Source organism: Mesoplodon densirostris, chromosome 15, assembly GCF_025265405.1.
Source record: "Mesoplodon densirostris isolate mMesDen1 chromosome 15, mMesDen1 primary haplotype, whole genome shotgun sequence".
Taxonomy (NCBI): Eukaryota; Metazoa; Chordata; class Mammalia; order Artiodactyla; family Ziphiidae; genus Mesoplodon; species Mesoplodon densirostris.
This window is the reverse complement of record NC_082675.1, coordinates 1,589,439-1,875,085: the sequence shown is the minus strand read 5'-3', so window position 1 is coordinate 1,875,085 and position 285,647 is coordinate 1,589,439. Positions and strand designations below refer to the sequence as shown.

At 49.5% G+C, this 285,647-nt stretch overlaps 2 protein-coding genes and 1 long non-coding RNA gene across 5 annotated transcripts; 2 read left to right on the top strand and 1 right to left on the bottom strand.

The window, feature by feature from the left end:
• Window positions 1-16,384: 16,384 nt before the first annotated feature.
• On the top strand, window positions 16,385-20,172 carry RAN (RAN, member RAS oncogene family). Its single transcript, XM_060119342.1, is given in 7 exon segments — window positions 16,385-16,587; window positions 17,162-17,207; window positions 17,637-17,721; window positions 17,801-17,926; window positions 19,172-19,359; window positions 19,483-19,653; window positions 19,744-20,172. Coding segments are annotated over 7 exon segments (864 nt in total). The 3' UTR covers window positions 19,789-20,172.
• An 11,678-nt stretch (window positions 20,173-31,850) lies between these two features.
• LOC132502873 (uncharacterized) lies at window positions 31,851-38,344 on the bottom strand. The gene is made up of 3 exons (XR_009534536.1): window positions 37,263-38,344; window positions 36,655-36,865; window positions 31,851-34,028 (listed from the first exon to the last, which is right to left on the bottom strand). It is a non-coding gene; the product is annotated as an uncharacterized LOC132502873 (long non-coding RNA).
• A 34,280-nt stretch (window positions 38,345-72,624) lies between these two features.
• Window positions 72,625-219,384, top strand: ADGRD1 (adhesion G protein-coupled receptor D1). 3 transcript variants are annotated; one of them, XM_060118959.1, is made up of 26 exons: window positions 72,625-73,184; window positions 73,269-73,305; window positions 81,193-81,276; window positions 83,412-83,507; window positions 85,339-85,461; window positions 100,473-100,652; window positions 102,967-103,221; window positions 105,387-105,451; window positions 106,234-106,389; window positions 110,429-110,488; window positions 113,010-113,127; window positions 114,130-114,240; window positions 115,996-116,071; window positions 125,805-125,946; window positions 167,525-167,598; window positions 171,518-171,641; window positions 188,479-188,582; window positions 190,058-190,169; window positions 192,680-192,833; window positions 198,002-198,068; window positions 200,472-200,538; window positions 209,788-209,879; window positions 213,607-213,733; window positions 214,986-215,027; window positions 216,348-216,440; window positions 217,923-219,384. In XM_060118959.1, exons 1-26 carry the CDS (start codon window positions 73,119-73,121, stop codon window positions 218,016-218,018), a joined length of 2,721 nt encoding a protein of 906 aa, XP_059974942.1. In that variant the 5' UTR covers window positions 72,625-73,118; the 3' UTR covers window positions 218,019-219,384. The 3 variants fall into 3 exon arrangements, with proteins under 3 accessions (XP_059974942.1, XP_059974940.1, XP_059974941.1); XM_060118957.1 differs by lacking the exon at window positions 83,412-83,507; XM_060118958.1 differs by lacking the exons at window positions 83,412-83,507; window positions 209,788-209,879; window positions 213,607-213,733; ... (1 more) ...; window positions 216,348-216,440; window positions 217,923-219,384 and adding an exon at window positions 200,897-201,519.
• The last annotated feature ends 66,263 nt before the right edge of the window (window positions 219,385-285,647 follow it).

Sequence of the window (285,647 nt, the reverse complement as noted above, 5' to 3'; positions counted from 1 at the left end):
TCCCATTCTGAGGGTTGTCTTTTTGTCTTGTTTATGGTTTCCTTTGCTGTGCAAAAGCTTTTAAGTTTCATTAGGTCCCATTTATTTATTTTTGTTTTTATTTCCATTTCTCTAGGAGATGGGTCTAAAAGGATCTTGCTGTGATTTATGTCATGGAGTGTTCTGCCTATGTTTTCCTCTAAGAGTTTGATAGTGCCTGGCCTTACATTTAGGTCTTTAATCCATTTTGAGTTTATTTTTGTGTATGGTGTTATGGAATGTTCTAATTTCATTCTTTACATGTAGCTGTCCAGTTCTCCCAGCACCACTTATTGAAGAGGCTGTCTTTTTGTATTTGTATATTCTTGCCTCCTTTATCAAAAACAAGGTGACCATATGTGCATGGGTTTATCTCTGGGCTTTCTATCCTGTTCCATTGATCTATATTTCTGTTTTTGTGCCAGTACCATATTGTCTTGATTACTGTAGCTTTGTAGTATTGTCTGAAGCCAGGGAGCCTGATTCCTCCAGCTCCATTTTTCTTTCTCAAGATTGCTTTGACTATTCAGGATCTTTTGTGTTTCCATATAAACTGTGAAATTTTCTGTTCTAGTTCTGTGAAAAATGCCCGTGGTAGTTTGATAGGGATTCCATTGAATCTGTAGATTGCTTTGGGTATTAGAGTCAATTTCACAAGGTTGATTCTTCCAATTCAAGAACATGGTATATCTCTCCATCTGTTGGTATCATCTTTAATTTCTTTCATCAGTGTCTTATAGTTTTCTCCATACAGTTCTTTTGTCTCCTTAGGTAGATTTATTCCTAGATATTTTATTCTTTTTGTTGCAGTGGTAAATGGAAGTGTTTCCTTAATTTCTCTTTCAGACTTTCATTAGTGTAAAAGAATGCAAGACATTTCTGTGCATTAATTTTGTATCCTGGTACTTTACCAAATTAATTGATTAGCTCTAGTATTTTTCATGTAGCATCTTTAGGATTCTCTATGTATAGTATCATGTCATCTGCAAACAGTGACAGTTTTACTTCTTCTTTTCCAATTTGGATTCCTTTTATTTATTTATTTTTTCTTTTCTGATTGCTGTGGCTAAAACTTCCAAAACTATGTTGAATAAAAGTGGTGAGAGTGGGCAACCTTGTCTTGTTCCTGATCTTAGAGGAAATGGTTTCAGTTTTTCAACATTGAGAATGATGTTTTCTGTGGGTTTGCTATACATGGCCTTTATTATGTTGAGGTAGGTTCCCACTATGCCTACTTTCTGGAAGGTTTTTAGCATAAATGGGTGTTGAATTTTGTCAAAAGCTTTCTCTGCATCTATTGAGATGATCATATGGTTTTTCTCCTTCAATTTGTTAATATGGTGTATCACATTGATTGATTTGTGTATATTGAAGAATCCTTGCATTCCTGGGATAAACTCCACTTTATCATGGTGTATGATCCTTTTAATGTGCTGTTGGATTCTGTTTGCTAGCATTTTGTTGAGGATTTGTGCATCTGTGTTCATCAGTGATATTGCCCTGTAGTTTTTTGTGTGTGTGACATCTTTGTCTGGTTTTGGTATCAGGGTGATGGTGGCCTCGAAGAATGAGTTTGGGAGTGTTCCTCCCTCTGCTATATTTTGGAAGAGTTTGAGAAGGATAGGTGTTAGCTCTTCTCTAAATATTTGATAGAATTCACCTTTGAAGCCATCTTGTCCTGGGCTTTTTTGTTGGAAGATTTTTAACCACAGTTTCAATTTCAGTGCTTGTAATTGGTTTGTTTATATTTTCTATTTCTTCCTGGTTCAGTCTTGGAAGGTTGTGCTTTTCTAAGAATTTGTCCATTTCTTCCAGGTTGTCCATTTTATTGGCATAGAGTTGGTTGTAGTAATCTCTAATGATCCTGTGTATTTCTGCAGTGTCAGTTGTTACTTCTCCTTTTTCACTTCTAATTCTATTGATTTGATTCTTTTCCCTTTTTTTCTTGCTGAGTCTGGCTAATGGTTTATCAATTTTGTTATCTTCTCAAAGAACCAGCTTTTAGTTTTATTGATCTTTGCTATCATTTCCTTCACTTCTTTTTCATTTATTTCTGATCTGATCTTTATGATTTTTTTCCTTCTGCTAACTTTGGGTGTTTTTTTTTTACATCTTTATTGGATACTTTGGGCTTTTTTTGTTCTTCTTTCTCTAATTGATTTAGGTGTAAGGTTTGGTTGTTTACTTGAGATTTTTCTTGTTTCTTGAGGTAGGCTCGTATTGCTATTAACTTCCCTCTTAGAACTGCTTTTGCTGTATCCCATAGGTTTGGGGTTGTCGTGTTTTCATTGTCATTTGTTTCCAGGTATTTTTTGATTTCCTCTTTGATTTCTTCAGTGATCTCTTGGTTATTTAGTAGTGTATTGTTTAGCCTCCATGTGTCTGTATTTTTTACAGGTTTTTTTCCCTGTAATTGATATCTACTCTTATAGCATTGTGGTCAGAAAAGATAACTGATACGATTTCAATTTTCTTAAATTTACCAAGGCTTGATTTGTGACCCAAGATATGATCCTAGAGAATGTTCCATGAGTACTTGAGAAGAAAGTGTATTCTGTTGTTTTTGGATGGAATGTCCAATAAATATCAATTAAGTCCATCTTGTCTAATGTGTCATTTAAAGATTGTGTTTCCTTATTTATTTTCATTTTGGATGACCTGTCCATTGGTGAAAGTGGGATGTTGAAGTCCCCTACTATTACTGTGTTACTGTCGATTTCTCCTTTTATGGCTGTTAGCGTTTGCCTTATGTATTGAGGTGCTCCTATGTTGGGTGCATAAATATCTATAATTGTTATGTCTTCTTCTTGGATTGATCCCTTGATCATTATGTAGTGTCCTTCTTTGTCTTTTGTAATATTCTTTATTTCAAAGTCTATTTCGTCTGATATGAGTATTGCTACTCCAGCTTTCTTTTGATTTCCATTTGCATGGAATATCTTTTTCCATTCCTTCACTTTCTGTCTGTATGTGTCCCTAGGTCTAAAGTGGGTCTCTTGTAGACCGCATATATATGGGTCTTGTTTTCATATCCATTCAGCCAGTCTATGTCTTTTAGTTGGAGCACTTAATCCATTTACATTTAAGGTAATTATCGATATGTATGTTTCTATTACCATTTTCTTAATTGTTTAGGGTTTGTTTTTGTAGGTCTTTTCCTTCTCTCATGTTTCCCACCTAGAGAAGTTCCTTTAGCATTTGTTGTAAAGCTGTTTTGGTGGTGCTGAATTCTCTTACCTTTTGCTTGTCTGTAAAGGTTTTAATTTCTCTATCAAATCTGAATGAGATCCTTGCTGCGTAGAGTAATCTTGGTTATGGTCTTTTCCCTTTCATCACTTTAAATATGTCCTGCCACTCCCTTCTGGCTTGCAGAGCTTCTGCTGGAAGATCAGCTGTTAACCGTATGGGGATTCCCTTGTATGTTAATTGTTGCTTTTCCCTTGCTACTTTTAATATTTTTTTCTTTGTATTTAATTTTTGATAGGTTGATTAATATGTGTCTTGGCGTGTTTCTCCTTGGATTTATCCTGTATGGGACTCTCTGTGCTTCCTGGACTTGATTGACTATTTCCTTTTTCATATTAGGGAAGTTTTCAACTATAATCTCTTCAAATATTTTCTCAGTCCCTTTCTTTTTCTATTCTTCTTCTGGGACCCCTATAATTCAAGTGTAGTTGTGTTTAAAGTTGTCCCAGAGGTCTCTGAGACTGTCCTCAATTCTTTTTATTCTTTTTTTCTTTATTCTGCTCTGCAGTAGTTATTTCCACTATTTTATCTTCCAGGTCACTTATCCGTTCTTCTGCCTCAGTTATTCTGCTATTGATTCCTTCTAGAGAATTTTTAATTTCATTTATTGTGTAATTCATCATTGTTTGTTTGCTCTTTAGTTCTTCTAGGTCCTTGTTAAATGTTTCTTGTATTTTCTCCATTCTAATTCCAAGATTTTGGATCATCTTCACTATCATTACTCTGAGTTTTTTTTCAGGTAGACTGCCTATTTCCTCTTCATTTGTTAGGTCTGGTAGGTTTTTACCTTGCTCCTTCATCTGCTGTGTGTTTCTCTGTCTTGTCATTTTGCTTCACTTACTGTGTTTGGGGTCTCCTTTTCACAGGCTGCAGGTTCGTAGTTCCCGTTGTTTTTGGTGTCTGACCCCAGTGGGTAAGGTTGGTTCAGTGGGCTGTGTAGGCTTCCTGGTGGAGGGGACTGGTGCCTGTGTTCTGGTGGATGAGGCTGGATCTTCTCTTTCTGGTGGGCAGGTCCACGTCTGGTGGTGTGTTTTGGGGTGTCTGTGACCTTATTATGATTTTAGGCAGCCTCTCTGCTAATGGGTGGGGTTGTGTTCCTGTCTTGCTGGTTGCTTCGCATGGGGTGTGCAGCATTGGAGCTTGCTGGTCACTGAGTGGAGCTGGGTCTTAGTGCTGAGACGGAGATCTCTGGGGAGCGCTCACCGTTTGATATTCGTGGGGCCGGGAGGTCTCTGGTGGACCAGTGTCCTGAACTTGGCTCTGCCACCTCCGAGGCTCAGGCCTGATGCTCGGCCGGAGCACCAAGACCCTGTCGGCCACATGGCTTTTTGCCTCTTCTACTCTTCTCCCATCGTTTGGGGTCCACTCTTGCTCAGCTCTTCACGGCCCAGGTGGAGGGGATCGGGGTTGCTGGCCGAACCGTCTCTGTCAGCCTGAGTCTCTTTTAAAAGGGAAAGGTGGCAGCTGGAGTGTGGCAGACAGTCCTCCATGGCTTCCCGTGCCCCAGTTTCGCGCCGTGTCCATAGCAGCAGCCACCACAACCACCACCTCCTAAGCCGAGAAACAACCAGTTAACTTATTTTTATTTGACTGAAGGAAATACTAGGGGACATTTTAAAAATCCGTTCAAATTCAGACCTCTATAAAATGATTGTCGGCCTTCCCTGGTGGCACCGTGGTTAAGAATCCTCCTGCCAGTTCAGGGGACACGGGTTTGAGCCCTGGTCTGGGAAGATCCCACATGCCATGGAGCAACTAAGCCCGTGCGCCACAACTACTGAGCCTGCGCTCTAGAGCCCGCGAGCCACAACTACGGAGCCCGTGTGCCACAACTACTTAGCCCACGAGCCACAACTACTGAGCCTGCACACCTAGAGCCTGTGCTCCACACAAGAGAAGTCCCCACAATGAGAAGCCCGCGCACCACAACGAAGAGTAGCCCCCACTCGCCACAACTAGAGAAATCCCGCACGTAGCAACAAAGACCCAATGCAGCCAAAAATAAATAAATAAACTTATATTAAAAAAACAAAAAAAGACTGTCAATTGACCACAGGATCGTTTGCTCTGACTGTCAGTTGAAGACTGTGTTAGAATTCACTTTGTCTTCTCCTGACCCAGATACAGAATGTACATTTAAATGAGGATGAATCTTTTTTTTTTTTTTTTGTGCGGTACGCGGGCCTCTCACAGCTGTGGCCTCTCCCGTTGCGGAGCACAGGCTCCAGACGTGCAGGCTCAGCAGCCATGGCTCACGGGCCCAGCCGCTCCGCGGCATGTGGGATCCTCCCAGACCGGGGCACGAACCCGTGTCCCCTGCATTGGCAGGTGGACTCTCAAGCACTGCGTCACCAGGGAAGCCCCACAGGCTACCCTTTTAAAGATGGGACTGAATACATTATCTGGAAACCGCCTTATGATGTCACATATTGTATTAATCTCCTACTGCTGCTATAACAAATTACCACTATATTAGTGGCTTAAAACAACACAAATTTATTATCTTACAGTCATAGGGGCCAGATGTCTCACTGAGCTAAAATCAGCCTTTTCTGGAGGCTCTAGGAGAGGCTTGTGTGCTTCCCTTTTCCGGCTCCTAGAGGTAGCCATGCTCCTTGGCTCACGGCCCCTTGCTTCATCTTCAAAGCCAGCAGTGTAGCATCATTCTGACCTTTCTTCCATTATCACATGTTTTACTCTGAACACAGCCAGTGCTCCGCTTTGTAGGACTCATGTGATCAGACGAGGCCCACCTGGCTGGCCTCTGCACTCAAGGTCCATACCACTAATCATACCTGCCAAGTCCAATCTGCCATGGAAGATAACATAGTCACAACAGCCTCCTGGCATTAGAGCAGAGACATCTCTGGGGGCCATTTTTCTGCCTACGACACATACTCTTGGCTTATTGTTCAGAGAATTATTTAATGTATTCGCTTATGTGAGTGGAAAGGAAACAGGATGACATACTCCACAGATCATGACTCATGACTTCTGTTTTAGCATTGATATTATCCAAGAGAAAAAAAAATACTTGAAATGCTATCATCAGATCACTCCTGAGGAGACACTCTTTGAGCTACGAGGCTGAAATGGCTCATGGGGATCAAAAAGATACATATATCCCTGATAATCAGGAAAAGCAAATCAAAAGTACAATTCAACACTATTTTCCCAACTTCTAGGGAAAATAGAAAATACACATCCCTTTGACCTAGCAATTCCTCTTGAGGAATCTAAATTTCCATGACTGGAATCCCCTGACGGTCCAGCAGTTAGGACTCTGTGCTTTCACTGCTGGGGGCCCGGGTTCGATCCTTGGTCAGGGAACTATGATCCTGCAAGCCATGAGCGTGGCCTTAATTAATTAATTAATCAATTAAAGTTCCATAACAACAATAGCCCCAGGATGTAAATAGATATGTTTAAGGATATTAACTGCTGCATTGTTTTAGTGGGAAAAAAGCTTAAAAACAAATGACTATTGGTAGTGGAAGATTTGAACACCTTGGGATTCAGCAGTGTAGTGACTATAATGTAAGAAGACACAGAGTCCTGCTGCTTCACCAGCCTCCATCTAAGTGAGGTGTATACATCCAGGCAGTCCTGACATGTGCTGTCAGCACTGGAAGAAGAAAACAGTCATCACACTGCCTTAAGCTTGAGCCCCAGGTCTGATCCATTCTACCAAAGCATACTGTGAATTCATGTATTTCATAAACCCTGTGCTATGGGTTGAATTGTGTCTCCCCCAGAAAGACACGCCTAACCCTGTACCTCTGAATATGACCGTATTTGAAAATTGGGTTTTGCAGATGTGATCAAGTTAAGAGGAGGCCAAGGACGGGTCCTCATCTTATAAGAAGAGGAGATTAAGACACAGACACACAGGGAGGCAGGGACACAGGAAGAATGCTATGTGATGTCAGAGGAAGCATTGCAGTTTTATCTGCAAACTGAGGGGCCCCAAAGATGCCAGCAAGACCTGCAGCCAAGAGAAGAGCCTGGAACAGATTCTTCCCAAGAGGCTCCAGAGATCACGGCCCTGCCGTGAAGACCTTAATTTCCGACTTCCAGAACTGTGAGAGACTAAATTTATGTTATTTTAAGGCACCCAGTTGGTGGTAGTTTGTTATAGCAGCCCTAGGAAACCAGTACACCCTGGAATTATCTTATAAATAGTGCAGGGATGCTATATTAGTGATTACTCTGTCTTATAAGAGTTAGTTTGTGCAAAGTAAGTATTCAAAATGTACCACAATTTTTTGAGTCATTTGTAGTGAGGTGAACGGACCTAAAGTCTGTCATACAGAGTGAAGTTAAGTCAGAAAGAGAAAAACAAACACTGTATGCTAACACATATATATGGAATCTAAAAACACAGTACTGATGAACCTAGCGGCAGGGCAGAAATAAAGACGCAGATGTAGAGAACGGACTTGAGGACACAGAAGGGAAAGGGGAAGCTAGGACGAAGTGAGAGAGAGGCATGGACATATATACACTACCAAATGTAAAACAGATAGCTAGTGGGAAGCAGCTGCATAGCACAGGGAGATCAGCTTGGTGCTTTGTGACCACCTAGAGGGGTGGGATAGGGAGGGTGGGAGGGAGACGCAAGAGGGAGGGGATATGGGGATATATGTATACATATAGCTGATTCACTTTGTTATACAGCAGCAACTAACACACCATTGTAAAGCAATTATACTCCAATAAAGATATTTTTTAAAAAGTACCACAATTTTTGAAACCCTGAAAAAATATACATATTGAAATTTTAGATACATATATACTATTAAATATATACTCGAAAACAAATATAGTGGAATTTTTCATACACACTTAAAATTATATATCCACATGTATAAATATCTATGATATAGGTACTGTACAGATACTATACTATATATATATAGTATATATACAGTTGACCCTTGAACAGTGCAGAGGTTAGGAGTGCCCACCCTCCATGAAGGCAAAAATCCATATATAACTTACATAATCCTCTGTGTCCATGGTTCCTCCAAATCTGTGGATTGAACCAACTACGGATCATGTAGTACTGCATTTTTTTAAAAATTTATCTATCTTTGGTCGCGTTGGGTCTTTGTTGCTGCGCATGGGCTTTCTCTAGTTGCAGCGAGCGAGACTACTCTTCATTGCGCTGCCCGGGCTTCTCATTGCAGTGGCTTCTCTTGTTGTGGAGCACAGGCTCTAGGCACGTGGGCTTCAGTAGTTGTGGCTCATGGGCTCAGTAGTTGTGGCTCGTGGGCTCTAGAGCACAGGCTCAGTAGTTGTGGTGCATGGGCTTAGTTGCTCCATGGCGTGTGGGATCTTCCCGGACCAGGGCTCGGACCCATGTCCCCTGCATTGGCAGGTGGATTCTTAACCACTGTGCCACCAGAGAAGTCCCAGTACTGCAGTTTTTTTTTTAATTTTATTGAAGTATAGTTGATTTGCAATGTTGTGTTATGTCTACTGTACAGCAGTGATTCAGTTATACATGTACTGAATACTGAATGTATATATATACACATTCTTTTTCATATCCTTTTCCAATCTGGCTTATCACAGGATATTGACTATAGTTCCCTGTGTTATACAGTAGGACCTTGTGGTTTATCTATTTTATGTATAAGAGTTTGCATCTGCTAACCCCAGACTCCCAATCCACCCCTCCCCCTCCCACTCCCCCTTGGCAACAAGTCTGTTCTCTAGGTCTGTGAGTCTGTTTCTGTTTGGTAGATATGTTCACGTGTGTCATATTTTAGATTCCACATATAAGTGATATCATATGGTTGCAATTTTTACTGTTGAAAAAAATGTGTGTATGAGTGGACCCATGCAGCTCAAACCCCTGTTGTCCAAGGGTCAACTGTATATAGATACTAGGTATCTCTCTACCTATATCTGGAAGTAACTATAAATACCTAGAGATCTAGATAGATACACAGACAGATGGACAGATAGATAGATAGGTAGATAGGCCTAAAATGTCCAGACCTGTCTCAACCTCTGAGAAACCCTGTTACAGCCTACTATATACTTCTGTTTTCTTATGGCATTTTCTAGCCTCTTTCCTCAGACTACACCCTTCTAAAGTGACATGGGACACAGAATAAAAGCCTCTTTCACAGAGAGGGCTCTGTCCTACTGTGGACTGCCAACACGCAGCTTTTAAAGTTCTTCTTGCTAAAAAGAAACAACCGTTGTTCCTGACACAAGAGGCCCCTTGCACTCCTGCGGAGACCCTGAGTTTACACAGAAATACAGCCAAGTGTGAGCCCCTCCTGTGCTCTCTGAGCTGGTGCCCTCCAGCTGCACGTCTCCTGGCAGCCTCGGCCTCACTGCCTCTGCCCTCCCCTCCCCACCCCTCACCCCCAGCCCCGAATTCTCTTCCCTCCAACACCTGTGTGGCTCCTTCCCTCACCTGCAGGTCTCTGCTCAAATGTCACCATCTTAGGGGAGGTCTGTTGGTCATCCTGTCTCATTGTCACTCCCTTCCTCTGAAATCTGTATCTTCTTTACCTGCTGTATTTCTCCCCTGAGCAATGATCACTGTGTCACATATCTCACTTACTTGGCCAGTCCATGTCCTGTTCTTCCTTCTAGAACGAAAGATCGGTGAGCCCAGGACGCTGTGGGTCTGCTTTGTTCGCTGCCCCCGTCCTCAGGGAGTGCCTGGTCCCTCGAGGTGCTTTGTAGACATCAGCTGAATGAATTAATGAATCTGTATTTTTTCGTCGCTGTGTCTCAGACTCACTCCACGAGAGGCTGTGAATTCAGACATCTCAGGGTGCAGGCAGGTCAGTGAGTAGAGCAGGCTGGGTGTCAGATGACAAGTGACCAATAGCAAATGACACGAGGTCTCAAGCCTGAGACATGATGGGGAATGTTGGGGTCCGAGGCAAATGGCAGTGTCTGCCCCAGCTGTGGGGGGCAGCGGTATTTACCTCCAGACAGCGTAGCGATGCAAGAAATCAGCCCCAGTGCTTTCCAGGCTTGATGTTCAACAGAAACCCGGTATCTGGATTTTTACAGGAAATAGCCTCACTTTTTGTGTTAGTTACCTATCACTGCAGAGCAAATTACCCTAGAAGTTAATAGCTTGAAGCAACAATGCACGGTATTATCTCACAGAGTTTCCAGGAATTCAGGAGTGGTTTAACTGCAGGGTTCTGACTCAGGGCTCAAGAAATTGCAGGTAAGACGTAGACCTGAGTGGGGCTGGCAGATCCACTTCCCTGATGCTCCCTCACAGGCCAGCAAGCTCCTACTGGCTCTTTGCAGGGGGCCTCAGCTCCTTGTCCCATGAATCTGTCCATGGGGCTGTGCCCGTCCTCACCATATGGTGACTGGCTTCCAGAGTGAGTGACCTCAGAGAACAAGGTGGAAGCCGCAGAGCCTCAGTGACTTCGATTCCAAAGTCACACTGTCCATTGTGACACCCTCCATTGGCTAGAAGTGAGTCACTAAACGCAGCCCATGCTCCAGGAGAGGAGAATTAAGCTCACGTTTTTGAGGGGAGGCATATCAAAGAATTGTGGACTCATTTTAAAATCATCACTTTTTTTTTGGCCGTGATGCGCAGCTTGTGGGATCTCAGTTCCCCTACTAGGAACTGAACCCGGGCCACGGCAGTGAAAGCCTGGAACCCTAAGCATTAGGCCACCAGGGAACTCCCCGAACCATCACATCTAAAAACGCTGGCAAGTAGTTCAGACATAAAGCGTGCTGCTCTTCCGCACCCAGTGTAGGACAAACAACAGCTCTGAAGGCTGGATGCGTTCATGGGCCGTCAAAGCATATCCTCCGCACCACTCTGTGGGATCAAAGGGCCACGTGGCAATAATATACGCAATCCTCACCCTTCTGATTTTAAGGAAGACAATTTCTGTGCTAACGCTAAGAAGTAGCACGTAATCTGTGCATCATTGTGCTCCCCATGTAGAAAACTGACTGTCAGATAAAGAAAATATCTCACAAGTATCTGATATTCACCAGCTGGATTGATGAATGAATTAGATAATGAAATTTTTAAGAATAGCTTCCTTATTGGTCTGCATAGACAATAAAATTGATGGAAACTGCACAAACAGAAAAGTTTGGGGCCTTCCCTGGTGGTCCAGTGGTTAAGACTCCCCCCTTCCAATGCGGGGAACGTGGGTTTGATCCCTGGTTGAGAAACTAAGATCCCACATGCCACATGGCATGTCCAAAAAAAAAGAAAAAGATTCCCAAGTGATTCACGTGTACAGTCACATTTGGGAAGCAATGTTAAAAAAAGAAAAGCTTGGCCCTGTACGTGATAAATGTTTAAGTTATTTGCTTTGTGATTAGTCTTTGATATGAAATAGCATTATTTAAATTCTAATAAGTTGTGTATTTAAATCACTATTATTAAAAAAAATTTTATTATTATTTTTTTCTTTTTTTGTGTGGTACGCGGGCCTCTCACCATCGCAGCCCCTCCCGTTGCAGAGCACAGGCTCCGGACGCGCAGGCTCAGCGGCCATGGCTCACGGGCCCAGCCGCTCCATGGCATGTGGGATCTTCCCAGACCGGGGCACAAACCCGTGTCCCCTGCATCGGCAGGCAGACTCTCAACCACTGTGCCACCAGGGAAGCCCCAATCACTATTATTTTTATTAGATTATAATGCCGCTGTTTCTGATGACTCTTTCTGTATTCAGATGGGATTCATAGCAATTCACTTGATAATTCAACAAATATTTACTGAGTTCCCGTTTGGTGCCAGGCACCATGTGAGATACCTTGAATATCATGACAAACAAGGCACGTAGTTTATTCTAGTGAGGGAAAGAAAGATTTAAAAAAGCAAGCAGGTGAATAATTAAGCAAGGTATTTTCAGTTAGTGGCAAGTGCTCTGGGGAAAACAGAACAGTGCCTGAGATGGGGAAGGGCTGATGTGGTGACACCACATTAGAAAGGGTGATCAGGGTGGGCCTTCTGGAAGAGGTGACATTTGCCCTGCGACCTGAAGGGTGAGAAGGAGCTAGTCACGCAAAGATGTGGAGGAAGAGCATTTTAGGTGGAAGGACCAGTAACTGCAAAGGCCCTGGGGCAGGAATGAACTTGGCCAAGGAAAGATTCAGAAAGGTTTGTGTGGCTACAGCAGAATTACACGGAGAGAGATCTGAGATGGGGCAGAGAGATAGGTACAAGATAGGTCATGTAGGACCTGGCTGGCCTTGGGTTTCAGTTATCTGAGTGTGATAGATAGGAAAGCATTGCAGGGCTTAAGAGGGGAGAAGGATGGTCTGATATGTTTTCAGAAGATCACTCTGTGCCTCCCGATAAGATACACTGAGAAGGACATAGCATCACTTCTGGGGTGTCCCGACCCAAACTGCACACCCTGAATCTAGTCCTGAGGAAATATGAGACACGTCCAACTGGGGGGACCTTCTACAAAGCAATGGGCCTATGAAATACTCAGCAAAAGGGTCCAGGCCATGAAAGACAAAGAGGAAGGTACTGTCCTGGATTCAAAGAGAAAGACAAATACCATAGGATATCACTTATATATGGAATCTAAAGTATGACACAAATGAACATATCTACGAAACAGAAACAGACTCACGGACATAGAGGACAGACTGGTGGTTGCCAAGGGGGAGGGGGTTGGGGGAGGGATGGAGTGGGAAGTTGGGGTCAGCAGATGTAACCTTTTATATACAGAATGGATAAACAACAAGGTCCAACTGGGGCATTCCCTGGCAGTCCAGTGGTTAGGACTCCACACTTTCACTGCCAAGGGCCCAGGTTCGATCCCTGGTTGGGGAGCTATAATTCCACAAGCCATGTGGCGTGGCCAAAAACAAAAAAAAGGTCCAACTGTATAGCACAGAGAGGTCCAGTGGTTGAGACTCTGCACTTCCACTGCAGGGGGTGAAGGTTTGATCCCTGGTCGGGGGTACTAAGATCCTGCATGCCCCAAGGTGCAGCCAGAAAAGAAAAAAAAAAGAAGAATGTATATGTAGGGCTTCCCTGGGGGCGCAGTGGTTAAGAATCCGCTTGCCAATGCAGGGGACATGGGTTCGAGCCCTGGCCCAGGAAGATCCCACAGGCTGTGGAGCAACTAAGCCCGTGAACCACAACTACTGGGCTTGCGCTCTAGAACCCATGCGCTACAACTACTGAGCCCATGCGCCACAACTACTGAAGCCCGTGTGCCTAGAGCCCGTGCTCCGCAACAAGAGAAGCCACCACAATGAGAAGCCTGAACACAGCAACGAAGAGTAGCCCCTGCTCGCTGCAACTAGAGAAAAGCCCTCACACAGCAATGAAGACTCAACGCAGCCAAAAATAAATAAATAAATAAATAAATAAATATTTTTTAAAAAGAATGTATATGTGTATAACTGAATCACTTTGCTGTACAGCAGAAACTAACACACCATTGTAAATAAACTATACTTCAATTTTAAAAAAAAAAGAGGGACTAGCAGGACAGGTCAACGTAACGTGTAATCCTGGAGGATCCTGCACCAGATAAGGGCAGGAGGGAGACAACTGCCAATTAAGTCCTGTACATTTCATAATTCGATATTCGATAACATTCGATATTCGATAACAATACGAATTTCCCAATTTTAGTAAGTGTGCCGTGATTATGTAACAGAATGTCCTGAGGTTTTAAGCAGTACACACAGAGGGGAGTCCTGTTTGCTATTTAGTCTCAAACATCGCAGTGAGAAAAAAATCGTATGTGTATATATGATCTACAGAAAAATGTATGTACGATATATTTACTGTGACACAGAAGGCTAGGATGGTAAAGACAAATGATCAAGTAAATAATGTTAACATTTGGGGAAATCAGAGGTAATGGATGCTGAAATTCCTTGTACGATTTTTGCAACATTTTTTTTGGTATTTGGCAGCAATTTTTTTAAACTACAGGTTAAGCATGGGCTTGCAATCCACACTGGATGCCAGAGACAAGTAAGTACCTCTGTAAACTGCAAACGAACCAATCACCCAGGACCTCTGTCTAGAACAGCTAGTACTCTTGGTTTGGTATATATCCCCTTAGCATTTTTGTCGGAAGAAATTTATTTTGAATGACAAAAGGTATAAACACTGGTGTTCTCACCACCCAGAATTATATAATGGTTAATAGGCTGTCATATTTGCTTCAAATCACCTTTTAGAAAAAAAGAAGCAGACATCGCAGATCAAGTTACGATCTTCGTTGACCTCTCATCGTTCCATCACAATCCTCTTCACCATTTCTTGAAGCGACAGCCATCAGAACTCAGTCTATATCCTTGCACTCAATTTTTTTTTTTTTTTTTTTTCGGTATGCGGGCCTCTCACTGTTGTGGCCTCCCCCGTTGCGGAGCACAGGCTCCGGACGCGCAGGCTCCGGATGCGCAGGCTCAGCGGCCATGGCTCACGGGCCCAGCCGCTCCGCGGCATATGGGATCCTCCCAGACCGGGGCACGAACCCGTATCCCCTGCATCGGCAGGCGGACTCTCAACCACTTGCGCCACCAGGGAGGCCCCTTGCACTCAATTTTTAAAAACCTACATTCAAGAACTAATATGGTTTCTGTGTATTTGTAAAAAACATAAGCAGTGTTATACTATATGTATAACCTCTATAAAATTATGTAGAGACTGTATAAAGCTAGTATCACATCTTCCTTGAACTTGCTTCTTTTTTCTCAGCATTAGCCTTTTGAGATCTACCTAACCCTGCTGATTAGATGAGCTTCATTCTTTTTAAATGCTGTACAGTAAGTCCATAGTCTAGATAATAGATTTTATTTATAAATTTCCCTACTGATGGACATTTATGTTAAGTTTAATCTTTTGCTATTATAAATAATGTTGCAGTGATCATTGTTATATTTGTCTTCTTGGGCATATGTGTGAATTGAACTCTAGGGCATCTCCCTAGAAATGGAACTATAAAGGTCATGAGTCATGGACACTTATGTGTTTTATGTTTCTACCTTCCCAAGTGGCCAAACCAGTTTACACTCCCACCAGCCGCATGGAGGTTGGCTTGGTGTTTGCCTGAGGGTCCTCAGGGACCCTCGGACCTGAGTTCCCAGCAGGCAGGTTCTCAGATCTGTTGTGCCCAATTTGCATCACTTGGGTTCCCAGCAGACTTGCCTGCAAGTGTGCTCAGTACTAGGTAGCTAACTCCTTGTCATTTTGGGTTCTCTTTGCCCTGGGAGGACTCCCCATGGTGGCATCTTTCCCAGGGAACTTGACTATCCTGATGGGGCCATTAGCTGTCTGCTCTTGCTGCCAGCCGTGGATGCTTGCTTGGGGAGAGGGGCCACCATATGAGTTTAAGAATCCGTGGCTGTCCAGACAAATGCCCCAAACTGGCCTTTTATATTTAGGATGTGTGTGAGTTTGGAGGACCCCCTTCGGCCAACATCTTTGCTGAAAGCCAATGAAGGATAATAACCCACACTTGTTGAGCTGGAGGTGTACCTCACTTTCCATCTTTGACAATACGGAGAGGAGGCTATGCCCCAGGAGAATGTAAGTTCTATGCGTGAACAGTTCTTGTCTGGACCCTTGACCCTGGAACCTAAATACTCATGGATTGCATCCCTGGTTTGTCACTAAGATGAGAAGAGCTGCCACGGTTGGAAACACTAAATTTCATCATCCTGTTTGCAGAATTAGGGCCACAAAGGCTGCCGACCACTTAGATGCCCTAAGAATAAAGTGGCCGTCTTTCCAGGGTGGGAAAAGCATCGGTCTCTGCTTCCTTTACTTCCCAGAAGGTCCTGACCGAGACGGGGGCGCGGGGAAAGGGCCGGAAGGAAGGGCGGGTGGGGCGGCCCGCACCCCAACATGGCGCCCGCCCCGGGTCCGCCGTGCCGTGTTTGTACGCAGGGGCAGGGCCTTTGTGTGGGCCACCCCGCGAGTTTCCCGCCCAAGGGGGCCTCGGCCCTCTACCTCCACTTCTGTTCCCGCGGCGGCAGCTGGGCGCGCCTCGTCGCCGTCGGCGCATGCGCGCGCTGGAACCCGCCCTCCGGGCTGGCGCACGTGGCCCCGCGGGCCGGCGTGCGTGCGCGCGACCGCCTAGCCTCCCGCGCCCGGCGAGCCGCGAGCCTCTCCCTTATGCGCCAGGCCAACGGGCACAGCCGCCGGAGCCGGGGCGGCGTGCGTGCGCGTGCGCGAGGGGCTACGTGTGAGTGACGCAGCGCCGTTGCCCCGCCCACCCTCGGCGCGCGCCGGCGTCGGCTGCGTCTCCGGGCATTTGAATTGCGCTTCCGCCATCTTTCCAGCCCTCAGTCAGACGGGCGCGGAGACGCTTCTGGAAGGTAGTGGGGCCGGGACGGGGGCGGGGATCGGGGCGTCCTGGCGGCGGCGGGAGGTGGCCGTGAGGCGGTGGCTGCGTGGCGACCCCGGGCTCCAGGAGGAGGGCCTTCCTTCCTCTCTGGCCGCGAGGGCGCCGGGACCCGAGCCGCGGTGGGCCGGGCGGGCGGCCGGGGCGGAGGGGAGGCCGGACGGCCAGGCCGCGGGGCTGCAGGGGAGATCCGGCCGGGGCGGCCGGACGGAGGGCCGGGGGGCGGCCGGGGCGGCCCGGCCTGGCCGCGGGCCGTGACCGGGCGTTTTCCGCGCCGGGGCCTCGGCTCCGAGCGGGCGGGAGCCGGGCCCCGGCGGCCGGGGGAGCCGAGCCGGGGAGCAGCGCCCCCGCCGCCATCGCCGTCGCGCGCCCTCGCGGCCCCCGCGCGCGCGTGTGCGTGTGTGTGTCGGGGTGGGGGTGGGGTGCGGGCGGCTGGGCTCCGGGGTGGAGGCCTTTGTGGGCCCGGGCACGTGGGGCGGGTCCGGCCATGCGGCCCACGGGCCGCGCCGCCGTTCAGCGGGCCTCACTTCTTTCTCCTCTGCCCGCAGTAGCATCGCGATGGCTGCGCAAGGAGAGCCCCAAGTGCAGTTCAAGGTGGGTGATCCGAGGGGGTCGGGAGGAAGGGCAGCCCCAGGGAGGGGGTCCCCGCGTCCGGACGGCCTTAACGGCGGGGTCTGCTTCGTGACCGCGGCCGGGTGCCGTTGGCCCGCTTCGCCGGCCCGCGTGCTGGTGCTGCGGCAGTGCCTTTGGTCCCCTGACAACGGGGCGGGGGGAGGGGAGGGGAGGGGGGAGGGGCGAGCCCCGCCCTGCGCGCGGGGAAGCTGGGCTCGGAGCTCCGCCGGTTCGGGTCATTTGTGAGATGGGACGGGGCTGCAGTTTTAAGATGCTTTGTCTTAGATGTGCTCAGGGGGCATGTAGAGTTCTTCCCTGTGAGACGGCGGTCCAGAGCACCGGGACAGTCTCACAATCCCGAGGTCCTGAGACCCGTTCCGGTGTTTACTTCAAAGATATGTTTCCCAACAGCTCGTATTGGTTGGTGACGGCGGTACTGGGAAAACTACATTTGTGAAACGCCATCTGACTGGTGAATTTGAGAAGAAGTATGTAGGTACGTGGGGGAAACGGTGTGTGAAAACGTGTGGGAGATGGACGAGGTCACTGACTAACTTTCCGCGCTTATGTTCCAGCCACCTTGGGCGTTGAGGTCCATCCCCTTGTGTTCCATACCAACAGAGGACCCATTAAGTTCAACGTATGGGATACAGCTGGCCAGGAGAAATTTGGTGGACTGAGAGATGGCTATTACATCCAAGGTAGGCATCTGCCTCGTAACCGGCTGCCTTTGAGAGGATTTGTAGCTTACGGTCCAAGGCTGCTTACAGATCATCAGGTCTGTTCCGGCAGACACGTGCCTAGTGCTGACTGAACTGGCCATCGCGCGTTGCGCTTCGATTCAGGAGCTGGGCTGGCTCCTGAGAGCTGACCCTCAGTCGGAGGGGAGGAGATCCTGTGAAGGTTGTCTGGTGCCCTTTGATTGCATGCTTGCGTCACCGTAGGCACTGTTTTGAAAGAGGTGACGCGATGTATGTTGAGGCTCTTAATTTAAAAACTGGAAGCAACAGACAAGGTGTTGCTGCAGCTGCAGTATTTGAAAACTTAGGTTTGGGTATATATTTTGGTGGTAGTCGATGATCATTTCTTCTGCACTCCATTAAAAAGGTAGTAAACAGTTTGACCAGATCCTGGACCAGAGGCACTAGGCTTTCATCTTATAAAATGTTGTATAAGACCAGCCGGTTTCTTTTTAATTTCACTAGGTTTTGCAGAATATTTTTTTCAGAGTGCTTGATTTTAAAAGTGAAAAGGAAGTAAATGCTTCTCATTATACCCAGCAAAAAGATGAACAAAGAAAATGCTCAATGTAAGACTTTTTCTTCTCATGAAAATCGTTGGGAATCTTTCCATGTCTTTTGCCTTACGAGAGTGCGTACAACTGCAAAGATTCCTCCTCTCCCCTCCCCTCCCCCATTCTTTAGCTAAAAATCTGTTTAATGTATCACTCGTACTCAGTGGCTTACCAGCTTTATCGTGGCTGTTTCTGCAAGTCAGCATAGAGACTTAACTGAGCTTTTAAAAATAGGCACACTATATCCTAGTGAGTTCAGCCATTTAAGAATGGCTACTCTTTTTAAAGAGTAGATTGCTAGATCCTCAGAATATGGGTGGTGAGTTCCCTGGAATGCTGATTTATCGTTGATCTACTTGATACTTTTTTGGGATGAGGCAGAATTTATGAAGTATTACAGGTAGAGAGGTTTCATATGGTAAGCTGGTCTCTCATGGTTTCATGTACAGTAAAAGGGACTTTTAAATAATACTGTGTATTAAAATGATTTGAGATTTTTGAAATTGGTAGAGATCTTGAAAATGAGTAGAGAAACGTGGCTGACCTGGAGTTAGGCCTGAGACTGTGAATCTGAGTCCACAGTTCTTAGCATGTTTCATCCATGTAGCAAATTCCTAGGTCTACACTAATTTGCTGTAAATGCTCCTTTCAGCTCAGTGTGCCATCATAATGTTTGATGTAACATCGAGGGTTACTTACAAGAACGTGCCTAACTGGCATAGAGACCTGGTACGAGTGTGTGAGAACATCCCCATCGTGTTGTGTGGCAACAAAGTGGATATTAAGGACAGAAAGGTTAAGGCAAAGTCGATTGTCTTCCACCGAAAGAAGAATCTTCAGGTATGTTTCTTAAAACTTACTGGATTTATGATCCTTAGGTAAAATTATAAGTCCATTAAAGTGCTTCATTAATGTCTTTGATGTATGGGTTTTTAAAATTAATTTTACCTCTCATTAAAACAGTACTATGACATCTCCGCCAAAAGTAACTACAACTTTGAAAAGCCCTTCCTCTGGCTTGCTAGAAAACTGATCGGAGACCCTAACTTGGAGTTTGTCGCCATGCCTGCTCTCGCCCCGCCAGAGGTGGTCATGGACCCAGCGTTGGCAGCACAGTATGAGCACGATCTAGAGGTATGATGTGTGCGTCTCGGTAGTGAATGCTTTTAGGCTCCTAGTGGTTTTCATGTGGAGCATTAACAACTTTTTCATCTCTCTGTCTAGGTTGCTCAGACAACTGCCCTCCCGGATGAAGATGATGACCTGTGAGAAAAGTGAAGCTGGAGCCCAGCGTCAGAAGTCTAGTTTTATAGGCAACTGTCCTGTGATGTCAGTGGTGCAGCGTGTTTGCCACTTTATTATATAGCTAAGCAGAACATGTGCTTAATCTTTGGGATGCTGAAGCAGATGAATGGGCTTTGGAGTGAATGTGGCAGTTAAAAAAAAAACAAAAAAAAAACCACAAAAACTTCATTTTTTTGGACCTGCATATTTAGGTGTTTTGGAACACAGTTGTTTCCTCGTTGAGTTTCAAATGTAAGACTGCTACAGTCACATCACAATATTCAGTGGTGGAATCTTGTTTGTTACTGTCATTCCCATTCCTTTTCGTTTAGAATCAGAATAAAGTTGTATTTCAAATATCTAAGCAAATGAACTCATCCCTCGTTTAAATGAGTATTTTAAAACCACTAACAGGGAAAATTGTGCCATGTTAGTATCTGAATTGCCTTTGCTATTACTACTTAATTTGAAGTCTGTTAGGTTAAATTCTTCTAATTTCCTGTACATGTGAATCGTTTCACACAAATGAAATGACAGGTCAACAGTATTGTATTCGGTAAGTCGTTAAGAGGTGTAAATACTGTCAATGCAGTTAGGCTAAAATAATACCTACCCCACCTGCCTTTTGGCCTAGGTAGTGTCACACCTAGGGAAGAGCTTGTTGGAGATTTGTGTGACCTGTCAGAATAAAAGTGGTACCTGTTTTAGACGTTTCAAATAGAGATCTTAAGAATTATAGTTGCTTTTATGGCAAAAAGTAACCATGTTCTAATGTAGAGCTTCTCAAAGTCTGACGAAACCGTACAGATGGTTGCAGGAACTTGAGGGACGTCTCATCTGTTAAAAGTGAATATAAATTGTGCGTTTACTTGCCTTTTGTTTCAGCGTTAACATGTTTAACGTAAAGTTGGTATTCTAGGAAGATGTTCCACGTTTACCTGCTGTTGTCAAGTACTCCCAAGCTTTAAAGATGTCAAAGATTAAGGATTTCATTGGATACATCACAGCTTTGATGGTTTTTCTCCCCACAAAGAATTTTTGTGGGCGGTGCAAGGACACAGCAGGATGCTGCAACAAAAAAGTAGGGCTTAGATTGGCTTCTCAGTGAAGTGAAACAAGACTGCCAAAGTCTCAGTAGGTTAACCACTTATGTTCGTATGGTTTCCACATGTAAACGTGAATTGAGTCCGTCTTGCCTGAGTTTGATCCCATCGACACCATACTGTAGCAATTAGAAGTCAAAATAAGAGCTGTTTTGCTCATGCAAGTACTACTGTACTATAGTGCAGTTTACCAAAGTTCTTTAGGTGTCCAGTTATCCTTAAATGATTACTTTCCTACCTAAAAAGGTAGGGAAGGATCACGTCAATATGTGGAGAACTGAAATATAAAGGGTAAAATTGGATGCGTTTTAATTTGTTAAAATATTGAATAAATATTAATAGATTCACTTACAGATTTGAATTGCTGTATATGCTATGCTATATTCAGAACCAGATTTTAACAGATGTGAAGTTTCTTCCCATGATAGGATGAGACCTTTAATTTAGATAACTTACATGAAGGATATGTGTGTGTAACCTTATGTAGAATGACAAATACGCTGAATCTTAAATGTAACAGTTAAATCTTGCAAGCTACTTGGAGGTGGGAGAGAATTTACGTCACTCGTCGGAAGAAAAAAATTGCCAAATACATTGCTTCTACTTTGCCTGGATTTTCTGAATCACCTGGTGTTCAGTTATCTTGTGGGGAATACGTTTCTGTCTTGTTTATACAAATGGGGACATTTTCCCCTCAGTTTGAAATCTGGTCTCTAACCGGGGAACCTTCAGTTGAAAGCCAAGCTAGAAACGGCTTCTAAGAACAGAATTGGTTGGAGTAAAAGCATACAGTGCTTTTGAAAGCAGTTTCATGTTGTGCCCTGGCCAATTTTTAAGACCCCACAGAGTGGGTCTTTGGTCCCATCGATCTCGGAATACCTAGGAAAGGGCAGAGACTGTGGAGAGATAGCCGAAGACGCATTGCATTTGTAAGACCAGTTGCCTGGCTGATCGTGTGCACCAGGTTCTCGTAGTGAGAATTTCTGGTCCCTTTTGTAAAAACATCACTTGAAAAAATTGTGTCGAGCAGTGGTTCAAAATTGGTCTGACTCGGGAGTCGCGCCTCGGCTGGGAGCTCTAGGCGCCCTGCCTGACAGTAACCTGGGCTCGTTCTAAAGCGCCCTGCCGGGCGGGCACGTCACTAGCAGCACATCCTTCTCACTTAGAGCCCTGCTGGGGTGAAAGGCTGCCGTGGCCCGTTGCACCTTCCCGTTAGTAGAGCGCCCTGAGCGGTCCTTGGGAAGCGGCTCTGACCTGATCCACGTTGCCGCAAGGCCTTGCACGCGTGGGTCCTGCCCTTCCGGGCTTTGCAGTGTTCTTTTGCAGAACCTCCTTTCTCGTTCCTGAAGGAAGCCCACCAGTTAAGTGCTGCAGCTCCTTTACAGCTCACACGTTGGGTTTTAAACTGGGTCGGGGGTCCCTGCTGTGACCGTATCACTGGACCGCCTCGGGCCGCGTCGGGATGGTAGATTTGTGTCAGCGGTGGTCTCCCTCGGCGGCCGAAGCGCCGTGGGGCCAAGGAGCGTGTCTTCTTGCCCCCTCGTGTCCCTGGTCTTATTAAATCTCTGAACCCTGAGGAGGAAGGGAGCTTAGCGGTTGGAGATAGTGCTGGGGTCGATGGGGTTAGGGTGGGGAGGGCAGGGGGGATTTTACGCCGTTACAGTCTGGTGGTTTTGAAGTTTTTCCCTCCCGGAATTTGTAGTTTGCACTGCCTTTGATCCATTTATTCCAGCTTGTCGTCTTTACAGGAGTGGGGAAAGAGCGGCCCGTCGGGAGCTATGCCAGCTGTCGAGTCACTAAGTTAGGACAGCGCTGTGGCGTGGTCTGTGGTGCCTCAGGTTGAACCATAGGAAGTGGAAGAGGACCCTTGAATTGAGTTGGTTTTCAGTCAGTCCCTTGCCTTTAAGAAGCAAAGGAGAAGCCACCCCAGATGGGTAGTCTTTCTGTAATGTGGGCAGTTCACCCCCTAAATTCTGAGCTCCGTGACCAGGGATATCATGGCTGGCCGGGCAGCTTTCGTCTTGGGAGGTGGGCAGTCAGGAGGCATCTGCAGAAATGTGAATGACCGAAGTGAGTGCTCAGATGGAAACTTAGACAACGCTGTGAAAGCATGACAGGAATTGAATCCGAGTCCTGGGAGGAACGGCAGTGATCTGAAGGTATTCGAGAGATAAAAGCGCGTGAGGCAAAGGGAACAAAACCCCGGGGCAGAGAACGTGGCTGGAGAGCCATAGACGGGGGTTTTCAAGCCCAGGTACAGATTTTGCAACTTGGGACACCGTGGGGAGACCCTGGAGGAGGGTCACAGTGTCGTTTTAGAAGCTGTGGCAGCAGGAGTGGGCGCCAACGGGCCAGTGACAGTCCAGCCTTGCCCCACTCAAGTCCATTCTCGACTTTCGCTGCAATAGTTCAGAGGAGGGAGGGTGAGACCATGGACAAAGCCTCTGTTCATCCAACAAGCATCTCAGCGAAAAATAAATTGAATAAATATCCGCTGGGAGTGCCAGGCACCCTCTTTTTTGCTAGCCACCACACTCAACGTTTCTTCCCCAACTTCGCTGAGGTATAATTGACACAGATTGTGTGTGTTTGCGGTGTGCACTGCGGTGGTTTGATACACCGTCCACCATCCATCACCTCACAGTTATTTTTTGTGTGTAGTAAGAACATTTCGGATTACTCTCAGCACATTTCAAGCGTACAATGAAGTAGCATTAACTACAGTCGCCATGCAGTACCTTTGATCTCCAGGCCCCATTCATCTGGCATAACTGAAACTTGGTGCCCTTTGACCAACATCTCCGCATTTCCCTCTTGTGCACGTCTCCGCAGCCCCTGGCAGCCACCTTCCTGCTCTGCTTCTACAGGTTCACCTTTTTCTTTAGATTCCACATGAGACTATTGCCATATACACTATTTGTCTTTCTGTCTCTGGCTTATTTCACTGAGCATAATGTCCTTGAGGTTCATTCATGTTGTAAATGACAGGATTTCCTTCTTTAAGGCTGAACAATTTTCTGTCATATATGTATGTATGTATGGATGGATGGATAGATAGATATACACACACACACTACATTTTCCTTATCCATTCATCTGTCGATGGACACTGAGGTTGATTCCGTATCTTGGCTGTTGTAAATAAATTTGCTTCTTAAGACAAGGGGGTCTTAAAAAAACGGAGCTTCCACAAGCAGTAGCGGTGAGACTTAAACCTATTTAAAGTTACGAATTCAAGACCAGTTGTTTGCAGACAAAACTGTCGGTCAGGCGAGATGGTTATGTTGTGATCCCCTAGGCATGAAAGATGGGAAACCAAACCGTTAGGAAGGATCCTTTATTCTAGACAACACTGAAGCCAGCCTGGCAGAGTGAACTGATGGGCCATGTGGGGGTGAGTAACGTTTGCTTTTTTATTTCCTCACACGTCTTTTTTTTTTTCCCAAAGAGAAAAATGTCATATACTTTATGGATTAAAAGTTTAGGGATTTGAACAGTTAAAACATACACAGCCACCACATTTTCCGTTTACCATTCAGAGGTAACTTGTCGATATTTTGTCGACATTTCAAATCTTCCCTCAAAGAGTGAGATTGATTATACTATAATATTGTTTCATAAACATTTTTCACTTTTTATTAGGGGCTTTTCCACATCAGATGGTTTTATACCACTTTCAGTAATTACCTAGTAACCCACAGCGTGGATGGGCCATCCCATCGTCAGACACATTCTTTTGTTTGTTCGGGTTATGTTTCTCTGTTCTCTGCTCTTCGTTTGGTTTTCAGAAAGGGTCTAGCTCTTATTTCCAAATGCATTGAACTTCCACGTCCTTTCACCTCCATGTACTACTAAAACTGTCATGTTTCTAAATTTTAACTTTGGAAGATGGGTGGAAAATCAAAATTATTTTAAAAACCTTTTGTGTGTGTGTTTTGCCATATCATCTTCAACTTTCTATCCCCGTGTCTGATTGATGCAAGATGCAAACATACTAGTCTGTGCTGAATTAAACACATTTTATTAAATAGTTTCCTTGCTGCTACTTATTCTGTGAATTCATGTTTTGTGTTTTCACAGACACTCAAAGTGAGGTGTATGCTCTTACCCCCCTTTTCAAGTATTTATATTGTGTTATGCTCCAATTTGGAGCTCAGAAAATATCGACTGGTGATGGGATTGGATTATAGGGAGAAGATCTGGAAGAAGAGTAGGGCTAACCAAAGAAAACTGCCCTGAGGAAAAAGGAAGTGGAAAGCTTAAATCTCAAAAACAAAACCAAAAAAGCACATGATGGTACAGTTCTGGAAGGGAGCTAACTAGTTTCTTTTTGTTAGCAATTTTACCCCTTAAAATTGGGTTTGGTTTGGTTTGGTTTCCCATCTTTCATGCCTAGAGTATTATGCCTTAAGGCATAATCTTACCTTTTACGAATAGTTGCCTGTAATTAAATAGTGGGGCTAAGGTGGCCTGTTCTTTTTTTTTTTTTTTAATTTTTGGTTGCATTGGGTCTTTGTTGCGGTGCGTGGGCTTCTCATCACGGTGGGTTCTCTTGTTGCGGAGCATGGGCTCTAGGCGCGCGGGCTTCGGTAGGTGTGGCATGTGGGCTCAGTAGTTGTGGCTCACAGGCTCTAGAGTGCAGGCTCGGTAGTTGTGGCTCACGGGCCTAGCTGCTCCGTGGCATGTGGGATCTTCCCGGACCAGGGCTCGAACCCGTGTCCCCTGCATTGGCAGGCGGATTCCTAACCACTGCGCCACCAGGGACATCCCAGCCTGTTCTTTTCTAAGACCACGTTTGGCCGTTCGGTTGCTATCAAGTCCCACTGGACCTACTGAAGAAGGATGAGTGGGTAGGAAATACAAGGAGTCTTGTCACCTGAGTCTTCATGATTTGAGGCCTCTACTTAAGGGATTGTGTTAGAAGGTAAACTTTGTCATCACACAGAACTATTAATAAACTGGTGACTTAAAACTCTAGTTCCCAACTCAATCATCACTTCCTCTGAACACCTGGGGGCTTCTGCCTAGACCCTCTCTCACTGATGCCTCGATTCCAGAAGCAGTGCCGCTGTCTTTGCCCTTGCCGGGCTTAGGAACGCTGTCTCTCTATGACTACTTCTGACTCAAAGCCTGGGGCTAGAGCAGCCAAGAGGCAGGGTCCCTCAGACCCTTTCGTCTGGTTGTGGGAGATACAAAAGGGGGTGCTTGGAAAGAGACGGGCCTGACGCAGACCCAGAACAAACCTGGGCTTCTGTTTGCACGGCAGCAGGGCCGAGGTGGGGGATGGCCTTGGGGGGATCATTTACCCTAATGATCACACACTCTATTAAAAATGATTATGTACTTTTCAAATCATTGCTAATAACCAACTTATTCCCATTTTTTCCATAACTGTAATGAACATTTTTGTATATATGGTTTGAACTTCTTTTCCTTAGAAATGGGCAGGGGATTATCTGGTCGCAGTTTATGAAAATCATTGTGTTTTAAAAGGCATTGTCTGATTTGCAGCAACATGTATGGACCTAGAGATGATGGTACTAAGTGAAATAAGTCAGAGAAAGACAAATACCATATGATATCACTTATATGTGGAATCTAAAATACGACACAAATGAACTTCTACGACAGAAACAGACTCACAGACATAGGGAACAGACTTGTGGTTGCCAAGGGGGAGGGGAGGGATGGATTAGGAGTTTGGGGTCAGCAGATGCACACTATTATATATAGAATGGATAAACAACAAGGTCCTACTGTAGAGCACAGGGAACTCTATTCAATATCCTGTGATAAACCATCATGGAAAAGAATCTGAAAAAGTGTGTGTGTGTGTGTGTGTGTGTGTGTATAACTGAATCACTTTGCTGTACAGCAGAAATTAACACAATATTGTAAATCAGCTATACTTCAATAAAAAAATTTTAAAAGGCATTGTCAGACTCCTCTTTTGGGGCCTGATTTATTTTTTTAATATCTGACATCATTTTCATAATTTTCTTTTGTTCATTTTGAAATATTAAGGTTATAGTTTTAATCTTTTTTTTTTTTTTTGCGGTATGCGGGCCTCTCACTGTTGTGGCCTCCCCCGTTGCGGAGCACAGGCTCCGGACGCGCAGGCTCAGCGGCCATGGCTCACGGGCCCAGCCGCTCCGCGGCATATGGGATCCTCCCAGACCGGGGCACGAACCCGTATCCCCTGCATCGGCAGGCGGACTCTCAACCACTTGCGCCACCAGGGAGGCCCAGTTTTAATCTTTTTTAGAGGAGGCATCTTTCTGGCATCATTTCATTGTCTGCAGGTATGTTATTTTATTTACTTATTTTTCTCTTTCTCTTTCAGATACTCTCTTGTATGAGATTCCACCATAATCCCTTTCTCTTGCTTATTTTTGGGAGCTTAGTGTCCTGAACTTTCAGAAGGGAGGAATGGATTAGAATCGATTTTCTGTGGGATTCGTGATGTTTAAGAAATAGCTCCCTACTTGGAAATGTCCTGGTTCTTACCCTTTCCTGCTTTTATTTGGACTCTGGTTTTCCTTTTGCTTCTTGTCCCAGCCCTGCCTACTTGGGAACCCACTCCTAGAAGCTTCTCCTCAGCGTGGGACTGTGCCTGCTCAGGCTGCTATAACAAGGTACCACAGGCTGGGTGGCTTAAACAAGTGACTTTTATTTTCTCACAGTTCTGAAGGGTTCTGCAGGGTTCAGCTTCTAGTGAAAACTCTTCCTGGTGTGCAGACGGCCCTTTGTCCTCACAGAGCCTTTTCTCTGAGTGCTCTCTGGAGGGAGAGAGATCTCCCTCTTCCTCTTCTAATAAGGCCACCAATTCTATCCCATTACAGCCCCACCCTCATGACCTAATTTAACCTGAGTTACCTCCCTGTAGGCTCCTTCTCCATATACAGCCACCCTGGGGGTTAGGGCTTCAACACATGGAGTTTGAGGGCCACGAATGTCCAGCTCATACAGCTAGTTAGTTTCATGTATTCATAAGATAAAGATGCTCCAGTCCCTGCTGGTCCTTGAAGCACCACCTTCTGATGTGTGGGATGCCTCTCAGTTGCTGTTCTCAAACCGGCCAGCTTTCTGCCTCTCGGTGATGAGCTTGTTGACCAATTTGGGATTCTGCTTTCAGACCCTGCAGCGGCCCTGTTATCTTTTCTTTCCCTCTTCCCATCAAAGGTGCTGGTACTAAGTGGATCATCCAGGAACCAGTGATTTGTCCCCAGCTTGGTTTTTTGTTTCTTTCGGTTTTTTTGAGATGATGTAATACTTTCTGTTTTGCTACCCTAGCTTCTCTGTCAGTTTTCATAGGCAGAGGCAGAGTAGAAATATGCCACCACGGCCGACATCATACTCCAAAGTCCCACCTGTGAAATATTACTACCCCAAAGTTTAACCTGAAAAATCGATCGAATCAAGCTCTTCAACTTAACCACCAATTTATAAAAATATGGGATCAGAGGAATATGTCAAATCACACTGTTCAGATCAAGTCTGCAAAATCCAGAATATGAAAAAACTGAACAGAACAAACTCCTAGAAAAAAAAAAACAAACAAGGGAGAAATGATAGCTTAACCGACACTTAAGATCAACATGAATTGGAAGCAATCTGTGGCCCTCGTTTGGATCTGGATTTTGACAGAGTCTAACAAATTATGTTTTTGGTCAACAATCCAAGAAATCCGAGCATTGATTATATATTTGATGACCCTAAGAAGTTACGGTTAATTTGGTTTTGCTGTGGTACGTTTTTTGACAGTCTGCTTTGGCATATGGATGAAAATTTCTGTCATGAAAATCTAACTGATAAGCGTTCTGCCTCAATCTTTCACCTGATAGCTTTAGCAGTCATTGACCAGTTCTGGATCCATCGGTTCATTAGGGAAGGCCAAAAGGCCACTTCCTAGTTCTGTCACTCCTCCTACGTTTGTTGGCTGGACTCTTTATCAGGAATAACTTCTCTTCATCGACTCTTTGGTTGCCCTGAAGTATGGGCAACCAAACAGTTGATGGAGAGACGTTGGTCGCCATCGCTCCAGGCACGTCATTACTCTCTCTGTCCCATGAATACACCACGCTCACGCGCTCCTTTTCCACCCCGTCTGCCTGACAGGTTTTTACATGGCTGGCTCCGCACAAGGGCACCGCTTGACCACCGCTTCCTACAATTGTCACAGGCTCCACGTGAGTTCTTCTGTCTTCCTGAGGGCTTTATCCCTAGTGTCAGGACCATGGGGGAATACATACCTAAACTCGCTCACAGGATGGCTAGCCTGCACCAGCCAGTGTTTTCCCCCCTGGGAGCAGCAGACCAGTCAGCTCACTGCAAAGTTTTGAAAAAAATATTTTGTTGCACGGCATGAAATCACTGATAGTTTACCTGTTTTTTTTTTTGTTGTTGGTGGTGTTGGCTGCACCACACGGCATCTCAGTTCCCCACCGGGGGTCGAACCCGCGTCCCCTGCATTGGAAGCGCGGAGTCCTAACCGCTGGACCACTGGGGGAGTCCGATAGTTTCCCTTTTGACCTACAAAATGGCAAGTTCATACGTTCAAGCCGAATGATTGGACACCTTTCGGGCTCTTCATTTAAATATTTCTCCCCAGTATCCTCGAACAGAACAAAACTCTCCCTTCTTCCCACCCAGGTGTATTTTTCTCCCGAAGCTTGCTCTATCTCCTCTCCAAATTTCAGACCATTTCTCGCCTTGTCCCCCCCTCCCCAAACTAGATTTTTCATTGTCAGTCTGGCTAATCTCAGCCAGCTATTAGGTGGGAAGCAGTCAGAAACAATTTGCATTCATAGAAGAGTTGATAGCTCTTTGCTCTTACTGGAAGTAATGACATTTAAAAAAAAGATTGTTAGTAAACCGGGTGAATCTTCAATTGACGTAACTGAAGACACTTTAACAAAGTAAAATGAAACAGTTCAAGATGGTGGCCGTCTTTGTCAGGGTTTTTTTTTTTTTTTTTCTTGCACATGACAGAACATCTAAAAGTGGCTTCAAGAGTATTTATTTTCATGTAATGAGAAGTCTCAACTTCTGCTTCTACCCCAAAGGGAGTGATAGAGACTGGATTTCTCTCCCTCCCGTCTACACAAACACCCGAAACAAGTGAAAAGTTGGGAAAAATAGATACAACAGTGGTGTTTAAGACTTGGAACTTCAAGCAGTGAAAAACAGTGATCTCAGAGAGATGGAGAACATGTGAGATGAGCTCCTCAAATACACCAGAAGCAACTAGAGTGTGAGGGCGGAGTCCTGACACATCCAAGGCAGGGAAAGAACCACCCAGTTCTCTGAGAGAGAACAAATCTCAGAGCACACACAAGGCTGGGAAGAGTTCCTGTCCCGCCAGCTTCTAGGAAAGGAAAGGAAAACTGCATAGTTTCTGGGCATGAGGTAAAGTACTCAAAAGAATTTGCTTCAGAAATGGTACAAAGTTGGACTTAGACCTAAAAGCTGCTCTAATTTTGCCTAAAAACTTGAAATCAAGACCCAAAGGGGTTAAATTTTTCCAGATAACTGAATACATCCCAGAACACAGCTTGAGAATATTTATAGGATACAAAAATATCCAACAATCAACAATGTAAAGTTTACAGTGCTTGGCGACTGATGAAAAACTACAAGATACGCCAAGAAGTGGGACAAATGTGACCCATAATATAAGGAGAACATTGATCACAATCCAGAAAATGACACAGACAGAATGATTAGAAAATGATGTTAAAATACTTATTGGAACCACATTTCATTTGTTCAAGATGGTATATATACCTCGTACGATCATCCCAGTAGAATCCTGGTGAGCATTTGACAAAATCCAATAGCCATTCCTGATTAAAACTGCCAGCAAACTGGTACTAGAAAGGAATTCCCTGGGCTGGTCATATATGCCTTAATTGTGTCAAGGTATGTTCTCTCTATATCCATGTTGAGAATTTTCTCATGAAAGGAAGTTGAATTTTGTCGAACATTTTTTGGCATCTATTGAGATGATCATATGATTTTTATCATGCCTTTTGTTAATGTGGTGTATCACCTTGATTGATTTGTAGATATTGAAACATCCTTGCATCCCTGGAATAAATCCCACTTGATCATGAGCCCTTGAAGGTAAGGTTGAATTCAATTTGCTAACACTTTATGGAGCACCTTTGCATCTGTGTTCATCAGGGATGTGGGCCTAGACAGTGGACCCTTGACCAACACAGGTTTGAATGGCACGGGTCCACTTATATGCAGAATTTTTTCTTTTTTTTTGAAAATAGTTTGATTTATTTTTTCCTTCCAGTTTTATTGAGATATAATTGACATACAGCACTCCATAAGTTTCAAGTGTTCAGCATAATGATTTGACTTACATACATCATGAAGATTATCACAATAAGTTTGGTGAATCTCATATAGATACAAAATTAAAGACATAGAAAAAAATTTTCCTTGATGAGAACTCTTAGGATTTACTCACTTTACTTTCATATAGAATGTACAACAGCACTAATTATATTTATCGTGTTGCACATTACATCACTAGTACTTATTTATCTTATACCTGGGAGTTTGTACCTTTGACCACCTTCATCCAAGTCCCCCTCCTCCCACCCCTTGCCTCTGGTAACCACAAAACCGATCTCTTTTTCTCTGAGTATTTTTTATTTGTTGGTGTTTGAAGTATAATTGACCTACTACACTATGTCATTTTCTGTTACACGCATAGTAATTTGATATTTCTATACATTTCAAAATGATCACCGTGATGTCTAGTTACAAATATGTTGCCATACAAAGCTATTGCATAGTTGCTGACTACACTCTCCACGCTGTACGTTTCATTCCTGTGACTCACTTATTTTGCAACTGGAAGTTTGTACCTCCTAATCTCCCTCACCTATTTCTTCCCTCCCTCCATGCCCCTCCCCTCTGGCAACCACCTGTTTGTTCTCTGTATCTATAACTGTCTCTGTTTTGCTATATTTGTTTATTTAGTTTGACTTTTAGATTCCGCATGTAAGTAAAATCATAGAGTATTTGTCTTTCTCTGTCTGACTTGTATCACTTAGCATTATGCCCTCTGGGTCTATCCATGTTGTTGCAAATGGCAAGATTTCATTCTTTTTTTTTTTTGGCCATACCTTGCGGCTTGCAGGATCTTAGTTCCCCGACTAGGGATTGAACCAGGGCCCTCGGCAGTGAAAACGCAGAGTCCTAACCACTGGACCGCCAGGGAGTTCCCAAGATTTCATTCTTTTATGGCTGAGTAATATTCAATTATATTGGGTTGGCCAAAAGTTTCATTCAGGTTTTCCATAAGATGGCACAGAAAAACCCGAATGAACTTTTTGGTCAAATATATATATATATATATATATATATATATATCTCCCACATCTTCTTTATCCATTCATCCAGTGATGGGCACTTAGGGTGCTTCCGTATTCTGACTCTTGTAAATAATGCTGCAATGAATATATAGAGGTGCATATATCTTTTCTGATTAGTGCTTTTGTTTTCTTTGGCTATATATCCAGGAGTGGAATTGTGAAATCATATAGTAGTTCTGTGTTTAATTTTTTGAGGACTCTCCGTACGGTTCTCCATAGTTTATATTGCAGTTTACGTTCCCACCAACAGTGCCTGAGGCTTCCCTTTTCTCCGCACCCTTGCCAACACATCTTTCTTATCTTTTAGAAAACAGCCACTCTGACGGGGCGTGAGGTGTTTTGGTTGGCGTGGCCGGCCCGTGGTCTGGTTGGTTGTCAGGCCCTGCCTTGTGTGGAGGCTGCAGACCCCGGGGGATCCTGGGGCTAACGCTAGCCCACTGGTGGGCAGGTGTGGGTGCTTGCAGAGCTGGGGGTCCCAGATCTAGTGTCAGCCTGCTGGTGGGCAGGGATGCTTCCTGACGTGGCTGGCCGAGGGGTCCGAGGTGTCTCACAGCTCGTCTGGGCCTGCTGTGGGGCAGGGCCAGGGCCCAAGGTCTCTGACTGCAGGGCCCTGGGGTCCTGGAGTGGGTGTCGGCAGGCTGATGTGTGGGACTGGCCCTCGACGCGGCTAGGGCAGCAGGGTCCAGAGCTGGTGGGGGGGTGTCTGGATCCCGAGGTGGCTGGCTGAGGGACCCGAGGGGTCCTGGGGCTGGTGCCCACCCACCGGGGGGCGAGGCCAGGTCTGGAGCTAGTGCTGGCCTGCTGGTGGGTGGTGCTGGGTCTTGACAGCTGGCTGTGGGACCCTGGGGTTCCCCCCCGGGCTTGTGTCATTGACCTGGTGTGCCGTGCCAGGTCCTGGGCCCTCCGGTGGGCTGGGATGGGTCTCAGCGTGGCTGTGAGCTCAAGGGGTCTTAAGGCAGCCAGCCTGCTGGTGGAGGGCGGGCTATATCAGTGCCCAGTTAGATGCTTGGCCTGAGGCGTCCCAGTTCTGCTGCAGGTCAGGTCCTGGAGCTAAGGTAGGACGACTAACAATGCCACTCGTTAACACCAGCGTCCACTCGGTGGAGTGCGCTTCCCCCCAGACGGCTGTGCCAGTGTCTGTGTCCCCAGGGGGAGCGCCCATGATCAAGATCTCCAAGATCAGCAGGTAGGGCTGACCCAGGCTCCTTTCAAACTCCCCCTTCTGCCCCGGGTCCTGGAATGACTGAGGTTCTGTGTGTGCCCTTTAAGAGTGGGTCTCCTGAAGGTAAAGCCCCACTGGCCTTCAAAGCCAAAGGCTCTGGGGGCTTGTCTTCTTCGTGCGGGAACCCAGTACGGGGCTCGGACCCCTTGCTCCTTGGGAAGAACCTCTGCAGTTGTAGTTATTTTCCCGTGTGTGGGTCGCCCGCCTGGGGGTGAGGGACAGGGGAATTGACTGCAGTGTGTCTCCACCCCTCGCACCCATCTGGTTGTGGTTCCTTCTCCCTGTCTTTAGTTGTAGCAGAGCTTTGCCGCTGCATTCCAGTCTTGCTCATCGATAGCTGCTCTGTAGTTTGTTGTGATGTTGGTGCCCGTGAGAGGCGGTGAGCTCAGGGTCTCGCTACTCCACCATTCTGGCCAATCCCTCTCCGAATTTTTTTCAATAAATATATTGGAATATTTTTTTGAGATTTGCGACAATTGGAGAAAACTTGATGATAAACCCTGTAGCCTAGAAATATCAAAAAAAGAAAAACTTAGGTATGTCATGAATGCATAAAACATATGTAGATGCTAGTCATCCTTATTTAAACTGAGTGGTATCTGATATAAAATTACTAACGTGCTAGTTTCCTACTGCTTTAAAACTTTGAGTCTGCAGCGTGACCCTCCCTCTCATAACTGGAGAAACTGCATGTCAGCCTATCATCCAGGTAAGAGGTTCTTAAAAAATGTAACAGGGCTTCTCTGGTGGCTCAGTGGTTGAGAGTCCGCCTGCCGATGCAGGGGACACAGGTTCGTGCCCCGGTCCGGGAGGATCCCACATGCCGCGGAGCGGCTGGGCCCGTCAGCCACGGCCGCTGAGCCTACACGTCCGGAGCCTGTGCTCCGCAACGGGAGAGGCCACAACAGTGAGAGGCCTGTGTACAGCAAAAAAAAAAAAAAAAGTAACAATGTTTCTAATACTGTGTTATGAATATGACTGTAATGCTGTAGGTCGTAAAAATTTTATAATGATTCATTCGTTAGTGTGTAGGCTGGACTACCATGAAGCAATTACACTGATCACACTAGGTGACCATAAAGCATATTGCAGCTTCTTCATTATCAAGGCCTGAACTGTTATATCTGTAAATAAGTGTGGATATCTTTTTCACGTTATCTTTTCACTTTTTTTAATACACTTTTTTAAAATTAATTAATTTATTTATTTATTTTTGGCCGTGTTGGGTCTTCGTTGCCGCGTGCGGGCTATCTCTAGTTGCGGCGAGCAGGGGCTACTCTTCGTTGCGGTGCTCAGGCTTCTCATTGCGGTGGCTTCTCTTGTTGTGGAGCACAGGCTCTAGGTGCGTGGGCTTCAGTAGTTGTGGCACACGGACTCAGTAGTTGTGGCTCACAGGCTTCAGTAGTTGTGGCTTGCAGGCTCAGTAGTTGTGGCACACGGGCTTAGTTGCTCCGCGGCATGTGGGATCTTCCCGGACCAGGGCTCGAACCTGTGTCCCCTGCATTGGCAGGTGGATTCTTAACCACTGGGCTACCAGGGAAGTCCTACCTTTTCATTTTTTTTTTTTTTTTTTGCGGTACGCGGGCCTCTCACTGTTATGGCCTCTCCTGTTGCGGAGCACAGGCTCCAGATGTGCAGGCTCAGCAGCCATGGCTCACGGGCCCAGCCGCTCTGCGGTATGTGGGATCCTCCCGGACCGGGGCATGAACCCGCGTCCCCTGCATCAGCAGGCGGACTCTCAACCACTGCGCCACCAGGGAAGCCCCCTTTTCACTTTTGATGTCAAGTGTTAGTAACACATAACCTCTATAGTGTTTTGTATCATATAAGGCAACATTGGTGTAAGTACTGGCCGACAGATGGACATTCATCTCATAAACAGATGATGTAAACTTACAGTGTTAACACAGTCAGTACTGTAAATGCATTTTCTCTTGCTTATGATTTTCTTAATAACACGTTCTTTTCTCTAGCTTATTTTAAGAATACAGTATATAATACACATAACATACACAATATATGTTAATCGACTTCGTGTTTTCAGTAAGGCTTCCAGTCAACAGTAGGCTATTAGTAGCTAAGTTTTTGAGAAGTCAAAAGTTATATGTGGATTTTTGACTGGGTGCAGGGGGCGGAGTTGGCACCCCTGACGAGGGTCAGCTGTGACTTTCTTTTCCTGTCATGTCCTCATCTGGCTTTGATATCAGGGTGACGCTGGCCTTGTAAAATGAGTTCAGAAGTGCTCCCTCCTTTTCTATTTTTCAGAAGAGTTTGAGAAAAATGGGTGTTAATTCTTCTTTAAGTGTTTGTAGAATTCACCAGGGAAGCCATCTGGTCCTGGACTTTTCTTTGTTGGGAGGCTTTTTTTTTTTTTTTTTTTTTTTGTGCGGTACGCGGGCCTCTCACTGTTGCGGCCTCCCCCGTTGCGGAGCACAGGCTCCGGACGCGCAGGCTCCGGATGCGCAGGCTCAGCGGCCATGGCCCACGGGCCCAGCCGCTCCGCGGCACATGGGATCCTCCCAGACCGGGGCACGAACCCGCATCCCCTGCATCGGCAGGCGGACTCTCAACCACTTGCGCCACCAGGGAGGCCCTGTTGGGAGGCTTTTGATTACCGATTCAATTAAGAAACTTTGTCATGATTGGTGTGTTCAGATTTTCTGTTTCTAAAACACCTAGGGTACAGTTGAATGTAGAAATGCCCAGACTCCACCCCATACTTAGAATCTTCAGAGGATGGGTCTAGGAATCTGTCCTTTTAAAAAGTCCACTAGGGCTGCCCTGGTGGTGCAGTGGTTAAGAATCTGCCTGCCAATGCAGGGGACACGGGTACGAGCCCTGGTCCGGGAAGATCCCACATGCCACGGAGCAACTAAGCCCGTGCACCACAACTACTGAGCCTGCACTCTAGAGCCCACGAGCCACAGCTATTGAAGCCCACGTGCCTAGAGCCAGCGCTCCACAACAAGAGAAGCCACCGCAATGAGAAGCCCGTGCACTGCAACGAAGTGTAGCCCCTGCTCACCATAACTAGAGAAAGCCCGTGCACAGCAACGAAGACCCAACACAGTCAAAAATAAATAAAAATTTTAAGTGTCAGCTTAAAAAAAAAAGTCCCCTAGAATTACCTTACCATCAGTCAAGTTTGGAAAATCACTAAGATGGTTCTCTTCTATCCAGAATGATGAAGTACTTATTTCATCAGACAGTTTGCCAGTGGTTGTGTGCACCACCGGGCCTGTGCATGGTGTCCTCGTGTGGTGAACCTGTGCAGGGCTGTAGCTCCACCTGTTTCATAAGCAGATTCAGATCCACCATGTCTCCCGAGGCCAAGAAACAAAATTCTGTTAAATAAAAGGAAAACCTTGCGAGTGATCTCTTTAAAGTTTAAATGATCTATGTAAGTACACTACGCAAAGCCCCCTGAGAGTGAAACCCAGCCTTCCCATGGTCAGCCCTGCAAGGACCCCTGACTTGGCCGGTGCTTCCCTCCTGGACTCTCTCCCTCTCTGGCCTGTTCCCTGGTCCTCAGATGCACCCGCCTCCTGGATCCCCGGGGCCTTTGCTCTGCTGCTTTTCTCTGCCTGGTCGATGTTTCCCTGTAATCTCTCTCTCTCTCTCTCTCTCTCTCTCTCTCTCTCTCTCTCTCTCTCTCCCTCCCTCCCTCCCTCCCTCCCTCCCTCCCTCCCTCCCTCTCTCTCCCTCCCTCCTTAGTGGCTTAAGATAAATTTAGTCTCTTACAGTTCCGGAGGTCACAGTCAAAAGTCAAGGGGTTGGCAGGTCTGCAATCCTTCTGGAGGCTTCAGGCGGAAAGGTTTTCTTGCCTTTTTCAGCTTCAGGAGGTCCAGTCCCTTGGCTTGTGGTTGCCCCCTCAAAGCCGTCCGACCTCTGCTTCTGTCCTCACATCTCTGACTCTGACCTTCCCCCTCCCTCTCACAAGGACCCCGTGATGACACTGGGGCACCAGGATGGTCCAGGACCCTCTCCCATCCCGAGCTCCTGGCTCAGTCTCACCTGAACTGGCCTTTCACCCCAGTGAATTCCACAGGTTCAATTAGGATGAGAGCACAGACCTCCTTGGGGGCACAGCGGGCACTTCCTCAGCTTGTGTGGTACCCCGCCCCCGCAGGGAGCTTCCAGCCCCGTAAAGGCTTCACACTGGGCTCCTTCTTGGGATCCCAGACTCAGGCCGTGCGGCATCTCAGAGGGGCGCCTCCGTGACTCTGGGCCCCTCGGCCCGGTCACCCTCTACTGTAGCAGCTTTTACTGCGGTCCCTCCTGGTCTTGTATTTGCATGTATCCACTTAATGCTGTGTATTGAGCACCTGTGTCAGACCCTGTTGCAGACACTCAGGACCATCGGTGAGCAAAGCAGAAGTGCCCGTCCTGGGGGCCTGGACTGGACCGTCAGGCGTCCATCTACTTCTTCCAAGTACCTAGTGTCCCATCCCATGGGTGCAGAGCCCTCTATCCCGTTCAGTTACGAGTCGCTCAGGCAGTTACTGGATGAATTCCCCTAAGAGCCACCAGGGGGCACTCACGCTCCACGCTTGTGGGCACACACAGTGAGAATCTGTTCAAAACAAAACAAAATTGTCCACGATAATCACCCCTCCAGTTTACCGTCTGGAAAGGGGACATGAGTGAACCTCCTGTTATGAGTGACCGCAAAACGGATTTGTAAGCTATTAGGGAAAAGAGGCCACCCAGGTGTGTACCAGGGGACAAGTGCAGTTTGGCTGCCTGGGCTGGACCAGAGGACCACGTGCCTTTTGGTGTCAGTCTCCTTAGAGTCTCCTTAGCTCTTTCCCAGGTTGTTTGTTCACCGCCGGGACCACTGTCAGCGCTCCAGAGCACTGGGACTCGGGGTGGGCTGGGTGGGACAGGCTGATGTGTCTTCTGAAATGCCAGGCAGAGGCACGGGTGACCAGAAATGCTTTACACTCGGCTGCTTGGGCTGAGGACCTCCAGGGAGGGAGGGGGTGAAGCCCGGGGCTTGGCGTGCAAGGCTGGAGCCGAATTCGAGCCGAGGCTGGTCCTCTGATGCTTGCAGTCACACACACCACATCGCAGGGAGGTTTTCAGGCAGATGATCATGCCCTTTGGACCTGCGTCCTGACATAATTTAATGTTCTAAGCCTAAATGAGATTATGTCTCTGGCAGACTAAGGGCTGAAAATAAAAAGTCAGTCCAGCGAGCCAGGCTGGGCAGCAGGGCTTAGGGGAGCAAGTTAACAGTGGAAGCGCCGGGTGAATGTCTGAAGCTGGAAAATCCTTTGAGGAGTCAGGTGCTTTGTAGGACGACACAGCTGTCTCTGCCAAAGGCTGCTGCTCTGGGGATTCCTAAGACCTTAGAGGTTGTTAGATGTTTGGAAAGAAGAAAGGGGCAAGATCTTAGCAGAAAGACTCGGAGACAAAAGCTATAGCTTCTTCCTTGTTTACGTGTGTTTGCTGAGGAGCACGGGAGTCACCTGGGAGCCTGTCCAGCAGCAGCCTCTGACCCAGCAGGTCGGGGGGTGGCCTGAGGGTCTGCGTTTCTGACCAGCTCCCGGCAGATTCTGAGTGTGTTTCTCGGACCACACTTAGCGTTGAGGTACAGCGAGGTGGGCGTCCTGGGGAGATGCCTTCTGCAACGACGTAGCCTGTGTCACACCACCTCCCCTTTTCATCCGCTTCCGTCATTCAGGAGCACTGAGCTCTCACCACGTGTCCGAGTGGCTGGAGGGGAATGGCTAGTAAACTTGAACTTGACCCCTGTCCTGTTAGGGTTCTTATTTTCCTTTGGGAGACACAAAATCACAGAGATGGGCGATTCCTAGCTTTCAATGCCACAAGCAACGAAGCACGGCAGAGAGCCTCAGACACATGTAACAGCCTGTGAGCGGTTTCAGAAGTCAGGACGGAGCCCGAGAGCTGCGGTCTGCGGGGCGAGGGGTGATCGGCTGAGGGTCTCTTAGGTGGTGGTGCTGGGGGGAGCACAAGAGAGCCGCGTGTGCAAAGCCCCGGGCAGGAGGGCCCCGGGTCTCTGTGAAGAGCTGGAAGGTCCACGTGGTGGGGACACAGTGAGAGGGGGATATCTGGAGCCTCGGCTGGAGGGGACAGCAGGGACCTGGAGGGATGCTTTTCCTGCTGGAGCGCTGGGTGGTCCTGCCCAGGGGGTCAACGTAAGGCTACCGCATACTAAGGGGAAGTGGGGTTTCGGGTGCCCTGCCTTTACAGTAAGTGCAGCCTGTCTCCATCCGACAGACTTCTCCTTGCAAAATGTGAGCACGTCACGGGGCCCAGGGAACCGGGAGGCGTGCAGGCATCTCCACGTGAAGGCAGCAGACCAGCGGGCTTGTGGCTCCCAGGACTGAAACTGTGTTGCCACTGAATCCTGACACTGAGATTCCAGATACCTTGGCAGAAACCTTCGCACACAGCCCACATACACCGTATCCCGATTGTCTGGCTTCAGTCCTTGTCGGTTTCCAGGTGACAGTGACAGACGGAGAGGGTGAAGGGCACCTGCCTGCCCCATCTCTCCTGTCTCATCCGGAGCGTGTGGCTGACAACTCCAAGCACTACTGTGGATGTTAATTCCCATCCGGATATGTTGCAGGGGTCCTGGCAGACACACAGAAGCTTTGCCAGATGGTAAAAGTAATTAAATCCTGAATTAGATCTGAGGGAGAGCAGGAGAAGCCGTCCACTGGAGCGCTGTGGGTGGTTTTGGGGACAGGTGGTCAGATAGGTTCCATCCCATCTCAGAGGCATCAGGCTACCCATCCTTTCTACATTGACAGGACGGAGCAGCTGGCAAACAGCCCTCCGGAGAGGAGGAAAGGAACAGCCTTCAGGTAGTGACTTTCCTGCCAGTGTCAATGTCAGAGCTGTGCAGGGCTCTCTTTGAACCAGTGCATGAGGATAGCTGTTTCCTGTCTTACATTTTCTTCTGTTTGTTTGTTTAGGTGGAGACAGTGAGCTTCCGATCTCCCCATAATCTCAGGGCAGGGGGGCTCAGCCAGCTTCCGAAAGGGTGCGATCGTTCAGGGTGGACACCAGCGTGCGAGCATCCCTGCGGCTCCCGCTCCGGCACCGAAAAAAAAGCTTGTCTATTTCCTTGCACTGAAATCAGAGCCGTCAACTGGAGTCACGCGTTGCTCGTCCTGTCCTGGGCTTGGCTCTGTGGGGTGGACAGGTGGCCTCGGATGTGCCGGTCCTGTCAGACACGTGCTGCTCAGAGCAGGTGGTGGGAGAGTGGCTCACCCAGCCTGGGGGTCCGTGCGGGGGTCCCATCTTTCCTTTCTTGGTGGGCACCGGGTTGATGTCCTGGCTCCCGGGGCAGGTAGGTGTGGCTGGTGGAAGTGAGCGGACTGGATGTGACGCTTCCAGGCCTGACCTGGAAATCGTTCCACACCGGCAGCCGTTTCCTCGAGGTCCTGTCCACTGGCTTGAGGGAGGTCAGTGGGATGAAGGCACCTGGGTCCCTCCCTGGTCACCGCACGGAGGGAAGCTGCCTGCTGAGTAGGACTGCCATTTGGGGTCTACGTGAGCAAGAAGTGAATATTGTGTGTGGGCACTGGTGACTTTGGATTTGCTTGTTCCCGGAGCTGGCACTGTCTTACCTCACAGAGAGCTAGGCTGTCTTTCGGATTCGGGAACTGAGGGCATAAGGAGAGCCAGCTGGTGGCGGGGGGACTCTCCAAACTGCCTCTGGACGCATGTTGGTAACACCATCGCAGGGTGATCCATGGAACAAAACGGCGTCGAGGGTCCACCGAGGGTCCAGGGGTGCCGTCTTCAGGTGGAGGTGTGGGCTCCCCTGACCTTTCTCCTGGTGGAATCACGTTCTATTACTTAGGCTCAGAAATCAGACACTGCTTGTGGAATTCAGCACCACCTTCACCGGCCCTTCTCTGCCAATGCGCATTTCATGGCCAAATGATGACCAGGCCTGGCTGTTGGGACTGTTGTAAATTCGCAAGATATGTTCCTGCAGACCTTGCCAAGGGCGTGCCGCTTGGCAGTTTCATCCCATCTAGTTATGGGGAGGAGGGGTGGCCGGCTTGACTGAGAACAGACTAAGTGTGTGTAAACATTTTTTTCCCTGCTGATATCAGGCTTGTTAGTCAGGGAACTTGGTTGCAAGCCATGGACCGACCCTGGCTCTTTTGTGCAAAAAGGAAAGTTTTGAAAGGATGTGGAGGGTTCAGAGCCATTGGGGGGCTGGAGGGTCAGGCTTGGAAAATAGAACCAACAGAGGGGGCTTGGGAGGGCTGGGCTGCAGGAAGCACCCGAGGTCGCAGTGTGAGCATGCACCGGCCATTGCTCCCTGGGACGCAGATGCCCGGGTGAAGGACCACACTCGCAGATCCCAGGTCGCGCACGGGCTTCCCTGACCCTGCCAAGGTGGGGAAATGGAGGATCTTGTCCCCTTCATCCTCCAGGGTGGGGATAAATGTCACTTCCTACTGCACCCATGTACAACGGCAAATTCCTCCAAAACAATTAAGATGACAAAAATTTCTTTCTTTCCCATGGAAAAGTCTAGATACATCTTCTTCGTTGGTGATGCTCTGCCATGCAGAGATTCAGGGATGCAGGCCCTTCCAACCTGGGGCTCAGTGTCCTCTGCCTTCAAGCAGAGAGATGGGGGAGCTGCCCCAAGTACCTCTTAAAGGCCTGACCTGCATGGGAACAGGGGAGACAGGTGACACACACCCTTTCTGCTCACATTCCCAGAACTGGTGACGAGACCAGTGTCATTTCAAGGGATGCCAGGAAACAGAAGCAAAAGGATACAGGTGAACACTGTCAGGCCCTGCTAGAGGGTGCTGTCAGGGAGAGGATGCTTGGCTCCTGGACAGATCAGAAGTAACCAGTATCAGCTGCTGGGGTTGGACATGAGTGTGTGGCGTCCTGGGAATCTGAGGAGACAGGGTGGGTATGAGCATTTGTTGAGGGACTGTTAGATATTAGGTACTTTGCTCATATAATCCCATTTCATCCTCAGCACAACCCTTTGGAGTGCATATCATTCTTTGCACTTTACACACGAGAACACTCACTTAACAGGCTGCAGAGGGGTTCCATCAGCCAGCAAGAATCAGAGCTAGGACTCACGCCCAGGTTGTCTACCCCAAAGCCCAGCTGCCTTTCCATCAGGACCCAGTTTAAGGACTGCTGGGCTCTGGCCTTGACATGGAATATACTCTCCTTTTCATTGGGAGGGTTTGGAATGAAAGTCTCGATTTGAATCAAGATAAGCCGTAGGCAGTAAAAGTAAGCAGCAGGGGTCGGAGGTGGAATTTCCCAGGGAGACACAATTTTGGGAAAAGTTGCAAGGGGTGGAGGGAAGAAGGGAAAAGGGAGAGCCTGGCTCAAGTGCGGGCGGTTATCATCAAATATTTCCCTAATTACGAAAAAAATGAAGGGACTGGGGATGCCAAGAAAGAAAAGTACAAGTGCACTAGGCGTTGGCGTTTTTGGCAAAGCACGTTTGTCTGAGATCACTTTCAACAGATATAAAAGGAATAGCCTCACACAGTGTGATCACTTCAGCCTGGCTTTTATCTGTTTCTTCAGAAACGTTGCATTTGAAGGAAGCGCATTAGCTGTAGATGGTGGATTTGTCTGTTAATTGCTTTCTATTTTAAATCGAAGCAATGTTTAACTCCACGGGGGACTGTGAAAGGATCAAGAAAGCAAAAAGTAGGAATGGTCTTTTTCTGAGTTGATAGTTCTGTTTTCCTAGAATGAATGTTGTAATGTTCACAGAACACCATTTTGTATCACTTAGGGCGATTATGGGAGCAGAGATTATAAAGCTCCAAGAATCTCGGGTGCTTGATAGGTCTTGTAAGAAGCATCTGAGGCTGGTCACTACCTGGCAAGGTCGTGCTCATGAATACGCAGCTCTAATAAAAAATATTTGATCCTGAGCCTGGAATGGGGGAGGGGAGATGTCGCCATGCATCTCCTTGCATTTAAACATCTGTGAGGGCCTTTGACCCAAGTGGTACTATTTTATTTGTCAAATCCCTTTTTTAAATTGGTCAGGGACTTCCCTGGTGGTGCAGTGGTTAAGAGTCCGCCTGCCAACGCAGGGGACATGGGTTGGAGCCCTGGTCCGGGAAGATCCCACATGCCACAGAGTAACTAAGCCCGTGCGCCACAACTACTGAGCCCACGCACCACAACTGCTGAAGCCCGCGCACCTAGAGCCTGTGCTCCAAAACAAGAGAAACCACCACAGTGAGAAGCCACCACAATAAGAAGCCCGTGCACCGCAACGAAGAGTAGCCCCCGCTCGCCACAACTAGAGAAAGCCGGCGTGCAGCAGTGAAGACCCAACGCAGCCAAAAATAAATCAATTTAAAAAATTTAAAAATTGGTCAATATCCTCTTTTACGGAGACTGAAAACTGGTAGCCCTTGGGCCTTATTTGGCCTGCATACATCTTTTCAGAATATGTGAATTCGTTGCCAATGTTGAAAAATCAAAGCGTTTTACACAAAATTTAGAATTTCCGCTTCTCCAAAAACCCCACAGAAATCAGAAGATCCTGCAAACCTGAGCCCTCATGTCTACCTGGCAGAAACTACTGTATCCCCAAGATCCCCAGGAAAAGCTGCAGAGCATCCAGGGCAGGTGCTGATTACTTTTCTGCTGCCCAGAAGCCAACCAGTGTCCTTTCGTCCCTCAGTCTAGCAGACGTGGTCCGTCCTGGCCAGCGTCACTTAGCTCATGCTCCCAGCAGTGTGGGAGAGTCCAGACTCCACCACGACCTTGCCGACAGTTGGGGTGGCCCGTCTTTGTGATTTTAGCCATGCTGGAGTGTGTACGGCGGGCAATCATGGCGGCCTCAGTTTGCATCTTCCTAAAGACTAATGTGGTTGAACACCTATGTGCTCACGTGCTTGTTGGCCCTTTGCATCTCTTCTTTTTTGAAGGGCCACGGGTGCCAGACATGGCTCTCTACCCTGAGCTTTCCAGCTTCTCTCTGCCCTCCCAGAAGCCCCTCATCACATGCTCGCAGGGACACCAGCCCCAGCTGGGCAGCCCCTCTGCGTGAAGGGTTGGCTCCAGCTCCTTGGGGACCCAACCGAAGCCAGATGCAGGACAGACAGACACCCTTCGTTGCTACCATCTTTGCCGGTCTACCACCTTTAACACAGAGCCCAGGGGAAAACACAGCGAGAGTTGAAGCCTTAGTTTGCTTTTCCATCAGGTGACTCAAGCCTTTGTGTCTGGCCTGGAGGCAGAGTGACTTGGCGAGGTCGTGCTGCAGGTGGACAACCACGTGGGAGGTGGGGGAGGACGGGGGAACGGAGAGAACCCACAAACGAATACCAGAACTATCATCCTGGGCCTCCCTGGTGGCGCAGTGGTTAAGAGTCCGCCTGCCGATGCAGGGGATACGGGTTCGTGCCCCGGTCTGGGAGGATCCCATATGCCGCGGAGCGGCTGGGCCCGTGAGCCATGGCCGCTGGGTCTGCGCATCCGGAGCCTGTGCTCCGCAACGGGAGAGGCCACAACAGTGAGAGGCCCGCATACAGCAAAAAGAAAAAAAAAAAAAAAAAAAAAAAAGAACTATCATCCTACCTAGTACTGGCGCCTGCTTATCCGGTGAAATCCTCTGCTGACCTCGCAACTATCAAGCAGATAAGATACCCTTTGCCTGCCACCCCTACCATCACATCATCTTCCTCCTACAGAGGCTGTGTGCGAGTAGAGATGCCTCACGTTACGGAGTCCACGCTCGCTCTGCTCGCCGCAGGACAGGCCGGGACATCAGGAGACGAGGTGTTGAGGCCATGAGCACGACTTCTTCGGAAAGCTGGCAGACCGAGAAGATGGCAGACGAGTGTCTCCAAAAAACCATCTTCTGGGGTCTGGATGGCAGTTTCTTTTACAGAATCCGAGAGGGAAGTAAAGTAAAAGGGCAGAATAGGGAGGGAGAGGTGAGGAGGAAGTAAAGTAAAAGGGCCATCAGCCTTTCTTTTTTTTTTTTTTTTTTTTTTTCTTTCCTTTTTTTTTTTTATTAGTTTCTGCTTTATAACAAAGTGAATCAGTCATACATATACATCTGTTCCCACATCCCCTCCCTCATGCATCTCCCTCCCTCCCACCCTCCCCATCCCTCCCCTCCAGGCAGTCACAAAGCACCGAGCTGATCTCCCTGTGCTCTGCGGCTGCTTCCCACTATCTATCTACCCTACGTTTGGTAGTGTATATATGTCCATGCCTCTCTTTCGCTTTGTCACAGCTTACCCTTCCCCCTCCCCATATCCTCAAGTCCATTCTCAAGTAGGTCTGTGTCTTTATTCCCGTTTTACCCCTAGGTTCTTCATGACATTTTTTTTTTCTTATATTCCATATATATGTGTTAGCATACGGTATTTGTCTTTCTCTTTCTGACTTACATCAGCCATCAGCCTTTCTTCTTTCTTGCAGCCGTTCACTGGTGGGTGGGGTTCCCTGAGGCAGGCCAGGATGTAGGACTATAATAACAAAAGCAACGAGAAGCAAAAGCTAAAGTCAAAGAAACAGATCCAACAAGAAGTCAAAATCGGCTCTTCCCTGTTACATTTCGGTTGACGGCTGCCCAGCACACACCACTTCCGTGGTCCTTCCTCTCGCTCATGTGGGTCCACTTGGTCTTTCCAGCAGGACTGTGAATTCTTTGGGTCAGGAGTCATCTGTTGTATTAATCTGTGTTCCTTCCAGCACTCAACAATGAGCCACGTACCATCCTCGTTTTTTGACAGATGGCTGATTCCAACAAGTCCAACCAGGCAGTAAAAAGTAGGGACTGTGGTTTCCCAAACATAGACCAGTTTCTTACTAAAGAAGGCAGACACTGCAACAGGGCCGCTGACGTTGCCCAAACAGTTTTTCATCTGAAGAAGCTTGAGCTGAATATAGAAGTAAATAGAGGTCAGAAGCTTTGATAACATATGGCATTCTTTCATCTGCTATTTTAAAGTCTTAAAATTGGTAAAGAATATTCTTTATTTTCTGCTTCTGAGCGAAAGTAAGGGATACATTTAGATTATGTGGTTTGGGGGGAGGGGTGTTTCTCTGCTGTTGATTGATCTCACTCAAGTTCTTGAACCTAGTATGGGTGAATTACATGTATTTGGAAAAACAAAAGATGAGTGAAGAATTGAATCTATAATAAAAAACAGTGCAACAAGCTGGTTTTTTAAAAAATGTATTTTATTGAAGTATAGTTGATTTACAGTGTTTCTGGTGCACAGCAAAATGATTCAGTTACATATATGTGTATATATATATATGTATTTGTATACATATATATATATATTTTTTCATATTCTTTTCCATTACGGTTTATCACAGGATAGTGAATAGAGTTCCCTGTGCTATACAGTAGGACCTTGCTGTTTATCCATTCTCTATATAATAGTTTGCATCTGCTAACCCCAAACTCCCAATCATTACCTTCCCCAGTACCCTCCCCCTTGGCAACCACAAGTCTGTTCTCTATATCTGAGTCTGTTTCAGTTTCATAGATAATTTCATGTGTGTCATATTTTATTTTATTTATTTTTTATTTTTATTTGTGTGTGTGTGTGTGGTACGCGGGCCTCTCACTGTTGTGGCCTCTCCCATTGCGGAGCACAGGCTCTGGACGCACAGGCTCAGCGGCCATGGCTCACAGGCCTAGCCGCTCCGCGGCATGTGGGATCTTCCCACACCGGGGCACGAACCCGTGTCCCCTGCATCGGCAGGCGGACTCTCAACCACTGCGCCACCAGGGAAGCCCCTCATGTGTGTCATATTTTAGATTCCACATATAAATGATATCATATGATACTTTGTCTTACTTCACTTAGTATGATAATCTCTATTTGCATCCATGTTGCTACAAATGACATTATTTCATTCTTTTTTATGGCTGAGTAGTATTCCATTGTGTATATGTACCACATCTTCTTTATCCATTCATCTGTCAGTGGACATTTAGGTTGCTTCCTTGTCCTGGCTATTGTGAATAGTGCTGCTATGAACACAGGGGTGCATGTATCTTTTTGAATTAGAGTTTTGTCCAGATGTATGCCCAGGAGTGGGACTGCTGGATCATATGGCAACTCTATTTTTAGTTTTTTAAGGAGTCTCCATAGTGAAGCTGGTTTCTTAAAATGAGCAGTCCTCCTGTGTGCTCTAAACTTTCATGAGTCAGGATTTAGTTGTCATGTGCTGGAGCTATTCTTCTTGTAAAGACGTGCAATGTTCCATAGAAGACTAGACCTCTTTGACTTCTGGCCCCCCTCTCTGTTTCCAGAGGTACATTCTTTTCTGAGTTTGCTGCCTATGCTTCCAGAACTTTTCCTATGCCTTTACACACATTTATATGTTCTGTGGACAAAGAATGTCACCTGCCACTTCAGTAAACAAAGGATGTTGCAGCCATAAAGCATCATCCACAGCAGCTGCCCTGAGGGGATTCAGGATGGAGAAAAGCAGGACACTGGCCCTAGAGAGCTAAGGTGCACATCAAGGGAATCATTTCAATGAGCCCAGATGCTTGCATCTTCCCATACATAGAAAAACACCAATATCATTAACTTGAAATGTCTGTTTTTTGTGAAGCAGTAATATTTTTTTGATGATCGACTACATGTATTTTTCCAGCAAAACTCCTCTACATCCTGGCTCCTCCATGACCTCTTTGGAGTGGTCCCAAAGAGCTCTCAGAGAGGCTGCCATCCCGGCCTATAGTAAGGCCACCAAATAAAACATGATTCTCAACTTTTAGGTTGTGCATTGTTTTTCAGTCGACAGTATCCAGAGAAAAATAATGGTATGTGTGTGTGTGCATGTACTTTACATAAATGGTGTCACTTATATCAGTGGTTCAGTAACTTGTTTTTTTCATGCAGTATTCCTTGGACATCTTCCTAGGTTGGTACCTGTGGACCTTATTCATTCTTTTAGCAGCTACACAACACCACAAAACAAAACATGAACGTATATCTGTTTATTTAGCCATTTCTAAAGCATTTGGGGAATTCTGGGGCCTCTAAAATTCATATAATTTGACTTGCTTCCATTACCAGGGAATGTGTAACGTGTCTTTTCCTTTTTCTTTTTTTTCTTTTTTGGCTGCATTGGGTCTTCATTGCTGCACGTGGGCTTTCTCTAGTTGTGGCGAGTGGGGACTACTCTTTGTTGCGGTGCACAGCCTTCTCAATGCAGTGGCTTCTTTTGTTGTGGAGCACGGGCTCTAGGCACATGAGCTTCAGTAGTTGCAGCACGCAGGCTCAGTGGTTGCAGTGTGTGGGCTCTAGGGTGCGTGTGCTTCAGTAGTTGTGGTGCACGGGCTTAGTTGCTCCACAGCATGTGGGATCTTCCCGGACCAAGGCTCGAACCCATGTCCCCTGCGTCGACAGGCGGATTCTTAACCACTGCACCACCAGGGAAGTCCCCCTCGGATATTTTTAAGCTTCCTAAAATCCCAATCATTTTGAGGTTTCCCCCTTAAATATCTGCAGCAAGTCAGGGTTCCTTTTTGGAAAAATGGTAGTGTTCTTATTTCTTAACTCAGGTTTGACTGCTCGCTGCTTGAAGGCCAATACTCGAGAGACAAGTGTTGGTTGGAAAGGAAAGTTTGCTTTGTTCAGGAGGCCGGCAACCTGGGGAGAAGGCGGACAGGTGTCCAAGAAACCAGCTCCAAAGATTCTGCTCAACCATGAAAGTTTTTAAAAGGAGCATCATTTGGGGAGGGGTCAGAGTCTTTGTTATATTCTGCTGTGTGCAGGCTTTCTTCTGATTGGTTGGTGGCGAGGTAGCAGGGCGGAGTCTTGCTGCAGGCTTTCTTCTGATTGGCTGGTGGCGAGGTAGCAGGGCGGAGTCTTGCTCCAGGAATCTTGCCCTCGGCCTGAAGTCGCCATTTTCCACCTGGGTGGGGGACTTGTCCTGCAGAAGAACTCAAAGATATTATTACACATATTCCTTGAGGAGGAACCAAGACCCTGCCCCATCCGGTACTGTTGTGTCTTGACTGCTTCTCCTTTGTCTCTGCATCCCCTCTCTTCCCTGATTAGCAACTGTTTGAATCTCCCCTTTGGAACTTAGGGAAGGTCAAGGAGGCTGAAAGAAGCCTATTTCCTATAAACAAGAAATGGGGGACACAGAAAGGGTTTATTCCTTGGAGGGTCCCACAGGTTCCTGCTCCATTTCATTCTCTGCTGTGACACCCCCTTGTTCTCCCGTATGTTCATTTGCCTAAATTAATTGGTCACTATGCTCTCTCCCATTTCTTGAGAACTGAGATTTAAACTGTCATGCTTTTTCTATGATTTTTGTCAGAAACTGGTCTGAAAACATAATCACAATGAGTCAGAGAGGGAACCCAGGCCTGGAAGTTCTAGTATCCTCCCACATCTCTTTACCACAAGGACAGGGTCTGGGGATACAGCTGACATTGGGAGGGCAAAGCTGCATGAAAAGATGTCATTCAAGCTCCTGGATTCGGCTGTGTTAGCAGCCAGAAAGCCCCACTGGCCATTTCCTCCAGTGGACCAGTAGTACATTTTCCTTTTGCCTCTATCAGATGGGTTGGCAACAGATTTGGTGCTCACTGGCAGAGATTCCATGTCAGATTTTTTCCACTCTCTTGGTATGTTTCTTTCTGGCTGCAGGACCCTCCAAGGTGCCCTTTCTTCACTATTTCTTTTAACCTTGCAAAAGACCACAAAGGTCAACAGTCTGTATACAGCTTAAATCATGACTTATTTGACTGCACAATGGTCACTATGGGTACTGTGTATTAGTTCATATTTGGCTTAGGTAACATGGCAAAAAAAACCCAAACCCTCCAAATCTAGCATGGATTCTTTTCTCTGCAACTATAGCATAACCTAGTTGGCAACACATTTTACTGGGAAAGTAACATATGGAGAAGCTTTGCTACCTCCTCATTACATTTATGTTTTCTTGTATTCATCATTCTTGAGATCCTGCCAAAAGTTTACATCTAATGGCCTATACATCCCATTTTCCCCCATCAAATAGAAAAAAATTGTGTGCCTTATGAATTGTTATAAAAACTTTCACTGCACATTGATTTTGTTTTCTTATTCCACACGGACTCACAAATTTAAAATTCTTTGTAAGGTGCCTCAGACTTTATTTCAGGCAAAGCAAAGTGTGAGTGGTACACTCACAGTGTACACTGTGGTACACTGGACATTTTGGCCAGCTATTTCCATGCTTTATTATGGTGGCAAATGGGAAGGGACTATTGTTAAAAGGCTCAAGCAGAGATGGAATATGAAGGGTTTTTTGTTGTTTTTTTTTAATAGGTAAAGAAAGAAGCATTCTCTTGAGAGAAAGATGCTATGAGACTGGGAAGATTTCCATTTCCAAAGTCTTTGAAATCACTGTAAAAAACTTAATTCCTTCAGTGGTGCATGCAAATGTGAGACTGTGTGTATGTTTGAAAAAAAACGAAATTGAGGCAACCATAAGTTGTGTGTGTACTGGTGATAACCACGTATTTGTGCACTAATGGAATATAATATCAAGGTAGTAGTAACCTTTAAAAACATACACTTCTGGGACTTCCCTGGTGGTGCAGTGGTTAAGAATCCACCTGCCAAAGCAGGGGACACGGGTTCGAGCCCTGGTCCGGGAAGATCCCACATGCTGCAGAGCAACAAAGCCCATGCACCACAACTACTGAGCCTGCGCTCTAGAGCCCGCGAGCCACAACTACTGAGCCCATGTGCCTAGAGCCTGTGCTCTGCAGCAAGAGAAGCCACCACAATGAGAAGCCTGCGCACCACAACGAAGAGTAGACCTCGCTCACCACAACTGGGGAAAGCCCGCGTGCAGCAATGAAGACCCAACGCAGCCAGAAGTAAATAAATAAATAAATAAATAAAAACAAGAATATACTGTTGAGTAGTTTAATATCATTAAATTGATCAAAAACAGTATTATTTTCTACATTTATAATTAGTATGTGTCATGCTCTTTGTCTGATAAGCTCTGAGTACAAATATAAGGGAAATAAAGATAAGGATCATTCCTGCCATTATAGGAATAATTTGATAAAGAGACAGAAAAGGAATGAGGTGCATAAATGATGCCCATGCAACCTGCATATTAACATTAATAACAGGAATTAACTAGTTTAAAGTAGCCTGTAAGAGATTAGGTTCAGGATTCAGGAAATAGGATCTTTAATGATTGCAGAAAGAGCGTATTTTTCTTCAACGATGTGGAACAATTTGCAATTATTAACTGTGAGACAAACAGATGAGCTTAGGGCATAAAAACTTTGTAATTTCAAAAATTCTTCACATTCTGAGACAATTTCTTAGGTGTGGTTTAGAGACATCCAAAATTTAGGGTCAAGGAAATAAAATCATTCAGACTGAGACACATGAACTGTTTAGGTATCTGAGTTCCATGACCTGGATTACTCTACTCTGTGGCAAACGTGAAAAAATCCAGCAATTAACATCAGTGATCACTGGACAGATGTTTTCTACTGTCCCTTGACTCCCTGAGGCTGGGGGTTGAACACTATTTCAAAAGTACAATTTGAGCATTGGCATACTTTTTTTGTCATTTTATTTTATTTATTGATTTTTAATATTTATTTATTTTTGGCTGTGTTGGGTCTTCGTTGCTGCACTTGGGCTTTTCTCTAGTTGTGGCGAGCAGGGGCTACTCTTTGTTGCAGTGCACAGGCTTCTCATTGCTGTGGCTTCTCTTGTTGCAGAGCCCAAGGCCTAGTCACACGGGCTTCAGTAGTTGTGGCACGTGGGCTCAGTAGTTGTGGCACGTGGGCTCAGTAGTTGTGGCTTGCAGGCTCTAGAGTGCAGGCTCAGTAGTTGTGGTGCACGGGCTTAGTTGCTCCACGGCATGTGGGATCTTCCTGGACCAGGACTCGAACCCGTGTCCCCTGCATTGGCAGGTGGACTCCCAACCACTGCGCCACCAGGGAAGTCCAGCATTGGCATACTTACACTCTTCTTCCCCCACCCGTCTCCCCTGTACCCCAAATCTACAAATGCACTGTGGCTTTTGGTCCTTGAAACCATTCCCCCATCAGCAAAATCATTCCACTAACAGCATCTTTTTTAATTCCCTTTCTCATGAGAGAAATGTCAGACCCATATAAACAGTCAATGGCAGTCATCACTTTATTTTAGAAACAGTGCTATGTGAGATAACCTGTTTTCTCTGGAATTTTTAGTGGGTTGTAAGTCTTTATGGGAAATGAGGTTGACCAGGAATGAAATGGAACAGCTGGAAGTTTGTTCAATTCTTTTCTCCCAGGGTTTATGAAAGATTTTAAGACCAGCAATACGTAGGGGTCTCTTAGCTATATTATCAACTAAATTCCAAGTGAATTTGTCTTTTTTGCTTTTTAAAAATGAAACTATATATTATCTTCTTTGGGACGAAGTGAGATTACAAAAATACCCAAAGGCAAACAAACATACAAACCAAAAAACCCAATGAACGAAAAACAAAACACTGATGAGATTTCTGTCAGCCAGAAAGGGAGAGTTTTAATAAGTTCGTTCCCCTCCCTGCTTTGACATACCTACTAGCCAAAATCACATCTAATCTATTAAATTCCAAGTGATTTCATTAAACAACAGAGGTTGGTTGGGGTTTGAGGGCTCTGAGATTGACATTGCGTCTAATCATGCTCTAGGGTCTCAGAAGAAAAGATCAAAGGAAGGGACCTTATATTCTGGAAAGATCTGTGATAGCGGAGAAGGAATAGAAACAGAGAGGGTGCTTTGTTCTTGTTTTTTCCAGTTACTTTTAAGGAATTGACTGTAGTGTCAGCTGCATCCTTTCCTGTTCTGTTCCAGCTCAATTGGCAAGAGAGGTACATTCCACGGACACTTAGCAAAACACCACATTGAAAACAAATAAATATGGGTGAGCCCCCTAGAAGGATCCTAGGGAGAGGTCTATGGGACCGTGAAAGGTTCTTTTGTTAACAGCTCCAGCCGCTGGGGCTCAGGGATGGACACAGCGGGACCACTCCACTGAAGTGGAGATAAACACACTTCAGAAAGCAAACTGAGCAGCGGGTGTTTCCACCCCTTAAAATTACAAACCAAAAAGTCAAGAAGGACATTTTTAGTTATGCAAGCGGTTTCTGAAGTGGTTCTTGTGGGCAATGTGTGAATTCTCAAGAGCTCCACCAGCCCATTCTGTGGAGTAGACCAAGGAGCTGTGATGTATGATACAACCTTGAGATGTGGGGACTCCAGGAGCCCTCAGGGGTCCCCGTGTCACTTCTTCTGCCTCATAGAAGATCTGCTGTTGGATCCCAAGTGGCAAGACTTCACATTTTTTGATGTTCTCACAAGTCCCCTGAGTCTCCCAGTGTCCAGGCCACTCCTTGAGGGCCCCCAACATGGCAGCAGGGTGAGGATGTGCTCCAGTCAATCTGCCCTCATGCCAGGACTCACAGCTCACATCGGTCACCATCTAAGGCCATGTGGGCCCTGGCAGAGGGGGTGGGGAATCCCTTGGAATCTGGTTATCTATTTAATTCTCTATTTCCAGTGGGTTCAGTACCTCCTTCCCCTTGATTCCAGTTTTCTCCTGCCACCAGCCAGTTCCTTTTCAGCTTCTTTCTTCTTAAATTGCAGAACCACTGATGCTGAAAATTTGGTCTCTGTGCACAGGTGCCGAGTCGAATCTCAGAGACAGAGTGAAGTAGAATAAAACAGCTTTATTGCTTTGCCAGGCAAAGGGGAACACAGCCAGCTCGTGCCCTGAAAAATTGTGAGTCCCAAACTGGGAGGACTTACTGAGGAGTTTTACAGCAATGGTTCAAGGGTGGGGTTGCTGATAGGATTAGGGCCTGCATTCCTTTAATCTGGCCTCAGGTGATCTCCTGATGACCTTCTCCCTGGAATGAAGAATGCTTCATCAGGTAGTTAACATCTTCCATTTGTTGGGGGTTTAGTTCTTCAGAAGAGCTCAAAGATATTGTTCTGTGTATCCCTTGAGGCGGAACCAGGACCCTGCCCCAAGGCTGCACTGTTGTTTCCTCCCTTGTCTCTGCATCCCCTCCCTTCCCTGATTAGCAACTGTTTGAACCTGCCCTTTGGAACTCAGGGAAGGTCTTGGAGGCTGAAGCTTATTACCTACAGATAAGAAATGGGGGACACAGAAAGGCTTCCGTGCCCAGGAGCCGCACAGGGTCCTGCTCGGTTTCACCATCTACCTGGCTGCTCAAACCAATAACCCAGGAGACAGTGTAGACTTGTCAGAGTCGCTCCTTGGCCTCATCCAATCCATCCTCAAGTCCCACCAGCTTTATTTCCAAAGTACCTCTTCATCCCCATGGCCACCACCCTGTCCAAGCCACCATTCCCTCCTGGTTTGATGTCCCCCAAAGCTTCTAAACTGGATTTGGTATCTGCAGGAATTGGATTTGGATTTCCTATCTATGGTGCCCAATCTCACGTAAACCAGGTGTCCTGCATGCAGTGGTGCCCTACTGTCCAATAATCTACTATCTATCCATACAGCTGCTGGAGCAGTCTTTTAAAACCATCAAGTAGCTCATGTTCTCTCCTCTTCAAAACCTTCCAGTGGTTTCCCATTCTACATTGAATCCATGGTCTACAGAGCTGTTCACGGTCTGGGCCCTGCATCTTCCACCTGCCTTTTGGACCACTCTGCCTTTGCTTACTGTGTTCTAGCCACATCAGTTTTTCTAATTCTTGCAGATACCAGGCTCAGTTTTGCCTTAGGGAATTTAATCTTTCTTCATCTGGCATGCTCTTCCCTCAGTTTTGCATGCTTTGTTCCATTAAATCACTCAGGACTCAGCTCACATATCACCTGTTCAGCAAGGAAGGCCCTCCCAGACCATCATCTAGAGTCACACTTCCATTCTCTCCATCCAGTCACGAACACCAAACAGTGTTTTATTTTATTTAAAACACTTATCACAATTTTCAATTTTTTTGTTTACTCGTGTCTTGTGTTTCTCTTACTGGAATATACGTTCCTGGAGGGCAGACAACTGTTTTTCTTGTTCACTGCTCCATTCCAAGAAGAAGAATAGCTGGTATGGAAGAGTAGCTGGTATGTAGTAGATGCTCAATAAATGTTTAATAATAAACAAATCCTCTGAAAAGAGAGTGGCAGGGGGACTGCAGACAATGAGGTGTTTTATCCAGGGTCTTCTAAGATGATGGGTTTATGGGTGTACATGAAGCTTATCCACAGATCACTTCTCCAAGCTGAAGCTTCTGTGAGGGTGTGGATGCACTAAAAACAGTATTTTGGGGGGCAGGTAGTAGTGGGTGCAAGAAAAAAGGCCACAGCTGAGCACTATTTCATGACTTCTTAGCTTCCATAATCATATGAGACAATTTCTTGTAGTAAATCAATCTCTCTCTCCATATCTCTGTGTCTCTATACATCTATCTATCTATCCATATATATATATATATATTATATATGTATATATATATATTTACTTGTATATGTATATGTATATATATATATATTTACTTGATATATATTTACTTGTTCAGTTTATCTGGAGAAACCTGACCAATACATCTTCCCTCCCTCCCTCCATCCCACAAATTTGTATTAAGCCTGAATTCAATTTAATAGAAAGTCGATATGACCTGGCCTTTGTGCTCTAGGAACTAATATTCTAATAAGAGAGTTAAGGACACAAAAACTCAAAATTCAAGTCAGGATTTAATAGGTGACCCAAGTTCGGTGTAGACATGATATTCTGAGGGTCCAGAGAAGGGAGGCAGACCTTAAAGCGGTTGGGAGGATTAATTCAGGAGCCAGGCTGTCTGAGTCAATTACCTGTTCCCCTTTTTATTACCTGTGTGATCTTTGGCAAGTTATTTAATGGTCTGTGCCTCACTTTCTTTACTTATAAAATATAGAAAAGATTACTATCTACCTCATAGAATTGTCAGAAATACTAGGCAAAATAATGCATATTAAGACACTTAAGACAGCACCTTAATAATAAGTATTCAATATGCTGGACTGAGGATGGAGACACTTTATCCTAATGTTGGGTAGGATTTAAACTTAATGTGAAAATGGGCGAGGAAATTCCAGGTTGAGCCATGTGAACAAAAGGGGCAGGAAGGGCTGAATGATGGTAGTTGAAATATTCAGTTTGGTTGGAAACCTGGAAGGGGAAGATGATGATATTGGGAAATCGTGTAGGACCATAACAGAGAGGGACATATTAGTAACCAGTCTCTTTTTGGTGAGTAAGTATATATCACTGAAGGTTTCTAAGCTGAGAAATTGTCTAGATGCCTTAATTTCTGCAACAATTTACTGGCTCAGAAATCTTTGGTGACTTATAATGTCTTAGCAAAACACTTCTTTCCTTCTGTTTGATTTGAGTTTATTTTACTCTTTCTGTTCTGGTCTTAACATGAAACCTTAGTTTATTGATTTGGGATCTTTTCTTCATTTAACATACTCATTCCATGCTATAAATTTCCCTTTAAGCACTAGGCTAGCTGTAATCCATAAATTTTTATCTGTTGCATTTTCCTTTCCACCGCATTAAAAATTTTTTTCTAATTTCCCTTGAGTGTTCCTTGTTTACCTACAGATTAGTTGAGAGTCTGCTGTTTAATTTCCAAGTGAGTGGAAATTTACCTGTACCTTTTCTGTTATTGGTTTCTAGTTCAATTTCATTATGTCCAGAGAGCATACTTTGTATGATTTCACTTATTTAAATTGGTTAAGATTTGTTTTATGGCCTAGGATTTGATCCATCTTGGTGAATGCTTCATGTGTAGTTGTGTATTCTGCTGTTGTTGGGTGGAGTGTCCCATAAATGCCAATTAGATCCAGATGGTTGATCATGCTGTTCATTTCTTCTGAATCCCTTCTAACTTTCTGTCTCCTAGTTCTATCTGTTACTGAGAGAGGAGTATTGAAGTCTCCAAATCTTATTGTGGATTTGTCTCTTTCTCCTCTCAGTTCTGTCCGTTTTTTTCATGTGTTTTGAAGCTCTGTAGTTAGGTGCATACACATTTAGTATTGTTATATCTTCTTGATGACTTGACTTTTTTATATATGTGTTATTCCTCTTTATCTTCAGTATTTCTCTTTGTTCTGAAGTCTATATTGTCTGATATTAATATAACCAGTTCAGCTTTTTTTGGAGGGGTTTAGTATTTGCATAGTATATCTTTTTCCATTCTCTTACTTTTAACTTATCTATATGACTATGTGTGAGTGAGTTTCTTGTGGACAGCATATATATTTAGGTCATCATATAAAATCTAATCTGACAGTTTCTGTCTTAAAATTGGTGTGTTGTATATAATTCACCATTGTATTATTTTTTTGTTTAACTTTTTATTTCTCTATTTCCTCTTTCCTGACTTCTTTTGGTTTATTGGATTGTATCTTAGCATTTCATTTTATTTATTATTTTCATTTTGACTATGTCTCTCTGCATAAGTTTTTAGTGCTTTCTCTAGAGATTACAAAAATGCATTCTCGACTTTTCACAGCCTATTTAGAATATTACTACTTCAATTTGAACATAGATATCCTGTCCCTCTATAGTTTCCTTTACCCCCTTCTCTTTATGCATGGTTGACTTACATATTACATTCACATACATTAATGGCTCCATTGGTCAATGTTGTTGTTGTTATTATTATTATAATATGATTTTGCTTTCAGCTGTCAACATGTCTAAAAGAACTTTGTGGGGGGAAGTATAGTATATTATACTTAACCATATATCCACTCTTTCTGTTATTCTTTCTCCATTCCTAGAGAATTGAGGCAACAGAAAGTAAGTGGAGACTGACAAATAGAGAAAAACTAAATTTCTGATTACCTTGACTGTGTTCTGAATATGGCCATATTATCCTCTGGACTTTTTGTAATTTTTTCCCCTTTTGTTTAAGCCTGTTTTGAGTTTGATTTTCTGTCCTTTCCAACGGAAAGCACCCTGGTTGACACAGTCTTAAAGGAGGCGATTTTGGGGAAGGGTACTATGATAATTTTTTGTTATGGTTTAAGTTATAATAGGCTAATAAATGACAAAATTGTGGCGAAATTCAACTGGATTTCAAGTCCAGATATCTTTTTTAAAATTTCTAGTTTAATTCCATTTGTAGGGTCTTTATGGAAGTCAGGATTAGAATATTTGTTGATGTAGGCTCTCCTGTAATAAATCCCTTGAAATGCAGCTCTATCTTTGAAGGTTTTTATGGAGCTTGACATTGTTATTCACTGAGACAGACAGTAAAGTATTAACTAATTATTAGTTTTGCTGCAGTGGTCCAGGATGATTTTCTAAAAGGGGCATGATGATTGTCTTTTTTTCTGCAGCTGATTTCACTTCGAAATGGCAAGTCCTATTGTTTGCTGGAGGGTATGTTAATTGCTCATATGATGATGGTGGTGATAATGACACATGATGATTACTTAGTCCCTCACTGGCGCTGCTCCCATTTCTTAATACCTTAATATCTAGAGTTGTTTATTTCTCAGTTGCAAGCAGATGAAAATGAACACAGGCTTGTAGGTAGGTACACATGACTGCTTAAGTGGCCGAGTTCAGACACAAAGTGGTGAACTCACTCTGGACTGAGAAATCACCTAAGATGAGTAATCATGATGACGTCCAAATCAGCATGGCATCCTGTATCCGTTGGAGATTATTTTCAAGTACACGGAACTGAAACTAGACTCCAGTGGCTTAGCTAAATAGAGGGACAGGTATGCTAGTTCCATGATGTCATTAAAGACCCAAGCTCCTTCTCACATTTGACTCTGCCATTATTAGCATACATGACTTCGGGGGCAGGTTTTATATATATAATTCATACGTACAGAAAAATCACCCTTTTTAGAGTCTATTTCTATGAGTTTTGACAAACACACAGAGTCATGTAACCACCACCATACCAAGATATAGAACAAACTCAACACCCCCCAAACTTTCCCTTGTGCCCCTTTATAACTAACATCTTCTTTCACCCCCACCCAGACAACCACTGCTCTTTTTCCTGTCTCTACTCTTTTGTCTTTATAAGAAGGAACTCATATGAATGAACTCCCCCTTTCACTTGGGATAATGAATGTGAGACTTATGCTGCTGTGTGTATCAATATTTTTCCTTTTTAGAAAAACTGAGAAGTACTCTTTTATGGATATCCCTTTTATGGGTATGGTTTGTCTATCCATTCACTGGTTGAAGGACATTTGGGTTGTTTCTAGTCTTTGGAGATTATGAATAAACCTGCTAGGAACATCTGCATCCAGGCTTTTGTGTGAACATGTTTCATTTCTCTTCAGTACGCACCTAGTAGTGGGATTGTTGGGTCATCTGATGGGGATATGTTCAGGTTTATACAGAACTGCAAACTTGTATTTCAAATGGCTGGACCATTCTTAACAGTAATGTCTGAGAGTTCTAGCTGATTTATCTCCTCACCAGCACTTGGTCATATAGTTTCTTCTCAATCTAATACGGGTGTAATCTTGTGGTTTTTTTTTTTTTGCGGTATGCGGGCCTCTCACTGTTGTGGCCTCCCCCGTTGCGGAGCACAGGCTCCGGACGCGCAGGCTCCGGACGCGCAGGCTCAGCGGCCATGGCTCACGGGCCCAGCCGCTCCGCGGCATATGGGATCCTCCCAGACCGTGGCACGAACCCGTATCCCCTGCATCGGCAGGCGGACTCTCAACCACTTGCGCCACCAGGGAGGCCCTAATCTTGTGGTTTTACTGTGCATTGGCATCATGGCTAGAGCTGTTGAACATCTTTACATGTGCTAATTTTCCATCAGTATATCTTCTTTGGTGAAGTGTCTCCTCAAGATCCTTATCCATTTTGTACTGAGTTGCTTGTTTTGAGATTTGAGAGTTTTTTATCAAGATATGCATTTTGCAGATATTTTCTTCCAGTCTTTTGTCTTCATCTTCTAACCACTGTCTTTCCAAGAGCTTAGGTTTAAAATTTTGTTTAACTGGATGAAGTCCAATTTCTCACTTTTTCTTTCATGGTTTGCACTTTTTGTGTCTTTTCTAATAAGTCTTTGCCTTACTCAAGGTCACAGGTATTCCCCCCCACCATGTTTTCTTCTAGAAGTTTTATAGTTTTAGATTTTATGTTTAGAACTATGATTCAATTTGAGTTAATTTTTGCTGTGTGGTGAGGTATGGGTTGAGAGTCCTTTTTTTAAGCTTGTGACTGTCCAATATTTAAGCTTGTGACTGTCCAATAGTTCTGGCCCCATATATTGAAAAAAACTTACCCTTTCTCCATTGTGTTCCCTTTGTTGAAAATTAATTAACAATATAGGTTAAGTTTACTTCTGCCTTCTCTTTTTTATTTCACCCACATAAATGTATAACATTTTGCTAATACCCCACTCTATTGATGACTGCAGCTTTATAGTAAGTCTTGAAACCAGGTATTAAAGTTCTCCAACTTTGTACATATTTTCCAAAATAGTTTTGGCTATTCCAGTTACATTACACATTCGTTTTAGAATCAGCATGTTGATTTCTACCAAAAAACCCTGGTGGGATTTTGATTGGGGTCGTAGAATTGAGATTTGAGTGGGATTATCTGGGGGAGAATGGACATTTTAACAGTATTCAATTATCTACTCCATTTATTTAGGTGCTCTTTGTACATATTTAGATTTATACCTATTTCATTTGGGGGCACTATTATAAATGACATTTATATTTTAATTTCTAATTATTCATTGCTAGCATATCAAAATACAGTAAATTTTTTATGTTGACCTTGTTTCATGTGACTGTGATAAACTCACTTGGTAGTTCTGGTAATTTATATACTATAAAGTTCATCCGTTTAAAGTGTACAATATTTTTAGTGTATTGACAGAGTCATGTAAGCATCACCATAATCTAATTTTAGAACATTTTAATCACCTCAAATCCAGATACCTTTCTTTCATTTGGATTTCTAGTCTAATTCCATTGATTAGAGAACATACCTTACATGATTTTGATATTTTATATTTGTTGAGGGTTTTTTTATGATCAACCTTGGTTAATGTTTTATGTGCACTTGAATATGATCTATTTTGGTTAATGTTTTATGTGCACTTAAAAGGACATCATTTCTCAGTTGTCGAGTGGAGTGTTTTATAAATGTCATTATATATGTCAGCAATGTACATGGCTAGTGTTGGTCACATCTGTATCCTTAGTGATTTTCTGCCTACTTATTTTGTTGATTGCTGAGGGAGGAGTCTCCAGATATAACTGTAGGTTTGCCTATTTCTCCTTTCACTTATACCAGTTTTTGTATCATGTACTTTGTAGTTTTTTTGTCCGTTGCACACATGTTTAGGACTGTTATGTGTTGTTGCTGAATTCATCCCTTTGTAATGTAATGACTCTCTTTATCCCTGATAATATCTCCTGTTCTGAAGTCTAATTTGTCTGATAACATAGTCACTTCAGTGTTCTTTTGTTTAGTGTTTGCAAGATATACCTCTTCTGTCTACTTTAATTTTTAACCTTGCTGTGTATTTATATTTAAAAAGTGTTTCTTGTAGACAGTATATGGTTTGGTCTTTCTATTTTATCCAGTCTGGGACTCTCTGTCTTTTATTTGATGTGTTCAGATCATCTAGATTCAATGCAATGACTGAGTAAAATTTATTCTCCTTGATAGTTATTTTCTTTACTTTTTTTTTTGCCAGTTATTTTCTATTTGTTCCATTGGTCCTTCCTTCTCCCCTTAGCCCTTGTTTTGGGTCTGCTTTTGGATTAATTCAGAATTTGCTATGATTCCATTTTATGTATTACTATTAGCTTATTATTTATACCTCTATAACATTTTTTTCCAGTGGCTGTCCTAAGGTTTACTATACTTTTTTCCAGTGGTTATCTTAAGATATCTTTCTTTAATAGGTCACATGCTACCTTCCAATCATATTATACCACTATGTGTAGTGCAGACCCCTCACAGCTGTGTACTCCCACTTTTCCCCTCCCTTCTTCTGTGATATTTTTCATACATTATACTTTTACATATGCTATCAACCTACAGCATATTCTACTCTTTTCCTGGACAATTTAGTTTTTATAGCAATTAAAAATAAGAAAAAAAGCCTTTCCTATTTATCTCAACTGTAACCACTTCTGGATAGATGCATTTCCTTGTGTAGATCCACGTTTCTGTCTAGTGGCATATTGTTCTTCTACATTTCTAGCAGTGCTTGTTTGCTGGCAATGAAATCTTCCAATTTGTGTTTGTCTGAAAAAGTGTTTATTTCTCTTTCATTTTTAAAACTGAAGTATAGCTGACTTACAATATCATTCATTTCAGGTGTACAACATGGTGATTTGATATTTTTACAGATTACACTCCATATAAGGATATTTTAAAATACTGGCTCTATTCACTGTGCTGTACATTACATCCTTGTATCTTATTTATTTTATACATAGTAGTTTATACCTCTTGATCCCCTTCCTCCACTGCCATCCCCACTTGTAATTACTAGTTTGTTTTCTATATTTATGAGTCTGTTTCTGTTTTGTCATATTTGCTCATTTGTTTTATTTTTTAGATTCCACATATAAGTAAAAAAATACAGTATTTGTCTTTTTCTGTCTGACTTATTTCACTGAGCACAATACCCTCTAGGTCCATCCAACTCACTTTTTTAAACTGCAAAATTCAGTGGTTCTTAGTGTATTCACAAGGTTGTGCAACCCCCTGCTGTCTAATTTCAGGACATTTTCATCGTCCCCCCCCACCCAAAGAAACTCTATACCCAGGACCAGTCTCTCCTCACTCCCTTATTCTCAGCCTTTTCTTTCATTTTGAAAAATACCTCATTACTAGATTAGAGTTCTGGGTTGCAGGATCCCTCTTCCCCCACCCCAAATGCCAAATATTTCACTACATTGTCTTTTGACTTCCATAGTTTCTGATAAGAAGTGCACAGTAATTCTTGTCTTTGCTCCTCTGTATGTAATGTGTATTTTCCTCTTGCTGCCTTTGTGATTTCTCTTTTGATGTCACGTGTCTAAGGGTTTGCAGTGTGTTTATGTGGTGTGTGAGGTGTGTGTGTGTGCATGTGGTGTGTTTGTGCATGTGTGGTGTGTGTGCATGTGTGTGTATGTATGGTGTGATGTGTATGCATATGTTTGTGGTGTGTGTGTGTATGTGTCTGTGTACGCTTGTGTGGTGTGTTTGGGATTTATCTTTCTTGGGATTGTCTGAGCTTATTGGGTCTGTGGTTGAATGTGTTACATTATTTTCGAATATTCTTGGCTGTTAGCTCTTCAAACATGTTTTTCTGCCTCATTTTCTCACTTCTACTTCTGGAATTTCCACTATACATGTGTTAGAATATACACATATCAGAATACTGGGACACTGCTCCTTCATGCTCTGGTTTTTAAAAAAAGTTCCTTTTTTTCACTTTGTGCTTCAGCTTGGATCATTTTAATCAACCTATCACAGGGTTCACTGATTTCTTCCCTGCCTGTATTGAGTCTACTGATGAGCTCATGGCAGGAGTGTTTGGTGTGTTATATGTTTTACTTTTAGCAGCAGCATTTCCACTTGACTCCTTCATATAATTTCCATCTTTCTGCAGAACTTTCCCTTTGTCCATATATGCTGTTACACTTTCCCACTAAAGCATTTAACATATTAGTCAGGGTTATTATTCGTAACTTTCTGACATAGTTTTGATGGTTTTGTCTCTAGGCAGTGTGTTGGTTTTTCTTGCTATTTTTGTGTGTCATACTTTTAGAATAAATGCTGGCATCAGGTGTAAAACAGTGGAGACTGAGGGCAACAGTATTCATGCCAGGAAAGGGGTACGGCTCTTTTCTGCTAGGCTATTAGTGTGTGTGTGTGTGTGCATGCACTAGTGCACACGTGTGCTTGTGCATGTGTGGAAAGGCATGTATGTGCAAGTATGCATGTGTGCGTGCATGTATAAACATGTATTTTAATGCATGAGTATGCACTATGTGTCTATGCATGTTATGCGTGTGTGTATGCCTGTGTGTGCATGTGTGAGCACATGTTTGCTTGGGCATGTGTGCATGTGCGAATGCACACAGTGCACTTATATGTGTGCATGTGTGCACATGTGTGTGCACGCATGTGTGTATATGCCTTGTGTGTGCATGGATGAGCACATGCTTGTGTGTGCATGTGTGTGAATGCACGTGCATGCACATCTATGTGTGCCTGTGTGCAGTCCACGTGTATATATGTATATGTGTGTATGTGTACATGCACGTATGTGTATGCCTGTGTGCAGTCCACGTGTGTATATGTGTATGTGTATGTATGTGTAGATGCACGCATGTGTATGCCTGTGTGCAGTCCACGTGTGTATATGTGTGTCTGTATGTGTAGATGCACGCATGTGTATGCCTGTGTGCAGTCCACGTGTGTATATGTATGTGTGTCGGTATGTGTGTCTGTATGTGTAGATGCACGTATGTGTATGCCTGTGTGCAGTCCACGTGTGTATATGTATACGTGTCTGTATGTGTAGATGCACGTATGTGTGTGCCTGTGTGCAGTCCACGTGTGTATATGTATACGTGTGTGTATGTGTACATGCACGCATATGTATGCCTGTGTGCATGTGCCTGTGAAGTCAGCCTGGTCGGGAGCAGAGCCGGCTTGGGTTCTGTCGCCATGGTTACCTTCAGCGCTGCACAGGCTTCAGACTCCGTTGCACAGCCCTGCACTTGGGGTGGGGTTGGCTCGGCAGAGGGAGCCCCTCAGTGTTCTTGCCCCACTTTCAGCTCCAGGCCTTTCTCGTCAGCCAGAACAGCTCCCATGCTCTCGCCTCTCCCTTTACCAGGGTGCCGAGTCCTGCCAGCCTGGAAGTGGGACGGTGGGAATTCTGTTTCCTTGGTCAGCCTCGGGCTCAGGTGGCCTGGGTTCCTGCAGCTCGGGTGGAGGTCCCCAGTGGCTCTGCCCCTCTCCCAGTACAAAGGGATCTCTCTGCCCCTCTCTGGGGACAGAGGGTGGTGTCTCCCCTTCCTCCAGCTGCACAGGTTCTTCCCAGTGCCCTGGGGTGCAGTGTTGGCTGTCCTTCTACAGCAGCTTCAGGACTTTGGTGCCTGGGGGAGAAGGTCCAGGCAGGCGTCATGCCCTCGCTGTGGTGGCCATTCACTTCTCTGGTGAGCCCTGTTGAGAGGTGGCCTCCAGGCTCCCACCGGCCACCCTCTTCCTCTGAGCACCTGCTGGGGTCGTGGAGAAGGGCCTGGGATGGGGTGTGAACTCCCCTGTGTCTGCAATGGCCGAGGGCTGTGTGCTCTCACCTGGCCCACACTGGCCTTTCCACATTCATTGCAATTCTTTTTTTTTTTTTTTTTTTTTTTTGCGGTATGCGGGCCTCTCACTGTTGTGGCCTCCCCCGTTGCGGAGCACAGGCTCCGGACGCGCAGGCTCAGCGGCCATGGCTCACGGGCCCAGCCGCTCCGCGGCATATGGGATCCTCCCAGACCGGGGCACGAACCCGTATCCCCTGCATCGGCAGGCGGACTCTCAACCACTTGCGCCACCAGGGAGGCCCTCATTGCAATTCTTTTGCTGAATTCCCCTTACTGGCTTGGGCCCCGTTTCCCCCATGCCCTGCCTCGTGTGAGCCAACACCCACACCCTCCTCTCCTTAGAGGGTCTTTCTTTTCAGACCACATTTCAGGCTGGGTAGTTTCCCTGACCTCTGATTGCTAGTGGACTCAAGAAAAGTCATGATTTTGTAGATCGGGAGGCTGCTCTTGTTGTGAAGGGGGTAATGGTCTTTGCAGCTTTCCATGTCCTCAGAGAAAAAGCTTGGGTTTCCAGCCCCACGACTGCAGGAGAGCTGCTCCCTCCCTTCTTATCACTTCTATGCTCCAGCCAGATAAAAGGTCAAGGTCAGCAGGCTTCAGGAAGAGCAGAGATCAAAAGCGTTTTCTCGGAAGCCTGTGCCACAGACGTCTGCCTCGATCTCGCTGTGTGTAGTCCCCTGGCCACCCCAGCTGAAAAGGAAGCGACCGTTTTTAACTGAGATTACGGGCACCCAAATACACTTGGGATACTGCCTGGGGAGAAGGGAGAGACTGGATTTGGGGCAGGGAGTGAGCCACGTCTGCCAGGCACAGTCTTCTTCAGACCTTCCTCCGCCGCTCAACAATTTCTTAAGCTTTTACCCCTCACCTCCTCTTTGGAGATGGGATGAAAGCTATGGACACTCTCCCCGCAGAAGTTCACGTGTGTGCACTCAAAAGAGTTGTGCATGTGACTTCAGGGCACTCTGTGACTCCATGAAGCTGTGCCTGAATGTCGGGACCCATGGAACCGTCACCCCCGATGGTCGGTCTTATCCTTGGTTCTCCAGAAGCAGAGCCTGGGGTTGACATGTGTGTGTAGTTTTCTTGGGAGTCGATTCTAGGGGCAACGGTGTTTACAGGGGGAGTACAACAGGCAGGTGGGAAAGTCAATTCAAGGAGCTGTTACTCAGCTGCCGCTCCTGGAGTGCAAGAGAAGGAGGGGTGTTTGTCCACTGAGTCCTGAGCCTCACTGGTCAGGGCTGCTCCCGGTCAGCAAGGCCCCTGCTTCTGGGTGCTGATGCATGCGGCTGCATGGGACCCCCAGGCATCCCACCTGCCGCTGAGTGCGAGAGGCCCCGGGCAGAGACACACCGTGGGGAGGGAAGCGCGGAGGCTGGTGTGGGGCTGAGCATCCCAGCGCGTCTGGAAGGAGACGTGAGGCTGCCCGACGCCAGGCCGTGGTGAGGGGAGGGTCTGGCACACAGGCCAGGCAAGCGCCGCCTCTCTCTGCTCCGCTGCCTCCTGTGCCTACACAGTCACTGAATGACAAACGACTGCAGCTTCTCAAATTCATCCCATTCACCAGACCTCCGATGGCAAGGGACAGAAACCAAGCTCAGACTTACTCCGGGGAAACAGGAATTGACTGGTGCCTCTCCGCGAAAACCGCCTCTGTATCTCAGGTCCAGGAGCTCGGCAGACACCGTCGAATCTCAGCTCAGTCTGTCCGCTCTTCCTCCTCTTTGTAGAGGCAAAGCGGGCATGAGCAGCCTTAAGTTAAGATCCTTGGGGGTCAGCAGCGCCTCTGCGGGGGGGAGCCTCCTCTCTTCCAGGGCGGGTATATTAGCCCTGGGAAGACGCTGATTAGAGCCGAGGAGGACGCATGACCCCTGGTCAACTGCAGGCCCGGGGCGCGCCAAGGTGCTGCAGGGGTCCCCCCTGCCCCGTGACCATCTGCCCGCCGGACGGAAGCACGTGGCTGGTGTAGGAAACACCCTTCAGAGGAAACCCCCACGCTTGTGTCCACAGCAGGGGCAAGCGGGGGGCTGGACCGATGGTTTGTTGAGGGATGTGTGGCTCTGGGGAGGTGTAGCTGGGGGAGATGAGAACCGGGCGCTAAGAACTCAGCGTCCTCACAGCCCGCCCGGCGCTCTGAGCACCTGGGAGGCTCTACTGCGCTCTTCCTGAGGTCCAGGCTGTCCTGCTCGGCCGGAGGACACATATCCAGTTGCGGGTGAATAATCCACTTATGTCCCCATCTTCAGCTGGCTTCACACTTTGCTTCATCCCTGTAAAACTTTATTGAATAGAGCCTAATTGGAATTTAAGGTTACTTTTATTTTTTTCAGCTTTATCACGGTATAATTGACAAAATTGTAATATATTTAAGGTGTGCAACGTGATGATTTGATATACATATATATATATATATATATATATATATATACACTGTGAAAGGATTCCCACAGCAGAGCTAATTAACACATCCGTCACCTCTCACCTCACATAATTATCTTTTTTTTTTTTTTTTTTTTTTAGTGAGAACACAAATTCTACTCTGTTACTCTGTTGAAATTGCAAATTTCAATTACATGGTGCAGTATTACCCATTATAGTCACTATGTTATACGTAGATCCTCGGACCTATTCATCTTTTCACTTCATTTTATTTATTTTTTGTTTTTTAAAAAAGATTTTTATTTATTTATTTAGGCTACGCTGGGTCTTAGTTGCAGCATGTGGGATCTTCGTCACGGCATGCATGTGGGATCTAGTTCCCTGACCAGGGATCGAACCCAGGCCCCCTGCCTTGGGAGTGTGGAGTCTTACCCACTGGACCACCAGGGAAGTCCCCCCCTTCATCTTTTGAAAACAATTTTTTTAATTATAGTTGATTTACAATGTTGTATTAGTTTCTGCTGTACAGCAAAGTGAATCACTTATACATATACATATATCCACTCTTCTTAGATTCTTTTCCCATATAGGCCGTTTCAGAGTATTGAGTAGGGTTTCCTGTGCTATACAGTAGGTCATTAGATATCTATTTTATATACAGTAGTGTGTACATGTCAATCCCAATCTCCCAATTTATCCCTCCCCCCTTTCCCCTTGGTAATCATGTTTGTTTCTTACATCTGTGATTCTGTTTCAGTTTTATAAATAAGTTCATTTGTACCATTTATTTTTAGATTCCACATATAAGTGATATCATATATTTGTCTTTCTCAGACTTATTCATCTTATAACTGAAAGTTTGTACCCTTTTATCAGCTTCTCCCCATTTCCCCCTCCCCCTCCCCCTGGCAACCACCATTCTACTCTCTGAGTATGAGAGTATTTTTATTTTTTTTTAGATTCCACATATAAGTGATATTAAGGTCCCATTTAAAATACTTAATTAACATCGACCTCAGTACAAACCTGATACACTTTTACCAAACCATAACTTTTTTTCCATCCCTTGGTAAACACACATACACTCATTAAAATAATTGTTGGATGACTGAATACTGAATATCTATTAAGTACTAAGCCCTGTTCCAGGAGTTGAGGATACAGAGAGAGAAAAATTTACTTGCTCTTATGGGGCTTACGTTTTGGTGGGGAGAGATGAATGAATGAAATAAATATTTAAGATGTAAGGGGTGTCAGATAGTGGTAAATGACATTGAGAAAAACATAACAGGAAAGAAAGGGCTTTAGGAAGGGGATGTTTCAGTGTCAAGATGGTATTCGGGATGGCCTGAAGGAGGTGATGAGGGGAGGTCCACAGAGGGATCCACAGCAATGGGTTCCCAGACCCACACCCCATCAGCACCATTTCCAAACTGTCCCCACGGTGGGAAAGGCTGCCTTACACGGAGGTGGGCTCATCGCAACACCTGAACAGGACGTGAGAAAGGTAAATGACGTGAGTCAGCACAGACCTGCCGTCTGGTATGGAGAGCAAAAGTAAGTCCATGGCGAGTGAGGGCAGTTTCTGCTGAATTTGATTTCTATCCAGTTTTTTTAAAAAAAATATTTATTTGTTTATTTTATATATTTGGTTGCACTGGGTCTTAGTTGCAGCACGTGGCCTCCTTAGTTGCAGCATGCGGGCTCCTTAGTAATGGCACGTGAACTCTTGGTTGTGGCATGCATGTGGGATCTAGTTCCCTGACCAGGGATCTAACCCGGGCCCCCTGCACTGCGAGTGCCGAGTCTTACCCATTGCGCTACCAGGGAAGTCCCTCTCTGCAGTTTTTATTACTGTTATTGTATTGGGATGCCTCCCGTTATCTGATGGTGACTTTTAAAAAAAATTTTTATTGGAGTATAGTTGATTTACAATGTTGTGTTAGCTTCTGCTGTACAGCAAAGTGAATCTGTTATACATATACATCTATCCACTCTTTTTTAGATTCTTTTCCCGTATAGGCCATTACAGAGTACTGAGTAGAGTTCCCTGTGCTCTACAGTAGGTCCCTATTAGTTATCTATGTTATATGTAGTAGTGTGTGTGTGTGTCAATCCCAATCTCCCAATCTAACCCTCCCCCCAACCTTTCCCCCCTGGTAACCATGACTGTTTCTGTTTTGTAAATAAGTTCATTTATACCCTTTTGTTAAATTCTGCATATAAGCGAGATCATGTATTTGTCTCTCTCTGTCTGACTTCACTCAGTATGACCATCTCTAGGTTGATGGTGATTTTTATGGTTAAAAAAGGAACAAACCAGCGTGGTTCGGTCTCGGTGATGGGAGAGGTCCATTTAATTAGCAATCTGTCTAATTCTTGGTAAATTAAGACCTGGACTAAGAAGAATCTGCCTCTGCTGTCTCTCCTCATGCATCTTTCTCTTTCCTCTGGAGGCAGGCAACTGGTGAAACGTGGAGATAAAAGATGTAAATACTTTCCCCTCAGGCGATCAGCCCAGGCAGCAGGATAAAGGTGGCAATTACCACAGTGGAATTCACCATTTTTTCAAGTGCGAAGAGATAGGGAAACGTGCACATGAATTTCTGGAGCCCTGCTGAAGCTGTGCAGCATGGTTCAGCCTATCAGATCATCTGGGAGGTTGTGGGCTGCAGGCACAAGTTAAAAGTACATATGTGGGGCTTCCCTGGTGGCGCAGTGGTTGAGAGTCCGCCTGCCGATGCAGGGAACATGGGTTCGTGTCCCGGTCCGGGAAGATCCCACGTGCTGCGGAGCGGCTGGGCCCGTGAGCCATGGCCGCTGAGCCTGCGCGTCCGGAGCCTGTGCTCCGCAACGGGAGAGGCCACAGCAGTGAGAGGCCCGCGTACCGCAGAAAAAAAAAAAAAGTCATATGTATATGTATAACTGATTCACTTTGTTATAAAGCAGAAACTAACACACCATTGCAAAGAAATTATACTCCAATAAAGATGTAAAAAAAAAATAGTAATCACTTCACAGTTCTGACATCACGTTTTTTTCTCCGCCATGGAGACTGGAGGGCACTTTCTTATCCTCTTTAGGAAGTACTTGGACTCAGGGCTCTGTTCCCATTTAGCATCAGGACAAAGGAGATAATAATATTAGCTAACATTTAGTGGGTGTTATTTTCTACTTTATAATAATAATAATCACAGCTAACATTTATTGAGTGACATTTTTTCTTTGCAAAAAATAGCTAGCATTTATGGAGTACTACGTATTTTCCAAGCGCTGCTTTGAGAGCCTTGTATGTATCATCTCATTTCTTGTTACAACTCTATGGAGCGGAAACTATTACCTCCATTTTACAGACGAGGACTATGAAACAGAGAGGTCCAGTAACTTGCCTAAGAGCACACAGCCAGTAAGCACTGGAGATGGTACAGTGAGGTAAGTGTTATTTAAATCACATAGCACATTATAGCAGTGATTATAATCACGTGTGCGTGTGTGTGTCTGTGTGTGTGTGGACATGTATGCAGTATAGATAAGGTTTTGGTCTCTAGTAAAGTGGGCTGAGGCTGGCTAAGGGCCTGGCGCTTTGCTATCACCTTGAGAAGTGGTCCCCAACCTTTTTGGCACCAGGGACCGGTTTCGTGGAAGATAATTTTTCCACACACCGGGGGAGGCGGGGTGGGGGGCTAGGGGTGAGGTGGAGAGAGTGGGGGGAATGTTCAGGCGGTAATGCGAGCGATGGGGAGCGGCAGATGAAGCCTCGCTCGCCCACCGCTCCCCTCCTGCTGTGCTGCCTGGCTCCTAACAGGCCATGGACCAGGACCTGTCCACGGCCCGGGAGCTGGGGACCCGCGACCTTGAGAACACTACCCTGGATGCTGTGGTGGGCTGTGAGGATTGGTGTGATCGCTCAGGGCACCTTGTAAATAGTTTCACTCGTCTCTGAAAGGGTTAAAGAGCAGACGTGGCCGGCCTCACGTAGAGGGCACGAGGGTGCGGTGTAGTTTCTTCTTCCATCCCTAAATCACCTTCCTTCTCTCTCTGGGCAAACAAGGCTCCACTCTAAACAGAGTTTACGGTCTGCTGTACGTTTTGTACTTATGCATATTTACGCTGGCTCCGAGGCGCTGGTGGAAGGTAGCTGACGTATGTACGCACCCCGTGTCTGTCTGCTCTGCTTCTGAACCTCAGATCCTGAAGGCAATTCCCAGTGGTTCTTAACAGGCTGGTGTTAGGACCCAGGAAGGACACAGCAGCCGCGGGATATAAATAGAGAAGCAGAACAGAACCAAGTTTGAGGAGAGAGCCTTACATCCCTCACTCTCTCCACCCCAAGCGCTGCGGGACAGACAGGCGGACGAGGTGTAAGCCTGAGTCACACCAGAGGACTCGGGCAGCAACGCACCAGCCCAGGAGCCCGAGGGAGTTCCAGACACAATTCCTCCCACTTCCAGGAAAAAGAGAAACTTCCAACTCCGAACCTGGGTGGATACCACTGAAGACTCTTGACAGAAACAGAAAACCGTGAGGGACCCACGATCCCTCCCCGAGCCTCGGCACTGCAGCCGCAGCCCTGGATTGCTTCTCGGGAGCTGTGATCACAAGCTGCCTTTCTCCTCCCTGCGTCCCCGTGCCGGTCTGATCGTTCCCATGTGTTTATCGATCACCGAAGACCCTTGAGTCCGGAGACGAAGACGAAACACCCGTTAACTCTCACGACCCTCTGCCTTAACTCTGGGCAGTTCACAAACTCTAGGGAAACAGAAGGTTTTCTTCTTTCTGGAACCTGTGAAAATGTCCCTTTCCCAAGGGAGTGAAAGTTAAAGGCGCCACTTTGTCACAGACCCTCAGGAATTCTGCTTGGATCACGTTTTCACCTCCGAAAACACCATGAGGAAGCTTCTGCCTCTTTGCTGCTGGCACTCTTGGCTGCTGTTATTCTATTGTGGTTTCCAGGTAATGTCCCCAGGTGGTGCTCGCCGAGGTGGGACTCGCCGGGGGGTGCCCTGCATGTCTTACAATGTGGTGTTTTGTGTGCAGGTGCACGGAGCCGACGCCAGGTCACACGCCCATCCAGGTAAGTAAGGCAGCTTCCCTCCTGGTCTGCTCACTACCTGCTCTCCCTGCCCAGCCCGGGGTCTGGAAGCAGTTCGCTTGTTTGTCTCTAAGGCTGTGGGCGAGAGGCCCTTCTTGGGCTCCTCTGGCCCCGCCAGCTGTCCTGGCACCTTGTCCCGGGGGTCACTCAGCATCCTCCACCTCCATCCTGGGGAAGCAGGTCTCTCCGCGCCCGGATGCTTCTGGTTCTGGGGCATTCAGGACATAGGGGTGTTCACCGGTGAAGCACCTTCTGTCTTTTACTGTGTCTCCAGCACAGACTCACTTGAGCTGACTTAGAGCATCCCCGCCCCCTTCCCCGCACTGCCCCGTTCTGTCCCCATCTCTCCGATGGGATCTAGAGTCCTCCATTCCCTCTGAGGAAACCCCTCGCCCATCTGGCTGGGTCCGCTTTTCCTTTGCCCCCCTGAGTCCTCAGTCTGGAAGCACCCCCCTGAGGCTTTCCTGGGGGAGGATAGAGGGGATGGGAAAACTTCCCTCGCCCTTTCCCAGAGGGGGAGGCCTGCGTGACGGTGACGGGAATTCGCTTTGCCGGCCCTTGTTCCCGTTTGCTGCTCGGCTGGCATGTGCGTGGTAGAGGGGACCCTACACTAACGTCCCCAAGTCCTTGCTCGGGAGCCCGGAGGACAACCCCGGCCTGGGGGTGAGCATGCCTCTGGCCACGATTATTGTCACGGGCAGCCCTGCCAACTCCACGACCCACCAGAGAGGGCGGGCGCAGCATGCCCGGCCCCATCCAGGTGGGAAGCCAGCTCCCAGGAGACGGCTCCGGTCTGGTGGGAGCACCAGAGCCGTGCTGTGCGCAGGTAGACGAGGGGTGGAACTCTGTCCCCTTTGGAGGGACGCGGCCGTCGCGGTGGGCGCTGGAGCCCACCCTGACATCACTGCCACTTCCGCCTGCCGTCTCAGTGGTACAGGGGCTGCCGTGTCTCTCATCCGCATGTTTAAGTTCAGTCTTGCAGTTGAAAAGGGTGTGAGGGCGGTGAACTTCCACAGGCTCCCCCTTCCTTAGCCAAAACGCTGAAAGAAGGATTTGGGGATAAATAGATCACCTGGCATCGCCTCAAACGGAGGCTGTTGGTGCCCCGGCGTTAACACAGCTGACAGCTCACACTGGCTTCCCAGGAGAGACGTGTGTGGCCAGGAAGGCGACAAGGCAGCCCCAGGACCCCGGCCGCAGTCAGCGTGGGAAGGGAAGCTGTAGGGTGTTTGCCGTGGGGTCCCTTGGCCACACTGCGGCCCCCCGGTTCCACCCAGGTCCACTGGCATCCTTGACCCTTAGCTTCAAGGAGTGGCTTGAACTCAGTCTTGGTTCCGTAGAGAAACTGCGGCTCTTGCATCCTAACTTAGGGTAGAAAAAACATTTCTTGATCAACTAACTACCTCCGAGAAATAATAATAAAACTGAGAATCATAGAAATGTTACCACAAAGGAGCAATGTGCCCCGAGGCCCGGGTGGAAGGCTGGGGTGCGGGGAGCTGGGGTCTTAAGCTGCCGCGTCAGCAGCTGCGAGAGGCTCCTCCTTGTTCAACCCTCCCGTCTCCAGCAGTCTCTCTTTCTTCCAGTTCTCCCCACCCCACTTTCTGTTTTTTTTTTTTTTTTTTTTTGCGGTATGAGGGCCTCTCACTGCTGTGGCCTCTCCCGTTGCGGAGCACAGGCTCCGGACGCGCAGGCTCAGCGGCCATGGCTCACGGGCCCAGCCACTCCGCAGCATGTGGGATCTTCCCGGCCCGGGGCACGAACCCGTGTCCCCTGCATCGGCAGGCGGACTCTCAACCACTGCGCCACCAGGGAAGCCCCTCCCTACCCCACTGTTTAATTTTATTTTAATTAAAAAAATTGTATTACTTTTTATTGGAGTGTAGTTGCTTTACAACGTGGTATCAGTTTCTGCTGTACAGCAAAGTGAATCAGCTGTATGTATACACATAGCCCCTCCTTTTTGGATTTCCTTCCCCTGTAGGTCACCACAGAGCACTGAGTAGCGTTCCCTGTGCTCTGCAGTAGGTTCTCATTACTTATCTATTTTATACATATATCAATCGATATGTCATATTGATATGTCAATCCCAATCTCCCAGTTCATCCCACCCGCTCTCCCTCCTTGGTCACCCCACATTTTTAAATCTTTATTTCCTTTTCTTCCTCCCGCCTTCCTTCCTTTTTAGAATAAAGATGCAGGCTGATATTTATTGAACAACGAGGGGTTTTTCTGTTTATTTTATTTTATTTTATTTTATTTTATTTTATTTTTTTGCTTTATAACAAATTTAATCAGTTATACATATACATATGTTCCCATATCCCCTCCCTTTTGCGTCTCCCTCCCACCCTCCCTATCCCACCCCTCCAGGCGGTCACAAAGCACCGAGTTGATCTCCCTGTGCTATGCGGCTGCTTCCCACTAGCTATCTACCTTACGTTTGGTAGTGTATATATGTCCATGCCGCTCTGTTTATTTTTCATACCCTATGGACGAAACCCTATTGCTTCCTCTCCTTCCCCTCTTCCCTCCTTCCTTGTTTCCCTCCTTCTCTCGCCTTTTCTTTCCTGTCATCCTCTCTCCCGTATTTTCTTCCTCTCCCTCCTCCTCCAGTCGTTTTATTTTGTCTTCTCTTCCTACTCAACCCCCTTTCCTGCTGAAAAGTCTGACCCCTGTCATCTGTGCACCATCAGCACCTGGGAAGCCTGGTGCATTTCTGCTTCTGACCTCTGAAGCCTGCCACATCCTGAGGGGAGCCGCAGTGGAGGAAACCTGATTCCCAGGACTTCCACCCAAGGGCATCCGCCTAGGCACAGACTGAACATGCAGAGACCCTGTTCCCAATGGGAAGAAATTTGGAAACACCCTGAATACCCATCAGTGTGGGAAAGGCTACATAAATTGTAGCATTTTATTCTAAGGAGCACGAAGCGGTAAATAAAAATGCCAATATGATGGTGTACTGGGTGCTTTTACGTAGATCCCATACAGTCCCCCCAGTGCTCTGAAGCCGCTTTGTCAGCCTCCAGGTGAGGAAGTGTTTCTTCCCAAGAGTAAATGCTCTGCCCAAGGTCCCAGCGCTAATAAGACATCGTGGTAACTAAGGACTCACAAATTTGGAGGCAGCTGGGGGTGGTCAGACTCATACAGAGGTTGTTGAAGATGAAAACAGCGTGGGCAGCCCAGTGGGGGACGTATGCACGGGATGTTCGGTGAGCTGGGGTCCCCAGTAGAGGCTGGACCCCCTAGTGTCCGGAAGGGCGACCACACCAAAGCTTCCTTTCTAAGGTTCTAGGAGGACTAGTAAGCGTTTCCTGTTTTCTCGGTATGGTACCCAGCCCTGTGCCTTACAAATACTAGGTGCTCAGTAAATATCTGTTGGCTGGGTGATGCACTGTCAGTTGAAGATTTGCTGGTTGTCTGGTGAGCTGAGTCCCTGATGACAGCCAGCCTGCATGATTTTAACACCCAGCTGGGGGTTTTGGCTTCGTTTTCTGCCTTGCCTCTCTATACTAGCCCAGGTAACTCGATATTTTCCTGGTCTTTATCTCTACCGCATAGATAGGTATTTAGTTTCATCAGTAATGGAAAAAGAACTTCAAATCATTTTGAGCACTTGTGTGTTTTGTGACTGTGGACTGTCATTTTGTGCCAAACTATAGCATGCTGTTGGAAGGACCACCAGGGGCTATTCTAGCCCATCTCCCGATTTGAGAGTTGATGGAGGTGAGGCCCAGAGAGGGGAAACTGGGGACTCCATCCCACACCTGGATCCTTTTCTCTGGCCCCAGCCTGCCCGATTTCTTGCTCTGGCCCCGAGGGCAGTGCTAGCAAGCTGTGATGGTGGATAAATCTAAATCCATAAATGGCAACGGCCAAGAAATTGCACATCACTTAAAAAAAGTTTATAAACATGCCTTTTACAGATAACTTTTGGAATGAGGGTTCTTAATAAGCCATGTCATTATCCAGAAGTTTCCTGGCCCTGGGGTACACAGTGTGGCTGGTTCTATTTCCAGGAGATGGGGGCAGCTCACCTCATTGGCCCCATTTAGATGGCAAGGAGGCTAACACAGGTGATTGTAATAATTATAATTCCCATAGTTATGTAGGGGTTTTTTTCGCTGTGTGAATCAATTGTTTGTTCCCTTTGTTTATTTTTATTTATTTATTTATTTATTTATTTATTTATTTGCGGTACGCGGGCCTCTCACTCTTGTGGCCTCTCCCGTTGCGGAGCACAGGCTCCGGACACGCAAGCTCAGCAGCCATGGCTCACGGGCCCAGCCGCTCCGCAGCATGTGGGATCTTCCCGGACCGGGGCACGAACCCGCGTCCCCTGCATCAGCAGGCGGACTCCCAACCACTGTGCCACCAGGGAAGCCCTGTTTTTATTTTTTAATTGAGACATGCCTAATTGGCATGTAAAATTAATAATGAGTTTCAGGTGTACAGCATCATGGTTTGGTGTTTGTACATATCGTGCAATGGTCAGCACAGTAAGTCTAATTAACATCCGTCACCAACATCATGTTGTAGCGTCTATAAAGGACCCTCAGAGTCGCTAGGTCACAGTAGGAACTTCATTCTTCATCGTCCTAGTGCAAACGCAAAAGTGTTTATGATATAATTTTTAAAAATAATGTTTATAGACTATTGAACGAATGGAAATTTGGCATTTAGAAATTGGGGAGCATCAGAATTACATAGTCTTTCTAGGTTTATTCTTTTATTTATTCATTATTGCAATTTCTTCATTCATTCCACCTATATCGTTTTTTTAAGAATTAATTGCTAACATTAAAATTTGGGGGAGAGTTCAAATGCAAAAGCCTTGATTTCTGACATACACACGTGCACGCACACACACACATACACACACACATGCACACACACACACACATACACCAGGCTGTGTTTTAGACACGGGGCTAAGGTGCAAATAGAACAAATTCTCTGCACTCAAGTCACTAAGAGTCTGGTATAGGAGACAGACAACAAACAAATGTACTAACAACAAAAACTTTCAAATTATAGTGTAAGCCCCATGAGAAGACAAAACAAAGCATTGGGAGAAAGAGTGGATAGTGGTGGTGATGAGGGGTGATCAGGGCAGGCCTCTTGGAGGGGCTGTCCTGAGGGCAGAGGCTTGAATGACAGAGTCGGTTATGCACAGCGAGAGAAGAGCAGGGGGGACAGCAGGCGAGTCCCACTGTGGAATGAGCTTGGTGTGTCATGGGCTAGGCAGCAGGGGTCCAAGATCTGCCCAAATTGGCAGGGACCAATTTTCCTCCGTGTGGTGTAGATTTCTGTTGAATAAAATCAGTGGACACGTATTGCCCTACACAGATTCAAGGGGTGAGGGCTTCCCTTTACTGACACACAGAGTAAGTGACAGGGAAGGGATGGAATGGGGAAATCTGGAATAAAAGCTGAAAAGGAAAAATTAAAGGTTTTATTAACTTTTCTTTTTGAATATTGATACCCCTCTCTCCCTCCCTCCCCCTCTCTCTCACCAAACTGGATCAACAAAGCATTAAGTATGGATGAGAAACTATTGCTGAAGAGCTGATTTTGAAAAAAATTATTTTATTGAAGTATAGTTGATTTACAATGTGTGTTATGTTAGTTTCTGCTGTACAGCAAAGTGATTCAGTTATACATATATAATCTTTTACATATTCTTTTCTATTATGGTTTATCACAGGATATTGAATAGAGTTCACTGTGCTGTACAATAAGACCTTGTTGTTTATCCATTCTATGTATAATAGTTTGCATCTGCTTATCCCAAACTCCCAATCCTTCCCTCCCCCACTCCCCCTCCCCCTTGGCAACTACAAGTCTGTTCTCTAGGTCTGTGAGTCTGTTTCTGTTTCATAGATAAGTTCATTTGTGTCATTTTTTTAGATTCCACATACAAGTAATATCATATGATATTTGTCTTTCTCTTTCTGACAGTTCACTTAGTATGATAATCTCTAGGTCCATCCATGTTGCTGCAAATGACATGATTTCATTCTTTTTTATGGCTGAGTAGTATTCCATTGTGTGTGTGTGTGTATGTGTATGTGTGTATCACATCTTCTTTATCCATTCATCTGTTGATGGACACCTAGGTTGCTTCCATGTCCTGGCCATTGTAAATAGTGCTGCAATGAACACTGGGGTGCATGTATCTTTTCAAATTGCAGTTTTCTCCAGATATATAACCAGGTGTGGGATCGCTGGATCATTTGGTAAATCTATTTTTAGATTTTTAAGGAAGCTCCATACTGATTTCTGTAGTGGTTGCACCAATTTACATTCCCACCAACAGTGTAGAGGGTTCTCTTTTCTCCACACCCTCTCCAGCATTTATTATTTGTAGGCTTTTTGATGATGGCCATTCTGACTGGTATGAGGTGGTACCTCATTGTAGTTTTGATTGACATCTCTCTAATAATTAACAAAGCTGAGCATCTTTAGTAGATATTTTTATGATTTTTGAGTTTTTTAAATCAAGAATAGGTTAAGTCCTTCATTTTTTCAAGGGTTCTTTTATATCCATTAGCATGATTTTATTGTTTTCTTCATGAGAATGTTGTATAGTTCTTATTCTTTTGTTCTTAAATGTCTTGGCTGCATTTATAAATGAGAACTTTCTTCTGTTTTTTAGAACTATTATTTGGATACAGGAGAGCTATTGACATTTGCATATTTAATTTGTATCAGCCTCCTTACTAAATTCTTTTATTGTTTGTAACAGGTTTTCACTTACCAAATTATTTTTTTATTTGTAATAGTTTTTCATTTTCATTATCAGGCATATATCATTTGAAACTAATGGTTATATTATCTCCTCTTAAAAAACATCTTCTACAATGAACAACACAAAGATTGCTTTATTAATTTTATCTTCTTGGTGACCTGGCAGACATTCAAGGCAGTAGATGATTATTTAGGCATCTGGGCCATTATTTCCACTTCTGGGAACTGATCACAGGGAAATAATCCAGAAGAAGCTTCACGTTAGGAGAACAATTCAAGGTGTATTGGTGTAGCCTCTCCAGGGACTGTTACCCAAACTCGACTATGAGAGTTAGAGAGAAAAAAATAAGTCAGCTAATTTGGACAGTATCAAGTGAGAAGAGCAGAATAAAAAAGAACATATCTGCATAAAGTGATGTCTACGCAAAGTACAAGGAACATAAAGGTAATTTTGAAAGGATTCATGTTTAGTATGGTGGAAGCAGAGAGATAATAGAAAGATCAGGACCAATTCAGGAGACGTGTATGGAGGACTGCAGCTAACACCATCGGCTGGGTGACTCCTGAGGGGGCATTTTATTCCTTGTCATAACAGATAGGCTAAGAGTACAGGTATCTTATAGATTATCATTAGAATGAAACGGGGAAGTATTTGTCAAGAACCTCACACAGCGTCTGCACAATATCAGTGTTGGTTCCCTCCTCTTTTTCAACCTCATTTTTTTCTCTTGTCTGATTGTATCAGCTATGTCTTCTAAAACGCAGGAAGTAATAATGGGATAATGGACATTCTTGTCTTTTTTTCTGACACGTATGGGCGTGCTTCTTGCGTTGCACCACTAGGCATGGTGGCTTTTATTTTCTTTGGTTAAAAGGTATCTCTCTATTCCTATTTATTATGTTTTATTCTGTAAAAACATTCATTTAATTACGGAGTTTTTTGAACACTGGGAGTGTGTATTGAATCTATTCAGATGACTTTTGAATACATCCCACAGTCACTCTGATACTTTTGCTCTTTCCCCAATTCCTGATGGAGGTGGTAAGTGGTTCCTTATGTCCAGCTCTTTCTTTCCTAATGGTGATGTAACATTTTTATTCTTTTCTCCCCTAAGGGTTTGACGTCTTGGCTTCTGCTTCCCATTACTGGCCGTTGGAAAGTGTGGATGGGATCCACGAACTTCAGGAGACAACTGGAGGTAGACGGGGTGGGGACAGTAACCAGGGCCCCAGGAATGCACTTTCCCTAGGGAATCAGGGGCCGTTGGGAGGGACAAGGGAACAAACAGCATCCACTCTGAAGTCAGCCACGATGACGGAGATGAATAAACATTTGTGTAGCTTCCCCCTAATCATTGTTATTGCAAAGGATTTTACTAGAACTTTTATATGTTTTTATGGTTGAAGGACAGAATTTATGCTTCAAAATATTAAGATGTGCATTTCGTCCAACAACCTTTAAACAAATGCAGTTGTTTTCAGCTTTAAGCGGTACACAATGGATCAGTCTCTGTACAAGTCCGGATGTACGTTTTCTAGGTAGGCACAAATGGAGTGATCTACATGCCTGCCAAAGCAGGGGCCCATTGGAACCTAGGGCCAAACGTCGTGTGAACGAAGACTGACCCCCTGTTTGCGGGGTCATTATTTCACTTAGCAAAGGTGTCCCCCCACCTCCCTGTCAGCTCCTCTACATGTCACTGGAAGCCCCCCTGTGAAAAGATCCAACATCACCTAAGATGCTTCCAATGGTCCCCAATTCCGTGGAAGATAAAGTTTCTATCTGAAGCAATTCAGACATTTCGAGAAGGAGAAACCCCAGACAGCCCTGAGCACTTTTTGCATTCCAGTAAGAAGCTTTTTTAAAGTCTAAGTTTTGAGTGATTTGGGATGCTTTGACATTTTAATTTTTATTTCCTTATTCCTCTTGATTATGTCCAATGACTGATGTGTATAACAGGAGAGCTATGTACAACCATCCTGGCACATGCTCAGATTGTCTATACTGGTTCTTTGTAGTGGATTAAAAAAAAAACCCCACACATTGCTGATTACTATGCTTTCCACACCAGCACACTGATATTTTCCTTATTCCTGGGACTTCATGTGCTGCCATAAATTGCCACCTCAGATTCTAAAACTTTTTTTTTTTAATTTGCAAATTGAGAAGCATTACAGCTGAAGTCTGTCCTGCTGGCATCCTTAGAGGAGCTCAGTCAAGGAGCAGGGTCCTCCAGAAGGGTGCTGTCCTCCTGTGTAGGGCCACCGGAGGCCCTGCCTTATTCTGCATTGCCTCTTGCTTGCCTGCGTATCAGGCAGCAGTGGCGGCCACGGGAAAACCTGTATTGGGCCGCTGGGGCTCCATATTTTCTCCGAATAGTCTGTACCATAGGGATGGAAGGTCCCTGTGATAGTTATTTTATGACTACCTCAGGTTAAAAGAAATGGTTTCCCCTTGTTATAATCTAATTTTCTTTTCTCAGGGCCTTTACTTTAAAGCCTTTGAAAGGAGATCTTTCCAAGTGGAAATTGCATTGTCAAAATAGCTCCTTGTTTAGGACCCAGGCGCTATTTTAGGAATTACTTCAAACAGAACTCAAATAAAGATCTGTATATTTCTCTCCTCACCCCCTCAACTCATTTCATTGCCATAGATTATCAGATAGAATTACACTGCGGTTGAATTTTGTTTACCCAAAGTATTATTTTCCCATAAAACTCGAACTATATCAGTGTTTGTCCCAAAACACTCAAATGATGAAGGTTTCACTGCACTGTTCTATTGGGTCCATTCTTTATGTTATTGTGCTTTACTGGCATATTTCAATTTGATTCCAGGCTCCACATTTTACTTCTGGGGACAGTTGAATGGTTCTGGGGATCATTGCATGGAGGCACTGCTTTGTCATTTGTCGCTGAATTCTCTGTGGTTTTGTCCATTTGTCATAATAACATGCAGTTGTTTTCATGTTGTGTTGCTGTTTCATCAGTTCTTGTGACATCACAACCATTAATCCTTTTGTTAAGGCTATTTTATGGCCGAGTTCAATTTCATATCTCTCAACTAAGTATCTGGATGGGAACGGGAGCCAGCAAACCGCAACCAAATACAGCGGCAATCGCGCCCTAGGTTTGGGACTGAACAGGGCCGCTGGAGTTGCCCTAATGTCCCCTGAAAAAATAAGAGGGAGGTGGGGTCGGAAGAGAAAATCCAAGCTGTCTGCGGGATGAAAGGCACACTTGTCGATGCATGTTGAGTTGAGAGATATGTCGGTTCCATTTGTTTTTTGTGTCACTCATTCATTGTGCTTTTTTCTTTTGTCGTTTCACCCAGCATTACGAACCCACAACCTCACTGTGCTTCCTCCCCATAATTCTACCTTTGTATATACCAATGACTCTGCCTACTCAAATGTCTCTGCAACCGTAGGTGAGCACATGTTTCTTCTGTGTTCTGTTGAGTTTGGATCTGCAATGAATTGAAAGGCCATTCCAAGTTGGTTCTGTATGAATTCACTATATCTTGACTAGCAAACGAGCAAATAACCAGAAAAAGAGCCAAAGATCCAGGGTATTGAAGATAACAACTTCGAATTAGGTCTAAAGGAATTACCACAGATTGCAGTATATTAGGGGGTGTCTATACGCTTTCAAGTGACCAGGGTTTCCAAACCAGCTCCTTGTTTTCAGAACAATACAGACAGAAGATGAGTAGTTTCTAAAAATAGAACTTGTTTGGATTTTTAAATGGATTATATTCTTTGGGGGAGGAAAAACATGCCCTTTGAATGGAACGTTAAAGTCGATTTTAAAATACCTCATCAAAAATTTGATCTCTTACAAACATTAAAATCGGCATTTCTTCTGTAGCTGGAATTTTTTTTTTATCATTAGAAGCTGTTTTCTAAGACACACTCACAAGAGTCATGGCTAAATGACTATCTTATTTAATAACCTCCAGAGCCCGTATGTTTCAGATTTTGCTTATGCAGCACAGAGCAGAATGGATAGTAGCAATTGGGCAGCTCTCTGGTCAGTACGGAGAGTCAGCTCAGAGAATTTAGGTCTCACTCCTGACCTTTTTATAATATATAACCTGACTGCTCTTTCAACTATGGGGTGTTTCGCTTCCAAAATTAATTTTGCCAAGCAAACAGTCTGGTTTAGGGGTTCATACAGCCTCAGTCAATCATGAACTGTGAGTTGCCCATGTAACTTTGTAATATGTAGATCATCTCCAGCAATAAACGAGATAGATTACAAAAAATAAGTTTAAACACGATAAGGAAAAGCTTGAAGCCCTTTGAGTTGGTATCCACATGCCAATGGTTGTCAGAAAATCTGAGCTGGGGTAGCAGTCGGTCAAAGAGCCTCCAGTGCTTCTGTACATCTTCATCTGGGTCAACGGCTCCAAGGGCAGGAGGCATGTGCCACAGGGCAGAGGGTCATCTGGGCGACTTTGACCCCAGTCGACAATACGTGACCCATCACCCTTGGCTTCAATTCTGTAAACCACTGACATCGCACTGACACCATCAGAGAGGTTTGCTATGGGAATGGGACCAACAAAAAGATGACGGAGCTGGCGTCTCTTCCAGGACTGCTGGCCCTGTGGTCTTGTCGTTGGCGGGCTCTTCTGGGATGACTCGAGTTTGAAAATGAATTCTCTTAAAATCACGGGCTCCCATGTCTAGGATTGGGGGCTGTCAATGAGAACTCAAAAGGAGAGAGAGTTCACGTGTAGTTTTACGTTCAAACTTGAATCTCAGTGTTTCACTTGGAAGGTCTAGTGTGAAGATGGCAGTGAGAACTCATGAAGAGGTGGATGGAATGAAAGTTTAGGACAGTAGGAGATTCTAATCACATGGCTTCTGGTAACTCAACTGTCGGCCAACCTAGCAATTATAATAGTGTTATATTACAGTACATATTATACACTGGTATGATATTAATTAATGTGATACAATATTAATAGGATAGAATACTTATTAATACTTATTAATAAGATAGAATAGGATAGAATACTTAAATACAGGTATTTAATATTGACACAAATTATATTATTTGTGATTTAGTTCTTAATTATGAAATGTTAACTACTGTTAACATTATATACTAATATATAATGTTAGAAATATTTAATTATAAATATAAATTAACACAGTATACTTAGATGTAAGTTGTTTGTAAGCCTGACACATCTCTGGACGTTGCATCTCATGAGATTATTAACCTACAGTGTTGCCATTCTTCTCACTTAGATATTGTAGAAGGAAAGGTCAACAAAGGCATTTACCTCAAGGAGGAAAAAGGAGTCACATTTCTCTATTACGGAAGGTACAAAACTTCTTGCATCAGTAATCCAGCACAGTGCGGCCCTGAGGGTGAGTGATGAGCTCCATTCTTTTTCTTTTTCTTCTTCTTCTTTTTTTTTTTAGTTCATTTCATTGCCAGGTACCATCTGTTGCTCTGGGCCATGGCAGATGTGAAGGCGAAGTTCGGCTGCAGGATGCGTGCAAATGTCACATACGGCTTTGAGGGGAGGGGAGGGGAGGGGAGGGGAGGAATAGGGAAGCAGACACCTAGAATTCTAATGCGAGACCCGTCCTAGAGGTGGAATTAGAACACGTCTCATGTCTCATCAAGGTGTGAGGGCAAACTATTTAATCTTGTAAAGCAAAAACAAACAAACAACAACAACCAAAAAACCCAGGAAACAAACAAAAAAGAACCCTCCATAAAAGGCAGACACAGGGATGTCACACTGGAGTTTGGACGGGGCCATGGAGTTTGTGGGAAGTAAATTGATGGTGTGGCTCACAGAACGTTATTTCTGGCTCCAGGATGTTGGCGCTGGATCTGGGCGGGGCGTGCCTTTTAAGGTTTGTGCCATGGGTTTGTTCCTTTTATATCCATCAAGATTGGAGGGGGCAGTGGAGAGAGATGTCCCAGCAAGAGGCTGCAGGTCTGTGGTTAAACTAATGCCGTGGACGAAACACGTAGATGCAAAAGAGAAGTTAGGAACCTAGTCCTTCTTTTTTTTTTTTTTCTTCTTCTATGAAAAGTAAACTGTTCTCCAGTGTCTGAGCTTCAGACAATGGACATCTGAGCCACATTTCAAAACTTTCTGGGAAATTGTTCTCTGCCATCCAAATCAGCTTCAAGCTTCCAAGTTCCATTATCCTAAGGAAATAAAAAAATTTCTTTCTAGGAAAGAAAAAAGTTTAATGCAGCCAATTTGAAAGCCCTAAGGCTTTTTGGACATCCATGGCCTTATCAAAACCGCCCTGTGATGAATTCATTGTTCTTGACTCTGGGCCATAATGGGTTACATTCCAGTAAAAGTAAACAAAAGCTTAACAAGGTGATAACATGTGGAAGCAAACGTTTTGGACTTTGCAGGACCCAGAGGTTTGAGAAAGGGTTTCGGGGTCCAAAACCACGCCAGGTTTACAAATCCACAGTTCAAGCTGTTCCTGAATTCAAACAGCCCTATAAACACAGCAGCCTTGTTTATTCCTCTAAATTTAAAACAGCCCCGCCTCAGCTACAAGGACTAAGAGACGCAAGAAGGCAGTCAAGCCTGCCTCACCCCTTCCCTGCCTTGGTCAGGAAGGCGGTGAGCGGGGGTCTCTGCCTGGTGTCTCTCTGGGTCTGGAGGGAACGGCCTCTCCCGGAGGACAGGTGTCTCTACAGCCTCAGCTACCAACTGGAATTGACCTGTGTGGGAGGGAAGGTCCCGGGAATTCCATTGGCTGGGGACGATCACAGATGACCAGCCTTTGAAGGGTGACTATGATGGGACCAGTGGGGCAGCCCAGCTATTGCAAATCAGAACTATTGGGAAGTTTTACGTGAACTCTGCGGTCATAAATTAGAGGCCTCTGAGCTGACTCTGGCCTGTGGCTGTGTTTTGTTTTGCAAAAGCACAGAGTTAAAAACTTTTAATTAGTTGCCAATGTTGAAAAATAGGAAGATTTCACATAAAAATATGAATTTCCAATTTCTCTTGAGAAATCCACCCCTCCCAGCCGCAGGCCCATTCTGATTGGGTGGAGCTGAATGGAATGGCCCCCTTTGTGATGGACATTGCCCTTTGGTTCATCAGACTTCTGACCCTTTGATCATTGGGCCACTTGGACACAGAGCACGTTAAAGGTATGGGCTCTGAGGCCAGGTGGCCTGGGTCCCAATTCCTGTTCTAATGCTTTCTGTGGTGACCTTGGGTAACCATTTAACCTCTGAGTCCAAGTTCCTTATCTGTAAAACAGGTCAATCAAAGTTCCTTGCTCATGGAGTTGTTCTGAAGACTGGCACGTGGTTGGTCCAGCATTGAGAGGCCCTTGGGGTCAAGTTTGGGTGGCTCCAAACTTCCCTCCTGTCACCAGGATCTTGGTCCTCACCCAATCTGCTTGCTTGTATGTGACCCTATGACAGGGGCTGACATGGCTGGACTGATCATAATAATGACCCACAATTGTTAATCATTCACTTCGTGCCAGTCAGTGTTCTAATCCTATTACATGTATTAATTCATTTCATCCTAAAATAAAAAACGGAGACAGACGAGACCTCAGGTGGTAGAGAGAGCTGGGAGCTTTGGCTTCACCTCCCACCCTGTTGACAACTTTTCCTGTGTCATGTTAACTGGGGCCTTTTAAGGTGTTTTTCAGGTGGCCACTTTCTCTAGAGAATGGCCAGATATCCAGGGAAGCCAGGAAGCCTCAAGTCAGTCTTGGCCCCCAGAGACCGTGCTGCTGGGGGGCTTAATGCGGATGCAGAGGGAGGTTGGGTATTCCTCCATTCACCTCCCTTGGTGTGGTCTTCAGACAGGGCCACCGAGCATGGGTGCCATCCTAAGGACCACTGCATGCATCTCCCCAGTTTACTGACCATATCCTTTGCTCTGGTGGGTTTCCCTGGGGCCTCAAATAGCTTGTATTTCTGGGTTTAAGGAGAACAGCGAAGGTCTGTCCAGCATTTTCCAAATCAAAGTCCATGTAGCATGTGAAGTAGGTGAGATGATTTCAGGTGTACTTGGAGTGATTAAACAATGAATGGTTATGTTTTTATTTTAAGATAGCTCGTCAGAAGCTTAAGATAGCTTTCATAGATATTCTTTAGGATGAGACTTCAGTAAGTAGTAAGCTTTGAATGGGTTGACTTAAAGAACAGTGTTTCATAATAATGATCTAGGTGCTGTTCAGATAAGATGAAAACATGAGTGATTAAAACGTAGGCAACATTGGATCAGCCTTTTCAGATACATTGATCTAGCGTCCTCCACGTGTGTTTTTGGAGGTGATGGTGGGCACAAATGTATGACCCATTATTCTTATAACAAAACATATATATATATATATATATATATATATATATATAGTTGTTATAAGAATAATGGGTAATATATATATGTGTGTATATATATATATATGTATATATATATATATGTATGTATATATATATGTATGTATATATATATATATATGTATATATATATATGTGTATATATATATATATATGTATATATATATGTGTGTATATATATATATATTGGCCTCACTGCACAGCTTGTGGGATCTTAGCTCCCTGACCAGGGATTGAACCCGGGCCCCAGCAGTGAAAGTGCCGAGTCATAACCACTGGACCGCCAGAGAATTCCCCCAACATTTAAATAAAGAGAGAAACGCTACCCATGCCCAGTCCAGCAGGTCAGCTGTTTTCGTATTTGTGATTTCCCAATTCTCTTGTGGCCTCTGTTCATATTTTTGGCTGATTTTTTTTAAAAGAATGTTTTAGGAGACAGGATTGAGGTTAGAGCTTTTCAAAAAAGGATAAAACATCTGAGCAATTTAGCTGTCCCTCTCCACGTTCTCAGGTAGAACGTGGAATCGTCTTCCTCTGCCAGGCTGCTCGCTCCAAGCTCTTGAACCCACACCGTGCTCACCCTAGGGCCTCTCTCCACCCGCTCAGCCCGCTTCCCTTGTTTCTCTGAGCTGAACGTGGGGCCTGCCTTTTGGCAAATGGTATCTCCTGGGCAAGTTTTCTTATGGGTGCTGGGTGCAAATGCAGGAGAAGCTTTTGAGGAACTTTTGAGAGAAAAAGGCTATTTGAACATTAACCGAAGGAAGCACAGTCTATGTTCCTTAAATACCGAGGTGTCTCACTGCCAGCTCCCACGACCAGCAAACACACAAGCGGGGAAACTCAACGTGGGAAGGGACTCTTCCAGAAATGTTCCAGCATCTTGTTTCATTCCCCTGTAGACCCTGAGAGCTCGGCTCGAGTGTTACTTTTGCAGGGATGAGTCCCAGACCAGCCGCGTTCCTCTGTCTGTGTTCTCACATCTCCCTGTACGTTTTCCCTCTAGCCCTTGCACCGGTGGTGATGACCTGCTCATTATGTGTCTTCCTTCTTTGGCCTTTAGCTCTGTGAAGGCAGGGACTCTGTCTGTCTTGGTCATTGCTGTGTTTTCAGGGATGAATATCAGCATCGTAGATGTTTGATGATCCATGTCGCTTGAACAGATAAGTCTAGTCTTTTTGATGTTAAATTCCTTTGAACGCTTCCCCAGCAAATGTCTGATGGGCTGTCATTTGAATATCACCCTCGATGGGTCCTTCTCCATTCCTAAAGGGGCCTGTCCCATTTTTGCACTCCTTGGACCTTTAGAAACTTATTTCTGATATTGGATTAAATTCCATCTTGAGTAATTATCTCTAATTTGAGTTCAACTCTAAATCACCTTGGCTCCCTGCAGGGAAGACATCCTCTCTGTTTTACTCATTAGCTTTACCTTTCCTCCCTCTGGAAATGCGCCCTTTGCTTTTCCCTCTTGTGCGTTAGAGCTTCCCCTGCTTATAAACACCAAGAAGCCTGCTACAGCTCCGTGGCAGCAGCTGGGAAATCTCACCATCCACATTCCCTTCTTCTCAACTTTGATAGGACTTTTTTGCCCTTTGCATTAGGTTACTAAATTTAAAAAGCTGTCAACAAAATGCTAAAATATTTACAGAATTGAGTTTCAGGACGGTAATTTCCAGAATGGTCTGATGGATACAGGCTGGGCATGGATCCAACTTCTGTCTCCCTCAGATGACTGGGGGTTATGGGGCTGTTGGAAAGCCTGATGGAGCCTCAGAGAGAAGTATTCATTCAGTACGCCCATTTCACAGAGGGGGAAACCGAGGCCCAGAGGGGGCACAAGACAGCCTAGAGCCACATGGCAATTTAGTGCAGAGTATCTCAAAGTGTTGTTTCCAGACCATCAGCAGAAGAGTCTATTGCAGAGATCGTTAAAAATGGAAGTTCTCGGGCTCCAGCCCAGAACCCACTGAATCAAAGTCTCCATGGATGAGGCCTGGGAATCTGTAGTTTTAGCAAGGACCTCCAGGTGATTCTCATGGACCGAATCACAGAACTGGCCAAGGCTGACTCCGTCCCACAGATGTGTTTTGTTTGCTGGCGTTATGTCGATTCTCACATATTTTATATTTTAATCAGCTTTCTAAATTGTTCTCGACAGGATAGGTGGGTCCAAATAGCCTGGCTCACTGTTTGCAGAAAACAGAGCCTCTCTCACGGTGCTTTAAATGTTTTTTTTTAATTAATATCTAATTCCTATATAAGAGAAAATTTCATTAAAAAATCTATACTTCTGACTTCTCTTAAAAAAATCAGAAAATCCGACAGTGTTCCCTGCCCACCTGGCAGCGGTTGGTTACTGACTGTTTCCTTTGGAATGGTCCAGTGGTCTCCAGATTTCCTGAATCCCCAGCATTCTCAGTTTCCTGCTTGCTGAGACTGAAGTGCAGCTGCCACTCACCTGCTGGTCTCATAATAATGAGAAGAGAAATGGTTAGTGTGAAAGAGAGTCCTACAGCACCAGGCATTTCTAGAAGAAATTAAACAGAGCCTTTTTGGGGAGCAAGAAGGGTAGACATGAGTAGTATTTGATATGCAGTGTTTGATCTGAGAAAGTGTGTCTGCATGTTGAAAGATACGGCCTGAGCTGCCTTCGAGGAACACGCTGGCTGTCTTACAGAGTCAATCCTCCTGGCAAGATGGGCTTTTGAGTTTACGGCCTCTGTCGTATACACTAAAGTCTGAGAAACACTGCCCCTTTGGGTCTCTATCATCTTTCTCTCTGCATTTCATATATCACATGTTCTCCTACCACTGCAAACTCAACTATGGCTGAAGACGGAACTCCTTATCTTTCACCGGGTGTCTCTTCTGTTATCCAGATTCCCCACCACTATGACCTTCGGCTCTCTTTCTCTCAAAAGTTTGCTCTTTGCTGTATCATTTCTCCCACCTTATTTAATTGTTACTTCCTTGTCTTGTAATCATGGAGTTGGGAAAAAAAATCTAAGGATACAGTGTGGAAGCTTCACTATCTTCACAGCTTCTCTTTGTCAAGTAAAAATCAGATATTATTAGGGAAGACAATGAACACTGGGCCATGGAGTTGATACCTTATAATATTTCTACTTTAAGGGTAAGGTCTCTTGTATTCACTGGACCATATATAGCCTCACACTTTGCTCCTCAATTGTTCTTTGTGTTTAGGATGAATAAGAGAATCTTGTGAACCATTCTCTTTGTGTTTTTTGGCAGCTGGGTCTCCACAATATTGAGAATGGATGAGAGTAGACCACTTGAAATTTGTACCGAGGAAACTTACACAGCCAGATGTGGTTCTATTCTCATAGTCCTGAAGTGGACCAAAAAATGGCACGTCATCACCTTAACTCAACTTTTGTAATGTCGACTATCAAGGCAGTGAGGCAGGATGTGTTTATGCCAAAGAAGAAGCCCAAGAGCGGATTATTTACTTTAATAGGTTGAGGTTGAATGATGTAATTATCTAAATTTCCAGGCATGCTAGAATGTTTTTAAGACTAGTGATTCTTAAATTTCACTCACTTTTAAATTGTTTTTATGATTTTTTTTTACCATAGACACATAACACCTGAACTATAATACTTATACCTTTTCTTTAAATTTTACTTACTTTGATTTAATTGAAAAGGAAACTTTATATCACCCTCAAGAACTGAAAACCAATCTTGGTTCCCATAAGTAGAAGATACCTATATTGTTGAATTCTACGTGGGTACCGTGGCCCACCAGAGGCTCTAAATTTGAGATGTGGCATTTCTGTGTTAAAATGGGGATTAGCAATTGTTACTTACATATGAATGGACTTTCTCCTTGTCACAATCAGAAGAACTGGAAGACCATTGAGAAGGGACTCATGTGATTCATGTTATGTAACAGCATGCCTATATGCTAAAATTTTCTTGGAGAAAGTGTCTGACACGAGAGGGGGTGGAATTGTCAACTCTTAGAAAGATGTAGGTAAAAACCATCATATCAACCTGTACTCTGCTGAAATGCAGAGGTAGGGGTCACACTTTAGGGTCTTACAAAATCAGAGTTAGGCATCTACGGCAGAACCTTGCTGGTGGACTGTGACCTGGGTGTCTGGGTCTTTTCTCAGCTTAGCCAGAAGGCCAAGATCTCCCCATCACTCTCTCCCAGCCTGTGCTCTTTTGGAAGCACTCGGCAGGTGGTCACTCCGTAGAGACGCTCTGTCATCAGAACCCTGCACGCTTGCTTCTTTCCTCTCCTTCTCGGCCACACCGCACAGAAAACCCACTTAGAATCCTACAGTTGGTAGATTCCTTTGACATCCTCTATTCTTTATAAAGAAACCACAGCCCCAATTCTGGAGCCTTTCTTGACCAAAACCTGGGAGAACATCCAACCTCCATGCCTGAGATACGCCGTAATAAAATTGGATGTTGAACCAGGCAGATCAGATTAAAGACCTTCCCAACCGAGCAGAATCTCTTTTCTTTTCTTTTCTTTTTTTTTTATGAAATCCTTTTTATTTTGAGATAATTGTCAATGAACACGCAGTCAGTTGTAAAAAGTAATGCAAAGCAACCCAACGTACCCTTAACCCATTTTGCAGTGGGTGAAGCTGTGTGACTAAGTCAAGGAACTTGAGGTGGAGAATGTCCTGATCTTCTTTGTGGACCCAGGGTCATCACAGGGGTCCTTACAAAGGGAGAGGGCAGGGGGCAGAGTCAAAGAGAGATGTGAAGACGGCTTTGAAGTTGGGGGAGGGGCCAGGAGCCCAGGAACGTGGGTGCCTCTAGAAGCTGGAAGAGGGTGAGAACAAATTCTCCTCTGCAGCTTCCCAAGGGGACGCAGCTCTGCTCACCTCCTGATTTTAGCTCGTGGGACTTCTACCTCCACAGGCTTGAGAGTGAATCGTGTTGTTATCAGGCATAGAACGATGCGGTGATTGGTAGGAAACTGACCCAGAGGTGCTATCTCAGATCTCCCTCCTAACCACAGCTCTCAGACCCCAGTCTCTCCTGGCCACATCTGCCTCACCAGCCTCACCTTCTGCTTCTCTCTTACCCTCCTGGCCCCATCTTGTCACAAGACTGATATGAGGTCCGCTCCTTAAATGTTCCACGGTCCTTCGTCCTGTGCCTTCCCTTGTCCGAGTCACACCCGTTCCCTTCAGATCTCAGGCCCAAAGTGACCTTCAGGAAGCCTCTCTCAACCTCCAGGGTAGATGGTGCCCTGCTCCGATGCTGTTGTCCATGTCCCTCCTCCCTGCGCTCATCACACCCGTCCCTGGGGGGACCCCCGCATGACTATCCACGTCGGTCTCTCCCTGCCCACATGGTAGTAAGTCCAGGAGCCCAGGGACCCCGGGGTCTGCTCACTTTTCTGCCTCCAGACCCTCCCTCACAGTGTCTGATGTGTATCAGCCACTGATTAAATGTTTGTTGAATGAGTGAATGAATGAATGAGGATGCTGCTATGAACTGAATGTGTGCTCCCCAAATTCATGTGTTGAAATCGTATCCCTATGAGAGAATTTAGAGGTAAGCCTTTGGGAGGTGGTTAGGATTCCATGAGGTCACGAGGGTGAGGGGTTAAGGCCCTTATAAGCAGAGGAGGAAACACGGGCTCTCTCTGTGTGCACGTCCCATGGAAGGCCACGTGAGGATAAAACCAGCAAGAGGACTTTGCTGGCAATGTGATCACAGCCTTCCAGCTTCCAGAACTGTCAGAAATAACTGTCATTTAAGCCACCCAGTCTGTGAGATTCTGTTATAGCAGCCCGAGCTTACTGAGTCATGTGTTATCTAAGGTGAGACCACAGCCCGGGAGTGAAATTGATGGCCTTTTTTTTTTTTAAGTTTTATTGGCTTTAATATCAAAAAAAATTTTATTGAAGTATAGATGATTTACAATGTTGTGTTAGTTTCTGCTGTACAGAAAAGTGATTCAGTTATACATATGTGTACCTTCTTTTTGGTATTCTTTTCCATGATGGTTTATCACAGGATATTGAGTATAGTTCCCTGTGCTCTACAGTAGGACCTTGTTGTTTATCCATTCTATATATAATAGTTTGCATCTGCTCATCCCAAACTCCAACTACATCCCTCCGCCACCCACCCTTCCCCTTGGCAACCACAAGTCTGTTCTCTAGGTCTGTGAGTCTGTTTCTGTTTCATAGATAGGTTCATTTGTGTCCTATTTTAGATTCCACATATAAGTGGTATCATATGGTCTTTCTCTTTCTGACTTACTTCACTTAGTATGATCATCTCTAGTTGCATCCATATTGCTGCAAATGGCATTATTTCATTCTTTTTTATAGCTCAGCAGTATTCCATTGTATATATGTACCACATCTTCTTTATCCATTCATCTGTTGATGGACATTTAGGTGGTTTCCATATCTTGGCTATTGTAAATAATGCTGCTATGAACATTGGGGTACATGTATCTTTTTTAAAATTTATTTTATTTTATTTATTTTTGGCTGCATTAGGTCTTTGTTGCTGCCTGCAGGCTTTCTCTAGTTGTGGCGAGCGACTGACTCTTCATTGTGGTGCACAGGCTTCTCATTGCGGTGGCTTCTCCTGTTGCAGAGCACGGACTCTAGGCGCGTGGGCTTCAGTAGTTGTGGCTCATGGGCTCTAGAGCACAGGCTCAGTAGTTGTGGCACACGGGCTTAGTTGCTCTACAGCATGTGGGATCTTCCCGGGCCAGGGCTCAAACCCATGTCCCCTGCATTGGCAGGCGGATTCTTAACCACTGCGCCACCAGGGAAGCCCACATGTATCTTTTTGCATTAGAGTTTTCTCTGGATATATGCCTAGGAATGGGATGGCTGGGTCCTATGACACTCTATTTTTTAGTTTTTTGAGGAACCTCCATACTGTTCTCCATAATGACTGCACCAATTTACATTCCCACCAACAGTGTGGGAGGGTTCCCTTCTCTCCACACTCTCTCCAGCATTTGTTATTTGTAGACTTTTAAATGGTGGCCATTCTGACCGGTGTGAGATGATACCTCATGGTAGTTTTGATTTGCATTTCTCTGGTGATTAGCGATGTTGAGCATCTTTTCATGTGCCTGTTGGGATGGCATTGGTTTTGATGCTCTCAGCTTCCCACTCCAGAACATTCTCGAGCCTACTCTGCTGGCTCTGGGTGGTTCTCATGGAAACTTGCTTTCAGCTGGTTGTCATAGTCGACATGTGTGGATAAGCTCATGTACTCTCACGCCATTGCACTGTAGGTGGATGTGTGTCTCACACAGGCCTAGGGCCACCTCTGTCTTGAACCAAGTCCTCTTGGAAATGGGAAAGGATGGAGAGTCTCCTTGCTCCCCCTCTCACCCTGCAGCCACTTCTCCAGCATCCTCCCCCGAATCAGCCACCCACAGTAGTGGTCAGGAAGGAAGGAGGGAGCCATGTGCACATCCTTGTGGTGGCCTTTGGTGGGACTTTGGGGTCAGGAAGGGGACTTCTCTGTGGATTGTCAAACTTCAGCTGAAAGGTTGTAAGCAACAGAAACGCAACTCAGCTAGGCTTGGGGGATTTATTGAGTGGATCCAGGTAAAGACTGTGTTCTGGTTATCGACTGCTGCGTAACAAGCACTCCCAAACTTAGCAAGTGCAACACAATTTAGCATCACCTCTCATGGTTCTGGGGGTTGCCAGGGCTCTCACGCAGCTGCAACCGTGGCAGTCAGGACTGGGTCCTCTGAAGGTGCCCCTGAGGTGGATATCCAAGACCACTTTTTTTTTTTTTTTCCCAAGACCATTTTCTTCACTCATATCTCTGGCACCTCCAGCTCCTCTACATGGTTTCTTTCTCCACCAGCAGAGTCTGGACTTGTTCCATGTTGGCTTTGAGCTCCAAGAGGCAGAAAGCTGAAGTTCCCAGACAGTTAACGGCTACACCTGGAACTTGGCCACGGACACTTCTGTTGACTCCGCTTGGTCAAATCAGCCAGAAGACAGGTGGAGAAATTGGCCTGAGTCTTGGTGGAGAGCGGGAAGGTCACATGGCATGAAAGCAGATGGGATTGGAGACGGTGTGGCTTCTTTGGGAGATGGAGCCTGCCACAAGCTGGGTCCAGGTGCTTAGATAATGTCACCAAAAGTTTGAGCTCCTCCATCGCTCTGGCTCTGTTCCAAGAAGGCTTTCCAGGTGTGATCGCAATGTACGCCCAGAGTCTCCAGGACTCCCTTTTATTGGCTGAAGCCTGTCCATCTCTGAGCCAGTGCCTGTGATTCCGACTGGTCCAGCCCATGTGAACCTGGGGCTCTGTGGTTAGCCCCACCTGATCTAGAGGAAACAGGAGTGGGGAGGATGGTCCCCGCCAAGAACGTGGAGGTGCTGTGCTGGGCGAGGGAGGATGGGTGCCGGGCTGCTACATCACCTGCGGGTCACCTTGCCCTCCCTGCTGCCTGCTGCTTTGGTCCACTTTGAGTTAACAACATGCAGGGCACGGTGCTGAGTCCATGGGTCTGGGAAGAGCTGCTCCTCTACCTGGAGAGATTCCCTACCCACCCCTGCCTGCCACCTCTGCCCCGCCCGCAGCAGACACCAAGAGGATAACGCACAAGAAGACTTCCTCGCCTAGCCCAGGTCTGTAGTGTGCATTTTTCTCCTCCATGGAATGCCTTCGAATCTTTTTTGTCTAATTCAGCAAGTGAGTCCTCTCCCAAACAACACTGTCTCTAAGGGCAGACAGAGAGATGACAGGTGCAGACTCCAGAGCCAGACTGCCTGGTTCAAATCCTGACTCTGTCGCTGGCTGTGTGGCCTTAGACAAGTTACTTTACCTCTCTTGGCTTCAATCCTCTCACTTGTAAAATGGGGACCGTACTAACACCTGGCTCATAACCCTAACTGTAACCCTAACCCTAACCCTAGTCGGGAGGACTAAAAGAATGAATACATGAAAATTCCTGGGACATTCTATCTTGCTCAAAGTAAGTTTTCCTTAAGCAGTAGTGATCCTACTTTTCTTTATGAAGTGTTCTTTATATAGTAAGGAAATTCATTTCTTGTTTGTTCAGTGTTTTACAAATAATTTTTTCCTGGGTTGTCATTTGTCTTTTGACTTTGTCATAGTAAATTTTTTGCCTTGCAAAATTTTATAATATTTATACACTCAAATGTATCCATCTTTTCTTGGGACAGCTGGATATTTTTTCTTTTCTTTTTTTTCTTGGTCTTATTGAGAAAGAACTTTCCTCACATTATTTTTTTCGGATGGATGAGGATTCAATGCTCATAAAAAGAAGAAAAGTATTGAATCAGTTTGTCAATATTGCAGTTCTTTATTTTCAGAGTTTTTCTCCTTTGTATTGACACTTCCAAGTGCAAGAAGCAAAGTTCCTGAAAATGCTAATATTAGAGGGCTCATTGTGAATCTTTTAAGACTCTATGAAGACATAAATTGATGTTTAAACGCAAGCTGTTCCTCAGATAGAAATGATTATTTTGTAGGCTGAATGAACAAAAATGAAAAGCTTGGCTTATAGTAACCATTGTTTGCTTCAATCTTCCCTTACCTAATGCCAAATTGAATGTTTTATTTTTATTTTTCTTCCTGGACAGAAAGATATTTGGCCAAGACAGGATTGAGTGAAAGGAATTTTTAAATGCAGCAAAGTGTTTGGAAAAAATGGACTTGTGTGAATCCCGCTGGGACTTCGTTTCATAACAAAAGTTTCACAATGTGCCGTGTTCGTGTCCATGTGAAATTGGTTGTTTCTGAGTGGAGAGGCATGGCAGGAAGGCTCGGGTCTTTGTTTTTGGACTCTGCGCCGCTGCAGTGCAAGGCAGACAGAAGTACTGGGATGCCCCGGGCCTGGGAGTCCCCTCCACCTGCTGAGTGGAACAGTGTCTGGGACAGCCCAGCCGCCCTCTGAGCAAACTGCCAAAGTCCCGTCCTTTCGTTGGCATGACCTGTGTCCCAGGGCACTTTTGGGGACTTTTCTTTTTCCTCAGTAGCCCTGAGAACATACTCCTTATGACTTTGAGCTCTACCCTGGAGTCTCTCTGAGCCTCATCTGTTATTTTGAGGTTCCTCTTTACATTAAAAAAAAAATTAGAGAAATTCCAAACCAGGGAATTATATATTATTATATATTATATATAATTATGATTATAATATATAATTATAATTATACATTAATTATATATTAATTAATAATTAAATATTCCCATGATTATTATATAATCATGCCATGTTTTACATGTTTATTTTAATCGTATTAAGGCTTTCGACCTACAAAGGTATAATGCAGTGTAATTGTCACAATTATATTGTCACAAGACATTTGAACAACTTGTGACAAATATGTTGATTCATAAAGCATTACAGCCAGGATGGGTGGTGATGAGACAGAGGTTTATACTTGATGACAAATGTCTTCTTTTAATTCAGACTCTCTCGGACTGTGCCCATAATCTCATTGGAAGATAAGATCCAAAGTCTAAAATTGGTGCCTTTTATATAAATAGGGCCCAGGGCAAATGGCCACCCCCGCTCCCCTCCCAGCCCCATCCTGGGCCTGTTTTGATCAACTCTGGGGACCTCCTCTCTCAGCATCAATGAAGCCTTCCCACCACAGAGCCTGGGCCAGGTTGGGAGGGCTGAGGCCGCCTGAGTTATTGCCGGCTTTCACCACGGAGTCCAGGCAGGCTGCATGCATTCACACACACACACACACACACACACACACACACACACACACACACACACACGCATGCATGCACACAGTTTACTTATGGGCAAAGAAAGGGTAAATGTTACTGGATTCAGAGAAGCAGAGTGGAGATAATCAGGGATCCAAAGGGCAATTCCAGGAGCCTCTGGCCAGGTGTGGCCACTGTCACCCCTCCCCCGGGAGCCTGCCCCTGGACTGCAAAGTGATCGTGGGTCAGGGTCTTCACCATCAAGGGCTGGCTTTGTTCCTTACCCTCCCCCTGCTTCCAGTGATGGAGACACACCCACCAATGGGACAGCTTGTTCATACCATTTAGTCCACGTGGAGCCTGGGGACCAGGCTCAGGACTTAGGAGCCTGCGGACTGGCTGTCTCGGCTGCCAGGGCCTTCGTGTGCCCCACTTTGTTGGGAATGAACAACTGCAGGTCTCAAAACCTTTCAAAGTGGCTTCCTCTTTGACTAGAAATGCCCTACTGGGAATTTATCCTAAAGGCATCTAATCTGAGACGTGCAGAAAGGTTTAGCTTCCAGTTCTGTTTGGGAAATTAAAAGTTGAAGGCAACTTTAAGACTCAGTCACGGGGGGAGGGGTTTGCTGTTTAAAAAAACAAATTACAGTTCCTGTTTATTTTATTTTTTGGCCATGCCACGCGGCTTTCGGGATCTTAGTTCCCCGACCAGGGATTGAATCCGTGCCCTCAGTGGTGAGCGCACAGAGTCCTAACCACTGGACCACCAGGGAATTCCCTAGAGTTCCTGTTTAGAATGTGATGAGGTGCAGATACAAACAATGATGACATAGGGGTGTATTTATGGACATTGGAGGGGGTCTGTGATGTAGTAAGTTTTCAAAACATGTGGCTTATAAACCAGTATGTATGAGGTGGTTCCTTTCTCTGTAAAATATGTTTATGGACAGGCTTTGGAGCTACCTTAACTGCCGACGTCTATAGGTCAGACTGAGTTTGGGTCTCATCTGAGTCGGTCTCTAGTTCAGGGACCTTGGGCAAACCGGACTCAAGTTTCTTCATCTGCCTAACGGGGTAAGCCGATGAATAATAATCGGGTTTTGTAGTATTTATGAGGAGAGAATTCATTTAAAACCCTTAGTAAAGTGTCTGGTACTTAGTGAGCTGTTCAGAAATATTACCTGTTTTTATGGTCTGTATTTTCTGGATTGAGCATACACTGTCTCTGGAATGAGAAAAAAGAAAACTGCCTTTTAAATGAAAAAGAGCAGGGAGAACGACCTGCTTCAGTGAGGTTAAGTCCCATCCATTTTTCTTTAAAAATAACCCCACGCCTTTTCTGTCCTCAGGGGTCACGTTCTCTTTTTTCTGGAAGACGCAAGCAGAACAGTCCAGAACAACCCCTTTCGCGTTCGGGGGACAGGTCATTTCCAACGGGTTCAAAGTCTGCTCCAGCGGTGGCAAGGGCTCCGTGGAGCTCTACACGCGTGACAACGCCATGACGTGGGAGGCCACCTTCAGCCCCCCAGGTAAGGGCGCCGCTGGCCCAGAGGGACCCTCAGGGAGGCGTAAGGAGGCCAGACGCTCCGCTGTCGGTCCCCTGGCCTGCGGGAGGTTGAGCCACGTCCTCTCAGGGGCTGCTTGGGAGGACTTGCTGGAAAGGGTGAGATGACATCCTCTGCGGAGATGTCTGCACGGCGGATGAGGGGCGGGGTCCTTCGGGCGGACGCCTGGGCTCCCCCTGACCGCGGGATGGCTGGGGCACTGCGCCATGTTACTTAGTGCCCCGAGCCTCAGTTTCCCTAGTGAAGGCATTAATGATACTTACCTCACAGCTTGGGGGAAATTAAATGGAACATTGCATGCGGAGGGCTCAGCACAGTGGCTATTGTTTCTCCTTTTCCTGTCCTTCCCCTCCCTCCTTCTTTTTAGTGCTGTAGACTTGCAAATGTTTAGACTTCGCCGTGAAAAAGAGGGGCTGACGATTAGGGGAGGGGAGGCGTGTGGGCACCAGGCCAGCCAGGGCCTGGGATTCAGGAGGGATGGTCTGGACCAGTGTGGGGACTGGGTGTGTGCAGATGTGGCTGAGTGCGTAGGTGGGTGTTGGGAGGCCACGTGGTTCTGTCTGACGATTCCTGTTTCCTCCGGGGCTCAATGGGATCCTTCGCTGGCCCGGCATGAGGTCAGAGGTGTGGGCCAGGAAGCTGGGGGAGGCCGGAGGTCTGGAGTGGGAACTGAGATGGGGAGAGGCGACGGGGGACTCAGACTGTCTCGAGGTAGCGTGGACGGGCTGCCCAGTCCAGACTGGAGGCTAAGAAGGGAATCGCAGAGGTGGAGGGCAAAGTGGGAGTCTAGAATGATCTCCTTCAGGAGGAAATGACATCTCTGATATAGGCAAGGAAAATTCATTTTCGGACCATTTAAAGGAGGCTGCGTGTCTCAGTTGTTAAAAAACCATGGGCCCTGGAGCCACGCAGCCTGGGTCAAATCCCGCTCTGCACCCCTCTGTTAGCTGTGCGCACCCGGGCGCCTTACCCGCCCGCTCTGTGCCTCAGTGTGCTCGTCTGTAACGTGGGCACAATAACAGTACTCGGTCATAGGGTGACTGTGAGAGGGGAATGAGCTACCACACAAGGATCCTACAGGAGAGGGGCCCTGTGAGCACTGCACGCATCTGCCTGATTCTGCTGCTGCTGTGAGCTGGGACCAAGCTCGTACCTCCATACCCGGAAAAGGGGCAAATTCAGTGCACACAGAGTTTGAGAGAATCTTGCATGTTTGCCCTCTCTGATCCCCGAGGCCAGAGCTTGTCTCTGCGTCCTCTACCTGTTCAGACCTGCCTGTCCTGGCCCTGTTCATGGCTCTTATCACCTTCCACATGCTATCAGTCTCTTCCGTAAGAAGAGAGCCCTTGGGGCTGACACAGTATCAGGCACCCAGTCGTTTATCTTGAACACGTTTTAAGGTCAGATCTGCTGAATCCTGATTGTTTCCCCACCCAGAGAAATGGGGAGAACTGCAAACATTTCTGCCTGGCAGTTGCTCTTTATTTGTTCGTTGAAGGGATTTTCACACTCCAGGGCAGTGAGACTTTGGACCTGTCTCGGATCCAAGTGCTCTCCGGAAACTCACGGCTAGAAAGTTGCACAATCCCAAGCGAGAACCCCGGGGTAACTGCTGGGTGATTTAAGATGACCGCCTGGCTCGGGTCATAGGCTTCCTATACAGGGCGTCTTCCAGCAGCAAGTCCCTGAGGGCGTCTGAGCACACACCTGTGTGTGTGGCCATTTGCGGGGCAAGCTGCCATCAAAGTCCAGTGAGCTTTCTTCTCGGTGGTGAACCGTGGTTCTCATGACAGAGAGATGAGTCATTGCCGAGGCTCCTGATATAGGATCCTGACGGAGCCAGGCGTGGTCTGTTCTCCCCCGGTGCTGCCATATTGGCTGCTGTCACCTGCTTGAGGTCAGGGCAGAGGTGGGTATCAGTGGCCTTTGGGCTGAATCAGGTCCTCAGATAGGTCTCATTGACCTGCCCTGTGCTGGCCTCGGCTGGATTAAAAAAATATTTTTGAACAAGTTATGACCATTAGTTATTACTTCATTTAATTTAAAATGACAAAGGGTCTCTTTGAACGGCTTCTGGGATTTCGGGGGTGGGTACCTTCTTTCCTGTGCTCCTAAGGACTGAGAGAAGTGAGATGTGGATTATGACCTATATGAGGACTCAACCAGCGGTAGCACTGACCCATCATCATAAGAAAGAGAAATGTGCTTAAAACTAGAATGACCACTGCGTGGGGAGCTTGACCCACATCATCAGAAGGGTGTCTCTGCTCTTTCCCAGGCCCCTACTGGACTCACGTCCTATTTACATGGAAGTCCAAGGAGGGCCTGAAAGTCTACGTCAACGGGACGCTGAGCACCTCAGACCCAAGTGGAAAAGTGTCTCATGCCTACGGGGAGCCCAATGTCAACCTCGTGATAGGGTCTGATCAGGACCAGCCCAAGCGCTACGAGAACGGCGCTTTTGATGAGTTCATCATCTGGGAACGGGCCCTGACGCCGGATGAGATCGCCATGTACTTCACAGCTGCCATTGGTCAGTGAGAGGGGAGGGGCTGTGGGCCGGGGGTGACCTCAGCTCCTGGGGAGGGGGCGGGCTTCGCAGCCAACTCCCCTTCCCAGCATTTTTCTTCTCCTCCCTCTCCTGATGCGGCTGTCAGCGCTGCAGGCTGAGATGTGTCCTGATCAGCCTCACCGATACGATGGGTTTTCTAGAGCCCCTGCCCTCTGAGATGGAGGAATCCACAATTTACCAGAAACACGCTGAGACGAATATTCTCCTGCTGTCACCAGGGAGTTTTCGAGGTGTTTGTGACAGATGCTTATGGAAAGCTTTGGGAATCAAGTGTTCCAGGTCCATTAGTGCATTCTATCCACAAATGTTTACCACATGCCTCCCGCGTGCCAGACTCACCCACCACGGGCCCTCGGAGCACCCCCAGGACGCTGCCTTCCTGCTTAGCACAGAGTGGTGGTTCAGATCAGGGACCCGGGGGACAGTTGGACCTGGGTTCAGATCCTCAGTCAACCACGATGAACTGTGGGACTTGGAAAGTCACTAATTTAAAAAATGGAGGTAACATTCATAAAACGTGAATGTCACCATTTTACAGTGTACAGTTCAGTGGTACTTACTATGTCCACATGTTGTGCAACCATCACCCCCAAAGGAACCCAGCACCAGTGAGCAGTCACTCCCCCTTTCCTCATTTCCCAGCTCCTAGCAACCACTAATTTACTCTCTGTCTCTATGGATTTACCTATTCTGGATAATTCCATAGACATGGAGTCATATGTGACCTTTTGTGTCTCATATGACGTCACTAGGAATCTCTGTTTTGGACTCTGCCTTCCTTTGCATAAAGATTTGTCTGTACAGGAAGCTGTGAGCTAGGGCTGTAGGTACCCAAAGGGGGCGTTTCCCTGGGTGACCTGTCTGGAGGGGGCCCCTCTTCTAACCTGTTAGCTAGAGCAGTGCCATTTTCTGATGGGTCGGTCCAGCGGAGGTGGCCTCTTCTCTTCTAATTCACACAAAGGCAGAGTGTGGATCAGCTATCCCTCTGCTCAGGTGTCCCCCCAGCCCTGCAATGGTTGGCCGTTCCTTCTATAGAGAAGCCCAGGAAGCAGAAGGCTTTGGTCAGAGTCCCACAGTTTGAAAGTGTGTTTCTTTGACACTAGAAACACACTCTGCACAATCAGATGCTCTTATAAGAGCCAGTTGGGAACCGAGACTGACTTAGGACCCGGCTGACTCTCGGTTCTCAGCCTAGTCTCACGTGGTCATCAGTTATGAGGATGGACAGGGCCGCTGGGCTGAGTTTTATTGTCCTTCACGTTCTCTTATGGACTCACATGAGGTAAATGTGAATTTGCTGGGACTCCTTGGCATCCAAGGAATGACTGTCACTGTGACTTGGAGAACACAGTGTTTGGGGCTCTGATCCCCAGGGCAGTGTCACACCTTACCCTCTCACCAGCTACCCACCTCCACCCACGGGGTCATTTACTCCTGGAGCCAGGGATGGGTGATGAGGTTATTCCCTCAGACCACCCAAAGCAACTTGAAGGATTTCCAGAAATGAAGTAGAGTGTCTAGTTCAGTCTGTGTTTTCACTGGGGAATACGAAAATTAGAAGGAGTTGGACGTCTTCAGTATTATCATCATTCGTAATGGACCAAATGGGGTCTTGAATAGAATCCTCGGGATGGGAGGGGCTCAGGAAGATGCTCTCCCCACCCCTTGGTGGGGTCCACGCCAGTGTCACTTCACTGGGACGGGAGGTGCCGAGGTCTCCTGTTTGTCCCAGCCCAGTGATTCACCACCCTCTGTGTTTTACCTCTAAGTAGTCCAGATGGACTACTGGCAATGGAAATCCATTTCGTTTGCTTCTTTATTTATTTGAAATCAGTAAAACCATGTATAAAGTCATCTCTTTATATGATGACTGGCCTAAAGACTATTCCCAAGCAATTTAGACTATAAATGGAACAATAATTTGACCTGGGAAAATCCATACAATCTACCCATTTGGCTGATTTATTAGGCCTTTATCGTTCCAGCGACATTGCTACTCAAAACATTCTCAGACTCTTCGTTTGTCTCTGAAGCTGGTAGATTTTTGAACAAGGACAGGCCTTCCTGAGGGTGAATGAGGTGACCACGGCTTAGCCCTTAATGAAGCATGATCGATTTTTTTCCAGGAAAGCATGTTTTGTTGTCTTCAACGCCACCCAGCTTCCTCACGACACCCACAGCAAACACCATGGTGAGCAGATGCATTTAATGTTGTCCCCACCTCCCCATCTTGGTGATGTCTTTTTGCTTGGACTATATGCCAGGAGAGTGGGAATCCCATTACACAGTCTGGTCCTGTCTTCCTGGCAGTATAATGAATGTCTTGGAGGAAATAATCAATGGAGGGGAAGCCAACACTGGAACTAAATCGCAATGCTCGAGTGACTAAATGGAAGACCTGCTTCCTGTGTGGCCTGTAGCCTCAGGAACCTACACGGAGTTAACAAGGCTTCCCAGGGACCCCCCCGACCCCCGGCCCGAGACTGTTTTCTGGTGCACTTGGCACCATGGGCTGAGAGCAAAGACGAGCTGGCCTTGACATTGGCTTCTCTCTGTGCCATTTTCTTCTGATGTTTGAGGAAAGGATCAATACATTTAGAAAGTGTTCCCCTCTGGAATTCATTTGTGATCAATCAACTTCCCTTCCATGGGAACCTTAACGTAATAGTGAGTGAACAGACTCTAGAACCATCTGCTTGGGTTCAAACCCCAGTTCTCTTATTTATTTCTGCGTAAGCCTCTCCACGCTTAGTGTCATGTATCAAATGGGTGCGTATTTCATGAGGCTGCTGTAAGGATGAAACGTTAACACTATTTGTGAAGTAGTCACAAGAGTGCCTGCCTGGTATATAGTAGGTGCTACTACCATGATTACTATGGTGTGAGAAGCATGAGGCCCAGAGGACACACTGAACTTCTGTAGAAATCTCGGCTTTAGTTCTTAAAGGAACTCGTGTTGCTGATTTGTTTTAGGTGCCCAGTGATGCATACCATCCCATCATAACCAACTTGACAGAGGAGAGAAGAAACTTCCAGAGTCCTGGAATCGTTCTGAAGTACCTTCAAAATATGTCTCTCAGCTTACCCAATAAATCCCTCTCAGAGGAAACAGCATTAAATCTCACCAAGGTAAAGCTATTTGATTTCTGTGCCGAGTGGATCAGCGTTGGCAAACTGCCAGACCATGGCCCACAGATGTGCCTTGTTTGACCTACACAGGGCTGAAAGAATCAGAAACTTTAATATAAAAGTCTGGATTTCAACCAGATGGCGTGGCTACTCCGGCCAGCTGTACACAGCTCAACGGAGTCTCCTGCAGATGAGACTCGACTCTTCATCTTGTTTTCCCAGTGCCCAGCCAGCCTGGCCCCTCTCTCCATCCACCTGGCCCCTGTAGGCATTTGGGTTTGCAATTCCTGTTCTAAAGTCTGCCACCTCCCTTGGCAACAGGTAGAAGGTGGAGTTGGGTCTTTGGCAGATTTAGCCGTGGGGCCACAGTGTGACCCCAACACTGTGACTTGTATCTCAGTGGGAATTCCCAAAGTTACGTAAAGCACTTAGGGAATGCACCACGTATGGCACTGGAACCAAGGTGCTTTCTCTTTTCATTCTCAAAATCTTTCTAGGTCGAGGTAGAGGAGCATGCTGGGCTCTTGGGGGCTTGATAACTTCGATCTCAGCACAGGGCTCCTGGTTGATGTGCAGAAAGAAGGGATGCCTGAGACCGTTTCACTTCAAAAGTGCAGCAGGATGTTAGGAGCAGGATGTATAGGGTCTGACTGCTGGGTCGAATGTCTCTGCCGGCTACTTACAGTGCACTCTCGGTCGCGTTATGTAGCATCTCTCTGCCTCACTTTGCTCATCTGAGATATGGGGAGATAATAGTACTCACCTCACTGGGGACTAAAAGGGTTCCTATGTGCATAGTATGTGTCTGGCACTTGGCGAGTGCTTTTTAAGGGTTCTTAATTCTTACTGGTTTCCTTGCTGAAGACAGATCCGAAGAAGTACCTGAAAGTATGTGTTCTGTAAACAAAGACATCCTGAAGTGCAGGGTGGGTCCTGAATGCCATAGTGTTCCTGCCCAGGCGACAGAAGCAAGAGTTAGACGTCTCAGATTTCGTTCATTCATTCATAGAACATGCTAGGTTCTGAGGATCTGGGATGACCAAGAACCACTTCCTGCTTCCAAGAGACTCAGGGCTGAGAGGATGAAGATGGACCATGGAGTCTGAAAAGTGCTGTGAGGGGGTGTCCCGAGCTGCAGGAGCTCAGTGACACTGGAGTCAGGCAAGCCTGGGTTTGACCCCCAGCTCTATGTCCTTGGGCAACTTTTTAACTTCTTCAAGCCTCAGTTTCCCAGTCTGTGTTATGGGGATAATTTGATGACCCAAGTCTCTCTCTCCTAGAATGGTTTTGGCTGCAAATAAACAGTCATATTACTATTTTAAAAACAATAGGGGCATCTAACTGCTTCACTCCAGGTTTGATTACTTCAGTCTTCATTCACAGCAGGGATTTGGGTAGCAGCAGGACAATTCTCTTGGCGTTCTGCTCTGTTTCCAAGGGGCTGGAACGGTTCCAAACACCACACCTCACTAACAACCACCAGGAGGGAAAGCAAGGTCAGGGGGCTCCTCTTTCTTTATAGGGGACGAAATTCTTTCCCATGGTTCCCCCTGCAGAGATCCATCACATGACTGCGCCTAGACCAATCACTAGCCAAGGGGAGTGGGCCTGGCTTGGTAGCTCAGCCAATCATATGGCAGTATGGGCGGGGCCAAGGCAGCACTCTGAGCACTTCCGGGCTCCCCACAGGAAGCACTTCCGGGCTCTGCACGTGAGCTCTGGGGGTGGGTGTGAGGATGCCCAGAGGGAGCAGACTGCCCAGAGGCGTGAACGGGAGCGTCCGGCCCCTCCATGGTCTTGAAGAGATGTCTACATGGGAACGTAGAATTCAATGCAGGTCTACATAGGAAACAGTTATTTTTGAAGCTTGGCGACTTCCTCTTTCCTTTTGACTCCCCTTTTCCCCTCAGATATACTGGACACTGTCAGAGGTCCCAAACTCAAATAAAGTAAATGGATGATTGGGTCAGATAGACAATAGGGAGGAGTAGAGACCGTGGCAAACTGGAAGGTGCCCACCCACAGGGAGTGGCATCGAGCTGCTCAAGAGTCCCCTGACTTTAACCTTGAGGGTAACCTCTTTTGATTTCGCAAGCAAAACTCCGTACCTGATTTTGAAATGGAAAATCATCCAATTAAAAAAAAAGTGGACAGCTAACTGAAATTTAAAAGCAATTGTGTACAAACCAAATAAGAGACATTTATGAGGCAGATTCAGCCTGTGGGCCATCAGCTTGAGACCTCTGATGGGGGCCCGTGTTGAGATACCTGACTCTGGGTGTCCTGGAGAGGAATCCTGCAGATTTACCCCAAACTCCACCCATCTCTGATTGGATGAGAAATAAAAATCTTTGGCATCCATATCCAATTTTCCATAATGCCCTGGCTTCTCACTACTAATAGTTGAACAGGAAAGTGACAAGAAGTCAATTTTTGTGCTGGGTAATAAGGAGACCATTAGCCACACGTGGCTCTTGAGAACTTGAACTCTGATCAGTTCAAATCAAGATCGAAAATACACACTGGATCTCTAAAATTTAGTATAACAGAAGAGTGTAAATTATCAACTTGATGATTTTTATATTGACTGCATGTTGAAGTGATATTTTAGATATGTTGGGCTAAGTCAAATGTATTATTAAAAAGTAATCTCACCTGTTTTCACTTTTTAAAATATGGCTATTAGAAAATTTAAAATAAAACTGTGAATTGCATTATATTTCTATTCAGCTGAACTGCTCTAGATCAGGACTCAGCAAACTATAGCCCTTGGGCCAAATCTAGCCCACTGCCTGTTTTTGTAAATAAAGTTTTATTGTAACACACTCATTTAGTTATGGATTGTCTGTCACTAATTTTGCACTACAGTGGCAGAACTGAGTGTTTGTGACAGAACTGTATGGTGTGTAAAGTCTAAAATTTTTACTAGGTGATCCTCTTAAAGAAAAGTGCTGACCCCCTGCTCTAGATTATAAATTCTGCCCCCTAGGCCTCAAGCCCAATGAGGGCAGGGATCATGATTGTTTTTTTCATATTTAGTTTTTAAATTTCATCTTTAAATTTTAAGGTATTGCACTTTAGGGTCTTATAAGTATTTATCAAATAAAGATAAATGAAAGAGTGAGGAGTTTTGATGATCTCTAAATATTTAGTGTCTAAAAGTGTGAGGAAGAATGTGGATTTTGGAGAAGGCAGTTTGGTGGAAATACAGGAGGCTTAGAACAGGCTCTAAGTTTAATTCTTGTGTCTGTAGTAGGAGACGCACTGTTAAAAACCTACATGAGTAATGTAAATGAGTGAAACAGATTAGGTGTAAGGCAATAGGGAGTGGTGAGGACTGGGGTGAGCTGGAGAATGCACAACTACCTAAGGGGTCAGCTGCTGTTCAGTTTTGGTCAATGGTGGCCATGTGGGACTATGGGATAAGAATTGTCCAAGCTTCTGCTTTTTTCACAAGAAGGAGGAAATTCACATAGTTTCATTTAAATCTCCCAATTTGAAGATGTTACAAGCTACTTTCATTTTTTAAGAACAATAGTGAGCCAAACCAAGCATGGTTTTAAGGTGATTTGTCCAAGGGACCCCGAGTAACTTCTGCTTATGGAGGGGTCATTTCCAATTAAACAAGTGGGTTTTTATGTCAGCTTGGCTTCTCATGCCAAGAAAAACACACGGAGCAGGCCATGATTTGTTCATTCATTCATTCGTTTGTTCAACAGGCTTTTACCGAGGGCCGGTTATATCTTCCAGGTACTGTACTTAGGGCCGCTGCCGTAACTAAGCTGTGAACACACATCTAACATCTAAATGTTTGTCACTGACTAAAGGGTTGTCACCAGGAGCAAATAAGATAACATCTATAAAATCTATAAAAGGGCTTTGTACAATATAACCAGATCCACTAACGGGAGCTATTTTGGTTTACTACTGTGTATGTGTAAAACCCAGCCCGTGGTTGACAGAGATGGGAAAATCGAAGGTCTTATAATTTTGAGGCTTAAGGATACATGCTAAGCAGTGTCATCTTGTCTTCCTTTAGACTTTCTTAAAGACCGTGGGAGAGGTTCTTTTTTTGCCCAGTTGGACTGCTGTGTCAGAGGTAAGAGAAAAGAACATTTAGATCTTCAAAAGGGGCACATTTTTGTCTTTCTGGAAGTGGCATAAGTATGGCCCAATTCACATCTGTAAGAGAAATGATGCATCTCTGGGATATTAGAGCTAATTTTGACTGGACATACGACTGATTTGCAATGCTCTGTCTTCTCTATGGATCAGTTCTATGAGCATCAGTACCATGGTCCTGTTGTCAACACTGAACAGGAAAACAGTTGGATTTCTGCATGAGGAATGTATGCTTGTTTATCATTTTAGAAACCTATTTTTTACCATCACATTGTTCTTGAATGATAATAAAACACATGTTTGATGTTTAAAGATCACTAGATTAAATGAAAAAAGTAGAACATGTGACAATATACACTTCATGATTATAAGAGTAAATATCAAAGCAGCCTCTCCATTCCTCTGTACACTAAAGAATTAGGAGAATGGAATACCTTTTCTTTTCTTTTTGAAAGTAACTTTCTTGATTTTACTTATTTAAGAAATAAAACAAGTGAATATGTTGTGGAGAAGTTAGAAAATGCAGATCATAAAAATATATATAAAATAAAAATCACCTGAAATCCTCAGGCTGAGAGAGAATGATTATTAACACTCTTGTATATATCCCTTCAAACCTAGTTTTCAATTCTCTTATATGCAGATATAGTCTACACATAGGCTATATATCTGAATTTACCCGTTTTTCTTTAATTATGGCAAGGACATGTCCCCATAATATTAAGTATCTTCTGCGATGCTCTATCAGTCAGGCTAGGCTATGCTATGCTGCAGTAACAAATAGGTCCTACATCTCAGTGGCTCAGCGCAGTGGACATTCACTTCTCACTCATGCCAAGTCTGACGTGGGTCAGCTCTTCTCCGCCCAGTGACCTGGGGATCCTGGCTCTGTCCATTTTCTGATGCTTCTGTCTCAAAAAGGTGACTTCCAAGGTGCCTGGCAGGGGTGGAGAAGCGGGAGGAAGACTCCTAACTGCCTTGCCTGGAAGGGCTGGGACCGCACCGTTACTTAAAGTGCTCCCTCTCCTGAACTCCTGTAAAGTTTAAAACACGTTTGCCAGTTTGAAGCAGAAAGACATCACCTTCTCTCGTTATGAATGAGATGGCTCCAGGGTTTACATTTGATGAACCTTTTATTTGAACAGTTTCAAATGGAATGAGATCGGGCTTCCCATTGGCAAAGGGAGAGAAAGACGGTCACGAACTTAAGACTGATATAATCTTACCTAGAAACACATTCTATTTTACAAGGCACAGCACTGCAGAGTTGATGATTTCCGGGGGGACGATGTGTACAGTGCTGCTGCCTGGGAAACACCCAGAGGATGGCCAGTGGAGGGCCTGAGCAGATGTATTTTCTGCATCATCTTAAATGAGCTTTTTCTTAATGCTCTGCCACAAAATATGAATAATCGTGAAACTATTCAGACTCAGGCAGGCTCTACTGTGCATTAAAGGGAAGGTATGAATCAGCCACTACCCAACAGATCTGCATGCCAGAAACACAGATATTCATGTGCTGAACTGTGCTTGGCTGATTGAAATCAGGCCACAGGCCTGAAAGGAAATGTCTAAAATTGGCCTCAGTCTTCTATTTCCAGCTCGTTAGACTCTCGTGGAGCGTGTGTTGTTGAGAGAACGCCTGGGACGCTTAGCAACAGACAGATGCTTTTTCAGAAAGGCGGGAAGGAGAGAAGGGGTGTGATGGCAGAGAGTCACACAGCGCGTTCCCAGGGAACTGAGACGCCCCTGCCCTGCTAGACGTGTGTCTGAGGATGAGGGATAGTCAGCCTGATCCGAGCTGGCTGCAGAGATACGGGGCCACCATGAGGGACCCCTGCCTTCTTGGGGATCCACTGGGATCATCTCTGCCCTGGGGACTCAGAGTGGAGAGGCCCTTGGAGGGGAAGGGACACCCCAGGCACGTCAGGGAGGCCAGGGGTGACTCGAGGTGCTGGCACCTCTGAAGCCGCCTCCCTGTCCCAGAGGCTAGGACCCAAGTGCTGGCGTCTCCGTCCTGGAGGGCACTTGGGAGCCGTGATAACCCTCCTCGTGAAGCAGAAGGGGGTGGAGTTGGGGGGGCCGGTCAGAGACCTGTCAAGGTCCCCAGTGAGTTCAGAGTGGAGCGGGGACCAGGTCTGGTCACTCTGTGTCTGAGCGTGGAAGCCTTGGAGCTGATGGTCTGGGTGACCGGGGTCAACCTCAGCCGGTGTCCACGGTCTGCGGGCTCGGCTGGGCTGGGTGACCTCAGTGGTCCCCTCCGCGCCTGTGAAACGGGGGAGCGGCGTGACTGTGTCTGCTCTCGTCTGGTCCTCGTGAGGGCAGAGCCTGGCCCGCCACATCGCTCGGCAGATGCTGGGCGTCCTCCTCTGCAGGAATGTTGACAGTGAGCGTGAAGCTGGATCTTGTGCGTTGGTCCATTTGCTGCCTCCGTCGGGTGCACGTGCTGAGCGAGCCCCGTATTGACGTCTCCCTCCTTCGTGTCGTGCTGTTTGCAGGACAGTGCCGTGGTGCTGGGCTTGATAGACACCGTGGACACCGTCATGGGCCACATATCTTTCAACCTGCAGGCCAGCGAGCCCATGGTTGCCATCACGGGCTCCTCATCCATGGCAGGTAGCTCGGCAGCGTGGGTGCGGGCGGGGACCGGCTGTGCGGCGGGAGGGGAGCGGGGTGCAGGGGATGCCACCCGCCTGTTGAATTCCGCTCCACTCCTGCGTTTTCTTGCACGCGCCCAGGGACACACAAAGCTCACACACCATCACTGGAGATGCACCTCTCCGCTGTCCTAAAGTACGTCGCCTGACGCACAATGATATGTTGGGGGAAGGCAGAGCTAGATCGGGGCAGCCGTGCCCCGACACAGCTGGGATGTGCACACAGGACCACGGGAGCCTCGCATGCTGACTTGGGGGCCAGATTCATCTCGGGTGACAACTGTCTCCGTTCAGAGCAGGAGGCGAGCAGCGGCAGCCCCTGGAGTGTCCGTGGGGGAGCAGGTTTCCCGGGGTCAGCTGGAGGCTTTTCCAAGACAACAGGCACGGGGTCCCCTAGAGGCCGACGTCGCAGCCCTTCTGTTTTCAGGGTCTGTGTCTAGGGAGCGTGGTACCCTAATACTTTACCACCACAGCCACGGTCTGGAAAGTAAGCTTAATTCACCCACTTGGGTTCATTTTAGTGGCAGTTTGTCGGCCAAGACAGGTCCCTCCATGGGAGGATGAGTTTGCCTCGCTCAGATTAGTGTCTCGTTTTCCTGCGTCTCGTGGGGTCCCTGGCGTGGAGGAGGGGCCCCTCAGCATGGGGGTCTCCCTGCTGCACGGGACGCAGTCAGTACCCGAGGCCTCGTGAGCTGAGGGGCTGCGCTGAGGGCACAGGGGTCACCCAGGCTGGGAGAGCCCCCACCAGCAGTGGTAGATGGATGGGTCGGCCACATGGCCGCAATCACTGCCCTGGACACTTGTTTTTTAGGTGCTCGTTTCCTAAAGGTAATTACACTCCCCAAGAGAGCTCGTTCTGTTAAAAAAAAAAACCCCAAAACAACAGAAGGTGGGGTTTTACAGCCCAGTTTCCTGCCCTGGAGTTGACTGACTGCAGCTTCCTCTCTCTGGCTTGTTCTAGACTTTTCCATGGCCAAACTGCTCCCCAAGACCATGAATTCCTCGCACTACCGCTTCCCGGCCCAGGGGCAGAACTACATCGAGATCCCCCATGAGGCTTTCCACAGCCAAGGTGAGCACGGCCGGGGGGACCTGCACCCCAGGGGAGGGACTCAGCCCTGTGAGCTGTTGGTGGGCGGAGGGGCTGCCCCCAGGCCTCCTCTGTGTGCCTGTGGGACCACAGTGTGTCATCAGACGCTCTTGAGACGCTGTCACAGCGGCGGCTCGACTCCAGGTCCGCTGCAGCCTGATGCACTGGGCGTGGGGAGGAGGGGCTGGGAATCTGCACTCCAGACGGGCTCCTTAGGCGATTCTTAGCGGAATGTGAACTGATGTGGCCACCTCCCCTCCCTGCTGGGGGGCCCGGTGTCCTCCTCCTGGGTGGGTCCAAGCCAAGGCCGGTGATAAACCCGCCCCGAGGGGACCCCGATGACTCTCCCTGGCCCTGGAGCGCCGCCGGTGGCCCGGGTGGCGCTGGCCACCTTGGCGGCCATGACTGTCCCGTCTGCCCCTTGGAAAGTGACTGTCCCAGGGGCCTCGGGCGGTCGGGGGAGCTGTGGATTCTCAGTTCCTGACAATCTGGCCGGAGGCCATGCACTTCCCGGGTTCTGCCTTCAGGACTGGGGGCCGAGCTGCGGGGCGTAGGGCCATGGTGTCCATCCCCAGCACGGGGTCCTCACGCCCCAGCCCTTGGGAGCCAACCTCTGCTCCCTGTACCCTCTAGTTTGCCTGTGTGAAAGGTGCTCAGGGATATCGGGGTGTCCTGCTTTCAGGGGACTGTCCCCCCGCACTCAGGGTGAACGACGGAAATTGGGGAGGTCCAGGGACAATGCCGAGGTCAACCGACTGCCTGTGGGATCTTCTGCCGTCTCACACGGCTGCACCATCTGTTAGAAATCCTCAGTTTCTCAGAATTGGCAGGACCGCAGCCTCATGGTCTGTACATAGGGAAGCTTCTCACACTTGGCGGTAGACCTTATTCGTCACAAGCACCAACTCTGTGGATGGAACTGCTGGGCTCGAATCCTGGGTCAGCCACATACTTACTTGGCAAGTTATTGAAGCTGCCCAGCCTCAGTTTCCTCATCTCTGATAGGGGACAGTCTTAGTATATTCTGGTGAGAATTAAAAGAGCCAAGCTTATACCAGTACCTGGCACACAGTAAGTGTTATGTGAATTATTAAATACGTCCCTGAAATTTTAACACACTCAACCAATATCCCGAAGAGCTCGGAGGTCAGCTTGCACCTTGCTCCTCCCAGCCTCCTGTTAAGCTCGTGCACGGAGGTAACAGAATAGATGATTCTTGTTTCCAAGTTGGAATATCACAGAGAGGTGCAACCAAGCCGAAGGCGTGACAGACGTCTGGGTGACTGTAAATCCTGCCTCTCTCGAGCGCTGGTGTTGCTGTAAATACTGCAGACGCAGGCAGCCCCTGAGATGCGCTCAGGACTGCAACTCTGTCACCTGGCGCTGCCGTCCACAGCTCTATGGGGGCTCTGCCTTCAGAAGCTCATGGTGTCTGGCTCCCCGGGAGCTGCAGCATCCGTGTGTCCAGAGCTGACTCCCCCGGGCAGCGTAGGGAGCGGTTGCCGCGGTTGGATTCACAGTTGAAGAGTGGAGGGGAGTCTCTACTCACATTCTATCCTTGTGGCCTGTTCTGCCCCTGAGTGTCCCTCCCCTCGCCCCCCGAGGAGCTGCCGGGTTCCTGGGTGTGAGGTCTGCACTGTGTGTTGGTGGGCGAGTGGGTTTGGCGGGGAGCTCTGTGTCTCTCATGCTTGTCACCTGGGATGCTGACAGGTGTCTGGCCATCTGCTCTTTCCCCAGCCTGGACCACCGTCGTGGGCCTTCTCTACCGCTCGGTGCACTATTACTTGAGCAACATCCAGCCGGCCAACACCAAGTGAGTCTCTGGGGGCCACACAGCACAGAGCGGGAAAGGGGATGCTTGTTTGCTGGGTGGCTGACGGCTGTGAGACCCGCACCTCCCCACCATCACCAACACACGCAGGATTGTATCAGAGAACTTGGGACGCTAATTCCTGGTGCTTCACTGTTAGGGCAAAGGAGGAAGACCCAGGGACTCCTACACTGGGGGTTCAGCAAGCCCTGGGGTGTAGGCTGATAGTGCAGTGGTCAGGAACATAGACTGAATGACCATATCGGCTCCACCTGGAACTGTTTGACCTTGGACAAGTCAAGTGACCTCTCAGCCTCAGTTTCCACTTCTGTAGAATGGGAAGCCAGTAGCACATGCCGGTATCAGTCAAGACTGTGTTGGATATATCAGCTTAGGCAGAAGGTCAGGGAACTGAGGGCTCATGCGACTAAGAAGGGCAGGAGTCAGTCGGGTTCAGGCACGGCTGGATCCAGGGACCCAGAGGATGCTTCTTTGACCTGGTCTCTATGTCCCCTGCCTCCGCTCTCCTCTGTGTCAGCTCATTTCCAGGCAGGCCCCTCCTTAGAAGCATGGCTGGCTCCGGGTAGCTTCAGGCCCACGTGGGTTGGGGTCCTGATATCTCAAGAAGGAAAGTGAGTCTCTTTCAGCAATGAAAAGTCAGTTTCATTCAAAATCCAGCGAGGGCTGTGATTGGCCCACTTGGGTCACATGCCCATCCGGGCCTCCAGCCTTGGTGGGAGAGGATCCTGCACTCTCATTGGCCAGGTCTGCTCACATGACCCGCTGGGGCTTGGGAGGGGTGGGTCAGCCGTACTCCAACCACAGGGAGGGGGTGGTTCCCTTAGGAGAGGTTAGGGCCGGGGTCCCCTCCTCCCTTTCATGGGGTCCCTGGGAGGGGGCAGGGAGGCAGAGCCCAGGGCCGGTGCCGAGAAAGGGCCAACGAGGCATGAGCCCAAGGGACCCCTCTCTGCAGTTAGTGTTTGGAAGGTGAAGCCGGTTTTGTCGGGCACAGATCCGCCCCAGACAGGGGCTCCGCGGAGGGCAGCAGGCAGGGGCTGGTCCATCTCTGTTCCCGCACGTCTGGCGCAGGGCCCGGCCCAGGGCGGGGGCTCCGAAAAGGTGCTGGAGAGAGAGCCGTGCCTCTCAGAGGGAGCCGCACAGGGCCTCCACCCCTGGCCCCGAGGCCCCGCTGCCGTCCCCCGCCGGGACAGAGCCTGGGAAAGCTGATGGTATGAGGACAGGCGTTCCTGCAAGTTCGCTGTCTCTGCTGTTGGGAAGGCTTTGCGGGGGCGAGTTTCAGACGCTGGCGCTGCTGCCGGGTATTTGGAGGCGTGTGTGATGGAAAAGCAGGCAGCTATTTTTACCGCCTACAGATAAACGAGAAATGATAAATACCTTCTAATGATGCAGATACCTGGGCCCTGATATCCTGTGTCTCTCGGACAGGCTCCTCTCCCACCTGATGTGAGGGACCAGCTCATTGTACAGAACCCTGGAGGAGGGCGGGGGAAGGGAGCGAACAGTCGTGGTTTAGCTGCAGACCTGGAAGAAAGCCCGGTTCTGGGCCTGGTTCCCTGGGGGAGCCTTGTAACTACAGAAAGGGGACCTGGCACTCTGGGTGTGCGCTCCGGAATTCTTCAGGAAAGTCACAGAGGAAGATGCCAAACACTCCTCGGAAACATGCCTTCTTGAATATTTGGGGGAAATTTCCCCAAACCTGAGATTATGAATGAATAGTGGATCCATCCTTGGCCCCAATTTATCAACACTTGTTTATTACAGCTCTCCCTGCTGGAGGTTCCGACTGAAACGGACTTTTCAGTGAAATCCATGACCGTGTATTTCTGGGGATGGCCGAGCCCTGCCGCGGGCCGGGGTAGGGGCGTGGGGAGGACGGTGTCTGTACCACGTTCTCGGCACCCCTCGCCCTCAGGAAAGGGGAGGAAGGCAGGATGGAGGGTCGCAGACGGCAGCGGCCACCTTGATGTAATGTGACCGGGACCATCGCTCTGGCTGGGTGTTGGCAAGCTTCTGCATAAAGGGCCACGTGGTTAATATTTTCGGCTTTACCTGCCATAGTGTCTCTATTGCAACAGAGCTGTGGGAAGGCAGCCCCAGACAATACATAAAGACATGGAGTGGTGTGTGCTGATAAAACTTTATTTATAAGACTAGGCAGTGCCTGTGGTTTGCACAGCCCTGGTGGACAGTTACATCAGTGCTGGCAGCAGTGGACGGGGCTGGGGCTGACTTTTGAGCTGCTGTGGAGAGTCGAAGTGTGTGCTTGAAGCTTGGCCGCTGGGTGTGGTTCCCTCCGTCCTAAGGGCTCCAGCCTTCCCTTCCCTCCACAGTCCTCACTGCCCAGGGGCACCCAGCAGGACTCCTGGGAACCTCAGGACCCGGGGCACCGTGATCAACTCTTATACCCCCTGCAAATCGTGGGCTTGGAGACCCGCACAGGCAGAGAATCCCCCTCCTCGCAGCCCTCTACCCATTGGCCTTACCACCATTGACCTCTGAATTCCGTCAGCAGAGACTTTGAGTGCTCATTTTCCTGAAGTCAAAAACAGAATGATTTTGCAGTAATGACGGTGTATTTCTCAGGTGTTGAACCTTTAGTTCTAAAGCCAACACTTGATGCAACGATGTCTTACTGTCAACATTAACCTCAAAAAAAAAAAAAAATCACCCCAGAAGCTCTCCAAGTGTGGTCCCTGTTGTGCTTGCTCCCGTAGCACAAGGCAGCACAGAGGTGACACTTAACAGTTGTGCTGTGGTTCGCTCTTGGATTTGGGAGCCAGGATCCCGGCTTTCTTCTTGCAGCCGGCTGCCCTCACCGGCTGGTGGTCTCTTTGCTTACGTGCTCCTTTCTAAGAGGGAGGACGGCCGTCCCGATTCCTGAGGGTCTCCGTGAGCGCTGAGTTAATGGTTTAAGTAAAGCCCTGGAACATGATATGTAAGCACTTCCCTTATCACTTCATGAGGTGGTTGGACGTTCTCCCATTCTCCGCCTCTAAGATGATTATCAAATTCCACGCAGGATTAGAAGCAGATTTGTGCAATCGCATTGTTAGCGTTCCAGTGTCCCTACTCGCCCCGCACAGCTGACTTCATTCCGTTTTAGTTTTGTGCATCATCATCTACACACATTTATGGTTTTTTGTGAGATCGAAAGGATGCAGTGGACTCATAATGTCCTTTAAACCCCCTGGGGAGTGGAGTCAGCACGTGAGTTTAAAGCACGAGGAGGGGGTCGGGGCAGGATGGGCTCTCTATCCCCCCCGCCCTGAGTAGACCACTCAGGGCCCATGTGCTGGCTGCCCAAGGCAACGCCTGACCGTCCACAGGTCTGGGGTGGGGGCTTTGCTGGCCTCTGCAGGCGCCTGGACTCGGGGGCTCCTCCGTGGCCCGTGGCCCCTGGCCCCTGGCCCCATAGTGATGAGGAGTGTTCGGTTCTTGCTGATTCTCACCTGCCAGGCCAGCAGCTGGGACTGCCGTTTCCTTCCAAAGAGCTGTCCGAGCTGAGCAGGGAGGAGAGTCACCTGCTTCTCCTCCACAGACAGATCCAGGACCCAGAGGGAATGGCACTCCACGGCTGCAGCAGCCGCGGCAGGGCTGGGACTCGTGCCTCTGGGTTTCAGCATCTCAGTGATGGACTCACACATGCTTCAGAAGGACAGGGTCTATGGGGGTTGCCTGGGCTTAAATGTCTGCACTTCTCCTCTGTAGAGTAACACTGAGCAATCCAGGCAGAAGGACTGGCAGGGTCACGATCGCCATGCGGCAGCCCTCGGTGTAGCCATCGATTGGGCAGACCTCCTCGGGGCAGACCCCAGCGGGTGAAGGGTCGTGAGGGCCCAGGGTTATTCCCCGTCACCCCTCAGGGTACCCATTCATCACCTCGTGAGAAGGTCCCCAAGAGCAGAGACACTGTCAGCAGCACTTCAGCCAACAGGTCGCGCTCGTGTCACCGACACCAGGACAGGCTGATGTCCTGCGTCCCCGGATGTGAAGTGGGAAGGGTCATCCTGCCCCCAGACGCTCCGTCCGACGCGCCCCACGAGGAAAGTCAAGGGACATTTTGCAAAACCTTGGTCTGGACTGTGAAACATGCATGCAGTAAAAGCAGTAACAAGAGCGGGGACTGTTCCGGATCAGAGGGGACCGAGGGGATACGGTGACTGAATGGATGCTGTCCTTTCCTTGATGGGAAAGAAGCCGCACTCTGAAGGACACTGCGGGGACACTGGGGACATTGGACGGTGGACCAGGCACCAGAGGATGATTGAAGCCTTGTCCGATTTCTGATCGTGAGGATGGGATGGGGATTATGTAGAAGGCAGTCTTTATTTTTAGAAGGTCCCTGTTAAAGAATTTAGAGGCGGAGTGTCACGATGTACTTTCTGATGGTTCAGCAAAAAGGCAAGCGCGCGCACGTGTGTGTGTGTGTCTAGAGTGTGAGATGCCAGATAAAGCAAACGTGGCAGAATGGTAGGAGCTGGGAATCTAGGTGCACTGTTTCTAGCAAATTTTCTGTGGGCGTGACTCTTGCAATTCAGTTTGGAGAGGAGGGTCCCGGTTTAGGCAGAAATTCTGGTTCTTGCCGTTCTCTCTTGAGAGACCACGCTGAACCGCTTCTGGACATGGAGGACTCGGCTACTCAGCCACCCGAGTGCCACGGAGCTCACGTCCACCATCCTGGTGGGCGCTCCCCTCTTTAGTTGTCCGTTGCCCAGAGGCCTCACGTCCCCTCGAGAATTCTCCTAAGCCCCTCCAGTGCCCTCAGCCCTGTCACCACGGGCAGCGTCTTTCATGAGGTTCAACGTTCCTTTGCTTGGTGTTTTCAGTGTCTCACTGCCGCTCCCCTGATGGTCAGCGAGACCACAGCTCTGACGGGACGGATGAGGACGGACCCCAGAGCGAGCCGGACACGATGTCTGAGTGGGAACGCATTAGAAAAGTAGTTCACCTACTAGGGAATAGTTGCAGTTAAAAATTTTTTTTTAATTTCCCTGTACAACTTGGTTTAGCTGTGAGTCCCTTGTACTCGGGAGTGGTCTCTTCCTGAGGCCCCTTTTCTTATCCCATGTGTGCTAACGTCTCTTGCTTGAGGACCAGAGCTTATCTCTCCATGCGCTTGGGTGTTTTGCTTGAAGATTTCAGAGTTCCCAGATCTGCCCCTGAGATCCTGGAATCTTCCCTCCTCTCTGGGCTTAATTGAACCAGCAGAGGGGTCGTGGCTCGAATGTGGCGAAATAGGTGGGGCCGCAGGGCTGGGCTTTGGGCCGTGTCACTTGGGTCCCCCATAGGGGCCGAGTAGGTAATGTGGGGGAAGTTAAATGGAGGGGCCGTTTGCAAGGCCATGGTCGGGGGGGCCTCCCCACTACAAAAGGCAGAGTACAGTAACAGGAAAGGTCTCGGAACAAGGAGATGGGGCGCGCTGCTACAGCCCTGGGCTGAAGGCGGCAGGAGAACACAGTTCCCTGTGCAAAGATGGAGGGGTGCGTGCGGGGACCAGACGGGTACCGGGCCCTTCGGTGGGCTGGGGCCAACTTGGGGTGACCCCACGGGGACAGCCCTGTGTGGGCCTTACTCTCCTCTCTGACGCCTCTGATTTCCTGCCGGTGCTCCCGTTGGCTGAACGCGCCCAGAGCAGAGGACATGGGGCCTGGATGAGGCAGCGTGGGGCAGGGGTCTGTGCAGAGGCGGGAACGGGGTGTAACACTGTGGCCCCCACCCCCTGGCTGTCTCCTTTGCCCTGTTCCCTCCTTGCATCTAGAATGAGCTGGTTTTCCCAACCAGAAAAGACCCCCAACCCCCGGTATGATCAGCTCCAAAGTGACAGATAATCCAAGTGTTACTGCTCCCTAGATAATAGATTAAAAACAAAAAAAATCAAACCTGGATCAGATTTATGAAACCAAAGCAAAACTCTTATTACAGTTGGAGGTACCAGAGAGATTAAATGAAGTGGTAAAAAAAAAAAAAAAAAACCCTCTTTTTATTATGAAAAATTTTGAACATCTGTAAAAACAGAGAGACGGTCATCACCGGGTTATGACCGGGACAATCCACAGCCGTTTGGGCTTCCTCTGCACACCCGGCCTCACCAGTTAGTTGGAGGCAATCTCTGACATCATGGAGTTTCATCTGTAAATATTTAGTCTCTATTTTTAAAAGATAGAGACTCTTTAAAAACTACAGAGTAAACTCCCGCCATTATCACATCTAAAAAGTAAACAGTCATTTCTTAGTTCTTCTGGTGTCTCGTCGTTGTCGACTTGGGTGGGTCGTGTTGAAGCCGTGGGCTCCTCCTGGCCCGGCGACCCTGGACCCCCAGCGGGGCCTTTCCGCAGGGCGAACCCAGCCAGAAGGAAGGGCCTCACTGGCTGCATGAGAAGTGAGTCACTGGAGAACATCAGTGTAAACCCGTCCATATTGGGAAATCACACTTTTCCAGATTAAAAATGCTCCTGAGGCTGCAGTGTAGACCGTCAGCCTTACCGCGATTTGGTGAGTCTGGTATCAATTCCTGCCCTCACAGGCGGTGGTTACCAGACTACATCCGGCTGAATCCACATGTTCCCGGGGTGGAATCCAGGAATCCACTCTGGATTTGCATTCTGTCTGTTGAGAGAAGGTTCTCCATGTGTTTTGCATTTTGTTCATATGCTTTTCTTAAGTCGTCATTGTCTGCCTGTGAGAAGATTCATTCATTCAGCACATGTTCATTGAAAACGTACTGTGTCTCAGGCATGGTTCTGGGAGCTGGGAGAACAATGAACAGAATGGGTAAGAATGCGGCCCTGATGGAGCTTACCTCCCAGCGGGAGAAGACAGCTGACTGGATGAACTATTAAAAAACATACACGGAGGGGGAAAGAGGGGTGTATGACAAATGAGGCTGTATTTTTAGGGTTTTATGCTCATGGTTGTGATTTTATTGTTGGCTAATATTGGAGTCCTAATTTTTGCTAGAAAAATGACTTCTAGCTTGCTTGCTGGAATTACGTACGTGATGAGTGCACGGAGTCCTGCGGAGGGAAGCGTGGGCTGTGAGGTCTTGGCAAGGGTGAGCACAGAACATCTCAGCCTCCCGGAATCATGGGCAGAGAGGTCGTCCACCTGGGCAGCCCCATCGTTCTGCGAGCAAGCTGGCCTCTGTGTCACCGGGGACCACCTCTTTCTGTCTTTGGGTCTGATTTGGTCCCTGGTGACATCAAGCCAGTCTTAGGTTTCCACGGCAGGGGCTGAACCCCATGCATTTTCAGTGGGGGTGATATCACCTCTGTGGGGTGAAGATTGGTTTTGGGGGCAAGGAGTCTGGGCTATTACAGTGGTTGTGACTCTGCAGAGTTGTATAGAGCATGTTTTATGTATGTAAGCAGATTTACTGTATCTCTGTGGCACTAAAATCTCACAGGATGGGCGGGGTGTTGATGGGTTAATGGCAGGGTGTTAGGAAAAAATGTCTAATAAGCCTCTTGAAGGGGTGATGATGAAAACAGTGGTTGAGAAACACTGAACTAGCGTGCTGCTTTCTTTTCAGTGTCTTTTGTTTTTTTTTTTTAATGTGTGTGACTTATTCCATGTATGTCTTCTCGTTCTGGGCTTGCACCCGTGACATTTCCCCAGAGAAGAACAATCAGACAGAAAATCAGCCGTGTTCTCTCAGCTTCCAGCAGCCCCTCAAGATTCCAACCTCGGTGATATTCAGACACGAGGAATCCATGCCTCTGTTTTGTGACCTTCTGTTGGAAAGACCCTCTTTCAGGCTCTTTCCATGAAGGCAGGGCTGGAGTTTTAAATCTTCACAGCGATATTTTTTTAAACATCTCATATTGACAATGCCAGGAACAGTTCTGTGTGCTCCTGGGGACCTGCTCGTTTTTAGGGACACGTGTAAGGAGCCCGTGTGCAGAGCCGGGTGTGGTGTGTGAAGGGGAATGGTTGCAGGAGCTGCATGGGTCCCACGGGCTCCAGTCCAGGTCGACAGCTTTGAGGCTAGTTAGTAGGCGCAACTGGTTGAGGAGGAGGAAGAAGATGGTGCATCCAGCTCCCAGGGGTCGGCTCGATGTTACAAAGACAGTCCTGTGGGCATAAACGCACATAGCGGGCAGAACCCCCAGTCGGGCTTTGGAGAGTGAATAGGAGACACGCAAAGTCCAGATTGGGCAAGAGACCAGCAGGCGACTGGGCGGCCTGAGCGCGGGCCGAATGACTCCACGCCGAAAGCATCCTAGTGTAGCTGTCTGAAATTCAGATTCAGGCAACAGACATTTGCTGATTACCTACCACCCGCCAGGCCGGGCGAGGGCTCGAGCAGACACCGAGGACACAACATTCAGATGGGTGTGCATTCTGGGAGTCATCCAAGCACCACAGGTGGCAGGCCCTGAACGTGAACACCTTCTGAGATCTTGCACCCCAGTTTCCTTGCTTGCCTTGCCCTAGTCCTGGCCCTGAATATCATTTCAGCCTCATAACTCCATGAGACAAGTACTGTGTATATCAGTCAGGATTCTTTTGATTGGGTTGTAAGTGACAGAAACCCCAGCGTAAGCTGTTTTTTTTTTTTTTTTTTTAATTTATTTATTGTTTCTGGCTGCGTTGGGTCTCTGTTGCTGCGCGCGGGCTTTCTCTAGTTGCGGCGAGCGGGGGCTACTCTTCGTTGCGGTGCACGGGCTTCTCATTGCGGTGGCTTCTCTTGTTGTGGAGCATGGGCTCTAGAGCGCAGGCTTAGTAGTTGTGGCGCACATGGGCTCAGTTGCTCCACGGCATGTGGGATCTTCCTGGACCAGGGCTCGAACCCATGTCCCCTGCATTGGCAGGTAGATTCTTAACCACTGCGCCACCAGGGAAGCCCCGTAAACTGTTCTAAGCAAAAGAGGAGTTTGTTGGATCACATAAGCTGAAAGGTGCACTGGCAGCTGGCTTCAGGAGCAGCTCGATCCAGCATCCAGTCGATGTCACTCAGCTCCATCTCTCAGCTCTTCCAGGGGGTGGATCCCCTTCCAGTCATTCTCTCTGCTCATGATTGTAAGCCACTTCTGGGACCTCATGCTTCAGGGCTGATGTCTAGCAGAGAGAGGTGAGAATCTCTGACCCAGCGTTTCCTTCTGAATCTTGTTACTTCTCCTCGGATCTTCTTGGACCATGGGCTCACGTCTGAACAGTCAGTGTGGTCTGAGGAATGCAGTGCACTGATGCATTCAGGTCAGGATAGCAGGCTTTACTCTTAGTCAAGGATGAAGTTCCCTCCAAAGCACGTGGGCTGCAAGTGGGGAAGGGATGATCACCTGGAGGGAAGCTGAGGTACCTTTAACAGGAGAAGGGTGAAGGGCTCCTGGGTGACAAGACAACAGGTATCTATCACACTACTATTTACCACACCGGTTTATAGTTAGGGCAAATAGAGTTCCAATAGGTAAGTCACTTGTCCAAGGTCAAGTAAATGGATGGCTGAGATTCAGGCTCATTGCTTTGACCTTTCTGTTCTTCCCCACATCCTGGGCCATCCCCCCTTCTTCTACTAGATTATAGACTCTGTGAGGTCAAGGGCTCCATCTCACCTTTTGGTACCAGCATCAAGCCCTACAGAGAGCAGCTCTTTGATAGAAATCAGAGCTCCATCCAAAAAAGATTTCAAAAAATCTCAGGCTTAACATTAAATTTTAAACCCAAGGTTTTTTTCTTTTTTTGTGTGTTTTGTAATGATTTTTCATTTCTTTCCTAGGATTGCTGAGGCAGCAAATTACAAAAACTGCTTGCTGTCTGTGACCAGCTACCTGATTTCCCTGGAGGTCTTCCCCATGCCGAAGCTCTCCCAGAATTTATCGGGCTCCCCTCTCATCACTGTCCATCTCTGGCACCATTTGGTGAGTTCGAGCGAATTTGTCCTCATTTCTGTTCTTTGATTTCGTTTTGCAGCAAGGAATACTCGTATGTATGATTGTATAAAGCATCTTAGATGGATTGGTGCTGGCCAGGATTAGCATTTCCGTCTTTCTAGCATTCGTTTTCTTGGGATTATTTTTGAACAGCAGTGGAAAATCCCCCGGATGGCACTGGGGTTGGACACACAGTATTGACTTTGGGTAGAAAGGCGTCTAAGAACGGATGTCACTTTCATAGATGTGTGCGCCACAAGCATGGGTATTTCTGATTTACAATAAATGTCGTTTTTGGAGGAGGGGGATATACTGACTGATTCTCCCTTATCTTGATAATAGCTATTAGTAAGTTGGAGAGCTTGGTTCTGTCTGGGAAACACAGTTTAGTGTTTTGAAGAGACTTTTTTTAATGCTTTCGGTCTTGAGTGATGAGCTGTTTGTTTCGCCCCATTGTAACCGTAATTCCCTCTGCCTTCACTTTATCTTTGTCAGTGATAAGAACGACAAATGTACTGGGGACACAGATGTGCACCTGTCCTTTAAAAAGTACGATTTTCCCTGTGTCAGGATCATGTGCTGTGATACAGTGTTGATTCGACACCTGACGGTGTGATTTTTCAAGGAGTTTATCAAAAAATGCAATATATATATATATATATATATATAATTTAGTTTATTGAAGTGTAGTTGATTTACAATGCTTTGTTAATTTCTGCTGTGATTCAGCTTTACATATAAGTATATATATAGATAGATACACACATTCTTTTTCATATTCTTTTCCATGATGGTTTATCATGGGCTACTGAATGTAGTTCCCTGTGCTATACAGTAGGACCTTGTTTATCCATTCTATATGTACAATAATAAGAACTAAATATATTTTTGATTACTTGAAGTCATACAAAGATGTTTCCCGCCAGGATTTTCTATTTTGTTCCGTTTTATACTGTTCCATCCCATTCCATCAACATCACCTGAAGCCCTACTATGTGCCGGCCTCTGGGTCCGTCCACGTGTGTTTTCATCCCCTCCTCCATGAGGCGGCCATCGAGGGAAGCCAGTGAGTCAGGACATCGTCGCTCTCACGGCAGCTCCCGTCTCACCCCGCCCCCCGACCCTCATTCCCAACCAAGGTCAGGCCCCTTCTTGGTTCCCTCAGAACCCAGCTGTGCCCAGCTGTCCACACTTCCTGGCCAGTGTTCGTCTGTATTTGTGCTCTCCCAGGCTGATGGCACCGCCCGACGGCCGTTGCTCTGTTCTCTTTCATCCTGACCATTTCGCCGGTTTCTCACGTCCCTCCTTCCTCAGGAAAGGACGTTTTCCTCCTCCTCTTCGGGAACCTTCCCTCCCTTCCTCCGCACCCCCCCCCCGGCCGTCTGCCTGCTCCATCCCTGTCTCTCACGCCCTCTCCATCCACAGGCAAACTGTCCTGACCTGAGAATGCCCCTCTCACCCGACCCACCTCTCTCCCTCTCTTTTTGAAGATCACACAACATTTTAAATTGTGGTAAAATACACATAACATAAAATTGACCTTCTGAACCATTTTCAGTCTTGCAGTTCAGCGACATTAAGTACGTTTCACATTGTTGTGCAGCCGTCACCGCCCTCCGTCTCCAGGGCTCCCCTGATCTCGAAAAACTGAGACTCTGTCCCCATTAAACATGAGCTCCCGCTCCCTGTCCTCAGCACCCACCCCTCCCCCGGCACCCACCCTTCTCCCTTCTGTCTCTATGACTTTGGCTACTCTGGGGGCCTCGTGTAAATAGAGTCATAGAGGATTTGTCCTTTTGTGTCTGGTTTATTTCACTGAGCATCAAGCCCTCAAGGTTCATCCGTGTTGTAGCAAACGTCAGAATGTCCTCCTTTTTGGGGCGGGGGCAGTGCCATGCGGCATGTGGGATCTTAGTTCCCTGACTAAGGATTGAACCTGCGCACCCTGCAGAGGAAGCGCAGAGTCTCAACCACTGGACCGCCTGAGAAGTCCCAGAATGTCCTCCTTTTTAAGGCTGAATCATATTCTGTGGTGTGGATGGACTACATACGTTTTGTTTATCCATGCATCCGTCAATGGCCACTTGGGTTGCTCCGCCCTTTAGGCTACTGTGAATAATGCTGCCATGAATGTGGGTGTGCAAGCATCTCTCCAAGACCCTGCTTTTGGTCCTTTTAGGTATGTACATGCAGAAGTGGCATCGCTGGTTCCCAAGTTCCGGAGACATTATGTGACATCCCCCTCCCCTTCCCTTCTTTAAACGATTTAAAGTCGCTTTCTACCATCTCCACTTTCCATACACATTTTCAAACTGCAAAAATGGTCTCACACGTCTCCAGAGACCCCTGCTCACCTGGGTTCCATCAAGGCCCGTGCTCCGCTGCAGCCCCTGATGCCCCAGCCCCGGGCTTACAGTCCACGCCCTGCAGGTGCCGCCCTTTCCCTGGTATCAGCTCCACCTCTGCTGCACCACCTGCTATAACTCCCTAACACAGGGGTTCCTTCAGCTCCTCTGCATGAACGTTTACTTCTCTGAATGCATGGGGATGCCGTGATTTCAGCCATCACCTCCGGGCAGATGTTCCCGGTGACACAAAACCCTCCTGTTTCCGGGCAGGTTTCTCGGCTCCAGGTGTGCAGGTGGGCACGTTACCCCCGAGCCCGCACGTCCCCTGTGTCTGTACTCTGTCACCGCATCGCCTTCTCTCCGCTCTGAGCCTGGCACCCTGGCGCCCTCCTGGGTCCTGGCCCCTGCGCAGGACCAGCTGTGACCCTATTTTCAGAGCATCCCTCGCACCTGCTCCGCCCCGCCGTCCCTCCCCTGGTTCTGCCTGAGCTAGAAGCCTCCTGACTGTTCTCCCTGCTTCATTCTCCCCGAGTCCCAGGCTTATCTTCCAGAAACACATGCCAGATGGTCTCACCTATTTAAAATCTTTCAGTGACCAAGGTTTCCCTGAAGACACATTTCATCTCCAGGCCTCACAGTCGGTCTCTAGCGGACTTTTCCACTCTGACTTTCTGCCTGAATGTCTGTCTGGAGGAATGGAAATGCTCACTCTCCCGTGAAGTCCAGGCCTGGTGGGCCTCCACCCTTGCGTGTGCCCCTCCCTTTGTCTGGAAGGCCTTCTTCCTGCGTCTCTGGGGTCAGTCCCACCTCCTCCATGAAGCCCTCTCTGATGTCCCCAGGGAAGGGCCACGTTTCCCTCTAGGCCGTCTTTGCACTGCGTCACTACCACCTCTGGGGACCGTATGTTATTATTTATGCAAATCGATCATCTCTTAAGCCAGCCTGTGCGTTTCTGGAAGAGCTGCCCTGGACCCTGTTTGGAATCACTGATTCCTTCCTCACGATGCCCGGCCTTGAGCTTTGGCTCACAGCAGCGGCTCAGTAAATGGTTGTGGAGGAAATGCCGAGCTCAGGGTCAACAGCGCCATAGAAGTAGCCTCGTCAGGAGCTGTGTTGTTACTTGTATATGTTTGTGTGGCTCCTCTTTCTATGGAGAGATGCTCGTCCCCAGGGCAGAGGCTCTTCCCTTGCTGCCATTGTGAGGATGCAGCCAACTCGGTAAGAATGAGCTCGGCGGGCTCAGCCTGGTTGGAAATTTGGTCCCGGCGTGAAGCGGCGGCATTTTTAGTGCTTCCAGTGTTGGGGGTTTTGTAATATGGCATCAAGATATGCAAGTCTGTAACCCAAGTGTATAAAAGCAGAGAAGCCTTGCTCTGAACGACTCTGAAAGCGATGTGTGTTTGAGGCTGAAGTGGCCCTAGGGAAGGGGGCTGTGAGTCACGGTGGCCGCTGGGGACCAGGCTATGCTGGGGCTGTGGGTTGTGCTGGGGAGTGGGGGGCTTGGGGACCAGGGCCTGAAGCTGAGGCACGAGGCTGAGCAGGCAGGGGAGGGAGGGGCGGATGGCCTGAATGCAGGGCTTCCCGGTGTCCAGACCCTCAGTGAGTTCACGGGGCGGAGATGTGTCCGTGTGTGCACACACACACAAACACACACACCCAGGACATGCGCTGACACACAGATACACGCACACATGCAGACCTAGCACACACACAGACACACACACACACCCAGGACACACATAGACCCGCCACACACACATAGACACACACGCACACACACCCACTCAGGACATACGCTGACACACAAATACACGCACATGCAGACCTAGCACACACACAGACACACAGACACACCCGCCCAAGACACACATAGACCCGGCACACACACAGACACACAGACACACCCACCCAAGACACACATAGACCCAGCACACACACACAGACACACAGACACACACAACCAGGACACACATAGACCCGGCACACACACACAGACACACAGACACACACACCCAGGACACACATAGACCCGGCACACACACACAGACACACAGACACACACAACCAGGACACACATAGACCCGGCACACACACACAGACACACAGACACACACACCCAGGACACACATAGACCCAACACACACACACAGCCACACACACGCCCACACTCCCACACCCACCCTCCTTGTTAGATCAGGCTGGTGTGAACCTGGAATTTGAAGAGCGGGGCTGATTTTGTTTTGTGTATCAGGGTTCCCTCCCTCCCTCCCAGCCCCTTTCTGAGTAGGGCCGTCTCCAGGGCCCCCTACCCTCAGGACCTCACCGTCAGCCAATGTCTTTTGTGATGTTCTGCCATAAAGATCCTTACATTAAAAAAAATGTTCTCAGTATTTTCTTAGGAAACCAACTCGAGCCGGTTACTGGTACAATGAAAACAACAAACCAGAGTCCACCGCCCTGATGTCCAGGGGCTTGGCTTTGAGCCCGCGGCGCTCACTATGGCTCTGTGCTGTCTGTGGGTAGGGACGCGGGTCTGACAGACCGTGGCGGCCCGTGTAGCCGGGGCTTCTGCTCCGTGGCTTCTCCGGAATCTCTGTGTCGGGCACACGTGGGGCCCAGCGTGTGTGTCCTCAGAGCCTGTGTTCAAACCCGTCACAGTGTTTTGCTTCATTTATGTCCCTTGCTTCCCAAACCACAGACTGTCCAGATTCCGACCCTGTCCTTTGGCCGCCCCCAGTCGTGCTGATTTGCAGGTGGTCTCTGCTGCTCTGCCGAGCGTCCCGGCCGGCGCGGGGAGCCTGCTGGGCTGCAGCCTTTCCCAGCTCAGGGCCCTTGGCTGGGCAGCTGGCAGTGACGTAGAGGCTGTCGCAATAGACCGTCCAGCTGAGGAGGATGGAAACGGGGAGCAGATGCACAGCCCCTTCTAGAAGTGACTCAGGGCACCACTCTGCTGTGGTTAACTGGTCCCCGTAGCAAGTGCCAAAGTCCCCTGCCTAAAAGATGGGTCAGAAATGGCAGTGTTCTGGCCAGTTAGAATTGTTCACAGCCTCTAAGCAGAATCTTAATTTGTAAATCAAGATTGAATGGTCACCTTTCCCTGGTCAACGAAGATGAGACCTTTGCTACCCCCAGAAGGAAGCAAAGCCAGAGAGAAGCAGGTTCTTCGGAAACTCTGAGAATTAGAAAACCAAAAGCCAGTCTCTTGAAGAGCTAAGTGCTGTCAGTTTCGATGGCTATTGTCTAAAATTTACTCATCAATCAGGCTTTAGCGCTCTCTGACTGTCAGTCCCAAAGATAGGCCGTCCATCCATCAGGATTGTCATAAAGTTTGGAAGGGATTGAGTCCAATGACAGTGATGTTCTAGCCTCAGTGATGTTTGGCCCGGGAAGTGGCCAAAATGGAAGGTCTGCCCCTCTGCGCGTCTGACACCACCTCCTGGAGGGCCAGCGACGGGGCTGTGGTCAGAGCACAGACCATGCTGCCTGCCCAGCTCTGACCCGTGACGGCCGTGCGCCTCTCAGCGGTGAGTCCCTGGGAGGCTCGGCGGCTGCCACACCGGAGGAAGCCCAGGCAGGATGCGGATCACGGTGACCAGCTCAGAGGCTGGGGCAGCATGGCTGCCATAGCCGTTCACAGTGTGAGCCTCGTGTGGAGGGGTCGGAATCGCCCATCTGAAGTCGTTTCATAGTAAGAGAGGCGAGTAATCTAGCGGGTAGTAAGAAAATCTGCATCATGAAACACTCACAAGTCAACACGAGGGTATAATTTGTCCTCCGAGATGTTTATTCATTGGCTCGTATGTTGACTCAACAAATACCAGCTGTGTGATGTCAAGTGGGGTGTTAGCCTCCCGCCTCCATTTCGTCCTTCGTAAGCCAGGACGGGGGTTAGTTAGCGCTTGTGCAGTTTATAGTCTGCGGTGCAGGAACAGACTCCAGCCTCGGAGGAACTTTAGCAAAGAGGGCGTTTTCCAGGACATCTTGCAGCTCACAGGGCTGGAGGGAGCTCCACCCAGGGCCAGACAGGGGCCCTGCGCTGGTGCTGAGTGAGGGCCACCTCTGTGTCTGTGTATGTGTCCCCTCCTCACAATTCAAAGCCCCAGGAGGGCCAGAGGCGGGGAAGTGGGTGTCGTTCCCCCAGTATCACCTGTGTGGGGTTCGTGTACCTTGACAACTGTAGTATCTAAATGATGGGGTGGACCACGTGAACAGAAGTCCTGACAAGTTCTAGCCCCAGGACTTCCATCTGAGTCTCAGGATGCACACGTGCTTGGGGACAAGCTCTGAGGGAAGCACTGGGCTCTCCCCTGTGCCCTCAGGGTGTTGTACCTTCTCAAGCCATCTGGATGCGGGGAACGGCGTCAGGACACAGGGGGCTTTGGTCCTGCAGATGGGAGTGGGTGATGTGGCTTGCTCAGAGGTAGAGCCACAACTTCTGATTTTTGAAGGGAAGGCACACACCTGGATTTGAAATTGTATCTCTGGAGTTGCATTGTTGGCAGCTAATTCAAATTCGCTGTTAACATTTTCAACCAAAACTCATCTGTGGGTTGAATTGGGCTAGTTGGTCACCAGTTTACAACCTCTATGGTTTTTTAAAGATTTTTATTTGAAATGATTTTAAACTTAAGGAAAAACTGCAAATAAGACAGAGTTCCCATACACCCAGCTCACCCTAATGTTAATATTTTAAAGTACAGTTCTTTTTTTTTTTTTAGAAGATGTTGGGGGTAGGAGTTTATTAATTTATTTATTTTTGCTGTGTTGGGTCTTCGTTTCTGTGCGAGGGCTTTCTCTGGTTGTGGCGAGCGGGGGTCACTCTTCATCGCGGTGTGCGGGCCTCTCACTATCGCGGCCTCTCTCGTCGCGGAGCACAGGCTCCAGATGCGCAGGCTCAGTAGTTGTGGCTCACGGGCCTAGTTGCTCTGCGACATGTGGGATCGTCCCAGACCAGGGCTCGAACCTGTGTCCCCTGCATTAGCAGGCAGATTCTCAACCACTGCGCCACCAGGGAAGCCCCTAAAGTACAGTTCTTGAAACCAGGAAACTAACAGTGATATTAACTAGTCAATAGACATGCTTTGGATCTTGTCAATTTTCCTGCTTAGGGCTTTTCCATATAGGACCTCACCTGTCTCCTCACCTCCCAGCCTGTCGTGGTTCTTCAGCTTCTTGGTCTTGCAGCACCTTGACCCTTGAATTGTCTAGGACACTCACTCTGGAGAACATCTCTCAGTGTGGGATTATCTGATGTTTTCTCACGACGAAGCTGAGTTTATGCATCTTTGACAAGAGCACCACAGAAGTGAAACTGTGCCTTTCTTATTGGATCACACCGGACTGTGTGAGTTTCCTGTGGCTACTGGAACAAAACAACACAGGTTAGGGGGTTAGACAACAGACCTTTATGGTCTCACATCCTGGAGGCTGGAAGGTGGAGATCAAGGTGTCGTCGGGGTTGTTTCTTCCTAAAGCCTCTTACCTTGGTGTGTAGACGCTGCCTTCTTTCTCTCTGTGTCCTTATGTGATCTCTGCCCTCTTCTCATAAGGACACCAGTCATACGGGATTAGGGAACAACCCTATGGCCTTATTTACCTTAATTGCCCCTTTAAGGCCCCACTTCCACATACAGTCACATCCTGAGGTCCTGGGGACTAGGTATCCAACAGATGGATTTGGGGGCACAATTCAGACCAGATGCAGGCAGTAAAGGATGGCATTTATTATCATCAGTGATGTGCACTTTTTAAAAAAATTAATTAATTATTTATTTTTGGCTGTGTTGGGTCTTCGTTTCTGTGCGAGGGCTTTCTCTAGTTGCGGCGAGCAGGGGCCACTCTTCATTGCGGTGCGCGGGCCTCTCACTGTCGCGGCCTCTGTTGTTGCGGAGCACAGGCTCCAGATGCACAGGCTCAGCGGCCATGGCTCACGGGCCCAGCCGCTCCGCAGCATGTGGGATCTTCCCGGACCGGGGCACGAACCTGTGTCCCCTGCATTGGCAGGCAGATTCTCAACCACTGCGCCACCAGGGAAGCCCAGTGATGCTCACTTTGATTGCTTGGTGGGGAGGGGGGTGTTTTCCAGGTGTATCCATTGTAAAGTTATCATTTTTCCCTTTGCAAATTATAATCTCTTGTGAGGGCGATACCATGCAACCATACAGCTGTCATACCTCTCATGATACTTCCTCCAAACATTTCAGTGTCCGTCAGTGGTTGTTACTGTCGTGTTTTTGCCTAAAGTTGATTTTCTCTCTCCATCATTCTTTCTACGTTTATTAGTTGGAACTTTAATATAAGGACAAATTCTTCAATTATTTATTCATATCAATATGATTCTTGGATGTTTTGTCCTGTAGGCTATAATCCACTACTGTCATTATTTATTTTGTTGTTCAGATTGTCCCAGCTTTGACCCTTGGGAGCTTTTTTCCAGTTGGCTTCTGTGTCCTTTTGATATGCTTTCCTCGTTTGTGAGTCTTTCCTTACTTTCTGGCATTAAAGATAGTCTAGGCCCATGGAATCCACCATTTCCCCAAGGAGCCCTGGTTCATTTTATTGGCTAGTGGTGTTTAGAAACCAGGATCTGGGTGCAAAGCGTGCTCACTTCTACTGGGGTGTCATTGCTTCTGAAATGTATGTATGTACTTAAACCAGCAAACACATGCATTTATATATTTATCTATGTCTATCCATCTGTATGTATATGTTAAAGAGTGTAACTTCATTCTGATAACGCTTTGCAATCAAAGACCACAGGATTCATCTGAGGCTTTTTTTTATATCTTTACTTCTCCAAAGCTGGCTCACATGATTCTCAGTATTTTTACTTATTTGTAAAATAAAATCTATTATACACACAGAGTAGTTCAGGATGGCTAACCCATACCCCACCCCGGGAAACAAATGTACTAACTAGAGGACAGTATTTGTTCACATTCTCTTTGCCATTAGCTTACACTATACAGTTGAAATTCTGTTTTACAAAGTTACCCAGGTTGGTTCCTTTCTTCTCCCTTCCCTTCAGAGTGGGTTAATCATTTGTGATACAGTTAGATTCATCTGTGGTTGTTTGTATTCAGTGATGGATGTGCCCCATTCTGGCCAATTTTACTTATTGATTTATTTGGGATGGGGGTATGTGAAATGTAACCACAGTCCTAAGGGTCAGATCTACACAAGCAGGTGCACTCAGAGGCACGGCACCCCACCCTGTCCTGCTCCATCCTCTGTTCTTTGCACTCCATCCCAAGCCATGCCCTCTAGGTAAGCAGTTCTCTTAGTTTCTGGTTTATCCTTTCTGTGTTTCGTTTGCATTGAACAAATAGGCGCATGTACATTTTCTTATATCTCCTTTCTTCCAGGAAGGGTAGAGTGCTATAAAAACCCTTTTGGGGGCTTCCCTGGTGGCGCAGTGGTTGAGAGTCCGCCTGCCGATGCAGGGGACACGGGTTCGTGCCCCGGTCCGGGAGGATCCCACGTGCCGTGGAGCGGCTGGGCCCGTGAGCCATGGCCGCTGAGCCTGCGCGTCCGGAGCCTGTGCTCCGCAATGGGAGAGGCCACAACAGTGAGAGGCCCGCGTACCGCAAAAAAAAAAAAAAAAAAAACAACCCAAAAACCCTTTTGAACTTTGCAGTTTTTCACTCCACAGTCTACCCTGGAAATCACTCTAAAGCAGTTCATGGAGATTGTCCACATCTTTTCCTTTTTTTACAGCTGCACAGCACTCTACTGTGCGGATTTATTCAACCACCATGTGGTTATCAACTCCCCTCCTGCATGTGGGCACTTGAGTTGGTTCCAATATTTTGCAAGCAATTTGTTGGAGTGAATGACATTGTCTGCCTGTATCTTCCCGTTGTGAGAGGTACAGCCTCTCTTCTATGCTCCTGGAAAAGTGTGTGTCTACTTGCAAGTGGACCCCTCTCCCCAGGCTGCTCTCTCGCTCCTCTGGCTGTTCAGGGGGCAACGGAGTGACAAATAGCAGAGAGAACAGGAAGAGCTCAGTCTCTGCACATGAGGTCGCTGTGCGAATGGGTGCTGCCAGCCAGATTCCTTCCCCTCGGCTGCTCTTGTGATCTGTGTGTTTAATTCATTTCTGAAGATGCAGCATTATGAGCTGTCAACCACAGATAGTAATAACCATCCAGATGACCCAGAAGGATAGCGGCCTGGGGAGAAGCATTCCTGGAGCTCGCTACCCCCAAGAGACAGTGCGTTCCTGGCCCCCAGCACAGAGGTCCGGGAAGGCGTGGGCAGGAAGCAGGTGCAGATGCCTCCTCCTGAGCTGTGCTATGTGACCTGGGTCATGGCTGGAGGGAGGTGGGTGATGGCTTCGAGTGCTGTTGAAAGCCACTGGGCTTCAGGGGTGGCTGGAGAAGCAGCAGTAGATGAAATTGCGTGTTGCTATGCTTTTTGAAAACACAGTTCTTTTTTTTTTTTTTTTACAACTTTTTTGGAGTATAGTTGCTTCACAATGGTGTGTTAGTTTCTGCTGTATAACAAAGTGAATCAGTCACACATATACATATGTTCCCATATCTCCTCCTTCTTGCATCTCCCTCCCACCCTCCCTATCCCACCCCTCCAGGCGGTCACAAAGCACCGAGCTGATCTCCCTGTGCTATGTGGCTGCTTCCCACTAGCTATCTACCTTACGTTTGGTAGTGTATATATGTCCATGCCACTCTCTCGCTTTGTCACAGCTTACCCTTCCCCCTCCCCATATCCTCAAGTCCATTCTCAAGTAGGTCTGTGTCTTTATTCCTGTTTTACCCCTAGGTTCTTCATGACATTTTTTTCCCTTAAATTCCATATATATGTGTTAGCATACACCACCCTTCCAGACTCCAGCAGCTAAGGAGAGATGTTTGGATAAGGATCCCTTTGTTCTGGAAGACTCTGGGCAGGGGCTCCCTGGGGCACTGTCTTTCACTGGTCCTTGACACCTTCTTATCACTGGAGTAGTTCAGAAGATGGTGTGGCCTAGGGGTGGGGAGTGGGGGGTGGGGGGGAGTGAGGTGGGGGCGGCAGGGGGGTCAGTCCTTCGCAAATCCTTCTCACTTTCCTGCTGCAGCTTGAATTCCGGCTTGGGCTGGCCTCGAGGCGGCTGCTGGACGTTCTGTAGAAGTTTACATTTTTTTCCTTCTCTGAAGTCAGGAAGGTGCCAGTTTGGAAACCAGAGAAAAAGAAAGGGTGGATTAGGATGCAATCTCTGTTCTAATGGTGGGTTACTGTAGTTATTTTTAAAAAAGAAAGTCTTTGAGTGAAGACTGTCGTCCTGAGGGGAGGCGGAGAGGAAATTTTATCAAACCAACCGAGGATAGTAATTGCGGCTTGTCTCAGCCGAGCATTCTCTAGGGTTTTGGGGTTTTTTATTTGAAGGTTGCTTTTGCATTTCTGAGGACGTTTTTGGAGGCATGCTCTTTTGAGTTAAAATGATTTGTGCGATGGGAAACTATTTTTGCGGAAGCCCACGCCGGTGGGCAGGGGCGGGGCGAGAGGGGCTCAGCGGACACGTGGGGACGGTCCCGTCATCGTCGAGGGGTGCGTGGCTCGGAGCCGCTGTGCTTTAGCCTGGCAGCGGGGCCCGGGCTGACGTGACGTCTTTTCCTGGCACAGAGCGGGGACTCCCTGGGGTTTCTGAGGGACAGTGGCCGCACGCTGGAACAGGGGGTCCTAGGGGGGACACTTAGTTAAACCCAAGCATGAGGGTGGCCCACCAGAGGCACTGGGCTTGCATTTCTGGGACACCACGTGGTCATGTCATCAGTCCATTTCCGAGGACATCGGGTCCCATCATTTAGTCCAGACGGTCAGGCTGCAGAGGGCAAGTTGGATCGGGACTTTTCGTGAGCCCAGCCTGACCTCTGACCCTGGGCACTGTGAGATGACAGAGGGGGCCATGCTGAGGGGCCCGAGGTGGATGGGGGGACCCGTCTGGGGCCCAGTCACACCCTGGGGCCTGTCCCCATCCCCCCACGCCCCCAAGCTTTCCTGAGCTTTGCCTTCCGAGCCGGGCAGATTTCTTCTCCCCAAAAGCCTGTTTAATGTCTCGGGGGCACCTTGGTCCCTGAGTCAGCACGTGTGTTTCATCAGCCAAGGTGTTTGAATAGAGACCCGTCGGGGGTGGACTCCAAGTGGCTCCTGAGTGACCCCGAGCCTCTGGCCTTAACGTCCCCACTGGACAGACCTGCGGCTCAGACACATGCAGACACTTGGCCTTTGAAGTTTCTTTTCCTTTGGGCACGTGACCTCCCGACTGAGATGGTCCTGGCTTCCTCTGCTCAGCATTACCTTGATGAGATTCATCTAGGACAGGGCTTCTTACCTGCAGCACTATTTATATGCTTATTGACCATCCGGTATGCCTTTTTGTGTATACTCTTCAGGCCTTTTGCCTATATTTGTATTTGGATGTCTGCTTTTTTTTTCTCACTGATTTTTTTAGGAGTTCTTTGTATAGTTTGGGTATGAGTCACTGGTTGGATATATGCATTGCAAATATCTTTTCCGATGGGGTCTTGCCTTTTTGCTCTTGGACTGTCTCCTGGAGTTTTAAATTTTAATGTGGTCGACTTCATCAAGCTCTCCTTTTATGCTTCGGGCTTTTGTGTCCTGGTCGAGGAATGTTGCCTCACCCAAGCTCCTGAAGATAGTCCCCTGAGCTCCCCGAAAGCTTTATTGTTTTCTCCCTCACCTTTGGATCCAGTCCTTCTATAATTGTTTCTGTGTGTGCTATGAAGCGGAGGTCAAGATTTCTTTATTTTTCCCCGGTGGATAGCTAATTTACCTGGCTCGGTTTGTTGAAAAGATAACATCCCCTCCCCCTCTCTTTACACTGCAGAGTCACTTTTGTCATAGATCAGTTCACTGTTTACGTGCGATTCTGTTTCTGGACTCTGTTCCTATCTGTTTATTCCGGTGCCAATACCTCGCTCTCCAAACTGCTGCAGATTTCTAATAGGTCCTGAGATGGGCTCAGATCCCCCCAGCTTGGTTCTTCCAGGCTGCCTTGGCTACTTTTGGTGAGATACACATTTGAACGTTTGATACACATTGACACGCACCTTTGATACACATAATGCCCTTCAGAAAGCTTGTAAGAGTTTACATTGTCCCCAAGCGGCCCCGATTTCCCCACATCATTGCAAACTCTGATGGTAAGAAGTCTCCTAGTAAAATGTTACTGTTGTGTTTTTATTTGCATTTCTTTGATTATGAGTGAGGCTAGACACTTTTTCCTATTGAATTGGCCATTTGCATTTTTATTGCTTATATCCTTTGACTTCTAAGGGCCATCTGCCTATCACAGCATTAACTCATTGTCTGTTATGTTTCATTTTGACTATTTTGGTCATATGCAAGTTAAATGTTTTTATATTATCCAGTGCAGCCACCGTTTTCTCCAGAAGAAGCATGTGTTAGTTTCCTATTGCTGTTGTAACAAATCACCACAAACGGAGTGGTTTAAAACAACACAGCTTTATCATCTTAATGCTCTGGAGGTCAGGTCTCCAACATCGGTGTCCTTGGGCTGAAGTCAAGGTGCCAGCAGCTCTGCATTCCTTCTGGAGGCTCCAAGGAGCTCTGTGTCCTTGCATCTTCAAAAGACCCTGCCACTCCTTGGCTTATCTCTCCCTCTGCCTGCACTGCATCTTCAAACCTCTCTCTTTGACCTCTGCTTCTGAGGTCACCTCTCCTCTGTCTCTGCCCCTCCTGCTTCCCTCTCACAAGGACTCTGGTTGATCACACTGGGTCCTTACGGAACAGCCAGGATAATCTCCCCATCTCAGGAGCTTTAACTTAACCCCACCTGCAAAGCCCCTTTTCGTCGTACAGTAACACTCACAGGTTCTGGGGATTGGGATGGGATCTCTCTGGGCGAGGGGGTGTCATTTTGTCTACCGCAGAGGGTAGTGTAGGAGTCTATAAGAAGCCCCTTCCAGGTCAGTCGGGCTACTGAAACCCTCGGGGAGGGTGGCCAGGTTTCTGAGTGTGACAGCCACCACGGCGGGGTGGCAGATTTCCCCTCTAAGGCATGAGATTTCTGTGCCCAGACCTTTCACTCTGATTGATGTGATGGAACACGGAGGCAGATACATGATCGCTGCACCTCCTCCCCCCTCCACAGAGGGGCCTGCTCAGCTGTGTGTCAGGGCCGGGGTGGAGGACGTCAGCCTGAATCCTAGAAACAGTGGTCTTTCCACTTCCACGGAACAGGGAAAGTGCTCTCCCCGGCTTTTATGGCCAAACGTGGAGGCCGGATAATTCAGTGTATCGCAACTGCCGTGTTTCCCAAGTACACTGAAAAGAAACAGGAGACCAGTAATCTAATACGGGTGTAAAAGCCCATCGCTTAACTAGCCAGTTTGCCAAACACAGAGCACCTACTGTGTGCAAGGGAGGCCTGTTCAGCCGACAGTGTGGTCCCGGGCGTGACTGTGGATACCAGGTGCCTCTCGTCACTCAGCACGTCTTAACCACACAGCATCCTCCCGTGGGGCGTTCCAGGTACACCCGGGCAGAAGAGATACCGCTTCTCACTCTGTGTTTTTGAAAGACACAGACACCGTAGGAATGAGGGTCGGGCAAAGCCTTGGTCCCATTGTCTGTAGCTCCAGTTAAGGGCGGATGGAGAGGGCCTCAGGCCGCCCAGACAGCCTGTTTGAACTCCCCACCTTAGTTTACGGCTGCTCCGTGGAGATCACTGCTGAGATTCAGTGTCTCGGGATGGTTTGTGTCTTTCCAGCCCTCTCCTGGGCCGGCCCACGTCCCTTCCTGAAGACGCGCTGGGCTGAGGCCTCTTGAGAGCGGAACCAGCTCTGGTGGGGGAGGTGTGAGGGCAGCTGTTTTCCCGGCTCAGCTGAGACTCTGGGCTGTCCTCCTGTTCCCTCCCTTCAGGCCTGGCTGACTTTCTTCCAGGATCTGAGTCTGTGGGTCCTGGTGGATTTTGTGGGATGGATGGAAACTCTGGGCCTTCGCTGGAATGCACCTGCCTTTTGACCCATTACTGGGATGACGTGGTCCACACCTCGAGACACCATACGGTCACCTCACACGCCTGTCCTTTCACTTAATCACCCCACCCCGTCCCCGACCCCGACGCCAGCTTCCATGCTGCCAGTGCTCAGATTCATTCTCGTGCTTATCTTTTCCAAAAGGTTGGGTCTTGGCAAACACTAGCCCTCCACCCTTAATTCAGTCCCTGTCTTAAATGAGGTCATTGGCTTCAGGGGACCCATTTCCTTTCTCTGCCATTGGCCTTTCCTGGACCACCCAGGTCCACCACACAGAGCTCCGAGACTCCGCAGCTCGTGAGGGGGCACGTGGGTGCCAACCACCTGTCTCCCCAGAGACCTCGGGCTCCTTAGGCGAGATGATCTACCTTCCCTCCAGGGACCAGCTCTGCTTGCCAAACAGTGGGTGGCTTTTGCTGCAGCTCAAAAACCCCCCAAGATGCTGTCAGCCCCACCTCCCAATTCTGGGGTGTCTACCTGCTGTTCAAGTGACTCCTCTGTGAATTGCCAGCTGGGCAGCACGCCTTTGAAATGACCCCAGGCTGGCCTCCTTCCTCATGCAGATTCCTACCCGCCCCTTTTCCTTTTGGCCGTGCGTGGGCTCTTACTTCCCCAACCAGGGATCGAACCCGCACCCCATGCATTGGGAGCGCGGAGTCTTAACCACTGGACCACCAGGGGAGTCCCATGATTCCGACCCCTTTGACCCTCAGAGAGAAGAGGTGATGCTTCCATGCAGACACAAGCCACAAGAGCTTTCCCCAAGGAATCAGCACAAGCTCACAACCTCTCGCCTGAAGGGTTGCATATCAGCCCCAGCCTTGCCACCTGCCCCTGGGCTGCTGCTCCCATACTAGCTGGAGCAACCCTTCTGCCTGGGGCCCTGGTCAGCTCACGAGCTGCCTCTCTTCAAAGACAATCTCACAAATCCACCCTTTATTGTTCAGCTTGTAGCTCCTTTTAGACCCTCCCCATGGACGAGTCACCTAATGGATTCTGACACTGAAAATTCAGCTTTGTGGTAGGTTTCACAACTCAGTTTGGTTTCCTGAAAATATATGTGTTGTCTCGGTTGAAGCTTCCAGACATCATTCTGTGACCTTTGTGATGAGGAGAGGCTGCCGGGCAGCTTATTAGGGGCGCGTGGAAGGTCCGACCACGAATCTCCCTGTCCCCCCAAAGGGTAGCAGCCAGCAGAGCAGTGACCCTGCAGCTCTAGTCACAGCTTGTCGGGTTTTCACTAGTGATCTCTCTCCTTCCTTCCCCCTGTCCCAAGAGGGTTATGTTTATTGGAGAAATACTGAGACTGTCCCAGCGGCCACTTCATTAGTCTGGTCTCTCTTCTCCCCAGTGAAATAAACTGTCATTAACACTCGTTCCCGAAGCCCTTGATGATCGTGTGGTTTGCGCAGAGTTGCCTGCATTTTTCACTCTCGGCCACGCAGCAGCCGAGCTGGCGATGCCAAGTTTTCTGTTTTGTGCGAGCAGGCCGTTGGGTGGGGCCCCTGTGAGCCCGTCCAGATGGGGTTGGGTTGTGGTTTTGAGCAGCGCCGAGGCAGGGGTTGGAGGGCAGGGTGGCGGGGAGGAACCTGAGGAAGCAGAGGTCTCCAAAGCTGGCCATGCCCTGCGCTGCTTTCATCCTGGTAGGGAATCCTGCAAACGGGTGATGCAGACCTTCATTCATTCATCCGGCAAACGTTGATTCAGCCCCACGCCTGGGCTCTGCACTGCTGTGGAGACGCCGACGAGCAGGACAGACTTGTCCACATGTGGCGTTCTCTCCCCCCGCTGGGAGGGTGTGTGCGCAGTATTGGTTTATTGATCCTTTCTCCTCTGAGGTCAGCCTGGATGCGTGGACTTGTTATCTGCGGCTGGGCTAGGCTGGGAGAGTGTGTGCGTCGATGAGGGTGTCTAGACAGGCACCTCTTTGATGGGAAAGCGAGCGTTCACCCCTCTTGTCTAGCTAGCGGGAGTTGAGGTGATGGAGGCTTGGGCTGCCTCTCTGCCTGCTGGGGGGAGGACAGCCTGTGGGGTGTGGGTGACCGCAGGAGGGGGAAGGCGCGTGGTCCTAGCCAGGAGCTGGCCCAGCTGCATGATGCCCTGTGACTGCTTCCATGGCTGCTGCAACTGCTGGGGGCAGGAACGGCTGAGTCATGCTGGGGCCTCGGTGAAGTGGGTGAGGACTGGGGACACACGTGGTGTCACATGATGCTGAAGAAAATTCTGGGCACGTTGATGACCTGGGCCATTAGCGTCCAGGCACTTGCATCGTGCTCTTGGCAGGACAGAGCCTGCCCTCTGCTGGCCCCACCGCACAGATGACACCGAGCAGGAGAAAACAAGACCAGCCTGCTGGCTGGGTTCCCAGCTCACGTCCCAAATCCATTCCTGCCCCGTCTCCACTCACTGTCCTTGCCCAAGACTGTCATCTCCCCTCTGAGCCACCGTGATGGTCTCTCAACTGCTCTCCTGCTGCCAGGCTTGCCCCTGCGACACAGCATCCAGAGGAATACAGTCAGCCCCCTGCACCCACGGGTTCAACCAATCTCAGATCAAAAATATTAGAAAAACAAATTCCAGAAAGTTCCAAAGGGCAAAACCTGAGTTTGTGGCGTGCTGGCAACTGTTTGCACAGCATTTACAATTACATAGCAGTTATATTGTATGAGGTATTATAAGTAATCTAGACATGAGTTAAGGTATATGGGAGCGTGTACGTAGCTTATATGCAAATACTACACCATTTTGTATAAGTGCCTTGAGCGTCTTCTGATTTTGGTGTCTGAGGGGGGTCCTAGAGCCAATCCCTCTCAGATACCGAGGGACGACTATTCGAAATGTCCATTGAATTATACGACTCTTGTGCTTAAAACCCTCGACAGCCTTCTGTGCATTTCAAGTACCATCTAAGTCTACAAAGCCTTGTCTTTTTTTCAGCCTTGTTCTGTGCCACCTTCCCATTCCCTCTCTGCCTCAGCCACAGGACCTTTGCATGTGCTGCATCTGCCTGCAGCTTAGATCAGCTGTGTTGTCACTCTCTGAGGGGCCTTCCCTGACCCACCTGGACACTACTATGTCCCATTCCTTGGTGGTACTTACACTCATCATGTGGTCATTGGATGAATGCTTGTCTTTTCCCCTAAACTGTACCTTTCCTGAATTTTTGCTTATCATGTTGTGTGCAGCATGTGGTGCGTAGTGGGGTTTTCTGATGATGAGGATGCTGAGCTTGGAAAAGTGAAATGACCTTCTCTACATTTCCTGGTTGGGGAGTGCTGGCTGCAGGTACTGAATCCAGGTCTGCGAGCCACCAAAGCTCTGCCTTAAAATTCAGCCTGTCCACCTGGGAAATAAATGCAGACTTCCGTCAGCATCTTCGAACTTGTTCTATGTTTTATGCTGTGAACAAAGAAAATACGCTGCTCAAGGTTTAGCTCTTGTGCGTTTAGTTGTTGCTGTGATGTTAATAGCTGGCCCCCAAACATGATGTTGAATTGATTGCTTTAAGATTTGAAAATAGAAACACTGCAATGGTCCATCACTTAACAGGTGTGTTACTGTTATTATTTTTTTTAAGGAACCAGATTATAACAGTGTTAATGGAAGTCAAAATAAAAGAAGAAAAACTCACCCATTTTCCTAGATATAGACCTGTTAATGCCTTACACTCATGCATGCATTTTATACAGCGGGAATCACAATGTAAATGAAGTTTTTATTCTCTCAGTTAATTATTTTCGATATATCTATAAAAGACAAGATGATTACTTGGAGATTCATCCACATCAAAACCAATAGAGAGAAAAATTATGCCACTAGTAAGTGCTCTTATTCTCCCCCTTGTTTATCTACTTAAACCAAAAAATAAGCAAAGCTCTAAAAACAAACCAGTGTCGGGGAAGCAAGAACCTGCTCCTGTCTCCAGCCTGCTCACGTGGGTGCTTGTTTGCACGCGCTCACCATCCGTACGTACGTTCCCGCGGCAGCTGAGGGCTCAGTGACCCGGCACCTGGGCCGACCCTCCCTCCCTGCAGGCCAGGCAGGTCCCGGGCTCAGCCCAGGCAGCATCTTTGCTGTTTTGTTTGGTATCTCAGAGTGGGGGCTGTGTTTGATGGAGAGAGAGGGCATCAAACACAACCCCCCCTGTATTTTCTAAACTAGACTTGACAAAGCTTCCCGTTTCTTAAGAGAATCTAGAATTTTTAATATGAAAATTTCCAAAAATTTGGAACACTGTTCAGGGCACATAAAATACGCCTGGAGACAGGGATGGGCCAGCTGTGTGACTGCAGTGCCCTCGTGTTGCTCCCAGATAGTTTTCCCTGGAACCGTGGAAACACAGCCAGGAGGGGGTTTTGGGGTGAACATGGGAGATGGGGCTCCGTGGGCTCGGACCTCGTCGGGATGTGGACAAGGAGGTCCTGAGCAGGTGAGGAACCGGGGGTGGGGGTGGGGGCTCTGCAGGGGTGGTGACTCCTTTCTGTCCTGAGGGGGATTAAAGGACGCTCAGATGACAGTGAGTCAGATGGAGGTGGAAGGGGAACAGGTCAGCTCAGGCCCCACCAGGGGTGAGCCTGGTTTCCCAGGACGGTGGACGTCAGCTCTGTGTAGCCCCCACGTGCCCACCCTCTCCGCTGTGGTGATGATGCAAAAGCAGCTCCCAGCTCCTGAGCATTGCCGGACCCGGCGCTGGCTGGAGCCCCTCCCTGACGGCGTGAGCCCACCCAGGCTGTCCAGCTGAGAGCACATCCTCTCTCCTCCCCTACTGAGGCCAGACAACGAGGGGCTGGTCCTGGAATCCGGGGGCAGGTGTGACAAACTAACGCCCCCGGGAACCAGCCCGGAAGTGGCCCAGGGGTGAGACCCCTGTCCACTCATCCTCCCCCACCCGTGGGACCTGCTCCTGCCTGCTTAGGGTCAGAGGGGACGGAGGGGCCCACCTTCCTCTAACTCTGTGACAAGAGCGTGGCCCCGGCAACAGTGCCTGGGACTGACCCTTGACCTCGGAGTCAGGAGAAAACTGGACGTGAGTGGGGACCCCTCACCCCACTGATGGGGCCACGGGAGGGGACGCACATCCTGTCTCTCTGCCCTGCTGATTTTCCCAGAGAAGTGGCTTTTGCAAGAAATCTGACTTTTCACTACGTACAACGATCAGAAAAGAGAAAGAACCGGTGCGGGCTGAGCATGCGAGGGCAGGTGGGCCACTGCCCACCGGATCAGAGATGGGCGCACCTCTGGGCCTCGTGGGCTGGAGGGGCAGGGAGAACCCCAGTCCTCTGGGAGCAGACGTTGCTGACTTCTCCTCCAAAGGGTGCACGAGTGAGGAAGAGGTGTCCTTCAGGGCTTGTGTCTGGGGCTGGACGGAACAGGTTTCCCCGGGGGAGCCCCGAGGAGGGGCTGCTGGCCGGGAATGCCCTGCCTTCTCCTTTGCCGGGACAGTGGGCAGAGGTGGCGGGCGGTCGGTGGAAGACGCAGCTCTCCCGGGGCCTTGTGTCAGCCCCCGTCCCAGCAGGGTCCTCACAGCAAGCACAACTGGTCTGCTCCAGGGCCAGGGAAAGGGGGCAACGGGGGACCCAGCCCAGCCTGAGCTGGGGTTTCCATAAAGACAGGTTTCCTGGTGCGGACTGTGTGGGCATCATCTGGAGGGACTGTGACAAGCGCTGCTCGGGGCCCATGGTGGCTGTTTGGAGACAATGGAAAAGAAAGGAAGCAGGGAGGAGACAAAGCGGTGTCGGCCCTGCAGAGATGCCCGGGAGGGACAGCTGGGCACATGGCCTCGGGAGGCTGACTTTGTGTCTATCAGGAGGGCGTCGCTTTTCTCCCCAAGCACGTCCCCACTTAAAACAAGGTGACAACACACATCTTGTGAGCGGAAGAGCGTCACCTGGCGAAGGTCAGCTCTGCCCGGGGCCTGGAGAGGGTTTCCTGCTTTAAAACAGTGAATTGGCTGCAGACACTTTAAGACTGGGAGATTTCACATGAAAATCTGCATTTTTGTCCATTTTCTCCCTTGGAAAATAAAGGATCAGAGATGGGGGCCCCAATGCACATCTGGGCCACCGTCCCCTGGGCTCTGGGTCCCCGCAGAGGCCCAACCCCTGCAGGCGGGACAGGGCTGCTATGGCTTCCAGGGGTGCGTCACCTCCCGGGCGGGCCGTGCAGGAGCCCTTGTGTGAGACCAGTGGAGTGTCTCTTCCTACCCTGGGAGGGTCTGTTGTAGCTCCGTTGCTTTCCCAGACTCTGGAAGAGATGGACGGGGTCTGTTGTGAGGCGTCTGTCATGAGACGTGTGCAGCCAGTGTGGAGAAGCGCCTTGTCACTGTCTCCTGGGCCTCCCCTCCCCCTCCCCCCGTCACGCCCCTCCTCCCCTCCCTCCTTCCCCCTCCCTCTCATTCAGAAGAAACTGACCCCCACTCATTAAAAGGAACACGCTTGTGAATCATGGTTTTGATGTGTGGTTCTATATTTTTAGATTACTCAGTAAAATAAATTTATATTATTTCTTAAGATGAGGGTAAAGTCTTAAGCAATAACATACATAACTTTTTAAAAATAAGTTTATTTATTTGTATTTATTTATTTATTTGGCTGCATCGGGTCTTGGTTGCGGCGTGTGGGATCTTCGTTGCAGCACGCGGGCTTCTCTCTAGTTGTGGCGCACTGGCTCTCTAGTTGTGGCACGTGGGCTCCAGAGCACACAGGCTTAGTTGACCCGTGGCGTGTGGGATCTTAGTTCCCCGACCAGGGATAGATCCTGCGTCCTCTGCATTGGAAGGCACATTCTTAACCACTGGACCACCAGGGAAGTCCCCATGACATCTTGTGTTTGGCTACATTTTTCAAATATACCTGAAAAGAGATACATCACTATTAAATAGAAAGTGCTTCTATTTCTCTTCCTTGTGTGAACCTAAAATCATCTTGCAGCACCCGTGGTAGACTGCCAGCCCCTCAGGAACCTGTGAGCTAACAGGGGGCTTGGGGTCACACAGCTCTGGACAAGCCCCGGATGTATCCCTGCATTTTGGGTAAACTCTGTGATTTGGGGTAAGTTGTCCACCTGCCGAGGCTTGTTGTCCCTAATGCAGGGATCACAGTAGTAACGTCTGCTCCAGCCTTGTGGGGCAGTTGGGAGGACCGATCACAGGTGAACGTCATCATGAAGCTGCGAAGTCCTGTTCGCTCTTGGCTCTGAGCGTGCACAGTGGCCCTTGTACCACCTTCAGCCCACGGATGACCTGGGCCGGGTTTCAGACAGTTTTGAAACCATTGCCAATATTCGAAATCAGGGACTTTTTAACCTTAACATCTTAACTTCCAGCTTCTCTCCAGAAACCCGAGCAGGTCCTGCTCTGTGGCGGGATGGTTGGGGCTGATTGGTAACTGAGCCCTGTGCCCCCCGGGAGGGGCCATCGTCCCTCTGGCCACCCCTGCCATCACCTGAGGTGTGACCTCCGTCAGTGGGGTGCCCGTTTCCTGGGTGCATCCTGGGGTGGGAGGGGGGGTGAGGACTTCACGGACCACAGGAGGTCGGGGGCGCTGGCCCCTGGGAAGCGAGTGTGAGAATGAGGCCTCGGGATGAATTAAGGACCCTTCAGTCCTCCTTCATGTGTGAGGGCCTCGGGGGGCCCGGCCTTCTTACGGAGCTGGCCTGGTGCTGCGCTCCACCTCCAAGGCATCAGAGAGGCGTCAGGCATCGCCGCACGTCCTCTTTCTGGTCCTTGACTCCTACCCCAGTCCTGTCTTGCTCAGGTGAGACCAAACCAGGGCTGGGAAGGAGGCGGGAAGGAAGCTCGCCTTGTTCCTTGATGTCCCATCAGTCTGGATTCTGGAAACATCTCTTTCCCTTGGGGCTGGCAGTAGTCCTGAACCTCAGGATATGAGCTGAGGGTTGAAGTCAAGGATGGAAAGGGAGGTGAAGACACACCAGCTCGGGCGGGAGGCTGAGGAAGCTGTGGGAGCGGGGATGGGAGAGCAGAGGGCAGCCCAGCAGACAGACGGCTTCCAGGTCCGTGTTGGGGACCAGACCCCCAAACGGGCGTGGGGTGACAAACGGCAGCCTCAGTGTCGGGGAGACCACGGCGACGTGGCCTGGAGGATGCGGCCCGTCTAAACAGGACTCTCGCCTCTTGGCTGGGATGGGGCCAGAGCCGCCGGGACCTCTAAGCTTTGCAAAGGGGCTTCGAGGCCAGAGGCTCCCGTGCAATCACCTTATTTTCAAACACGGGCCGCTAACCCGCATCCTCCCGCCCTTCTGATTCCCATGTTCTATTTTTCTCCATAACACATACCAGGGTCTAAATATCACGTATTTTGTATGTTTGTCTTGCTTATTGTCTGTCTCCCTGCACTAGAAAAGCAATCCCATGGGGGTGAGAAATAGCCGTTTTGCTCACTGCTGTATTCTGGCCTCATAGCAGATGTCTAATAAATGTTTGTTGAATGAATTGATGTGTAGGTTAAAGAAAAAAATCCAACATAGTGTGTGACTTAATATGTTCTCCATTCAGAAAAAACAATTCAGATGAATCACTTTCCAAACTGAAGACGTTTTGTTTTGAAGGAAATACCCACCACATATCAGGGGACGTCCCCCCATCTTGTGCTGTCTGCAGGGCCCCCGGTGGCACGGCTCGCTGTTTATGGGGTGACCCAGGCGAGCAGGGGGAAAGGATGTGGATAAACAATGTCCTGAGCACGTGCAATTCTGCGGCACAAACTCTGGAATTTGCATTTCTTCCGAGGGAGTTTGGAGCAGGATTCAGGCCAGAGTTTGACACAGTGGCTTCTGGTCAGATGGATAATTTGATTTAGCTGGTGACAATTAAAAGCTGATAAATTCCAGTCGTGGGGCCTTTTGGGGAGCACTCAGAGTTCAGGGGCGCCTTCCTTGGTGATGATGATTGAGCTGAGTGGCCGCCGGCTCCTTACCTGGGCGGGGGTCTCCTCCCACTGGCCCACCTGTGCCTCCGTCCCCTTGTCTGGCCCCGCCCATCCCCGTGGGAAGGTGGGTTTGTTATTCCTGCTCTCAGCTGGGGGCCTCCAGACCTCCTGAGTCAACTCAAAGCCAAGCAAAGGGTGGAGTTGGGGGAGGGGGGAGGGGGGAGCGAGGGGCACAGACCCAATCAAGACGGAAACGCACTGAGGCCTTAGCATCCCCAGAAGCAGCTGGGGTCAGGGTCATATTAGTTCTTTGCTTTTATACAAACCACTCCCACCCGTTCTCATTCACTTCCCGCCACAGCTCTGGGATGGAGAAGAGGGAGTGGGTTTGCTGAGATGGGTGGCTCAGGGCCTGTGTCTGAGGACAGACAGAACGGGAGGAGGACCAGGCTTTGGACCCCATGGAGGAGGGATGGTGGAACAAGCCCATTGCTGGGCGTGTGCTGCTCCACGATCCATGTGGAAATGGCACAGCTGCGGGCGTGTAAATGCACAGTTGCCTTGGGGCCAGCATGTTGCCTTCTGCAGTCCAGTGTGTGAGTAGCGCTAGGGTTATAGGCGACACTCCTGGGTGAGACCCACGTGGGTGTCAGTCACGTGCGCTCGCTACCGGGGAGGGGGCAGCACAGCAGGCGACCCACGGGGCTGCACCCGGGAGCAGAGTAAACACCCGGGGGCCCTGGCGGGGACAGGCTTATGGTCCAAGAGGGCGGGTGACCCTTGGGTCCTGGGAGGACGAGGATGGGATTGGCTGGTTTGATGGCCCTGCAGCCCCGGGTGCTGCCAGCTTCTGTTCTCACGTGCTCCCTGGGGGGTGAAAGGTAGGAGACCCATGGCCAGGAGGCGCTGACGATTCCCATGCCTCCCCCACTGCCCAGGTCCTGCACCCTGGATGTCGGGTGATGGGGTGCTCCAGGCACCCTCTGCACCCCTGCCCTGGCCGCCGGGATGGAAGCTCAGGTCACCGGGCGGTCTGGCCTGTGGCCCTGAGAAGAGGAGTGGCAGAGGCGGAGGGCATGTGGTCTGTGGGATGTGGGAACGGCCAGCACCGCCTTCATGTCATCACCAGATGCTTCCTTCTGCCGAGTTGGGGGCAGGAATTCTTGTCTGAGCTGCAGCCTTTCCAGAGAGAAGTTGGCGTCAGCAGGAGGGGCATTCCCTCCACGTGCTGGTGATGCCATAAGTGCTCCACCGCGGCGCCTCGTAGAAGGCGACGCATCAGTGGCAGGAGGTTCGGCTTCCCATAAAACGGCGTCATCATCATCAGCCCTCACCCCCCAGCCCCCGTGACAGCAGCTTGAACAGCGGGCTGTTTCTCTCTCTGGGGGTGAATAGTCCCGAGCCTTGCAGTGCGGGGCCCTGGGGACCAGCCCGTCAGGATCTGGACCCTGTCCTCCAAGCCCGAGATGGCCCTCTGCTTGTCCCCCGCCATGTCACACATCTTGGGGCTGGGACCTCTGTCAGCTCCTCTGCGGGAGGCTCCTGGCACCTCCACGCAGTGCGTCCACCGATCAGAATTTAGCCACGTGGCAACTCCAGCTTCATGGGTGGGAAGCGTGGTCTCTGTAGGGTCAGTCAGAGGCTCTTTCCTCTGCACGATGGAGAACAGATGTCCGTCTGTCGCGGCTCCCCAGCTGGGTGCTCGGGGCTGCGCATCCTGTTTGCTGAGGGGGGGGCAGCAGACGCAGGGTCAGTCCAGGGCCAGCGGCCTTTCTGAAACCGAACGGGGCTGTGGACGGCCCTGGGTGGGGCGCCCCCATCATCTCCGAGTCTCCACCTCCCTGGGGAGGGCGTTTCCCTTCAGCCGCCCTGCAGCTGGCCGGAAGGCACGGCCACCCATCTTCTGGGCTCGGAGGCCCCGCTGCAGATCTGGTGCAGCCCAGATGCGCCCAGGGCTCGCCCGACCTTCCCGGGTTTGAACCCTCTCCCTCTGGGAAGCAGTAAGATGGGATGGGAGAGTGCTTGGCGTGTAGCCTTGGAGGGAGTTTCTGGTGATCTGGGCTCCTTGGACTTGCAGGGTGGAGGGCGTTCCCGGCGTGTCCCAGCTGATGCTCGGATCGGTGATTCATTCCACGATGATAACAGGTTGCTGGTCCAGGAACTTTTTATAGTTCACATCAAAGACTCTTGTCCTCGTTTGCGGGCAGGACGCGATCACTCTCAGATGTCAGCGTGGCCCTCCTGCCTCGCACGGGACAGACCCGCATTCAAGGGCCCGTCCTGCTGGGTCTGGGCAACAGGACCTGCCCCCTCTCCTCCCGGAGGCCGTAAGGGGACCTGGGCCTTCTGCTCCATAAGCCCCCTCTCCTGCGCTTCATCCTGCTGACAGTCCCGGCGCTCAGAGTGCAGCGGGGAGACCGGCTGCCTTGTCAGCCTCTGGGTCCTCCCTGGGGCTAAGCCAGGCCACTGCTTTCCCCACGGGCAGAGTGCAGGCTCTGGAGCTAACTCCCTGGGTTCAAGACCCAGCTGTGACCTTGGGCTAGTTCCTGGAGGTCTCTGTTCTCAGCTTCCTCCCGTGACCAGTGGGGCCTGTGATGCTGTCTGCTGACGGCATCACCATCACCATCATCACCTTCATCATCACCATCATCACCCACACCATCATCACCATCACCATCATCACCATCATCACCATCACCACCACCAGCATCACCATCATCACCCTCATCATCACCATCACCATCATCACCATCATCACCATCATCACCCTCATCATCACCATCATCATCATCATCACCCTCATCATCACCATCATCACCCTCATCACCCTCATCATCACCATCACCATCATCACCATCACCATCAGCATCATCATCATCATTATCCCATTATCCCCATTAGCATCACTATCACCATCACCATCATCACCATCACCATCACCATCACCACCACCATCATCACCCTCATCATCACTATCACCACCACCATCATCACCATCATCATCACCATCACCATCATCACCATCACCATCATCACCATCATCATCATCATCACCATCACATCACCATCATCATCACCATCATCACCATCACCATCATCATCACCATCATCATCATCATCATCACCATCATCACCATCATCACCATCACATCACCATCATCACCTTCATCATCACCATCATCACCATCACCATCATCATCACCCTCACCATCACCATCACCATCATCATCATCACCACCACCATCATCACCATCATCACCATCACCATCATCACCATCACCATCATCACCATCACCATCATCACCATCACCATCGTCATCACCATCATCATCATCATCATCACCATCATCACCATCATCACCATCACATCACCATCATCACCTTCATCATCACCATCATCACCATCACCATCATCATCACCCTCACCATCACCATCACCATCATCACCATCACCACCACCATCATCACCGTCATCACCATCACCATCCTCACCCTCATCATCACCATCATCATCACCATCATCACCATCACCATCCTCACCCTCATCCTCACCATCACCATCACCGTCATCACCACCATCATCATCACCACCATCATCATCATCAATGCAGTTCTCAGGACACACTGGCCACATCCATGGCAGGAAGTGCTGTGAGTCAGGTGGGCCAGCTGTTCTGGAGTTGCTCCGACTATAGTTTGACTTGTATTTCTCTAGTCCAGATCTCCAGAGGCCATGAACCTCTCCCGTGGTTGCCCCACTTCCGACGCTCACTGTCTGTGTTTATCTGGCGGGATGAGGATACGGTCCTCTTGGTGACGCCGTACCATGTAAGGGTTAGGATTCTGCTGATACGCCTCAAGAAGCAAGAATTCCTTGTCTCTTTCGTTGGATGTCAGCAAAGGCCACTTCATTGGCTTTTCCATTTGATTTGAAACAGAACTTGGGTGTTTGTAGTTAAGTGGTAACTTTCCATCGAGATTCCTCTCTTTAAACAGATTGGGAAATCTCAGTAACGACATATACTTGCCTGGAGTGTAAGATCTCTGGGACAGCAGTGGACATCTGACTTCCTAAAGCTTTCTTAACATTCCTCCACCGATAGGGAGCTACTTAAAGGGAGAGAGGGGGTTCTCTTTTCCAGGGTGTCTGGGACAATGAAACGACACTCACCTAAGGAGGGGTTCAGGCTTGTTTTAAAGGGCGTTTCCAAACTCATGTGTCACCCACCTTTTAAAATTAAATGGTTTATGTTGAGGTCTCCTCCTCCTCATGCTACAGAAATCACATCTTTCTTAGCCCTTCCCAGTGAGCCCTGATCTGAGAACCTCCAGACGACTCCAGGGGTCTGTCGACAGGTATCAGGGGAGGAGGGGTTCCCAAGAGCAGAGCCAAGGGAGGCCGCTGCCCACCCCACACCCTGGAAAAGCTTCGCCCGTAAGTGCTGCCCTGCAGGGGTGCCCCCCGCCCCAGGCGCTCACCCTCCATCTCTGGCAGCTCTGAGCCTCCATCACAGCCGCTGGTTCAGGGGCTGGAGGAGGACGGGCTGGGGCTGCGGCCGCAGGGGGGCCTGAGACTCTGCACAGAGTTCAGCCCCTGCAGGGCCGGGGTCCTGAGCCGTCCTGGGGGCTCCTGCCTGGCCTCCAGCCGCTCCACCGACGGCCGTGGTCACCCCTCATTCACGTCTCTGAGCCGTCTCATCTGCGCCTGGACTCTGCGCACCTTCCGTTGGGGCAGGAGCACTGCTCTCCCTGCGGGCGGAGTGACCGCCCCTGTTCATGGCCGTCGAGGAGCCACAGGAGCTTCCAGGGCTTTCCTGGGGGTGATGGAGAGTATTCACCCCCTCCCTCCTCCAGGGCCCGACGGGCTTCTCTTTCAGTGAAAGGGAGCGAAAATGCACCGATCAGCTTAGATCCAGCTCATGCGGAGCTACTGAGAGAGAGGGAGAGCGGACAGACCCACTGGAGCGAAATCAGGTGAAACTGAGGTCCGCGGGAAGAGGCTCCGAGCAGCCAGAATGACGCAAGCTGAGGGCACCAACCTTCCTTGGCAGCTTGATGCAGTTAAGTCAAGGAAGATGGTTTCATGAGCTCTTCAGGGATCACAGGAGCTCTGAAGGGGCAAGGACCCAGGGGAAGGACATCAGCAACCAGACCGGCCAGCAGCCTGGCTGGTCCTGCCAGAATGCCGTCCGCGCAGTGCATTCGAGACCCGGTTCCCAGGCACCTCGGGCCCCGTTTACAGCATAGAACGCATCTGGGGAACTCAGCCGGCCAAAGGGTCCCCTCACGTGCACAGAGCCTGGGGCTGTTCTCCCTCAGGTCCGGGCACTGAGACCTCCCCCATCACGTGCTCGTTTTCCAAAGCGTCATTTCCAGTCTTTCTTGTATTTTCTTTTCTGACGACCTTCATGGAACCGGCACTGTCACGGCGGAACTGAGGACGTCACCGACCGGTCACCCTGCTCGCCGCCGTTTGTCTGCTCCTCGCTTTCCGTGTCCTGTGCTCTCACATTTGCACCTCCTTTTTGCCACACTTACACCATGACGTATGATGAGTGTTTTGTTTTTTTTCTTGGAAACACTTCTGTGTTCAATGCTGCTACATTCTGCTGGAAGGCTCCGCCAGTTCAGGAAGATATATATCTTTAAGTAGAAGCTTTTCCACAGAAGCGAACATAGTGGTTTGGAAAAAAATCTCACATGGTTTTTGTACCCTGAGAATGACAGGTGTTCATTTCACAAGTAATTGGCCGTGTTCGTATTTCAGGGCCTTTGGGGTCTGGCTTACGAAATCATTTTCTATGAACTGTTCACATTGAGATCTGTGATTCTGTCCATTGAGATGCAAATGTTGTCTGGCAGAGATGGAGTCAGTGGAATGATTATTTCCCTGTGGGTATCAACCAGTTTTGCCAGTTTTGTATCTATTAAGCAAATTTACTTCAGCATTCCTGGTGGCCTCATATGTGTATGATTCTTTGGATTTTCCTTTGAAGTGATACTGACATCTTAGCGGTTGCTTCAGTCATTAATGAGTTAGATAATATAGTTAATAGGTGTTCATTTTATATCTCAGGGTCATGATTTTACCCTTTTCAAATGTAGTCTTTTAATATGTGAGAAGAGAATTTCAAGGGAAAAGCTTTATTATTCTCTATTGCCTTAAGAAAAGGATTTTTTTTTTTTTTTTTTGCATGTGTGAGTTTAAGGCCTGGGGAAATTTGGGTTAAACTATTTTGTATCTGAGCTAATAAAATAGAGTAGCAAGCAGGAAAATGGGAAGCAAAGATGATTAACGGGAATACGTATCACAGAACACTCTGGGGAGAGTTCACTGAACACGTCTTTCTTTAGACTGTGCTAGAATGCAAATCGTGGGCTTCTAAATTCCTACTTTCTTTTCTCAGAAAAATTGCTCATTTCATGAAAAATAACATCATTTTTAATGTGGTTTGTACGAGGGTTCAAGACCACAAACATGATTTATTATTATTAACAGCCACAGAACCAGGCTGTAAAACAGATCAGAATTTTATAACCTTTAAACCCATCTCATTATTTGCATAGAAATAAAAGTATTACACTCCCTGGGACCTTCTGATATGACCCCCAGGGGTATACCTGTAATTGAAATTTCCTGATTATCTGCAAATCCTAAAAATTTATTTCAAGAGTTCTGCTTTATAGTTTGTGTTATGAAAATACTATTTTTTTCCCTCCCACCTGAGGACACTGATATACATGGGGCAGGGTTTACCTGTTTTTTTTTAAATTAATTCATTAATTAATTAATTTATTTATTTTTAGCTGCATTGGGTCTTCATTGCTATGTGCGGGCTTTCTCTAGTTGCGGCGAGCGGGGGCTACTCTTCGTTGCAGTGCACGGGCTTCTCATTGCGGTGGCTTCTCTTGTTGAGGAGCACGGGCTCTAGGTGTGCGGGCTTCAGTAGTTGTGGCTCATGGGCTCTAGAGCACAGGCTCAGTAGTTGTGGCGCACGGGCTTAGTTGCTCCACGGCATGTGGGATCTTCCCGGACCAGGGCTTGAACCCATGTCCCCTGAATTGACAGGCGGATTCTTAAGCACTGCGCCACCAGGGAAGTCCAGCATTTACCTGTTCTTTTTTTTTTTTTTTTTTTACATCTTTATTGGAGTATAATTGCTTTACAATGGTGTGTTAGTTTCTGCTTTATAACAAAGTGAATCAGTTATACATATACATATACATATGTTCCCATATCTCTTCCCTCTTGCGTCTCCCTCCCTCCCACCCTCTCTCCCTGTGCTATGCGGCTGCTTCCCACTAGCTATCTGTTTTACGTTTGGTAGTGTATATATGTCCATGCCACTCTCTCACCTTGTCACAGCTTACCCTTCCCCCTCCCCATATCCTCAAGTCCATTCTCTAGTAGGTCTGTGTCTTTATTCCTGTCTTACCCCTAGGTTCTTCATGACATTTTTTCCCTTAAATTCCATATATATGTGTTAGCATATGGTATTTGTCTTTCTCTTTCTGACTTACTTCACTCTGTATGACAGACTCTAGGTGTTTTGATCGCAGTCTCTTTTCAGAGATACAATCAAAGTTATAGTTGAGTTTATAATCCCAGAATTTTCGGGCTGTAGGTGACATTGGAAGTAAGAGCCGGTGTGGACGATTGATGTAGGGATCACTGCCTTTCCTTTTCCCTCCGTGGAGAACATCTTCAGGGCGGGAGGGAATGGCAGCGAGTTCATTTGGGGAAGATCAAACCGATCAATATTGAAGCCATATTTTAAGTCTAGCTCCTTTTCTCCCCCTTTCTTATATCACAGTTCAGATAACATTAAAGTTTGTGAAACGTCTTTGAAAAATTCAAACCAGGTGTCCAGGGAAAAAATTTATAACACAAATATTCCATGAGTAAGAGGCATCTGGGAAGAGAAATATTACAGAAGGAGACCTGAAGGTAAAAGCTGACCACTGTTTTTTTTTTTTTTTAGATTCTATATATATGCGTTAGCATACGGCATTTGTTTTTCTCTTTCTGACTTACTTCACTCTGTATGACAGACTCTAGGTCCATCCACCTCACTACAAATAGCTCAGTTTCGTTTCTTTTTATGGCTGAGTAATATTCCATTGTATATATGTGCCACATCTTCGTTATCCATTCATCTGTCGATGGACACTTAGGTTGCTTCCATGTCCTGGCTATTGTAAATAGAGCTGCAGTGAACATTGTGGTGCATGACTCTTTTTGAATTATGGTTTTCTCAGGGTTTATGCCCAGTAGTGGGATTGCTGGGTCATATGGTAGTTCTATTTTTAGTTTTTTAAGGAACCTCCATACTGTTCGCCATAGTGGCTGTACCAATTCACATTCCCACCAGCAGTGCAAGAGGGTTCCCTTTTCTCCCACCCTCTCCAGCATTTACTGTTTTAGCTTTTTTGATGATGGCCATTCTGACCAATGTGAGGTGACACCTCACTGTAGTTTTGATTTGCATTTCTCTAATGATTAGTGATGTTGAGCATCCTTTCATGTATTTGTTGGTGATCTGCATAGGTTCTGAAGAACCTAGTGGCAGGACAGCAATAAAGATACAGATGCAAAGAATGGACTTGAGGACACGGGGAGGGGGAAGGGTAAGCTGTGACAAAGTGGCATGGACATATATACACTACCAAACATAAAATAGATAGCTAGTGGGAAGCAGCCGCATAGCACAGGGAGGTCAGCTCGGTGCTTTGTGTCCACCTAGAGGGGTGGGATAGGGAGGGTGGGAGGGAGACGCAAGAGGGAGGAGATATGGGGATATATAGATATGTATAGCTGATTCACTTTGTTATAAAGAAGAAATTAACACACCATTGTAAAGCAATTATACTCCAATAAAGATGTTAAAAAAAAAAAAGGCTGACCACTTTGATGCGCATGGGGATGAACTCTGACGGGAGGCCGGAAGGCTGTGGATGGACCCTCTGTGGAACGATCGTTTCCCTTGGTTCTGGCCCAGACCACACAAGAGATACTTGTGCTTTAAGTGGGAACAAAACACTCACCTCAGGATCCAAAAGGGATGTTAATATAGCAACCAGGGCCCCAGGAGGCAGAAGGAGGTCCCTGGGAGGAAGTGAGGGGCTACACCCGGGTCTGCTGTGCACCTCGTCGTGCTGGGTTTGCCTGGGACTCACATGTGGTGACAGATAGTTGAGATCCGAGGCGCCGGGGAGGAGGAGAGGATAATTATGAGTTATGGTTGTATTGTCCCCGACGATGAGACCTGTGGTCCCCTTAACTGGCTTACCACCTAATTCTATGTTCCTGTGCAGAATTCAGCTAATCAAAATGAAACTTAGATATTAAAATCCCAGGCTTAATGGTTGGGGACATTTTATCTCCTGCCCAAGTTGTGTTTCCTCCAGCTAGAAAGCTTGGCTTGTTGATCGTTCATCTGATGCTGGTTTAACTCTTTAAAATTTTTTTATTTTGGAATAATGATAGATTCACAAGAACGTCACTGAAATCAAGATACAGAACCACCTTACCACCCAAAACATCTTTGGTTGCACTTCCACCCGTTACTCCTGGCAACCAACGATCTGTTTTCCATCCTTATGATTTTGTCATGTTGAAAAGCATACATAAATAGAATTATACAGACCTTGCCTTTTGAAACTGGCTTTTTTCATTCAACTTAATGCCCATGAGATCCATACAAGTTGTCACGTGTATTGCTAGTTCAAACCTTTTTTGCTGAATAGTCATCCAGGGTCTGGATAAATTGCAGTGTGTTTAGCCAGTCACCCACTGAGGGTTGTTTTGGTTGTTTCCAATTTTTGACAATTACAAGTAAAGCTGTTATGAAGAATTGTGTACAGGTTTTTGTGTGGAAATAGTTTCTCTTTCTCTGGGGTAAATGCCCAGGAGTACAATTGCAGGGTCATGGGATAAGTATTTTCAATATTTCTTAAAACTTCCAAACGCTTTTCCAGAGTGGCTGTACCATTTCATGTTCCCATCAGCAATGTATGAGCGATTTAGTTTCTCTGCATCTTTGCCAGTGTTTGGTTCGGTCAGTCTTTTATTTTAGTTGTTCTCATTGTGAGAGAATAGGAATTTGAATAGGAATTTCTGAATAGGAAATTTCCCTAAGCGTCAGTGATGTTGAAGATCTTGTCTTCTGCTTATTTGCCGCCTGTGTGTCCTCTTCAGTGAAATGTCTCTTCACACCCTTTCCCCTTTTTCTAGCGGGATTCTTTGTTTTATTTTGTTTTTTTACAGTTGAGTTTTGAGAATCCTTTGTATGTTCTGGATATGACTCCTCTGTCAGATATGTGGTTTGTAAATGTTTTCTCCTAATCTGTAGCTCATCTTTTTATCCTCTTAATAGGGTCTTTCACAGAGTGTGAGGTTTTTAGTTTTTATGAAGCCCAATTTATTTATTTTTCAATTTTATGGAATGTATTTCCTACACTGGCGTCATAGCTGAGTATTCTTAATGGACTGTAGGTCCTGAAGACTTTTTTTCTATGTTATCATCCAAAAGTTTTACAGTTTTATGTTTAACATTTACTGTAGGATCTATTTTCAGTGAATTTTTTGTAAGGTGTGAGATTTAGGTTGGGTTATTGATTGATTGATTGGTTGTCCTATGGATGTCCAGTTGCTCTGGCATTATTTGGTGAAAGAACTATCCTTCCTTCATTAAATTATTTTTGATTCTTTGTCAAACAGCAGTTGACTGGACTTGTGTGGGCTGTTGTCTCCGGGTCTGTACTCTGTTCCACTGATCTATTTGCTGACGGTCAGGGTGTGTCTTTGTAACTCATTTTCTTTCTGAAAATTCACCCCGTATTAGGACAACGTTGTTATCTTAGACTTGTGGGCACGTACAGAATGTATTTTATGAGTCACTGTAACAAAAGTCATGGCACTTATTTTTTTTAAGGAGCACGTTTTCTCATGGGAGGAGATGATTCCAGAAAAATGAGGATCTTATGTTTTCCCTAGAAAAGACATTTTTGCTAGTTTAATGAATTTGTCCTAATTCAGACACATCCCAAGGTGTCCTCCACCCTCCCCTCTTGGATTAGGAAGGAGAGGGCATTGAGGGTTTCCTTTGGGAGTTAAACCCTCCAGGGTCAAGGTGCCCCTCTTAGGTACAGCTGGCCTGGCACTGGGGTCTGTGAGCCACTGTTCCCTGGAGGAGTTTCTGGGGACACCTGATGTCTCTGTGGTTAACGTGAGTGGGGCATGAGGGGGCAAGGGGTGAAGTGGGATTAAACGTTAGGAATCTGAGGCCAGGACAGGTGCCCTGGTCCTGTTTGAACCAAACTGGAAGCAAATCTGGGTGGCGACCCCAGACTCAGGAGAGAGCTGTAAATAAGTAAGATGTCTGGCATCAAACAGTCCTACGTGTGTGGCTCAACACAAGATTTCCCTTTTTAAGAAGATAAGAAACTGTGCAGCCCATTCCTGTGAAACGGGGATGGAGCTTTTGGAAAGAGCCCCGACCTGCCGGCTGACAGGTGCTCACGGGCCGCGCTTGTCCTCACGCATTCCTGCCTCTTTCTGCTTCTGTTTTCTGCTCCCCGCTCCGCCTTCCCTGGGACCCACCTCTCTGCCCTGAGACGCCACAGCTGTAAATGCCAGATGCACGAACGGGCCTGGGGACCAGTCTAGCCCGTGTCAGCGCATTTTTCACTGAGACCTTCCTGACTCCTGTTACCTGGGCTGCGGGGACGATTTGAAAACACTTTCTGTTCAGTTTTGAGCCTGGCTGTTCTAATTCCAGATCCCTATGTAAGTTCACAGGTGTTTTTTCTTTGCTTTTTGCTGGAAGCATCGGAGCAATTTCCTCTCTGCGTGTTTCCGTCACCCGCCGGGCAGGTTTACACACCGAATATAAACCATGAGTGTAAAACTCAGGAGTCTGCAGGCCCCGTTCCTCTCAAACTGGAGCCGTGAGGTTTAACAGAGGAGACAGGGCCTGGGGAACCACGGGCGATCACAGTTAGAATTGAATTCCCTTCTGGCGCCGGACCCACCCCTGCGCCCAGCACCCCGCAGGGACGGGGAAGGCTGGGAAACTCGAGTTTCCCGCACGTGTGGACCCCGCGTTCCCCGGCTCTGGACGGGTCCTTGGTGGGCGTCTCCGCCCCGGACCCGGTGGCCGTGCCGCTGTGTCCCGTATGCGCCCCTCCCAGCGTCCCCAGCCATGCTCAGCTGCACGTGGAGCGATCGGCAGGTCGGGGCCTGGGGCGCACCTGGGCCTGAGGGCCTGTCGCCAACAGCTGAGGGTGAGGACGAGCGCGTGTCAGCACCTGCCGGGCCGTCTGTGCCTCGTGTGGTCACGACGTGTGTGTCCACAGACAGGACGGACAGACTCAAGCCCAGAGGGGGCTCTATCGGCTGGTAGGCCCGGAAGGGTCGGGGGAGCTGTGGATTCAGGCGGCATTTGGACAGGGGAGGGCGCATGCGGGGCCAGGGGTCAGGGCCTTGGGGTGTCCTCGGATGACCTGGTCACACACTGAGGGATGTCGGGAGGGTCCGAGCACAGCGCCTGAGGGTCCTCAGTGCCCCGGGCATGGCCCACCCCTCCGGGGAGCCAGGACAGGGAGAGCTCAGCGCAGATGGTGCTGGGGTAGTGAGGGCACGGAGCCGCAAAGCCCCCAGGAGCCCTTGCTCTGTGAGGTCAAAGGTCTCAGCGTCTCACCCTGTCTGACCTTTCACCCTCAGCACTTGGGCCAGCTCAGCCCAGCAGGCTGCCTGGGTCTCCCTTTCCAGAGGTGAATCTCAGGTGTCTCCTTCATGGAGCCCTGCCCTGCCCCCGTCCTGCCAGAGGCTAAGATTCTGGAGTCTGTCTTAGCATCTTCAGGAGGCACTGCCTGTGATTCTGTGGGAGAAGGAAGCACCCCAAGATGCCAGAGCAGACTGAGGCTGGATGAACGGTGTCCCCCGTCATCCCACTCAACATTACCTCTGTGATTCTTGCTTCCCCTGAAGGTGGGACGTTTCAATCATGCAGAGTCCTGGCCCCTGGCTTGTGAGGTGAGCCTGGCTGGAGAGGAGGGTGCCGACAGCCGTGTGCACCTGCCCACAGCTATGAGGGGGGCACTTGGACCCCTTCCATTGCTTTACTAAGGGTCAAAATTAAGGGCCGTGGCGACATCTGTGTTTTGCTTGGGACAGAGATAAGCAAGTACCTTTCTGACCAAGGTATAAGTTAAACTATATACAGTCAACCCTCCGTATCTGAGGGTTCCACATCCACAGATTCAACTAACCTCGGATGGAAAATATTCAGAAAAAATTCCAGAAATTTCCAAAAAGCAAAATATCAATTTACCATGCACTGACAACTATTTACATAGTATTTACATTGTATTAGGTATTATATGTAATCTAGAGATGATTTAGAGTATACAGGAGGATGTGTGTAGGTTATATGCAAAAACGACACCATTTTTTATACAGCACTTGAGCATCTGTGGACTTTGGTATCCTCAGGGCTCCTGGAACGAATCCCCCATGGTTAGCGAGGGACGATTATACTGGCCTAAAAAGCAAGCACATTTCTAAACAAGGAACATTCACAGGCTGTTGTCGGGTAGATTTTCTCCTCTCCAGATGTGCGTCTCTCAGAAGGAGACCCCTTGATGTACTGGCAGCAGACAGTGAATACTCGATTAATGCCATTTGCTTCTCCCCAGATGGGAAGTCCTTATGGTTGTTGGCAGAAGTCTCAGATCCCGTAGGCGAGATTCCGCAGGGCTTGTGCAGCCCTGCCCCATAGGATGTGCTTAGGTGGACAGGTCTGGTGAAGTGTCCGGGCTTCCCTGTGGACCACAGGGCTCCACAGTGTCCTCGGCCTCAGGACCCAGGAGGGGCTCAAGGGGGATGCTGCTCGCCCACCCCACACTGATGGGGACGCCCTACCTCCTGGGCCCTGGGGTGACTGGCTGGGATGATTTTCCTCCCTCGCCCAGGCACTCGGGAGACTGATGGGCGGACGGCGCCTCCCACACCTCTGGGAAAGCGGGCCGTGACCTGGATGCCTCGCCCTCCTTTCTCTGGCAGCACCATGACCGGTGTGTTCACACCATCCAGCATTCACACCATCCAGTGGTGCTCCTGGGAACCGTCTAGGTCTCCTTCCCTGGAGACATGCTGAGAGCCTTTGTTCCATTTCAGCTGCAAACTTCAAACACAGAAGGAGGGGATCTGCTTTTTCCATCACAGGCGCGGAGCCGGGAGGAACCCAGACAGAGGCAGGAGTTTCCCATCTCGGGTGTGATCCTGGCCCCAGACCCCGGTCTGCCCTCCACCCTGCCGACCACACAGGCACTTGGCTCGTGGGTTGTGCCTGATTTTTAAATTCCCCTTGGAGAGTGATTTAGATCCAGAGTCAGAGGGTCAGGACTTCGGCCTCTATGCCGCTCCCACGTGGAAGTGCTTCCCTGCGCTCAGAGCGGGGCTGGCGGTGAGAGAAGGGGCGGCCCTTCTTCCCGGGGAAGCTTCAGGGCCTCTGAGAACGTGGGCACCTGGCTGCCGCCCCCTTCTAGACCTGCTGCTGTCACAGTTCATTCCTGTTTTGTTTTTATTTTTTTTCGGTACACGGGCCTCTCACTGTTGCGGGCTCTCCCGTGGCGGAGCACACGCTCCGGACGCGCAGGCTCAGCGGCCATGGCTCATGGGCCCAGCCGCTCCGCGGCATGTGGGATCCTCCCGGACTGGGGCACGAACCCGCGTCCCCTGCATCGGCAGGCGGACTCCCAACCACTGCGCCACCAGGGAAGCCCCACATTTCATTACTTTACACAAGCGTCACATGTAGTTTAAACAAATGGGACCTAGTTAAACTGAAAAGCTTTTGCACAGCAAAGGAAGCCGTGACAAAACGAAAAGACAACCTACTGAATGGGAAAAGATATTTGCAAATGATACAACCGATAAGGGGTTAATATCCAACATATATTACAGAAACAGCTCATATAACTCAACATCAAACAAACAAACAATCTGATTTTAAAATGGGCAGAAAAACTGAATAGACATTTTTCCAAAGAGCAAATGCAGATGGCAACAGGCACATGAAAAGATGCTCAACATCATGAATCATCAGGAAAATGCAAATCAAAACCACAGTGAGATATCACCTCACATCTGTCAGAATGGCTATCGTCAAAAAGAACACAAATAACGATTCAGCATGTGGAGAAAAGGGACCCTCCCACACTGTTGGCGGGAATGGAAACTGATACAGCCACTGTGGAAAACAGTATGGAGGTTCCTTAAAAAGCTAAAAATAGAACTACCATATGACCCAGCAATTCCACTCCTGGGTCTATAGCTGAAAAAAAAAACCAAAAATAAAAAAACTAATTTGAAAAGGTATCTATACCCCAATGTTCATAGCAGCACTATTTACAATCGTCAAGGTATGGAAGCAACCTAAGTGTCCGTCAAAAGATGAATGGATAAGGAAGATGTGGTCCATATATGCAATGGAATACTACTCAGCCATAAAAAAGAATGAAATTTTGCCATTTGCATCCTCATGGATGGACTTGGAGGGCATTATGCTAAGTGAAATAAGTCAGACAGAGAAAGACACATACTGGCTGATGTCACTTATGTATGGAATCTAAAAAATACAACAAACGAGTGAATACAACAAAAAAGAAACAGAGTCACAGATATAGAGAACAAACTAGTGGTTACCAGTGGGGAGAGGGAAGTGGGGAGGGGAAATATACGGGTGGAGGGAGAAATAAAGGGGAAAAAATGGCACATAGCAGTGTCCTGGAGGGTCTGGTCCTGCCTGGGGCCAAGGAAGCCTCGCTGAGACTGGGCGGGGGTCACCAGCAGGTTCTTACTTGTATTTTCGATTTTGTGGGGTTTGCACATTGCACACTGCAGTTCCCCTGCTAATGACCTTCTGTGGTTCTAAATGGCTGCAGCCACAGGGCTGTCTGTGACTGAGCATGAAGGTCACAGCAGGCTGAGACATGAGGAGGGGACAGAATAGGCAGCCTCTGTCTAGCTTTCAGTAGTTCTCAGGTTCATGTGCATCACCTGAAGGACTTGTGAAAATCCAGAGGCCATCCTCACCCACAGAGCTTCTGATTCTGTGGTGGGGCCCAGGGATGGCCTGGGATGATGCTGAGGCTGCTGTGAGGACCACTCTTTGAAAACCGTCCTCAGCATTGAACGTGGGATGGGGTGCCAGCCAGGGTGGCCCAGGTGGCATGTGGATGAGGTCAGGTGTCTCGGACGCAGCCTAAAAACAGGGTGAGAAAAAGGAAGGCTTAACTTTTTTAGGGTTTTTCCCATGGACTTTCTTGAGCCTTTGGTTGTGTTGCTCCCTGAGTTTCCTTATAGGGTTTGAGGCTCAGGTAAGCTCATCTCCCTGAGTACCAGACCCCTCTCTCCTGAGCCAGTGGGTGCTCAGAGTGAGGATGCCCCTATTGGTTTCTGACCCACTCGTTCTCCTGCAGCCCAGCCCGGTGGTTGGGTGTCCGGGGACATCAAACAAGAGGCTGTTGACCTATTGACTGGGAGTCGATTAGATACCATTGATCCCGGTTTCCTGTGGTGCCGCTGGCTTCCCAAGCTCCCTGGCAAGATTCCTGGACTGGTCTCTGCATCTCGTTGAGGGCAGAGCAGCTGCTGCCAGGTGCCCTGAGCTGGCATCCAGGAAAAGCCCAGGGATGAGATTTTCTCTCTTGGGAGAGCGAGAATCCTAGGAACAGGGTTATTGATGGAACCGTTCACTTATTAGTTCTTTTGTCCATTGGTTCAATAAATATTTAGTAAGTGCCTGCTGTGTGCCAGACACTAGGGTAGGCACCAGGGATACAGCAGTAAACGAGATAGTTCACTGTGTGCACGTTCTAGAGAGGAAGACAGCAGACAAATAAATAAGTAAATACATAATGTGCTAGGTGGAGATCAGTGCTATGAAAAAACGCGGTAAGAGGAATGGGCAGGTTGGTATTGTTTTGAATGAGCTGGCAGGGTCTCCTGAGGAGAAGGCCGGGAGGGAGGGAGCCACGGCGTTGTCTTGGGGGAGAGTTTTCTAGAGGGAGGACACGGCACGTGCAAAGGCCCTGAGGCGGGAGCCCTGGCGGAGGAGAGCCAGGAGAGCAATGGGGCCGGGTGACCCGCCCTCTCCGACCACAAGGGTTGCAATGGAAGGTCAAGGGCTTTGTGTATTGCCAACCCCGTGGGGTCTTGTGGGCTGTGAGGGTGCGGCTCTCACATCAGTTTTGGCAGCTCGGCTTCTCCGGCTGGATCATGAGGCGTGTCCATCCTCTGTCATTTCAGACTCAAAGGCAGTACGTCGAGGCTACCAATGAGAGCAACCGAATCTTCCTGTATTGCGCCTTCCTGGACTTCAGGTACTATCTGCGTGGGAGGGTCCCGGGGCGAGAAGGGAGCAAAGGAGGGGAGGGAGGGGGCCCAGGGTGTCCATGCTCGGTCACACGCCTGTCCAGGTTATGATCTACTTTTATTTTTTTGCTTCTTATATTCTCTTTTTCTTACTCCAGTTGGATTTTTGTGTGTATTTTTTTAACATCTTTATTGGAGTGTAATTGCTTTACAATGGTGTGTTAGTTTCTGCTGTGTAACAAAGTGAACCAGCTATACATATACATATATCCCCACACCTCCTCCCTATTGTGTCTCCCGCCCACCCTCCCTATCCCACCCCCCTAGGTGGTCTTTTTGTGTGTATTTTTGATGCCACTTTATCTCTGCTATTGACTTCTGGTGTATACCTCCTTTTAATTTTTTGTAGTGGTTGCCCTGGGGCTTAGAGTATATATCTTTAATTCATCTGTGTCTACCTTCCAATAACATTTTATACCACCAATGTATTCTGAGACATTACAACAATCTTTTCACAATTCTTCTTGCCCATCCTTTGCACTGTTCTTGTTGTACATTTTACCTTTACAGATGTCAGAAATGCACAATACATTGCTAGGATTTTTGCTTTAGAAAGTTAGTTATCCTCTAAAGCAATTCAAATTAAGAAAATGATAACTGCATATTTCCCTTCATTTTTTTCCATCTCCAGCTATTTCATTTCTTTGTGTAGATCGCGGTTTCCGTCTGGTATATTCCTGTAACTTTTCTTGTAGTGTGAGTCTGCTGGCAGTAAGTTCAGCAGACTTTTATTTTTGAAAGATATTCTCACTGAGCTTAGAATTCTGGGTCACTTTTTTCCCCTAGACTTACACTTTAACAAATGATAGAAGCAATATATCAAAACGTTATTCTTTTAAAAAAGAAAACATTATAAGAAAAACATATGTCCCGTTGGACCTTTAGATCTTATCCTGATCTCTCCTCTTGCCTGTAGTAGCCACAGTGGGGAGATTTTTGTGTATAGTTTTTGATAATTTATGCATGTTTTATATTTATGTTCTTGGGGAGTATATGGTGGTGTTTAGTTCCATGTTTCTTGCATCCTTCCACCATCCTTATTTTGTGTTCTGCCCACATCTCTTTTCACCGGCATGTAGTATTGTTTTCATATTTATATACACACATTCCATTTATGCATGTGAAAGAACAGTTTTCTGCTCAGATGCCAACTTCCTAGGTCACAGGGTAAGACACGTATTTTCCTGTTATTTGATATCTCTTGACCTGGCTGCCATGGCAGATTTATTTATTCACAAGTCGGGGAACCAGGCTTCTTGTTTCCGCGGGTTCCCTGGGATGCGGATCTTTACATGCACGCAGAGGTGATGCCACACGGGACTCAGCTCCCCTGGTTAATGAAGACATCGTCACGGCTTCGTGGCTCCATTTGGGAAAATGTGACTTTCACGGTTTTTAATTCGCAGTCACTCTCGGCACCAGCAGAGAGGACACGTTCCATCCTAGGACCACGCTCCCTGAATTCGTGCCCGCTAGTTCTCAGGTCACCCTCTAATTCAAGTGTGGCGTTCATACATTCCATGGACAAAGGTCACATACAACCCAGCAGCCAGTGTCGCTGGTTCTCCTCAAGGGCCGGGAACAGGTTAGCCCTAACAGGTGGCAGGGTGGGGCAGGACGTGCTCGTCTTTAAGGCCCTTTGATCCTGACGTTCTTGGGGGGTTTGCTCCTGAAAACTGGTGGGTTCAAGTGGTGCTGGCTGTGCTCTCTGGTCTCTGCTAAATGCTCCCCACCTCACTCATCACAAGCACTGCCTCTGAAGCCGCTGTCCCCGAGCCTCGGCCATCAGGCTCAGTGCGACCCCTCAGCCTCCTCCAGACGACCCTTCCCACCTCACCCTCGGGTTCCACGCTGCCTAAGCTCACCGAGAGCCACAATCACGCAGCATCCTCACAGGGACACCCTCTGCCTCAGGGATGAAAATAAAGATGCTGCTAGTGTGTGCTTTGTTTACAGAACACTGCAGGAGCGCGGCAGGACTGTCTTTATCCATCGCCCCTCTGGGACAGCCACCTTTCTCATCCACGGCTGACATTGCCATGAAAACTGAATGTACAGCAAAGAGAAACTAGAGCCTTTAAATTTCTTCAGCTTTATAAAAGCTTTCCCCAGGGGCCCCTGCCTTTGGCCGAAGCAAAGATTTGTCTTTGCTGATCACTCAAAGTTGCAATTTCTGGGAAGAACCATTTAAGCATCCTTTTTTTTTTGGAATTTGAAAATATAGAGATACAGGGAAGAAAATTGTAGTCGCTCATATTCTCACCACAAGAATGAACCACAGTTAACATTTGTGCATTTTTGCTTCAAGTCATTTTTGTCTTGGTTTATACTTTAAGAAATAAAGCAAGTAATACGTCAAAACAATATCCTTTAAAAAATTATAAAAAAGTAAATATGTAAAAGACTTCTACATCTTATCCTGGTCTCTTGCCCTCTCTGTGGGGAGTTTTCTCAATAATTTATCTATAATTTATGGTTATGTTCATAGAAAGTATATGATCTTCTTTCGTGTCATGCCCTTGCATCATTATTACGCATTCAACATTGTATATTAAGTTTCTGTGTTTTATCCATATGGATACATGCTGCTTTTGACTGATGTATATACCCTACCAAATTTTATCCAGGTCCCCGAGGTGGACACTAGGTAACTTTAAAATGTTCTCTAGTATCACGCATCATTCAGTAAATACCCCAGACGCATCCCTGTGCACAGAGCTCAGAATTCTCTAGAAGTGGGATTGCTGGGTTGCAGGACCTGCACACTTCACGCTTGCTAGATTTTATTGAAGTACAGTTGATTTACAATGTTGTGTTAATTTCTTCTGTACAGCAAAGTGATTCCGTTATATATATATATATATATATATATATATATATATATATATATATATATATATATTCTTTTTCATATTCTTTTCCATTATGGTTTGTCACAGGATATTGAATCTAGTTCCCTGTGCTATATAGTAGGACCTTGTTGTTTATCTAGTCTATATATAATAGTTTGCATCTGCTCATCCCAAATTCCCAATCCATCCTTCCCCCAACCCCCCTCCCCCTGGGCAACCACAAGTCTGTTCTCTAGGTCTGTGAGTCTGTTTCTGTTTCATAGATATGTTCATTTGTGTTGTATTTTAGATTCCACATATAAGTGATATATGGTTTGGTCTCTGTCTTTCTGACTTAACTTCGCTTAGTATGATCATCTCTAGGTCCATCCATGTTGCTGCAGATGGCATTATTTCATTCTTTTTTATGGCCGAGTAGTATTCCATTGTATATATGTGCCACATCTTCTTTATCCATTCATCTGTTGATGGACATTTTGGTAACTTCCATGTCTTGGCTATTGGGAACAGTGCTGCTGTGAACATTGGGATGCATGGATCTTTCTGAATTATAGTTTTGTCTGGGTATATGCCCAGCAAAGGAAACCATAAACAACATGAAAAGACAACCTATGGAATGGGAGAGAATATTTGCAAATGATGCAACTGACGAGGGCTTAATTTCCAAAATATACAAAGGGCCCATACAACTCAATAAATAACAACAACACAACAAAACCAACCCAATCAAAAAATGGTCAGAAAATCTAAATAGACGTTTCTCCAAAGAAGACATACAGATGGCCAGTAGACACTTCATATTTATTGGATGCTGGACCAGGTGTTTTGCAAAGTGATTGGGCCAAAGTGGTTATGGTGCTTTCCCCTCCCGGAAGGAAAGAGGTGCTGGTTTCGTGGGGCCTGATCAACACCAGAAACATCCTAGTCTCAACAGCCTGGTGGCGAGAACGCTTTCTCAGCCCACGGGCCCAGAGTGGGCTTTGCTTCCCACTGACGCATCCTCCTGTGTCCTCAGCTCCGGAGAAGGCATCTGGTCGAGCCAGGGCTGCGCTCTCACCGAAGGGAACCTCAGCTACTCTGTCTGCCGCTGCACGCACCTCACCAACTTCGCCATCCTGATGCAGGTGGTCCCGCTGGAGGTAAGCGCCAGGCGGGGGTGGGGGGTGGCTCTTGGACAGCGAAGAGGTGCCCTCTCTCCGTCAGCCTGAAGTGGGGGCCGGGTGGCAGGTCTTCGTCGTCAGCGCCGGGGGCTTCAGCCGCAGCAGGGCAGATGGGAGCCTGCACAGGTAGGGAGGCCCGGTGGTTGGGGACATCCACGAGGCTCTGCTTCTTTGGCAAAAGCTCCTGTGCTCCAGGTTCCCTCAGCCAGCACCTGTGCAGACCCCGGCTCCCTCTCGAGGATGCACGTGCCACCTAGGAGGTGGTCATGGCCGCGTTTTCTGTCTTTGGTCACTGGGCTGTGAAACCCTCCCTGTGCCATGGGCGTGTCCAGCAGGGCGAGGTCCTCAGCTATAAGCAGTGGGCCTGGATGTCCAGAGAAAGTGTCACCAGTGGTGGCATACAGCTGCATCTATGTCCAGGGTGGCCACACCGTGTCCTCGGAGCATTTCTGCTGTGACACAGGAGACCCTGGGCTGCAGACGGGGCCCTGGACCTGGTTCTGAGGACCTGACCTCCAGCCCCAGTGGGAGTGACCCCTGAGGTGGGGGAGGGGCTTCCGGCCACGCCCTGTGTCCTCCCCTCCAAACGGGACCAGGACGTGTATCCTCACGTTAAGGATGGAAGAGGCCCCTCCTGCTTGGGTTTCTCTGCTTCAGAATATTTAATCTTTATTGCCTGCTAGGCTTGGTCAGCACTAAGAGCTAGAGATTAACTTCTGTGGTTCAAGGGAGGCATGGCTTGTAAGAGAAGACAGAGTGCTCTTGAAAAATGCAGATGTGCGGCTTCCCTGGTGGCACAGTGGTTAAGAACCCACCTGCCAATGCAGGGGACACGGGTTCGAGCCCTGGTCCGGGAAGATCCCGTGTGCCGCGGAGTAACTAAGCCCACGAGCCGCAACTACTGAGCCCTTGAGCCACAGCTACCGAGCCCGCGTGCCACAACTACTGAAGCCTGAGCGCCTAGAGCCCATGCTCCGCAATAAGAGAAGCCACCGCAATGAGAAGCCCGCGCACCATAATGAAGAGCAGCCCCTGCTGGCTGCAACTAGAGAAAGCCCGTGCACAGCAACGAAGACCCAATGCAGCCAAAAATAAATAAATAACTTTAAAAAATGCAGCTGCCCTGTGGTAGGATCCTCTGAACTATGATCAGTCCCTGACACCTGAGCGTGATGACTTCCTTGGCTTCTTAGGCCCACAGAGAAAATTGAATTTTTCTGGTGGGGGTGGGAGAGCAGGGAGTCGATGGGGCTTCTCCTAGGATCTCCTAAGATGCAGGGCAGATCGGGCACCTGGAGACAAGCTTGCTTTCATCCCATACTGGTTTTGGAGACTGAAGATGTTCTACGACTCTGCGTTTCTGGCTGCTGTTGAAGATCCGTGGTGATGCTGGGCCGGAGCTCTCACCTGGAGCGGTGGGGCTGGAGCTGGGCAGGGGCTTTCTCCTCCTGTGTCAATGGAGCGGAGCCCTCCAGCCACTCGGCACACCGGCCACTTGTCAGGAGGAAGGTCTGACATCCCCACTCCCATGTGCCTGAGGGAAGGGAGGTGGCGGCTGACGGCCAATGAGGTGCCCCGGCCAGCTGAGTCTCCGTCGCTGTAGGACCTGCTCTGGCAAGCCCGCCTCCCGTCACACGGGCCCGCCCTCTCAGGGTACATTCACTCGCAGGGTCCGTCTGTTTATGAACAGACTCTGTTCTCCTGAGTGTTGTAGCCCAGGCACTGCACACACTGGGCGTCAGGAAGTATTTGATGAGCCCGTGATTGCATCAGTTTTGTCAGTGAAGGTGTTGTTCTTATAGCAACACCCAGACTGCAAGCAGTGTTTACCTAAGGGTTGGTTCCTTATCCACCGTCATTCGACAAATAACCTATCGGGTATCGCCAGGCCCAGAGGTCCATTTGTAAACAAGAAAAACCATGCGTTTCTGCTTTGGAGTAGTTTATATTCTAGTGGGAAAGACAGAGCATAAACACATTAGCAGGTAAATCGGTAAGTTCAAAGAGCAATAAATGTAGGAAGAACCTTGGAGGGAGAGATGGGGGAGACGGCAGATGGGGGGGAGGACGCCTTCTGGGAGTGTGGTCTGGGGGGTCGTCTCCGAGGAAGTGACACTTGAATGGCCAGCAGAGTCTTGTCTCTAGAAGGCCTGGGAGAGGAATATTCCAGGCTGAGAACAGCGAGTGCAGAGGGCAGGAGGACCGATGAGGTTGGCGCCTCGCGGGGGGAAGGTGGTGAGCAGAGAGATCTTTCCACTGCAAAGCGTAGCATGGATTTTACAAGCCGACTGTGAGTTACTTGTGGAGACTCTGGAGAGGAGTTCCCGGCGATCCCTAGGAGGACCTGGGGGCTGGCCCGCCCCCCACCCCGCAAACTCCCCACATGGACACACGCAACACTGTCGATCTGAACAGGTGACCCCCTTAGCTCTGCTCGTGATGAAGCTTCAAGCGAGGGTGGGACGAGCAGACTTCTCAGCAGCGCCATCAGACGGAGTCGCCAAGAGTTGCTAGGTTACACCTGGGAAAACTGATGGCACGAGAAATGAAGCCCGGGCGTTGACACATCAGCTTTTAGTTTCAAAGCAGGCAGTTGTGTCGTAGACTTGAGGGGTGCAAGCCCACCTGTCCGCCCAGCGCACCTGTTGTCCAGGCAGGTGTGACCCCCCCCCCCCCAAACAGTCCCAGTGGGAGCGTCTTCTTGAAGGTGTGACCTTTAGGGGGCAGTTGAGTGACTGGCACCTCCTCCCTTTTCCTTTCCATCCTTCCCACGTGCTCGATCAAAACCCTTTCTTGGGACTTCCCTGGCCGTCCAGTGGTAAAGAATTGCCTTCCAATGCAGGGGATGCGGGTTCCGTCCCCGGTCGGGGAACTAAGATCCCACACGCCGCGGATCAACTAAGCCCGCGCACCACAATTACTGATCTTGCGCACCTCAATGAAAGAGACCGCGTGTTGCAGAATACAGAGCCCATGCACTCTGGAGCCTGCGCGCCACAACTAGAGAGAGAAAACCCACACGCCACAACTAGAGAGAAGCCCGCGCGCCGCAACGAAGATCCCGCATGCCGAAACTAAGACCCGACGCACCGAAAAAAACAAAAAACCCCCAGCAAAAACCACCTTTCTCTCGTTGACCTGCAGCTCTTTGATCCTAAGTCGGGGCGCACACTGGGTTGTGAACCATTGGTAGCCGGAGAGATCAGTGCGGTGGGCTGTTGCTAGTGATTTAAAGAAAAATGAAATAAGATGACAACATAGCAGAGTGCATTGAAGTCGGGAGAGTAAGTCCCTGTTCGTGAGACCCAAGCATCAGCTACCCTGACTGCACGAGACGCCCGTTCTACTGGTCCATCCAGTCAGTTGCTTCCTCTGCCACCCTTACTTATCCTAGTCCACGGGTCCCGACATCACTCATATCTCCTGGCACATAGGGCCCTGGCAGGTGAGAAGCATGGCCTCTGTGAGGCTCACCGTCCACCTGTGTCCTCCACGCAGGCCCCCTTCTCCTCCCTCCTGCCAGGGCCTCGGCCCTCGTGGCTCAGTCTGCATCCTTCTGGTGTCACAAGGGAGAGTCCAGCCACTCACATTAGCCCCCGGCAAAGGCACCGCCCTGCCGCCACGCAGAACCTGCGTCAGTAGTGCCCGGAGGGTCTGAGTGGTCCTGTGACCAAGCCCCCTCCTTGACAAGTGGAGAAAATGAGCCCAGAGGGTGGGGTGGCCCAGCCTGTGGTCACTCATCCATTCGTCAATGAATTGCTGAGTTCCAGGTGACCCCTAGGCTTCTTAGGTGTTATTCTGGAAAAATACAGTGAAAAGACCTTGAGTGCAGATGGAGACACGACCTGTGAGGGCAAACGTTGGGGGAGTCAGGCCAGAAGACAGAGGTGGCCCCGCAGGGCCTTCTGAGCTGGGGGCGATGGGTAGAGACCCCAGGGGGGTGCAGGGGGGCCACGCAGACGCAGATGGAAGGTCGTCCAGGCAGAGGAGCCGTGGGTGTGAGGCCTGAGCATGAACAGCAAGGAGGCTGGTGCAGCTCCCAGGAAACGTGCCAGTGAGCTTCAGACCCAAATGTCCGGGGCGCCGAGAGGCCGCAGGAGCGACGGGGGTGGAGGCCATCGTGGAGGCTGTGGGTGTGGTGAACCGAGAGCCCCCGCCCTGCTGACGGGGCGGCCGCTGGGCACCCGGACTGCAGCTGCCCTCTTTGATTGAGAAAAGCTGGAGATGGGTTTTGTGCAAAATCTCCTGATTTTTAGATGTGTCATTAGTTATCCTTTCTAGGCCACGTGTGAGAGGTGTATCCGTGGCCTGGGCCAGTCCGATGTCCGCAGACCAGCAGCCTGAACCCCACATGCTCAGGGACCGTCAGGTCTTGTGCAAACGCTGATCTAGGTTCCTCAGGTCTGGGTGGTTTCCTGCTCACAGGGCCCAGGCGGTGCCCAGGCACTGCTGGCCCCAGACCTCTCTCTGAATAGACCCTAGAGTCAGGCACCTTGTCTGTCAAAGTCAGATCAAGCTTGTGTTCAGGGCCGTGAAAGGGGCTGGGCCGGTTGTTACAGATTTAAAGGGCCAGTTAAGGTTAGTCTGATTCCAAACGTGTGCCCTGTAGCAGGTGGAGCTGGGACCTCGGCTGGGGGTCTGACGGGAGGGAGTGGGACAGATGGCCCTTCAGGAAGTAAGAGGCAGCGGAGACTGGTGAGCCTGCCTCTTGGGAGAGCAGTTCCAGGGACGCAGGAAACAAGACTTGTTCCACAGTGAGCCGCGGGGAGACCGAGAGCCCAAAGAAGCGCAGTGTTCTGTCTGCAGGCGTGGCAGCTCCAGGCTCACTGGAGGTGGGCTGTGGTCCTGGGGTCACAGAGCAGAGTGCCTGCTGGTGACAGTGAGCACAGGAAAGGCACCGTTTTGGGGTCTCTTCCGTCTTTCTGGCCTCGCCATGCGGGCCTCGCAGATGAGGGTTTGGGGACTTCCTCAAGGTCACCTGGGGGCAGAGTCCGGACTTGAGCTCTGCCCTGCTGTGCAAAGCTCAGGCCGGTGGTCACGCCCCGGGATGGACCCTTTACCCACCGAGGACTAAATGCAGTTTCCTCTGTGACGTGGGTGGGCCTGTTGGGCAGTGGGAGTGCGCAGGGGGGTAAACACTGAGCAGGAAGCTGTGCTTGTGCCTGGCGGCGGGGGAGCGAGTAGAAGAGGCGGCTCGGTGTAGGAGCTGGGAACCGGGGGTCACAGAGCATCCGTGTCCACTCAGTGGCGACACCAGATTTAGACACAGTCCGTGGGTGTCTTCATGGAAGCAAATCATATCTACTCATCGCCAGGAAAGGTCGATGTGAAAATGGTTTAAAATTAGCTGTGCTAAAAATGAACGTTTTCATGAACGTTAAAAAAAGCAACAAGGCAGTTATCATAGGTAGATGCCAGATCCGTGGGGCTTTTGGAGAATTAATGAAGACAGCACGAACGCCTTTACCTCCCTGACGTTGAGCCCGCGCCTTCCTGGGCCCCTGGGCGGGCTCTCTCCTCCGAGCCTGCGTTGCTTCTCCCCACCCATCTCTCCTGGCTCCTCTCCCACCCAGCTTCCGCCTCGGGGGTCTGCCCTTGGACCCCCGCCTCCCCGAGTGAGTCAAACAAGGGTGGGGAGAGACTGGACCGAGCCCCCCGGCCTGTGTGATACGCCCCCGGGAATGCATTTGTGTGGAATGACCTCAGATGAGAGAATACAATTCGCAGCTTGGGGAGGCCGTCGCTGAGGTCTGAGAGCTGCTCGAGGCTCCTTCCCGGTGCCCAGCGTCTGGCACAGGGCAGCAGCTGGCTGAACAAGTGTGTGCATGAGGTAGTCAGTTCCACACGGGAGAACAGCTTGCAGAAATGCAGGAGCGCTGCCCCTGGATGCCCGAAAGCCCAGTGCATGCGGGTTAGTCAGTAACCCTGACTCCCAGGCACAGGGACCAAAGGTGCACAGGAGGAGACTGGCGGGCACCAGAACCTCGCTCATCTCTGAGGACTGACCAGCAGCGGCCGCCGGGGACCAAGGAACAGAGGCTCCCGCTGCCTGGAGGCTCTGGTGGGCTGCTCCAGGCAGGACCCGGGGCAGGGGGCAGGCGGGTGTCACCCCGGGTTTCTTGTTGAAGCAGCAGTAACCGCAGTGGCTGCCTTATGAGTGGAATTTGTAGGTAGGAAAGGAAATCAGGGCGGGAGGATCAGGGGCTGCCCCCTGCCTCCCCGTGGGCTGCCCCCTGCCTCCCCCGTGGGCTGCCCCCTGCCTCCCTCATGGGCTCCTTGACAGCAGCCTGGGCCTGGACGTCTGTCCCGGGAGGCGGCAGGAGCACTGGGCCAGGACAGGTGCACCTGGGAAGGCTGGACCACAGGGGCCCTTTCACCCTCCCATCAGTCAGGGAGCCTGGGGCCGGGGGCCTGGCAGCCACAGGGAAGGAACTGTTCCCTGGGACAGAGTCACAGCCCGTGGTCTGCAGGCTGCCGTTGGCCGGCGGACGTGTTTCAGTTAGCCCTTTTGTCAATAGTTAATTTTTTTTAATTTATTTTATTGGACAAAATAACGTTTTACAACGTTGTGTTAATTTCTGCTGTACAGCAAAGTGATTCCCATTCTTTTTCATATTCTTTTCCATTACGGTTTATCACAGGGTATTAAATAGAGTTCCCTGTGCTCTACAGTAGGACCTTGGTGTTTATCCATTCGAGATATACCAGTTTGCATCTGCTAATCCCAACCTCCCACTCCCTCCCTCCCCCACTCCCTCCCCCTTGGCAACCACAAGTCTGTTCTCTAGGTCTCTGTTTCTGTTTCATAGATAAGTTCATTTGTATAATATTTTAGATTCCACATATAAGTGATGTCACATGGTATTTGTCTTTCTCTGTCTGACTTGTCCTGGCCATTATAAATAGTGCTGCAATGAACACTGGGGTGCACGTATCTTTTTGAATTATAGTCTTCTCCAGATATATACCCAGGAGTGGGATTGCTGGGTCGTACGGTAGTTGTATTTTTAGTTTTTTCAGGACCCTCCATACTGTTCGCCATAGTGGCTGTATCAATTTACATTCCCACCAACAGTGTACGAGGGTTCCTTTTTCTCCACACCCTCTCCAGCATTTGTTATTTGTAGACTTTTTAAAATGATGGCCATTTTGCCATTTGTCAACATTTCAAAACTCAGAGATATCATCTAAAATTTTGGATTTCTGGTTTTCTTAAAAAGAAGAAGATCTGGCCACACCGAGCTTCCACTGCTGACGGAGCAGCCCTGCTCCCTGCAGGCGGGGGTGTGCACCGCAGTTCTCCACAGTCCCCACCACTCCCTATCACCTCCCTCGCGCTGGGGGCCATTCATCATCATGTTCTCGTTATTCTGCTTTTAGGAAGACAGTAAAATGCTTCGTGTTCTTTTCTCCGGTGGGATAGCGACATACACACTAAGAGGAATTGTTGGAAAAGAAGATAAAGGTGTCTCTTTTGGGAAGAATAGTTTCACTTGTCTAGTATGTATGCGCGCTCCCGGCTGGCCTCCTGAATTTTTTTTTTTTTTTTTTTTTTTTTTTTGCTGTACGCGGGCCTCTCACTGCTGTGGCCTCTCCTGTTGCGGAGCACAGGCTCCGGACACACAGGCTCCGCGGCCATGGCTCGCGGGCCCAGCCGCTCCGCGGCATGTGGGATCTTCCCAGACCGGGGCACGAACCCGTGTCCCCTGCATCGGCAGGCGGACTCTCAACCACTGCGCCACCAGGGAGGCCCTGGCCTCCTGAATTTATATAAGCTGCCTCTCTGGGGGCACTGGTATTTGCAGTCTCTGACTCAGAGGGGTCCACGTCCTGAAGCAAACTCCAGGCTCTTCTGGGCATTTCTAAATCTAGCCGCTGGTGGGAAAGAAAGGGCACAGCTGGGGCACACACCACGCCTTCCTGAGGCTGGAGCTGCCGTGCGGGGCTGGGGAGGGGGTGGTGTCCCGCCTTCATAGGAGGCCCTCCTCCATCTCTCAGGGCCCATGTCCAGTCTGGGCTGATGGTTAGAGGACCCACCGGTGGCTGCCACACCCTCAGACTCTGGCTGCCAGGGAGGGGCGCAGGAGCCTAATTACAAGGCGGCCCTGGGGCTGGTGAAATGCCTCCTCTCTGAGCTGTATTTGTGGTCCTGGTGGGCGTATCGCAGACAGGCCGGGCCAGCATTTAGTCCGGTGCTGGCGGAGGGCTTGTTCACCGTCGGGAAGCAGGTTCTTTCCTCCAGGGTCCCCAAGCGTGCATGTCACTTAGGCAGCTTCTGATGAGCCCCTACTGTGTGTGGCTCTGTCCCCGTCACTGGGGTGTGGCCAGCAGCGGCCCCACTCTGCTCCCCGGTCAGCTAGGCACTCGGTCCCTCCCCCAACACACCGCATGACCTTGAGCAAGGGCCCGCTCTGAGCTTTGGCTTCCCTGCCTGTGACGTGGGTGAGGACCCCCTCCTCATGGAGCTGTGGGGGGGGGGTCAGACACCTCCCAGCCCCAGGCACTCGGCCTGACCGAGGCCGCGGTGATATCAGCACTAGCACCCGCCTGGGATGTCCTCGCAGCCGAGGTAGATCGAGGAGCCGAGGAGCCGCATCAGAGAGGAGTAGGGAGGGGCCTGGGATGGAGCAGGGCTGAGCCTGGGGACCACGGACCTCCCCGCAGGCAGCATCCGAGCTCCGGCCGGTGTCTCTCCCGCTTCTTTCATTCTCCTGAAGGATGGCAGGGTCCTGAGCCTGTAGGTGTGGAGTCAGGATTACTGTCTCCTTGTTGACGGGGCTCCTGCGGGAGGAGGGAGCTGAAAAGTCTCTTGTTTTGCCTTTATTCCCGCCACCCAGGATGTAATGCCTCACCTTGTGCATCTGCACACAGAGGGGCCGGTCCTGACTGCCTTCCTCTTGCAGACCCAGAAAGGCCCCCCGCGCCACTCCTGTTCCCTGGTCCCTGCAGTTATGTAGGAAAGGGTAGCAGACAGGCTCCCGCTGGGTCCTGGCTGGGCTCTGCCTTGCACACCTGCTCTCTCCCTTCTGCTGATTCACCAGCCAAGCCCTTCCAGGCTGTGTTCGGACCAGGAGCTTCCTCTTCCAACCCGCCACCATCCATGTCCTTGGAGTGAATCTCACCAGCTTCTCCGGAGAGCCTGGGACGGTGCTGAGCGGGGCACTGGAGAGGTGCACAGAGTGCCTCCCTTCCCCCCACCCCCTCCCCTGCCCCTCCCATCTCTCTCCCCCTCTCCTGCCCCTCCCATCTCTCTCCCTCCTGTCTCCCTCCAGGGCTTCCTAGAGCCCTTTCCCTGAGTCCTTGCCTTGCTGCCTCTCTGGGGCTGGGCCACTGCCTGCCATCCCCTCTCTCCCCACTAGAACTCCAGGCATGCAGGCACGGAGACCACCTGGGACTGGTGGAAACAGGCTGAGGAGGTAGGAGCAGACATTAGGGTGCAGGAGACAGCAACCTGGCGCTGTGGGGTATCAGCTTGGCCGTCGGCCCGGCCCTGCTGTCCTGGGAACAGTGCCTCTCTGTGGGGTCAGGACTCCCCCCTGCCCCGGCAAATTTCATTATCCCCCAGAGTCCTCCACCGAGACCCAGGCTGCTACTTCAGGGGAAAAGCAGCCACTGCTTCATTTCTTCTAGAATCTTCTGAGAAGCATCTGCTCTGGAGCTGTGATGGGGCTTGAGCTGCAGGGGAAGCTGACAGTGGGGTCCCCAAGGGGTCCTCTCTCAGGGCTGCCCTCAGGCTCGAGAGCTCCCTCCGTGGGGTTGGGGTGTGAGCATGGTGGCCAGGAGCGAGGGTGCCGGGAATGAGCCACGGTCGACCTGGGGCGTCTCCATCCCGAGGATCCGAAGACTGATGCGCAGCCCCCCAGAGTGGGGGAGACAGGAGAGAGAGAGAGATGGAGGGGAGGGCAGGGGGGCCACGGGCACCACGGTGGTTCAGGGTGGTCAGCTCTGGGCCGGAGGACTGAGTTGGGGATTGAAGTGTGTTATGACCAAGATCGGGTAGATTCCACATTTTTTGTCCTAAGCATTGTGGATCTCCGCATGGTGGTGGGAAAAGGGGCAAAGGGGAACCATCTTTGATAAGCTGCCACCCCTGTGTCAGGGGTTGAAGAGCCCCACAGGAGCCCAAGGGCTCCTTGCTGGACTGAGGTGAAGCCAGGGCCAATTCCTTGGGGTGTGTTTGCTGTAAAGGTGCTACACCGCGTGGGAAAAGTGCAACAACACAGAAGGCAGGGTTAAGCACGCCGCCCCCATCCCCCCCATCCCGGGTCTCCGAGGGCCCTGCCCGGAGCGGCGGCCGGCGCTGTCGCCGCAGAGGCAGTCTCCGTGTCACCCGCTGTTCCTTCGGCACAGGGCTGCGTGCGGTAAAGACTGTCGTGTGCTTTTGAAAGACATATCGGTGCATCCTGGTGACTGTTCCACCTCTGTCTACGCGGATCTACCTCATTCATTTTCACCACTGCGTACCCACCCTGCCCACCGCGTGATTTCTCTGTGGATCAACATCAGGTCACAACAGTTTTTGGCTGCTGCAAACAGTAAATATCTGTGTGCAGACCCCCTTCCCTTCACCGTGAGTGCGTCTGTCGGACAACTCACCACAGTGGACGTGCTGGGTCAAGCAGCGTGAGGCTTTAACTTCTCACAGATGCTTGAAGCCACCATTTATGGGGAGGGGGTCTGCTCCAGCCCCGCCTCCGTGCAGAGAGTGTTGGGGTGACTGGTGTCTTGGGTCCATGTCCTCCCACTGTCCACATGCCTCCCCCAACAGAGGCTGTACGTGCTTTGCAATCTCAGTGTTGAGTTACCCCCGTCCCACCCCCGTGTATAAAGCTGGGGGTCACACAGCTTCCAGTTAGTGTCTTAGGGGCTGGCAGCCTCGGGGGCAGGGCCGGCGGTTCCTCAGCTCCCACGACTTGGCTACCCAGGGCTGGACGCAGGAGAGATCCGTTCCCCAGGACCCCAGTCTTGTCCAGGTCCCGGGCCTTTGCTCTCAGACCCACCCCTTCCCCTGCTGGCTCTGCATCGCAGGGCTGGCCACTGCTGGCTGGCTTCCCAGGTCCCTGCCCCTTGGGGCTCTGGTAGGAGATGGGAGGGGAAGGCAGTGAGGCCCCGTGCCCACCCTCTCTCACGAGCCTCAGGCGGCTTTCCTGGCCTTGTCTTCGCAGCCTCCCGCTGGGGAGCCCCTGCAGCCCGTGGCCCTGGCTTCCCCAGGTGACCATGGGCCAGAGCAGGTGGCTTCCTGCTGTGAGTAATTACTGCCTGGGTCGAGCCATCATCCCTGTGGCATCTCTGTTCCCCTCCCCGCTTTGTGAACACTGCCCTGAATTAAATTTCCAAATCTTTGAGAGGCTAAAGCGGTTACTGTTTTCCTAGCTGGCCCCAGACCGGTGCCCAAGCTGTGTGGCTGAGGGGAGATGGTGAGGCATCCCCAGGAGCCTGGTCTTGGTAACAAGGGGGTGAAAGGGCTCCGTCCTCGCCCCCGGTGACTCCTTTGATGAGGTAACTAGCCTGAGGAAGGCAAGTCACTGACATCTCTTGAAAGACATAGGAGCCAAGTCTCTCCTGCATCCTGCGGGGAGAAATCCCACCTGGTGCACCACTGCAGGGCTGTGCGTACCAGACCAGGCGCCGATGGTCTGGTACAGGTGAACTTTGGACAGAAGCTCATCTCTGCCTGTCCTTGGGGCTGTGGGCTTATTTCCACCACTGGAATGTGAGATTCACCTGCAGTCTGGACTCAGCGCAGCGGGTGTGGCCGGCAGAACCTGCAGCTTGTTAAGCCCAGGGACGGTCACCAAACCCCCGGCTGCCCAGGGGCTGCACGCCCCTCCTGTCCAGGGCTGAAGGAAGGTGCGTGGCTCAGCCGCCCGGGGAGAGGGCAAGCTCCACCTGGATCCCAGCAGGAGGGGAGACCAGAGGCAGGACGGAGCCGGCCTGGCGAAGAGCTGGGGGTTGGGTGGCAGAAGCAGAGGGAGCGGAACATAGGGTCCAGGGGCCACGAGGGGCTGGGAGCATCTGCACCCCGGCTTACCCAGCGAGTGGACTGCGTGCTCTCAGATGTGTCCCCACTTGTCCACTCTGCTCGGCCGCAGGTTCCCTTGACAACTGCTTTCCTGCCAAGTCCAGCCAATGAGAGCCAGGCACGAAGCGCTACACCCCTGCTCCCGCTCAGATGCTCCTGGCGCTGCCTGTGTCACCTCCGTGGTCCCTGCTGCTGCTGTGCCCCCTCCGCCCCCACCTCAGCTCGTGGGACAGGCCTGTTGTGTTTCCAGCTCTGCCAGTGGCCCCAGCTCTGCTCACATCACCCCTTCCCATGGTCCTTCCCACCCTACAAGGGCAGAGGCTCTTGCTGTGGCCGTTCTCTGGGGACCCTCATCGTCATCTCCTTTTTCAGGGTTTCCCGCACTTTTACACCTACTTCCTATGTTCGGTCCCCTCTGCTGAATCTTTCCAGAGGTGCGGACCCTCCTGACGGAGTGACTAAGGTGGTGAGGCAGAGGTGCAGGCGGGCCTGATCCCTCGGGGGCCTTGGAGACCCTGGGAAGGATGTGGATTTCATTCTAGGTGCAGGGGTGCCCAGGAGGCGGGTCAGCTGGGAGCCATGTGCGCTGAGTGGCAACTGGCTGAAGTGGGGAGCAGTGGGGGATCCAGGGGGTAGAGGAGGTTAAGGCAGAGGCTCTGGAAACTGGGGAGAAGGAGGGATGTGTGGCCACTTGTCAGCTGAGGGACCGACAGGACTGGGTGAGCGTGGGCTCTGAGGGGAGAGGGAGGACCCAGGATGACTCTCGGGTCTGGGCCCCCTCCCCGTCCCCCACCGATCGCCTCCACCACGGCCTCTGTGTCCAGCACAGCCTCTGTGTCCAGCACAGCCTGGTCAGTCTCAGAACTAGCATCCTTATTTCTTCACTCATATATTTATCCGTTTATGCCTTTGCTCATAACCTGATTTCCCCACTGCAGTGCAAGCCCCAGGCTTGGCACACAGTGGGTGCTTAATACATGCTTGATGCAGATGGGGGCCCAGTCCTTCTGGGGTCAGCACTGTCTTGCCAGCTGTGCAGTGTTGGGCAGTCACGTTTCCTCATCATGATGACCAGGATGCCCACAGGCTGCTCTGCGGGTTCAGTGCCTGCATGCAGCAGGTGCCCAATAAAGGCAGCTCCGTTCTTGCCCTCTTAACCATCCACTCTTCTGTGAATGCTCCACTACCCCAGACAGGCATTCTGATCTTTGGTTCATCTCTAGAGCATGTGGAGTTTGCCAGTCCTCTGTTGGATGCTGGGGATCCTGACACGAGCAAGACAGACAAGTCTTGTCTCCATGGACCTCACCACTTAGAGTGCATGCAGCTTCCAGTCCAGGAGACCCTCTCCTGTCCTCTCTGTCCACTTCCTGCCATGTGTCGGGGCCTGTGTGAAGCCCACACCCCCTCCCATCCAACTTCACAAGGCACAAGCTGTTTGCAGGTTACAGTGGAGCCGTGTTTAACACAGGATGCAGGTTCACTTAATACACTGACAACCCAATGGGCTGAACGTGTGTTAAAGTTATAAAGCTCTTATATAAAAAGAGAGGGAAGTAAACCCTTCAGGAAATCAGGGTCTCTCAGATTGTCCCCCCACCAACACACACACCATTCTGCTCTGTAGATTTGACAGCTGTTTTAAACCAGAAAGGTCTGAAGACCCCGACTTCTGTGGGCAAGTTTCTCCTGGTCCCTGCTTTGGTCTGCCTCAGTGCTATTCAGACCACTGTACAGAAGAATGATATATGAGGTTACCTGCACAGACTGTGGATGCTCTAGTTTACGGGGGATCTTAGGGATTTTCAAGGGTCCTTTTGATCACCTCTCATTTTTACCTTATGGCCTCACTTTATAATTCAAGTGCCATGGAAAATACGACCTTCCAATCTAGTTTGCCTTATGTGCTGTATAACCATTTCAAGACGGGCTGGCCAGGATGTTAGCAAGGGAGGGGCCATATCTCATGTTTTCAGTGTTCCCTATCGTGCCTGGCTTGAGGTTGGCTTTGGTTGGGTTTGGTGAAAGTTGTGATGAAGAGTTGGTTGATTGGTGGGGTTGGTTGATGGTGAGATTGGTTGATGGTTGAATTGGTTGATCATAGGGTTGGTTGATGGTTGAATTGGTTGATCATAGGGTTGGTTGATGGTTGAATTGGTTGATCATAGGGTTGGTTGATGGTGGGATTGACTGATGGTGGGGCTGGAAGGCATATGGCACAGGGTTGGGTAGATGTGGGTCTGAGGCCAGGGCTGGACTCCCAGTTATCAGAAGCTCTAAGCCGAGTGTGTGTGCAGGAAACAGGGAAAGATTTCAGCTACTGTGGCTGGCCAGGTTCGGCCCTCACGCCTGGAAGCGTCTACATTGTGCAGTGAACTCTCACGTGAGCCTACTGGAAGCTTCCTACAGCTCTGTGAGTGGAGGAGGTAAACTTCTATTATCTCTCTAAGAGGTATGCAAACAGTGATGTAGATTAAATACATCTTTTCTGGTGAATCAGTGGGGGAGTCGGGGGAGCAGACCTGAGGGCTGTTTCTACCCTAAAACCTTCAGCAAATACCCGTGGGAAGCCATCTTTCTCAGTAGTACCCTGCTGTCCTCAGAGCTGTGGTTGATGAGACAGTGGACGTTCCGGGAACGTGATCTCGGTCCTTAAAGAACTCTCCATCCCTCTGGCAGTAAGAAGACTCTCCCGTGAAATGGGACAGTACTATCAGAGTGGGACGCACCCCACTGGGGGACGTGAGATGTTTGGGCAGCACAGCGATGAACAGGGATGGGAAGACCTGAGACTTCGGGGTGCGAGGACTCATGCGGAGAACTTGGGCTCAGGGCCAGACTAGGAACGGGACGTCCCAGTGGCAGTGGGGTGAAGGTGTCACGGGGGTCAGGCTAGCTCTTGGATACTGACAGGCTGCTATCCTTCATTTGCTGTCATTTCCATTGATGAGTTAATTTCAATTAGGTGAGTGTGCAGAGGTGGACCTTAGTTTCCAAGAACGGTCGATGGTCTGTGCTGCCCATGAACTCTGGTAGCTGATACTTCCCTACTCTGCCTCTAGACAGAGATCATTGCAATGGTGGGACAGGACTTTTCAACTGTCTTATGAGCCAGCAAAGACAGGCGACAGAGTTGGTAGAATGCTAGTGATTCCTCACCCGGTTTGAGTTCCCCGTTTCTGAAAAGTATCGCTGGACGTAACAGCACTTCCAAAGAGGTACTCTCTTCCCCCCCCGACAAAGAGTTTGAGAAATGCCCAGTTTAACATGGCTCTCTCTATCTACATATTTGCCTGAAGGAGGCTCAGAAGCCTTAAGTTGCTTGTATTCACCAGAAGTCTTTAAAGGCAGATAGAGGGTGCAGCTTCTCCGAAACTTATCTAAAACCAGAAACATCATTTCACAGAAGAGCAGTGACAGCCCTGCTTAGGAATTGGTGTTAAGCAATCCAGTGCAGGAAAGTGGCTCTAGGAGTGTATTTCCATTTGCCTTCCTCGGGTATGTGATGGCTCAGAACACCGCTCGGCCTTTCTATCCGCAGATGGAGAACTTTAGGGTCCAGATCTCGGGAGGTTGCCGAGAAGCCTGCTGCAGGAACGCACTGGTGGCCCCTCCTGTCTAGGAAGCTTGTTTTCCTGCATAGACAGGGGTTACTCATGAGGGCCCTCCCGCCCCCCTGTCCAGGGCTGCTGGGTCCAGGCTTCTGCCTCCCCTGCCAGGGATCCAGCCAGGGACTGACAGTGTTTCCTGAACCCTCATTAAGTTTTCAGTTCTCGGAAACCGACCGGGTGGCTCCCAAATGGTTCCCTGTGACCCACTTATGTTTCCTGGTGGGGCCTCCTGGGCCCCGCGTCCTGGACAACAGCCCTTTCCCGTACCTCAGAGTTTCCTCCTTTTGTTCCCAATTAAGTCCCGGTGAACAGGGAAGAAGGCAGTTTAGCTGGAGGCCAAGGTCCCCAGGGGTCCTGGCTAAGGCTGGAGGGACCTTGATGTCTGGCGCTGGGAACCAATGCAGAGTGAGCTCCAGGCTGGGTCTTTGATGCTGCCGAAGGAGCAGGAAGCCCCCAGCCGCGACCTCTGAGGGATGCTGGTCTCCTAGGCGTGTGGCTTAGGGAGCACGGCGTTTCTTGGATCCCAGGGTCAGATGTATGTGACCTCCAGATGCCAGCTCCTGGCATTCCAGGTTGTGCTGTTAGGTGAGCTGTGGTTTCTGTCACCGTCTTTGTGGGTTTGTATCCACTTGACTTACCGCGTTACTGGGCATCAGGGATACCAGCGAACTCTTACGTTGCTCTGAGCACTTCACATATGAAAATTCATTCCTAGGTCGTCAGCTGGGACTTGCACCGGGACCTATGGGTCAGGCTCTTAAGAGAACCCTGCATGCCGGGCGCAGAGGCACGGGGCAGGCGGGCCGCCTGCGCGGGCAGCAGTGGGGGAAGGGAGGGGATGCGGTAGCAGCGCAGGGGCTGGGCGGGTGGAGGGATGTGAGTGATGGGTGGAGCCATTTGGAGCGTCTGAAATGCGCAGAACCAAGGGCCAACACCAAAGAACTGGCCCTCTGGGTGGCAACACCAGGGCACCAGGGCATCAGGGGGAGAGGCAGGCCCTGGCGGTCACCACCAACCCCGGACGGTCCAGTGGCTGCCTCGTGCTCAGCTGTGCATTAGCCCTGGGACCTCTTCCAGCCTGAGGCCCCCCATCAGGCTCGGGCCACATTAACCACAGGGCCAGTCCCCCTCTAGGGCCTGGACCCGGCGGCGGCTGACTGTCTCCGCTCTGCTTCCCGCACAGCTCACGCTCGGACACCAGGTGGCGCTCTCGTCCGTCAGCTACATCGGCTGCTCGCTGTCCGTGCTCTGCCTGACCATCACGCTGGTCACCTTCGCCGTGCTATCGTGAGTCACCTTCTGCTCTCCCCCGGGTCTCCCAAGAGGTTGGGAGGCTTTGTGCAAATGTCAGTGCCACCCCTGCCCACTTCGATTTCCCTTCTGGCACTTGTACTCGGGAGGCGGCAGATGCCGGCCCCTGTTTAGAGTCTGCACACGGTGTGTGACAGCTGGACGGCTGTTCCTCGATTACCTTTTGTTTTGAAAGCTGGGGCGCAGGGAGGGGGCTCTGGGCGCTGGGAAAGAGAGAGGGGAGAGGAGGTGCCGTGGAATCGGAGGGCACCCGGCTTCAGCTAACCTGGAAGGCTCTGGAAAGGTCCCCAGTCCACAAGGCTTTCTGTCCTCTGGCCAGGGGAGAGCCAGAACTGAGGACCCCCCCAAAATGATATCAAAACAGCCAGAGCTTTGTGGGGCTGGGCTGCAGGAGGTGCCGGGGGTGGGAACACTGGAGGGCCCCTGCCTCCCTGCCGGCTGAAGCCACCTCTGGTCAGAGATTGAGGGCACCCCTGCAGCTCCCAAGTGGAGGCCGTCAGCTCAGTCCATCCGTGGCCCTTTCTGAACTGGGACAGAAAAATAGGATGAGAGCCGTGAGTCTGGGCGGACAGCTGACTGGGCGCTGCTTGCACACTCCCCTCCGAGCTGCTGGGCCTCAGAGGAGGGCGTTTCCCCACACGGGGATGGGCCCGCCCTCCGGGGATGCTCGGGAGTTTATCTGCCCCTCTTCCTCCACTCCTGGGGCTCCTCCTGGGGGTTCCCAGGTTTGGTTGGTCGGGGGCTGCGGCAACATCACCAGGGCAGACTGTCAGCTTCCCGGGCTCCCCCCAGCCCCACTGCTGCCCAGTGGGGCCCCGGGCGCCCTGGGGGGTGGGGGCAGGGGTACACCCTGGACACAGGAGCTTCTGGAGGGATCCGAGCCAGGTGACAGGAGACGGGCACAGGTTTGGAGGGACCCCAGCGTTACGCTCAGGACGTTCCTCGTTCCCCAGCTATTTGCTCAGCAAGCCAACCCCACCCACACGTAGTCAGCTCTGAGGATGCAGCTGCACCCAAGACAGATAAACACACACCTGGCTGGGGGTGGGGCAGATAACGAGTGAGGATGCAAAGGCTGAAGACACATCTTCACAGCCGTCTGGGCCCTGAGAGCAGCTCAGAGAGGAAGCGGGGCTCCTTCAGGCTCGGGAAGTTCTCTCTAAGGGGAGACCTGGGGAGGGGCTTCACTGCAGAGGAATGGCTGGTGCAAAGGCCCCGAGGCGGGAGAGGGCTCGGGGTCTTGGCGAACCCCCAAGAAAAGGGGGTCTGTGAGCAGGGAAAGGGAAGAGCTGAGTCAGGCAAGGATCAGGCCCTGCAGGGCCTGTGGAAGGAGCAGGGTCGTCTCCGAGAGTAATAGGGAGCCATCGAGGGCGCACAGCCGGGAGTGGCAGCGTGTGGGCGGGCGTATCAAGCCCGCGTTGGCGGCCTCACCCCTGCCTCTCTGCCCCCAGCTCGGTCAGCACTATCCGGAACCAGCGTTACCACATCCACGCCAACCTGTCCTGTGCCATCCTGGTGGCCCAGGTCCTGTTGCTCATCAGCTTCCGCTTCGAGCCGGGCACGGTGAGTGGCCCCCTCGGTCCTGCTGGGTCCGCAGCGGGCCTCCCTGCCATCCCCTCCTCCCCCGAATGTCACCAGGGGTGGCACCTTCCCCTGCTGGCTTCAGTTCAGAATTCAGACCACCGGATAGCCAGGCTGTGTTTCCTCTAGGAGAGACAGGGAAGATGACAGGTATGAGGGGCTTCCCTGCTCAGCATCAGTCTCGGTAACGACGACACTTACGGCCCCGACTGCGTGCTGGGCGCCGTGCTGAGGGCTTACATAGATCCGCTCAGTTAATCCTCATAACAAGCCCACGAGGTGGTGCCGTCGTAACCCGCCTGCTATAGATGCCAGGCTGAGGCACGAGGGAGTTACAGCCACTTACCCAGGGTGGCCTGGTAAGCACTGACCAGGTCCTGACCTCGTGCGGTCTTGCCGCAGACACTGCCCTCTACAGCCGCATCCCCTCTGCCTGCCAAGGGCCAGCGCTCTCTGCGAAGGGACTGTGAAGACCCAGACCCACCTTTTCTCTGCCCTTTGTATCAGGCTGGGGGTTCTCCGGGGACCTAGGAAGTCTTAGATCTCACAGAAAGTGAAATGCTGAGAGCAGATTGACCCAGGCTTGGGTGACGTGGGTGATAAACCTGGTGGAACGGAAGAAGCAGCAGAGATGTGCTTGCTCTACACCAGGATGGAAGGGGAACCAAGCAGTATAAGTCAGTGGTCCTGGGGCGCGATCACGATCGGCTAATGGAAGATGAACTCTTTATCCCGCGAAGTGAGGGTCAGCAGAGCGTCTTGTCCTCACTGCCCAGCAGGGTCCTCAGCCCACCTGCCCGTCCTGGGGCTGCTGCCTAAGGAGAGATCCGCCCTCCTCTGCTCACAGGTTTAGGGGTTCAGCCAAGCATCTAAGAAGGTCCTGGCTGTGCCGTGGACAGACGAGGCCTGCACCAACCTCATTCTCTCCTACTGGATGCTCTTCAAGCTCCACTGTGGATCATCACACGGGGTTTTCTTAAAATACAGATTTGGGTTCAGCTGGAATTCCTATTTCCATCAGGTTTTCAGGTGATGCTGAGGCTGCCTGTCCAAGCCACGCTGTGAGGAGTGAGCCCCCCTTGTGTGATGGCAGCAGGAGGGGAAGCGGTCCAGGCGCCCATCATCCAGATGGCGACCCCAGGGACCGGGAGAATCTCCTGTGTGTCTAAAATCCCAGGCAGGGCTCTGAGTGATCCGTCCACTGGATCACCTCTGTGGCAGACAGGACAGGTGACTGTGGTGGCCAGTCTCTGTGTGGGGAGGGGCCGCTCCCCACATGAAAGGGGCAGCTGGTCCTAGAAGACACAGGGCCACCGGTGCTGGGACTACAAAAATAACAGATGTGTCCCATGTTTGTATCTAACTTTAACAGAGCCTGATGACCAGAAGCACAGCATTTCAGTAACTTGCTCCTTTTTGTTTTTTCCTGAGAATCAACTGATCAGGGGGCCTTGGGAGGACAGGACATGGAGCCCCCATAGAGATGGTTGTTCTTGGTTTTCATACTTGTTTTCTTCCCCAGGCTCCTGGTTCCCTGGCCCTTGTATCCGAGCTTAGGGGTGGGTGGCGGTGGACTCACGGAGAGCATGGGTGGGGGGATCTCTGATTGAGGCTCCGGGGGGAATCTGAGCCCACATGACTGAGCTTGGAGTTGTGGCCAAGACACTAGGAACAAAAAGGGGGACCAGCAGACCATGGCCGCCTTGGACAGGGGAGAGGAGGCCGCAGTGCTGAGCAGGCCCTGCCCCTGCCTGCTTGTCACAGAGAAGGCAGGTGGGCCTTCTGGATATCAGTGCCTCGAGCAGCCAGAAGGAACAGACATTACAGGTAGTTTGTGCACCTCTGTTCATTACACCTGCTGAGAGTAAAGTCCAGTGAAGCGGCCGTGTCCCTCAGGCCTTTCGGCTCCAGGTAGGTAACCAACACCTTGAAATGGAGAACTGAAAATTCCTGAGTCTAGAGGTTTCAGCCACGTCACAGGCTGCTTTCTCTCTGCCCCTCAACTCCCTTCCCCTCATGCACTCCACTCTGCAGGCCTCCCTTCCGGGCCGGGGTGGCTTCCACAGCTCCGGGCTCCTGTCCTTGGGTCCTTGCGTCCGAAGGCAGGAGGGAAACCTGCTCAACGGCGCCTCTGCCCACCGCGGAACCCACGCCCGGCAACCCGGCCAGTCACGTGCCCACCCCTGAGCCAATCCTGCTGCAGGGATGGGGATGGTTACGCTGATTGGCCGGACCGAGTCCCTGCCCTCTCATGAACCAATCACTGTACCTGGGAGGGGGTGTGGTGCAGTGATTGGCTACTGCCCGAGTCACGTGCCCCACTCAAATCACTCAGCTGGGAAAGGCAAGACGTGACTCCCCAGGAAGAAAGTGAGGCCACGTGTTTAGAAGCCTCCCCCAGAAAATGGGTGCAGGGAGGTTGGGACAACAGCAACCACCCACTGCTCACACCCCGAGAGAGCTTATCCCCCGTGCCATTGCTTTGATCCTAGACCCCGTGCCAGGTGCTGGCCATGCTCCTGCACTACTTCTTCCTGAGCGCCTTTGCGTGGATGCTGGTGGAAGGGTTGCATCTCTACAGCATGGTGATCAAGGTCTTTGGATCAGAGGACAGCAAGCACCGCTACTACTATGGGATAGGATGGGGTAGGTGGGGATGGGATGGGGCAGGTGGGGCAGAGGTGGGCTGTGATTTCATCTTCATGTGAAACACCTCTAAAAGTCAGTTTCCGTGGGGAGTGCTTTGGATTTCTCTGTTCTAATGGTCGGCTTCCCTCCTCCCTGGGAAAAATCCCAGAGGCACTGCTCTGGAGCCGGTGCGGGGACAGTGGCCTCCTTCTCTTGGATTGACACCCCGGCTTTAATGCAGGGCACCAGGCAGGGGAGGTGGCCTCTCATCTCACAGTGTATGGGTGCCCTGGGGCGAGGGCAGTCGGGCCCTGTATTCTCAGCCAGTCACGCCTGGGATGGACGCTGTACACTATGGGTTGTGGTTGGAGGGAGGAAAGGAATTCTGATCTCTCGGTTGCTCTTACCTGGAATAGAGTTTCTGCCCCGTGGTGCTGGGGAGAATGAGAAGTGCAGGCAGCCTGCCGCAGGGAGATATTGTGGCTCTGGACTGGGTCCCGGGGGAGGGAGCCTGTCTTGTTGGCCGCAGCTGCCTGGAGTGGAGCAGGTTGTAGCCCAGGTGTCCCAGCGTGTCAGGTTTACCCAGACTTAGTAGGTTTTCTTGAATAAATTTTTCTTAATTTGCTGCATGCCCTTAAGGAAATTTATAGAGACTCTAAGTGGTTGTGCTGTTTTAAAGCTAACTCGCACGAATTATGGTGGTCCTTCATCCTGGGAGTCACCTCCCCAGTGGCTTGACTTTGTTTAACTTCCTCCTTGCCCATCCTGAGGAGGAGCCCCAGGGCACAGGGGACCCTGCTTCCCACCAGAGTGATTGACGCCTGGCATCCTTGCATCTGCTATAAAGCATTCATCCAGCATAAGGGACCTGCTACTTGTTTCTAGTTTTCTTGCGATAGATTTAATTTTCACAGTCCTCATGGTGCAGGGAGCAGACAAACATTTTACTTTGTGCTTTGAGCTGGCTAGCGTAGTTCATTTGGGGGATGTAGTGGAGGTAAGTTATGTGCCCCTCCTGGCTTTCCCGGGAGCCTAGAGAGGCTCACGGGGGCCAACGTGGAGAGAGGAGACACAGCAGCCGCCTCCCAGCTGGTGTGGCCTCGCAGGGAACTCCCGGTGCTCCCCAGTGGTGCCCTGTGTCCCACCTGCGGGCAGACTCGCTGTCCCTGCCGCGCTTCTCCTCACCTGGGTGCCTGTGCTCTGGCTGGGCTCGCAGCAGGAATGTCCTCTCCTCTCCATTTCCTTCTTGGTGAGCCCAACTCAAGCATGACCTTCTCCTTCCATCCTGCCATGACTCCTTGACAGAGGGGGGTTGCTTCTGCCTCTGGCTTCTGACTTCATTGAGTAAAAGGGTTTACAGGACAAGTGACCAACCCCCTGTAATGGCTAGTTTCTTTATGGGAACGGTCAAATAGTTTAGAGATATGTGTGCGCGCACACACACACACACACACACACACACACCCCGTAGCCACAGCAAGGACAGGTGAAATGAATTAAAAGTGTGGAGTTTGTCTCTGTAGTGACAGGAGTCAGGTATGTTGGTTCAAGATGGAGGTGTGGGTCAGAATCCAATCCAGCCCTGAAGGATCTCTTCTTTGGTCTGCACAGTGTTGGAGGAAAAAAATGAATGATTTGCCAATACTTAAAAATGGAGAGATTTTGCATAAAATTATGGAGTTCTTTTGAAAGGTGAGGTGATCTGGGGACCCTGAGCTTCCGTTCCTACTTGACAACATTGGCTGCGACTGTGTGGTTTCTGATACCAGCGCCTCCCCTGTGGGTGTCTGTGTGTACAGCCTCTGTCAGACGCTCCCTGCAAATGGAGCTCCGGGCTGGGTTCCAGCAGGGCTCTGTCTTCACGTCAGCATCCCCTTAACTGGTTTCCTCATGGCTCTGAACTGCGTCCTTCCTTCTCATTGGGTTCGACTTGGCTGTGGGCCTAAGTACAGACAGTCTGCAGGCGGCTGGCCTCTCCCTACCTGCAGTTATGAATTAAGAGGGAGCTGGAGGCTGACCCAGGGCCCGGGGGGGTCACCCTGCAGGGAGGGTCCCCCAGAGAGAGGCCACTTCCCTGGAGACTTTCACCGTGCTCTTACCCTGACCTTCAAACGGTATCATTTTTTGAAACTCAAGGACTGTGTTTTTGGCTGAGTTGGGATTGGAGGTGTCACATTTAACAACATACCTGAAGTTTAGCTGCATGTCAGGTCCTGTGCTTGAACTTGAAAGGTGAGTGTAATGTCATCTTTGTCCTCAAGGGGTCCATGTGGGAACTGGGAGAGCCGGTGAATGATAAAACAGTTGAGCCTTTACACGTCGGTGCAGCAGACATGAATCTCTGACCACAAACTCAGAGGTGAAAGAAATAATCATAAACTCAGAAGCGAAAGAAATGCAACTTGCTTTATTTTTCGCTGTTATGACTTCATTTCCTTTGTGAGTGACCACTCATCTGAGGGTGAAAACATCATGAGTTCATTCTGGACCCCGCCTTTCTCTGAAGTTGCGCTGGTGTCCCAGGGAGGTGACACAGTGCCAAGACCCTGGGACATGCGTCCATCAGGGCAGGCTAGGTTATGCTGCCCTAGCAAGCAGCCTCCAACTCACACGGGTCGAAAACAGTAGCATTTATCTCCTGTTTACACTGCGTGTCCTCAGCGGGCCGGTGGCAATGGGAGCGGCTGTGCTCAGGACAGTCCCTCAGGAGCCCAGGGTGATGGAGAAGTTGCTGCCTGGAGCCACTGCTGGGTGCTGTGAGAGAGAAGATGACCTGGGTGGATGTCACCTGGAAAACCAGTACTTAGCCGAGAGAGGCATGGGTCAATTCTATTCACAACTCACTGCCCAGCAAGAGCCGACAGCTCAACGGCCCCAGGGTGCAGAAGCGCAAGCCGCCATGCGCCCAGGACGAGGCATCCAGAGTGTGGCACAGTGACGTCTACCGGAGGGCGGGCCACTCGTCTCCCAACATTGTCATCTCTCTGCCCCTTCTCTGTCGAGACATCCCCGCCCCCGTGTTGGGTTTCATATTATCCCTCCTCTCGGGGCTTTGCTCTGTGGGTCTGGGGTAATAGCTCACGGCAACGCTCCTTATGGATGCCCCTCACATCACCCCTCCCTCCTTCCCTGGATCTTAGGGGCCAGCAGCCAGGGAAGCACCAGTGTGGTCCCTCTGACAGGTCACCACATTCCAAAGAGAGCACTTCCTGAGCGCCACAAAGTCAACCTCCACAGGACACGACCAGAGGAACCCCAGACTGCGGAAGCCGGTCCAGCGTCTGCGTGGGTGATGGGGGTGCGAGTTTCAGATGATATCAGTGGAAAAGGCGTCGGAGCTGGTTCATAAGAGTGGAGACCATTATACAGAGATGGGCTTCATACGTCAGCGCACCCTTCGTCACATCCGTGGCCGCAGCACACGTGAGCCTCACCACAGCCTGATGGGACGTGATGTCATCTCCATTTCCAGAGTGAGAACGTGGCGGCCCAGAGAGGCTCAGCTGGTCCCCTGAGGCTGCACAGCTGTCCCGGGGGATCCTGGGAACAGAACCCGGAGCTGCGGCTCCTGCAGCGCGTTTCAGAGGAGCAGAGCGTAGGGCCCCCCTTCTTCTCAGACCCTTCCAGTCAGTGCCCTGGGGGCTGTCCTCTGAGTGTCAGTGTTGCTTTGGGGATTGTAGGAGAAACGTGTCAGTGGTGCAGGCAGAAGAAGAATCTTCAACTCGTCCGTTTAACTTTGGGCAGCAAAGAGATGCCCGCCCCTGACTTGGGCCCCCGCCGTGGCCACGATCGGGGGAGGGAGATGTGGTGTTGACTCAAAGTGAAGCCTCAACCACTGAGTTTGAAAATCCGTCCTTCCAGACACCTCGGGCTCTTACTGCACCTTCCACGACACCCCCGGGAGGGGCCCTGGGGACGCTGCAGGGTCCCGTGTGCACCTGCTGGGCTGTCCTGTGGACCCAGAGCTCACACAGTGCCCGCTTCTCCCGCACCCCAAGGCTTGAGCTTCCTCGGGAAGATGGGATTGGGGGGGGCGGGTCTTGGTGCTCGATGTCCCCGGGGCCCCTCACCATCTCAGGGCCCACGTGATCCTCCCAAGAGAGCCGGGCAGTGGGGTTCCCTACAACGTCTGAGGAAACCGAGGCCCCAAGTGAGTGGGCGGCATGGTGCGGGCCGGATCCTCGGCGTCCCCCTTGTCTCCTGTGACCCTGAGTCCATCAGGGCAGGCGGGCCACAGCCAGAGGCTCCGGCACCAAGAAAAAGGCTCTGGCTTCCGTGAGGTCGTGCACGCGGGTAGAAAACCCGAGTGTGACGGGGTCAGCAGTGAGAGGTGCGTCCCCGCCTGGCCCCTGGCCTGTCCGCCTCTCCCCAGAGGCTGCTTGCTGGCCTCCTTTGAGGGCCCGGCGACTGTCTTATCCAGATGTCCTGTGATGTAGTCAGACTATTTTGACATCAAGACAAACTGTTTCAGAGACAGGACCACTCTCCACAGACTCCTTTTCAAGGAGATCATTTAACACTGATCCTCAGAAGGGCCGGTGTGGAGCTGACCAAGCCACCAGAGGTCGCAGGAGGGCTGAGGCCTTGAGGCGCCCAGGCCTGGAACCGGGAGCAGGCTTCCCTCTGGGTCCTGGAGCAGGTCTCCCACGGGCTGGGCAGGCTCGGCCAGAGGGGCACGAAGAGCCGCCTGTTCTAGTGTCCCTTCCGCTGCCCCCTTTTATCCTAGCAATCTGCAAAATGCAGTGTCCTGGTCAGGAGCCCTTTCTCCTGACCACCCTCTGGAGGGGAGGGTCAGTGGGTGGAAAGGGACCCTTTGCTGTCTCTTCTCCCCCCTCCCTTCCCTGCAGGGGAGCAGAGGGAGAGACTGTGCTCAGGGAGCTGATCAGACAGAGGCCCTGGGCATGCCGCTTCCCCAGCAGCCGGAAGGGCGTTGTTTTCACATACAGAATCAGATTCATAACAGATCTGCCCTAAAATGCACGTGTGTGTGTGTGTGTGTGTGTGTGTGTGTGTGTGAGTTATCTCTTTGTTGAGACTCTAAATTCTTGGAGCTTCGGGGCTGTTCTGTGTCCTCAACACTTAGCACACCTTTCTTTGTACACATCAGGTATAAAATGAATAAATGAATGAACAAGTCAGAGGAGACTGGAGCAAGCTAATAAATATTCTGCTCTCATTTTCTGCAGGTTTTCCTCTTCTGATCTGTATTATTTCAATAGTCTTTGCCATGGACAGTTATGGAACAAGTAAGAAGTAAGTGAAGGGGTGATCCCTGTGTGGGCCGGACTCCCGTGGGGAGGGGCACGGTGAGGGTCCCCACGGCTCGTTGTCTTGCTGTGTTCTTCTCAGGGAGGGGTCTGTCCAAGGCTGGTATCCTCCAGCCCTGGCAGTAAAAAAAGGCCTGATAGAGTGAGAAACACCCCCGGCGCTGCTCTGGACTTCCTCCCACCTTGGAACTAGCATCGAGGGGGTCAGAGTGCCTCCTGCACTGGGTGGCCGGGATAAGTTTCTGATGGGGGCTCTTCATCCATGTGGCTGTCCTGGATGCACAGTCTGGTCACCTGTGGAGCCCTGTTTTGTGCTGACCCTTTCTTGGGGTGGTCAGCAAGTGCCTAGTACATAAGAAGTCCCATTAAATTACAGCCGAGTGAATACGTGACTGTGTGCATAAGTGTAGTCTGATGTGCACCCGCCGGGGGGCGTTCTCATCGCTGGGGCAGCAGAGGGGACTGTGTGTGTGCCAGACCTCGTGCCGCCAGTTTGAAAATGCAGCTGGTGGGTCCCTAGTTGAATCAGGAAGAGGCTGGGTTGGGACTGTGCGACCAGGTCAGGTGTTCACCTTCCAGAAATTTGAATTCCTTTCCTCCCAAAGAGAAAAAGGCTTTAGCTCACCTGTCTTGAGGGAGCCGCCCCTCTCCTCAGCCCAGCTGAAGAACCACTGAGTGACAGTGCCATGGAGAGATTTTAAGAGGAGAGAGAGGGAGTTAAACACTGTTCCAGCTTCAGCCTGAGATAATTTCTCAGCTGAGTTGCTAAACTGGGAGGAATCTGGCTTATTCTACTTTAGGGCAACAATTTCCTGAAGATGAAGCACTTAAAGAAAGCGCTATCTGAGTCCATATTGAAATAAGAATGATTCAACAACCATTGTTCTGGCTCATTCCTTGCAAGCCTGCGTGGTATCCGAAGTCAAGACACTAATTAAAAGAAGAAACTTCTCCTCAGACACATCTCATTGGCACTTGTTCTGTGTCTTTCCATCTGGAAGTGTGCAGATGCTGGGCCACCCACGGTGCGTCTCAGCTCCAGGGTCTGTTTCGGATGTAAGCCTCTCACCCACTCATGTGCCCGAGAGCGAGGTCCGGAAGCTCACTGAGTGCCTGGGGAGGACGGGGCACCTGAAGATCCTCATGCACTTAACGCTCTGCACGAAAACGGTGGAAACACAAGCTTCCCCTTGCAGAGTCCTCACCCTCCCAGGGAGCCTGGGCTGGAGCTGCCCCTCTGCAGAGGGACCACCAGACTCGCCACGAGTTTCCACGTTAAATGCCGCGTCCTCACACGGGAGGCTCTTTTCTCCAGGCTCTGGGTTCAAGACGGGAACGAGCCTCTTACGGGCGCTGTCACCTGTCTGGGGCATTTCGTGTCTCCTGGTCCAGGAGGTCTCGGGGGAGGACGCGGGCAGAAAGGCAGGGCGCAGGCGTGGACTTGGGTCCCCTAACGTCCCTGGGCCTCGGCCTCCTCCTCTGCAGGGTGGGGTCATCACAGCGCCTGCCTCAGGGGCGCCGTGGGGTTATGGGGGGCGATGCTGTGCTGTCAGGGGGCTGCGCTGGGTGAGCAGGTGTGAGTGAGTGACCAGGCGGCCCCGCAGGGACGTCCACGTCCTGCGTCTGTGAGGATGCGCCGCGCGCCTCACCAGATCCTGGCGGGTGTGCCAGGCCCCCGGGGCTGCCCCCAGATGCAGGGAGGTGACGTGTCTCAGGGACCCCGGGCTCTTGGCGGTTCTGATGCTCTGGAGAGGAAGATGGCGGTCCTGTCTGAGTTCCTGGAATCATGTCTCGTAAACCAGGAGCAATTTCGTATCCTCATACTGGACCCTACTTCCCAGATGAGGCTTCTCGGGAAATCCGAGCCGTGGCTGGGATCCCCTGGGACCTTTCGTCTCGGTTGTGGAGCGGGGTCGGGGGATGGCAGTGCCGGGAGGTGGAACTGACCGACAGCTGATGCGAAGATGAAGGTGGTCCGTGCTGTGTCACGTGATGCCTCCTCACTCCTTGACCCCCTGCAGAAGTCACTAGTGAAGTCAGTATTTGAAATGCTCTGGAAGGAAGCCAGCCCCTGGCAAAAGCCCATTTATTTATTTCTCGTAATAAAATTAAAACCTCCTTTGGATTTTGGCTAGACTCTTCAGAGATTGCCAATTTTTCCACTAACCAGGTGACCTGTAAAAGCCTTCTTTTCCCCGAGCCAGTCTACAGACCTGGAACATTCTTCCCAAGAGCGGGAGGCGTGAGGTCATGGACAGGATACAGACACGTCTGTGGGGACTAACAATGGCATCGTGACTGTGCCCCACGGTGTCCCTGTACCGTCCTGGACGCAGGCCCCTGGGACGTGGGATGATGCACTGAAGTAACCTTCTGCCCCCTTCCACAGCTGCTGGCTGTCGCTCGGGAACGGTGCCATCTGGGCCTTCGTAGCTCCTGCCCTGTTCATCATCGTGGTACGTCCTCTGCCGTGCGGGCGCGGAGCTGGGCTGGGGAGGGGCCGGGGTGGAGGAAGCCCTGGGCTTTGTGGAGGTGCAGCGGGGCCCCCTGAGAGCACGTCCTAAGCTAGGGCAGCACAGGTCCTGTTACAGCCCCTCAGGGGTGTGACCCAGAGCCTCCTTTCCCTGAATGATGCTCAGGAAGGTTGGGCAGGTTTTCAGGTTTCATGCAGATCTGTTTAAGGCCCTCGGTGCTTTTCATGCTGAAGCAGCAGGTGTGGGTGTGTGTCCAGGAGGGGCAGTGCAGACCCAACTGGTTCTTTTCTTTCCCGATGCTCTTCCATGATTTCCTCATGTGCACATCTCCGTGGTCAAGGAGATGCAGGATCCAAGGCTACGTTAGGGAGTTTTCGTCAGAGCCTCCTGAGAACCACACAAAACAGAATTCCTGTGATAATGAGGGACCTACTCGGAGGGTGTGACAGAAGCGGGGATTTCTAAGCTCACAGTCAGGGACGTTTGCCGTGGCTGTGCGTCTGGGGTTCGGACGAGGCCGTCTCCACGTGGTTCTGGCTCCCCACCTCTCAGCTCTGTTTTCCTATCAGTTGGCTCCATTCTTAGACAGCCTGCCCCAGATGCTGCTAAGAAACTCTAGGACCACACAGAATTATAATAACTGCCATGGGAAAAAAAAACCCTCCTTAGTGGTTCTTGCTACTGTTCTACCGACATGTCCCACAAAATCCTGGGATCGATTTTCATCATTTCTGATGGGCTTGGCTTGGAACTCTGCCCACCATGGGCCCCTCGCTGAGGCCAGGGGAGCAGAATGCTCTGATTGGCCAGAGGAACGGAATGTGCTGATTGGCCAGCCTTCACTGAAGCCAGTGGAAGCAGAATGTTCTGATTGGCCAGCCCTCACTATGGCCAGAAGAATGAAATGCTCTGATTGGCCAAAGGACTGGAACGCCTTGATTGGCCAGGCCTGGGCCACAGCTCTTACCCTGGGTCCTTATGCTTGGTTTCCCATGAAGTTATTTAACGTTAATAATAAAGCTCAACTTTATAGAGCATCTTTTTTTTTTTTTAAGATCTGAATGTGTTTTTACATTAAATTTCTCCTTACTTGCCCCTAAATTAGCTGCTTAGAGAGATGGTAATTTCTATTATTACGGAGGGGCACATTAAGGTGCAGGGAATAAGTGGAATCCTAAAATCCTGGCCCGTGGTGGTAGCTGCACTGGTCTAGGCCTCCCGTTCCTCTCCTCCCCCCCATCCTTCCACTCGCCCTCTTCCTTTTGTTCTCTCTCCTCCCCCTTCTCCCCAGGTGCTAGTAAACCAGCTTGAGTGCCCTTGAGTAGAAAAGGCTCAGTCCTGGGAAACAGGGGAATCAGGCATGGCTGGTTCCAGGCACTCAGTGATGTCCACAGGCATCTCCTACTCAGCCCGTGGTCCCATTGCCTCCTTGCTGGCTCCATCTCAGGCAGGCTTTCCGGGGGGGGACATGATGGAGCTGGTACCCTGACACATCCTCCAGCTCTGCAGTTCAGGGTAAGGAGGGAGGCACTGTTCCCAGCAGTCCCAGCAGAAGCCCCAGGGCAGATTCTGATTGGCTCCCATGGGTCAGGTGTCTGTTCCAGAGCCAATCACTGAGGCTGGGGTGGAGGCAGATGATTGGTCAGGCCCAAATCACATGACTACCCAAGGGCAGGGTTTATTATCTTATCCCCCTGAACTCTCAGGGCTAGAGGTGGAGATCCCCAAGAAGCCCTAGGAAAAGGGCCTGGGAGAGGGGGGTGCCAGTACCTGGGTGCTGAGCCTGGCTGGGGTCTGGTCAGAGGTGAGGCATCGCCATGCTTTCCCAGTCTGGGCATCTCTCCCCACAGGTGTTGGGGGCTGACATCAGGACACCCCCCATCCCTCCTGCCCACCTTGTGCAAATCCACAAAACACTCTCCACACCCTTGGCTGGGACCCCAGAATATGCTCTACATGCACCCCCAGGGTGGGAGCCAGGCCATGCTCACTGCCTCTGAGGGTGCTGTCTTTGAAGGGTGTTGAGCCCCCAGGTGAGCCTGGTACTGAGGGTGAGGGAAGGGACTCCAGCCAGAGACACTTGAGCCTTTGGTGTCCTCATCTGTCACCTCCCCCATCGGGTGCCCCAGCTATGGTGGCGCATGAACTGTCCTCCCAATCCTAAGGACAGATCCAACGTTCTGTGTCACCAAGGATGGCTGCCAGAGGAGGGACTTATTTGGAGGGTCTGTGGATGGCCCTGGAACCCACCGCTCCTGCATCCCCTCCACGTGGATCTTTCCTAACTACTGTGAAGCCAGCCCTCCTTTCACTCACCCCCCTGCTCCCTTCCCCAACGGCTGATCTGAAAGCTTCTTTTGACTTTGTTCCAAATTCGGTGGCACTGACTGAGGCCGTGGGCCCTGGTGGTTAATTAGAAACGTATCCAAGGGAAGACGCCTAAAGATGTGGCTTCTTCCTCCTTAATTAAAATTCCACTCAGACATCCTCAGGCCACGCAGAGGTGCAGCAGCATCTTCTTGGTAGAGGGTTTCCAGAAGGGCAGTGGGGGGCATCGTCGTCCGTTTGGGACACGAGGCAGGGCGGTGGCGCCAGCCCCACACACGCTCCCCCGTTCAGGCTGCGTTGACTCCGCTCCCCTCCACGCCGGTCCCCTGCCAGGTGACGTGTGCTCAGGGGCGTCCACGGGGACAAGCGGGAGACGGGGGCATCCCCTTCCTGACCTGCTGGCTCTGCGAGCCTCCTGGGTCCCCGTGGCCCCAGCCCCCGGGCCTCTGTGCCAGAGGAGAGGTGGGGCTGTGCTCCCAGCTCTGCAGGGCTCGTGGGCCCACCGGGCTCTCTGTAGGGTCCGCGCAGGGCCCTGGTGGGAGGGGTGGGCGACAGGGAGACGGGGGCCTTGCGGGTGTCAGCTGGGTGCCCCTCCCACATCACTCCCCTCCTGTCCTCAGTGTCCTCGGGGGGGCCAGTCCGGATGGACATGGACCAGGCTCAGAGGGAGGGAGGAGACGGGGGCCAGGAGTGCACCCCCCGATCCCTCGTGCAGGGCGGTGGGTGCACGGCTGCTCCGTCCCCCACAGGCCACACTCCTGTCGGCAGCGCCGGCCCAGCCCTGGCCTCAGGGTCCCTGAGGCTGTCCCTCTGCCCTCAGCGCTTCTGTCTCGCAGGAGCTGGTGTCCCCAGCACGCCGTGAGCCCTCGCCGTCTCTGGCTCCCGTGTGGTGCTTGGGATGTTCTCCTTCTCTGTCCATCACAGACGGCTAGAATCACACTGCTGTGTCACCTCTGCGAGGGAAGGGGGGACTGCAGTCTTTGCCTGTGCAGGGCGACGGCACACCAGCTCTGTAAGGAGGTCTCCTTCCAGGAAGGGCTGCCGGGTCGGGAAAGGGACGCGACTGCGGTCTCAGGGCGTCCGTCCTTGGCGTTAACTCCGAGCTCTGAGCACAGCCCCGGGTCCTTCCATCAATTGCTTTCAGCTGCGGGAGGTGGTGCGTTGTCGTGGTGACACGTCCCTGAGCTTTCACTCCAGGCTGTCCCCTGTCCCAGGGCTGCGTGAGGACCGTCTGCAGTCACTTTACCACCCGGCCTTTCACAGGATGACAGAGGCTCCCGTGAGCGACCCCGCGGGTGCCCTCCCTTCCCGCTCCTGGGGTCAGGGAGGACCACTCGCCTTGTCACCCAGATGGAGACACAGGCTCAGACCAGACTCCAGTCCCCCCGACAGTTAAACCCTCCTGGTCAGAGCACGGACAGTGGGAGGGGTGGAAGGGAGTAGTGAGTGTGTAAGTCCTCCTCCCTGTTCTCTCTCTGTGCTGACTTAACCCCCCAGGTCTGCAGGGCCCGGCAGCATCGCCCCCTCCCAGACTCCCCGGGTGAGCTGGCTGTTTCCTCTGACTTTGGTCAGTGACGGCGGCGTATCCGAGGCGGCCTTGCCTGGATCCTTCCCTACCACCCACCACAGCGAGGCGTCCAACAGCAGGGTCCCCGCATCCCATGTCCTCCAGGCTCGCTGGAGCCCTGCTGTCCTTCCAGAGGGGGCTTTACCTCCACCCCAGCCCCTCTCCCTGACATCAGCCACGCACCTGCGAGGACTGCACTTCTCACACTTGTTAGTAACGGAATCCCTGGGGAGCTTGGGAACGGTTCCTGCCTGAGCCCCACCTGGGAGGTTCTGGGTTTACTGGGCCTTTCAGAGCTCCCGGTGATTCCGGTGTGGAGCTGGCGTGCAGTCCGAGGTGGGCTGCGGGAAGTCGGAGAGCCCTGGGCTTGGGGGGAGGGGGTGTCCGCTGAAAACGGTCAAGTGCAGGGTCAGCTGGCTGCGGCTCCCAGGTGCCGGGCACGTATTTACAACCTGCGGCGGCTCTCACGCCGCAGCCGTTGAGTTTCGCTGTTACAGTAGAGACTGGGAGGCCTGAAAAGCCAAAAATGTTTGCTCCCTGGACCTTGAGAGAAAAAGCATGCAGACCCCAGGCCAGGGGATGCAGCAGAGGGGTCCTGAGACCCAGCCTCTCCGACTGTCAGGGCTCAGGCTGGCCGGGGGCGGAAGTGGCCCGTGTTTCTCATTTCCTCTGAGGACCCTGGCTTGTGCCATGTTGAGTCGTGCCCCGTTGTTCCCAGAGGGGCTCTGAAGACAGCAGGTTTCAGTGTCACAAGTAGGGCCCGGCCCCCTTGTGTAACCTGTGCGAAGCTCTGTTCGGGCGCATGTTCACGTGAGCACGTCCGTGGGAAAGAAATGTCTGGGTGGATGCACACGGGATGGCGTTCTCCAGAGAGGGGTTTGTGTCCGGGGGGTACTTGCTTGCACATCCCATCCATTGAAAAACACCCACATGCCACGTGCATCATTTTAAACTAATACACTTTGGAAAGGTGCATGTTCGTGTTGGGTGTGCGGTTTCGCTGTGTCCCGGTGAGGTTGGTCTCGGAGGGACGGGAACCTGTGGGATGGGATTGTCACCGTGGCGCCTGGTGGGCCCAGCGCTGGGGGGGGGGGAAGGGCAGAGCCCCTTCCGGTTCACAGCCTACCTGTCACCCCACGGCCAAGTGTGCACCCACCAACCGTCCCTGCACAAACTGTTCTCCCCGATTGTGAAGGGACATGGGTGTCATTCCCTGGGCGACTCCAGTGAGGCTGAGTGCACAAGTGCCCACGGGGTAGGCAGGTCTTACAGAAGCAGGGACGCCATGGGCCACAGGGGCCACCTTAGTCTGAGCCCCCCCAGGGGGCTTGTTCCGTGCTGGCGCCACCCGGGAAAAAGGCCTCCAAGTCCGGGAAGAGAAAGAGTCTAGAGTTTTAAAATCCTCCTCTCACCTGCGGAGAAGCCAAGCTAGTTGTGTGACTCTACAAATACAGGTACCTAAATAAAGATACATAGATACAGATCCAGTTACCAATTCCTCAGAACAGATATGGACATGGGTACAGTTACAATGATAGTTACAGACATAAAGATACAGAACCATAAATACCTATACGGACATAGAAACAGGTATAGATACACATGAAGCGTTTACTATGTCTTTATGTGTGTCTGCATGCATAACCTTTCACTGTGAAATCGTGGTACACATCCCAGTGATTTTCCACAAATACCTGAGCGGCCCTGAGTCCGGTCAAGAGACAGCGTGGTCCCAGCCCCAGGGCCCTGCCCAGCCGTCCCCTCCCCCCAGCAAACATCCCCGTGGTCTTGAGTGAATGTCCTCCCTCCACCCCTCCCCTCCTTTTTTTTTGCTGAAATGCAGCCTGTGAATTATTGGTTTGACATCTGTCATAAGTAGCTTGTTGGCTGTTCTAATGCCGAGATACTTAGTTGATGAAATACCCCACATTCACGTTACAAACGCCTCACCCCAGGGCCTTTCCCAGTTTGCACCAGGCACGAGCCAGGGCGAGTGACATGGAGTGAGGGGGCCAGGCCTGCTTCTGTTTTGTATTTTCACGAAACGCCAGATTTGTTTCACCCTCAGCTGCCGTCTCCCACTTAATTGCGCATTAATGTAGGCTCGGAGGTTAGCCTGCACCTTCTCTCACGCTGCCGTGGTCAACGTGATTGTCTGACCAACGCGGGGGGAAGCGTGCATGCCAAATGAAATCAGACAGGCCCCCGGCTGAAAGAGGGAGAGGGGAAATAAATAAACCCCAGCAAAAGCTTCGGAGACATAGGCATGGTGATGAATTGTAACGCCAATCACATGGGCAGCTTAAACATTATTGAAACGCTTCCTTCCGGCTCTTAAATACGGAGGCCAAGAAATAACAAAAGACCTGAAATCGAATTAATCACTTGTAGCATTTCTATGTCTGTGAAATAATTTGCCATAATCTGATCATCCATTCAGTGGCCATATCACAGCGTCTGAATCGCCTGGAGTCACACTTGAGAGGTCTAGGGCAGAATCCCGGGTCAGCCTCCAGCCAGCAAAGGGAGAGGTGGTTGTGATGAGACCTCTGGGGTCACGTGGGGTGTTCAGGCTCCTCCCCAGAGGCTGCCTGGCGTCCGTCTCCCGGGTCCCAGGCTCTGTGGCTTCTCCATCCCCTTCCCTGAATTATTGGGACACTTCACAGTTAAGCCTGTTTTCCTCCTGAGCCCAAGGTCATAACTGAGACATTCACAGGAAAAGGGATTGATATTATTTCCCTTTTATAGTTTAATTAAGCAATTTGATTTTTAAACATTAACACACATGGTTAAAAATTTGAAAGCAAAGCTTAATAATGTATATATCTGAGCAGTCTCTGCCCACGTCTCTCTCTTAACTCCCTGGTTTCCACCCGCCCTCCAAACAGACAACCCCTGATGCTAACTTCTTGTGTATCCTAGGGGTGCTATGAAGATATAGGCAGATATAAGTATATATTCACCTCATTCTGTGCCTTTTCCACACACACAGTGTGTGCTGGACCTCTGGCTTCATCAGCACAGGAAGAGCTGCCTTGGTCCATTATGCATCCACAGAGTAGGCTGCCCACAGTAGCCCCCCAAACTGCTCCCTGCTGGAAACAATTCAAGTGTTTCCAGTCTTATCTGGTTACAAACAAGGCTTCAGCTTTGGCCAGTGGGTGAGGAACCCAGGATATAAATTCCCAAAGTGAAAGAGGCAGGACTTGCAGGATGGCACACGGAGGACCTCAGTAAATGTTCTCCCCCTAGAATACAAAGAAGCTACTGGAAGAATTCTACGTGGAAAAAACCCAAACATTTCAGAACTCTAGAAATCAACCAAAGGCTGAAAAGCATTTAATCACGAAAAATCGCTGAATCTTGGTGAGAGCAGCAGGGACTGTGGCTTTTGATTGGCCACTCGGGCCCCATGTCCCAGCTCCGTGACGCAGCTATTGTCACTGGAGGTGAGGACGAGCTTCCTTCCGGGCGCGGGCGGGTGCAGCGCCTGTCTGACCTCAGAACAAGCTGTTCGCAGACTTCACTGCACCTCAGCGTCTGGAATAGACATCCCCATCCTTAAAGCGGCCGCCAGTTAGTTCCCTGGCTTTGGTCACTGACCCCGTTGAATGGAAGGGTCCCTGTGTTGTCACACCAATAGCCCGGCATCCGGGCTGGCCCGCCTCTTTCTTGTCTGCTGAGTGTGGCCTTGCTGTGGTGCTAACCCCGTCAGCCAGTGCGGGGCGGGGAGGCATGGAGGGCACTGGTGTGGCCGACTGTTCCCATCTGCCAGCTTCTCCTGTGTGCCCTGACCTCGGAAGGCTTCCATCGTTATCCTCACTTTACAGGCAAGAAAACGGGGGCGAATGAGGCAGCCTGTCAGCAGCCCAGCTGCCGGGTGTGGAGATGGTCAGCGAAGACAAGCGCCCCACTGACAGCATCTGTTCTTTGTTTGCTCTAAAGACTAATGACGAAAGCTTTACTCGCTTATAGTGATGGTATAAGCGAGGGGCTAAACGGGCAGAGGTGCCAGCTTCCCAGTGCTCCATCGCACGGGGCGGCGCGGATAGGGATGCCTCACTGCTGAGCGGGTTCTGAAGGAGAGGCTGCTGCTGCGCCTTGGACCTGGGAGCTGGGAGGAGGAAGCGGGAGCAGGGCTGGGAGTGGGGGAAGCGCTGGATACTGAGGCAGGTCGCGGAGAAGTGTCTGCAAGGCCCCTGAGATAAGGGGTATCAGCAGAGATGCTTTGGAAAGGCCCCAGGCTGGGCCCCCAGAAGGAGGCCTCTAATGAGGGCGTTCAGGCCAGGAGCGCAGATATGTGTGCGGCGTGGCCGGCCGGGGCAGGAGGGGCCTGAGTCCCCTTCAGAGCCGGGATGCTCTGCTGTGGCCCAGGTCTTGTGTGGGGAGGGCCACTTTCCCCGTGTGGCCTGCCAGGAAAGCCTTTGTCCTTGCCTGTGGTCAGGCCTGAAGGCTCACACACGGAGCGGCACTCCTCACCGACTCTGTAAATGACCTCGGAATTTTTCAGATACAAGGGAGAGGTCCCGTCACAGCCCAGCCCCGAATCCAGCTGTGGACCCTGTAGCGGAAGGAAATGGTGGGGCCTCACTTCCCCTGCTGTCACCTGCCTGGTCAGGCTCCTGTTCAGGACCCTGGACAGCTGCCCACGGGAGGGGACACTTTGTGCTAGAGCCTCTGCCAGAGACCCTCACAGCCCCGGCCAGACCCCAGCCCCCAACGGGAGCCTCCCAGCCCCCAGCCCCCCAAGGGGAGCTTTCCTAGCAAGGAGGAAGCATTGGGCAGAAGATGAAGAATCCTCTGCTGTGGTCTCCGGGGATCCCATGCTGTGGCCTCTGTGGACGCACAGCCGTGGGCCTGGGGTGTGGGCGGGAGGTGAGAGTCAGGCTGTGCTCCACTGCTCAGATTGCACTGTGGGCGTTCCTACTCTTTCTCATTAAGTGGAAAAACTGAGGTTCGGAGGACTTCAGTACGTTACCCAGGGCCACACCCAGGGAGCACATGGTGAAACGAGGTTGGAAGCAGCTCTGTCTGGTTCTGAGGTTCACAGCCTCCTTGCCTTGGTGGCGAGCAGAGGGATGCTTTCTTCGGTTCGGTGTGCTCCTGTGGGCTCGACCTGGGGGGTTTGGCCGTCTTCTCTCAGGAGCACAGATGTGGGCTCCCAGAAGGCAGTCTTGCAGGTGACCTGTGCAGGTAAAAGTTCAAGGACACAGCTTTGATTTCTCCCAGGGACGCCACCTGTTTGCCTGGGAAGCCTGGCTGGGGAGTGGCCGGGTGGACTCGGATGTCCTGCTGGTGTGGCTCCAGCCCTCACCTTGTCTCCCGTTCTCACGCAGGTCAACATGGGCATCCTCATCGCGGTGACCAGGGTCATTTCACAGATCAGCGCCGACAACTACAAGATACATGGAGATCCCAGCGCCTTCAAGTAAGCGACACCCTGGGCTGTCAGCCACACCCCCTGCCCACAGAGGCTGCTCGGGGGTAGCAGGAGGGCGGGTCACACTCTTGGGCTTGCTCGGTGTCCTCGTGACGTGCGTCCTTATCAGTCTCTGTGACCAGCACCAGCTTGCTGCCCCCATTTGTGAAAGAAGGGGGTCTATTAGATGTTCTCCCAGAGACTGCTTCACCCCTAGGGTGAGAGGAGCTGGCGGTGGGGTCCAGAGGAGGGTTCTGGAGCCCGACCGCCCGGCCTGGGTCAGTCCTGCCTCGGCCCTACCGTCTGCTGGGACCTTGTGAGCTATTCAACCCCTCAACGCCCTGATTTCCTCGTCTGCGTGGTGAGGGTGATGGCGGCCGTCTTACAGGTTGTCCTGAGGAGGGTGGAACTTCCTGACCTGCTCTGGGGCTGGTTCTCCTCTGAAGGAGCAGGTGTCTCTGATTGGGGGGCGTTCCCCCCCCACACTCACTGCCTTCTGGGGTTTCTTCACCCCATTGTCGGGGCTCTGCCAGTTGCAAGTGACAGAAAACCCAACACAAACTGGCTAAAGCACAAGGCGTACCTGTCGACACAGGCAACCATAAGTCCAGGAATGAGTCTAGAATGTCTCGGTCCAGCAGATCAGGTAATATCACCAGGGCCCAGCTCCTCCCGCACGTCTCAGCTCCACGCCCTCTGTCGGCTTCATGCTGAGAGGGACTCTGCCTCCTGGTGACAAAATGGCTGCAACAGGAGGTTCAAGTCCATGGGAAAGTGTGTCTCTTTCCCCAATAATCAGAGGTCCTGAGCCTGGAGACCGAGACTCAGACCAGAGCTCATGCCCATCCACACATCAGTCCCAGTGGATGGAAATCACCAGTTAACCCTGGCCTGAGTCACACGGTCCATCCTGGCTCTGGGGTGCAGTCAGCATTCCCGAACCACTGGGCCAGGAAGTGGGAATTCCTCAAAGGGAATTTAGGGGCTGCTATAGAAACAGGGTGCAGTTCCTAGGCAGCTGGCATTCTGTAAGTTACTTTAGATACACTATATCTCTTCCGATCTGAAAGGGAAAACAGTAAACATATCAGCAGCAACTCGATAAGACAATTATTCTGTAATGAATTCCAGACACTGTAAATTAACCTGACAAGTGGCTCTGGCCTCCTCGGGCTTTTTCAGCCGCTGGAAACCTTCGAGATGCTCCTGGGTCAGGGTCAGTTCCCTTCCTCGTCCATCAACGAGAACAGGCAGGGCTGCCCTGTGAGGCCGCCAGTCCCCCGGCCCCGGGGGCCTGGCTGGGGAGGAGCCTGACCCTCCCTCACCCCAACCTCAGCCCCCAGGCCCTCCCCTCTGTGCACAGGGCCCCGTCTGACCCGGCACCCACAGGACCACTGGCCTCGCTGCACCCAGAGCAGCCCGGACCTCACCCCACACCCGCGCCCCCGTCTCTGCCTCCGGCCCCTCATCACGCACTGCGGCCCCGAAAGGCAGCTGAGCCCACGACCCATCTGCCCTCCGTGGGGACCTGGTCCCCAAGTAGAGGCTGACATGGGGGAGGTAGGGGCCGTGCATCGCGAGGGCGTTTCCGCGTCTCCACAGAAGCAGGGCTGGGGCGCTGCCGCTGTGCCCTCCTGGGTCCTGTGTCCTGCACGTGACACGGCGCCCAGGACTGACCTCCTGGAAAGAGTCCGGCCCGTGCCTCTGGACAGACCCCCGACTCTCCCCGCCCAGCACGCTCCCTGCCCCGCCTCCTCTTCTTCACGTGGCCGAGCGGGACCCTGGGTCACTGCCTCACTCCCTTCTTAGCGTCCCCTCCCTGGGCTGGTGAAGCAGGAACCCCAGGAGCCAGGCAGGAAGACGCAGCACAACCTCCTCGGAACACTTCTGGCTCCCACTCTCCTGGTTTCAATCTAGTCCTTTCCTTCCTGCCCAGCAGCTCAATGCTCAGTGACCTAACGCGATGAGATGCTTCCTCAGGAGCCCTAACAAGGCTGCCTTCCACCTGCTTTCTCATCTCTATTTATTGGTCATGATTCCAGACTCCCCAGAAAGCAGCAGAGAACATTCAGTTTTCCCAAGTGAGATCCAGGTCCTGGGGGCGGGAGGGAGGTGGATGCCGGCCCCCGGGGAGCAGGGCGGCGGGCATCGGGGAGTCTTATGCGTCCGGACGGCGTCCCCCACCTGCCCAGGACTCCTCTCCTGCAGGGACCCGCTCCTTCTGCCTTTGACAAGGGGACCTGGCTGCTCTGTCTGCGTTAACAAGTCCTCAGAGAGCCTCAACTAGAGGAGTTTCCTCCAAGATTTTATCATTTATTGCTTCATTTTTGAAGTAAAAATGAACCATCCCTTTCAAAGTAACACATTGATACCGACTTCTCAGCAGCTGCTCCTTTCAATTATGGGTTTTCCAGGATCTAAAGATCGAATCTCAATCATTCATGATATTTTGTTCCCCAGATTCAGGTGTCTGATTTTAACTGTATGGACTTTATGAAAACACGCAGCTGCAGCTTCCCTGAGAGACGCCGTGTGGGAACACATCTTTGGTTTTCTAGGGATTTGCTGCTAGGAGCTGTCCATGCCGGGACCTCGGGCTTCTGACCAGGGAGCTCCTTAGGGCCACTGCACCTCCTCCTGGGGGCGCTGGATCCCTGAGCGGCACTTCTGCATGGTCATCCATTTGCTCGTCCTTCATCCATTCCGTGGTCTCTTCCTCATCTTGCCCGCTGGTCCTGGCGCTGTGCTGGCTTTGGGGCTGCAGAGATGCAGAGCCCAGCCTTTAGAGGACTCACTGTCTAGTGAGGGAGACCGTGTGGGTCACAGCGCCAAGGGATGAGGGCCTTGGAGGTTGCTTAGCTGGGCAGCGTGGCACCCATCCGTCTCTGGACGTCTCTCTCATGCTTATGTGCAGAAGCCGCCCTGTGGAGAGCTGAGCTGTCTGAGTCAGGGTAGGCCAGGCCCCAGTTAGCGTGCGATAATTTGCAGGGCGTATCAGAGGCAGCCAGGACTCAGACAGCCCCTGGGGCAGTGCCTCCACCCCAGCTCTGTTCTGGGCTCTGCAGACACTGGGGGACCCAGATCCTTCTTCTCACAGAACTCACATTCCAAGGGAGAGCCTCAAGGCTGACGTCACAGGTGCTCCGGCGCTGGTGTGTCTCCTACCCCCGGACTCCTCGGCTGTGCTCTGCTCTGTGGGCACCTGGCATCAGCTTTTCCCTCAGCATCACCACCAGTTGGATTGGGATGGTCAGCCTGAGTGTGCCCAGAGGATGCGCTGGCTCCTGGAAGCCCAGTGCCAGCTGCAGTCCAGCAGAAGCCGAGCTGTCTGCTTGGCCCAGAGCTGGCCTTGCAGGGACCCTGTCTTGTCCGTCCGGGTAGTCAGCTCCTGACCCAAGGCCTCCAGCAGGGAGGAACCAGGTCTCACTCCCAGCAGGGCCTTTTTTTTTTTTTTTTTTTTTTGCGGTACGCGGGCCTCTCACTGTTGTGGCCTCTCCCGTTGCGGAGCACAGGCTCCGGACGCGCAGGTTCAGCGGCCACGGCTCATGGGCCCAGCCTCTCCGCAGCATGTGGGATCTTCCCGGACCAGGGCACAACCCCGTGTCCCCTACATCGGCAGGCGGACTCTCCACCACTGCGCCACCAGGGAAGCCCCAGCAGGGGCTTTTCTGCTCCCACCTGGAAGCCTCGCACCTGGACCCACCCTGCCTGTCCCCCCTCCCCGTTCCCCTTGCAGGTTGACAGCAAAAGCTGTGGCCGTGCTGCTGCCCATTCTGGGAACCTCGTGGGTCTTCGGCGTGCTTGCTGTCAACAACCAGGCTGTGGTCTTTCAGTACATGTTTGCCATATTCAACTCCTTACAGGTAAGGGCCCACTGGGACTCTCGGCTTTGTGAGTGGACGTGCGGAGCAGGTTGCCTCTGAGGCAGGAGGGGACCCCGTGCTCCGTCCCCTCCACACACACGCACCTCGTGGACCCCTCGCGTGGACGGTCCCCAAGGCCTGAGGACACAGGCATGGATGGGGCGTGCACCAGGGTCTCTGAGCAAGTGGGCTATGCAGGACCCCATTCACAGCAGGGCTGCCCCGTCCTCCTGGGCAGTGTCTGTGGAGGCGCATCCAGGCCTGAAAGGAAGACGGTCAGCACGTGGGCAGCTCCTGAAAGGGAGCCAGGCGTGGAGAGGTGGTGATGGGGGTACCTTGGGTTCTGAGTTCTCAGCTGCCCTCTGCGTGGAAGGATAGCAAGGGTAACAGCCTGGAAACCAGAGACTTGGGGTGCCCAGCGTCTGAGTCCCCAGAGCCACAAGCCCCCAGAGGAAGGGTGGAGGCGGGTGCCCGTGGCCATACACAGCCTCCGCAACCGAGCCGGAGGCTTCATCCACGCCGGCCCTCGCCATGACGTCCCTGCTGCATCCGGGTCTTCATGACCAGTGACTGTGTCAGGCTCCTAATTTGTAAGAAGCCCCCACGCATAGTTTCCTTCCAGCTGTTTATAATGAAAGGGGGTAGGTAGGCTGTCCTGGCTGCAGCCCTACACACCCCAGGTCCTGGGAGCCCCACTTATCCTCTGTGTCCCATAAAGTTTCCTCTTCTGTAACGTGGGAACAGTGACAGGACGCACTTTGTGGGGGGCTGCTTTTTAGCACTAAATGAGATGACTCACGTGAAGTGTTTGTCTAGTGCGGACGCAGAGGGGCAGGCTCTAGGTGTTCGGGGAGATCCCCATCTTGTGTCTGTTTTCACTGTCATCGTCACCCTCAGTTTGCAGCTGAGGACACCAGGGCTTGGTTTAGTGATGCGCTCATGCCCTCCCATTTGTCCGCCCTGGCATGTTTGCTTCTCTCCGAGGTTAAGCCTGTCTGGGCGTCCACCTGTCTTTGTATCTTGGTCACGGCGGCTGCCTGTGTTTAGGTTAGATTACAGGATGCCCTTCCACGCTTATGGACTCCAGACCGTGGGGTCCAGCATCACAGCTCACTCCCATATGCTCCCCAACGCCAAGCCGTGCCGATGCCGCTCTCAGAGCCCATGGGTGGCATTGGAAAGAACCCTCAGAAAGCGTTTGTAACCAACGCAAGTGGCTCTAATTCTGTGTTTTCCTCCCCTTCCTCCCCAGGGATTTTTCATCTTCCTGTTTCATTGTCTCCTGAATTCAGAGGTATGTCTGCTCCACTTCGTGACAATATGAAGCTGGTTTTTCATTTCTGAAAGGGCACGGAGAGCAGGAACAGTGTTGGGCATCAGGCTGGCGTCCGGGAATGTAGCCCTGAATAAGCCTTGGTATTGGTGACAGGTTGTGTTCAGGGAGGCTGCTTTCTGTCAGCTCTTCCTCCCTCATCCCGGTTGCTAAGCAACGTACACACATCCTCCTTCACTGATGTCACAGGGGCACTGCTGGCTGTCTGCAGGACCAGGGGAGATGGCGACAGAGTGGAATAGCTGAGCTGGAGATTCAGGACCTTGCTTGGCATCTCGCATATTAGGGAGAGTAAGATGCAGATGTGCTCCCAGCAGATCCTCCCCAAAGGCATTCAGGAAGCTGGCCTGGGGTGTACGGAGGACTCCTGACTGCAGGGGTTAGAGAGGGGACTTTTATGATGTGGCCTCCAAGGGCATTGGGGTACCTGGGGTGGGCTCATTCCTCCTGGTGCAGTCCGGGGCATTGCACCTGCTGTGTACTTGGCCGTGGGGATGGTGGAAGCTGCTCTAGATCCTGTCCCTTGGGACCCATAGTCCATGGGAGAAGTTTTACCTGTAAATTGTGGGAGTGGCATTGTGTTCCTTGGCACTGGAGTCCCTTCCAGGCTGTGGTCCTGGGGAAACGCCTCTGGAACGGTGACTGAGAACAGGGCAGAAGCTCCCCCCGCCTCTGTGCTTTTCCAGGAGAGTCCATCCATTTGCACGAGGATAGGTCAGGCGGGGAGGGAGGAGATGGGGGGAGGGGCAGGCAGGATGAGTCACCCAGGACCATGGCGGCCAGTGGAGGAGAGGTCACGTGTTTGCAAAGACCAGGTAGCAACCCAAGCAGGGCCTGAGTCTGATCCACGTGGCAGAGGGGGCAGGAGGGAGAGGCAGCCTCAGAACCACACACGGCCCTACCCCACGCGTGCGTTTCTTCATTGACTTCTTTGTGTGGTTTCTGTGTCGGTCACACGCTCGGCCCCCCAGGCTGTTCACCGTGGAGTGTGTCCCGTCTTCCCACCCAGCACTGTGAGGTGGGCAAAGGGCAGGCCAGGTCCAGCTTTCTCCCCGTGCAGGGCTGGGAACAGCGCAGGGACGCAGCCTGTATCTGTCACGCAAACCAGTGACACATCCGTAGCGCAGCTCCAGAACCACTGACTCTGTCTGTGGATCTGATGCCTCTGAGTCCTTTCCTCACCCTGCGGCACAAATTCCTCGGGACCTTTTAGAATGACCTCTTGTTGCTTTTTCAACTTCTGAGATTGCTTCTAACGAGCCTTCCGTTCTGCCTTTGAAGGTGAGAGCTGCTTTCAAGCATAAAACCAAGGTCTGGACCCTCACGAGCAGCTCCACCCGCCAGGCCAACGTGAAGCCCTTCAGCTCGGACATCGTGAGTGCGTGTGATGTCTCGTGTGCGCCCCTCCTGCGCTGGCCAGTTCTGCTCTGGGGGCCGTCCATCCTCAGCCCGCGCTGACCCAGGGGGCCGTCCATCCTCAGCCCGCGCTGACCCAGGGGGCCGTCCATCCTCAGCCCGCGCTGACCCAGGGGGCCGTCCATCCTCAGCCCGCGCTGACCCAGGGGGCCGTCCATCCTCAGCCCGCGCTGACCCAGGCCTCTTGTTCTCTGTCCTTATCAGCCGGGACTTGCTTTCCAGCTTCACTGAGCTGCATGCAGCCTCTGTCTTACAGAGGACCACGTGGTCCTGAGGCTGCGTCTCTTAAAGCCCGAGCCCCAGGCCCTCCGCTCACTCCTTCCCCGAGCTCTATCGTCTGCAGCATCCGTGTCGGGCAGACGGCTGCCCAGGTCGGGGTGATGGAGACTCGGCCCGGGTGCTGGTCCTTTCACACCTGACATAGGCCTGCAGGCGGCACGAGCTGATGTCACACCCACAGCAGGGTCCCCCTCCTCACGAAATCACCTGGCCCTCCCTCCTGCCCCATGTCCCAGGGCCAGCACTTCTTATGTTGACTTAGTGGGATGGAAGGATCAGTTGACCAGGGGGCAGACACTGGACATGCGGATGGTGTCCTGTAAGAGGCACAAAAGGCCCTGGACACAGCCCGGCCTCTACGTCAGGTCTCCTCCCCCTACAGATGCCTGAGAAGTCGGGTCCGGATGGTCAGGGGTCTGAACAAGCCGCTCACCTCCCAGCACTGGGCTTGGTTCACCTTCCTCCTGCGGGAAGTGGTCCCTCATCCCTCCGCCCCGCAGAGCCCCAGGCAGGGCCCCCGGGCAGCCTGGAGCAGGTGATGTCCTGGGTTCCCAGTGCACTGCAGCCTCCCACCTGTCAGCGAGGCCCTGGCTCAGGGCACCCATCCTCAGGAAGCCCCTCCCGGACAGCACTGAGCAAAGGTGCTCCCTCCCCATTCCAGCGTCCTGTGCCTGCTACTCTTGGCAGTTGTCTGGTTTATTCATTTGCTTGATGGCCATTGTCTGCCTCCCCCGTTAGAACGCGAGCTCCCCGGGGGCAAGGGTCTGGTTGGCTTTGTTCATTGGTGTGACCCCATAGCCTAGAACAGGCCCCGGTGCCCAGCCTGCTCGATGAATCAATGTCGAAGGAATAAGTGAATAAGCGGATGGTTGAATAGAGGCATGAATGAGTGAATGAAGAGTGGACGATAGATTGATGAATGAATGCCTGCCCGGGTGAGTGCGCCCGGAACCTGGGAGCCACGGGGCAGGGGAACCTGTGCAGGGAAGGTGGAGAGAACTGCGCCCTCCGGGTCCTCATTTTTCTGGGGAGCCGTGGGGCCGCCCCCAGGAGGATCCCCAGGCAGCGTTCTGGCACAAGGCTTTGCTCTCAGCACTCCTGTGGGACTTGGGTTTCCCGTCTCAGAGCAGTCTCCATTTCTCGATCCTCTGTGGTCTGCAGATGAACGGGACCCGGCCTGGTACAGGCTCCACCAAGCTCACCCCTTGGGACAAGAGCAGCCACTCCGGGCACCGCGTGGACCTGTCTGCCGTGTGAGCAGAGAGGCCGTGGACCCGGCAGCCTACCGCTCAGAACCCCCCGACCCGCTGCAGACAACACGCAAGCATCACTCTGCCTTCGCCGCTGGGACCCTTTCCTCGTCGCTCTCTGGACCTGGGGGTCACGGCCCTCCCCGCCGCCTCCCGTGATAGCATCCTCTCCTGAGACCCGCTCCTGTGACAGAGCCCACCGCTGAGCCCGCAGCCTGATACACGACGAGGGACGGGCCCCGCGGAGCACACAGCGGTCCCTCCCCTTTGTCACCGCAAGTGTGCAGAGCCCCAGACCCTCCACACTGTGCGCACACAGGACCCAGGGGCCGTGGCACCAGGAGGGAAGCTTAGCCTCAGCGGGCGCCGCGGTGGGGACTTGGGACCAGAGAGTTGGGGTCCCGCAGGGGAGGTTGGGCGGAGGCCCCTGGGGGCGCGTGGGGAAGTGCCCGAGGATGTTTTCCACCTGCTGACTCCACCCAAAGCAGGACCCCCGATGCCAGGCACCTGCTGATGCCCAGGGCGTTGGGCTGGAGGCACCTGCTGCCCCGCCCCTGTCTGTGCCGGGGTGGGGGGGGGCCTCGCGTAGCCCGGGGTGTTCCGCTCCGACAGCTCCTCCGCCCCGTCCTCGTCCTCGTGAGCGCTGGCTCTTCCGACTCCAAGTCAGCCTTCAGATCGCCCCCTTTCCTGGCACCTGAGCCTCCTCTGTGTTCACGGTGGCCCATCAGAGCCACCGTTTCCCAAGGCCTAACGTCCCACAGAGAGTTTCTTCCTCATCACTTAAAATGCTTTTCCGTGTTTCTAGCGAGCGGATCACAGCGCAGGGGAGCGCAGTACGTGATTTCACGTCGCCACAGGGGCTGACCTTGTCGCACAGAGCCACTTGGCGGGCCGCTCCGGGGGAGGACGCTGGTCCTGACCGACCCCGGGAGGAAAGGGTGGCAATAGCTGTATCTTCTGAGTTGATGTTACTTTATGGACCCGGACTCAGCCCCCTAGGAAATGGGGTGACCCTTAGGACTCCATGTGTGGGCGAGACCCCGTGGAACGCTAGGGTTCGGTCATAGACGTGAACCGAAACGCCATCGAAAGCTGGGAAACAGGCTGTGAAAGGTCACCCTGTGATGACGGCACCAAGAGTGCTTGTGAAATGTGTGGGTACGAAATTCCAACCTGTTTTCGATACTGGAAAATCTTCCTTGAAAACAGCATCAAAGGCCTCCCCACCGCGTCGCCCCGCCTCTTCCAACACATCTGCTTTGTTTCCGAGTGAGATTTTACATCGTCTTGAAGACCTTTTCCATCTTCCTCTGGCACCTTCGTGAAGTAACTCACGCCCTGAGGATGATGAGTGTGACAGCCATCTTCAGGCATCTCCCACGGTGAGGGGTGGGGGGACCGGGAGTGGGGGTGGGACACAGAGCAGCGTGTTGACGCAGGGGTTAACCTCTGTCCTTCCGTCCGGATGGGTCCCAGATGCACCAGCCCACTCTGCACGTTGTGACAATGCCATGGACATTCCCCGTGGGTGTGCTGTAGGGGTGAACCTGGCTGACACAAGCAGAGACCCCGTATCTGGTGAAAAGTGTGCCCAGCCTCTGCTCCAGGCTCTCCTCATGATCCCAGAAACCAGATCACTTGTAACTTGGCATTAGACCCTTGTCATGCCCAAGAGCACCTAGAAGTGAGAACACTGTATTCCTAAGATTTACACTTGGATTCTTTTTTCTTATTTAGTTTCTGGTGAAGCAAATCAAGTAAGGAACTGTTTTTATTTTAGATGGAATTCTTGGTTTTGTTTTGTTTTTAACTCTCCGCATATTCACCCTACATAGCTAATACATCAGGAGAAGTAATGAGCAAACTTTATTTCTAAAGAATGAGAGTAGTGCACTTTATTTATAGGCTATATATTTTGGCTTCTGCAGTATTTTATTATCTACGCATAATTTGGCCAAAGATAAGCAGTTGGAGAGAAGAGTGTGTTTAAAGTAGTTTATAGCACAGGAAAGACGATGAACGCCACTACATAGTGAAAACATGTTGTGATTTTTATGAAATAAAATCTTAATGTCCTTAAAGTGTGGTCTTTAGCATCTTTTGCTAGTGGAAGGTAAGCAGGACTGTGGGTCTCTCGACAAAAGTCTGAAGAGAAACACACGTGGGTAAAATCCAACCCTGGGATTCACTCAGCAGACATTTATTCAGCGCTTTCTATGTGCCCAGCACATTCTAGCTCTTGGGACACTGTGATGGACGATGCCCTGCCCTCTCAGGAGCCTCCCTGGGTGGGGCAGGTAGTGGGATTTGTGCAGCCCTGTGTCTCCCCATGTTAATGTACTGGACAGAATACTGGTGCTTCTTTTTTTAAAAAAACTTAACAATATATTTTATTTAAGCTAATATGTCAAAAATATTTCAACACGTAACATTAAAACTTATTGAACTATTTTACATTCTTTTTTCTATACAAAGTCTTTAAATCTGGTTTATTATTTTTTAAAGTCTTTAAAAAATGTTTACATCTGCGGCTCTATTTCTGTTTTGTAAATAAGTTCATTTGTACCATTATCTTAGATTCCATGAGAAATAGAGTCACAGATGTAGAAAACACACTTAACAGTTACCAAAGGGGAAAAGGTGGGGAGGGGGAGAGGATAAATTGGGAGATTGGGGTTGACATATACACACTATTATATATAAAATAGATAAGGACCTACTGCACAGCACAGGGAACTCTGCTCAACACTCTGTAATGGCCTATATGGAAAAGAATCTTAAAAAGAGTGGATCTATGTATATGTATAAGTGATTCACTTTGCTGTACAGCAGAAACTAACACAACGTTGTAAGTCAATTCTACTCCAATAAAAAGAAATGTTTATGAAACTAAAAAATAAATTTTTTTTTAAAGTTTATACTCCATATACAGTTAGTACAAAATATTGGCTCTATTCCCCATGGTGTGCAGCACACCCTTGAGTCTGTCCTACACCCAATAGTTTGTACCTCCCCCTCCCCTACACTGCTCCCCCCTCCACTGGGAACCACTAGTGTGTTCTTTGTGAGTCTGCTTCCCTACTCTGTTGTATGTTTTAGATTACACACACACACATATATATATACTGGCGCTTCCTCCCAGGACGTACAGAGCTCCTCCCACAGCTATATTTCTTCCTTTGCTTTACCATGTTGCTCTTGGTTCCTTGCACACAGCAGACATAATCTACTTGGTCCTACATCATATCTGCTATGCAAACATCTGCTTTTAAACTTGCTGTACTCTCTTAAACCATTTTCCATATCACTAGATATTGTTCATAATTATAATGTATATACATAAAACATTTAATTACATACTATATTTTACCAAAACCTTGTACTATTTTACAATGAGATGATTTCTATGCTTCTGTATTATCTACAGCATATTATCTTCTGAAGTCATTGAAACAGGGAGTGGGTTGGTGGTGACAGAGGTGGGGGGTTGGGTGGTGGGCAAGATGGATGAAGTGGATCAAAAGGTACAAACTTCTAGTTATAAAATGAATACGTCCTGGGGCTCTAATGTACAGCGTGGCAACTACAGCTGATAACACCGTCTTGCATATTTGAAAGTTGCGAAGAGAGAAGATCTTAGAAGTTCTCAGCACGAGAAGAAAAAACTTCTGTAGCTATGACATCCATCACCATCATGTATGGTGATGGATGTCAACTAGACCTATTGTGATTGTTTTGCAGTGTATACAAGTATCAAGTCATTATGTTGTACACCTAAATATACTATGATGCTTGTTTTGTTTTCTTTGCCTTCTGGTATCCCTTACAATTTTTTTTCTTGTTATTAAAAGCTAAACATATCTGTATTGGGTGTTAGAAACTGAGGTACATAGGACTTCAGTGTGAAGATTTATGTTAATCTGACCAGGAGTTGGGCTCTTCAGACTGTTCACTGCAGCTGTAGGGGCCTGAGGCTTCAACTTCCTGTTTTTCCTTCTTTACTCTTGACTTTGGACTTTCCCTAGGGACTGTACTCCTCACAGAGTCTGCAGCTGGCAGCTCTTTCAGCCTAATCTGTTGATATACCAGCTCTTTTTTTTTGCTGTGATGTTAAGATGTGTAGTAGGAGAAGTGTTCTGTAATATTATGGTCAATCTGCGTCTTTTAGCGGGTCTGTGTCTAGGGTGGTGACCCTCAGAAGTGTTTCTCTAGTGATAAAGCATTTTCCCCCTCTTTGGGGAGACAGGAAGCCCAGAGGGGGCTGGGAAGTCAGGAATGCCCTTCCCCCAGATGGAATAAGGCTTTGATACAGCACATGCCGTGCAAAGCAGGGTAGTTGTTGATAATATGATGGGAGTGAGCTATGCCTGCCAGCCCTCTCCTGTCACTTCACCAAGGTGCACTGTGGCTACAGTGAAAGGGCTTTCTCCCCTCCAGTCCCTTGACCTCTTTAGACTCAGAAGACCGAGGAGGGAGAAGCCAGTGGGCAGGTGCAGTTCCCAGGGCTCTGATCCTCCCTCCTGGATACTTTGGTGCTCCATATACCCCCTGGACATGGACTCATCTCTGGAGAAAATGTGGAAAGGGGGTGCGGAATCCCCAAATCATCCAAGGGTAAGTTGCCGCCCTGGCAGGATGGAATCTGAAACAGAAGGGGTCGGTTTCTTCATGTCAGTGTGAATTTTGAGTCCCTTCCACTTCTGTTGGAGGTTTTATTCTGTAAAATGAGTAAAACCTGCAGTTGCAGTAGCTCCAATTCCGTTCTCCGAACAGCAGAGGGGAGCGGGTGCAGTAGACACGGGGTCTCCATCCAAGACCCCACCTTGTTCCTTCTTGAGAGAACGTTGAATCTCCTGGATGACTCAGGGAAGGGTGACCCAACACCAGTGCAGGGGCAAACCCTGATTGGTCTAAACCGGCCTTCATGGTCCCATTCTCCTTCCCGGGGAGGCACCTCAGCCATGATGTGTGAGGGGACACTGGTGTCTGCTCAGGAAGTGTGGAACCACGGTGTGACATGGGGGAGCCGGGCCACGGCTACCCACCAAGGATAGCTGTGGGGAGGATGGAGAGAGCTGGGACCCCTGGTTGTGGACAGAGCAGCTTTGCGGACAGCCCTGGAGGTGCAGCTGGGAGAGAAGCCAGCAGAGTTCCCTGTTGTTCACAGCTGGGCCCCCGGATGTCCCCGAGCAGCAGGAAGGGCCTTGTGTGCTTCTTGCTTGGGGCTGAGGGAGGTTGCGGTCCGGGGGGACACCACCCAGATGCTGCCTTGGTATCCCCCCAAGCCCATGTGGGACTGTTCCCTCACCTCTGACAGGCATCCTTGGAGGAGATTTCATCAAGAAGAGTAATGGACCTAACGGAGTGTGTCCAGATAAAGGAGCTAATGGCCTGACTGCTGCATCCCGTGTAGCTTGTTCACATAAATGGATATTCTGGAACCTCCTCTGCTTCAAGCTGTGCTTGTCAGTTAAACAGCAAACAGTCCTGGCCCCAGGGTCTGTCTCTGGTTTTACAGATTTCCCGAGCTTTGAGAGATTTTTCTCTCGGCATGTGGGATCTTCCCAGACCGGGACACGAACCCGTGTTCCCCACATCGGCAGGCAGACTCTCAACCACTGCGCCACCAGGGAAGCCCAACATTTATGAATTTTTAAAGAGCAGTTTCTTGAGCAAGAATTTTCAAGATTAGGGATTATGGGGAAAATTAGCCAGTGAATATTAGACTCCAGGTACACAAGTGTATTTAAATTAATTTCCAATTCACATCAATTTCCATCGCTGTAAGCAGTGCTAAAATTGTTCTTTCAGGTTCCGTGGTATCATCATCTTGTATATCCATCCCCAAGCATCCAAGTGCTAACAACTCTGTTTGGATGATAAGAAGCATTTAAAAAATGTTATCCTTTTTTATTGCAAAAATGCATAATTATTGGAGAAAATGTGTTAATTATTGATGAGCAGAAGGCAGGAAAAGAATCACCAGTGAGAGAACAGTGATCAATATTCTATGGCTTTTCAGGTTGTGTGTATGTGAGTTTGAGTGTGCGCACACACACCTGAGTGTGTATCTATCTTCATGAAAGTGTGTTCTGATTGCACGCACTTTATTGTAACTGTTTCTTTCTTAACAATTAAGTGTATGAATAGAGTGTAATTATTTTTAGTGACATCAATCATTCTTCTCCGGCAGGAATTGTCTTCTGGCTAGTGGAGTCCCCTGAAGAGACTTTAAGAGTCCCTCGACCCCCAGGCTCTCCCAGGAGGCTCTGGTGGTGGCGGAGCCTGCTGTCTTATCTTACGGATGCCCGTGTTCTTACATTTAATCAATGCCAGGTTGCTGGATTCTTGGGGTATTTTCGCCATTATAAGTCCGTAAGGGGTATAATTGCCATTGTGAAATACCTGTAGGTATACCTTTGCATACATCATCTATCGTGGATAAATCCTGGAAATTGGATTACTGGGTCAAAAGTGTCCACCCTCCATCGGGTACTGATGTGTCAGTCACACTTTGAAGAGAAGAGGCCAGGGAACACTGCACAGCAGGAAGGGTTATGCCATCTGCCCACGGCTTAGCCATCTCCGGGAAAGATGAGAGATTCTGGTGGGAACGGCTCCCAGAGGGAAGGTCTAAGATGGGGCTACAACAGCCCCTGTGTCCAGATGAGGTGAGCACACTCCCGTGGTGGCAGGCCTGTCCTCAGGTGGAGAAAGCGCCCAGACTGGCTGCTCTGCGGTCCGCTCTCGGTGCTGCTGGGGAGAATCCACAGCCGCAGTTAAACAGCAGGACCCGAAAGGGGCAAAGGCTGAGACCCACACAGCGCTGAGACCTCCACGCACCTCCAGAAACGTCTGAGGCTCAGCCTTGCATGCCCTCCTCTTCGTGGGCGCGGCTGCCTCTCCTGAGCCCCTGGGAAGCCCTCCCAGACCCCAGTCTGACCCTGTGCACCCCTCAGCACAGAGTGGAGCCCCATTAGAGAGCTCATCTCATTCCCGTGTCTTGGAGTTAGTCTCACCCACCTGGAGTAATGGGAGTGCTGGGTGGAGGTCGTGACTCACTTCTGTCCCAGGGCATCTGACGTCCTTGTGGAGCTCCTCCCCCCTCTGACATGGTGACCGACAGCAGCAGCCTGGGTCCTGGGGAAGCTGTGGTGAGCAGAGCGCCCCTGTCGGTCCCCGATGGTCACCAGGCATGGGTGGAAAAGGGATTGTTATGTTTAGTCACTGAGGTGTGGGGTTTGTCTGTGACTGCTGCAAACCTTTGTGTGCATCAGTAAAAGGAGCTTTTTTTTTAGGCCACACCAGGCAGCATTCAGGATCTTAGTTCCCCAACCAGGGATCGAACCTGGGCCCCCTGCATTGGGAACGCAGAGTCTTAAGCACTGGACCATCGGGGAAGTCCAAAAGCAGTTTTTATAATAGACTATGCATGTTGGGTACCGGACAGAGTTTCCCTCACAACCACACTTAGCTAATCTATTGCACAGGCTTACCTATTTTCTTGTTATCTTGCATTCCAGGGCTCGGAGCCAAAACCCACATTTCCTAGAACATCCTCTCCTGTAAGGATTAGGATTTATTTATTATTTGCCTCTGGTACATCTGTTTTATTAGTTCTAATGTGCTTAATCTTATTTAAAGTTTTATTTATATTTTATTTTTGCTTCAATGTTTCCTCCTCATGTCATAGAATTAGAATCTCACTGTACCTTCTTTAATCTCGCCTCTGGGCTCGCAAATGGCTTTTCAAAGCTAAAAAACATGGTTTAGAGAGTTTTTACTGTGTTCTCACTTCTGAATGGCACGTTCACCATTTATAAACAAGGGACCTGAGCCTCAGAGAGTGAGTTCTGAATCACCATTACACTTGCAACTAGGTCAGTAAGACTGGAGGGAGGGATACACAAATATCTGATTAAGTTAAACGCTCAAAAAGTCAGTATTACAACATTTGTTGGCACTGTGTAAACCTAAGAGAGGACTCGCATGTTTAAAGACATACACAGTAGTGATCAATTTAGGAGAGATTCAATAAAACAAACATTCAGAATCACATTCGGATTTACCCAGAGCCACCCCGTGCCTACCACTGGCTGGTCATGGCCAGGTTTATAAATTAACACAAGTGGTTTCCATGGGTCACGGGGATGGTGCACAGTCCATGCCTGGAGCAGTCACATGAAAGCCGCCCCACAGACCCTGGGAACAGTCTGGAGGTGGATGTGTGGGAATAACCATCACTGGTGAGAGCCGGCTGGGTGGCAGGGGCGCCAGGTCCTCACCTCGCAGATGAGACAAGTATGACTTCATCCCTCACCTACGGGAGGAAACTGAGTCAAGCTGACTTGATTTCACGGGAGAGATGGGACAGGTCTGTGCTAACACATCACAAGGGCACTGTGAGCAGTGTGGTACGTGTGGAATTGGAGGAGAGGGGACAGGGTGGTGTTCAGTGGGTGTGATGCAGCCCCTGCCTGGGGATGTGGGCTCTGCTACAGCCTCAGGACCTTGTTGAAGACAAAGCCTTATTCATCATCCAACCCATGTTCATTGAGTACCTGCCACATGGTAGGGAAAGTTCTAGAAATTGTGGAGGAGGCACTGAACAGGTCAGACAAGGCTCCTGTCCTCCTGGAGATGACGTCCTAGTGGATGAGGCCAATGGTGATCAAGTAACTGAACCGTGGACATGGTGACTCCAGGTGGTGATGTGCATTCTGAGGACAATGATGCAGGGCAACGTGATAGACTATGTGTGTGTGTGCGTGTGTCTGTGTATAACGTGTAGGAGTGTGTGTGTGCAAACATGTAGAGTTTGTGTGGATTTGTAAGTGGGTAGGTGTGTGTGTGGTTGTGAGTGGGTATGTTTGTGTGAGTGTGTAGGGGTGTGTATGTATCTGTATGTGTGAAGGTGTACATATATGCGTAAGTGTGTAGGCATAGTACATAGTAGGGGTATGTGTTTATATGTGTGACTGTGTGTATGCACACTAATTGTAATTTAGAACAGCGGTCAGGGAAAGCCTCTCTGAGGGTTGACGGTTAAGCTGAAGTCTTGGGGAAAATAATGGGAGAATGAACGGCAAGATGAAAGGAGCTGGGCAGGAGCGGGTGCAGCGCAGGGAGAGCAGAGACGTCTCATGGGACAAGACGTGGGAGACGAGGGGATGGGGCCAGGTCACCTACGGAGCTGGGGGAACATCAGGTAAGACACATACTTGACGTCGACCCTCTAGGACTTATAAGATGCTAGATGTGGGATGTGAGGCAAAGGGAGAAATCGTGGACGGTGCCCAAACCTTTGCCCTGAACACGAAGGCAGCTTTGCTATAGAGATGTGGATTATACGAAAGAGAAACATTCCAGGACTGGGGACGTCAGTAGAATCTTGCTGGTCACACTGTCTGGATGCTTCCTCAGCAGCTCCAGGAAAAAGGGCTGTGAATATTTCTAGAATTTCAACAGCCCCAAACTCCAGATCCCCAGTGGGTCTTTTCAAGTCTGCCTTAGACCTTTAGAGCAGGGGTCCCCAAACCCCGGTACCGGTCCGTGGCCTGTTAGGAACTGGACCGCACAGCAGGAGGTGAGTGGCGAGCGAGCACAGCTTCATCTGCTGCTCCCCGCCACTCCCCCTCGCTCCCCGCCGCTCCCCGCCGCTCCCCTCGCTCCCCGCCGCTCCCGTCGTTCCCCCTCGCTCCCCGCCGCTCCCATCTCTCCCCATCGCTCCCCGTCGCTTGCATTACTGCCTGAACCATCAACCTCCCACCCTCCCCCTCGCGTCCGTGCAAAAATTGTCTTCCATGAAACGGGTCCCTGGTAAAAGGTTGGGGGCCACTGCTGTAGAGCATTCCTCGTTTTGTCATCTACAAGCAATGGATTATTCAAACAGCTTCCAAGGAGCACTGTTAATTTCTGTGTAAAATGTCCAGACACTCCCAGCAATTGTTTCACTAGTGGCCTCACTTTCAGCCACACATGACATTATCAAGGTTCCTCTTAAGAATTAAATTCCCATGCTTGGTCTCCACGGGATGGTGACTTCATCGCAGCGTTTAGTTAACTTTGTTGCAATGCTTTATGAGGTAACAGATTGTGTGCATCGAACCAGCAGACAGGTTTTCACACCTGGGAATTGTCGAAGGCATTTCCCTGGGAACGTGAACCTTTTCTCTCCAAGTGCACACCGCAGGAAACAGGGACCGGGGAGGGGACATTCCACTGCTGGGAAATACTGGGGCTGAGGGTGTGAACACAGTAGGGGCTGAGGACTGTTCTGGGGGCGGTGGGACTTCGGAGCAGGGGCTGGGGCAGCAGGTGAGGCTAGAGGAGGTGGAGAGAGCCTCTGAGGGGTGTGACGTGAGTGGGAGACACCAGATCTGATCTTAGAGATGTCCCTCTGAAGGCCCCGGGGGGAGGCGCTGGGCGGGTTTGTCACATAAGAAATTTCCCAGGGCGGAGACTGTAAACTGCAGGGACACAGGCTGGGCGACCTCCAGGTGCTCAACCTGGTCAGGGCTGAAACAATGCCAATTAGTGGCCAGTGCTTAAAGATTGAGATGTTTTGCCTAGAATTCTGATTTCCTGACATTCTTGAGCAGTCAGGGCTCAGGCAGCTCTGAGACCCGTGCCACATGGCAGCCGTGGCTGGTGCTGAGCAGCGGACACCCCCTCGTGGGGCACAGTCTGACCAGCGCCCCAGGCCCTCCTGGTCCATAGTTTCCTGTCACCACCTGCCTGCAGGCGTCCTGAGGATTCACCTTTGCATATGTTCATATTCACTGAATGGACCTGTGGAAATCTGAGACCCTTCTTGACCTTGAGGAGGTTTGACCCTCAAGTCAGAGGATGGGGACAGAGAAGCAGTTCATTAAATCACAGCACAGCAGCCCATCAGGGAAACGGAGGGGGAGAACCTTGATTCAAGTCCATGAGGGTGTGGCTGGGAGAATAGTGGCCCCAAAGGTGTCCACACCCTGATCCCCAGAACCTGTGACTGCGTTACCTTACATGGGAGAGGGGGCTTGAGGGTGCAATTAGGTGAGGGGACGGCATCCTGGATTACCCAGGTGGGCCCAATCTAATTACATGAGTCCTTAAAATGGAATAATCCTTTCCATCCTGTCAGAGTGAGAAATAAAATACTGCTAGCCATATCAGTAAACAAAGATGTCTCAGCCATCAGCGATTGCAGCCCCCTGACCCCCCCCCCCACCGACAGTGAGCCCTGAGGGAACTCAGGAATGAAACAAAGAATACCTGCCATCTAGCAGCCATCAGATTGCAGCCACCCCTAAAGGCATACCTTAAGGGAACTCAGGATGTGAAAATACAGGATACTCCTCCCAACCCCATAGCTGAGGTGCACATCGAAGGAAGGATTTCAGTGAGCCCAGACTCTTGCATCTTCCAATACATAGAAAAGCGCTAAATTCCTTAACTTGAAATATCTGGTTTTCTTTAATAACAATAATCTTTTGAAGTTCAGACTACCTGCCCTTTGTTGCAAAAACTTCTATATATCCTGGCTCACCCCTCACCTCCTAGGAGTGAGGCAGGAGATAGATGGACTCCAGGCTAGACATTTACAACTGTTCACACTTCCTGGGGGGGAGAAGAAGATGGGCTCCAGGCTGCACATTCCTTACCAGCCCCCTGCTTACGTTTCCTGAGGCAAGAAATAAACGGGCTCCAGGACTACATATTTATGACCAGACTCCTGTCTATGTTTTGAGATCTGCACTTCGTTATAAGAAACAGCAACAGGAATAGGGTGGATAACTGTACATTGGACACTTTTATGGCAGGGACAGAGAGGGGTTAAACCCTGTTAAAAGATCAAGAGGTCATACATTTCCCATCCTTGGAGCAAGGGAGACATTGCACATGCGCGAAAGCCTTCAAGGGGTCAGTAAGCCAGGGGACGCCAGACTGTTAAGTCTTGCTATCTTCCTCCCAGATGCCTTTACGATGAAATCCATCTTGACTGGGGGGTGTGTGCACACCCAGGGGAGAGTCCAGAGACAAATTAGGGGTCAGATCAGTACGGTTGGCCAAGAAGAAGACAAAGACCCGGAAGACTGCCCCCTTAAAAGGGATTTAAATTTCCCAAAGGCGCAACAACTCTTCATGACTCTCTCTCTGAGTTCGCCTGTGCGTCTCTCCACATGTACTCTGCTTTTCTGATAAACTTTTCACTTTTCTCTTTACCTTCTGCCTCCTTGCCTGAATTCATTCTTTTTTTTTTTTTTTCTTTTTGCGGTATGTGGGCCTCTCACTGTTGTGGCCTCTCCCGTTGCGGAGCACAGGCTCCGGATGCACAGGCCCAGTGGCCATGGCTCACGGGCCCAGCCGCTCCGCGGCATATGGGATCCTCCCAGACCGGGGCACTAACCCGTATCCCCTGCATCGGCAGGCGGACTCTTAACCACTTGCGCCACCAGGGAGGCCCCTGAATTCATTCTTGACAAGGCAGCAAGAACTAGGGACCCAGGCCCTAGCTGCTGGCCCCTGTGGTCCAGTGGTTAGGACTCCCGGTCCAGGAGCTAAGATCTTGCTTCCAGCTGCCGCTCACTGCTGCCTGCGTCCACACTCAGGAGCAGCTCTCTCAGGGTTACTTGAGTTGCTGCCTCCTGGACCTGAAGTCCTAAGAATGTCCACCAAATAAAACAGAACTCTCAACTTTTCAGCTGTGCATTGTTTTTAGTCAACAAGAGAGACAAGATAGAAGAAAAAGGACAGATTCAAAGCATGAGAGGGACTCGACTGCTCCTGCTGGCTCTGACGATGGAGCGAGGGGCTGTGAGCCAAGGCACATACATGGCCCCTAGCAGGTGGAGAGACCCTCCTGCGACAGTCAGAAGGAAACAGGGATCTCAGTCCTACAACCACAAGGAACTGACTTCTACCAACAACCCAGATGAGCAAGAAAGCAGGTCCTCCCCTAGAGCCTCCAGGAAGAAACAGCCTGCAGACATCCTGATTTTAGCCCAGTGAGACCCACGTCCGTCTTCTGATCTGCAGAACTGTGAGATAACAAATTTGTGTTGTCTAACCCATTAAGTTTGTGGTAAGTTGTTAGGTCAGCAATAGGAAACTATACAGATGGTTGTGTTTCTGGAAGAAAAAGCTGATCTTCAGCCTGCACAGATTGGAAGGCTGCTCCACCTGAGGACAGGTGCGTGTGCAAGGTGTTGGAGTGGAGCTTGGTTGGTGAATAGAAATAACATGGTGGGAAGGGTGGGTCCAGCTGCCCAGGAGGAAACATTGAAGGCATTGCAAGTGTCCTGAAGGGTGGGAAAGGGTGAGTGAGCCCCAAACCACCACCATGAACTAGAATCCCCCAAGTTAATGACCCACTTACCTGAGCATGGATGCTGCTTTTGCTTAGCAAAGGAACACAGACCAACACCCTAGAAATGGTCTTGGAAAAGAAAACTATAAAGTTATAAAACTAAAAAACTCAATCTTGCCTCAAATCCCTTGGGAAGACTGCTGTGAGGCACTTACCCCCCACTCCATGGATTGTGTTCCTTGAAAAAAGGAGGTCAAGCTCATTACTAAATTGTTTTATTTTTGTCTTTGGCTCAAAGGGATGTTGCAATTATTACCCAGTCTCAGACAATTTCCACAGAATTTTGCAAAGTTGTGTCACACATGTGTCACTGTTTTCATGCCTGTGTGCTGAGCAGCTGGTGGCGCCAGCATCTTATGATGGGAACATTTCGGTGGCGGGACAGTAAACATCACAGTAATTTTCCTCACGTTGTCACATTAGCTGGAGCGTTAATAGCCTTGTCACAGTCACAGTTCTCGTTAGGGAGTTCGGTGTCCTTCCTGCAAGAAGGCTTCAGAGTCAGAGCAGAACAGGATCCCTGGTGGAGGCCCCTGTGCTCCCTCTGTTATAAATCACCAGGCCCGACAGCGTGCCCACACTGGGACTACCAAGCACAGACGTGCTGGTGGGAGACCTCGAGCTTCAGTCGAGCTCCTGTAAACTTGGGGGACACAGAGAAGGTCACCCCAGAAACCTGGCACACAAGTCCACGGGGGCAAATGATGGAGGGGGTGGGGAGGAGGGAGCACCCTTCCTGGGGCTGGTGAGGGAAAGGGCAGCACAGAGCGGGAAGCCAGCTCCCCAGGCTGACGGCGGGGCACACGGTTGGTCCCAGCCCCCAGGGGCGTCGAGGCCCTGAATCCTGAGCGAGAATCCCTGCAGGACGCCCATCCAACCCAAGTTGCTGGGAAGGCTCTTCCACCCGAGCCCGGTTCTCCCACCAGGACTGAGCACGTGCTTAGCAGCCCGGTCGGCAGGTGTCATCTTCTCCCCGTGACTGTCCCAGACAGGCGTCCACTCACTGGGTAAAAAGGCCAAAGACAATCCACATCGGGTCACTGAGCCACTGGACCTGTGTTCTCCTTCCCAGACCCAGATTTTGGAAACAGACTCAAAGGCAGGTCTCCTGGGTCAGTCCAGGACCCTTTCCCGCAGCTGTGAACCCATTTCAGACCAAATCTCTTACATCAGTGGAGGACGGCAGCACACGCCACCCCGAATATGCCCCTTGGTACACTGATTATCTGGAGCTGTCGGCGCTGGAGGAACAGCAAACGCAGGAGAGGTTTTCTCTGAACCCCCTTGTCTGCCTAGAGTCAGATCCCCCCAGGAACTCTGCCGTCACAGATCCCCTCCTGGAAGGCTCACCAACAGGGGAGGTTGGCTCTTGTCACAGGAGGGGAGACACCACATTCGGACAAAGCTTGTCACAAACCATCCTCCCATTTATTCTTCCAAGGGCCCTGTCACCTTTCCTAAGAATCCTTCCCTCTCCCCTAAGAGGTCTACATCCCCCTCCCCTTTCCCTTTTAAGATGGCTTTTAGTCTGGATTCTACGTCAGCTGGGGGACTCACTCATTTTCCTGGGCATCTACCATGTGTACTTGAGGTCCATATGTTAATAAACTTCTATTTGACTTTCCCTTGTTAATCTGTCTTTCATTATGGAGTCTCAGCCGAGGAGAACACAGGAGGGTAGAGGGAAAACATTTGTCCTCCTACATCAGCAAGCTTCACAGGCTAGCCCTGCCCCACAGGGAGCTCTCCTGACGCTGACTCTTCTGTTCTCAGTTAGGTTTATTGATTAAGGGCAAGGCTGCCTTCCTGGATGGTTGTCGAACAGTAATCAGTATCAAGGCAGCAAAGAACAAAGAGCTTTATTTGGGGTCTTAAGAATGGCAATTAAGGAGAGACAGATTGAGGTGAAACCAAAGAGTGTTAACAGGAAAGAGAAAGAGTCAAGAGCTCATAAAAGCAAATGCCACAAGGTTGTTCAAGAATTATGATGCACTGTGATCCAAGAAAGGGAATATTTGTTCCCTAAGGGATAGGCTGTCATGAGTTATTTTAGGGTAAGGGTCTGATAAATATCTTGAGTTTCTGGAACATCAGGCAGATATTATGGATGCTGCATTAAGACAGTAACTGGTCAAAAAGTCATATTCCATCCAGGTTAAGACATGCATAAGTCATCCTTCCTCAGTGGTCTCCCAGCTCCATTTTAGAGAGCTCTCTTAGCAATACTGACTCCATTTTGATTTTCCTTTCACATTTCCCCCTTTGGATAGAGATCCTCTTTGGAAAGCATCGATGAGCAACCATTTGGTTTTTTGGCATCAGCATTGACTTCCTCAGCACTGGGAAGTCTCATTCCCAGAAAGTCTTGTCCCACAGAGGAGGGAAAGAGGTGGTTACATGAGAGGTATCATTTTAGAGAGTTTATGGCCACATTTGGGCAACAAGGATCCATCTCAGAAGTGAGTTGTAACTGGCGTTCAGAATAGGAGAAGTTCATGGATCTTCATTAGGAGGAACCTTATGGGGGTGGTTAATCATCTCCAAACATCAAGCTATCATTAACCCTGTGGAGGGTGTCATAGCACACCAGTGAGAGATACAAAATATTAACAACTTATAGAATACACACACTTATTAATATTGCAACAATCAATAGTGATGTCATAAGCAAAGATCTTAGCCTACTTTCACCTGAGCCTAACCAACATTTTAGTGTTTCTACAAAACTGGGCATTGGGTCATTCATGGCATTTATTTGTATTTTCATATGACTCATTAAGTTGGTGACATTAGAAGATTCATCTGGTATTAAAACACAACATTCTGCTTGTTTTATAGCACAGGTACCAATTTAAGAGGCTGTAATAATGTCAAGATCCATCCAGTTTTGTAAGACTTCCTTTCTTATTAAAGATATTTCAGAATTTTAAAGATTTATAGCTTGTTGGGGAAATTTGTTTAAAGCTTCTATATGAGCAATGACATCTTCAAGTCCCAGTGAGGGAACAAAAATAGATGCCAAATGACTAATCTAGCCCATCTTGCTTTTTAAAAGGGATAATTTTCAGGGGTTGTGTTGAGAGTTGTGTGAATATGCCCTTGAGTCCAGGGAAATCCTAAGGTACAACATACTATCCATCTGGGAGGGACCCAAGGCCAGAAGCTAGTTTCACAAAGCCATTGGGTTCCATTTGGGATTACCCAACAAACACTGTGCCATGTATTCCAATCAGTTCCAAACCAACCACTAGCTTTTTTTTTTTTTGCGGTACGCAGGCCCCTCACTGTTGTGGCCTCTCCCGTTGTGGAACACAGGCTCCGGATGCGCAGGCTCAGCGGCCATGGCTCACGGGCCCAGCTACTCCGCGGCATGTGGGATCTTCCCGGGCCGGGGCACGAACCCATGTCCCCTGCATCGGCAGGCGGACTCTCAAGCACTGCGCTGCCAGGGAAGTCCCAACCACTAGCTTTTTAAAAAATATTTATTTATTTGGTTGTCTCGGGTCTTAGCTGGGGCACATGGGATCTTCACTGTAGCACGTGGGTTTCTCTGTAGTTGTGGTGCATGGACTTCTCTCTAGTTGTGGCATGCGGCTTCTCTCTAGTTGTGCCATGTGGGCTCTGGAGCATGTGGGCTCAGTAGTTGCGGTGTGCAGGCTCTCTAGTTGTGGCGTGCAGGCTCCAGAGCACACGGCCTCAGTAGTTACAGAGTGTAGGTTCAGTAGTTGCGGTGCACGGGCTCTCTAGTTGTGGCGTGTGGGCTCTAGAGCATGCAGGCTCAGTAGATGAGGCATGTGGGCTTAGTTGCCTCGTGCATGTGGGATCTTAGTTCCCTGACCAGGGCTTGAACCCACATCCCCTGCATTGGAAGGCAGATTCTTAACCACAGGACCACCAGGGAAGTCCTCAACCACTAGCTCTTTCTTTTTCTTTTTCTTTTTTAATATCTTTATTGAAGTATAATTGCTTTACAATGTTGTGTTAGTTTCTGCTTTAAAACAAAGTGAATCAGCTAACCAACCACTAGCTTTTAAAGTGATAGCTGCAGCATGAGAATCATGTGGTGCCCATCCAAGATGTCAGGTATTACTAGGTAAGTTCATCTTTGAAGGGTTAAGCTGTTCCCAACATAATGGGGCTTTGGTACTTAGATGTCCTTAGCACAGTGTTAAGCATATAAATCTGTCCTGTAATTGGGGAACACCCTAAAAGACAAGAGGTTCCATTCTTCAGTTCTGACATTCTAATTCTTTCCTGAGATTGGGTCGTGGTAGCACTAAGAGAAAACCAATACCGATGCACAGCATTATTTAAGGTTTGGTTGATGGGCCATTCATGTGGGTTCAAATGAATGATATCCTTGATTTCTAAAGTAATACAAGCATTTCTTTCTTCTAAAATGAACTTTCTTAAAGCCAACCAGTCAAACCCTTATAATGGAGATATTCACCAAGGTAACTCAGAAGTGCTGGACAAGGGCAGTTGTCCACAAATCCAGCAATGGGTTCGTTTGCAAAATGAGCCTGTGATTGTGCCCATAGGAGAAAAATGTTCGAATCAAAAGCATTGATATATGGGAAAAGGCAAATAAAAAGGAAGATTATACAGACCTGGTCCCAAATCATGGGAAAGCTATCCACAACAGATTTGTTTGCTTCATCATCCTGGCTTTTGTCTGGTTACTTTGAGTTTCAGGTCTCTAGATGGTTGTGAAGTCCAGGCAGGAGGTGTTGCCTTCTTTGAATGGAAAACATGAATCCATGAGTCAATGCCTTTCAATTTAGTGGCACAAGTTAACAGTACGTGGTAAAGTCCCTTCCAACGAGGTTGAAGGGTGACTTTGTGAAGGTGCTGGTCCCAGGAGACACACTTGCCAGGTCATGATGTTGTAGGTCTTCGTCTCCCAGGAGCATGCTGTGAAAAGTTTGCTCTACAACCTTTGTATTAATTTTAAGGGCTTTAGTTAATTCTTGGAAGAAGGTGAGGAGATATCCTTTCGTCATAGCAGATTCATATATTCCTTCACCTAGTTGCATGTGATTGCCAGTAACAATTTAAAATGGTGACAGTCTATTTTTCCTGAGGGAGTGATTCTGAGATTAAGCAAAACCAAAGGCAGCGCTTCAGGCTAAGGCAGCTTAAAAGGTTCAACTAATTTTAAAACTAACAGTTTAAATTATTCCATTAGTGCATACTGCCAGTTCAGAGGACTGAGGATGGTAGGTGCAGTGAAAATGTTGCATAATTGGCCAAATATTACAGACTATAAAATTTGTCCTACAAAGTGGAAGCCTTCTGTCACTATGTAGTTCAGAGAGATTTCAAGTTGGAATAATTTTTTCTAATAGCACTTCACTAATTACTGTGACTCTGGGACAAGGAAATGCTTCTACCCAGTGAGAAAAACATGCAAATTATTCCCAGAACATAATTAAACCCTCGAGAGGGAGGCAATTGGATGAAGTCTATTTGCTGTATCTCCTGAGAGGAGAGGAAAATGTCCCATAGATGTATAAACAGGCTTTTCTGGGTCATATTTAGGACAGATTTGATATCTCTGATAAACTCGGGAGGCCGTCTTTGGGGATAACTTCCAATTGCATTGCTTTCCCCATTTTATCAGTATTCCAATGAGTTAATTCATATATGTCGTTCAAGATTTGTTCTTATATTAAAGAACTGATTCAATAGAATGGAATTGACAATGAAAATTGGTTATCTCTGTGACACATGTAATTTTAAGATAATAAGTAGAATTATGACTGATAACATTATACTAGGACATATCCAAATTTTAGGCATTTCATATAATCTCTAGAACATTTATGTTAATATTTACCCATACAATATAACTCAAGAAGATTTATCAGCCTTTATTTGACAACACTTCCCATGTAATTTAGCTTACCAAATAAGGTAATTAGTTTAATGTCTCTCTTTTTTTCTATTTTTCTTTTTCTTTTCTTTTCTTTTTTTTTTTTGTGGTACACGGGCCTCTCACTATTGTGGCCTCTCCCGTTGCGGAGCACAGGCTCCGGATGCACAGGCTCAGCGGCCATGGCTCACGGGCCCAGCCGCTCCGTGGCATGTGGGATCTTCCCGGACTGGGGCACGAACCCGTGTCCCCTGCATCGGCAGGCGGACTCTCAACCACTGTGCCACCAGGGAAGCCCGTAATGTCTCTCTTTTATAGAGAGAGAAAATAAATCTTTTGAGGTATTCCAGGGGACCTTCTGGAAAACCTCAAAGTTATTTCCTGGTCAATAAGACTTCATTTAGAATGTGATTTGTGGGAAGTTTATTAAAAAATATCAAAAGCTTTAAAAACACTTGGTGAAATAGGATCATAGGTCACTGTGAAATATTATTTATTTATTTATTCATTTAATCAAAGTGACAAAGACTTCACAGGTAAATACAGAAAGTTGAATAGTTGTAAAAAGTCTTACCTACAAATTATAGCATCCTTGTTTTTCTATACAGATTACATTAAAGGTAAATAAAATCTTTGCTTACAATTTCTCATTAAGACTAGACCAATAATCTAAAAAACTGTACTTTTAACAGAGAGAAAAACAAATTTTAACTTGGACTAGCTTACTTTTGATATAAAACCTCATTTATTTAATTAAATTCATTCCAATCTTATCCATTCCTGACCACATATAAAATTCTTTTCCAAAGATTTCTTTTTCATCAATCTTTTACCTCTCTCTCTCGCTTTAATCACATACATTAAAAATTTCAAACCCTTAGAAACCTTTCTGGGGAAGACTAAAAAGGAAGCAATTATGAACCTTCTTTTACATTAGCATTCTATAGATTGGCAAACTTATACTTTTTATAATTTCTAGAAACATACCTTCTCATAGAAAATTCCTGTGTGGCACCAAACATGTTTACTAATTGTCCCAAATATCTTTAGTTTCTCTGCAAAAAGAAGCCTATGTCCAGTAATTAATGTTTCAGTATCTTATTTGCGAATGAGCTACATACTTAATGAATTTAACTTACCTCATTTAACTTAATTTAGCAAAATTCTAAGGGTATAAGTTACCAGAGTTTTGGGAAGCTATTCTTTAAGTTGACATATCATAAAACATAATTATACTTAAAGAGTTCACCTAAAACTCTTATTCCATTTACATTTATTTAGTTTACCTATGAAAATACCATACCAAGTTATTTTTCTTGCTGACAAATTTTGTAACAGAGATAATATGAACTTATTTGACTTTTAGTTAACCTAAGTACAATAAAAGTAGTTTTCTTAATGTTGTTAACTTTGAAGGCATGTCTATATTAATTAAACCAACAGGCTTAAACTAGCTATAATACTGAATATTTTCCCAGATCACATAAATCTGAAACAAATTTAGGTTGGTTTCTACTGTATTTCTGAGAAGTTTATGCAAGCGCTTGTTGGTTAAACTCAATTAAATAGAGCTCTTTTACAAATTAATTTTGGCAATACCATTTGGAGGTAAAAAAATACCATTTCTATAACATACATACATAGATATACACACATACAGATACACAGAGAGATCCCATAGTTTTCATTTTAAAACATTAGTCATGAACAGGTACAATAATACAAAACTCACTAGTTTATAAATAACAGTCGGAATAAATAAGTCTATCCATTTAAATGGCTAAAGTCTTTCATTATTTGTGGAGAAGACTTTTAAGATATTTATTTGCTCTTGACAAGCAATTTTAAGGAGGCTGTTTGGGCAAGAGAGTCCTTTTAGCAGTTTGTATATTAAGAGGCCTTGTTCCCTCTCTCCTTTTTTCCTCAGTCTTGGGAGTTGGAGGTGGTCTAGGTAAGAGTTCCCAAAGAGGTTAGAAGCCTTTTGAGATAAATAGGGGAGGTTTGGAGATTGATGAAAAAAAAAATGAGTGGGTTTTAACTGCCTCTAGAGATGCATGTCCAGTTTTACAAAGATTTGTAAGATGTTAACACATGTGACTTTTTGATGTTGAATAATGAAATATGTCAACATTTGGAGAATTTGCATCATTCAGTGAACCAATATTTTCTGAGTGATCAATATTAGATTTCAAAAAACCATGTGTGGGTACAATATCCATTCAAAGTACCAATTAGACGAGTGATTTTGTCCATCCTAACAGAGCACAAAACCTTCACTGGATAAGGTTTCATATTCCACACTCGGCAAACTTCTAAGAAACTACCATTTGGTGAGTTCTAGTATGAAGTCAAAGAAAATATCCATAATTATCTAATAAGGCAATTAATACACTCCTTCCTCTTTCCAACTATACATCTGTGTAACCCTAAATTTTCAACCAACACGACAAATCAGGGGCTTCCCTGGTGGCTCAGTGGTTAAGAATCCACCTGCCAATGCAGGGGACATGGGTTCGAGCCCTGGTCCGGGAAGATCTCACATGCTGCGGAGCAACTAAGCCCATGTGCCACAACTACCAAGCCCGCATGCTGCAACTACTGAAGCCCGCATGCCTAGAGCCCGTGCTCCGCAACAAGAGAAGCCACCGCAATGAGAAGCCCACGCACCGTGACGAAGAGTAACCCCCACTCACAGCAACTAGAGAAAACCGGCACACAGCAACGAAACCACAATGCAGCCAAAAATAAAATAAGTGAAATAAATAAATAAATAAATAAACAAAAACAAATCACAGTAGCCTGACTGAAGGAGCAGATATGAGAACCCGGCCGTCTTCTATGAAGTCAGACATTAAAAAGTTTTTGCAAAATTGTGAAACAGTGCTGCTCTTCTCCCTCAAATCTTTTTGTTTAGGAAAATACAGTTATTTTTCATTAACTTAAATGACATCATAGGTTGATCCACCCATCCAACTACATTATATCTGATTTTAAACGGGGCTGTCATTACAGGGTGGTAGGCAGTAAGGCCAGCCTTCTGCAAAATGAAGGTCAAAGACAGATGAATAGCAAGGAGGAGAGCCTTGTGGGGACGTCCAGATGGACAGGAAGAAGCAGAGACAGCCAGAGGGAACTCCCTCAGAACCCTCAGAGGATGTTTCCAACTGGGAAATCCTTTGCGATAATTCTGAGTTAGTTTCTTTGAGGGAAGCAATAGTGGATTCATTTGGGGGCGTCAAATATCAGTTGCAATATGCTTCCCATACTTGTCTTATCCTATAGTTTTTTTCCCAATTGAGCATGAAAATAGATTCATTTAGAAATCTCAAATGAGCCCCAAGTGGACCAAGAGAGTTTCAAGTTATGGCGGGTAATTTTAGTCCAACATTTGAGAAATTTACAAGAGGAAGTTTTGAAATGAGTTGGAATTCTGGATGGCAGCCGCCCATCAGCAGTGCCCTTAGAAATTGAACTGCCCATAACAGAGTTCTCACAAGATGAAGGATTCCCTTCCCAGATAAAGCCAACACCAGAGGAAACCCAAATAACTCAGAATCTTGACCAAAATGGGAGTTTTGGAGCCAAGAGGACATACCCCCATGACCAAGGAGATGACTGAGTACAAGGGACTCTTGTAGGTAGCTTACTCATGTCCATGGCACTGTCGGAAGTAGAGGTGAGTCACTTTGGATCCCACTTTTGACACCATGTAATGTTGAACAATAATTGGTATCAAGGCTGCAAAGAATAATAAGATTTGTAATTCAGGAGACACAAATTTGGATAAACGGAGAGTGTTCCAGAGAAAAGAAAGAGTCAGGGGCATATAAAGGCAAAAGCCACAATGTTGTTCAAGAATTATAATTAAAAAAAATTTTACCAGTGTTTTAATCTCACATTTCATCTTCATTTACATGAAACATTGGCATTGCTGAGGCAGAATATTTTTAAATACACAGATACTGTCAATAAAACATTGCATGGCTGTTTAACAGAAACATAAAGCCCCTGAAATATATTAATTTGTCAGTGCACGTAAATGTGGCTAAGCAAAAATTTGGGAGAAGAACAAATAAAGAATTATGATTGATTCTAATGCAATAAAGGAAATATTTGTCCTGAAAGAATGTGTTTTAACAAGTTACTTTAGGGAAAGTGTCTGATAAGTAGGTAAACATCAAGAGTTATTTTAGGATAAGGACCTGATAAGTATCTTGAGTTTCTGGAACACTGGGCAGAGGTTCTGTATGCCTGCATTAAGACCACAGTGGTCAACACGTCAGATTCCACCCAGGCTGAGATGTCCGTAAGTCACACTTACTCAGTGGCCTCTCGGCTATATTTTAGAGAGTTCTCTCAGCAATACCAGCTCCATTTTCACTTCCTTTCACATGATGGAGGCTGCGGGAGAAGACACAGCTCTTCTTCCTAGAACCTGGAGAATGGATCCCTTTTCTCCATGAAGGAACTTCAGTGCCCATGGCCAGATGAACTCCAGACACTAAACCCAAATTGCAGAGGAGTAACTTGGGGTCAGTGGTCACAGCGAGAGGCCTGACCAAGTTCGGACACACCCCTCCCCGTTCTGAGGGGAGGACCCCCCAGGGGAGAACCCAGAAGAGCTGCCCAGGGGTCTGAGCCCCAGGACTTGAGGGCTGCCGTAGCCCTGGGCCACGGGGCCAGTGGACAGGTTGAGGGGGTCCCTGCACCCACCCTCAGACCTTTGCTCTGCCTGAGGGACGGAGCTGACGTGTCTCCAGAGAACGGAGTTTGGACCTGCTCTGGCAGGTCCTCCGTCAGAGGACCCCTGGGTCCCCGCAGCGCCCTGTCCTCCGTTCCCCCTGGTGCACTCAGGGCCGGCTGTGGGGCAGGAAGCAGGTTTCATCCATGTTCACACCCGCACGAGTCACCAGGTGAGAGGCTTTGCAGGAAAGGCAGCCCCGAGGGTCTGCCTGGGTCTGCCTGGGTCTGAGCCTCCCAGGGCCCCTTCAAACCCTGCTCTGTGTGTCACCCGAGCTGAGCCCAGGGATGGAGGGTGGTGTGTTTCCTGCTCTGCGGCCGTAACTGCAGGTCTGAGCTACAGAAGGAGGAGCTGAGCCCCAGGCGGGAACGGTGGAGCTCCTCTGTGGAGGGAGGCTCAGAGGCCTCCGGAGCGCAGCGCGGGCCTCCTGTCTCCAGCCCGGCCCGAGGCTGCAGGCGCCAGGTGATCGGCTCCCTGAACGCGGTGCCTGTGGGCTGCACGTCGAGGGACAGCAGAGCCCGGACTGCAGCTGAGGACTCGGCCCCTCCCCGCAGCATAAGGTCTGCACAGCAGTTGGGGGCTCAGAGCATGCAGAGCACACGAAGCATCTGGCAGAGGTGTCTTCCCCCTCTAACGGTCCCACCCGAGCTGTCAAAGCGGCCCCGACGCCTGACCTGAGGGGCGATGGGGGGCTTGGCTCTGACCCCCGAGGCCGTGGGAGGGAAGTTGGGGGAGGTCTGCGGGGAGAGGCGGCAGCTGGAGCCGGAGCCCTGGGACACATACCTACTCTGGGGCCAGAGGCGGCAGCTAGGCGGGTGGTGCGCAGGGGCTCTGCTGGGGGACAAGCCTCAGGACAGGCAGGAGCCCTGCGGGTGGAGGATGGGGCAGCGCCATCTGCAGAGCTGGGCTGGGTGAGGGCTGAGGACGGCTGGCTTGGGCCCGCAGGGAAGGAGTTTCTCACAATCCCATGTAAGGGTTGCTTCACAGGTGGTGAGCTCCCCGTCACTGGGAGGGTTCAAGAGAGATGGGGTGATTGATCTGCAGCTCGGTCCTTGGGGAGAAGTTGGACCTGACAGGCTTCCTCTCCATCAGGTTCCCTGATGATAAATGTTGGAAATGGCATCTGGGAAGCTTAAGCATGTCAGGGTTTTGGCTTCTCCCTGCAGAGTCTGACTCAGGGTCTGGAGTGGAGCCCAAGGACCCCCTTGCCTCTGCAGCTGCTCCCGGATCTGAGGGTCCTGATTCCTGGGGTCTGAGAGCCCAGGCCTGGGATTGACCTTGGACCCTGCTCCATGCAGACAGGGCTCCAGGAGGGCAGGGGTCTCCATCCCAGTGCCCGGAACAGCTCCAGCTCCAGGCAGATGCTCAAACAGGGAGGTCAGTGTCCCCTTCCCCTCTCCCGGCCCCTGGGCTATGAGACAAGGGCCCTACCCCTGGGGGCTTTGAGCGTCCAGCCTCTGGAGATGAGTCCTGGACAGTGACACCCCAGCAGGAAGCCCCAGGAGGAGGCGGCACTCAGAGAAGTCTGTCCCCAGCCCATGGCATCGTCCTGCAGGAGGGGGTCTTCCCGCTGTGACAACTAAGCACGCACTGAGTCACCCCTCCTCGAGCAGTCGGCAGACGGTCTTGCTTTGAAAGCAAACTCAAGTGGGGAGCAGGGTCCACATCGGGTGCTGTGATGTGTGTGGACTGATTGTCAGGACCCAAGTCAACCCCGAGCCCCCAGTCTGTCTGTGCACACATGGGGGGCAGAGGAGGAAGCGCAGGAGGCCGAGTCCACGGAGCAGCCCCTCAGCATCGCCCTCCTTCAGGACGGGACCCGGGGGCGGTGTCTGGATGAGCAGGTGGCAGGTGTCAGCAGGCTCTGTGCTCCCAGTGGGCAGAGATGCCGAGGTGGCTGGACATGCCCAGTCCTAGGAGGGGCCCCCAGCACGGCTCTGCAACCACTGTCAGGAGCAGATCCTTCCACCCAGGGGAAACTATGCTGGATCCCCAGATTCCCACAGGACGTGACCCCAGAACCCACTCTCTGCTGGTCACAGTGATGTCAGCACAGGGCCCAGAAGGTGGGAGGAACTATGGGCTCAGGTGACCAGGTCAGGTTTTCTCCTGCTGTGATTAGTCCCATCGGGGGCGGGGAGCCTGGGGGAGGGGCTCTATCTCAGGTGACGTGCCCAGAACACCCAGGGGCACCTGATGGAGCCCCAGGCAGCGGTGACCTGGACCCTCAAGGGGCTCTGGGCCTTGATACCCCAGGAACTCACTCTCCAGGGGCTGGAAAGCGTTTCCCACCTGCCTTCTGCCCAGCGCTGCCCGTGACAGCCTCTGCCTTGGAGAGCGGGCTGACTTGCAGTTGCAGACAAGACCCAAGTGCCTGAGTAATCTTACTTTAAATAATTCAATAAGAAGCATGGAAATCAAGCTGGAGATATTTCGGCTTAAGGACAACACATTTAAAGACGGATGGATTATTTATTCCTTTAATTTGCCCTCCAATGCAACCATAAATTTACACTATTAGATTTTTAATGAATATTAGTTTCTAAAAGTAAATTTGTGGTGGCTCTGGTTTCCCAATGAAAGGGGAGGGAGGGAAGGAAACTGTGTTTCTCAGGCTCTGAGGGCCCTGACTTCTGGGGCAGGTCCTGGATACTCCGGTGCCTGGGGCAGGAGGACCGGGGTCGGTGTCTGTGGGGGCATCAGACAAAGGGCAGCCACGCCCTGACCCGGGGAGGAACGGGAGGCAGGCGGACGTGAGGGCGGCAAGACGCCCGGGTGTCCAGCCTGGTTTCAGGCAGCCGGTTGGCAGAGAGTCTGGCTCTGAGACATTTGGGGTCGAGGAGGGGCAGGCAGGGGTGCGGCAGGCCGGGTGCAGGAGGAGGGAGGGTGGAGCTATCCCATGCCCTCTGCCCTGGACTCTGCATTCTCCCCTCCACTCACCTCCCCACCCCCCTGCCCTGCGCTGTCTGAGGGGCTGACCTCCGATCTCCAAGTATTATTATTTTATTTATTATTATTATATCATTCTAATATTTGTGTTTTTGTTGGACAACAAATCAAGGCTCCAGTAAGAAAACATCGGTTTTACAACAGGAGGTGCAGCCACCCAGTGAAATGCTGTATTTCCTTTTGAAACGCTGCTGTAGACCTTTGCTCACTGGGATAATGCCCTTCGCAGAATGTGAAATTAAAATAAGAATTTTTTGTACACTATGACCCGATTTGTTTCAAAATATATGTATGACATTCGTACGTGGAAAATTTTAAAAGCTGGAAAAATATCAAGAGGCTGCGGACGGGGTGGGGGGCTGGAGGGGCACGTTCTTTCCTCGGGTGCTTCCTATTCCCTCCAACATACGCTTCTGTTGTTTCATTTATCTGCTCCTTCCACGGGGGGCACAGACCTCTTTGACAAAGAGCAAAGCAACGCGTCAGCTCCAAGTTGGGGAAAGAGCTCTCCCCTCCTTCTGGACCGCAGGCCCTTCTCTTAGCTGAGAGCCAGGCTACTGGAGCTGCCTTGGGACAAGACCGTGCCCGGAGGGGACGTCCGCCAGCGAGGGGACACACGGCCCCTGCAGGGCCAGGAGGCCCGTGCTTTCGCTGCATGAATGAGGGCCGCAAGCAGCAGCTGGCTGGGCCGTGTGTCCGGGCAGGAGTCCCACTGAATGGCTGCTTCTTCCCAGCTCCGAGGTTCACAGCCAGGCCGGGCACTCCCAGTTCACAGAACAGATGGCCCCTGCAGGGAGCGTCCATCCTCTGGAGAAGGAAGCTCCTTTCTCCACCTGGAATCTCTGCTGACCTGCTGATCTCTCTCCCCTGTTCCCAGGATCCGCCTCCCCCAGGAATTCCTGGACCAAGTTCCTCAGTCCTCACCCTCTGCACCCCTCCTGCCTTCAGCTGCCCACCGCCCACCTGCCTGCAGGAGGGGCCGGGCACGAGGGCCGCATTGTGGCCGCGGTGGCTTGAGAGGTGGGCCCTGTCTGACCTTGTGCCCTGGCGCCAAACGTTAGTTCAAGGGCAAAGGCAGACACAGACGTGAAGATTGTTTGCTTGTTCTAAGAGGGAGCTTGAGTCTTTGTCAGATGAGGGAGGGGATCAGAGGCTTATACATTCCTTTTGTTTAATTCAAGGCTCTGTCAGCCAGAGCCCTGGCAGGAAAGAGAACCCATGCAGAGGCGTGGGTGAAGAAACTGAAAAGCAGGGACTCTGTACAGAGGAACAGACAGAGAAGTAGGGACCCTCAGAGGGGAGCAACAGTGGGAAGTTGTTTCCGCCCGTCCTGAAGGGCAGGAAGGGAGGTGCTGCTGGGTCACAGGGACAGGGTCACAGTCCCAGCAGGGAGGACATGAGGAACAAACCCCCAGCGTCTCTCCTCCCACCCTCTGACCTCCCAGGGAGCCTCCTGTTGGTGGGGCCCGAACAGAAGGCAGGAGACAAGGCAGCCTGGGTGACCCAGCCCCCAGGTCATCTCGTGGGGATGCACTGGGGTGAAAGAGGGCGGAGTGTGGCTCTGGGGGGCAGAGGGGTCCTGCACACAAGCCCCCTGTGGACATCGGGGGCCTCACCTGAGAATGCAGACCCCCGAGAGCCGTGGACAGTCGCGAGTTCGCCAGCACTGGGCTCGGTCTCACCCGGCAATGATCACGACCCCATCAGAGGGGGCGCACGCACTCCAGTTTCCAGTCTCCGCCGGGTACCCTCCTTTATGTCTCCTGACAGCCCTGCCATCTGAATCTGGACTTGGGACCCGCCACTGTGTTATTAGCACAATGCTGATGAGCCACACGGCAGAGCTGGAAAATCAGAATCTCTCTCCCCTCAAGCGGCTCTGGTTCCACTGAGCCCAGCAATAAAGAGGAAAAGCAAAAATAAACTTGCCAGCAGAAAGCTAATAAAAAATGGGGTTGGGTGCCTTTGGCAAAAGATTCCAGAAATGCAATAATATTTTCTTTTAACATCATATCCACAGGCTCTTGTGAAGGAAGGATCCAATCTGATCCCAAAATGAATAATTATGAGAGATTGCTGTTTGAGTGAAACACCTGCGGCAGAGGAAGTTAATTTTGGAAAGTGCTGTATCTCAAGACTTGGGACCTGGCTGCTTTCCAGGGGCAGGAGGCTGGTCCACCAGGGAGAGAAGCTTCAGGGGAGGGGCCCCTGCTGCAGGGTTGACCCCCTGGGGCAGACGTGGAGTCCAGAGAGCACCGCAGACTTGCCCCTTCAAGGTTCAGAAGCCTTTGGTGATGGGGTGTTCCCTGGGGCTGGGGTGATGCCTGGGGGAGACACTGGGGCTGTTACCACCTTTTAACTCTTGTGAACAGAGATGCCATGAACACTGAGTAGATACCCAATTCCTTAGGGTATATACCCAGGGGCAGAATTACTGAATCATATGGTAATCCTATGTTTAATTATTTCAGTAACTTCCATACTATTCCACAGTGGACGTACCATTTTACATTCCCAACAACAAGGCTCATGGTTTCCAATTTCTCCATATCCTTGCCAACAATTGTTATTTTCTGGGGTTTTTAAAATAACAGCAGTCCTAGGGACTTACCTGGTGGTCCAGTGGCTAAGACTCTGTGCACCCAAGGCAGGGGTCCTGGGTTAGATCCCTGGTCAGGGAACTAGATCCCACATGCCGCAACTAAGAGTTTGCATGCCACAACTAAAGATCCCACGTGCCACAACTAAGATCCAGAGCAGCCAAATAAATAAATTTAAAAAATAAAATAAAATAAAATAATAGCATTCCTAAGGGGCATCTCATTGTAATTTTGATTTGCATTTATCTAATAATTAGTAATGTTGAGTATCCTTTCATGTGCTTATGGGCCATTCGTGAATCTTCTTTGAAAAAATGTTTATTCCAGTCCTTTGTCCATTTTTAAAATTGTGTTGTTTTTCTTGTCAGGTTGTAAGAATTCTTTGCATATTTTGGATTAATCCCTTATCAGATACATGATTTGAAGATATTTGCTCCCGTTCTGTGGTAGTCTTTTAACTCACTTGGTAAAGCCCTTTGATGCCCAAAAGTTTTAAATTTTGCTGAAGTTCGTTTTATCTATTTTTTTCAAGTTGCCTGTGCTTTTTATATCCCAATAAATCATTGGCAAATGCAATGTCATGAATCTTTTCCTCTATGTTTTCTTCTAAGAGTTTTATACTCTTAGTTCTTATATTTAGTTATTTGACTCAATTTTAGTTAATTTTTTAATATAGTATAATGCAAGTCCCACTTCATCCTTTTGCATGTGGGTATCCAGTTTTCCAAAAACCATTTGTTGAAAAGACTACCTTTTCCCCATTGAATGGTCTTGCCACTCTTGTAGAAAACCATTGGACCATGTACCTAAGGGTTTATTTTTGGATTTCTCTTCCATTGCATTGGTCTGTACTTCTGTCTTTATGGCAGTACAACAGTATTTAATTACTGTATCTTTGCAGTAAGTTTTGAAACAAAAAAATGTCAGTTCTCCAAATTTGTTCTTTTTCAAGATTGTTTTGGCTATTCTGGGCCGCTTGAAATTCAGTATGAAATTTAGGATGTATTTTTCTATTTCTACCCCCCAAAAAATGTCTCTGGGATTTGATAGTGATTGCATTGAATCTGCAGATAACTTTGGGTAGTATTGACGTCCTAGCAACATCAAGTTATCGAAACCATGAACACAGATGTCTTTCCATTTATTAATGTTTGCTTCATTTTCTTTCAGCAACATTTTGTAGTTTTCAGTGTACAAGTCTTTTGCCTCCTTGGTAAGTTTATTCCTAAATATTTTATTCTTTTTGATCCATTTTAATGGAATTGTTTTCTTAACTCCCTTGTTGGATTGCTTACTGTTAGTGTATTGAAACACAAGCGATTTTTGTGTGTTGATTTTACATCCTGCCACTTTGCTGCATCTGTTTATTAGCTCTAACAATTGTTTTGGTTTTGGAGACTTTAGAGTTTTCTACATATAAGATCATGTTTCCTGTGAACAGAAATAACATTACTTCTTCCTTTCCAACTTCTATGCCTATTATTTCTTTTTCTTCTCTTGTTGCTCTGGCTAGACCTTGCAATATTATGTTGAATAGAAGTAGCTAAAGCAGGTATCTTATTTTCCTGATTGTAGAGGAAAGCTTTCACTCTTTCATCACTGAGTATGATATTAGCTGTGGGTTTCTTCATATACGGCCTTTATTATGTTGAGGAAATTTCCTTCCATTTCAAGTTTCTTAAGTGTTTCTATCATGAAAGGGTGTTGCATTTTGTGAAATGTGTTTTCTGCACCAATCAAGATGATCATGTGGTTCTTTTCCCTTCATTCTGTTAATGAGGTGTATTCTGCTGATTTTTGTATATTGAACCATCCTTGTATACCCTTTACTGAGTCCTCCCCTTCAGGGATGCACCAGAAACCTCTGAGAAAGACTTGAGGGGGTTCCTCCCCTGGGGCTGACAAGCACCTCTTAGTTAATCCCCTCGAATGTGCCATCAGCTCTCTCTGGATGGTGGGAAGGGTCCTGGTGAATGTTCTATTACATGCCACTCTAAGTATAAAATTTCCAACAGCATCTTCAAATTTTGCAATTTCCAAAGAAAGACAGTTATTTTTTATTGCAGTGGGGCTGGGATTGGAATCCACATCATCTAAGCCCAAACTCCCATCTCTGTTCCTTTATAGGAGCTATCACACATGTGAAGCTGTATCTCCATGTCTCCATTTCCTTATCTGAGACTCTTTGAATCCAGGCCCTGGGTCAGGTGCTGGTACCCTTGCTGGGCAAGCTGTGGTCACCTTTCCAGTTGCCACTAGCGTAAAGGTCAGATATAATGAAAATGACAAAGGGGTCTCACAGAAGTCGTTTCATGCATAGATTAAATGAGCGTGGGCAGAACCTGAGTCATTTCTGTTCTTATAATGTGCCCAGGCCATTTCTCTGGGGCTGATTTCAGCACAACTTCCTTTACCAGAACCCAAAGCTGAAAACTCATGTTGGAGGGTGGACTGGATGATCTATCCTATGGCCCACCTTGGCCAAATGTGGGAGAAAAATTCAATCACAGGTCCAAACGTTAATATAAGAGGAAGTTTTAAGAAAATTTTACATAGATGCCTGGATATCAGCCCTTAGGAATGTCCATACAGATATTCCTGATTTCCTGTCACTTGCTAAACTCTTTGTTTTAATGTGATCAACTCCTGATGTCTTCAGGGCTAATGAATCAGTTTAGATTAATGTAAAATGCTCATTTTCCCTATCCTACTTCCCTATGACCATCCATTTGTCCAGTGGATGCCAGGCAACAGACCAACAAGACAGCAGTATCCCCAGCATCCACCACAATGGGGCTGGATTGTTACTGACCATGAAAACTGAACCCATGGGGTTAACTTAGGCATCATCCTTCTATTCTGAGTGAGAGGCAGGAACATGGCAGATGAGAGGGTGGGCAGAGATCCCCAGGACGAGACAGGAAAGAGAAGCACTGGGACCCATCCTGGGCTCAGACGCCTCCTTGACTGTGAGCAATGAAAGAGCTGGGGATCTGCAGCTGAGGCAGATGTGGGCACAGTGTCCAGAGTGCCTCTGGGAGGGTGCCAATCACCCAACAGGGACAGGGCTGTGAGAGGGGGTCCCTGTACCTCCAGTGGCAGCTGAGTAGGCCTCAACCAACCCAGGGTCCCAGGGGGAGATGGAGGGAGAGGGAGCCTGGCTAAGGAGGCTGCTGCCTAGAAAGCGACCTCCACTGAGACTCCTAGAATCTGATAACCCTCCACTCTGAATCCTTAGGGAGAGGAGTCTATTTTGTCAGGCCAAGGTGACCAGCTGGTTTGATCAGCAGTTGTGCTTCACAATGAAAATTAATAACCTAGGGTTCTGCTCCTATAGGCAGATGTGTAGCGGTCAAGGCCATGGATTCTGAAGCCAGATGCTGAGTTCTACACCCACTCTGTTGTCTACAAGCTGTGGGGCAACGGGGAAGTTGCTTAATCTCTCTGTGTCCCCATTTCTTTATCTGCAGAATAGGCTTCTGTGTGCATGTAATTTGAACAGTGCTGGCACGTAGTATGTGCCCTGTGTTAGTTATAATTTTACATTTTCATCCTTCAAACACGGAGTTAATAGAAGTCTCCTTTACAAATGTGTCGATCATTTCTGCCAACAAATTCTTCCTGTTCCTAATCACTTGGCCTGACCCCAGAACTATAGAGGGATCCCTCAGGCAACAAGTCCCTTTAAAAAAAACTTGACTTTTTCAAAACATTGGTGAGTTATGTCTTTTTCATAATAACGTTCTACAGTCGTCAGTACATGGGATGAAATCGTGAATAATCAAAGTTGCCCTTGACGTGATACCTTAGAGAGCCCCCGAACTGCAGTGTGAGGACACAGCATCTCTCAGTGCAGCCACCATGGACAGTTTTCCTGCAGTGATGGACCACTTTCCTGTTTCTACAGCTGAGCATCAGATAAGGGAGACAGCTTGTGTTTAAGATCACGTTGTATGAAAGACTTGGGTCTGTATGTGCTACAAGCACGCTTGGCAGAGCCAAGTATCCAAGCTGAGTGACTCAGGACCTGACACTGACCCAGGATGAGCAGTTGCATGTCTGCATCTCACACACTTTGCTACTAAGTTCCCAAAGCTTCCCTGTGGCGGACCTACTGCCTGAACCTCTCATGATCACAGGTGTCACTGTCACCAGCCCCTTCCCTGGGGTGGCCTGTGTTTCCAAGACTGAGCCTGGGGAGGCTCAGGGCTGCCTTCCCACCAGGACCCCACAGCTGGTCCCCCCCCCCCCCGCTCTCATAAGTCTACTGAGTACTGTCCCAGTCCTGATACCAATTTCTACTTTTTGAGGCAACAGAGTGCAAAGTATATTCAGAGGTATTATTTGAACATACTCACTTGGTTCAAAAATGGAGTTCATGGTTTGGATTTTTCTCTCCAATCTCTGATCACAAGCTGTCTGAGCTCACCACTGTCCATTGGAATTCAGGGCCGTTCTTGCTGGTTGAATGAGAACTGGGACAGATGCTGAATTCCCCTGGAGGCGGGCCACTGAAAAGTCTGTTCCTATGTACTGCAAAGACACAAAACCATGCACCAGAAGGGATCTGGGACACACTGTTCTGTTCCCCTGAAAATTCTGGGCAGATGTCCCTGAGACACAACTTCTGTTAACCTACCATGAAACGCGCCTTAAAATGATGCTGCACTAGACAACGCACACCACACATCAGAGGCAAACCTTACTGAAGAAGTATGCAGATGTCAGTGGAGGTATCCAGAGCTGGGCATAAAGTACATAAACCATGAAGGGTGCTGCATTTCGCATAAGGGCTGCATGTCTCCATAGAAACGACACAAAATCTGACCAAGGAAATGAATGCTGAATGCAAACTATTTGTCTAATTTTAATGTGAGTAGTTTTTAAGCTGTTTATTCCCAATGCTATTGAAATATTCACATGGTAACGGTAAATGCCTTTAATCTCTTTGCATTTTAAATTGGTTTTTCTGGTGGATTGACTCCTTCTGGTGAATAAAGGGGGGACATGAAGCAATGTAAACAGAGCCAAAATCCTATTCAATGGAAGGGCAAATGCAAACAGAGTCCAGTGGGATTTGTAATTAGAACCAACCCATCTTAGGCACAGATCCCGGAGACCCCTCCGCTCCAGAACTGCAGTTCTATCCATGCTGGCCCTTCAACATTTCTAACCTATTGCTTTTAATTATAGTTTCCTGACATATTGAATAGTGGTTCCTCTGATTACATTTGCTATTTGCTGGATTTCAGAGCAGAGCTTGCCTTAAGTGGGAGGGGGCAGGAGGGGTCTTCTGCTCAGGGTTGCTTCCTGAGCTGAGTGCAGGTCACCCAGGTGTGCTCACTCTGTGGGAATCTACTGGGCTGTGCACTTGCGATTTGTAATTAAATTTCAATAAAAAGAAAAATAAGCCATTCCCTGAGATAATCAAGGACATCTATTTTAAGAAAGAGGTTGTGATAAGTTCCATTGTCTTTATTAGTTTCTCATCCCTGGGAGGGGACCACGTATCCCCACCTGCTCAACTCAGGAGTGCTCAAGTGCCAACTTGCTTTGGCCAAATAAATGTGGGAGGGACAGTGTGTGTCACTTCGACCAGAAGCTTTAAGACTCCCTCTCTCCCCCTGCATTTCTCTCCCTCACCCCCCATCCCTGTCTCCCTCCCTCCTCTCTCTCCCCCTCCCTCACTTGCCTGTCCTTTGGTTGGTGGTGCCTTTTACCTGTGTCACTGGGTGACATCCCATGGGAAAGGCAAAGGGAAAAAGCCTCCAGGAGGAGAGACAAAAGCAGTGTGGCATGTTAAAGAGAGCCTGGGGTAGCAGGGAAAAGGAGGAAGGAAAGGGAGGGAGGAGAAGGAAGAGGGGAAGAGAGGAGGAAGGAGGTACCAGGGAGAAGGAGGGAGGAAGCAGGGAGGGATCCACAGCCTGCACAGTGTGGACTGGGGCTCCTGCTGGGAGGAAGAGCCTGAGAGTGACATAGGCAAGTGGAGGGGCAGGTTAGTGAGGTGATGAGCTAATTAGGGGTGTGTGACAACATGGATGCATCCAGTGCACTTGACAAGGGGCTGAGATTGGGGATAAGAAGATCACATATCTGCATCATCCTCAAAGTCAGACCAACCCTCACACTTTGCATACCATACCTATATGACTGCCTTTGCTAACACTTTTTAACTTTCTATAAAATGACCCACTTTTAACAAGTGGAATTTGATACAGAGTACCATTCACATTAGCACCTCCCAAAATGGAATACTTAGGTATAAATCTAACAAAATATAACAAGATCTATATGAGGAAAATTAAAAATCTCTGATGAATGAGATCAAAAAACTAAATAAATGGAAAAATACTCCATGTTCATAAATAAGGAGATTCAACATTGTCACGATGTTAGTTTTTTCCCAAATTGATCTATAGATTCAATTCAATCTCATTGAAAATTCAAGCAAGTTATTCCATCACTATGGACAAACTGATCCTGAGGTTTATATAGAGAAGCAAAAGACCCCGAAGAACCTACACAATATTGAAGAAGCACAGAGTTGGAGGGCTGATGCTACCCAACTTCAAGACTTAATATAAACTACAGTATTAGGACAGTGTAATGTTGGTAAATGAATAGACAAATGGATCAGTGGAACAAAATAGAGAGCCCAGAAACAGATCCACGTAAATAGAGTCAACCTATCTTTGACAAGGAGCAAAGGCAATACAATGGAGCAAAGATAGTCTTCTCAACAAATTGTGCTGGAAAAACTGGACATCCAGGTGAAAAACAAACTGAATCTAGATACAGATCTTATACGTTTCACAAAAATTTACTCAGAATGGATCTTAAGCCAAAATATAAAATGCAAAGCTATAAAACTCCTAGAATAGCTTAGGAAAAAGCCTAGATAACCTTAGGTGTGGTGATGACTTTTTAGGTATGATATCAAAGGCATGGTTCATGGAGGAAATAACTGTTAAGCTGGATTTGATTAAAATTTAAAACTTCTGTTCTGTGAAAGGTATTATCAAATGATTTTAAAGACAAGCCACATCTGATACAAGACTGTTATCCAAAATATACAAAGAACTACTAAAATACAAAAATAAGAAAATAAACTATTAAAAATGGGCCAGAGACCTAAACATATATCCCACCAAAGACAAGACATACAGATGGCAAATAAGCATATAAAAATGCTCCATATCATATGTCATCAGATAAATGCAAGTTAAAACAATGAGATATCAATACACGCCTATTAGAATGGTCAAAGTACCGGACAGTGAAAATACCAGAAAGGATGTGGAGCAACAGGAACTCTCATACATTGCTGGTGGGAATATAAAACTATACAATCACTTTGGAAGACAGTTTGGTGGTTTCTTACAAAATTAAACGTACTCTTATCATATGCTCAACCAATTAAGCTCCTTAGTTTTTATCCAAAGGAGTTGAAAAGCTGTGTCCACACAAAAATCTGAACCAAGATGTTTATAGCAGCTTTATTAATAATTGCCAAAACTTGGAAGCAATGAATATGTTCTTCATTAGGTGAATGGATAAATAAACTGTGATAAATGCAGAAAATGGAATATTATTCAGTGTTAAACAGAAATGAGCTGGAGGGTGATGCCCACAACACAATGGCCTAAGATGTCCCTCTATTTTATCTCCCTTCAACAATAAAAATTAACAAAGATAAACAAAATTGACAAAACTAGTTAGACTAAGGGAAAAAAAGAGACATCTCAAATAAATAAAATCAGAAGTGAAAGAGGAGAGATTACAACAGATACCAAAGAAATACAAAGGATCATATGAATAACAAAAGGCCAACAAATTGGATAACCTAGGAAAAAATGAATAAATTCCTGGAAATACACAACCTACTAAGATTGAATCAGGAAGAATAAGAAGATCTGAACAGGCCAATAACAGGTAAGAAGATTCAATCAGTAATCAAAAACTGCCCAATACAAAAAAAAAAAAAAAAAAAAAAAAAGCCTAGAAACAGATGGCTTCACTGGTGAATTCTACCAAACATGTAAAGAATAATTAGTGACAATCTTTCTCAAACTCATCCAAAAAATAGAAGAGGGGGAAACATTCCCAAACTCTTTTTACAAGGCCAGCATTACTGTGAAATTAAAGCCAGATAAGGACACTACAAGAAAACTCTAGACCAGTATCCCTGATGGATTTAGATGCAAAATTGTCATCAAAATAGTAGCAAATTGAATTCGATGGCACAATTAAAAGGGTTGTACATCATGATCAACAGTGATTCATCCCTAGAATGCAAGGATGGTTCAACATACAAAAAAATCAGTAAATGTGATGCATCACTTTAACAGAATGAAAGATGAAATTCATATGATCATCTCAATATATGTAGGAAACACATTTGGCAAAATACAATATCCTTTCTTGGTAAAAAAAAAAAACTCAATGAACTGGATATAGACTGTACCTCAACACAATAAAGGTGATATATGACAAGCCCACAGCTAATATCATACTCAATGGTGAAAGGTTGAAAGCTTTTCCTCTAAGATCAAGAATAAGGTAAGGGTGAACACTCTCACCACTCTTATTCAACATATTACTGAAAATCCTAACCAGAGCAATCAGGTAAGAAAAAGAAATAAAGGCATCCAAATCACAGAAGAAGAAGTAAAACTTTCTGTTTGCAGATGATATGATGTTATGTATAGAAAATCTGAAAGACTCCACCAAAAAATGTTTAGAACTAATCAATGAATTCAGCAAAGTTGCATGATACACAATCAATACACAGAAGTCAATTGTGTTTCTATACACTAAAAATGAAATATCTTAAAAAGAAAATTATCTCACTCACAATACCATCAGAAATAATAAAATACTCAGGAAGAAATCCAAGCAAGGAAGTGAAAGTATTGCACAATAAAAACTACAAGACTTTGATGAAGGAAATTGAACAAGACACAAACAGATGGTAAAATATCCTGTGTTCATGGATTGGAATAATTAATATTGTTAAACTATCCATCATACAGTTAAAAGGATCATACATCATCTACAGATTTAGTTCAATCCTTATCAAAATTCCAGTTAAATTTAATTCAATTCCTATCAAAATTCCAATTCCTATCAAAATTCCAGTCATACATCATCTACAGATTTAATTAAATCCCTATCAAAATTCACAGAAATAGAAAAATCCTAAAATTTGTATGGAACAAATAGCTAAAGCAATCCAAAGAAGAGAACAATGCCACAGGCATCACACTTCCTATTTCAAACCTATAATACAAAGCTATAATTATCAAGACATCATGGTACTGGCATAAAATTAAACACATCAATGAGACAAAGTTGAGAGCTCAGAAATAAACCCTTGCATAAAACTGATCTTTGACAAGGGAGCCAAGATTACTCAATGGGGTGAGGATAGTCTCTTCAATAAACAGTGTTGGGAAAACTGAGTAATTACATGCAAAAGAATGAAATTAGACCCCTATCTTACACGACTCACAAACATAGATTGAAATCAATTAAAGAGTTAAACATAATACCTGAAAGTATAAAGCTCCTAGAAGAAAACATAGGGAAGGAGTTCCTTGACATTGGTCTTGGCAACCATGTTTAGGATATTACACCAAACTCACAAGCAACAAAAGCAAAAATTAATAACTGGAACTAAATCAAACTAAAATGCTTCTGCAGAGCAAAATTTAAAAATCAACAAAATGAAAAGGCAATCTATAGAATGTGAGAAAATATTTACAAATCATACATCTGATAAGGGGTTAATATACAAGATGTATGGAGAAATCATACAACACAATAGCAAAAAAAAATAACACCCCAATTTAAAACCAGCCAGGGGAACTGAATAAACATCTTTCCAAAGAAGACATCCAAATGCTCAGGAAAAGAAAGGGCTCTGGTTAGATTGCCCCATGCCATGTGCTCCTAAAGATGGTTCAGCTGTGCCCTGGAGGGTGACATCGGGTTGTGCGTACGTCGCAGCAGGTCCACCCCTTAGTGTCTGTATCCCCAGGTCCCCAGACACACCCTTTCCAATGGCCACCCTCCAAATTTTGCCAGGGGGTGCCCTTTACGGAGAAGTCCATTCACCATTGCAATTCCACAAGGCATGCCATTGACTTATGCAACGAGCCATCAGAAATTCAGACCTCAGGCTACTGACAGGGTCACAGAATTCTCCCCTCCAGTCAGACAACCTCAAGTTAGAACTGAGTCTTTCACACTGCATGTCAGTTCGGGTCAGCACGACACAGTTACACTTGGCTACCGATTCACCCAAAGTTAACCCGTCAGGGACCCATTGTCTGAATCTCTCATGATCACAGGCATTTGCATCAGCAGCTCCTTCCCCTTGGGTGAACTGCGCTGCCCACACTGAGCTGGGGATGCTCAGGACTGCCCTCCCTCCAGGATGATAAACACCCTTTTTGAGCAGAGCGAGTATTTCTAACTAACGCCTCTGAAGCGATTCGCACTCTGTTGCCTCAAAAGGCAGAACCTGGCGTCGGGAATGCGGCAGCACTCGGCAGACGAGGAGAACAGGGGGAGCCAGCTGTGGGTCCGGCAAGCAGACTCCCGCCACGGCGGGGAGACACACGTCTACTGCCTGGTCCTCGTCTCTCAGACACTAAGAAGTAAGGGAAGGTCACCGAGCCAGACTTGGGTCCATGCACCAGCCACACAGCAAAGCCAATCTACCGACACCAGGTTGCGGTGAAGGAAGTGCAGTGCTCATCTGCAGGGCACCAAGCAAGGAGAATGGCAGCTTGTGCTCAAAAGACCCAAACTCCCTGATGGCTTCAGGGAAGCGTTTTTAAAGGCAATATTTGAGGTGAGAGCTGCAGGATGTGTGACTCTCCTCTGATTGGTTGGTGGTCAGGTGACGGGGTGATGTTTCAGGAATCTTCATCTTCAACCTTCTGGTTCCAGCCAGTCTGGGGTCCACATGCTTGCAGTTGGCATGCAGTCACCATCCTCCACCTGGGTAGGGGTCTTAGTTTCTGCAGAACAACTCAGAGATATCCGTCCGATTGTTATGTTGCTTCAGGAGGAGCCAGGACTCTGCTGTATCACTGAACTATTGTTTAAGTCGTCATTACTTTTCTTGCCTGACTGCTTTTCCTTTGTTTCTTGTTCCCTCACTTCCCTAATTATTGACTGCTTGAGTCTGCTCTTTGGAGCTCAAGGGAGGCTTAGGAGGCTGAAGCCTTTTCTACAAACAAGAAACAGGGGACACAGTGAGGCTTTTGTACCCAGGAGGGCTCCACAGTGTCCTGCTTTGTTTCAATCCCCCCTTTTCTCTGATACTCCTCAATCCTGAGGGGAACAAGGGGGTGGGATAAGAAAGGGAATTAAGTATTGGGTAGAGAAGTAAATCATAAACTTGGCAGAGGAGCTCAGTTTTAGGGGGACTTGGTTTCAGGGATGACAGAACTGCAAGACTCACCCCTGCTTCCAGATTAAATAACCAGGCGGCAGGAGAAGATGTGTCCAGGAGCTTTTGTGCTCCAGAGCCCGGGGGGTTACAGCTGTGACTTATGAGGGAGACTGCATTTCTGCACCCAGATGGTGGAGGATGGAGCGGGGCTGCTCACCTTGTGGCATCCTGAGCCCCTGTCTCCCTGCTGCGCCCCTGCTTGGGCCTCGCACTGTCCCTCAGGCTGGCCGTGCTCAGTCCCGCACTTTCTGGACGTCAGCATGGATTTCTCTTTCCCAACACTCGGGTTCTCATCACAAATGTCCCCTCGTCAGGGAGACACCCTGATCCTCGGTCACCTCCCGGTCACCCCTCCTCACCCTGCATTTTCTATGGAGCACGTCTGGCTTCCCAGGTCCGCCAGCTCCTGGACTTCGCGTCAGCAGAGCCTGGCCCAGGGGGGCAGCAGGTATGCGTCTGTGTGTGTGTGGGGGGTGGTGACCTACCTAAATGCAGAGCCCTGAGCAGGGAGGGGCTGGGATAAACGCCCACCTCCCCTCCTCGTTCCCTCCATCCTCCTGCTGGCAGCCCTGATGTCCAAACCCCGCAGAGGCCAGCAGGCGGGGAGCCCGGGGACGCTGCCCATGGAGATCGGAGGTCAGCCCTTCAGACAGCGCAGGGCAGGGGCGGGTGGGGAGGTGAGTGGAGGGGAGAATGCAGAGTCCAGGGCAGAGGGCATGGGGTAGCTCCACCCTCCCTCCTCCTGCACCTGGCCTGCCGCACCCCTGCCTGCCCCTCCTCGACCCCAAATGTCTCAGGGCCAGACTCTCTGCCAACCGGCTGCCTGAAACCAGGCTGGACACCGGGGCGTCTTGCCGCCCTCACGTCCGCCTGCCTCCCGTTCCTCCCCGGGTCAGGGCACGGCTGTCCTTTGTCTGATGCCCCCACAGACGCCGACCCCGGTCCTCCTGCCCTGGGCACCTGAGTATCCAGGACCTGCCCCAGAAGTCAGGGCCCTCAGAGTCTGAGAAACGCAGTCTCCTTCCCTCCCTCCCCTTTCATTGGAAAACCAGAGCCACCACAAATTTACTTTTAGAAACTAATATTCATTAAAAATCTAATAGTGTAAATTTATGGTTGCATTGGAGGGCAAATTAAAGGAATAAATAATCCATCCGTCTTTAAATGTGTTGTCCTTAAGCCGAAATATCTCCAGCTTGATTTCCATGCTTCCTACTGAATTAATTAAGTTAACTTTACTCAGTTCTTAGGAAATACTCTTAATTTTAACAACTCTAGTATCCTTTTTATTAATATTAACTTTTTATGCAAAACACATGAATTTAATGTCCTGAAAGTTCAGTAAACTCTAGGAAAGTCATCCTTTTAAGAACCTTTTGAATGATTCATGAAGGTTCTGATATAAATTACCACCTCCGACAACAGAGGGCAGATTCACAACCGCTTCGTCTCCAACTGGAGTGATCCACGGACCTCTAAGTGGGCCCAGCCTGTGTGGGCCTCTCTGCGGGTTTGTGCCTTTGGGGAGTTTTACTAAAATGCCAGTAGGAGGTGTTTTGGGGCTGAATACTGGGTTCCTAATGGGGTCAGAGTGGCTACCCTGGGTCTTGTCTGAAAACTGCAAGTCAGCCCACTCTCCAAGGCAGAGGCTGTCATGGGCAGCGCTGGGCAGAAGGCAGGTGGGAAATGCTTTGCAGCTCCTGGAGAGTGAGCTCCTGGTGCACCAAGGCCCAGAGCCCCTTGAGGGTCCAGGTCACCGCTGCCTGGAGCTCCATCAGGTGTCCCTGTGTGTTCTGGGCACCTCACCTGAGATAGAGCCCCTCCCCCAGGCTCCCCAAGGCCCACTCCCCACCCCTGCTGGGACTAATCACAGCAGGAGAAAACCTGACCTGGTCACCTGAGCCCGGACACTTCTTCCTCCAACTAACGCCTCCTCTGGAGGCCCTGGGGTCTCACTCACAGCCAGCAGCCACAGCAAAGCCTGTCTCCTCTTTGCCCCAGGGATGTGTTATCTGAGGGGCCCGTCCTCCGAGGCTCCACCCCAAGCTGAGGAGATTCTGGGCAGTGTGGAGGAGCCCCTGTCCCCATCCCGGAGGCAGGCAGTCCTGGGGATGCTGGTTGCTATTTTCATTGGTTAAAATTAGGAAAACATGTGTGTGCAGGACACGTGCACCTTGAAGGTTCCAGACCTGGGAGGCTTGCTGCGTATCTTCATTTGCTCGTACTGAGATGCAAATGACCTCTCCCTTATGTGGTGGATTTGTGCGCCATGTGGGCAGCGTCCTGGCACAGAGGGTGCTTGGGCAAAACTGCCTTTACAAACCTCTGAGATCAGCCATGAAATCCAATACCCAACAGCTTTGCACAATGCGTACAGAATAGATGCAAATGTATTCAGAATGCAAAATACATACTGAAATGAACAGCGTATCATAAATAGTACACGTGTAAATTTAATTTTACAGCTCAACTTGAATTATTTCTCTCTTTTTTTTCTGGCAAAATGCATATATTTGAATTCTTAGGAATTAAACGTGGATTTGGTGAGAACACAGTCGTTCAGTCTCAGAAGGGCCAGCAGAGAACAGGCTCCACTTCACACTGCGCAGACTCAGCCCTGGCAGGTGCACATCTCACATCAGACATGGGAACTGGTGATGCCCTCACCTGACCCGGCAGCTCCATGGAGGAAGCCTGTTTGCTGGGTTCGGAGATCAGAGCAAGAGTCTGCCAAGTGCCTCGCGCCTTCTCCCAGCCCAGGTGAATGATTTGACAAAAATGAGTGTTAAATCCCTGTCAACCAGCCCCTGTTAGTTCCATCTCTTATCTTAAAGGCACTAAACTCTGCATAAACAAATGCATTCATTTTGTTTCATCTAGTGTTTCTCAAAAAAAAAAAAAAAGAAATCACAGAATACTGTGTTCATGCAACAGGTATTAATATCTGCAGAATGCGTGCTTGCCAAAGACACTGTGAAAAAGGGAGGTCTGTGAAATGAAGCCCTCACCTCTCAGCCTGGCCTCAAGGCCTCAAAAGTTTGACTCCCATTATGAGAGTCAACACTGACATAGTGACTGCATTTGGAGCCCAGTATACGGAAACCTGTACCCGTGCCACTGTACTTGAGGTAGGGATTAGGATTATTATCACCATCACCATCATCCTCATCATTATTCTCACTGTACAGATGAGGAGAGTAAGACAGACAGAGTTCATAAGACACACTGCGCTAGGGGTCCCAGGTCTGTGATCCCTGTAATAGTTAGCTTCTGCGGTTGTAACAAGCATCTCCGAAGATTCAGCAGCATCACGTAACCTGAGTTAGTTTCTCGCTCACATGGGCACAGCAGGGGGAGGCTCAGCTCCAAGCCACCCAGGGTCCCAGATGGACAGAGGCTCCAACCCTCATAACCGCAGCCTCAGGAGCCCATCACCCCCTTGGTCATGGCGGTAGGAAAGATGCAGGGGGAAGGATACAGGCTGGCTCTTCTCGATCTCATCCCAGGTATCATTGCAGTGCCCCTGCCCTCAGCCTATTGGCCAGAACTAGTCACATGGCCCTGCCCATCAGCAAAGAGGTGGGACATGTGGGGGCAGATGGAGTTGGGGGGCACCATGACCTCTACCTCCATTCTGCTCAGACTTGGAGGGAGGGAACTTAGCATAAAGGCGAGGGGACTCAGTGGTCCTCCCATTTATGTTCTTGCTTCTCTGAATTAGGTTCCAAAGCCCAGAGAAAAGAGTGTGCCTTGTTATTGTTTTTCTCATCACTTTGACTTAGTTTGTAGAGCATCCAAGCAGTGGGCAAAGCATGCACTAAAGTCCTGGCAAAGCCCCACTGAAAACACAGCCCTCAAAATCCCCGAGTGAAGCTCAGAGCCTGTCTTTTGAATACCAGCCAACATGGACACAGAAAAAGGCTTTGCTGAAGGCACAGCAAATGTTCTCCTTCTCTAAATTTGTTAAATACAAAACAAAAGGAACCACAGCAAAAAATGGTGGGCTTTTGGTTGCTCGGGGTGCTTTGTGGCCCCAGAGAGAAAGCAGCTGCCCGATCCAGGGAGCAGAACGAGCGGGAGAAATCCCTATTGGTCGGGTCTTGCTGTGTAATGACCAATCACAAAGCTCAGCGGCACAAATGACAAGGACTTATGCCTCCTGGGTCTGCAGGTAGGCCGGGGTCGCTTAGCTCAGCTCGGTGGGGCTCCTTCAAGGACCTGAGGGTTGGTTTTATGCCGGTTAATCTCGAGGAAGCTCAGCTGGGCGGCTTGTACGTCCACCTGCCCGTCTGTGGGCAGCTCTGCTCTGTACGTCTCCCATCCTTCTGGACCAGCCGGCTGTTGTCATGGCGACTGCAGAGGCACAGGGAGCAGGTCTGAGTGTACAAAAGCCCTTCCAAGCCTGTGGGGGCATCTTTCCACTAATACTTCATTGGCCAAACACCTTAGATGACCAAGCCCAGAGTTCAAGGGCATGGATATTCCATCCACGGAGGTGAAAGCAGAAGGGAAACAATATTCTGAAAAGCCACCTAATCTCCTCTGGATGCAGCAGTGTGGGACCCCAGGGCTGCCCTCTGCACTACTGACAGCCCAGACCTGCTGTGTCCTCCGCTGGACTCGGACATCACGGTCCCTACTGCCCACCCTGGGGGCATACGTGGCGATTCCTGATCCATTGGGTCTTGTCTCTGCCTCCTATGGGGACCAAGATAAGCTTAAAGCATTTTTGTTAGTCCCCCACAATGTGCCCCAGACTCCGCCACCCCAGGGAGCCCACATCTCCGAGTTCGGGGCTGCTTGTGCTGATTAGAAATCTCTTCCCAGGAATGGGCTTCCTCCTCACATTTCTGGTGAGTTGCCAGCATGATCAGACCATCCCACTGAGGACTGTTTTACAGATGTGTCTGTGCTCTGAATATAAAACTTAGTACAATCTGATCACTCCCTGTGAGTAAATGCATCACAAATTACTGCTCAGGAGGCGTCTGTGCAGGGACAATCTTTCTTTCTTAGAATCCTGTAATCAGAAATCTAGTTCCTCAGTCACAAAACATCCATAAGCAGGACTTCTGTGTTTGTTATACATGGGTTGTAAATTACCTGTTAAGTGCATAAAAGCGCGACAGCCCACAGAAGCCTGGCATCTTCAGAGAATGCAATAGAGGACAGTCCCCTCCTACTGCTTTCAGGATCCCCAGCACAGGGCGGAGGTGGGGACTCATAAGCTGGAAGACCTAGTGGTCACCATCATTCCTTTCTCATTCAGCTGGCCAGAGCTTAAACCCAAAGTCAGGGTCAAAGGGTGGACACCCCACAGGGAGGGGTAAGGAACTGGGGTCATAGCTCAGTCATCTTGCACATGGGGAAGCAATGTGCAGAGCTTACCCTGGGCGCACAGGTGAGGAAGCAGGCATGGACAGGTATGAATCTAGCAAGCCTCTCGGGAGGACCACTCTCTAACTAGGGCCGGCCACACTCTTCTGTAAAAGGTCCAATCAAAAGTAGAGAAATGGGCTTCCCTGGTGGCGCAGTGGTTGAGAGTCCGCCTGCCGATGCAGGGGACACGGGTTCGTGCCCCAGTTCGGGAAGATCCCACATGCCGCAGAGTGGCTGGGCCCATGAGCCATGGCTGCTGAGCCTGCGCGTCCGGAGCCTATGCTCCGCAACGGGAGAGGCCACAACAGTGAGAGGCCCACGTACCGCAAAAAAAAAAAAAAATAGAGAAATGAGAGGTTGATGTTGTTCACAGGGCTTCCAGGTGAGAACTCCCAGAAAATGTTTAAAGAGATAGAAAAAGAGAGAGAGATTAACACCAGGGGCTTCTCACTCCTGGAACTGAAGAAGGAAGATCACGGGCTGAGAAGCAAAGTCTGAAATACAGTAAGTGACGATGAATACATAAAATGATACATTTGTTATAATACTAAATAATTACTGTATAACGATGGTAATAGCCAAAGAGGAACCTTACAAAACAAAACAGGGTTAAAACGATGTGTATTAATAGCCTAAAGCCAGAGGGCAATGATTAGAATTAATAATTATAATTTAGAAAGGAGGTAGGGATACTAATTAATTAGGTTTAGTAAATAAAATACACATGATAGGGCCTCCCTGGTGGCGCAGTGGTTAAGAGTCCGCCTGCCGATGCAGGGGATACGGGTTCGTGCCCCGGTCTGGGAGGATCCCATATGCCACGGAGCGGCTGGGCCCGTGAGCCATGGCCGCTGGGCCTGCGCATCCGGAGCCTGTGCTCCGCAACGGGAGAGGCCACAACAGTGAGAGGCCCGCATACCGCAAAAAGAAAAAAAAAAAATACACATGATAAAAGCGTAGGCAACCAGTAAAAGAAGAGACACGGAATGCATACCTTACAAGCTGAAACCACACTCCTCAGATGGGACTCAAACCCAGCCACGCTTCAGATGGGACTTTAATAACCCAAGATCTCTGACTTGGGAGGGGACTTGAACACACTGTCTTCTGATTGAAACTGCTCACCTGGTGTCAGGACTTATTACGGAAGCTCCGGTTCTTTTGTCTCGGTGCAGAAAGAATTCAGCGAGAGGCAACGTGACAGGACGCGTGTGAGAGATACAAGCGGGCAGGTGAGGGAGAACTGCCCGGAGAACAAAGAGGTCTACATTTTTATAGTGAAAGAAAAAGTGGGGAGGGGAGAAGACCACCTTCTTCCTCATTCCTGGGTAGATGTCAAGGTTTATGTCATTAGTTCCTCCTTTGGCCCTATATGGCCTAACCAGGACTGTCATGGTGCTATTGAAATCATATGTATATTAGCAAAAGGGTGGTGACATATATTAAAATATGGTAATTCATCTTAGGTTTCAGTGAAATGTTTCACCTTTCACCTCGTTTCTTTTCCCTTTCACCTATATTCCTGTCTTGGTTAAGTGCAGAGATGCTACTCTTCAAGGACCGTTAAATCCCTGACTTCCTGTAACAAGATGTAGACCCCATATCTCTTGTCTTGTACTTTAAGTACATATGTAGGTTGTTGCTTGGTTACTGGATTCTTTTCTTGAGTGGTCATTAGCTTACAGCAGTCTCCCAAACCCTCTTAAAATTCCCTTTCTGTCTTTAATGCCCTGGTGAGATTTCTAAACTATTTGATTACCCTAGTCTACCCCTATCAAAACTAGTAGGGGAAGAAAAAGATGGAGAAAATTCTCAAGAGGAAAAGATCACAAGATACTATAAGTTTTTGAAGAACACACACACTTGCATGTGTCTCTGTGTGTTGAAAATGCCTCTGGAGAGTTCACACAAAGCAGACCTGCCCCTGGAGAGGAGAACTTGGAAATTCGTATGTACATGGTAGTTGTCTGTGGAAGAGTTACAGTCATTTAAAGTTATAGCATAGCCTCCTTTGTACTAAGGAGATTATGCTATAAAAAGTAAAAAGTTTTTTTTTTTTTTTGGCTGTGTTGGGTCTTCACTTCTGTGCGAGGGCTTTCTCTAGTTGTGGAAAGCGGGGGCCACTCTTCATCGCGGTGCGCGGGCCTCTCACTATCGCGGCCTCTCTTGTTGTAGAGCACAGGCTCCAGCCGCGCAAGCTCAGTAGTTGTGGCTCACGGGCCCAGTTGCTCCGCGGCATGTGGGATCTTCCCAGACCAGGGCTCGAATCCGTGTCCCCTGCATTGGCAGGCAGACTCTCAACCACTGCGCCACCAGGGAAGCCCCAAAGCTTTAAATTTTAAAAAAGTAAAAGTAAAAAGTTTTCAATTTTAAAACTCAGGTAGTCAAAAGTTTAGATGAGAACTGGAGTAGAAATAGAGAACACAGGAGACAAACAGGCTTAGGGAAGAGCATCCTCTCAGGTGGGAGGCACTCGCGTCTCCTCCAGGCAGTGGGCGGGGCAGGGGGCCTCTGGGCCCACAGGGCGGAGCCGCACGTCTGATGAAGCACGGGACAGGGCCAGCACGGGCTGCGATGGCCCGGCTTGTCGTTCTCGGCTGGTGCTCCTTCTGTAACCAGTTTTAAATATTTGTAATGTCTCCCTGGACCTGGGCTTCAGACAGGAGGGAAGACCCAGAGGTGGTGTAGCTGCACCAAGGTGTGGTTTCGGAGCACCTGCCCGGGCGTGAGAGGGACGTGAGGCCGTGCGGAGCGCTGTCTCCGCCGCGGCCGGAGCACAGGGGACGCCCGTCCTGGGGATGGAGGAGGTGGGAGGGGCTGGGGCTCAGCGCCACACCTGTGAGGTGTCAGGTGGCCTGGGCAGGAGCAGTCGCCATGGTGTCCCCGCTGCTGTGCCTGACTTCACCCTCCTTCCACCCGCGCTGCTCCCCCCATCACGGTCAGCTGACCCCTTCTGCCACTGGTGCCCACAGGGATGCAGCGGTCTGTATACAATGCCAGACACCCAGACACACAGCGAAGAGGCCTCCAGTCAGCGGTGTGGAGGCGCACCTGCTAAATCCTGTTCATCGAGCTCCTCCTGAGGCCCTGCGCTTCCTAAAGCAGGAGCAGCAAAGCCCCCAAGACCAACGTGCGTCAATGTGGCAGGTGTGATTTACAGTGAGTTTTCTGATTTTGGGTCTTTCAGGCTTTTTTATATTTAAAATTTTATTTAGTTTTTTATTGAAGTCTAGTTGATGTGCAGTATTATATATGTTATAGATGTACAATATAATAATTCACAATTTTCAACGGTTATACGTGTGTAGTTATTATAAAATTTGGCTGTATTCCTTGTGTTGTACAATATATCCTTGTATATAGCTTATTTTATGCCTAAGAGCTTGTATCTCTTAACCCCTCACCCCTATATCACCCCCACCCCTTCCGTCTCCCCACTGGCAACCACTAGTTTGTTCTCTGTACTGGTGAGTCTCTTTCTTGTTCGTCGTATTCACTAGTTTGTTGTATTTTTTAGATTCCACATATAAGTGATATCATATGGTATTTTGTCTTTCTCTGGATGACTTATTTCACTTAGTATAATACCCTCCAAGTGCATCCATGTTGCTGCAAATGGCAAAATTTCAATCTTTTTATGGCTAAGTAATATTCCACTGTATATATGTGCCACATCTGTATCTATTCGTCATGTTGCTGGACACTTAGATTGCTTCCCTATGTTGGAGATTGTAAATAGTGCTGCTATGAACATTGGGGTGCATGTATGTTTTCAAGTTTTTGTTTTTTCAGCTATACACCCAGGAGTGGAATTGCTGGGTCATGTAGTGTTTCTAGCTTTAGCTTTTTGCGGAACCCCCATACTGTTTTCCACAGTGGCTGCACCAATTTACATCCTCATGTAGGAGGGTTCCCTGTTCTCCACATCCTGGCCATAGTTGGTTCATTTTAAATAAACCGAGTTAACTCCACAAAGCAATTCAGCCACCTCTTCCCGCCAGACAAAGTCTCCCCTGGGCGGGAACCAGCCTTCCCAGCACGTGCTTCCCCGATGCCCAGTTTCTACTCTTCGGGAGTCAGCCCCACCCCCGCCCCCGCCCCCGCCCAACCCCCGGGACAGGCAGCTTCCCTGGAGCAGGCCCCGCCCATGGGAAGTGCCCGCCCCGCCCCGCCCCACCTCGCATCGGCCTCAGGCTCCTCCCTGTGCCTTCAGCGTTCAGCCTCCACCTGCACTTTCATCCTCCCAGCGACCAGGCACAGCATCGTGTGCTTCCCACCCTCAGCCCCAGTGAGAGCCCGGAGTCCGCCAGGGCTCCAGCCATGTGTGTCCCTGCGTCACTGTCACCCTGTCACCCCACCTGAGACCAGCAACGTGAATGGGGGATTCCCTGCAGTCAGCCCTGCAGCCAGTCTGTCCTGCAGGAGGTGACATGGGGACAAGCACAGGTGAGAAGGGCCTGCCCTCTGCCAGCCTGTGATCCAGGTGCAGAGCCAGGGAGACCCACGTGCGACCTCGCCCTTCAGGGTAAACGACGCAGAGCAGGCTCCGGGGTCCAGGGTTCTCGGTGCCCCAGCAGACACCCTCTATGTCTTAAGGACAAAGGGAAGTCATGCTCTGCTCTCAGGGTCCAGAGAACTGCCAGGGACCCAGAAAACAGGCCCTTCTCCGGAGGCCCGGCAGCAGGGACCCTGCAGAGGTCACACCCAGGCACCCCGCCCATGCCCCCCACCGACCGCCACGTGACCGCTCCAGCTCTGCTGCCCTCACTCGAGCCCCTAGTCCTGGAGCAAGCGCCCCATTGCCCCAGCCTGGAGCATCTCCCCACCCCTGGGTGCCAGACACGGAGGAGCCTCACGTCTAAAAGGAGCCACACGGCGTCCCTGTGAACAATGAACACGCGGCATTTAACCTGCCCCAGTCCACGCACGCCTCTGTGGTTGCTGGTCTGAAATGTCTATAAACGCTCCAGTGAATGTTTTATTCATATACACGTATGCACATACATACATACACACAGGTACATTTACTGAACTAATTTCCAGAAACGAAGGCCCCGTCGAGGAGGAGGGTAGATGGGAAGGGGCCAGGCTGCGTCAGGAGGCGTGCTGCAGGCTGAGGGTAGGAAGCTCTGGTGGATGATGACACAGTCCTTCCTCCGTGGGCACCGTGTCCTGTGGGAGTGAGGACAGGCTGCTCTGTGAGGGACGCCGCCTCCTGCTCAATGGAGCGCCAAGGAGTCTGCCGCTGAACAGAGGCTAAATTAGAGCCCTGGCTCCTTCTGACTTCAGGGAATATTATGGCAGTCAGTGCCCTATTTTTTCCACAATTGTGCAGAAAAACATTTTTTTGAAAACTGGTGATGGGCGTTTGTTTCCTTCATGCATCGTTTAAGGCAGGCTCCTAGCTACCTTCTCCAGGGAAGATCCCACTGTGCCCAAGCTCACAAGGAGAATTGATGGAAACCAGACTCGTTTCCACGGTTCAGGAGGGTGAGCTGGAGCTTATCACCTGCTTTTGACCGGCGCCTGGAGCCCTGCTGGGCGCTTTAGGCTGAAGCCAGGAGGGCGAGTGGCCAGAGAGACTTTATAGGAAAAGGGAACCAGCCCAGAGCCCAGATAAACAGGAGCGACGTGGACAGGTGACTGGCACCCATCAGTCACCAGGTCTCCGTGTGGACTCGGCTCTCTGGGGGAAACAAGACACAGCGATGCCAGATACAGACCGTCAGCCGACACACACCACGTTCGTGGACTGGAGGATCAGGCAGGATGTGCTAGGTTATGCTGCAGTAACAACCAACCCCAGGTCTAGTGTTCACAGAAACAGAGGCTAATTCTTGCTCAGGCTTCATGTTCGTCTTGTCTTGGCTGTGGATTTACTGCACATCAGTGTCACTCCAGGACCCAGGCTACTGAGGCAGCTTCTATCTGGAACGCTGCTGTTCACTGCGGCAGGGAAAAGTGACACACTGGTTCCTAAAGCTTCTATCAGAGGGGACACCCGTCACTCCTGTCACATTCCATTGGTGCAAATTCCAGGACAGAGGCAGGTGACCTCCCACTGGACTTGAAGCTGAGAGAGTGTGAGGTCCGGAGATGCTGCAGCCATTCTGCATCCATCAGGGAGAGTGTATCTGAGAATGAAGCTGACCCGGAAGAAGAAATCAGACAGTGAGAGGGAGAGAGGGAAAGTGAGCCCTGATAGCATCACCGGGTCTGAATCCAGCCTTGGAAAGGCCAGCTCTGGCCCTACACTGTGGAGGAGCTTGAATCTGAAACCCTCTGTTTTGCCTGAAGCCGGTTAGCGTTGGGTTTCCTGTCCTTTACAAGTAAACGAGTTCCAGCTGCACAGAGCACTTAGGGCTCTGCCTGGCCTTTCTCAGGACACAGGACTGGGCAGGTGGAGAGTCCTCTGATGCAAGGTGGCCTCCTCACAGGCAGGGCCTATGGACTAGCAGGACGGTTAGGGCCTCAGCTCTGGATTCTGACGGCCGTAGTGAAGCCTGGCTTCTCACCTGTGCAACCTCTACCCCACCTTCTCTATGCCTGAGTCGGGGACATAACAGGACGTACCTCATGGGGTTGCTATGGGATTATGGAAGCCAGACATGTAAATAGTAAATGCCTGGTGCCTGTCAGTGCTCAAGAAAGGTCAGCGGGGGTGTCTGTGTCCCCAGTACCCATCCAGGGTCTGGAGTGAGAAGTTTCTCGGGAAATGTGACAAGGCAGCGAGCGGGATCATTTATGAGCTATGACCCACGTGGGGAGGGGGCCTCAGAGAACATGTGGGTGAGGGGGTCTCCCACAGGAGGCAGGCCAGGAACTGATGACCATGAACAAGTGGGGCTCCTATGGGAATTGGGGGACCGGGGTGCAGACGCTCGCCCCACTGAGCAGCGAGGAGGACAGGTGGGAGGGGCTGGCTGGTGTCACCTGTGAGGGCTTCACATCACGAGGCACAGGTAGATGGGTGAGAGTGGGCAGGAGATGTTACAACAGAGTGTCCAGTGGAAGAAGCAGGCTATGAAATACCACATGCCGTATTATCCTATGTGTGGTGAAAGAAAAGTTTTGCATACCTTTGAATAAAAGCAAAGAAGGAGAACCATCAAAATAGTACTAGTGAACATGAATTCTTAGTTTTTTCTCTTCTTATTCTATAAATGATTGTTTAGTCTTAATTTCATAATGTCTGAATATTTACCTTGTAAGTATCTGAATAATATGTATATAATTTTTAAAACGTTATTTTATAAAGAAGCCAAACCACAAAGGAAAAAAATGACTCTGCTTTCTCAAAGAAATCAACGACATGAAAAAGAAAGACTCTTATTAAGTAAAAAGGAGGAAGGGAGGGCCGGTGGTGACAGCGGTGATGACGAGGAAGGTGTTGATATGCGGGTGGTTATGACTGTGGAGAAGATAACGAGAACGGTGATGACACCTTAGTCCCGTCATTCACCAGCGTGTGTCCTCCGACAACGGGATGGACCACTCTGTGCCTCCCTTTCCTCATCCGAACACTGAGGATAAACTCCCCCACATCAGCGTGAGGACTGAGCGAGCTGGTCCTGTAAGCAGAGCTCCTCAAGCATGGCCGGCACGGAGTGAGCATCTTAATGTTGGTCTTCGCATCTGCACATTGGCCAGGGGAGATTGAGGGTCCTTTTCCTGCGGCTGGGGTCTCAGAGGGGACAATGGCAGAGGCCACTCGTTCCTGGGCTGCCCAGCAAGGGGACGTGCTCACAGGGAGGCCGGTTTGCTCCTGTCGGCTGTCAGTGGGGAAGCCCAGTCTGGGTCTATTACACATGCTGTTCTAAGTCCCTGTCCGCATCTTGCTACAGCAGGAAAATTGTGTAGGTTTAGAGGCTAGATTCTCTGTGAGAAGAGATAATGGAGTCTCCAGCAGGGAGATCAGATGGAGAGTGAGTTCCCTTTAAGAGGTGCCGGCACAGTCGCCCTGTGGGGGAAGACAGGCTTCTCTGCTTCAATCTGATTTCATTCAAATTCAGTATCTCTCCGTTGCCCACATCACAGGCTTACATCCAGAGTTGGGGGCCCCACGCTATGTGGGGGGAGCAGCAGACGCCTGTCAAACCCGAATGATGCCACGGCCATGTCGTTTCTGTGGGCTGTGATGTGAGGACATTGAGAGACCAGGAATTTCAGGTGATAAACACCTCCTCCCCGACCCGGTGCCATCATCAGGGCTAATAACAGGCTGTCCCTGGACATCCGGGGGAGGTGCTTAGGGCACTAGAGTCTATGCAACTGGAGAACTGCCTCTGTGGTTCTCAGGACAGTGCTGCAGGTGCTCAGTGTCGGGGGTGGGGCAGACAGCAGCAGCGCTGTGAGCGTCTGGAGCTGGGGAGAGATGCTAGCAAGGGCTTCATGAGAAGGTGGACCAGAGGGAAGTCTGGAGGATGAGCATGATGACAAAGGCTTAGGGGCAGGGAAGGACACTCTGGGAACAGCTGAGGGGAGGACACAATCCCAGTGATGGAGAGCAAAGACTGTCGAGGGAGATCGAGGGCGTGTTGTGCAAAACAGAGAGTGGGTAAGCGCGTGGATGTCGGACCAGGCTGGTGGGTCTGAGCCCGGACTCTGCAGCTCACTACCTGTTCAACATTAGGTGAGTCTCTTAACCTCTCTGTGCCTCAACTTCTTCATCATTCAAACGGGGATGGTGACACTATCTTATAGACTTGTGATGACGTTAATAGAGTAATAGACTGAAAGCACTTAGAGCAGTGCCAGGACTTGTGAGTCCCACATTCCGTGATGGCTGCGATCATGACGATGATGATGATGATGTTGATGACGACAGTGATGTCGGTAATGACGGCAGTGATAATAATGGTGGTGACGATGACAATAACAGTGATGAAAGCAAGCAGCCAGAATGGATATAATGTCCTTCCAGAGTCAAACCCTGAGACTCCCAGAGACTTCTAGAAGCCCCTGATGGTGCTGCTCAGTTCCAGACACATCAGGAAAAAAACCACTCTCAATGACTGAAACACAGGACCTTTAGAAAAACAGCATTCCTCATAAGAGCAACAGGAAATGCAGTTAAGTAATCAAAATTAAATCTCTTTCAGTCTAGACACAAATAATGAGATTTCATAAAATTATAATTTGAAGTGCAATATACTATAGAATGTCTGACTATCTCTCAAATGTGATTTTCTTTCCTTGTAATTGATTAGTGGGATAGACTCACCAAGGTATGAATAGTGTTTACAGCTGATTGTGGACAGAAGCTGATGTCCCCAATGTCAGAACACCCCAGCTGATGCACAAGTGATACACAGTAAGTCACCAAGCAGGGGTCACAGCCCGTGGCTGACCCTCTCTGCCCTGTGGAAGGCAAAGGTGTCCACTGCCAGCACACACTGCCCCGGTTCAATGCTGGTCCCCAGCTAAAAAGCCATTAGCATTGGGTCCATATTGATCTAGAGCCATGGGGGGCTCAGCTGAGTGATCCTCCCTGCGAGAAGCAGGACACAGGCATCTCATCTGGCCTGGAGCTGGGACTTCTCATCACCGGATCCAATCTCCCAAACCAGGCTCCCGGGGCTCGTGGATATTTCAGTTGCAAGGTTTTCTGCAGCACGAGGGGAGCAAAGCCAGGCAGGCTTGGTTCATTCCTCTGGTTCTAGGGGCACAAGACAAAAAAGCAGCTTTGGGGCCAGCACCCTCACCTGTGTCTTTGTGGGTCTGTGTTCTCTGTATAAATAGGGATGTTTCTGAATTTGCGCATGGGAGTCTGTGTGTGTGAGCATCTGTGACGTGTGTATCTAAGTTTGCAGGTATGCGTCTCGGTTGCACAGGGCATGTGCATGTCTGCCTACCTTGTGACAACGACATGTTTTCTCTGGACAAGTCGTGGCCTCCTGGCCTGGCCTCCCCTCCGCCCCTCTCGAGCCCAGCAGCAGGACAGACACGGAAAGGATAAACCACATCACCTCACTCCCTGGTTAAGTCCTCCCAGGGCTTCTACATCACCAGGGTTGGTAAGTGTAAGGACAGGAACCCCCGCAGCTGGGTGAAGGGGAAAAGGAGCACGTTTCACTGTCCCTGAGCGCTCATGTGCGCGCAGGTCTGGGCGGGGTCCGAGCCTGAGCATTTCCAACCGCCCCAGGTGAAGCCGCCAGGTGGGCGGCCAGGGTGTATGTCAGGAGGCGCTCAGGCCCCTCGTGGGGAACAAACGCCTGCCCCACACCAGGGCCACTCAGCCAGACCCCGCCGCCGCCGCTGGCCCCGAGAACTGGACCTTTTCTCTCCACCCGTCCCCGCCGAGGACTGGCTCCCCGCCAGCTCCACCGCCTTCCCCGGTTCCGGCAGCTCCACCTTCTCTCTTCCGGAGCAGAGGCTCACGGGAGGCTTCGGATTGGTGGGCCGGGGTCACATGACCGGGCCCCGCTGCAAGGGAGGCTGGGAAACGGACCTCTGGTTTCCACCCTGGGAAGTGAGACTCTTGGTGAGGTAAATGTCCCCTGGGAAGGGAGGTCACACAGCCAGCCGGGGGCTGCACGACGTCCACGCCAGCTCCTGCCACAGCCAGACCCCGGCCGCAAGACTCACAGGCCCCTCCGTCCACACCTCGCCACGCTCCACAGAGACCCTGAGTTCCCCCTGGGAGGACGGCTGCGGGGATAAAACGGATCCACGGTGTTGAATATCCTTATGGCGTGTGAGCCGCTGGGTGGAGCTGTGTGTGTGGCTCCTTCTCGAGGTCTCGCTGAAGTGCCCTTTCTCTGACAGCGTGGTCGCAGTTCTTGACGCCAGCATGTACAAAGCATCGGATGTGATGGTACAACACTGAACTTTCCCTTAAATGGCATTTTTAAAGCGCCTGACCCTCAGCCAACACGCGGACAGTATCTCAGGTCGTGGGGATGGAAGGGGGCGGGGTGAGCGGAGGCCACAGCTTCACTCAGGTGAAGGGAAAGTAAGTTTGGAATCGGGTGGGAACGGAGAGGACGGACGCCAGCGATGGGGGAGGCGGAGGCGATGAGAGCAGAGCTGTCGGGGGCTGGAGGAGTCAGTGTTGAGCAGAGCGAGCTGAGAATCAAAGCAGAAAAGAAAAATCTCTGTTCCCCAAAGTAAGGCTCTCTTTCGTCTTCCTGCCTATGAGCAGAGTAGATGGTGTGGTTATCTGAATAAAGGGGAATAAGACGTGGAATCATGATAAAAATAAGACCTGTACTTCTTGAAAATATTTTTTAACGTAAAGTATGTGAATGTACAGTTGTTTGCTAATGTTTGGAGTTTGGATTTGATACTGGAGTTGGGCTTCCTTTCCGTTACCTCAGCACAGCCATAATATAGTTTTTAGGAGCTACAGTTCTAGGGTTTTGTTTTTGTTTTTGTTTTTTTTCAAATAAGATGATGAAACTTACAATCTCAGTACAAAATCCTTCAAAGTTTTTACCCAGTTCTCTACAGTTGCTTCATCCAAACTTAATTCGAAAGGACTTTTTAAAGCATCTCTCTTTATTAGGTAAACCTAAGGCTTTCAGTTCAGGTTCATAGAAAGAACAACCCTATTTTGCCCTATTATCTTATTCACTTATGATGATTTATTAAAGTGTCTAAACTCAATAACAGATACAACTGGCATGAGCAGGCTGGGGACAGACACACCGATTCTTGGTCAGTCAGCAGCTCCCCCAGCAGGAGCAGATGTGGCAGGGACTGGAGAGGGGCTGACCCAGCCCTTGGTCATCGTGTGCAGAGGGAACCGGAAGTCAACGTGCAGAGCTCGATATGTGGATGTCAACCAAGGAACCTTCTTCCAAGCTATGATACGGCACACAGCGGGATCCTGGCACACACTCCTCTAGGTGTTAAATTCAGATATATACACTCAACATCAGGGAGAGGGTGGGGGGAGGGAGAGGGAGAACTATGTAAACCATTTGGGTCATTCCTGTCAAGGAGTCCACACCCCAAAAGCAGAGGAGCCGGGGGATGGGCATCTGCTGTCCCCTCATCTGTCTCCAGGGGGTTAGAATCTCATCATTCTGACGTGAACCAGTGTTTAAAATTATGTTTTCATTCAAAATGGCCCTACAGGCAGGTATGTATTTCATCTTATGTTCAACAGAGAGAAAAAAAAATCCAGCTGTGATCTGTTCTAATACTGGTTAACTTGTAATTTTGAAAGGAACTCAATTTAAATCTAAACCTCGAGTAAGGTAGGACTCTCCCATGTTGTCATTATTTCTGGGGCCCCTGTGTCTTAGGCGGCTCCCCCCCGCCACACCGTGCTCCATCCTGGGCGCCGAGGGCCCACCAGCTGGGAGGGGAACACGCTTGTGTGGGGTCCTGGCTCCACCCCTCCCTGGATGTGTGGCCAACTCTGTGACCTCTCTGTGCCTCAGCTTCCTCGTTGGTGAGTGTGGATGAGAGCAGAACCTAGCTCACTGGGAGAGGATTGAACGAGATAATCCGTCTAAGCCCCTTAGCACAAGACCTGCCACCCAGGAGGCACTCCATAAATGTGTTGGTTATTAACTTCACGTTCACGAGATGGACTTTGCAGTAAACGGTGCAGAAATAATTTTGAAATTTGTCATGCTGTATTTCAGGGCACTTGTGAATGAAGCACTAGATTTCAAAGGCCTTTATCACATGCTTTCTCATATCTCAGACCCTGGACTCAAATATTTCTTCATGTTAATGTATGTATGTTTTTCCTCGCCTGGCTGCCTCAACCCATATTTCTTATCCCCTCAGTCCTAATGCTTAAGCCTAGACTTTAGAAGAGCAACAGGAACAGGATATAATAATAATGTAAAAATAATACCATTGTATATTTTTCTCTTAGATCAAGATTGATTTTCTGGTTCCTTATAAGCTCGCCTTTCACACATGCCTGTGGGCTATTAACATTTGGTCAGAGCATCCCTTTCATTTCCCACCTGTCCTCTGGAAGGAGAGAGTCTCCCTGAGTTGAGTCCACTCACTTGAGATGATTCTCACTTTATCCCCGAGGGAGAGCTGACGTGGCTCAGCCTTGTCCGTGTTCCCTCGGCATCACCGTCCGTCAGTAGCACCTCTCTCTCTCTTTCTCTCATTTTTCTTTCCCATCGTCACGCATACAAGGCAAACCACTCAACTGACCCCAGATGCAGTGGGCCATCCCTCTAGGACTCCTCCAGCCTTACAGCAGGGCGTCTCCCCTTCCCTGGTTTCTGGGTGAACCTCACACTTAACTCTCCCACCTCCCACCATCCAGGACGCCCTGCTCTCTGAGACCTCAGACCTCGCAGGAAGGTCCATCCCCTCCAGCCCACAGGGCAGCGCTGCTGCTTCTCCCAGACCCAGGGAGATGCCAAGGATGAGGCCTGCAGCTACGGGACACAGCAGAGGTTTGTCACATTGGACACTGAGAACGCAGCCAGTCTTCTGGGAATCCAACAGATAATGTTTGAGGTGAAGCCAAAATGGCCTCCCTCCTGGAATCCACATGGTGCAGACCTCCTCTCTGCCCCTCGCTGTCTCTGCCTCCTGGAATCTCTGACACGTGGGTTGACCTGCAGGACTTGGTCTTCCCACTGCTGCTCCCACCCAGCACCCAGGGAGGACCTGGCCCACAATACAGAGTCGGCAATGTCAGTAGAAAGAGTGAATGTCATGGAAATTGGGGAGGGGGCCAAGGTCCGGGGTCTACCATCCATGTCCTGGTCATGCCCGTCCCTTGGACACAGGCTCAGCATCATTCTGAAAACTAGTTGTGGGTCTTTAGAGGGCAGTGGTCCCCTGTTACGGGCCACAGAGGATGTTCTGGGCTCAATACCAGTGAAAGGCTGTCATATTTTAACAACTGATGGATTAGATTGGGCCCGCGTGGATAATCCAGAATGCACTCTGTATTTCAAGGTCTGGACCCTTAATCACATCTGCAAGCCCCCCTCTCCCAGGTAAGGTAACACAGTCACAGGTCCTGGGGATCAGGGTGTGGACACCTTTGGTGCCTTTATTCTCCCAGCCACGCCCTCATGGACTTGAATCAAGGTTCTCCCCCTCCGTTTCCCTGGTGGGATGCTGTGCTGTGATTTAATGAACTGCTTCTCTGTCCCCATCCTCTGACCTGAGGGTCAAACCTTCTCAAGGTCAAGAAGGGTCTCAGATTTCCAAAGGTCCATTCAGTGAATATGAATTGATGGAAAGGTGAATCCTCAGGACACCCACGTGCAAGTGGTGACAGGAAACTATGGACCAGGAGGGCCTGGGGCGCTGAGGAGAGTGTGTCCCACGAGGGGGCGTCCACTGCTCAGCACCAGCCACCGCTGCCATTTGGGACGGGTCTCAGGGATCAGCCATGTGGGATCAGAGCCCTGACTGCTCAAGAACATGCAGAAATGAGCACTTTAGGCAAAACTTCTTAATTTTTAAGCGTTGGACACTAACTCACATTGTTTCGGCACTGACCAGGTTAAGCAAACACCTGGAGGTCGCCCAGCCTGTGTCCTGCAGTTTACAATCTCTGCTCTGGGAAATTTCTTATTTGACAAATCAGCCCAGAGCCTCCCTCCCAGGCCTCAGAACAGCACTGTTAAGATCAGATCTGGTGTCGGCCAGTCACGTCACACCCCTCAGAGGCTCTCTCCTCCTCGGAGGCTCACCTGCTGCCCCGGCCCCTCTGCAGAGTAGTTCTCAGTCACCTAGTGTGTTCACACCCTGAGCCCTGGTCCCCATGGTTCCCACACCTGCGATGCCCTCTCCCCACAACCGCATCCTGAGGGCAGGATCCCACCGTGGATGGGGGAGGGGAACAGGGAGCTCTTCCCTGGGGTAGGGGCAGGGACAGCCACGTGGGCTAGACTCCCCACACCCAGTCACAGTGCAAGCCCGAGACGGCGGCCTGACCAGAGTATCTGAGAGCCACCACCCCACACCCCAACACCCTGCCAAGGACCCTCAAATCAAGTCAACAGTGGAACACAGCTGCTCTCTCTCCGTGGAGTAGCACAAGGGAGGACTCAAAGCTGAGAGGCCCAAAAAACAAGGTATCACTAGAGGCGCTGGAAATCTCTGGTGGAGCCAGGGTACCGGAGCAACAGGAACTTGCAGCCCAGCTCCTGATGAAATTAGCACAGCCTCTCATCCTGCAGGCTGAGCAGAAGGAAAGGCAGGAAAGGCATGAAAGGCATGCTTGTCTCCAAGCACAAACAATGCTCACCTCAAACTCTGCTGCCAGATACAACATAGCCTGTGTTCAACAAAAGCCACAAGGCACTCAGATGAGATGAAACACGGTGATTCTGAGGGCCAGACTTTGATTCAGTGTTCCAGATGTATCAGACAGGAAATTAAATTGTTTAAATGGTATGATACAGGTTCTAATGGAAAAATAGTGAATGCACTATTTGACAGGTAACTTCAGCAGAGAGGGAAACTATAAGAAAGAATAAAATGGTAATGCCAGAAATCAAAATTATGGTAACAGAAATAAATCCTTCAAAGGGAACAGAAGTAAATTTGACAGAGCCACATAAAGAATCAATGACTGTTCAGATAAGTCAGTGGAAATTTCCCAAACTGAAACACAAGAGAGAGAAAAAGTAGGAATGAATTTTTAAAAACACACCCACACAGAATAGAGCTTCCAAAGACAGTGGAACAAAATCAAAAGACCTAAAGCACCCAAACTTGGAATCCCTGATGGAGAAGAAGGAGAGAGTGGACCAAAGGAAATATCTGAAGGATAATCACAGACTTTTCCAAAATCAGTGATAGACAACAAATCACAAATCCAAGAAGCTTAAAGAACACCAGGAAGGATAAACAAAGACAACAACCATCTCCAGACATATCAGGTAAAACTGTTGAAAATCAAAGCAAAGAGAAACTCAAAGGTAGCCAGCGAGTGGGGGACATTACCCAGAGAGGGGCAGGGGTACAGATTATGGAATATTTCTCCTAGACATCATGCCAACTGAAACACAAGAAGTGACATCTTTATTAAGGTGCTGAGGGAGAAAAAGGTAGTCTCAGAACTCCCTGCACATTGAAAACATCCTACAAAAGTGAAGGAGAAATGAGGACGTTCCTGCTAAATGGCTGTTGCATCAACTCCACAAGAAATGTTAAAGGAAGTTGTCCAGGCAGAGGGAGTGGGATGTGAGTCAGGAACCTGGATCTAGAACGGGAACGATGTGGGTCAGAAACCTGGATCTAGAATGGAAACGATGTGGGTCAGGAACCTGGATCTAGAACGGGAAGAATGTGGGTCAGGAACCTGGATCTAGAACGGGAACGATGTGGGTCAGGAACCTGGATCTAGAACGGGAACGATGTGGGTCAGGAACCTGGATCTAGAACGGGAACGATGTGGGTCAGGAACCTGGATCTAAAATGGGAATGACTAGCATAAGGAATGGACTAAGTGAAAATAAAATACTATCTGTTTATTTATTATGTTAATTGCTCCTAAAGAGCAATGGCTATTTGAAGGAATAATGGTAATACTGAGTTGTGTGTTTATTCATTGAAAGTGGGAACACAGGATGACAAGGGACCAGGATGGCAGAGAGGGTTTGGGGCAGAGGGTTGTAAAGACCTCACATTTCAGGAGAGGCAGAATTATACTGCTTGAAGGTGGACACAGATTACTTAAAAATGAATATTACAAACCATAGTTCAACCACCAAAAATGTTTTAAAATGAGGTATAAACAATAAGTCAATCGAGGAGATAAAATGGAATAATAAAAGGATTATAACTCAGACAAGGCAGAAAACCAGGAAAAGAGAAACACAGAACAAATGGAACACATAGAAAAAAAACTATCAAGGTGGCCGATATGAATCCCACTCCATCAGTAATCATTTTAATGTGAGTACTCAAAACTCACCAGTTAACACAGATTTCAGATTGGATAGAAATAAGGAAGAACCAGCTACAAGTGGTCAACAAGAAACCCACTTTAAACATAAAAACATCTCTCTGTTAAGAGTAAAAGGAAGGAGGAAGGTACACCATGCAAACAGCAAACAGAAAGCTGGAATGAATATCCCGATTTCAGGCAAAGTGGACTTGAGGACAAGGACGATGTCCAGGGGTGAGCAGGCCATTACAGGGTGATAAGGGGTGTGCTCTCCAAGGAGACACAACAGTCCTAACCAGCTGTGTGCCTAACAACACAACTTCAAACTACACGCAGTAAAAACTGATAGAACTGAAAGGAAAAATCGGCAAACCCACAATTAGGGTAGGAGACTTCAGCACTCCACTCTCAGCCACCATAAAACAAGGAGGCAGGAAAGCAGTCAGGATATTGACGACCCGAACAGCGTTGTCCAGCGACTCGACTTAACAGATGTTCCAGAACATTCTGCAGAGTAACAGCGGGATAAAGTCGTTCTCAGGCGCACACAGAACTTTCACTGAGTCAGACCATATGCGAGCCATGAAAATTAGGGACTGTCAATCATGAAAAGACTTTCTTGAACCATTATGAAATTAAACTAGACATCAATATCTGGAAAATCCCTGAATATTTGAAAATTGAACAACACATTTCTAAAGAAGCCATGTGTCAAAGAGGACGTCTCAAGAAGATTAAATCCACACATATATAATATACACACATGTATGAAACCATAAATACCCACACATGTGAAAATTGCATTTAACGCAGGCACCGAGGGGTTCAGACCGTCACAAGCACACAGTGAAAAGAAGAAACTCTACCGGCTGCACCGAGGCTGAGGCTGCAGACTCTGAGGGACGCAGCCCCTGGGTCTCTGCAGGGGTGGGGGTGGGGGGTGAAATGCAGAGGGGTGGGCACATGAGTGCCTTTTGTTATTTGTCCATACACTGTTTACCGAGGGCCCCCCATGCTCAGTGTCCAGACCCCCTGGTGAGGAAGACAGCCGTCTCTGGAGGTGGGAGCCCATCAGAATGTGAAATCTCCCCCCTGACCACTCTGCAGAGGACCCCGGAGCTGTTGTCCCAGGTGATGGATGTTAACCCCTTGGGAGCAGGTGGGCTGGGGTGGAGGTAACGCCCCCTCTGGAAGGACAGCAGGGCTCCAGCGAGCCTGGAGGACATGGGATGCGGGGACCCTGCTGCTGGACCCCTCGCTGTGGTGAGTAGTAAGGAAGGATCCAGGCAGGGCCACCTCGGATCCCCCGCCGTCACTGACCAAAGTCAGAGGAAACAGCCAGCTCACCCGGGGAGTCTGGGAGGGGGCGATGCTGCCGGGCCCTGCAGACCTGGGGGGTTAAGTCAGCACAGAGAGAGAACAGGGAGGAAGACTTACACACTCACTACTCCCTTCCACCCCTCCCACTGTCCGTGCTCTGACCAGGAGGGTTTAACTGTTGGGGGGACTGGTCTGAGCCTGTGTCTCCATCTGGGTGACAAAGCGAGTGGTCCTCCCTGACCCCAGGAGCGGGAAGGGAGGGCACCCGCGGGGTCGCTCACGGGAGCCTCTGTCATCCTGTGAAAGGCTGGGTGGTAAAGTGACTGCAGATGGTCCTCACGCAGCCCTGGGACAGGGGATAGCCTGGAGTGAAATCTCAGGGACGTGTCACCACGACAACGCACCACCTCCCGCAGCTGAAAGCAGTTGATGGAAGGACCAGGGCCTGTGCTCAGAGCTCAGAGTTAACGCCAAGGACGGACGCCCGGAGACCACAGTCGCGTCCCTTTCCCGACCCGGCAGCCCTTCCTGGAAGGAGATCTTTACAGAACTGGTGTGCCGTCGCCCTGCACAGGCACAACCCCTGCCCTGCGTCCAACTCGTCTGAAGCTCCTGCCCCCAGGAAGCCGTCCTCATTCACGTCCATCCCCAGACGGTGGCTCAGCCTCCAAGGGCGGGGGCCAGGCCATAGGAGCCCAAGATCAGCTACAGTGATGGGACTGACCAGTCAACAGGGAACCTGGGCCAGGGGAAGCCTTCAGCCGGGCCCCGCCCAGCTGCCTTTCTCCACCTGCTGCCTCGGGGATTTGCACCCAGGTTGGGGAGTTTCTACCCCATCGCTCAGTTCAGGGCAGCTACTGCAAGAGCTTCTACCAGCATCATGTCTGACCAGCACCGGACGTTGTTGTGACTTTATTAGCACAGTGAACGCAGAAGTGGGTTTCTTAGGGTGAAAAGTCCAGCTTATTAACTAGCATCCCAGGCCTTAGAAATGCATTCTTGCTGGTCACAAGGGGACTGGCTAACATATTTTGGAGACACCCCCACCCCCGCAATCTGACACGTACAGGTAAAGAGACCAGCAGGACAGGTGGTCTGGACAGACCCCGGAGTCCAGACACCACACACTTGTGGACGGCCCGGAGGCCACAAGCTCCCGACAGGATAAAGGGATAAAATGGAACAAATGCCATTGAGATGTGTCTGAGGAGAACATTCTTCTTTTAATTAGCGCCTCAACTTCGGAAACATTCCAGGACTGCAAGGAATGGGCCAGAACAGTGATTGTTTAATCATTCTTGTTTCAATAGGCACTCAGCGCTTTATTTAAATGCTTCATCTCCAGATCATGTTGTCCTCAAGTAGAAAAGGCCAGATTCCTCCTATGTTAGAAATTCAGCCGAAAAATGATCTCATCCTGAAGCTGTAACAACTGTTCACGTCCCTTTGTCTTCTTAAATGCTCTTGATGGTGTTTTCTTTTAACATTTCCCCTCAGTGCCTCCTCAGCCTGGCTGAGGTGAGGGAGTAGCTTCCTAAAGGCACTTGAAGTAAAACGTTTTTTTAATTTCTTGTAAGGAAGGGAAATAACCTCTTTGGAACTTAGGAACCTAACTTGGGCTCTTAACCCTAACACATCCCCGTTCTGATTCAACTATGGATTCATACAAGCTATAATTTCCAAGTGGCAGCAAGTGATCTTGAACCACATAAATCTCTACCTTCTTGTAAAAAACAACGGGAATGGTAAGCCTCACGTACTTTATTGTATACCAGCTCTGTGCCGACCACCCCAAATCAGCGACAGGGTCACAGAATTGTGTGTGACCAGATGTGTGTGTCTGAGCTGGACTTGTCTCTCAGTCCTTCTGGCCCTTACTGCCCAGGGCTTGCAAAAAAACACAAACCAAAACAAAAGAAAAAGCAGCCTTAAATACCCCCCAGCCATCCCCACATAGAACAATGCTCTGGACCAAGATAGTGGACATCCAGACCCTGAGGTGACCTCACCCATGGAGGTCATGATAGTCCGGAGGGTCAGGCAGCAGACGAGTCCTCTCGCCTGACTTCACACCCTCTCTGCAGCTGTCCCAGGCTGACGACAGGGACGTGATACAGACCAAGACACGAGAACCTGCAAAACATCAGAGCAGAAAAGCATGTTGGCCGACTCAGGTTCCCTTCCAGTCCTCCTTTCCTCCATTCCTGAAGCACGACCTTGACACTCGACAGATGCAGACATGATGTGCTAAGAGCTGGGGTCACAGAGCAGATGTGAGATGAGACACAGCCCTTCCGAGAGCCCAGAGTCTAATCACACAGACAGCACGTGCACACCCCGTGAGGATGATGAAGTGAGGAGCCGTGTCAGCATGGATGGCCCGGGACAGGGGGGCCCTGCAGGGTGGAGGGTGGGGGGAGGAAGCCGGCCAGCCAGGAAGAGGCCTGAGGAGGAAGGAAGGAGCACACACGACGGTCTGGAACTTGAAGGGCGACGCATCTGCTGGTGCTGCCGGGTCTACACGAAGTCCTCCTCCTTCTGGAAGCCGAACCTGCATTCTCCACGGTGAACTATCACCCCCATCGTTCCGTGCGGTCGGGGGGCTGGATCCCCTCCCGATCTAAGACGGCGACGTGACCCGAGCCGGATAACTGCCTCCTCAGATCCCCCTGCCAGAGATCTCCCCAGGGATGGGCATGTAGCACTGGGTGGACCAATGAGACACAGTTCTGGAGTTTTCATTGAACCTGTTGAGAAAGAAAAATGCTGAGTTTCTGAGAAGACACAGGTGTTAGTGAGACTCAGACCCAGGCAGCTGTCTTGGTATCATACACAAAGCACCAAAGCACAGATGGAGAACTCTATGTGAGATAGCAAAAAGAAGACAAAATCTTGAGAACGTCACTTGAGCCCCTAGATCAAGCCATGCCTGAAGCCGTCACCCTGGATGCTTTTGTTATATGAGGCAGCAAATTCTTGTTTTTGCAAAAGCTACTGTAGCTGTGTTTCTGCCTCTTGAGATTGGAATAAATAAAATCTTTCTGGTATTTTTCAGTTCCATGTTAGAGTCTGTTTGGGGACTGGGAGTTGGAAGAGAGCTCTCATACTAAGAAT

Bases quoted from the DNA above. Each gene is read 5' to 3' on its own strand.
- ADGRD1 (XM_060118959.1), top strand. From the start codon at position 73,119: ATGAGGAAGCTTCTGCCTCTTTGCTGCTGGCACTCTTGGCTGCTGTTA. The intron at 106,390-110,428 runs GTAAAGCTATTT...GTCTTCCTTTAG, and splicing joins CAGCATTAAATCTCACCAAG to ACTTTCTTAAAGACCGTGGG. The intron at 171,642-188,478 runs GTAAGCGCCAGG...CTTCCCGCACAG, and splicing joins TGCAGGTGGTCCCGCTGGAG to CTCACGCTCGGACACCAGGT.